A 287469-nucleotide genomic window follows, 5' to 3' on the forward strand; every position below is an offset into this window, starting at 1 on the left:
TCTATGTGTACATCCCTGGAAAGCATACCACCAAGGTCTCCATTAAACCAGTGGTTTAACTCCATCAAAAGCAAAGTACAAGGGGCAGCTAGGTGGCACAGTGGATAGAGCACTGGCCCTGAAGTCAGGAGGACCTGAGTTCAAATCTGGTTTTGACACTTGACACTTACTAGCTGTGTGACCCTGGGCAAGTCACTTAACCCTCATTGCCCTGCAAAAAAAAAAAAAGAAAAAAGAAAAATGCAAGTGAAACTTAGAGAGTTGCAGGATTCTTGGCTCAGTAAGAAGGCAGATGAAATTCAGTTTTATGCTGATGGCAACAATCCAAAGCACTTATATGATGCCCTAAAGACTATGTTCCAAAGACTTCTCATGCATCTCAAGTACTCTGTGATGATGGAGCCACAGTGATCATTGATAAGGACAGGAAAACCAAAAGCAAGAATCATATCCAATAAACAGGAGTGAATGCTCACTTTCCCCAATATCTGGTATAGTTCTGAAAAGGCTAGCAATAGCACTAAGACAAGAGAAAGGAATTCAAGGAAGAAAAATAGGTAAAGAAGAGGTAAATTTTTTCTGGTGTGAAAAAAAGTTTATTGTGGGGAAAAGAGGAAAGGATGGAGGGCAAAGGAAAATATTGGAAGTGTGAGGACCATAGTCCCCACTCTCAAGAACTAGAGCAGGTTGAGGGAAGGTGGGGGTGCCTGAAGGGCTCTTGATCCTGGAGGGTCTGCACTACTCCAGGTCACTGGGCAGGTGAAGGGCAGGTTGACCTCAGTCAGCAGGGCTGCATCCTTCCAGACCATCATTGGTCTGTTAATCCAGCCCCTCTTCATTAAGAGGCCGCAGTTTGGGCCCTAAGAGGAGGTATTTACTAATTTACTAATGATACAATGGTTTACTTGGAAAATCTGATGGAATCAGGAAAGATGCTAGTTGAGACAATTACTAGCTTTAGTAAAGTTGCAGGCTGCAAAACAAATCCTCAAAATTCAAAAGCATTTCTATATAATAATTAAAATACACAAAGGGAGTCACACTCTAAATAACTACAAAACACATAAAATATCTGGGGATTGACACCAAAGCACACAAAAGACTTGTAATATCATTAATAAACATTAGCTCAAACATTTTGAACAAAATCCTGTCAAACAGACTACAGCAATTTATCCAAGTGTGAGAATTGGAATGATGCCCCCTGCTGGAGAGGTACTGTAGGAAAGCTCCGCTATGAGAAGAAGGTGTCTGAGGGCAAGCCATGTGGCTTGGAAGGTCAATTCCTTGGCTTCAGGAAGTGACGTTTGCTCGTGGGTACTGTTGATCAAAGCTACCAGCCAATTAGTTTGGAGCTGTGTGGGGGTGGACGGGATGTTTCTGGTTTTCACAGGAGGCTTGTGGGATGAAGAAGGGGCGAGGCTCTCTCTCTCTCTTTGCCAGGAACTTGTGAGGAACGGAGCGGAAATGCTGGCTCCCTGAGATAGATAGATAGGCCTCTTTCTTCTCACCAAATTCTTATGATCCTTAATAAATGCTTTAAAGTCTAAACTCTTGCTAAAGCTTCCAATTTGTTGGCAACCACTCATTAGATTTCTAGATAGCCTAGCTAGAATCTTAGCCACCTTACAGACAGCAACTACTCACAAGAAATCATTCATTTTAATCAAGTAGGATTGATAACAAGGAAACAAGGATGGTTCAACATTGGGAAAATAACATAATTAATTATATTAAAAGCTTTAAAAATTACACAATGTTCCTTAAAGAAATAAAGAACAACTTAAATAGCTAGAGGAATATTCAGTGCTTGTGGGTAGGCCATGTTTATATAATGCTAATAATAAAAATGACAATCCTACCAAAATTAATTTACACTTTTAATGTTATACCAATCTATTTATCAAGGAGATATTTTATAGAACTTGATAAATAATACCAAAATTAATTTGGGAAGACAAAAGATCTATAACATCTAGGGAAATGATGAAAAGGAGTAGGGATGGGGGCAGCAAGATGGCACAGTGGTTAAAGCACCGGCCCAGGATTCAGGAGTACCTGAGTTCAAATCCGGCCTCGGACACTTGACACTTATTAGCTGTGTGACCATGGGCAAGTCACTTAACCCCCATTGCCTAAAAAAAAAAAAAAAAAAAAAAAAAAAGAAAAGGAGTAGGGATAAAAGAGGAATAGCACTTTTAGATATCAAGCTATTTCATAAAGCAACAGTCATAAAAACCTTCTGTTTTCAGTTAAAAATAGATAGATCAATGGTATAGACTAGACAAGGGAGATTCAGGAACATAGAACTCAATAATTCAGTATTTGATAAAGTAGAAAACATAAAATAACTAGGAAAAGACTACTTATCTGATAAAAACTGCTGGGAAAATAGGAAGGCAATCTGGCAGAAATTAGGCTTAGATGACCTTATACCATATTCCACAATACATTGTAAATGGATATGCAACCTTAATACTAAAGATTATGCTATAAAAATAGAAGAGAAACAGATCATGTACCTTTCACAAATATGGCTAGAAGATGCATTCTTTTTGTAAAATTAAAAAAAAATTCACTTAATAATATTTTATTTTTCCTAATTACATGTAAAGATAGTTTTCAACATTCATTTTTGTAAGATTTGAGTTCCAAATTTTCTCCCTCTCTCCCTTCCCTCCCTAAGACAGCAAGCAATCTGATATAGGTTATACAAGTACAATCATGTTAAATATTTCCACATTAGTCATGTTGTGAAAGAAGAATCAGAACAAAAGGGGAAAACCACAAGCAAGAAAAAAAACAAAACAAAAAAGGTAAAACAGTATGCCTCGATCTGAATTTAGACTCCAAAGTTCTTTCTCTGGATGTGGAGAGCATATTCCACCATGAGTCTTTTGGAATTTTCTTGGATCATTGTATTGCTGAGAAGAGCTAAGTCTATTATACTTGATCATCACACAATGTTGCTGTTACTGTATACAATGTTCTCCTGGTTCTTCTCACTTCATTCAGCATCAGTTCATGTAAGTCTTTTCAGGTTTTTCTTAAATCTGCCTGCTCATAATTTCTTATAGCACAATAGTATTCTATTACATTCATATACCACAACTTATTAAGTCACTCCTCAATTGATGGGCATCCCCTCAATTTCCAATTCTTTGCCACCAGAAAAAGAGCTGCTATAAATATTTTTGTACATGTGGGTCCTTTTCCCTTTTTCATGATCTCTTTGGGATACAGACTTGGTAGTGGTATTGCTGGGTCAAAGGATATGCAAAGTTTTATAGTCGTTTGGAAATAGTTTCAAATTGCTCTCCATAATGGTTGGATCAATTCACAACTCCACCAACAATGCATTAGTGTCCCAATTTCCCCACATCTGGAAGATGCATTCTTAACCAAATAAGAGACAGAAAGAATTACAAAAGATAGAATAGATAACTTTGATTACTTGAAAATGAAAAGCTTCTGCACAGATAAAATTAAATTGATATACCTAGGGAAAAACAGTGGTCAAATGGGGAAAAAAAATCTACATATCAAATTTCCCTGATAAAGTTTTAGTATCTAAGCTATATCAGTAATACATATATATGGATCATATATGTATGTATACATATATGACTAATATTCATTCCCTAATAAATAAATGATCAAAGAATATGAACAGCTCCCAAAAGAATTGCAAAGTATTCAAAATCACATGAAAGAATGCTTCAAATCACTAATAATAGAAGAAATACAAATCAAAGCAACCCTTAGGTTTTACCTCACCCCCTGAAAATTGGCAAAAATGACAAAAAATAGCAACAGTCAAAGTTGGAAGAGTTGTGGAATGATAGACACACTGATACATTGTTGATGGAGCTGTGAAATGTTATAACCATTTTGGAAAGCAATTTGGAATTATGCAAATGAAATTACTAAAATGTACATACCTTTTGAATCATAGAATCTATTCATGATTGTGCTTATTATCTCAAGGAAGCCATCAATAAGAACACAGTCCCCATACACTTTAAAATATTTAAAGTAGCAACTTTTTGTGATAACTAAGAACTGGAAATAAAGTGGATGCCCATCAATAGGGGAATGACTATACAAACTGTGTCACATGCATGTAATGGAATGCTGTGGGATGAATACAAAGAAGCATGGAAAGATGAACATGAACTAGGCAGAGAGAAGGAAGCAGAGCCAAGAAAAGAATATACACAGTGACTGCAACAATGTAAATGGACAGAACAACTACACACCAGAAAATCAAAAGTAAATGTAACTAAATTATAAAGATCAAATAAGACTCAATTGAAGAGATATGAGAAGAAAGCCCCAACCTGCCACTTGTCCTACACATTGCACAGGTTTTCAGTTTTCATTATATCAGTCAATTGTGCTCACTTATTTTTTCCTTTCTTTCTTTTTTTTTTTGTTTTTGCACACTTCAGTCTGTATTCAAGCAATATCAGTTCTTTGGAGGTGGATAGTATGTTTCATCAATAGTCCTTTGGGATTGTCTTGGATCATTGTATTGTTGAGAATAGGTAAGTCTTTCACAGTTATTCATTAAACAGTGTTGCTGTTTCTGTGCACAATGTTCTCCTAGTTCTGCTCACTTCACTATACATCAGGTCATACAAGTCTTTCCAGGCCTTTCTGAAGTCATCCTGCTTTGTCATTTCTTTTCTCTCTTAATTTTTTTTTTTGGCAGGGCTATGAGGGTTAAATGTGACTTGCCCAGAGTCACACAGCTAGTAAGTGTCAAGTGTCTGAATCTAGATTTGAACTCAGGTCCTCCTGAAATCAGGGCCAGTGCTTTATCCACTGTACCACCTAGCTGCCCCAATTTTGTTTTTCTCTTAAATTTTATTTATTTATTTATTTATTGCTTTGTCATTTCTTATAGCACAACAATATTCCATTACCATCATATACCACAGCTTGTTTAGCCATTCCCCAATGGATGGTCATTCCTTTGATTTCCAATTCTTAGCCACCACAAAAAGAGCCGCTATAAATATTTTTGTACAAATAGAGCTTTTTCTCTTTTGGGGGATGTTTTTGTTTTTTTCTTTTTTCCTTTTCAAAAAATATTATTTGTCATACAGGATGGCTCTCCGGGAGGGGAAGAGAGAGAATGCTTGGGAAAATTATGATGGTATAATGAAGATATCAATAAAAACTGATTTTAAAAAACTATAAATGGGAAATGTTTAGTGAAATCAATAAAAATATGAGGCAACATATATAACTTTTTTAAAAGGTAAAGAATTAACCATGTTTAGGTTGAAGAAGTGGAGACAGAGTGAACGTATGACAACTGTCTTTAAGTGTTTGGAGGACTGCCATTTGAAAGAGGGATTGGACCTGTTCTGCTTGGCCCCAGAGGGCAGAAACAGGAACAGTGGGTGGAAACTGCAGAGAAGCAGATGTTGGCTGGATGTAAGGAAAAACTTGCTAATGATTAGACCTATCCAAAAGAAAAACGGGCTGCTTCAGGAAGTAACGAAATCCTTCTTCTTACAGGTCTTCAATCAGAAGCTGGATACCACTTCTCTGGCATGTTGAAGAGGAGATTGCATTGTTGTTGTTGTTTTAAATAAATTTTTATTGACATCTTTTGTTCTTACATCACCAACCTTTTCCATTAGTGAGGGCACTCTTAATTAGGATCTTAATTCTAAGGGACCTTAAAGGCCACGTAGTCTAACCTCAAAGTTCTAGATCAGAAAATTGTGCCTAAGATCACATGGGCAGCTGAGCATCAGAGATGGGACTGGAACCCAGAGCCCCTGACTTCGTACATAGTGTCCTTCCCATGTATATGCTTCTCTTGTACAGATATGAGATGGACTAGATGGCTTCTTAGGAACTTGCTCACTCTGAGATTCTGTGTCCCCAGGGGCAGCAAAACAGACTGACACACACTTGATGGATGCCCCATGAACTGTGGGCTTTCTTCTCTTCTTGTCTATCTGATCTCACCCACTGATCCTATTAGCTCCCAGGGTTCAGCTCTCATCTCTCTGCAGATGATCCTCAGACCCAGCCCCAACCTCTCTACTGAGCATCAGTGCCATCACTCCTAACTGTCTCTTGGGCATCTACCCCTGGATGTCCCATAGACATCAAACTCAACACATCTGAAACAGAACTCATCATCTTCCCCAAAAAACCCTCCCACTTTCCCAGCTTTCCTATGTCCGTTGAGGGCACGACAATCTTCCCAGTTAGCAGGGCTCACAATGAGACTCTCATGCAGTCCACACACCCAGTCTGTTGTCAGATTTTGTCTTTTTAAAAAAATCTTCACAAGATCTCTTGCATATATGTTGTGTCATTTAAAAATATATGGGGGTGCCTGTCTTTGTTCTAGGTTTTAGGGAATTTAGCTGGGGTTTCTAATATATTGCTACTTATAAATTAGAGGCTATAGCACCAGTCTTTGGCATTAAGCATTTATTAAATCATATTAAATGTTAGTAAAAAGAGAGCACATGGCTCTGAAAGTTCAGAAGCCCTACATTATCTAGGATAGAGAGGAGAGAGAGGGAGGCCACGTGGCTGCCTCCTCCAGTGTCCCAGCCAAGAGAAAAAGTCAGAGAGAGTAAGCTTCCTGTTGTCCAAAGGAGAGGCTGCCCTTACACACTGCTCAAAGCTAATTGGCTAGCATCATTCAAATCTATTGGCCTACTGGACTTGAGGGGAGGTCCATATTAAAATGAGCAGTACATGCTGAGGTCAGAGTCCAGAGGACAGACTCTCAGATGGGAAAGGCTTTCAGGTAGGTGTGGTTTTAATCTCTATTGTCTGAGGCTGAGGCTGAGCTCCAACTGACTCTGGGCTGGCCTTAAAAGAGGTCAGGCAAGGGGCAGCTAGGTGGCACAGTGGATAGAGCACTGGCCCTGGAGTCAGGAATATCTGAGTTCAAATGCCGCCTCAGACATTTAACACTTACTAGCTGTGTGACCCTGGGCAAGTCACTTAACCCCAATTGCCTCACTTAAAAAAAAAAAAAGAGGTCAGGCAAGGCTCCTTCCAGTGTGAGGCTCCTCTGGGTCCCCAGAATCTCATTGTTTTTCTCACAATGTCCCCTTCTCTCAACCCACACAGCCACCTCCCTTGGACAGGTCCTTGTTACCTCTTGCCTGGACTTTTGCAATAGCCTGCTGGTTATTCTCCCTGCCTCTAGCCTCCTTTCCCCTCCAATCCATCCTCCACTCAGCTGCCAAAGCAACTTTCCTAGAGCCCAGGTCTAACCAAGCCATGCCCTTTACTCAATAAATTCGTGGCTTCCTGTTCTTTTCAGATCAAATATAAAACCCTCAAGCATTTAAGGCCCTTCACAATCTGGCCCCATCATTCCTTTCCAGTTTTCTTACACTGATTGAATTTACTCAACTACTTACTCAATTTACATTTACTCAGTGATCCAGCAATACTGATTTACTTACTGTTCCTCTCATTCCACATCCCATCTCCTAACTCTGCCTTTGCACTGACTGCATCCCATGCCTTTGGTGCTCTCCTTCCTCATCCTCTTCCTTGGCCCCCCTCAAGATTCAGCTCATTCCTCACCTTCTGCCAGAGGCCTTTCCCTGGTCACCTCAGCTGCTGGTCTCTTCTCTGAGATTACCTCCCAAAGTCTCTGTATAGATCTTGTAGGCACAAGTCATGTGCATCTTCTTTGTCTCCTTAGGATGCAAGCTCTCTGAGGGGAGGAAACTTGCGTTTGCTTTTTTTTTTGTACCCCTAGAGGTTGGCACCATGTCTGACACATAGTAGTCATTTAATGGATGCTTCTTGACTGACAACGATACCACCTCCTCTCTTCAGTCTCGCTTTTCACTAACCAGCCTTTAACCAGTAAAACCAAGGGTGGGGTGAGGTGGTAATGGGAAGTATTTAGTCAGGAGCACCTCCCTCTGAATGTCTATCACAGCCTTTATTCTCAAGGGAGGCCAACCCATGGTTTTGGGGGAGCTCTGACTTTTGCAGAAAACTGAAAAGCTGCTCTTTATCAACCCACCACAAAGAGCCGGCTGCCTCTGGCGCTACTGTAGAAACCAAGGTCTGCTCAGAATAGTGCCCTCCTCCCATATCTTTGGAAGAGGGGGGTAATTACCAAGTCTCTAATCCTGAGGCTCCCTTAACGCAGAGCTGGTGCTTGTGGCCACAAGGAAGGCCAGGCAGCTGGCGCCAAAGCAGAGATTGTCTGGGCCCAAGGCCTCTGGGAGGGCAAATGGTGGATGCTAGTGGGAGTATCTCAGCCTAGAGAATCTGCTGCTTCATGCTGAAGCAGAAGCCCAGGATATCCAGGGGAGACTTTAGTTCTTGCCAGGAGGGGAAGCAGGAGATTGAGATCCACTCTGCTCTCCTACCAGGTTAGAATCATCTCTATTGGGGCAGCTAGGTGGCACAGTGGATAGAGCACTGACCCTGGAATCAGGAGGACCTGAGTTCAAATCCGGCCTCGGACACTTGACACTTACTAGCTGTGTGACCCTGGACAAGTCATTTAACCCCAATTGCCTCACCCCGCCAAAATAACATACCAACTTAAAATGTAATTTGTAAACATCATGACATCAAGATTAATAAATGGGTTATTTAAAAAAAAGAATTATATCTATCTGCTTCCTGAAATATTATTAGTCTAAGGGATGCAACTTTGATTGCCATTCATTAATTGAGGGAATGGGGAAAGGAGGACCCTCATCTTTGTATCTTAGGCTTGGCTGCTTTCCCACCAAATACAAGTTCCACAATAAGCACATAATAAATAGCAAAGAAACTACCCAAGTTTATAGCAAAACAGAAATCAGAGGAGAGTCTATACTAGACAATACAGAGCAAAGGATCTCTCCCATTGGTAGCAATGGATCTCACCCAAGGGGACGTGCCCCAAAGTCTCAAGTGTAGCCAGCAGGGCACAGGGACATGCTGGAGATGCCTGGCTCTTCTCATGTTAGCTTCTTCCCAAAGCCTTTTCCTTCAGCAATCTGAAGTGGGGTTGCCAACTTCCATCTTCTCTCTCCAAGAAAGGAGCCAGAAGAGCCAGGAGAGATTTGAAGAGCATGGAGAGAACAAACATCATCTTTTTCCTGCTCTTGCCTACTCTACCCTGTCCCTCATGGGAGTACAGGGGCTTGATCTCCACCAATGAGGAGAGAGTCCCATGCCAATGCACTTTGGGACTTGGGTTTTGCACAAATACAAATACACGTGTGTAAACATGTACATATGTGTATATAACTCAGGCACATCTGCCCAGTTCTCCTAACATGGATATGCCCTTGAGGGCCCTTTGGGGAATGCCCAGTTTACTTGCTCTGTCCCCTACCTTGTGGATGGCTTCACTTCCTTCAATCAGCTGTTTGAGTCTTTAAACTTGGCAAGACTCAGCACTGAATGGTAGTTCTAGCCATGGAGACCTTGAAGGCAGGATTGCAGGTGGGGCAGTCCAGGCAGCCAATCAAAGGAAGCTATCCCTACCCACTTAGTAGGGGAAATGGTCTCCATGTTAGCCAAACTTAGCAGTAGGGAAAGCCAGGATCAGCACTGGGAGGGGAAGGAAGTATGACCAACTCGGGCCCCTCCACAAAATGGAGACCATAGGAAGATCTCATGAATAAGAGAAGGGAGTAGCCCTGGCGGAGGACACTTCAGGGTGAGAACACCATAGATGGGGTTGTATGTTCCCAGTCAGGATGCCCCAGACACTGAGGTAGGTTCCAAGATGAGACAGGAGCTGAGGCCTGGCTTTGAAGTCCAAAAATCAGAAGCAGAACCAGGAGGGGACCCACATAATGGAGTATTCATTACTGGGGTAGTGGCTGCAGCAACAGAGGCATTGACAGACCAGCAGAGAAGGAAAGAGGTGATAAATCAGGGCAAGAAAGCATCTACATGGTACCGACTGGGCAGTATACTTAGTGGAGGTAAAGTATAAACTAGCTAATGAGTAGATCCATTTCAAATGGAGACTGGCCTCTCAAGAGGTTGTGATCATTCCATGATTCTTTGTTGCTTTGCTGTTTTTTTTGTTTTGTTTTGTTTTTTTTAGCGAGGCAGTTGGGGTTAAGTGACTTGCCCAGGGTCACATAGCTAGTAAGTGTTAAGTGTCTGAGGCTGGATTTGAACTCAGGTACTCCTGATTCCGGGGCCGGTGCTTGCTGTTGTTGTTTGGTAGTTTTCAGTCATGTCTGATCCTTCATGAGTCCTTTTGGTGGTTTTCTGGGCAAAGATACTGGAGTGTTTTATCATTTCCTTCTCTAGCTCATTTTTGTTTTGTTTTGTTTTGTTTGTGGGGCAATGGGGGTTACGTGACTTGCCCAAGGTCACACAGCTAGTAAGTGTCAAGTGTCTGAGGCTGTATTTGAACTCAGGTATTCCTGAATCCAGGACCAGTGCTTTATCTACTGCGTTACCTAGCCACCCCTCCAGCTCATTTTATAGATGAGGAAACTGAGGTAAACAGGGTTAAGTGGATTTTTCAGGGTCACACACATAGTAAGTGTCTAAGGTCAGATTTGAACTCAGGTCTTCCTGACTCCAGGCCTGGAGCTCTGTGTACTATGGCACCACCTAGCTGCCCTTCCTTCTGTCTTTCTTTCTTTTTAAAATATATTTTAAAATTAAATTAAAAAAAAAATTTTTTTTGGTGGGGCAATGAGGGTTAAGTGACTTGCCCAAGGTTACACAACTAGTCAAGTGTCTGAGACTGGATTTGAACTCAGGTCCTCCTGAATCCAGGGCCAGTGTTTTATCTACTGCAGCAACACCTAGCTGCCCCCAATAGACAGCATCTTTTGTAACAACGAAGACTGAAGACAAAAGTCCCAAAACTCAAGCCTTTGTAATGAGAATGACCATGCTTGACCCTGGCTGGTGTAAAAAAAAATTAATTTATTCTAATCTGAAATTTCTTAAGCCAATCTGTTAGGGCCTTTTAAAAATCTCCCCCACACTGCTCCTCCCAAAATTGATAAGCAAACAATTAAGAAGCCTCTTAATTAAATAATCAAAGCAGAATTTATTTATAAAAATAAATGTAAGAGATAAGGGTTAAGAAATGCAAATTATATGACTTGCCTGAGGGTATGCTGCTTGGACCCTTTGCCTCTCCAACTTTCACTCTTTTTTTCCTTCCCTCCTGCTTTCCCTTCCCAGTGCTTTCACTGCTCCACTCCTCTCTTCTAACTCCAAGCCCCCTTCACTTTGTCGACCTCCCTGCATCTTCTCTACTTGCTCTGTCTGTCCACCTCCCTCAGTATCTCTACCTTCTTGCTAGCTCTTTCTCAGTCTCTGTCAGCCATAGCTTGGCTGAAGTAGAGGGGGAGGGGCCCCAGCCCCTCTTACACAGAAAAAACCCCTGAGGGCCTAAGGATTTTTAATCTCAGCCCAAAGGCAGGGTCCCCAAATCACAATAAATTCCTACACTGGTTTTTTTTGCTATTCTTTGTATCCTCTGTGCTTAGCACAGTGCCTGACATATAGTAGATGCTTAATAAATGCCCATCGACTAATTGACTAGAAGGAACTTGCAACTTAAAAGGGCACATGCATAAAGAGATCACTAACATCACAAGACAGCTCCTCCTCTGTGGGTCTCAGTTTACTCTTCTGAAATATGAGGCATAGATTGTCTCTCCAGTACCATCTGGTGTCGGCATTCTGAGATTCTGTGACTCACCCTAGAAGTTCCAAGGAAGAACAAATCCCATAAGGTTTGGGGAAATGGGGATCCTTTGGGGCTTGAGTGGATATTTCTGGTATAGAAAGGAGATCTCTGTGTGTAGATAGGCAGGAGAAGGGAAGGCAAATATTAACTCTACATTAGTGCATTGTCTAATATGAGAATGTTATTTTTTTAAAATTAATTATCCAGCATATTTGTCTGAGCAATACAATGATTTAAAGATACAAATTGTGTCCACTTTAAGCCTGTGTACTTATCACACTGTGGTTTTTTCCATTAAAGTTCCCCATTCATTCCCAATATCAGTAGTATCAGTGATAGTGCTACCCATTAAGGCTGTGCATTGAAATTCCCCCCCCCCCTTTTTGGTAGCAAGATGAGGATTTTCATGATTCCTCTTAGGCAGTATGGTCCAGTGCCTGAGTTTTAATTCAGAATCACTTCACCATGCAGAAAGAAATTATGCAGAAAGAAATGTGGCATATCATAGCACAAAAACCCTTTGTTGGGTTTTCTTTCCTTTTTAAAAAAAATCTGTTCCTTTCCATTACCACCCTTCCCCACACTAAGCAAATTTAAACAAAAAAGAACAAGAAAGCCCTTAATATGTAACTGCATGATCTGGCAAAAGAAATTCGATAGGTTACTTTAAGAGAAAAAGGAACAGCTAAATGACTTTGCAAGATACGTAGATCATGGATATTGATATAATGGAAAGAAAACTGGACTGAAGTTAGAGGTCAGATCCCACCTCTGATTCTTACCATCTGTGTGATTTTGGACACATCCCTCCACTTCCTTTGGACTCAGTCTTCTCGTCTGAGAAAAAAAAAGAATTGGATCTGAAACCTCAAAAGTCCCTTCTTGCCCTTGAGCTAGGATCCATGATACTCAAAAGGACGTGCTGGGTAGGAGGACTAGTGTGATAAAGGCCCAAAGATGGGAAGGCAAATGGTGGGCTCTTTGGAAAAAGCATGGTTTAGCCGGAAGGGTTTATCTGGTGGAATAGTATGAGATAAGACTGGATGGAGGTCTAGCTTGGGGTCAGATTTTGGAAGGCTGGGAATGCCCTTGCTGAAGAATATGAATTGTATCTTGGTGGCAGTGAGGAGCCATTGAGGGTTTTTGAGGAGGGGAGTGACATGTAAGCAATCTTACATTGGCATATCTGATATATTGCTCCATACTATTACCGTGGTCTGGCTATCCTATCTAATCCAGGCATAGAGCTGTGTTGTCTGAGATATATCAGGAGCAGTGGAACTGGGGAGATCAGATTGCCCTCTCTCTTTGTCAAACAGGGAGACAGAAGGGACTAAAAGCCCCCTCTAACAGTTATTGGAAGGAAAGATTAGAAAGAGAGACAAAATTCTTGTCTTCGGGGCTTTTAAGAGTCTATTGTTAGGACAACAAAATACCTATGTGTCATGACTATAGAAATGACAGGAGATAAAGGGATCAGGGACTTGCTTTGATTATTACTCCCCATCACTCCTCCCCAACTACCCCTGTTGTTGTAGTCACATATGGCTTCACAGATGATGAGGTTTAAATGTGTTAACGAGGTGTTAACACTCCACACTCCTTTGGCAAAGTGTGAACACCTTTCACTGATGAGTCAGAAGGGAGCAACCTCATTTAAAAAATTGATTATGTCTTTAAATTGCTAAGCTACGGAGGAGAGCATATAGTCATACATTTGGGAAGGTTGTAGGCAGTCCTTGGAGAAGTCAGAGAGTGAGAGGAGTGGGGAGGAGACAATTCTTGATTTCTCTCCTGTTCTCTGCCCTGTATCAGTCATAGTGTCTAGCATAAGCACTACTTGCCCATGAAGAGGCACCCTAACCAGCATGTGGAGAGTCAATTTGAGAGAGTTAGAGGCACAGTTGAGGGAGCAGAGGCAAACTCTAGACAGATATGCATCCAGACACTCAGTTACTCAAGGCTAGGAAGCTACTTCAAAGAGGCAGACCTTTGGTAGCATAAGATTTAAGTGAGAGAGAATCCTAGTAATCAAGAGTTGAGTTGCCAAAAGGAGCAGAACTGAAGAGACCTGCTTAGCAAGGCTCCCAGTAGAGAAGCTGGACCTAGTAGAGAGGTGTTTTTTGTTTGTTTGTTTGTTTTTTTAGAGCAATGAGGGTTAAGTGACTTGCCCAGGATCACACAGTTAGTAAGTGTCTCTTGTCTGAGGCCAGATTTGAACTTAGGTTCCCTGACTCTAGGGCCAGTGCTTTATCCACTGTGCCACCTAGCTGCCCCAAGAGTTTTTTGAGAATTCCACAGGAGAGAAAGAACTTCAAGCACTCTAGTACTAGAATGGTCTCACATTTATCCATTACATATTTTCCTCATTACCATCATACTCTTTGTGCTCATTCTTCCCAGGGACATTGTGTATATTTGCGGGAGAGAAGAATGTTTTATAGCTACTTCTCTTACAGTGTCATTTTAGTAGATGTCTTTATTTTTAGCTAATTGTACTACTGGCTGATGGTTTATTCCAAACACTGGTGGGGGCTTGTGGGCTAGAGTGGTAGGAATAATCATTCACAGGGTAATAGCTGCCTCTGAGGACTCAATCTGTGGGGATGGGTGCATGTTGGGGAAGTGGCCCAGAAAGTGTGCTATCCATATTAATCAGTAGAAATGAAAGTAGTAAGAACTGTAAACTAGTGGTCAGATCACTTCAGGAATATTTTGTCCAGTTCTGAGTGCCACATTTTAAGAAGGATATAGACAAGCCAGAGCATGCCTAGATAAAATGGTAAGAGGGCTGGTAAGACAGGATGGTAAGAGGGCTGGAAACCATAACAGATGAGGCTCCATTGAAAAAAAAAAGGGCATGTTTAATCTTGAAGATTTAGTAGGGACAAGATAACTGTCTTGAGGGAGACTTGGCAGGGAGAGAAACTTCAAAGGGATCGAAGAATTTTCTAACAGAGAGAGCAGTACTAATGTGGAATAGGCTGCTTCATCTCTAGAGGGCTCCAAGAAGAGGCTGGACGACCACTGGTAAGGGACATTGAAGAGGGGAATTCTCCTTCGTGTCTGAGCTGAGGTCTTTTCTGTCTCTGAGCTTCTGCAATCCTGTGACTCCAAAGCCAGCATTCTTTTCACTTTATTGTGTTTCCATAGTTTTCACTCCTTTCTTATTGAGAGTCTGCAGAATCCTATTATCTGATATCTCAAATTCAAATTCCTCGGAGTGGTCTTTAGGATCATAGATTTAGAGCTCAAAGGGAACTTAGAGTCCACTTAGACAAGCCCCTCATTTTATCGAGGAGGAAACTGAGGCGGGTGGGGTGGGGTAGGTCAAAAGACATATCTAAGGTTACACAGGGAAGAAGAGATGGAACCAGGATTTGAACCCCAGACCTCTGATTCCACATCTAGGGCTCTCTCCAGTGAACCATGCAGCCTATAAAATTGTTAGCTCTTTGGTTTTATTGTTGATTAAACAGCTGATTTCATCAGTGTAGGGAGCTGGTGAGGGGCAAGTTACAGTCTCAGACAGTGGGCTGGGGCAAGGTGAGGGTAAGTGACTTGACTAAGGTCACACAGCCTGGATGGGTCACAGGTAGGACCTGAACCCTGGTCTTCCTGACTTGGATCCTAGTTCTCTTTCTTCTCAGCCACATGCAATCTATGATTTCCAAGATAATGATTACAGCTAGCAGAACCAGGACAAACATATGCATGTGTGTACACAATGACCCTAACAATAGAAATGGAAAGAACAAAACACTGTACAATGACCAATTTCTTCTTCTTTTCTTTTTTTTAAGTGTCTAATAACTAACAAGAGAGATAGAAGCCAAACTATGCAGTGGGTTTGTGTGTCCCTTCTGGACTTCCATGAGAAGCTGATAGCTTTCTTTCAAAATGTTTTTCATATTGATTTTCTATCACTTTCCTTTCCAAATATACCCCTCCATGCCCCCAAAAGAGCCATCCTTGAGAATGAAGATTTCAAAAATAAGAAAGAAAAAAGCAGTTCAGCAAAGGAATCAACACATCAACTGTCTGACCTCATATGCATCATTCTATACCTCTTCAAAGAAGGGAGGGAGGTTCTTTCACTGACTTCTTCCTTAGGGCCAGGTGTGATCCTGAGAATTACATATTGTTTTGTTCTGTCCCTAGGCACAATGCAGAGTATGGCATGGCTTCCTCATTCCTGAAATCTGTGTCCAATACTGCTTTATAACCATAACCATAATAGTTTTTTTGTTTGTTTTTGGTGGGGCAATGAGGGTTAAGTGACTTGCCCAGGGTCACACAGCTAGTAAGTGTCAAGTGTCTGAGGTCAGATTTGAACTCAGGTCCTCCTGAATCCAGGGCTGGTGCTTTATTCACTGCACCACTTAGCTGCCCCAATTAGCTCTTAATAAGATTCCAGCAGCCATAGGAGTGTGTGGGTCTCATGAAGCTTTCAGTTGTGTGTTTGAAATTTCTCCTCCAGCCTATACAAATGTTTTTGAATCTTGATTTTTTTCACCTGGAGTGTTAGCTGTTCCTCTCAGCTTTGTATCCTAGGCACATGTGATAAATCTGCCAAGTTATTGATAAAAATGTGAACTAGCTTTGCACAGATCCCTGGGAGTCCATCAGAGACATCCTCCTGAGCTAACAATGAAGCATTAATTGCTATTCTTTGAGTTTGAGCTTCCACACACATCCAAATCCACCTAATTGGACCCTTGTAGCCCCAATGGCTTCATCTTTTCCTGCAAGAAGAGAATGAGAGACTTTAGCAGATGCTTTGTCCAAAATCTGGGTAAACTATAGCCACGGGCTATAGCTTTAGATCCTATGAGTGGGTTGTCATAGTAGAATATTTCCCACTTGTAAAATAGAAGGCACCCTAAAAGGTAGACTGGCCCCTACATGTAGAGCAGAGTGATTAGCCAGGTACTACTCTCTCTACTTAAGGGACCAACACTATAGCTGTGGACATTTTGGCGAGTTTTTCTAAGTGCAGTAGCACCTGCTTCTTGTCCCTCCCTCGGCTGAGGCAATTCTTGGCTTGATTTGGGGTCCAAAATGTAAAACTGTGCACATTCAAAGCTTTATAAATGTATTGAAAATTTGGGTAGTTATTTTTGTCCTTCCTGAAGTCTGGGTTAATCTCCAAATCGAAGTCCTCTGTCTTTTCCCATTACAATTCTCATCTCCTTCCCTATTTCAAGAGCCCCCAAAGAAGAACACATTCAGGGTCTAGATTAAAATGCCTTGACTCCTAGAAGTTGGAGTTCAAATAAGGACAAGGCTCAGCCTGCTCTAATTCCAGTGGCAGGTGAGTTCCTAACTTCATTTGACTCAAGAAATCAAAGGAATGAATGGAACAGCTAGGTGGGGCAGTGGATAGAGTACTGGCCCTGGAGTCAGCAGGATCTGAGTTCAAATCTGGTCTCAGATGCTTACTAGCTGTGTGGCCCTGGGCAAGTCATTTAACCCCAATTTTCCACCCCCCCAAAAAGAAAGAAATGCTCCCAGAGCCAGTTGACTGAGGAGCACTGTCATTCATTCCTCCCAATTAGTTTCAGGGTCCTAGAATAAGAGAGGCAACAATGATATAAAGGATGGAGAATTGGACTTGGAACCAGGAGGATCTAGGTTAAAATTCTGCCTCAGACACTAGTGGCTTGACTCTTAGCAAGTCACTTACACCTGTTTGCCTCAGTTTTCCCACCTGTAAAATGAGGGGGTTGGACTTGGTGGCCTCTAAGGTCCCAATGACCCTTTGATCTCTAATTGCCCTGAGCTACTCTTAAGACTTTAGCAGTGGTGATCTAGATTGGCAGAAGGAGTTTCCTTGTAGGGAAAATGCCAGTGAAATTAGTGTTGTTTGCTCCTTTCAGTCATGTTTGATTCTCCATGACCCCATTTGGGGTTTTCTTGGCAAAGATACTGGGGTGGTTTGCCATTTCTTTCTCCCTCTCATTCTGCTGTTGAAGAAACTGAGGCAAACAGGGTAAAGTGACTTGTTGAGGGTCACGCAGCTAGGAAGTGTCTGAGGCCGGATTTGAACCCCAGGAATTTGAGTCTTTCTGACTTCAGACCTGGTGCTCTATCCACTGTGTCACCTGGCTGCCCAGTGAAATCATAGATCTGTTTTTAAAAAAGGGTATATGCTACTGTACTAGTACCTCATACTATCTTTCCCTGAGCGGCTCATTAAATAGCGCCTTAGAGAATTCAAGGTCAGTACTGGTTATTTTTTCCCAAACAGCTACTTATTGCCCCTCCCCACCCCAATCTCTACTCAGCACCTGCCATACCCCTCTGCCTTCCGCCTTCCCGAGCTGGGCTTCAGGGATTGACTGGAGCTGGCTGAAACTGCTGCTTGTTCAATTTTCAGTGTGAGCTTTTACACCAAGGTAATTGGCAAATACTACAAATTAGGGCTTGAGGAAGTGTTTTGTTGATTGTCTAGACTTAAGGAAGCAATGGAGAAAATGTTAATAACAAAGATGAAAATAAATAGAATAAATAGACCATAATGTATAATATTATTGTATATAATGTAATATATGATACAATATATTATATTTATTTATAGAATATATTATTGTAACTATATGGAATATATTCTAAAATATATTACTTATATATAGAATATATTACAATGTGGGATATATTCCTTTTTTTTTTTTTAGTGAGGTAATTGGGGTTAAGTGACTTGCCCAGGGTCACACAGCTAGTAAGTGTTAAGTGTCTGAGGCCGGATTTGAACTCAGGTACTCCTGACTCCAGGGCTGGTGCTCTATCCACTGCGCCACCTAGCTGCCCCTGGAATATATTCTATATTATTAATATAAATAGAATAAAATATGTCTTACCATTTTTTTTCAGTCAGTTGTTAAACATTTACTTGCATACCCCAACGCCTTCCCTGCTGATGGGTCTTGCAGGTGTGTCTGGTGTGGTCACAAACAAAATGTCCAAGTGGAAAGAGAAAGGAGAAGGGAGGAGAGAGGAAGCCAAAGGAGGAAGATAGATGAAGGAGGAGGGAGACAAGGAAGGAGGGGGTGAGAATGAAGGGGAGGAGAGAGGCCAGAATCCATCTGTCTGCCTGCTGCCAGAGGGCCAGTAAGCAATATTTTGCTGAGTGGTGACACCGGCCCCCTTGCTGTCCTAGAACAAGATGCTCCATCTTCCCACTCTGGGCATTTTCTTTCTTTTCTTTTCTTTCTTTCTTTTTTTTTTTTTTGTGGGGCAATGGGGGTTAAGTGACTTGCCCAGGGTCACATAGCTAGTAAGTGTCAAGTGTCTGAGGCAAGATTTGAACTCAGGTCCTCCTGACTCCAGGGCAGGTGCTTTATCCACACTCTGGGCATTTTCACTGACTGTCCCCCTTTGCCTGGAATTCTCTCCCTCTGCATCTCCATCTTCTGGCTTCCTCCAGGTATCACCTAGAACTCCAGCTTCCCACTTAATGCTAGTGCCTTCCCTCTGAGATGACCTCCCCTTTATCCCATGTATTTTTTGTTTGTACATAGTTGGTTGCATGGGATCATTAGAATGGGGCCAGCCCTGTGTTTTGTCTTTTTTTTTTTTGTCTCCCCAGGGCTTAACATGGTGCCTGGCAGATAGTAGGTGCTTAATAAATGCTTCCTGATGGACTAACGGCTTCAGGATCCTTCTGGGCATAGTGGCCTTTGTGGTCTATATAATAAGCACCTGGTGCTGTGATGATAAGTCAGGAACTGTTCATCTTGACTCAAGGAGGATACAAATAATTCTTTGGGGTCATCCTCACCTGTCCTTCCTCTAGAAGTTGGATGTACTTGGTGGATTCCTGGCACTGAAAAAGACCAGAGAGATGGAGATGGGGAAATGAGGGTTAAGTGATTTGCCCAGGGTCAAACCGCTAGTAAGTGTCAAGTGTCTGAGGCTGGATTTGAACTCAGGTCCTCCTGAATCCAGGGATGATGCTTTATTCACTGTGTCACCTAGCTGCCCCCCTCTAAGTAGTCTTTAGAAAAGTGATTCTTAAGGTCCCAGAAGTGTCATGGCCACACAGAGGGTGAAGCGGATGGAGACTTTTCTGGATCCGTGCAGTGAACGTGTAGAGAAATGTGATTACTCTAGGTGGTGTCCCATATTGATTGGGTTGACCCATGTGCTGGATCCTGTAATAAAGATTCATCTCCTAGATTAATTTTCAGAGCTGGGGGGAAGTTTAGGGATCATTTAGTACAATCTCTTCCCTTTATAGAGGACAGGATTGGGACACAGGGAATAGAAATGTTATGTCCAAGGTCACATAGAGTTAAGACTTGGATCCAGGTCATCGAACCCTAAAGCCAATGTTCTTGTCACTATACCAGCTGGATGACTGTGGACAAGTCACCTTTTGTCTCTCAGAGCCTCAGTTTTCCCATCTGTGAAATAGGCATAATAATATTTGCAGTGCCTGGTCACTGAGTACAATTGTGATGTTAGTAGGAAAGCATCAACCCTAAAGCACTACATAGTGAATGAATGATGGAAAAGCACTCATTAAGGGTTTACTGTATGCTATTAAGTGCTGGGAATGGAAGCTATTTCTTTCTATTCCAGGACAGTTCTAGTGCCACTTTATGTAAAGAAATCTTCCCTTGCCACTCTTACCTCTCCATCTTCAAAATCCTTATTTAATTTAGTGTGACCACTGTCCAATTTAGCACTTGGTGAGATACTCTGTTGAATATTGCTCAATTGTTTATTAATTCCACTGTTAGACTATAAGCCCCAAAAAGGCAGAGGCTGTTTCCTTTTTCCTTTTTATCTCTGCCTAGCATGGAACTGGACACAGAACAGGCACTCAAGAAATACCTCTGTTTGCTTTATTGCAGGTTTTTGTCTTGAACTAAAACAGTGATTTCATTGGTATAGAGAGAGCCCAGCAAGGAAACTCCCTCCCCCAAAGCAGATAAGCAACTTTTCTATTTAAGAGTGTAGCCCTTACTGCCTCAGGGAGAGGGGAGGGGAGGGAGGGAAGGAGGGATAAAAATTGGAACCCAAAACCATGAATAAAAATGTTTATTACTTTAAAAAAAATAAACAAATTAAAAGAAAAAGAAAAAAGCCAGCAAAACTTAATACATCAAATAAAAACCTGACTCTCTCTCTCTCTCTCTCTCTCTCTCTCTCTCTCTCTCTATATATATATATATATATATATATATATATATATATATATATATAAAGATACTTTTGTCTCATTTTCCACTTACAGTACCTGTATGTGGTTATTTATATAATCTTGGATAATCTCCTGGGGATGCTTTAAAAATCAGTTGTGAAAGTCCACCCATTCCTTATCTTATTTTCACCAAATAACCTTGATATGCCCAAGGACTATCCTCATGAGGATTTATAGATATGAGGAAGTGAGTGGTTAGTGATATTTTCTCCATTCTTCCCCCCCGCAATTGTACTTTTTCAGTTGTTTTTAGAGTCTGATATATTTTTAAAATAAATCATTGATTGTCTGTAAAAAAAAAAGAGTGTAGCCCTAGAGCCAGAAGAGACCTTAGAGGCCATTAAGTCAATTCCCCTCATTTTCCACATGAGGAAACTGAGGCGCAGGGAGATGAAGTGACTTGCCAAGGTCACACAGGCAAGATTTTAATCCTGATCTTCTGACTTCAAATCTACTATCTCCCTCTATTGACTCCCTCTCCTACAGTGTGGCCTGTCAACATACTATTGCACTTGTAAGGCACTACATAAGTACCTTTCCAACTGAGTTACTTTTCTTTCCTGTATTTCCCTTTTTTATATTCTAGAACTCATTAGCTATTAGGGACCTTAGGTTATAGCATCAAAGATCTGGAACTGAAAGGAATCTTAGTTCCTTACATATTTTTAGAAATGAGAACTGTTTCTTCCTTTTCTTCTAATTCTAGCTGCATTGTTTTTGTTTATATAAAACCTTTTAATTTTTATATAACAAAAAACCCCGTTTTTTATTTTCATGTAATCAAATTTTAGCTCCTGTGGACTTTTCTATCTCTTGTTTGGTCATGAACTCTTCCCCGGATCTGTCCGATGACTTCCTCTATGCTCCACTATGGAACAGACCTCAGAAGTCATCTCATCCAACCCTTTCTTTTTACAGAGGAGGACACTGAGTCCCACAGAGGGTGAAATTCAATTCAATTCACTAAATATTTATTACATGCCTACTATGTGTTAGGCACTGTGCAAAGCCCCGAGGAGACAAAACACATTGATTACCTGCCCTCGAAGAGCTTGCAATTTAAAGGGAGAGACTACACAAAGCCAAATAATATACAAAGCAAATAATTCACAAGATAAAAAGGAAATAATTAAAAGAGGGAAAGCATTAACTGAAGGCTTAGGGACTTGCCCAAAGTCACTAAGGATCAGGGCTAGCCTCTGAACTTCCAGTCTGGTCTCTCTCTACTGATTTGAACTGAAAATCATCTCTTCCAGCCTCTTCATTTTTCAGAAGAGGAAACTGAATCCCAGAGAGGGAAAGTTAAGTCACACAGGGAGTTAGCAGCAGAGCAGGGACTAGAACTCAGGTCTCTAGTCCCCATGCTGTGCTCTTCCCATGCTGCCTCCTAGAGTGGCATCCTCCTGTTGGCACTCTCTGTCTCCCACTTGGTGCCTTGGCTTGGAATCTTGGTGGCCCTGAGGTCATTGGGAGTCAGCCTTCGGGGAAGAAAGAGTATTATTTTCCCTATTAATAAGTGACTGGTCTGCAGGGAGATGGTGTATGATGGGGTGCTGGGGCCAGGGTGGGGATGGGTCCAGTTAAAGTTCACCCCAGGCTATGTTGCAATAGTAGCATCCAAAATGAGAGTGGGTCGCTTTAAGAAAGGCACAGCTGTAATCTGAAGCCGGCTGGCTGTTGGACTTGGAGGCTGGGGAAAAAAAAAAGGCTAATGTACTTGTTAGAACAAACCCCTCAGCGTGTGCAGGCTTGGTCTGACCAAAGTTGAGAGCGAGACCGGCAGGATCCCCAGGTAAGGGAGCTCCCATCCTGGCTAGGACACAGCGAAGGACTAATGAGAAGAGACCAGAGAGGAGCCTGCCTAGGCAGGGAGGGGGGACTCTCCTAAGACCTGCAGGAAATGGGGGGAGTAGGCTGGGGGAAGGGGACCCTGTTAGAAGAGGGGAGCAGTGTCCAGGGCTTGGGCACTTACTAGAATGGAGTGAACGCTTTCTGGTCATGGCATTTAGGGGAGAGGGGCAGGTGTGTGGGGCCAGCAGGGGAGCACCCTGGGTTTTGCAGAATTGACACAGTCGGACATAAGAGAAGGCTTGGGGCACTTCCCAAGAGGGGCAAAGGGGTAGGCAGAGGCATCCAAGTATAGAGATAATGAGGATGATGAATGCTAACATCCACACTGAAGTGCTTTACATACATTATCTCACTTGATCTTCACACTTGGAGCAAATCAAAGGCCTTTCCCGTCCCCTTGAGGAGAAGATGGGCCGGGGAAGGGCTCCCACGTGGAGCAGCAGGACAGAAAGCCTTTCCTGGCACCCTCAGGGCCTCCCTTCCCCTTCCAATACTGACAACTTCCAGCTTTCTCTTCTTTACAAAATCAGCTGGTGCTGATTTCAAAGGCGACTTCCCAGAACTGAGCAAGCAGCTGTCCAGCTGAACTCTGCCTAAGGGGGAGGAGTGGGGAGGGCGCAGCTGGGGCTTGGGCCCAGGCCATCCTCAGTCTCCCTTTCCCGATTCAGTGTGCCAAACAATTTCCAGATGTGCTAGAGTACAATGTCCCAGTGGGAGCATCAGCCTCCTCCAAAGTAGCACTGCCTCTTGGCCGGGCCTGGGATGTCTGATGTGGGATGCTGGCGAGCCAATAGCCCAGAGACCGCCGCACCCCTTCTGCTCCCTGGGGGGAAGTCGCAGTGAAGATTAGATTCAGGGCCAAAGAAAATCTGCTGGCTTCCCAGAAATCCCACTGCCTGGCTCTCCCCCATACTGCTTAACTCTCTAGCCAAGGACGGAAGGGAGGGCGGCTCCCTGGGGGTAGAGTGGTGGGAGAGCGGCTCCCCTGGTGTAAGGCCATTTAGTCCCACCCACAGATGGAGCCTGGCTCCCTTGGGAGAAATGAGAGAAGCAGCCCTGGGGACCCACCCAGAGAGCAGGAGAGGCCCTTTCCCAGTCCTGACTTGACCCATTTGGGTACCTTGAGTCTGAAGTGGAAGGAGACTTTGAGTTGACCATCTGCCTGTGCCCTCAAAGGTGGGAGGAGTAAAGAACATATGTCTGGATCAGAGTCTTAACTAGGGTGGGACAATCGGGGCTTTGACCCAGGGAACAGAGACTTAGAGGGGAGCTGATTGCTCTTTACTCATCAGTTTGAGCTTAGCACCTAATTAACAGCTTCTTTTGGACAAGACCTATGACTTCATTAGTATAGGGATTGCTAATGAGGAGCCTCCCTCTACCAGTGTAGAACCATACCTTCTTTACAATATGTTATCTTAGAGAGTTTCATAGGAAACACAGCCAGAATGTATCAGAGGCAGGACCCAAACCCAGCTCTTCTTGCTTCCTGAAGCTGACTCTCTATCCACTACTCACACTACCTCTCTAATTACAAATAATTACTTAAAATAAGAATCTATGTGCAGTACAGCAAAACCAGTCAGCTGACCTGGGTTCAAATCTTGCCTCAGCCACTTATTACTTGAGTGAGCTTAGGTTTTAGGGTAGCTGGGTGGCTCAGTAGATAGAGTACTGGGCCTAGGAGTCAGGAAGACTCAAATTCCTGAGTTCAAATCTACCCTCGGACACTTACTAGCTATGTGACCCTCGGCAAGTCACTTCACCCCATTTGCCACAGTTTCCTCATCTGTCAAATGAGCTGAAGAAGGAAATGGCAAAGCACTTAGGTATCTCTGCCAAGAAAGACCCAAAGGGAGTCACAGAGAGTCAGACACAACCAATAATGACCTTGAGCTTCACCTCTGAGAATCACTTTCCTCCTTTGTAAAGTGATTAGGTTGGGCTAGTTCACTTTGAAAGTTCTTTCATATCTAACTCAAGGGTCCTGTGATATGACTAAGGGGGGCTCGTCCCTGAGCCAACCCCACTTACGTCTGGGGTGGCTTTCTTTCCTCTTTGAAAAGTTGACCTGGAAGTCTCTTCTACATGGCTTATCCCGGATCTGTTTCCTGATGCTTGCCCAGGGCGCCATGATTAGTCTTTTGACTTGGCTTTGGATGGGGCACGGTCCAACAGGGGCTGACCTCTCCCAGGGCCCTGTGGAGGAGAAGAGTCTTTTCCTTGCACAGGCAGGGGGTCAGGCCCTTCCTCTGTTTCAGCCTCCATCTGGTGCTCAGGGGGGTTGTGGGTCTGGGAGGAGGGGGAGTGTTTTCTGTACAACCGGATTTAATGAGAAACACATGTGGCGGCTCCTACTTGTCTTCCCAGCCTGCAGGGAGGTTTGTTAAATACCAGCTGCCTCGTCTGAGTTTGGAGGATGTGGCTTCAGGGTGGGCCCCTGACCCTGGCTTGGCTGAACTAGGCTGTGCGGGGCCTGATCTCGAGAATGAACTGGACAACGCCGAGGTCAGCTTTCCCCCCATGCCCCCCAGTGCTCCCAGATTGCCTGGCCCAGCCATTACCCTTTGGATGGGATGGAGCCATTTTTCCCCCAACATGTATGCAGAAGGAGGTAACGACCTCTTGCTCTTGCCAAACTGTGTGACCTTTGCCTGACCATGAGGCAATGTGTCCTGGTGAGGGCAGACTAAGCAATTGCTCTTGGTCCCAGAAGAACACCCCCCATCCCCCACCCCTACCCCCCAACACCTCTATCTCACAGCTACTCTGGTTTTTCTCTAGTTGTTGCGTGGAGATGAATCTACATTCCTGAGGTCTGAGCTAGTGGAGAGTAAGCTCTGGGATATTCCAAGTCTCCTAGATCTAGAGTCAGAAGGAAACTTAGTAGTCCTCCGGTCCAACCCCATCATTTTACATATGAGGAAACTGAGGCCAAGAAAAGGGAAGTGATGTGCCCAAGGTCAAATAGATACTGCTAGGTTGGAGAAGTCTCAGAACGGTGGAGAATGCTTTTGTTGCCTGAGGACAAGCCTAGCTAAGTGTACAGGAAGTCATCATCCTGATGAATGTCTCAGCTCCAGAGTCTCTCAAGGACTATCTATTTAGTCCCAGGACCAAAAGATCTCAGAGCTAGAAGGGTCCTCAGCAGGCAAGTAGCCCAGCTCCCACCTGACCAGGAGTCCCTTCTATCACGTCGGCCTGCCAAGTGATCCTCCAGCCTTTGCTTGGAGACCTTCGGTGTCTCCAATCAATGTCGGTAGGAAGAGGGCCTGTGCTGTTGACATCAATGGAAAAACTGCTGGATTTGGAATCAAAGTTCATGGGTTAGAATCTTGGCTCTCCCATTTACTACCTAGTGACTTAGGTGACCTCTTCAGCCCTTTCCAGTTCTAGCTCTAGTTGACAGATGGATAAATGTCTCAGATGGGTCTAGCCAGGGAGAGTACTTGGACACTTTGGGACTGTTTTCCAGCATGAGGGGAATGATTTATTCCCTGAACTATTCAGCTTTCTTCCCATCTAAGGCAACAGGTTCCAAGCATTGTTCCAGGTGACAGGGCAGGCTTGTCCTTCCTGATACTAAATTGTTCAGTTGGGTGCATCCCTGGACCACAGCCTCTGTTGGCATGAATTCCCAGCTGAGGGCTGGGTAGGAGGTCCTGTCAGCTCTGGGTGGGGCTCCTCAATGGGTGGAGTGGGCAGCTGGAAGCCAGGGGAATGTTAGGATTTTTTTTTTTTTATTGCACAGAGAAAAGCTGCTCTGGACGCACTAACTCTCACTTGCTCAGCTTCCTATGCCTCTTCCTCTGCCCCCTCTTTGTGTGTGTGTGTGTGTGTGTGTGTGTGTGTGTGTGTGTGTGAATGTGTGGCAATTGGGGTTAAGTGACTTGCCCAGGGTCACACAGCTAGTAAGTTTCAAGTGTCTGAGGCTAGATTTGAACTCAGGTCCTTCTGAATCCAAGGCTGGTGCTTTATCTACTGCGCCACCTAGCTGCCCCTTGGCCCCTCTTAAAGAAGGTGAGAGCCTGCACAGAAACCTAGAGCCCCAATGCCCAGCATTTAGCAGAAAAGCTGTGGCTTGTTTGGAGGAATGACCCAATCTTAGGGGAAAGAAATCTGGAGAGCTCTCTCCTGAGTTCTAATCCCATATCACCAAATACCTGTTAGCTCCACTGGGAGAGGGAGCAGTGTGGTGTAATGAGTGCTAGATGTGGAGGAAAGAAATAAGGATTTATTAAGACCTACTATGTGCCAGGCACTGTGCTAAGTGTTTTACAAATATGATCTCATTTGGTCCTCACAACAACTCTGAAAGGTAGGTGCTCTTAGGATCTCCATTTTATAGTTGAGGAAACAGACATAGAGGTTAAGTGACTTGTCCAGGGTCTCAGAACTAAATTAATAAGTATCTGAGGCCAGATTTGAACTTGAGTCTGAGTCCAGGAGCCCTGGGATTTAATCTCATTCCAGGCATTTACCAGCTGTTTGACCCTGGGTGAGTTGCTCATCCTGTCTGGGGTTCAGTTTCCTCAACTGAAAATTAAAGGGTTTGGACGTAAGATCTAGAATGTGATCTAATGATCTAAAATTCAGCATACCCAAAATAGAACATATCTTTTTTCCAAACCTCATCCCTCTTCCTAACTTCTCTATTTTTGTAGAGGACACCATGATCTTTCTAGTTACCCAAGTTCACAACCTCATAGTCATCATCCATTCTTTCCTCTCCCTTCATGGCCCACATCCAATCCGTTGTAGTGTCTTGTCTTTTCTACTTATCACATCCATCCCCTTTTCTCCAGGCATGGGGTCACAGCCCTAACTTAGGCCTTCATCACCTCTAGCCTGTACTGCTTCACTAATCTCTTAAATGGTTGTTTCCACCACCAATCTTCCTCCTCTCCAATCTATCCTCCACATAGCTAACTAAGTTATACACCTAGGCTCTAAATAATATGAATAATAAATCTCCTGAAGTAGTCACAGCATTGGAATTCACGCCACATATTTCCATTAGGCTGGAACCAATTACCATGTTTTAAACAATTTTAACTTCAAATAGTGCAAATTGGAATACATGAGACCATTTCAGGGGATTAATTATTCACATTAATCAGATCCAAGCAATTTTTTAAAAAAAGTAATTATACTTTAACATTCATTTTTTAAAAAATTTTGAGTTCTCAATTCTCTCTTCCTCCAGCCCCTCCCCTACCTGTTGAGTAGGCAAGCAATGTGATATCAATTATACATGTGAAGTCATGCTAAAATACAAATCCATACTAGCCATGTTGCAAAAACAAAGCAAGAAAAATAAAGTAAGTTTTTTAAAAAGTGTGCTTCAGTCTTCACTCAGAGTTCAGCACCTCTCTTTGCATGTGAATAGCATTTTTCTTCATGGGTCCTTTGGAATTGTCTTATATAATTATATTGATTGAAGTAGCTAAGTCTTTCACCATCAATCATTGTGACAACACTGATATTACTGTATACAGTGTTCTAGCTGTGCTCACCTCACTTTTCATCAGTTCATACAAGTCTTCTGAGGTTGTTTTAAAACCATCCCTTTGTCATTTCTTAGAGCATAATAGTATTCCATCACAATCATATATCACAACTTGTTCGGCCATTCTCCAATTGATGGGCATCTCTTTGATTTCCAATTCTTTGCCACCACAAAAATAGCTGCTATAACTATTTTTGTACATTCATGTCCCCTTCCTTTTTTTTTTTTTTTTTTTGTGGAGCAATGGGGGTTAAGTGACTTGCCCGGGGTCACACAGCTAGTAAGTGTCAAGTGTCTGAGGCTGGATTTGAACTCAGGTACTCCTGAATCTAGGGCCAGTGCTTTATCCACTGCACCACCTAGCCGCCCCCATGTCCCCTTCCTTTTAAAAAATCTCTTTGGGATACAGGCAGGAATCTAGCTGTTTTGGGGTTTTTTGTTTGGTTGGTTTTTTGTGAGTGTGAGGCAATTGGGGTTAAGTGACTTGCCCAGGGTCACATAGCTAGTAAGTGTCAAGCGTCTGAGGCTGGATTTGAACTCAGGTCCTCCTGAATCCAGGGCCAGTGCTCTATCCACTGCACCATCTAGCTGCCCCCTAGCTGTTTTTTTAGAAGCACAGGTATGTTACTGTCCTGTTCAAGAAGCTTCAAGCAATTGAATTTGAGCCTCTAGGCTTGGCATTTAAAGTCTTACTCATTTTGGCTCCAACCTATGTTTCCACACTCATTTCACGTTACTTACCTTTATATTCTCTCTATTCCAGCCAAGTGCCTTTGTTGTTACCTATATAGGGCAATCCATTTCCCACCTCCAAGCATTTGCACAGACTGTTCCCACGCTAAGATCTCCTCTTGGAATACCTATCTCTTTTCAAGACTTTGCTCAAGTGACATCCTTTACATGAGTCTTTTCCTGATCTCTCAAAGTGTTAATGCTTCCCTTACCCTAATTAATTGCTTTGTATTTACTCTATTTTGTATTTATTTATTTGAATACAAGTTATTTCTCCCCTCTCTCCCACTGGAAGATAAGCTCCTTGTGGCCTGGGAACATTTTCAATTTGTCTTGGGGTCATCAGATCATGGCATAATGAATGGCCTCTGTGTCAGGAAGACATGGGACCAGGTCCTGTCCATGATACATACTGATTTATGACCTTGGGCCAATCACTCACCCTCACAGGGCCCCAGCCATCTCTCTAAGCCTATAAGTCACCAAGGTGGTATTGACCTGCATTGTTAAAGGGAGCATCCTCACTCACTGGGACTACCTTATAACAATGAAATCATGCATTAGGTTCCCCTCTAACCCCACCCCCCCAAAAAAATTCCCTGGCTCTTAATAAATGCTTATTGAATTGAAAGAAGCATTTTTTTTTTGCGGGGAAATGGGGGTTAAGTGACTTGCCCAGGGTCACACAGCTAGTAAGTATCAAGTGTCTGAGGCCGGATTTGAACTCAGGTACTCCTGAATCCAGGGTCAGTGCTTTATCCACTGCGCCACCTAGCTGCCCCCCGAAAGAAGCATTTTTAAAAATTTGGTTTTGTTGTTATCGGGTACATTAAAAACATCATCAAAAATGAGCATTTCCATATACGCAGAACAGCAAAAGAAAATTTGTATGCAAAACTGTGTGTTGATTACAGACATCCTACATATTTAAAAGAATATACTAATATCAATTATTGGTTTCAAAGCTGTCTTGCTTGTTTGTGTCTTCTTCTGAATTTCCTGCTCTTGTCTGTGAATTTTAAAAAATGCTACAATGGGGTAGCTAGGTGACTCAGTGAATAAAGCACCGGCCCTGGATTCAGGAGGACCTGAGTTCAAATCCGACCTCAGACCCTTGACACTAGCTGTGTGACCCTGGGCAAGTCACTTAACCCCAATTGCCTCACCAAAAAAAAATAAAATGCTACAATGACCCTATTTTCTTTTTTCCCCCTCTCTTTTGTTTTTTGGTATCCCTAGAGATAGTTCTCTATTTCTAGCTGTCTCCCCATCCCCAATTTTTTTAAACCTCTTGTAAAAAATATGCATAGTTCAGCAAAACAAATTCACACATTGGCCATGTCCCAAAATGCATACTTCAATTTACCCCTTGAGGCCCCAATTTCTCTGTCAAGGGGTTAGTAGCATGTTTTCTTTCTTTCTTTTTCTTTTTTTTTTGGTGAGGCAATTGGGGCTAAGTGACTTGCCCAGGGTCACACAGCTAGTAAGTGTCAAGGTCTGAGGCTGGATTTGAACTCAGGTCCTCCTGAATCCAGGGCCAGTGCTCAATCCACTGTGCCACCTAGCTACCCCCAAGTAGCATGTTTTCTCATTGGTCTTCTGGTATTGTAGCCATTGGTCTTTGCATTGGTCTGGAACTGGAAAGGACCTAAGAGGTCCACCTGGTCTAACTCCCTCATTTTATTTTTTATTTAAAATTGGTTTTTTCCTTTTTGTGGGGCAATAAGGGTTAAGTGACTTGCCCAGGGTCACACAGCTAGTAAGTGTCAAGTGTCTGAGGCTAGATTTGAACTCAGGTCCTCCTGAATCCAGGGCCAGTGTTTTATCCACTTTGCCACCTGGCTGCCCCCCAACTCCTTCATTTTAACAGATAAAGACATTGAAACCCAGGGAAGTTAAGAGACTTGCCTTTGGCTTATATGATACAATTGTGTAATTTAAGAACTCATGTTCTTAAATCTTTGTAGATTGTGTTTTTTTAATAATGTTATAGTTATTGTATAACCTGTTCTCTCTGTTCTGCTCACTTTAGTCTGAATCAGTTCATGGAAGTCTTCGCAGGTTTCTCTGAATCTATTTCTTTTGTTGTTTATGTTGGCACAATAATAATCCATGACATTCCTCTACCATAGGGCTGTTCCTCAGTTGAGGGGCATCTCACCTACTTCTTTTGCTTCCAGTTCTTTGCTACTACAACATTAAGTACTGCTATAAGTGTTTTTGTACATATGAATGGGTCCCTTCCCTCTTTCTCTGATCTCTTTGGGGGCATTTCAAATTGTCAATGTAATCTTTGTCACTAGCAATGCCATTTCCTTCTCTGATTCATTTTTCAAATGAGGAAACTAAGGCAAACAGGGTTAAACGACCTGCCCTGGGGTCACCCAGCTAGTGAGTATCTGAGGCTGGATTTGAACTCAGACCCACTGACTCCAGGGCCCACATGCTAACCAGCTCTCCCTGGTATGTAATAAAAGTTTAATGAATACTTCTTGACTAAGTAAGTGATAACTGCCTGGGGCTGAGACTGTGCCTCAGGTCTGACCTCACACCGCACTCTGCCTGGGGGAGCCCAGGAGCCTTAGGGTGGTAAACTCTTCTGAAGTCAGCACCTCTCTACCTTTCCTTTCCCCTGCAGGCCCCGTGATGAAGACCCTAACGGTAGTCCTGTGGGCTGTAGTCTTCGTGGGCTATAGCAACTCCCAGAATACAGCAGAGACTGAGGTGAGTGAAGAATGGGGAATGTATGAGTTTGGGGCAGGGTCAGCTGAGTGGATCTCAGAAGTCTCAGACCTTGGGGAAAGTCCTGGGACATTGGGAAACCCCAAAATGCTTTAAGTCCTTGCTCTGACTGCATGATGGTGGATAAATCACTCTTCCACTTCTCTGGGGTTTAGCTTTTCCGTCTGCAAAATGGGGATAAAAATACTTGTGCTTTCATCCACCTCAGAGTATTTGATAAACCGTAAAGCCCTCCATGAATGTCTCTTTCCTTTTCCTTCCTCCTCCTTCGTTGTTTTTCTACAAAAGGACATTGGAAAGCAAAGCTACTGAGCACGCCAGGGCCGCCCTGCCCATTGGGTGACCTGAACTAACCCCTGGTTTCAGCAGGGAGTTCCTTGCATAGGGTGCAAAAGAATCTCTTTTTTTCTTTGAAAATGCTTTATATGTGCTATTTTCCTTTAAAAAAAACTTACTTCTTGATGCCCCCCACTTCCCAATAGAATACCCCTTATAACAAAAAACTGTAACCAAACAAAGCATATCAACCCATTGGCCATGTCTGAAAAATAGATGCTTTACTCCATGCCTAGTGTCCACCCCATTTTTACTGAGGCAAGAGGAAAGTTTTGTCTTGATTCCTTCCTGAGTGTCACGGAATGGAAGGAATGCTGGATTTGGAAGCAGGGGGGCCTGGGTTCAAATTCTGACTCTATTACCTTGTGCCTAGATGACTTTGGGTGAGACTACTCCCCATCTTGGCCTCAGTTTTTCCTCTGTAAAATAGGGGATTTGTACAAAATAGTCTCTAGAGGCCCTAGTTACTGGAGGACAGGAATTTTCTGTTATTGTATTTGAATTCTTTTTTTTTTTTTTTTAGTGAGGCAATTGGGGTTAAGTGACTTGCCCAGGGTCACACAGCTAGTAAGTGTTAAGTGTCTGAGGCCGGATTTGAACTGAGGTACTCCTGACTCCAGGGCCGGTGCTCTATCCACTGTGCCACCTAGCTGCCCCTATTGTATTTGAATTCTAAGCATTGGCCACAGTGCTTGACGCCTAGTGATCATTTAAATGAATTTTCTTCTCTCTCTCTCTCTCTCTCTCTCTCTCTCTCTCTCTCTCTCTCTCTCTCTCTCTCTCTCTTTCTCCATCTCTGTCTTTCTCTGTCTTTGTTTCTGTCTCTCTCTGTCCCTATCTCTTCTTTCCTCTCTCTTGTCTCTGTCTCTCTCCTCCCTCTCTCTTTCCCTTCCTCCTTCTCTCTGTTTCTCTACCCTTCTTTCCCTTTCTTTCCTTCTTTCTTTCTTTCTTTCTTTCTTTCTTTCTTTCTTTCTTTCTTTCTTTCTTTCTTTCTTTCTTTCTTTCTTTCTTTCTTTCTTTCTTTCTTTCTTTCTTTCTTTCTTTCTTTCTTTCTTTCTTTCTTCCTTCCTTCCTTCCTTCCTTTTTTCTCTCACCCCCCTTCCCTCTCTCCCCTCTCTTTCCTTTGCTTCTTTCTTCCCCTCCCATCTGTATACAGGACTCCACTCTCCATTCCCCAATGTGTATACTTTATGGATCATCTCTCTGTCACACATCTTGAACCTCAGGTTGGCGTCTCTGCTAACGCTGCTCACTTCCTCCCCTAACCGCTGTGCTCTCCCTCCCTAACTCCTTGTAGCCACTTACCTGGTGTTTATTTTTTAGTCTATTCTGGATGGTCCTTATATGTGTGCAGACCCCTAGTCCCTCAGCACCCTGAGACAGTCAGCCCTCCGGGCCTTGGCTGACCAAGCTCTAGCTCAGATGTTCCCCTGGGTCTCCCTTAATATAAGTTCCTCAAAGGGCAGACTCACTTTCATTTCATCAAGGCCTTGCACAGTGCCTGGCCCATAGAAGGCACTTAATGAATTCTGGGTGGCTGGGTAATTGCTAATCAGTCTGCTTCTGGGTGGCCTCTCCCCATCCGTGGGCTGGTGGGTACTTCGGGAGCCTCTTCTAACATTAGGCTAGGTTGACCATAATTAAAAAGTTAAATGCTCCAGCCAAGAAAAGCAGAGACCACCCTACCTAGAGTGCCTTTGTCCAATCTGCCTCCCCAAGTCTTTGGCTTGTGTGGGGCTGAGGATCTCTGCCCCCTTCATTATTAAATCGAGAGCCCTTGTGCTTTCTCTAGGAGCCTCTGCCAGGGCCCGATGCCACCGGGGCCACTGTGGTGGAGGAAGAGGACCCTTTCTTCAAAATCCCTGTCAACAAGTTGGCAGCGGCTGTCTCCAACTTTGGCTATGACCTCTACCGCCAAAAATCCAGCGAGAGTCCCACCACCAACGTGCTTTTGTCTCCATTGAGTGTGGCCACGGCTCTGTCCGCCCTCTCCCTGGGTGAGTTCTCAGAGAATCCATCTAGGCCATGGGGTTCCTAACCTGGGCTTCATGAACTTGTTTTAGTGAGATTTTGAGAACCATCTTCAATGTGATCGGTTTCCTTTTATTTTGTGCATTTATGAAACATTCTTCTGAGCAGCAGTCCATATAGTTAAGAGGGTCTTGGACACAAAAACGGTGAAGAAATCATGATGTAGGCTTCTTTCCTTTTGAATCCAAGAACAGAGCGGGACCTCAAAACAGCCGAATGATTTTTAAATGGAGGCAGAGTAGATGAGTGGAGAGAGCCCTGAATTTGGAGTCAAAGGACCCGAGTTCAAATTCTCCCTCTGATTCTTACTGTCTGTGTGACCACAGTAGTCACTTAGTCTCTCTGAGTCTTAGTTTCCTTGTCTGTAAAATTAGAGGGTGGGATTAGATGGCCTCTGAGGTCCCCTCCATTTATGGTCTAGTCTTCTGCTCTCACACAGGTAAATCTTTAAGCAAGAATTTGGTCAGACGATGCCTGGAGTGCCACTGTCTTTGGGAAGGGAAGTACTAAAGAGTCTGGCCAAAGAATTGGATTGTGTTTACGTGTGTAGGGAGGGCTATGCTAACACAACAATCTCTCTAGGTAAAGGCTATTATCAGCCTCTACCTGCTGACTGAGGGATATTTCTGGAAAATGATTGTCCAGGTAACCTGCTCCTCTTCCCTTCACTCTCCTTGGTTGTGTCTCCACATTCGGGACCAAGGGCTATTTATTTTCTTTTTGAAAATCCCTAGGGATGAGTACCCTATACTGTTCATTAGTCACCTGTGCTTCATCTTACTGGAAATTTAAAATAAGTCTTCCTTATGTCCAACTAGAATCTTTCCTAGTGTTATATAAATCCATTTTGGTCCCTTAGACATGGGGAATAATTGCTTAGTATCCCAGCTAGGTGGTGCAGTAGATAGAGTGTCAGGCCTGGAGTCAGAAAGACTCATCTTCCTGATTTCAAATCTGGTCTCAGACCCTTACTGGCTGTGTGATCCTGGACAAGACACTTAGCCCTGTTTGCCTCAGTTTCTTCATCTGTCAAATGAACTGGAGAAGGAAATAGTAAACCACTCCAGTATTTTTCTTTGCCAAGAAAGCCCCAAATGGGTCATGAAGAGTTGGACATGACCAAAAACAAAGGAACAACAAAATCCCACCTCTTGTAGCCAAGATCCTTCTCTTTCTCTCTGTTCACTGATTGAATGCCACATCCTTCAGTAAAGTGGAAAGAATGGATCTGGAGTCAGAAGCGCTGGGTTCAAATCTTGCCTAGGTTGCTTAGAAACCATGTTACTTCGGGCAAGTCACTTAACTTCTGGACCTCAGCTTCCTCCTCTGCCCAACAAAGGGACCCCCCAGCCTCCCTTCCTGATCTAAGTTTTTGACCTCATGGTCTGTGATTGCCACGTGGCAGGTGCTGACCAGAGGACTGAATCCACCATTCACCGTGCCCTCTACTATGACCTGATTACCAACCCAGACATTCATGCCACCTACAAGGAGCTCCTGGCCTTGGTCACTGCCTCTCAGAAGAACTTCAAAAGCGCCTCCCGGATTGTCCTGGAGAGAAGTAAGTCTTTGGCCTCAGCGGCAGAAAGAATGTTCCCTGGTCCCTGGGTTCTGTATGTGTACTCTGGTGCTGCAGCTGACACTCTGGTCCTACCGGGTATTGAGAAAGGGACAGTGAGCTTCGGCTGCTACAGGGGGAGGCATGGCCACCAACCAGGGAGAACATGGCAGGCTGAGGATGGTAGTAGGTGAAGCAGAGAACCGATAGGTAGATGGGAATGGCAAGAAGTCAGATGGCTCTGTTGCAGACAAAAAACTCTCAGAAATCAATCAGGTCAGGCAGCTAGGTGTCACAATGGATAAAGCACTGGCCCTGGATTCAGGAGGACCTGAGTTCAAATCTGGCCTCAGACACTTGACACTTACTAGCTATGTGACCCTGGGCAAGTCACTTAACCCTCATTGCCCCACAAAAAGAAAGAAAGAAAGAAAGAAAGCAATCAACCAGGATTTATTTTAATATGTTTTTATTGTTGTTTTTATATATCACTATAATTTTCCCCTTTCTCCCTCCCTTCCTTCTCCCAGAGAGTCATCCCATATAACAAAGAATATTCTTTTAAGATTTAAAAAAAAAAAAAAGAGGGGCAGCTAGGTGGCGCAGTGGATAGAGCACCGGCCCTGGAGTCAGGAGTACCTGAGTTCAAATCCGGCCTCAGACACTTAACACTTTACTAGCTGTGTGACCCTGGGCAAGTCACTTAACCCCAATTGCCTCACTAAAAAAAAAAAAGAGTGTGTTTGATTGTAACCTTTTCTAGGGCAGGATAGGGAGGGAGGGAGAAAAAAGTGCACAGCAAAGAACAAAAGAAAACTTAGAAGGAAGCACAGAAAAGCAGGGTAGCTTTGAAAACAATGTATAATATTTATTGCATAGTGGTTTTTTTAAAAGTAAACAGTCTGAAATGGAAATTCATGGTTTTATATTGAGTTTCTCTTTATGTTGTGCTGTGTACATGGAAACATTCTCTTTTTTTGCCTTTAAGTTCAAAATGAATAAAAAATTTTAAAAGAAAAAAGAGAAGAGGAAAAAAAATCAGCACAACTGGTTTATATTTCACAAGTCTGAAAATATGTGTAATTTATCACTCTTGTGGATCTCCCAGGTCTGCAAAGGGGTAGGGTGGGCGTGTCTTCCCATATCTCTTCTTTCCGGCCATGCTCAGTCTTTATAATTTTCAACAAACATTTATTAAGTGTTTACTGTGTACCAGGCACCATACTAGGTGCTGGAGACACAAAGACAGAGCTGTGCATGCTATAAGAGGAGGCTAAGGAAGTGCCCTGGCTATCAGTCCGAGCCCATCCATGGTGACCCACAGCCTGGGCTGGCCACGTTCCACGGTCAAGGAACTAGGCTTTGTTCTCCTATACTAAACATCTCTTTGGTCCCCAGAGCTGCGGATAAAATCTGGGTTTGTCACGCCGCTGGAAAAGTCTTACGGGACGAGGCCAAGGATCCTGACGGGTAACTCTCGGATCGATCTGCAGGAGATGAACAACTGGGTTCAGGCCCAGACGAAGGGGAAAATCTCCAGGTCTTCGAAAGATCTGCCCAGTGACATCAGCATCCTCCTCTTCTCTGTGGCTCACTTCAAAGGTGAGAAGCCAGCTACGCTTGCAGTCAGAAAAGGGGCGGGGCCAGTCCGCTGCCTTCATTTGGTTTACAGTTAAGGAAACTGAGTCCAGAGAGGCCAAGGGCTTTGCCCAGTGCTGAAGGATGAGCCTCGAGCAGGCCATTTCCGGCTTAATCAAGGGGCAGTTTTATTATGTAAGGCTGTAAGGGAAAGTGGCCAGTATGGAGAGGAGGGTTAAGAAGATGCTTCTCCGGGGGCAGCTAGGTGGCGCAATGGATAAAGCACTGGCCCTGGATTCAGGACGACCTGAGTTCAAATGTGTGCTTGGACACTTACTAGCTGTGTGACCCTGGACAAGTCACTTAACCCTCATTGCCCTGCCAAAAAAAAAAAGGAAGAAGAAGAAGATGCTTCTCCCCAAGCTATGCAAGGGTTAACACTCTGGTATTTTCTGAAGATTGAAAAATGAGTAAGGTGGAATAAGATAGGAGTCTTAGCATAGGATAGTAAAGGCATAAAAATTAGGGAATTAATGGGAATATTCAGTGGATAGAGCGCCAGCCCCTGAGTTCAAATCTGTCCTTGGACACTTACTAGCTGTGTGACCCTGGGCAAGTCACTTCACCCTGATTGCCTCAGTTTCCTCACCTGTAAAATGAGCTAGAGAAGGAAATGGCAAAACATGCCAGCATCTCTGCCAAGAAAACCCCAAAATGGGGTCATGGAGAGAAAGATATAACTGAAAAATGACAACAGCAACAAAAACTTCAAAATGGAATCTCTGGAGCACAGACTCTATTGGAAAGTTTCTGAAGGGGTTTTTTTTGTTTGTTTGTTTTTTGGATTTTTTTTGCAGGGCAATGAGGGTTAAGTGACTTGCCTAGGGTCACAACAGCTATTAAGTATCAAGTGTCTGAGGTCAAATTTGAATTCAGGTCCTCCTGAATCCAGGGCCAGTGTTTTATCCACTGCGCCATCTAGCTGCCCCCAAAGTGTTTGTTTGTTTGTTTGGGATTTTTTTGCGAGGGGCAATGGGGACTAAGTGACTTGCCCAGGGTCACACAGCCAGTTAAGTGTCAAGTGTTTGAGGCCAGATTTGAACTCAGGTCCTTCTGACTCCAGGGCCGGCGCGCCATCTACTGCGCCACCCAGCTGCCCCAAAGTTTTGAAATTTTAAAGAAAAACAGAAAAATATGAATGACCATATAGTAAGTTCCTTAAACAAAGTAAACATTTCTATTTGTTCTCCCCAGAGACAGCAAGTTTTCCCATGGGAAGGGCCTTTCCTATGGTCCTCCAGGAAAGTAATATCTAATTTACCCATAATCCTTTGCCGCAAAGCCAATCTTCCAGGAGTACAATAGCAAAAAAAAGCAGGCCAATCAGAGGTGCTTGGAGCCAAGCCAGAGGAGCACAAGAGCCGATTGTTAAATTTTTGGTGTGATTATTTACACCTCAGAAATCAGCAAACACTCTAAATCAGGGCTTGTTTTATTCTTTTGTTGATTGTCTAGACTTAAGAAAGTGATAGAGAAAATGTAAATGATGCAGATTAAAATAAAAAGTGTATTGTGAATGCATTTCCCCCTCCCCCTAAAAAGCCAGTTGTTAAACATTTACCAGCACTCTACTACCTAGCCTCCTGAGATTCCACATCAGAGTTGGAGAGGTTATCCAAAGTAGCAAAGTCTGGATTCTAACCCAGGTCATCCAATTCTACATCTAATCCTCTCTTTTCTTTTTTTTTCTTTTTTGGCGGGGCAATGAGGGTTAAGTGATGTGCCCAGGGTCACACAGCTAGTCAGTGTCTGAGGCTGGATTTGAATTCAGGTCCTCCCGACTCCTCCATACGCATTCCTTTATGCAAGTTTCCTGTGTGGGTGCCTCCTTCACTGGTGATCCAGCTCTCTATCCACTATGCTAAGTTTGGGGGGCTGTTCTAGGAGCAAACAGCCTTCTGCCCACTTTTATATATTCTAGAGAGGTGTGGTGCAGGGCTTCCTGTCACCCAGTGGTAGTAGCACAGGAAACGCCTTCAGGCATGTCCCCACAGCCCTGGGCAGAAGATACCCTACACAAGCTAAAGACGGGTTGAGTCTCTTTGGTGGGGGAGGGTTAGGGGCGAGCAAGCCAGGGCCAGCCTGGGAAGTGGGACTGGATGCCATCCAGCTGGCAGTGAGGGGGGTTCTGGGAGTTTTGCTCTTGGAGGAGGAGGAATGAATAGGAGGAAGAAGAAGATGAGGAGGAAGAAGGAATAGGAAGAAGGAGGAATAGAAGGAGGAGGGAGAAGAGGAAGAAGAGGAGGAGGAGGAGGCAGAAGGAAGAGGAGGGCTTGTTTCAGGAGCCTCTCAAAGAAGCTGGATGGCGCCCTTGCTTCAAGCACTTACTTCCAGGAATGCTCGTGAGTCCTAGATTCTATGCAGGGGAGCAGGAATGGGAGAAAGGAATGGAGGATTACCATTTCAAAGCAGCCCGGAATTGGTCCTGAGGTTCTTGGCCTGGCATTCCTAAGTCCTGCTTATTTGACAGAGGGCGAGATACTTCCCTCCCAGCGTCTACAAGAAGCCTTTCCGAGGGTCTCTCAATTCTAATGCCTTCCCTTCATTCATTATTTCACGTTTATCCTGTATGTATCCCGTTTGCACATTTTCTTCACCAAAGGAAGGGGCTGTCTTTTGCCTTTGTTTGTACCCCTAGCATTTAACATGATGCCTGGAACATAGTAGGTGCTTAATAAATGCTTATTGACTGGTTGACTTCCCCTCTCTAGGCTTCAATTCCCTTCTCTGTAATAACAAGCACAAAAACAGTCAATTTAAGCCAACAAGCATTTATTAAGCACGTACTATGTTCCATGGGCAGCTACATGGCAAAGTGGATAGAGTGCCAGACCTGGAATCAGGAAGTTCCAATCCCTCCTCAGACATTTACTAGTTGTACCAACCCAGGCAAGTCGCTTAAACCTGTTTGCCTCAGTTTCTGTATCTGTAAAATGAGCTAGAGAAGGAAATAGCAAACCGCTCTAATATCTCTGTAGAGAAAGCCACAAATGGGGTCATGAAGAGTTGGGATATGACTGAAAGGACTGAACAGTCACACTCCAGGCAGTATACCAAACAGTGGGGATTCAAAGACAAGCAAGGGGGCAGCTAGGTGGCGCAGTGGATAGAGCACTGGCCCTGGAGTCAGGAGTACCTGAGTTCAAATCCAGCCTCAGACACTTAACACTCACTAGCTGTGTGACCCTGGGCAAGTCACTTAACCCCAATTGCCTCACTAAAAAAAAAACACAAAAAAACCCCAAAGACAAGCAAGACTAGGGGCAGCTAGGTGGCGCTGCAGTGGATAAAGCACTGGCCCTGGATTCAGGAGGACCTGAGTTCAAATCCAGCCTCAGACACTTGACACTTACTAGCTATGTGATCTTGGGCAAGTCACTTACCCTACAAAAAAAAAAAAAAAAAAACCAAAACAACAAACAAACAAAGAAAAGCAAGATTCCCTGCCCTGGAGGTGCTCAGTGTGGACAGGACTGGGGGTGGGAGGGAGGGAAAGAATGGGGTAGGGAGACAGGAATGGACTGACAAGAGACATCCAGGGGAAATTTAGGGTAGTCTCAGAGGGGAGGCACTAAGTTCAAGGAGGCCTGAGAAGGGCCTTGAAACTTGAAAATAGGGACTAGATCTGTGACTTTATTCATATAGGCAGCTGGTGATGCAGTGGCTAGAGCGCTGGACCTGGGCTTAGGAAGATCTGAGTTCTAATCTGGCTTCAGAGACTAGCTGGGTGACCATGAGCCAGTAGCTTAATTTCTTCTAGTCTCAGTTTCCTTATCTGTAAAATGGGGATAATAATAGCACTTATCTGCCAGGGTTGTTACATATATATGTAAGAACTGTATTATTAACTAGCACAAGGAACTCTAAGGTGAGGGATCTCTCACTACAGATGCAGGTTGGAAGCTTCTCTGATTTCCAGCCTTGGCGAGCAGCCCAGAACAAAGAGGTTAAATAATAGGCCCAGGGTCACAGAGTCAGATACATGAGGGGCAAATGACCTTGTCATTCTCAAATTCTTTTATATCAAATGATAGTGTCTTTATAGTAATTTTATAAAAGGTTTCCTCCTGCCCTCCCACCTTCCCCTCCCCCTGGCAAGTTTGTCTACCTCCATTTTATTATTATAATAACTCCTGGTGGCTGACCTGTGATTTCCAGCCTCTGACTCCTCCTGGTTGTGTGGCCCTGGACGGGTCACTTAAGCTCTTGAAGGGCCAGGCAAGTGTCTGAGTTTCTACATTTCAGAGCAGGTGTTTGTTGGTCCACAGTGGTTGGAAAATTCCTCCCCTGAGACCTCCCCAATGTAATGAAATCACTGGCCCAGTTTTAAAAACAAACAGTTAAAAAAATGATAGAAACTCATACTTCTATATGACTTTCAAGTTTACAAAGTGTTCCACTTGCACAACCTCACTCAACCTTCAAAACCGCCCTGTAGGGTGGGGGCGGTTATCACCCCCTTTTTACAGACAAGGAAACTGAAGCACAGAGAAGGTGATTTGTCCTGGTGAGCGTCTGAGGTGCTGTTCAGGCCTCCATCCTTCATCCTTCTGGTCCAGGGGTCCATCCACTACCCCATTGTGACTGAGAGGGTGGGCTCCAAGGCTCCTTCTAGTTCTAAAACCCTCTTATTTGAAACAATTGCACTTGTAGGCTGGTTTTATTTTATTTTATTATTTTATTTTTTTTAGTGAGGCAATTGGGGTTAAGTGACTTGCCCAGAGTCACACAGCTAGTAAGTGTTAAGTGTCTGAGGCTGGATTTGAACTCAGGTCCTCCTGAATCCAGGGCCAGTGCTCTATCCACTGCACCACCTAGCTGCCCCCTGGTTTTATTTTTTTAACTTATGTTATGGGGCCCCTGGGTACCTCAGAAGTTTTCTGGGGTACATCAAAGAACCTTCTCCTTGAGAAACTAAACCAAAGGACAGACACACCTAAAGAGATAAGTGGCACCTGATCAGGACTGAGTTAGCTCCAGGACCACCAACCTTCATTCCAGTCTCCCCCACCCCTTGGGGAGATAAGATTAGGTGTGGCTGCTGCCTTTGTGGTGTGAGGGGGAGAGAGATGGCTTGAGAGATCCAGAGCCACCCCTCACCCAACTTCCCCCAGCCACCACCACTGGGGGATGGTCCTCCCCAACAAGGGAACTTTCCACAGTCAAATGATCACCCCATTGGACCACCATCAGTCCTCTATAAAAGTATCTGCCTGAATCCTGCTGGAGGAGAAAGGTATCTCAGAGAGCCACACCTCTGTGCCATGCCTTCTCCCCATGAGAAAAAGTCCAAGGACTTCTCTCTTGGTTTATTTTCCCCAGCACCGAAATAAACTATTATTTTATTCTAATTGGATCTGTGTGCAAGAGGGTGTAACTCTTTAAAGAAGAATTTCTGGGGGCAGCTAGGTGCTGCAGTGGATAGAGCATCAGCCCTGGATTCAGGAAGACCTGAGTTCAAATCCAGCCTCAGACACTTGACACTAGCTATGTGACCCTGGGCAAGTCACTTAACCCTCATTGCCCTTCAAAATAAAACAAAACAAAAAATCCAACAATAAAGAGGAATTCCTAAGGACCCCTACCCATTTGCCCATAACAATTTAGTCTTTTATTTTCCCCCAATTACACATGAAAACAATTTTCAACATCCATTTAAAAAATTGAGTTCTGGGGCCAGCTAGGTGGTGCAGTGAATATAGCATCAGCCCTGGAGTCAGGAGGACCTGAGTTCAAATCCAGCCTTAGACACTTGTCACTTACTAGCTGTGTGACCCTGAGCAAGTCACTTAACCCCAATTACCTCACCAAAAAAATAAATAAATAAAAACTGAGTTCCAAATCCTCTCCCTCCATACCTACCCCTCTCCCCTTGTTGAGAAGGCAAACAATTTGGACTAGTTTACATGTGTGTGGTCATATAAAACATGCTTCCATATTGGTCATGTTATGAAAGAAAAAACACAGACCAAAATAAAAACCCAAGAAAAAAGAAAGTAAACAAGTCAGGGGCAGCTCGGTGGTGCAGTGGATAGAGCACTGGCCCTGGAGTCAGGAGTACTTGAGTTCAAATCCGGCCTCAGACAGTTAACACTTACTGTCTGTGTGACCCTAGGCAAGTCACTTAACCCCTATTACCTCATCAAAAACAAACAAACAAAAAAAGAAAGTAACCAAGTCTGCTTCAATCTGTATTCAGACTCCATCAGTTCTTCCCTGAGCATGGACAGCACTTTTCATCAAAAATCCCTCAGAGCTGTGTAGACTGGTTTTATAAAAGGGTTTTATGCACCCCCCCCCTCCAAAGAAAAACCAGTTTTTCCTTTGAGTCTCTCCTCCTCCCAGCCTGCTACAAAAACGTGTATTATTTTAGAGGAAGGTGATGTGGTACAGTGGGAGAGCACTGACTTAGTGAACTTAGAGGGCCCTGGGATCACATCCTCTTTCTGATACTTCATCTAGTCAAGTCACTTACCCTGTTCCAGCCTCCGCTGCTTCATCTTGATAATGAAGGGATTAGGGGCAGCTAGGTGGCACAGTGGATAGAGCACCAGCCCTGGATTCAGGGCGACCTGAGTTCAAATCCGACCTCAGACACTTGACACTTACTAGTTGTGTGACCCTAGGCAAGTCACTTAACCCCAATTGGCTCACCAAAAAAAAAAAAAGAGAGAGAGAAAATGAAGGGATTGGATTAAACTGGCTCTCTGGTTTGGCTCGTATTTACATAAAAATGTCAAATTAGCGGCTTTTTTTTTTTTTTTTTGCAGGCAATGGGAGTTAAGTGACTTGCCCAGGGTCACATAGCTAGTGTTAAGTGTCTGAGGCTGGATTTGAACTCAGGTCCTCCTGAATCCAGGGTTGGCACTTTATCCACTGTGCCACCTAGCTGTCCCCTTAGTGTCTTTTGTTCTAATGCTCCTTTTTAAAAAAGCGTTTCTAATATCTTGTATGCACTGCTTTGGATGTCCCATTCTAGGGTGTCATGAGCCATCTAGGATTCTGGTTAGCATCCTATGGGCATTCTCTGAAGTTTTCTTTAACTTAAGAGAATCTCCAACCCCCTGGTTTTCTTAAGGCCCCGTGTGAACCCATTGTTTCATTTGGTTTGAGCTTCCTGGTCCCTGCTCTTCTCGCTCTGCTGAAAGGCTGCCGTCTGATGTCTCTTTCCAGGGCAGTGGGTGACAAGGTTTGACACCAGAAAGACTTCGCTGCAGGATTTCCACTTGGATGAAGACAGGACCGTCAGGGTCCCCATGATGTCCGACCCCAAGGCTCTCCTCCGCTATGGCCTGGACTCCGACCTCAACTGCAAGGTCTGTCTGGCAGCCGGGGGTGGGTCGAGGAGGGCAAGGTCATGCTGGTTTGGATGGCCCTCCAGTGTGCCGTGATCCCCATTTTATATGAGTGAGATTCAGAGAGGGGAAGGGATTATCTCATAGTCCCACAGGAAATGTTAGAGTTCTTCCACTCTAGATTCAGAAGCATTTATTAAGCACCCACTGTATACACTGGGTTAAACATTGGGGTTACAAAGAAAGGCAAAAGACAGTCCCTCTCCTAGAGGTACTCACAATAGGGAAGAAAACATGCAAATGACAGACTAGGACAAACAAAATATAGAGAAGATAAGTTGGAGATATGAGAGGGAAGGCTTTTGCATTACTAGGAGAGACCAAAAACTGAGGGGCTGGAGAGAGGAAAGAGAAGGTCTAGTCATTCCCATTCACCAGAGGCAGCCCATAGAGCTGAAAGACCGGAGCAAAGTGGGCAATTGGAGGCTTCCTCTTCTCCCCCCATCCAGAAACACCGTCCACTCCCAAAGCGAAAGAGATGGAGGGCCCCTTGGAAGGAAGGGGGAGGTCAGAGAAGGAACCCAGGGTAGCCCCAAATCCTTGAGTGATGTCAGAGGACCTCCCAGTCCTAGTTTAGTCCTAATCCCCTCCTTTCCCAGAGAAGCTAAGCGATGTGCCCGAGGTTTCATGGACTGGCACCCAAGCGCTCTGCTCTCCACTCTGGTTTTCTTTCCACGGTAGTGCACCTCCATCTCTCCCTGATTGCAGCTCACTGATGCTGTCCTTCCTAGATAATAGAAAAGCAGCCTTCGGTACCTTAATTATTGCCCCTCCGATTTGATGAAATGTGAATGAGGGTCATTTTTTGGTGTGTTGCCTGTGTATGCCTTGGAGATACCTCCCGTCTGTAGGTGTGATCTCTTCTAAGTCTCTTCTATACCTAGGGACCTAGGTCTGGGGTTGCTCTGCTGTGTTCCCAAGGTACTTAGAGTGTTTTTAAGTAAGTCCGCGTGCATTTGCTACGTGCTAGTGTGCCAGGTTTTGGGGATACAAGACAATGCCTGACCTTAAGGACCTTATTTTCTAAGGGGGTGTGTGTGTGTGTGTGTGTGTGACGTATACATGAAAATGTTAATACAAAATATAGATAAAAGTAAACAAAAGTCCAGACCGTGGAATAGCCCCTGGGGGAAACAGTACAGGCCTTTGGTAGAAGTTGATACTTGAACTGAACCTTGAAAGGGTCAGGGAAGGAAGAGAGAACGCCAAGCTGGGGAAACACCCTGGGCAAAGGTGTAGGGAGGGGTGGGAGATGGGAATGGAATGGATGGGAAACAGCAAGTAGAGCAGTTGGACCCAATGCTTCAATGGGAGTGAGTGGTGGGTGAGCATCCTGGAAAGACTGGCCACACCAGGATGGGAAGGGCTGTCAATGCTAAACAGGGGAGTTGGCATTTGACCCAAAAGGCTGGTTGGCCTTGGGGGAAAGGAGAGAATTGGAATCCAATTCTACTTCCACCTGCCTATTGTTGTCTTAGCTGAGACTTCCTTTCAAGTAGTATCCTTGGTTTCAGGCTGTGGTAATATTTTCAGGCCATTGAATATTTCATTTCCTGTTCCCCCAAAGGAAAAAAAAAGGCCTGTTTGTGGCAGCAGCAGTAGGGAGTCCACGCGGAAGGATTCATGGGCTTTTTTGGCTCAAGAGTAGATTTCAGAGCTGGAAGGGGCCTCAGAGGTCATGGAGTCCTACCTCTTCATCTTACCGAGAGGTAGAAGCCAAGGCCTAGAGAATAAGTTACTTGGCTAAGGTCACACAGCAGCAAAACTGGGATTCAAACCTAGCTCCTCTGACCCTCTCCCTTTGTCAATCGCCTCCAGTTTCTCCTGTCTATATTGTGTTTGCACATAATTGCTTGCATGTGGTCTCCCCCATTAGACTGGGAGCTCCTTGAGGGCAGGGACAAATCTTGTCTTTCTTTGTATCCTCAGCACTTAACACAGTGCCCGGTCCATAGCTGGTGATTAATAAATGTTGATTGACTGCATCATGATATCTCTCATGAAGAAGCAGGAACTTGGGATAATCTGATTATGAGGAGTGAGGGTGGGGGTGGTGATGAAGGGGCTAGGTCTCCTTCTCCCCTTAAGCTCCAGCAGAAGACACAGCAGCTGTGTGTGTGTGTGTGTGTGTGTGTGTGTGTGTGTGTCTGAGAGTACATGAACACCGTTGACCTTGGAACTCTTCCTTTTTGCCTTTGCAGATAGCCCAGTTGCCCTTGAGTGGGAGCATGACTATCATTTTCTTCTTGCCCGTGAAAGTGACCCAGAACTTGACCCTGATTGAGGAGAGTCTCACCTCTGAGTTTGTCCATGATATTGATAGGGAGCTGAAAACCATCCAGGCTGTGCTGACTGTGCCCAAGATTAAGCTGACCTATGATGGTGAAGTCTCTGAAACTCTGAAGCAGCTGAGTAAGTAGAAGAGCAGTTGACCCTGCCTCAGGGGGTGGGGGCAATGTGGCAGAGCTTAGATTTCAGGGCTGGAGCGACCATTTGGTTCAACTGCATTTGACAAAGAAAGAAACTGAGGCCCCTACAGGTTAGGTGACTTACCCAAGGTCACACAAGGTAGTAAGGGACAGAGATAGGATTTGAACCTGTTTCCTCTGCAATGAGTTGGGCAGCTTGCCTGTAATGTAGAATGTATAAGTGGAAGTGCTGTCTATCTATCTGTCTATCTATCTATCTATCTATCTATCTATCTATCTATCTATCTATCTATCTATCTATCTATCTATCTATCTATCTATCTATCTATCTATCTATCTATCTATCATCCATCCATCTATTCGTCCATCCACCCACCCACCCATCCATTTATCCACCTATCATCTACCTGTATGTATATATGCACACATAGGTGTGCATGGATATATTTCTACACAATGCAACACACATGTACAGGCATACAGGTATATACATACACATTCTATGAAAGCTATATATGCATATATGTGCATGTATACATGTGTGTGTTTCTAGAGCTGCATAGTAAAAGGCTTTAGATGCCAAGCAGTAGAGTCTCTACTTGATCCTACCGGCATGAGGGAGCTGCTGAGCATTTCTAGGGAGCATTAGGTCTTACAAAGCCCTTTTCCCATCCGGTTCTGGGAGGCAGGGAATAAATAATAACAACTGACATTTGCACGGTGGGTGGTTGGTTTGTTTCTTTAAAGTTTTGCAAAGAGCTTTAACGTGTATCATCTCATCTGAGGCCTCATAACAGCTGGGTGAGGGAGTAGCAGCTTTTTCATATCCATTTTACAGAGAAGGAAAGTGAGGCCCAGAGAGGGGGTACAAGTATACATCATCCCCATTGGACACATAGGTCGAGGGGCTTGTCCCCGATTCTCCAGCTAGCGTCAGAGCTGAGACTTTGGCCCTGCTCTTATGGGCCCAAGTTCAGTGTTCTTTGCACATCGTGGGGAGTGAGCCAATCACCAGTGGCACGGGACAGGGATGGTTTGCTAATCTGAGCAACTGTGGAGACTTTCTAGGTCAGATTCCTCACCACCAAGTCATCCAGGACTTGGGCGCTACAGGTTGGCAGGAAGGGCGAGGCCAGGTGCTGCCTGTTCAGGCGGACCTGGTCAGCTCTAAACCCACCCTCGTTCACCTCTCACCTGAACTATGGCAATGGCTTCCTCACACCTGTCCCTCCCTCCAGTCTCTCCCCAGCCCAGTTCCTCCTTCCCTCAGCTGACAAAGGGATTTTCTTCTGAATGAGGTCACTCCCCTACTCAATAAACCCCAGTGGCTCCCATTACCTAGAGGATCAAATACAAACTACCCCTACCTTTCCGGTTTTCTTATCCTTTGATGCACTCTGGGATAAAGCAACATGTTTGGTGCAGACCACACTCCGTCCTGCTTCATGACTCGGTTCCTGCTACCTTTGCAATGGGATTACACGTGGCTGATCTTCACGCACACAGCCAAGCTGGCTTTCCCACAGTCTCTCATGAACTAACTGCAGGCGCTCCATCTCCCGTCTCCATGCCTTTGCTCTGGCTTCTCCTCACCGGCCTCTGGAACACCTGGGTTCCTTTCAAGGCTCAGCTAAGTGCCACCTTCTGCATGAAGCCTTTCCTGAGTCTGTGAGTTCACACACACATGTACATATACATATATATATATATATATATATGTGTGTGTGTGTGTGTGTGTGTGTACATACATACACATAAATTTATGTGAATACATTTATATATAATATATAATACATAAACAATTATATATACATATATACACACAGAGACCATCTGTTGATGAAGGAAACAAACATTTAAGTGCCTACTATGTACAGGACCCATTTATGTGCCTACTACGTGTCAGCACATGCTAAGTACTATATAATTATTATTTCATTTGATTCTCACCACAACATGGGGAAGTGGGTGCTGTTATTACCTCCATTTTACATATGAGGAAACAAACTGAGACAGACAGAGGCAAAGTGACTTGCCCAGGGTCACACAACTAGTGAGTGTCTGAGACTGCATTTGAACTCAGGTCTTTTTGTCTGGCACAGTTCCTGGAAAATAATCAATGCTAAATGAAGGCCAGCTGACTGACAGGGGCTCAGCTTGCTCATCCTCTCTTAGGTGGAAGAAAGTACATGGATTTGAGGTTGTAGGGCTTGTTTTCTTCCTCCCTCCCTCCCTCCTTCCCTCCTTCCCCTCCCTTCCCTCCCTCTTTCCCCTCCTTTCCCTCCCTCCCTTCCTCCCTTTCCTCCCTCTTTCCCCTCCCTCCCTCCCTTCCTTCCTTCCTCCCTTCCTTCCTTCCTTCCTCCCTCCCTCCCTCCTTCCTTCCTTCCTTCCTTCCTTCCTTCCTTCCTTCCTTCCTTCTTCCTTCCTTCCTTCTTTCCTTCCTTCCTCCCTCCCTCCCTCCCTTCCTTCCTTCCTCCCTCCCTTCCTTCCTCCCTCCCTCCCTTCCTTCCTCCCTCCCTCCCTTCCTTCCTTCCTTCCTTCCTTCTTTCCTGTCTCTCTTTCCCCCTGCCTCTTGCTGGCTCTTCTGTTTTCTAAGTTACTAGACTTCTCCAAGCCTCAGTTTCTTTATGTGTGGAGAGAGACTAATGACCACAACTGGCCCACGGGGGCCTTGCAAAGGACCAGTGAAATAAGGCACCCACACATTTTGCCAGCCGGCAGTGCTTGATAGACGGCAGTGCCTAGCGGTATTAGTAGCAGTAGCGTGTGATTTGGGCCGCATTTGGCCTTCCCCGGCTGTTTCCTCATTTGTGAAATGAAAGAGTTAGAGGAGGCAACTTGTCAGGTGCTTCCTGCTCTCTATCTAAATTAGCTTCTAATCTCTAAAGTCCCTTGTGGGGACCTGAGGCTCAGTCCCATGCAATGAAAAGAAGCCAGATTTGGAATCTGAGGATCTGGGTTCAGACTCTGGTTCTGGACTTGGGATCACAGATTAATAGCTGGAAGGGACCTTCGAAGTCATCTAGCAGCCCCCTCCTCATTTTACAAGTGAGAAACTGAGGCCCACTGCCCAGCTTTAAGAGGCCGAGCAGGCCTCTACAAATCCAGAATTGGTTCCACTGTATAAAGTTTCCTCCTGGCTGTCCATGTGACCGTAACAAGCCTCTTCATTTTTCCTTCTCTCTAAAAGAAGCAGGGTTGGAGGAGATGACCCAGGGACCCTTCTGGCTCCCTCGGGCTCTTGGGAGGAGGGGGTTTTATGGCAATCTCTCCTCTCTCTAGAGCTCCAGTCTTTGTTTGAGACCCCGGATTTCAGCAAGATCACCGGCAAAGCCATCAAGCTCACACAGGTGGAGCACCGGTCAGCCTTCGAGTGGAATGAGGAAGGGGCGGCAACGGCGCCCAGCCCCAGCCTCCAACCTGCCCGCCTCACTTTCCCTCTGGACTACCACCTCAACAAGCCTTTCATCTTTGTTCTCCGGGACACAGACACGGGGGCCCTTCTCTTCATTGGCAAAGTCTTGGACCCCAGGGGCCCCTAAGTGGCCCAGGCCAAAGAGAGTGACCCTGTGGGCTCAACCCGTGATCTTCCCACATGTGGGCTGCAATAAAGGTGGTCATGTGAACCTCTGAAAACTGCCTCCTTTGCCTTTCTCCCGAGCCATGGGGTCTGTGGTTCCCGCTGGGCTGGCATCTTTTCAGGCTGGGTCCCTATGCCCCCGGGAGAAGTCCCCAGCTCCATTAACTTGCAGTTGTCCAAATCTCATAACCTGGGGATTGGCCTCCCTCCTGCAGGAGGGTCTGCCCTTAAGAAAAAAAAAAAAAAGCCAGGTTAAAGGCACCTTGAAGTATTTACAACCCTGTCCTGAGGAAGAGGGCTCAGAGGTCTTCTCTTTGGCCTGGGGCAGAGCCAGGAGCAGAGGGCAGAAGGAGCAAAGAGGAAAGTTTAAGCTTGAGGTAACAGAGGGAGCTGGCTGTGAGTAGAATGAGTTGCCTTGAGAGGAGGTGGGTTTACTTAGTCCAGTTCAATCCAGTGAGCATTTATTAAATACCTACTGTGTGTGAGGCACTAAACCAGGCACTGGGGATACAAAAGGAAAAGAAAAACTGTCCTCCCTTCTCTCTTCCTTCCCAGGGAATATTCAACCAAAGGCTGAGGACCACTGAGGATAAGGGAGTGACAAGGAGGGGGAAGGGATGAGGAAAGAGAAGGGGAAGAACTTGGGCACTATGCAAGGACTCAAGTGCTGCTAGGGTCCCTTTTAATGATAAATACCTACTTCTATTCAAACACTCCTCTAGCACATACTGGTTGGGTGACCTTGGGTGAGTCCTTGGCCTCAGTACACCTGGTGACTCTTTAAAAAGACATAGCAGGGGCAGCTAGGTGGCGCAGTGGATAGAGCACCGGCCCTGGAGTCAGGAGTACCTGAGTTCAAATCCGGCCTCAGACACTTGACACTTACTAGCTGTGTGACCCTGGGCAAGTCACTTAACCCCCAATGCCCCGCAAAAAAAAACACCAGACATAGCAGTAGCCCGCCTGCACTGGTAGAGCAAGCTTCCTGCCCCAGTGGAATCACAGGCCTGGCCAGAACTAACAAAGTCTCATCTCGTCTTTATTATAACTTTGTATGGGCGGTGGCCTGAGTGTTGTTATCATCATTTTACAGATGAAGAAACAGACTCCCCAGAGGTTAAGTGACTTGCCCAAGGCCATGCGATCATAACAGCTGCCATTCATATAAATAGTTATTTCAAAATTCTTTCTGTTCAGTCGGACTAGGTGACTCCATTTGTCGTATTCTTGGCAGAGATCCTGGAGGGGTTTGCCATTTTCTTCTTCAGCTCATTTTACAGATGAGAAACGGAGGCACACAGGGTGAAGTGACTTGCCCAGGGTCACACAGCTAGTCAGTGTCTGAGGTCAGATTTGAACTGAGGTCTTCCTGACTTCAGGCAACCTTCCTGTCCCACTTTCTATACACCTTCCCTTATTGGAACTTTCCAGTTACCCTATGAGGTTGGTGCTATCATTATTCCCTTTTCACAGATGGGACAACTGAGGCTTGGAGAGGTGATTTGCTCAGGATTACACAATTAATAAGTGTCTGAGGCAGGATCTGAATCCAGTACTTCCTGATTTCATGTTTAGCCTATTACACACCACCCCTCCCTTAGAGCTATTAGGAGCAGAACCTGGGTTTGTGGAATCTGAGTGCAGGGGTCATTTGATTGTATCACACACAGGATCTCTGAGCTGGTCACATGATAGAGCTTCCACAGTACTCAGCCCCAGTGTAGAAGGGCAGGTCCTTCCTCCCTGCCCCTAATATCCACCCATGTGGATCTGTCACGGTACATTTGCCTGCTCCTGGCTCAGGTCTGGATTCCTTCCATACTTATTAAACATTGGTTATATGTGTACACACCCACACCCACACCCACATACAGTCCCCCACATACCCCACAATACACATACCACACACACAAACAACACCCCCCCCACACACACACACACAGAGCTTTTAGGTAGGATACCATCCCTGCCCTTACGGTCTTTTCAGCGGTATGACGGCACCGATCATGACAATCAGAGCTTGGAAAGAAAGCTCTTAGAGGAGGAGGTGTCGATGGAGTTGGGCTTGGGGACCCTACGCTGGAGAGGTTGGATGGGTGGCTTAATGGGACAAGTGGGATGGTGATGTCACCGGCACAAAAAAGTCAGGGCTGGGGGAATGAAGAGTCAGACCATAAGGGATGGGTTTGTTTCCCTGGAAGACCTCTTCGCTCACAAAAGAGATGCCCGAGTCTTGTTCAGTGAAAAGCTTGCAGAGTCCCTTTCCAAACAGCTTTTCAGGAACACATTTCTACCATCAAGTAACCAGGAGAGAACTGCCCGGGTCCTTTCGGGGCCCCACGGAGGTTTAACAGCCACCAGAAGCAGCAGGAGGGTCCTGAGCACAGGAAATGTGCCTCTGCCACAGAGCGAACTTGCCCCAACAGGGCTAACAGTTGGGAAAACGGATATTCTGCTTTTTGCAAACTCATCCTACCACCTCCAGGGCCTCTCACCCCTTGGGGCTCGTGGCCCCGCTGTGGTAGTCTGAAGCCATCTACAGATCCCTTTCCTTCTCAGAAGAGTGTTTTTTGCCTCTGTTCATTAGGGAAGGAAATGCTTAATTCCAGTTAGAGATGGGACAAGAAGGGTGTAGGGTTTTTTTTCTCTCCTATCCAAGTTCCTAGACTCCCCTGAAATCTATCTTCAGGTCCTTGGGGTTTGTGGACCCCACGTTAAGAAGCCCTGGTCCTGAGTATGCTCTAATTGTCTGATAATGGAGCCCCACTCATCACTGGGGTCTACTTGGACATGGCCAAGCTTCTCACATCAAAATGGTGGGTCGCTGGCCTTCAAAGAGCCCTTGGCCTTGACTGCCAGCCCCTAGCCCACCTGAAGCTTTCCAGTTGCCAGTGGAGAGCTCATAAGCAGAGCTTTCAAACTCTTGAGTTCGTTACTGGCTCTCAGGGTGGGCTGGGGGCTGAGCCATCCTCATGCATATGGGGGAGTATTCCGTGTTTGAAGCCACAGTCAACCCTTGTGATTATTCCTTCCCCATTGGATCCCCACACAGTGAGTTGGGGCTTGGGGTGATCTGCCCTTCTAGGGATGCCAGGGGCACCCTTTTCAGTGTTGCTCTTAAGCTGGGAAGTGTACAAAAGAGGCACAAGTATCATGAAATCTCTATGGGATGTTCTGTTTTATTAATTTGCTCAGGAGGCAGAGTTAGGGAACAGAATGGCGACGATGGAAAAAAGGGGAAAAATGGCTTAAGATGAACGTGCAGCTGCCAAATAGCCCATCCCAGGAATAAAGTGACCCCAGTGAAATGAGATAGTGTGTGAAGCCCTATGTACTTGTTGGAGGGAAGAAAACCACATCAGCTCCACATTTTCTTATAATGATCTTTTTGTTCTTAATGACAACGTTGCCATTAGTTAAATCCCCTGCAGGGGTGTAGATAGCATCGTGTGACCACTGGAAACAACAGGCATGTTCCACTGAAGTCGACTCTTAACAATTTAGTAGGTTGGACCCTGGCCATGAGTCCAGAGGCAGAGACTCCAACTCCTAGGGAAGGTCCAGTTCTTTCAGAGGAGCACGGCGTTTCTGGACCTCTATCTTCAGTGCTGTGAGGGGGCCAGCTTTTAGTTTGGGACATTCTCTCATTTTAGGAAATGACAGCAACCTTTGAAAGCCTGAGTCTCCCACTGGAGTATGTTAGGAGTAACTGCTCCTGCATCCCAGCCCCACATCACACACCAGTCATGGGATTTCCCTGAAGCCATCTATTTATTTATTTTTTTAAAGTCTGATGCTTTTAAAAAATCTCAGTCATTTCCCAACATCAGACCTACCCCAACTTATAAAAGAGAAGTACAGTGAAGTAGACAAACCAACATATTGGCTCCTCTGTATACACCATTCTGCAGCTGTGGTTCCCCACCTCTCTGCTGACTGGAGGGAGGTCCACAAGACCCCGTCCTTGGGGGCCGCACCCAGTCATTGACGTCATTCGTTGAGGTTTTCTTTTACAGTGTGATGGTCCATGGGTACGCCGTTCCCATGGCTGCCTTGCTTCACTCCACATCACTCCACAGAAGTCTACCCTGGTGTCTGGGACTTCTTCCTAGTAGTCATTTCTTACAGTTTACCATCATGTATATAATTCATTCAGCCATCTCCCAGTTAACAGATACCCACTGGCTTTCGGGGTTTTTTGCACCAAAAAACCCAGTTGCTAGAAATAGTTTTGTGTACACGAGCCTCCTTGGGACACACGCCAGCAGGGGGGCTGCTGGGTCCAAGGGTACGGATGATTTAGTGACTTGTTGGTCCCAGGCCCTTGTTTTTCAAATGCAGCAGCAGCAGTTCGCTGGTATCTAACGCACGTTTGTTTGCATTTCCCGGAGGTGTAAAGGTGCCCATGGCCTCTCTTGCAGTTGGCTATTCTGCCCAGGCCATGTCCTCTATGCCACTCACGTGTGGACGCTGTGGGCCGGACCCGATGCCATGGGCCCTGCAGGGAGGCCCAGTAACTCCTGCAAGCAGGCTTTCATCTGCTGCAGTTCTTGTACCTGCTCATTCTCAGGGTTGTAGTGTATGGACAGAACCTTCTCTGCCTTCTCGATCACACTCAAGGCTTCGGTGATGGCAAACCTGGACCAAAGGAGACAAGCAGAGGTCACCCACTCAATCATGTGACTGTGCATGGCCTTGCATGATTGGCTGGGGCGTAGAGGAGGGTGGGACAGCTCCAGGGTGAATATGTCTGGTCACTGCCTTCATGCAACTTGTAGTCTGGGGAGGGGGCTGATGCGTATGGTCAAGTGGGTGAGGAAGAACTGTGGGGAAGCCAGGAATGCTGGGTAGGAGGCCGGCACAGCTTGGGATAGCTTCCTTCAGGGACACCACTCCAAGGTTTCAAACTCAGCACCCTCTCTTAGGACAAATAAGTCTCCCCAACATCTTGTCCCCCTGCTTAAGAAAGGTTTCTATGTCCACTTACTCTGCACGTATCCTATTTATTGGAGTGTTGTCTCCTGGCTAGTACATGAGTTACCTGTGGTTGGAACAATCTTTGCCTTTTCTGTATCCTCAATACTTAGCAGGTGCTTGGTATACAGCAGGAGCTTAATAAATAAACGCTACAGGTTGTGAGCTCCACCTTCACTCTTCCTCTTTCATGCTAGCAGGAGATGGACACTCTCCACGTTCCCTCTCCACTCTGTGAGAAGCTGTGACTCCTTCAACACAAGCAGGCTAAAACTCACCTCTCAAAGTCTTTAGAACTGTCTGAGCCCCCGGGGGAGTTAAGTGACTAACCCAGGTCACAGAAGCAGCAAGTGTCCAGGGCAGGCATTTGAACCCAGGTCTTTCTGACTCAAAGTCCAGCACTTTATCTACCCAGATCTATGCTGCATCACGGCTTCCCCCAAAGACCTACTCAGTGGCAGTCAACACTAACTTTTTTGGAGGGAGAAGGGGGAATCCTGTTCAGAAATGCTCAAACCAGGGTTTCCAAAAGAAGACAGAGATCAAAGGAAGCAGAAGGTATAATTACCACCACCTTTCACCTTTCAAAGAAAGGGTGAGAGAGTGGGCTCAGAAAAGAAGGGAGCCAGAAGAGGGCCTAGAGGCACAAACTAGAAAGGTCTGTAGTAGGTGGGAACGGCACATTCTCTATGGGGAGCGGAGTTTGGATCTGAGTGCATAGTGTGCAAATGTTTGCATTATGTCAGAAAGAGACACTTCAGTTTTCCCCTGAGGAGGAAATAAAAGCTACTCAGAAACTCAAAACACCCTGAAGAATTTGGTGAAGCTCCTAGGATGGAGTAAAGGAACAAAGTGAGTCTGGCTAAGGGAGAGCGCAGGTGTGTGCTGGGAGAGGGTTGGGATGACACCTGAAGAGGCTTACCCATTGAAAAGGGCCTGGGCCAACTTGAAAAGCTCGTGGCCTATCTCCACACTGGCTGGTCCGTGCTGGGCCTCCACCACCTGCAGGCTCTTTCGCAAGTGGGCCGCAGATTTGGGCCAGTCCCCTGTCAGGAAATATAACCTGATTCCAGGAAGAGAACCATACTCACTCTATTACAGCCAAGGCTTCTCAGAGGGAGGGAGGGTGAACTAAAGGGGGAGAAGGTCTGGGTGTAGAGGGAGACATTCATGAGGCTAAATTAGCAGACAGTTAAGCCAAGACGAAACAACACGATCCACATTCTTTTCCTGGGGGGATGCCCTACCGAGGCTGGCATATGCCTGGGCCAGGTGGTCCTCAATCTCTCCCATCAACATGTGCTCTGGGGTCACGAAGTTCTTAGCCTCCTGCTGGCACCCCGACAAAAGCTGGACAGCCTGAGCTACCAATGCAAACAAAAACAGAGCAGCAGCAGCTTAGGACCCAGGTTCCCCAGCAGTTGGCAGAGCTGAGGGAGGAATCTCCCACTTTTCCAACTAAGGACCACATTCCCTGCTGGGATGGATCAGCCACATGCAGGGAGCATGTCTCTGCTTCTACAATGGTGCCAAGTCTGGGGTCTGAATTCCAGCCCTACGAACTTGGCTGAACAAGCCCTCTTGATGCTGTGCCACATGGGGCGGCAGGGCCTGGGGGCAGTAGGCTGTGGCTGCTCCATAAAAATGTCCATGCCCCACTGCCCTCTGGTCTGAGATGCAACCACCCTTCTGGGAAGTTGAGTCAGTGAGGCCTTGGGATCCAAACAAACAGGAGTGACGCGTGGGCCCACATGTGTCAGAGAAAACGCTTTCGTCACTGGGAGGGAGGCCAGCCTGGCTGTGGGAGCCAGTCTCCAGCCCTTCCAAGGGCTTCCAAGGGAGCAAGCTGGTCCTGGACTCTGTGGGTGACAGAGCCACCTTGTGGTAGACACAGGGATAATCCCGTTAAATTCAGTGAGTGTCTACTGAGCCCTGAATGGGAACAGCTGGGATTTGGGGAGAGGGAAGGGGCTCTCACCTGCTTTGCCATCTCTGATTAGCTCCAGGGTAGCCTCCACCCGCTGCTGAAGGTCTTGTAACTGGCCCATCAGGTGTGCCCTGCTCACCAAGGCCATGCAGGCTCCACTGCTGCAGCACAGAACGTCCTCTCCCTGGGGAAGCAGCTTTATTTACCCATATTCCTGCACTAGCCAGTGCACTCGCCAGCCCAATGTGGACAACAGCCCAAGTGGGGAGGGCCAGTGTCAATTCTACTCAGTTCAACCAGCACTTAGGTCCTGGGCTAGGAGTGAGGGATAGAGACACAAGGGGCTCACACTCTACGAGCCACCAGTGGCCTTTTGCACCAGAGGATCCCTTTACGGTTCTTGGCCCTGTAGAGCACAGGGAAGACCATGTCTTCACATCTGAAGCCCGGCTGAATTTGGTGAGAGACTGCTGCTCCAGAGTGAAACAGGTTGTTTCTATAATTTGTCCTTTGACTCACTCATTCTCTAGGGTTAGATTAGTTTGCAATTAGTTTTTAGTCTGCTTCCAAGGTCTTTTGTTGATTATAACTTTTATTGCATTATGGTCTAAAAAGGGAACATTTAATTTCTCTGCTTTTCTACATTTCTTTGTGATGTTTTTATACCTTTATAGTCGACTTTTGAGAAGGTGCCACAGACAGCTGGGAAAAACGTATACTCCTTTCTATTCCCATTCAAATTTCTCCAGAGTGCTATCATATCTAACTTGTCTAAAATTCTCTTCATCTCAACAGGCTGTCTTGGAAGGGAATGATTTACTCTTCATTGCAGGTGTACAAGTGGATTCTAAGTGACCACTGCTTTGGGATGCTGTGGATTCTTGCTGAGGTAGGAGCTGGATGAGGGAGATACTGGGGTTCAGGGGAAAGTGTTAGATATGGAGGTAGAGAGCCTATGCTTGAATTATGGGTTAACCACTGACTACCAGAGTAGCCTTCTTCTTTGTAAAATGAAGCAGCTGGATCAGATGGTCTCAGCTCTGAGGCTCCCTCAAGCTCTGAGCATCAGCACTGTTCCTCTGAGGACAGTCAGAGGTAGAGACTGCTTGGAGACAGAGCCTTTTCAGCCAGATTATGGTAGCCCAGACCAGCTATTTCTTTCCATTGCCACAGGCCCTTTTCATCTCATGAGGTTCCTGAACTTTGCATAGTGGTTTTTTGCTTTTCAAAGTGGGCGGGTGACAGGCTGCATGTTACCAGAAAGCAGCTCCATTTCTGAGTGAGTGAGGGGGATGTGGGGTGGGCTTTGAGATGAATGGGTCTCCCAGGCTATCTAGTCCAACCCTCTCATGGGCTGGGAATAAGGCAGTAATAAGGAACAGAAGCAGGAGTAGAACTCAGGCCCTTTGACTCCAAATCCATTGCCTTTCTCATTCGACTTCACCTTGCTCTACCAGCACATACCTATGAGCGTGCTGATGAACCAAGGAGGGGAGAAAACCATCTTGTGCTCTGCCCTCAGGTGGGGTTGTGCGATGAATTTAGGTCTAGAGGCAGGACAGCCCTAAGTAACTGCCCCATCTCTGACACCCACTCATGTGGCCATCCCTCTCTCATCTGTAAACAGAAGCCATGACCAACCACATTGTAGGTGTGCCTCTCGTGGCTTGTAGTGAGGGTTAATGAGAACATTAATGAAGGACTCTGTAAACCTTAATGCACCACATGTCAGCTCTTTGTTGTTATTACAAGTGGGAGGGGGGCAGCTAGATGGTGCAGTGGATAGAGCACCGGCCCTGGAATCAGGAGTACCTGAGTTCAAATCCAGCCTCAGACACTTAACACTTACTAGCTGTGTGACCCTGGGCAAGTCACTTAACCCCAATTACCTCACTAAAAAAACAAACAAACAAAAAACCCCAAAAAACCAAGTGGGAGAATCTGGGGGGGCTGGTGTGCAGAGTCCCCTTGAAAGCCAAGATCCCAGCCCATGGGCTGGAGAGGAGAGCAGTACAAACAGCAGAGCCCCAAGGAGGAGGAAAGGTACCTGCAGAACTGCCTTGCAGGTGGGGCAACGGAACCCCCCTTGCTTTGGGGTTGGGCTGGCTCGGTGCGCCTCCTCATCCTGACAAGCCTGGCAGCAACAGTCAAAGAAATACTGAGATCTCAGCTTCTGCTTCCTCGTGGCAACGTCCATGCGGCATTCATGAGGTCCTACCTCGAGACACAACCGAGAAGGGATGTGAAAAGGAGGGGGAAGGCCAGAGCTCACTCACCCTGGCCCAGTGGGGGGGCCATGACAACCCTTTCCCTTTGGGATCCCCGAAGCCCAACACCGGGGGATACATGCAGGAGAACACAGGCTCCAGCGCTGCTAGGATGGGGCAGGAGCCAAGGCGGCACTTGCCAGGCCACTTGCAGAAAAGAAGGCATTTGGTAAGGAATACGCAGGGGATGTGTGTGTGTGCAGGGTGCTGGTAGCTGGGTGCCAAGGGAGCCCCTGAAAGGGGCTCTCTGTTTAGAGTCAGACCCTTGTGCCTGGACATGCTGCCCTCCTGGGGGGCGGGGGTGTGCTCACCATAACAATGGAGGATCTCTTGCCCGCGTGCAATAAGCCGTGACGCCCGGACAGTGCCCACTGAGCCCCTGAAGGACAGGCTGGTGTTGGGCCTACAAGAGTGGTTCAGCAGGCTGATGACGGGGAAGAAGCCTGTGGCGAGGCGGACCTGCCTGTGCTCTGTAATGAGGTGCCCTTCAGATCCTGAAAGTGCCCGAGGAAAAGCAACAACTGCATCAGGACACCAGTCGCATCCCAGCTACCCATTTCTCAGAAGATGGAGATAGGAAACTGGGCCTTTAGCCCATCTGACTCATGTCTTTATAAGCGGATCCAGTATAAATAGGAGGGAACATGACTCACAGCATTCTCTTTCTTGTCCCCAGGAGGCAAAGGGAATGAACACATTTAAAGCAAAAGTCCCCGGAATCTTGGAAGCCTAATCATTCCTTCTCATTACCATGAAGAGGAACCCAAAGATTAAAATATCTTAAATAATAATCAAAAAGGAATTATCAGCAGGGAAGTTTCCTGCCTGGTGGCAGGTGAATGTTCATGAGGGTACAGGGACCAGAGCGACCGGCAGGATTATTTCCCAGAGATGTTCCCAATCATTGTAAGGCAAACACTTTGATTTAGCAGACATTCGGCTGGCTAATTTACCAAGTGTCCTAGCCACTGTCCAAGCACATTTTTCATGTGTGAGGGTTAAATAAATGACAGAATCCCAAGTCTTTGAGGGATAAGGGACCTCAGAAAGGAACCCTTCTCATCTACCCCAGCCCCAAATCCCTTCTGGTCCACCACTGACACGGATGGCCACCCTCTCCTGGGAAACCAGAAGTCAAGGAAGCCCCATCAGAGAGCGCTCATTGTTGGGGATACTTTCCTTCCAGAAGGTCAGACCCTGCCTCTAACTCCACACCCACTGCTCGTAGGCCTGGCCCACTTAAGTCAAGGGGAACAAGGTTTTTCTTCCTAACAGTCCTTCACATACCCAAAGATCTGAACTGAATCTCTCTTATGACCTGAGGCTTACAGTCCCTGGGTCTTGTGTCAGGTTCCCACGCCATCTTGGCTGAGCTCTCCTGGGCTCTCTCTAGCTTAGTGACAGCTTTCAGAGGACAGAACCCAACACCCCAGAGGTGTTCTGCCCCAGGCAGAGCACAGCAAGGCCACTGCCCCTTTTGTTCTAGGTGTTGCCTCTCTTCACGGCCCACTGCTGGCTCAGGGTGTGCTTGCAGTCAATTAAGACTCTGAGATCTTCACACAAGCCGTCACCTATCCCTGCCTTCTTGTCCCTGGGAAATTGATTCTTTGAAACCAAGCAGAGGGTTTTTTGCCGACTCCCGTGCATTTCATCTAATGAAATCTGATTTATCACTCTAGTCTGTCATGATCTGTTGGGATCCTGATTCTGTCATTCAGTGTGTTTGATCGTCTCTCCTGCTTTATGCAGTCTACGATGCTGACAAGCATGCTCTCCATACCTTAATCAGTGACAAAAATGTTCGGCAGCGGAGGGCTAAGTATAGATCGGCACAGCACATCCTTGAGACATCTCCCTCTAAGTGAACAGCAAGGCCACTGGGTTGTGCACTCAATCCATTTCAAAAGCTACCAGGTTCCGTGGGTGTGCCCAGCATCTTGCTGGGAAATCAGTTCAACATGCCATCTTAGCCTTTGTACTAGCTGAGGCGCTCCCATGTTTAACCACCTCTTCACTTCTCTGAAGGTCACTTCCCTGGCAAAATAACTATGCAGACAAACACAGTCAACACCAAGGACAGCAGCCCACGAGTGGCTACAACAGATGTTGCAAAGTGCTGACAAGGAAGGGCACATTCTTTCCTCACAGGAGAGACCTTCTCACAGAGCTGGAGCAAGTTGTTTGGATGCTGTGTCCCTTCTGCTTTGCATCTTGGTCCATGGGAAGAATCCTTCAGCTTTTGCTGAGACCCTGGTGACTTGACACCATCAGATACATGCTGCCATGCCATGAAGCGTGGAATTTGCCAGCATTAAAAATATGCTCATTGGGCAGCTAGGTGGCTCAGTGGATAGAGCACTGGCCCTGGATTCAGGAGGACCTGAATTCAAATCTGGCCTCAGACACTTACTAGCTGTGTGACCCTGGGCAAGTCACTTAACCCTCATTGCTCCGCCAAAAAAAAAAAAAAAAAAGCTCATTTACACAAAGCAAGAGGCAAAAGTGCCCCTTGTTGGGGATATGCTAGGTGACCACCTGACCATGCCTATCCCTACTCCTGGACCCATCTTTAGGCCCTCATTTCAAAACTGTTTCCTCTATTTTAGACACAATTCTAGCAAGTTTGTTTAAACTGTTTTCCCAGGTCAGTGCACATAAAAGCAGCATATCAGTGGGAAAAGAACAGTTGCTTAAGGCAGGCACACTGAACAGCAAGACATGCCAGCTACAGGAGGAAGCTCATCGACACGAGATCTTCAGAAGGTCGTAATGGTCTGGGGTCAGACTGCGCTGAAACCCTATTGAAGGCAGATATTTTCAGCAGTCACTTCACAGGAACGTCTCGCTTCTCACAGGTCGGTTATCTAAGTAACCTCAATTATCAGAATCCAGCTGAGGGCCAGGATCATTGGAAGGCAAACAGCCCCAGAGGGCATTGCTCTATTACCTGACAACACATTAATGGCCGTGCGTGAAGCCGACCCTAAGTCATTAAGAAAAGGTTAGGGCTTGTTTGGTTTCCTCTGCCTAAGCAGCCAGAGGAAACTGTACACTGGGAAGATTTCTATCCCCAGCGGTTGGTTCCACTGTCATTCCCAGATGAACAAGGGCCTTTCTCACACAAGTCAGGGCAAGGGCAGGTCCCACAACTTCCCTCCATGTCCAGTTCTACTAGGCAGGATCATAGGAAACACAGGTGAGTGTAATTCGCAGAGACTCCAAATCATGTGTTTTATTGGAAATATCCTACTAATTTTCTCCCCCAAGGTATCGAGTAAGCATCAACTGGCATGATGGGAGTTTTGTCTCCTTTCCTCTTTCCTGGAGGTGCTAATGAGCTGAGAAAATGCTTCAAGGCAGCAGGGCCAGTGCCCAGGCTGGAGAAGCATCCTCTGAATAATTCCAAGTGGACTAGCCCACTTCTCAACTAGTGATAGCTGACAATCGACAGTAAAGTAGTTGCTAAAATTTTCCCTAAAAACATCACACTCCAGTCAGAGATATCAACTTTGCAAATTATTTATGGATTCTCCCCAACAGGAGTGGGCTCAGGAACAGAAATGAGTGTTACTTGGGTGTGTCTCTGATTAGGTTCCAAAAAACGTGATTTAGAAATCACCCATTATCCTGCTTTTGGCTGAGTCACTCCCCCTTTCCATCAGAGCAGAGAGGCAGGACATGTGGGCCAACAGGAGGCCTGGGGGAAGTTCCAGGCTATGACCCAGGGCTGGTCACTTCATCTTTCTGAGCCTCAGTTTCCTCATCTGTAAAATGGGCATAAGGACACTTACTCTACCCACTGGACTATGAGGGAAGCATTTTGTAAAGTCTAAAGGGCTGCATCAAAGGGAGCTATTGCAGAATGGACAGAAGAGGGTAGAAATGCATGTGGAAAGCTGAAGGAATACAGGAACCTACTGTTAAGAAAGTTCTGTGAAAATGTGAACTTAATATAAAAAAAGAAATTGGGGGAGGAGTGAATTCTTCACTTTTCCCAAGAAGCCAAGCCAGAGGGAGGGAGACAAAGAGAGACAGAGACAGAGAAAAAAGAAGGAGGAGGGGGCGGAAGGAGGAGAGACCCCAAACAGACCCTGCTCTCTAAGAGCGGCTGGTGACTGGGCATTGGGGACGGGGAGAGAAGAAGTGGGCAGAGCTGCAGCATGTTCCCAGAACTATGATTAAGGAAGAATTCTCTAAGAATCCAAGAGAAGAGCTGTAGGAAAGGGTAGGAGAGATGATCTTAAGGAAAGCCTTCAGAGAGAGAAGACAGGGAGGGAAGGTGGGAGGGAGAGAGAGAAACCAGATTTTTGTCAAGCAAAGTTAAAGAAAGAAACTGTAAAATAAAAAGAATGAGGAAGGGGCCCCAAGCTGGGCCTTGGGGGAAGGCAGGGACAGGGACAGACATGTGCTGGAGGAGGGGGTCATTCCAAGGCACAGAGACATGGGATGTGGTGGGATAAGAACAGGGGAAGGTCAGTCCATTGGTCTGAATGGAATAAGTAAGGAAGAGCTGAAGATGAGGACCAAAAGAAACCATGAAAGGCTTTCAATGTGAGGGTCAGGAATTTATACTTTCCCCAATAATGGAGAGCTACTGAAGAAACGACCTTATCAGAGAATACACTTAATTACATAATCGTATTATATAATTATCAGAGTGTCATCATAATTATGGTTATGGCTACGAGTGATCATAATGATCTAAGTATCAGAGAGGGGTCAAGATGGGGGCTTGGGTAGCATGGGATGGGATGAGATAGATTGGGAGGGCAGGAAGAGACTGGATGGCAGGTGGTTTCAAGAGTCCAGGAGAGAAAATAAATAAGTAAACAAACAAATAAACAAACAAATTAATTAATTAATTTAAAAAAAAGGGGGGCGGCTAGGTGGCCAGTGGATAAAGCACCGGCCCTGGAGTCAGGAGTACCTGAGTTCAAATCCAGCCTCAGACACTTGACACCTACTAGCTGTGTGACCCTGGGCAAGTCACTTAACCCCCATTGCCCCGAAATCAATCAATCAATAAGAGTCCAGGAGATGCAGGTGGTTGTGAGAAGGGGCAGATCCGTGGGTGGACAATCAACAAAACTTGATGACTTTGGGCTGTGGGAGGAAGAGGAGGAGGAAGAGGAGGAGAGAGAGAGAGAGAGAGAGAGAGAGAGAGAGAGAGAGAGAGAGAGAGAGAGAGAAAGAAAGAAAACGAAGGAACACGTGGGAGGTTGGCCTGGTACCATGGAATGAGTGTTGGCTTTGGAATGTGAGGACCCGGGTTTGAATCCCAGGCCTAATTGTTACTTGTATGACTTCAGCCTGTCACTTCCTCCTTTTGGGACTCAGTTTCTTCATCTGCAAAATGGGTGGGTGGGGGGCCTAGATGGCTTTAAGGGGTCCCTTCAGGCTCTAAATCTAGGATCCCACAATTCAGAGGGGCAGCTAGACAAAGAAGCTAGATGTGGGTTTACATCCTGCCTCTGGCCTTTATATAGCTGTGAGACCACCGGCGAGTCACTCAGTCCACCTCAGGTTTGACAGCTGCAAAATGGCTAATATCATTAGCCACATCTGTCTCAGGGTTGTTGGGAAAACTAGATGAGCTAATACTGGCCATGTCAAGTGCTTGACAAACTTTAAAGTGATGCACTGAGTGCTGGTTGTCACCACTGAGGTCTTCTCAACCATCAAGCCCTCTCTGCTGCTTTCAGAAAAGATCCCACTGGTAGAAATGCAGTTATATGGAACTTAGGTCAACATCTATTGTAAAAGTAGTGCCAAGACACAGTCCCAAAAGGGAGAATACGAGCTAAGGATTGCCCTCTTGGTCATGGGGAAGGAAAGGTAAGGGGTGGGAAGGAACTCTTGGGAAAATCCCATTGTGTTGGGATGTCTTCTTAGAGCCATAAAAGGCTGGAAAGCTTGCAGGAGCCTTCAAGAGAGATGGCTAGAGAAGTGACTTTCCCAAGGTCACTCTGCTGGTCAGGGGCTGTAAAGACCCTTGGGCCAAGCCTGCCTGCCTCCTTACACACTGGGCTTAGCTTAGCCCCAAGCTGGGGATCAGGTTCCCCCGGATGACATTAGAGAGAGGTTTCTCCAAAAATTTCATGAACAGGACGTTAGCAAATAGCACAACAAATGCTTCTAAGGCTCTTTGTCAAAGTCTCTCTCTTATTTAACACTTTAATCCTCCTTCTGTGTTACTAATGACACAGCTGCTAATGAAATTCAATGAGAACACGAAATTGGGAGGTGTTGGAGCCCCAGTGAAATAATAAAAAGGGATAAAACCAAGATTAGAAATATGGGCAGATTAAAACCAAATTAGATTTAATTAGAAAATGCAAGTGAATATGCCCAAGGAAATAAGAAAACCAAACCTCTGAAAGTCTACTCAGTGGATGCTACTCAGAAAACAGGGATGGCCCAAGAAGGCAGGAAGGGGCTGAGAAGAAACAGACCAGTTGGCAGTGCCAGAGGGCAGCCAAGGATGAAAAAGCCAAGGTTATTGTGGGCTTCAATTCTGAATGCTGGCCACGCCAGGAGGTGAGGTGAAGCTTCTGGAGAGACACCATCTGCATCACTGAAGCTCATTCTACCAGGGGAAACCATTTTACAGACGGGGAAACTGAGGCTGACAAAGGTGGAACTAATTTATTATGGTCACATACCTAAATAGGATTTGAACCCAGATCTTCCTGAATCAGGTGCAGTGTGCCACCCACTGAACCACATAGCCTTTACTCTAATTCCAGGAAAAGGTGTACTTCCCCTGGACACAAGTAGTCAGTTATTTATCTTCCTTTTTTTGCATTCCTTTGTAGATTCCTCTGATCTCTTTCAAAGGGTTTTTACGATGTCCCTAGTTTTCCCTTAAGATTCAGCTCCAGTGCCACCTTGAAGTTCTTCTCAAGCTCTGCCCAACCCCAATAGATGGACGGGATCCCAGTGTGGAGCAGAAGCTCCTGGAGCACAGGGATGCCCAGGACCCGGCAGCACACAGTGTGCCCAGCACATAGTATGTGCTTAAGCTATTCTTGCTGATTGACCCAAAGCTCATTTGTGCCTCCCAACACCCTGTGAGGGAGGTGGGAAGGGAAGGAATTCTTCTCTCACTTACAGAAGGTAGAAAAGCCCTTTGCCAAGGTCACAGGTCAGCAGAAGGAGCAGGGACTAGAGCTGTCTTCTTCCTACTTTCCCTCCCTTTCCTCCTTCCCTTTTTCTCCTCTCCCTCCTTCCCTCGCTTCCTCTCTCCTTCCTTCTTCCCATTTCCCTTTCCTTTTCCTCTTCCTCCCTTGTTCCCTCACGATCTCCTCTCTCCTCCCCCCTTTGCCTTCCTTGCCCTGAGCTCTTCCAGGATGTTTCGCTAAGTCTTTCCTGGAGGCTCCTCTAAGCTGACTTTCTTGCCAATCACTCCTTTACAGATGGGGGGGGCGGGAGGAGGGAAAGGAGGCCTCCTGGAACATCCCTTTACCACTTACCAGCCTTCTGGAGGGCAGTCACTCCCTGGGCGTTACAGTGCAGCTGCAGCACATGCCTCAGCATGGCCACTGCCCAGATGCTGGGCCCTGGTGCCAGCTCCGTTGGCAAGGCTGCTTCCTGCTCAGAGGGCCCCTGAGGCCGCAGCGGGGAAGGCCAATAGGCTGCTCCCAGTTTCTTGCACAAGGCCACGATGCTCAGGCCACAGAGGAACTTGTGCTCTGGGCTGTGGTCCTCGGTGTGGGACAAGAGGTGGAAGAGGGCATAGTAAGCGCTCTGATAACTGCCATCCCTGTCGCACCCGGGAATGGGTGACCTGGACCCGGCCCCATCTTGGTCCTTTTCCCCCACAATGGGCTGAGTATTCGGTTTCTCCACTGGAGGCTGGCCTTCAGGTACAGGAATGGCTTCAGAATTTACTGTTCCCTGAAATGACTTGACGAGTTTACTGACAACCTCAAATCCAGCCAGGAGGACGGTCCTTAGTGCCACATGGCAAAAGAGGCCTAGGGTGAGAAGCGTCCCACCCAGGGAACACTCTGTCCTGTGATAGTGCTCCCAGGCCAGCTGCAGACACTGCTGGCTGCAGTACTTGGCATAGCTGCATCCCTGGCAGGGAATTGTAGCCACAGTGTGTCTCAGACACCGGTGACAGTGGAGATCCCCAGGGGTGGCTCTGCTGTCCTTCCTGGCTTCTGGGCCAGGCCACAGCCACTGTGTCTCTCCAGGATTGAGGACACTCACAAAAGCCTCCTCTTTCACTAGGAGTTCACCCGGAAGAACATCCTTAGTGGCAATCAGATAGCGCCCTCTGGAAGGGTCACTGCACAAGCTCACGGATGACGATGCACTGGGAATCTGTGTGTTCTTGGCGCTCAGATTGACCTCTTTGGAGGCACATGCCAGAGTGATGGGGTGAGCTTCTGCAGGGCCCTTGTCCTCCTGGGCCCTTGTTTTCAGATGTCTGAGCCTCCTCTGCAGGGCCTGGAGATGCGGAGCACCAGTCCTGGCCTGCTGAGCCGCCATGGTCTGCTCCAGGACATGGATGGCCAGGGATGCCTCCTGTTGCCGGCCCAGGGCCACGAGGCACTCAGCCTCGCGCAGCATCAACTTGGGTTGTAATTGCTCTGGGTACCCATGCGTCTGTGCTCTCCCAATGTCTTCAAGACATGTCTAAAATCAGAGAGGAAACAGGAGCGTGACTCTTGCTCTCTGTGGGGGCCACCCCCACCTCCACAAATGCTTTCCAAGGGAAACCTTGGGTTCTTCCAGAATTACTGAAGCCTACAAGGACAATATAATAGGACCTTTCTTTGGATAAATTACATCACAAGAGGTGCCCACCTTATAGCCAACAAATAGTCCTTGTAATGAGCGTGGCAAAGTTTACAAGTGCTCCTAACTAGAACAATTTGGAATTATGCCCAAAGGGCTATAAAGCTGTGTATTCCCTTTGACCCAGCAATACCACTATTAGGTCTTTTTTCCCAAAGAGATCATAAAAAAAGGAAAAGGACCCACATGTACAAAAATATTTATAGCTGCTCTTTTTGTGGTGGCAAGGAATTGGAAATAGAGGGGCTGCCCATCAACTGGGGAATGCCTGAACAAGTTGTGGTATATGAATGTAAAGGAATTCTATTGTGCTGTAAGAAATGATGAGCAGGTGGATTTCAGAGAAACCTGGAAGGACTTGCATGAACTGTTGATGAGTGAGACGAGCAGAACCAGAAAAACATCATACACAGTATCATCAACTTATCTGTTGATCAACTGTGATAGACTGGATTCTTCTCAGCAATACAACGGTCTAAGATAGTTCCAAAGGACTCATGATGGAAAATGCTCTCCAAATCCAGGAAAAAAAAGAAACGTGGAATATGGATTCAGACTGAACAAGTGCTCCTAACTGGGTCATGGCTCAAGAAGCTGCAGAGGCTCTCTGTCACTGAGGAGACAAGCCAAACTCCTCTGCTGGGTATTTAAAGCCCACCACAGTCCTTCTCCAACCTCTCTCTACAGAATGATCACATATGATTCCCCTTGGACACTGGGTATTATAGCCAATATCGTTCCCTATAGAGGACACTCTAAATTCGGCTCCCTCCTAGGCCCAGAAAGCTTTCCTTCCTCAGCCCTGAGAGTGCCTAGTTCCACCTCCTGAGAGGCCTTTCCAATTCCTGAAGCCTCCTCCTGCCCTGCCCCACCAGAATCACCATTTGCACTGGTTTTGAATTTACTCTCTATTTACATATCTCCTTGAGAGCAGGGACTATCTCAATTTTGCATTTACAGCCCTAGTCTGGGGGCAGGAAGGGGGCAAACAGTAGGTGTTTAATAAATGACGCCAGAGAGAATGCCCAGAGCCAAGAGACGGAGGGTCTTGTTCATGGAACAGCCAAGGCGTCCCTGGACTGAAGGGTCTGTGGCTCTAGCCAAGGGACCTCAGGTCTCCGGGCCTAGATCAATTCAGCTTTAAAATGAGGAGGAGGAGGACCTTCAGATGGCCTCCAACGTCCCTTCTAGGTCAAATCTCTCATGCCACGTATTTGCTGTGGCTCTGATCATCCGGCAGCCAGCTGGGCCTGGGCACTGGGAGCCAGGGCCGGGGAGCATGGAGCGGCTTTTGTGCCAGCAGCCCTCTGTCTTAGTCCTGGCCAAGCAAAGGCGGGTGCCTGGCTGGGCTGGGAGCAGATTCCCCATGTCTAGGAACCTCCCCGGCAGGTACTGGGGGACTGGTGTCCCCCACGTCTGGAATGCGGACCTCCCGGGCTTCCTTTAAGTCCTAACTAAAGTCCCACCCCCAGAACTCCTCTCAATTCCAGTGCCTTCCCTCTGTTCATTGTTTTCTATTTATTCTGTAGAGAGCTTGCTCTGTATCCATCTGTTTACCTGCTGGCTAGACTCTACAGCACTAAGCACAGCCTTCTGGTATACAGCAGGCTCTTAATTAATGTGCACCATTGATGGAAGTGTCTGAGGCACCAACATCTTCCTGAGCCCACTATGTGCCGCCTCAGCAGAAGCTTTAGAGAAGACCCAGGATGCCCCAGAGGCCTCTCTATTCCTGCTAAAATAAGGGGTGAAAGTGAGGCAGAGGGGATCCACTGTGTCCGCCATGCCCACCAGGGCTGCAGACACTATCAGAATCATGTGGCCCCCTCCTCCCAGACCACGCTACACCGTGCCGCTGCTCAGATGCCAGAAGCCATGTTTGATTCTGTCTAGGCCTGGTTCCATGGGAACCCAAGACCAAAAGAGAGCTGCTTTCCTTTGATGGGAAATACTTGTTTGATGAAGAAGTTGAGAAAATCTCAGACAAAGAAAGGCAGAGAGATCAGAGCCTTCGAAGCTACAACTAAACCTCAAGAGTCTCACAAAGGTTCAAACCTCTTCTCTTCTTTCCAGGCTGGGAAGGGTGGTGGGCAGTGCCAGGGATGTGGGCTTTGAAAGCAGAGCTCCCAGGGCCCCAGCCAAAAGCACCACCATCACACACCCATGCAGGGAGGCCCGAAGAACATCTTCCCTCTCCTGACTCCAGCCTCCAGCCGGAGGGGTAACCGCAGAGGGATCAGTCACCCTCCAAGGGGAATCCTGCATCAGACTCGCTCCCCCTTTCCCATCTTCCTGCTGGCCTTAAGTTCCAAACCAGCCCCTCTTCTCTATAACCCCATAGGCCACGTTACAGATGCCGCCTTCTTACTGACAACAGCAGGCCACTCAGGAAGTTCCTACTTAGAAAAAGACTTGGGGTCCCCGCCCCCATTCCTTTGGGGCCTTTCCCGGCACTCACGTGCTGACTTCAGGGCAATCAAAGCCCTTCTGTGTCAGTGAACCAGGCACCTTGGTACTCACCTCATACTGAGCCAGATGGAAGAAGGCCGCAGACCGATTGGCCAAACACAACGACATTTCCTCAGTGTTGGGCCTAGCGTGGGATGTCCCCTGCAAGAGTGATAAGGAGAAGCTGGTGAACGGAGAAAGCTGGATCAGGGGACCAAAGGTGGAGCTGCGGGCCCACTGCTCCTTGCCAGTGTATCCATTTGGGCAAAGGCTTTCATCCCTCTGTGGTGGGGATAACAGTGGCCCTGCATAGCTGAGGAGCCATGGCATGGGATAAGTGAGGTAGGAAGGAGGTGCACAGAATCAGAGTGTAAGCCCCTGGAGGGCAGGCAGCGTTCTTACTTTTTCTTGGTATCTACAGCACTTGGCACAGTGTCAGGCCCTTAGTAAGTGACAGGTAAATACTTTTTGGAAGAGAAAAGGTGCATAAACAAATGCAAAGTATTAAAACCATTATCAACTCACTAGCTTTAGGAAGGTTGTTTACTTCTCCATTTAATGTCTCCTTTTATTTCATATTTTCCCCTTGCATTCCACCCATTGCCCTTTAACACGTCATATACTGAGGTAGCATATTCACAAAGTGAGGGGGAGAGTGGAAAAGGTGGCTGCTGGACCTGGAGGCAGGAAGGACCTGAGTTTGAATCTTGACTCAGCCGTGTGATCCTAGCAAAATCACTTAAATCTTCCGGGCTTGTTTTCTTGTCTGAAAAATGGGGGTAAATGACACCTATGGTATCGACCTCACAACACGCTGGAGGATGACAAGGTAGTAAAGTACTTTGGAGAGCTTCAGGTGCTACTTAACACCTGGATTATTAGTGGGCAGCCCTGGGATTGGAAGGAACCATGGAGTCCCCACGGGAATCTGGGCCATTTCAATTCAGGTCATGTCTCCACATAGAAGCCCAGTGACTGGCTAGAGACCGCACCACTGGGGAGCCTGGCCTGTTCAGGATTCACTTCTGGGCCTTCCTACACATTCCCATGAAAACAATACATGTGGACCCCTTGAAGAAACAGTGGCAAGAGGGCTAGTCGCCAAATGCTGTGAGGTTGCTATGGTTCCCTGTAGGGCCCATCTGCTAAGACGGGAATATCTGCCCGAACAATTATCCAACAAGAATTCTCCTGCCCTCAGAGGGCAAAGGGGAGCCACGGCTGCCACTGCCAAAGGCTTGGGAGCTAGGACAGGCATGGGCAGCTCACTCAGAGCCAACGGTCTTTAAGCCTGGGGTCCCTAGACCCATGTCAGGACAGAAGAAGGGACAGTAAGCCCAACCTCTGCAATCTTGGCTCGTCTGCCCTGCTCCTAAAGGGACCAGGAGGGAGTTTCTCAGGGGGCTGCTGACACTGGGCACACTCCCTCCCACATTCAGTGGTCAGCCCACTAATTCCCAAGCCAGAAGATCCTTGTAGGATCTAGAACCTCCTGAACCTTATACTCTTCCCTGACTTAGGCAGGATGTAGGGTCCGGTTCTCTTGTCCTGGGAGTTCTGGTGGGGTGCACTGTCCAGAGGCAGGGTCCACGAAAGAGCTTGGATGTCTGCGAGTCGGTCTGATTGCTAGCCACTCAGGAGAGTCCTGAGTCCTGGTTGTCTTGAGCACCGCACGGCTGTGCTTGTCCAAGATCTGTTTGTCCTTCAGTTAAAGGATCTGAACAGGCCTAGCAAGCTGGAACTTTCCACCAGTGGGTCCTTTGATGTGCTCCATGGGCATCCTCGGATGCCTTGTTGAGACACGGAGGTGACCCTGGGGTCTTACAGGCTTTGCTCATGGAGGGCAAGCTCTGGGCAGGGGCCCAGGGAGCTCTGTTGTTTGAGGAGCGGCCAGGCTAAGCTCAGAGAGGCTCCTTGCCAGGTGGGCCATAGGGTGAGTAGTTTCTCTGCCATAGCAACTCCCAAAGGCCATCCACTAAGTCATCCAGGGTTTCAATTTGTGCTCACACAGCCAGGGCACTGAAGATCACTGAGGGGCTAAAGTAAGTGCTTCACATAAAAATGGCCTGTGATCCAATGGGGCTGACAGGCACGGACAGACAAGGCTTGGCAGCAGGCCCGGCTGGCCTGTGGCTTGGGACCACAGACTGAAGCTAGGTATTGAAGCACACAGGGGTTTCTTTATGGAATGTCGGACCCACAGTACAAAGTTCCCTTTGTTTCCCAAACATAACCAAGGACAGTTCTGCCAAGCGTCCTCTTTTCTATCCCAGCCTCTAATTATAGACCAAGTCTAAATGCAGTGACAGCACTCACTGGTGCAGTTGCATGCCCACGGAAGGCTGAACTGTCCATCACGTGGATGTGGTGCCTCCTGCTGGACCTGCCCTGCCTTGCCCTGCCTCTCACCTTTGAATAGAGTATGGCGGCCGCCTCGTAGGCCTTCTTTTGGAAGGCCTTGTTTCCTTCTTCTTTATAAAAAAGGCAGGCATCCGGGTCCTTCTCCACTGAGTAACCTTCAGCTAGTCTTTGTAAAAACACCTCATCGTCAGGCCTGCGGAAGGAAGAGAAGGCTCACACAGCTGTAGACCAGCCCAAACCTCAATTCTAGGAAACCTGGTCCTGGGGAGGGGGCACTGGAAGGGGAGCCGAGGGACCCGGGCCATGGCTGGGCACTATCAATTCCTGCCTGGGTGCCCTGGGGTGAGTCCCTTTATTCACCTCCAGGGGCCTCAGACTCTCCTTCTGTAGAACAATGGGGGGAATGCCTCTCAGGCCTTTCAAGTTCTAAATCTAAGATCCCAGAGTCTCGTGAACACTCATCACTCACGCAGATGAAATGGGAGAAAGTGATGACTTAGGGCTGCTTCCCCCAGACCCCAGCCATGAGAACCCGAGGACACCTGAGATCTGGGGGGTGGGAGAAGCATATGACGCTGGCGCTGGAGAAGCCTGCTGGCCAGGCCGTCTGACACGGTGCGCTGGCATCTCTAGAGGCCGATGAGCTGTCAGCATGTGTCACACTGATGGTTTCCTTCTACTATAATTACTATTCCTTTCAATCAATTAAGCACCTGCTCTGTGTCAGGCATTGGGCAAACCAAGACAAAGACAGAAAGGGTCTTTGCCCTCATGAAGCTTATGTTCCTGGGGAGGAACAGCATTTACACAAAAGAGCCGCTATCAAATCAATACAAACTGGTTTCTGAAAGCCCTGCCAGCTGAGTGGATGAGGAAAGGCATGGGGCAGGAGGGAGACCCTGAGCCAAGTTCCGAATCATTCTATGACACAGAGGGAAGGAGGGAGCTGATCAGCATGCAGGACGACCTGTACAAAGGCACAGAGGCAGGAAATCAAATCCTGTCCACAGGGAACATCAGGCCCAGTAGTTTAGTTAGAATATATTGTCACCAATTAAAACACTCTGTTTAGTCACGAGGCCACAACTCTTTTCATATCAATATTAAGACATCTTCATTTCTAACATGGTGATTATCAGCAGACATCACCCACACAAACAAAAGCCCTTTTTTGGGGGGAAATCTCAATTTTTTAAGAGTGCAAGGAGACCAAAAAGTCTGAGACAGATGATCTATAAAACGAGGGACCTGAGCTAGCTTGTCTCTGGATGATCCTTAATGAAGATAACCTAGGGAAAGCTGAGACAAAAGGTGCCCAATGTTGCCTTCATGTGCCTTCATCTAAATGCGGGCAAAGCTGAATAAAGGAACAGGGTCATGGACTGTCATGCCAAAGGCCCTGAAAGGAAGTCTTTGGTGCAAAGGATGATGCAGGTTTGGGGGCCCATCCCTCCCTCCTAGGGCTGCCAGTGACTTACTGGAGGAGAGCAGAGCAGTGCAGGATGATCTCATGCAGGGCACCAGTAGAGAAAGCCCCCTGGACGGATGGTGGGAGCTGCAGCCACCGCCTGTGCACGTGTGACTGCCACTCCTCCACAGGCAGGTCCATGCTACCTCAGAGCTGTAAAGTGAGGAGGAAACACCAAGTCAGAATGTTGTTGCTCAGTTGTGTCTGACCCACCATATCCCCATGGACCACAGCCCACCAATGCTGTCCATGGGGGGGTTTTCTTGATACTGGAGTGGTTTACCATTTCCTTCTCCTGCTCATTTTACTGCTGAGGAAACTGAGGCAAACCGGATGAAGGGACTTGCCCAGGGTCACCCAGCTAGTAAGTGTCTGAGGCTGGACTTGAACTTAGGTCTTCCTGGCTCCAAGCCCAGCGTGCTCTCTACTGTACCACTTTGCTGTTTTTCCCTTTACCAAGTCTAAATCTGCATCTCTGCAATGTATAACACAAGAAAGAAAAAAGTGAACATAGTCTGCTTTGATCTGCATTCAGACTCCATACTTCTTTTTCTGGATGTGGGGGGCATTTTCCATCATGAGTCTTCTAGAATTGTCTTGGATCCTTGTATTGCTTGAGAAGAGCCAAGCCATTTACAGCTGATCATTGAGCAATGTTGCTGTTACTGTGTACAAGGTTCTCCTGGTTCTGCTCACTTGTGAATATGTTTTAAAAATATTTGGATAACGGCACTGCGGTACATACAACTGGTTTTTGTGTGTGTGATATTACGTGTTTCATTCTGTGCATTTAAAGCCAGGATTCTGAGAAGGGCTCCTTGGGCCTCCCCAGCCCAAGGGGGCCAAGACCCTTGGCTGAAGAGGAGATTCCTTTGCAAGTTTAGGTTGCACTAGGTGGACACTGGGGTCCTTTTCAACTCCAAAATTGAGGCCAATTGAGTTAAGTCTGGAGAGGTTCATCACCAGGATAGCAAAAGCATGATGAAGTTTTCAGTCGTAGCAATTCTCACAGACTAAGTCACTAAGGGGTTGCATTCTCCTTGAGTGGAGAATAAGCACATCAATGAAATGATAATCTTTGAACGACTGAGGCGTCCCTAATGCGCACCTTTGCTTTTTTCCAATTGCTTGGTTCTAATATCAGTGCTTCTACTAAGCAGTTAAGTGACTAAATCAGTGTTGCTGGGCCCATGGATGGCCGTCATCCCTAGGACCACAATCACTCCACCCTCAAATCAAGGTGGCCCTGGCCTCCCTTTCCAAGTTCTGTCTCCTTTCACAGGCCGCCCCAACCCCATACCTGCAATGCATTCCCTCATCTCTGCCTCTCATCATCCCCAGGTTCAGCCAAAGGACCTCCGCCTAGATGACATCTCTTCCCAAACTATCTTGCATTTACTTTGCATGTGCTTACGGGGTCAGGGACTTTCTGTTTTTGTCACTGCTAGTGGGTCTGCCTGCTTCAAGTCTCTCCCCCCTCCAATCCAGCCTCCATGTAGACACTAAAGGGATCTTCCTAAAACACAGGCCTGACCACATCCCCCCTCCCCATTGCCTCCATACGAAAGGCTCTGTCTGGCATTCGGGCCTTTATCGCCCATCCTCTCCTACCTTTTCAGTCTTCTTACTCCCTACCATGTACTCCTGGATCCACTGACACTCATGCTCTCCCTCCTCTGCTCTGACTACTGACCTCCCTTCCGGCAAGTCCAACCAAGCCCCCCATTCCCCCGTAATTCCAGTGCCTTCCCTCTCTGCAGTATTTGGCTCCTCTGTGAAGAGTTGTTTGGATGCTGTCTCCCCTATTACACTGTAAACTCCTCGGGGGCAGGGACTGCTCTTTGTAACCCAGGCCATTAGCATGGTGCCTGGCACACAGTAGGCGCTTAATAAGTGCTTACTAACAATTTCTGGCACCTCGAAGTGGGCTTAGTTCTTAACTTTATAGAAGCTTGTGGACGGACTGACTGCCTTTCCCACTAAGGCAGCCCCTGAAATTCAAGTTAACGCTTCTCCAGGACCCAGAAGTCTTTTAAGGTCGACAAAATGCATGACACCCCACGGGCTCGTTGGACTCTTCCCCCAAAACGTAAGAAAGTACAAAAAGGTCTCTTCAATCCCACGGCAGCTAGGAGTGGGAAGTGGACAGAGGTCAGGAAGACCTGAATTCAAATCCGCCTCAGACACTTACTAGCGGTGTGACCCAGGGCAAGTCACTGAACCGTCGCCTGCCTCAGTTTCCCCATCTGTAAAAGGGGTGGTGGTGGTGTCATAACAGCACCTGCCTCCCAGGGTTGTCGTAAGGATCCAGTGAGATCAAGACTGTAAAGCTTCCCCCCACTCCCCCAGGTATATAATAGGCGCTCAATAAATGCTTCTTTCCTTCCCTTTTACGGTCAGGGAAGATCAAGTTCCGGGCCAGCTCCATCCGCTACCTCGCGGTCCCGCTTTGACCGACTCTCACCTGGACAACTCGGGTGCAGAGTGGCTGGGTCGGCCGCAGACCTCCGGGCCCGGCCTCCCAGTCGCGCGTGGCTCCTCCCCCGCGTGCGCCTGGCTCCGTCGGCTCGAGCCCCGCGCCGGCTCGCGATCCCACCCCCGGACGCTCAGCTCTCAGGCCTCACGCCGCTAGGCGGGGCTTCACGTCCTCCCCCCACGCTCCGGGCGCCTCGGCCAATGGACTGCCTGCTCGGCACCCTGAGCCCGCCTCCACGCTGCCCGCGCCCTGAGCGCGAGAGCGGCGCGCGCCACGCCTGAGCCGGGCCAATCAGGTTTGAGCGCGCGGGAGAGGACCCCACCCCCCACTCCCCCAGACTCGGCGGACGGCGCTGGAAAACCCGGGAACCGAGAGAGCGTAGTGGCCGGATACGGAGCGGTTCAGCGCAGCGAACAGCCATGAGCGGGCGCCTGAGCGAGGGGGCCATTGGGGTGAGCGGGGCGCGCGGCCGGGGGGGAGGGGCCGGGTGCTCAGAACCCCGGGGGGCCGCAGCTACGTTGGCGGGACCCTGAGGGGGTGCAGGCCGTGGGGGGGGGCGCTCGGGGGATGGGGTCGGTGTTGGGGGGGATCCCGAGGACTGTTGGGGTGACTCTAAAAGATGGGGCCTGTGTTGAGGGTAACCAGGTGTCCCGGGGATTTTGTTGGGAACCCGAGGGTAGGGGATTGTTGGGAGGACACCCAGATGTGGGGAGCTGTGTCGGGGGGCGTTCTTCAGGAGGGTCTCGGAGAGGTGGGGGCCGTAGAGTCAGAGCTGGAGGGGACCCCAGTGACCAACCAGCGCCTGAACGAGAATCCCACCTCCCAACAAGTGGTTGTCGCGCCGGGCCTGGGAGACAGGCCCCCCCCCCCCGTACGGGGGTCCCAGCATCCCCCAAGCACAATGGGCCAGGCTTAAGTGGCATCGAGCCTCGCTGGTCTTGGCCTCCCCTTCTCCCGGTGGCTCCCGTCTCTGCCCCCAGGGGCCAAGCGCACCGGGTCTGATGGGTGCCAGGGCATGCCCGCTGGGCATGTCACTGGAGCCGAGCTTCAGCCCAGCCTCGTGGGGTCAGATCTCGGGGCTCAAGAGGGCTTTTCTAGAGGATTAGGTCTGGCTACGTCCCTCCCGGCTCAGTGTAATCCAGGTGCACCCCTTTACACCCCACAGCGTCAAATGTCAACCCCTCTGTTTAGCTTTTAAAGTTATCATGTGGCCCCTTCCCACTTTTGCAGTCTTCCCCTTGACTTACTCTATCCCCACTCCCCTTCCCCGTCAAGCTTCCTCAAACACAATGCTCTCTCCCCTCTTGGTGCCTTTCTACTGGCTCCCCACCCCATTTGAAATGTTCTAACCACTCATTTCCACTGCTTAGTTTCCCTGGATTCCTTTTTTGTTTGTTTGTTTTGTTTTATGGGGCAATGAGGGTTAAGTGACTTGCCCAGGGTCACACAGCTAGTAAGTGTCAAGTGTCTGAGGCTGGATTTGAACTCAGGTCCTCCTGAATCCAGGGCCGGTGTTTTATCCACTGCGCCATCTAGCTGCCTCCCCCCCATTCCTTTTAAGACTCAAATTTCAACTTCTGCAAAGCCTTTCCTGGTCCACCCACCTGCTACTGCTTCCCCCTCTCAAATTGCCTTCTATCTACTCTGATAATACTTGTAAAGCATTTAAAACCGTGCCTGGCACATAGTAGGTGCTATACAAAGGCTTCTTCCCTTCTATCCCCCCATCTCTGTATATGTCTTGTTACGTGCCTAGTTATTTACATGTTGTCTCCCCTATTGGAATGTAAGTTCATTCAGGTCTCAACGGTTTTTTTTTTGTTTATTCTTTCTTTTTTATCCTCAGCACTTAGCATGGTGGCTGTCACATATTAAGCCTTTCACACTGAGTCCACCATTCTGGTTATTTTCCTCTGGATGGATGCTGCCCTTAAATTCATTAAGTTTCTTCATAGAATGTGGCTCCAAGACTCATCCCTTGCCACATATGGTGTGAAGTAGGCAGAGTACTGTGGCACTACCACCCCTCTAGTGCTGAGTATTGTGCTTCTCTTGACACAACCTAAGGTGGTGTATCAGCTTTTTAAAAATTTCATACCATACCGTTGATGCATATTGAGCTTACAGTCAATTTAATTTACCTTTTTTCAGATGACCTGCTGCCTATTGATGCTGCTTCTCCCATCTTGTACTTGTCAAGTTGATCTTTTACTCAACCATAAGACTTCATTCATCCCTATTAAATTGCATCTTATTTGATTCAGCAGAATGTGCCTCCATTCCCGCCCAACTTTATGTCATCTGTAGATTTGATGAGCATGCCCATCTTTGCCATTTCCTGTGATTGATAAGAATGGGCCAGACCTAAGCACAGATCTCTGGGGCATTCCCCTGGAGTGCCTGACTTTGAGCTATCAATGACTGCTCTTTGGGCCCACCCACTCAACCTATTTCTAATTTACCCAATTGTGTGAGAATCTGTCATCCACATTTCTTCACGTTTTCTATAAGAACAACAGAATAGACTTCGTCAAATGTTTTAGGGGAAAATAGGTTAAAAGAAAAGGACTCAATGTTAGTTGGCAGCACCTGTTCTTGAAGAAGCATTTCTCTTTTTTCACCATTCCTTCTTTTTCTGGCTCTTCACTAACCATAGTGACTTTCATGGGTCACCAATAAAGAAATAGAATGGGTCTTTGTAGACCATGTCTAGCCATCCTGTTCTTTTTCTGAATGCTTTGAAATCTGCTCTCCCACAATCCAGGGTATGTGACATAGTAGACCATTTAGCTTCTTATCTATCACAAAGTCTAAGCTAGAATGGTCCTTTGTACTCTGGAAACAAGTTTTCTTCATTGGTTCCCTTGCTTTTTTGAAGGAAGAAGTTAAGGCAGGTCAGGTAATTTCTAGTTGCTCTGTTTTGGGCAAAGAGAACTTCAAAAGATGTCTGGATGATTGTCATCCTTCATTATAACCCTGTTATGTCTCGGACTCAGGCTTGTGATTTCCTTATGTCTATTACTGTTGGTGGCTGTAGTCTGCTCTGTCTTCTATGTAACTCTGGGCCGTTTATGTCCTCTTTCATTCTCTCTTTTTTTTTGGCAGGGCAATGAGGGTTAAGTGACTTGCCCAGGGTCACACAGCTAGTAAGTGTCAAGTGTCTGAGGCCAGCTTTGAACTCAGGTCCTCCTGAATCCAGGGCCAGTGCTTTATCCACTGCACCACCTAGCTGCCCCCCCCTTTCATTCTCAAATGTGTGTTCTCCATCCTCAAATTAGGAGATATTTTTGTGACCTCGTTACTGCCAAGGATTTAATTCTCTCTATCCTATGACTCTGATCCATGTATCTAGCCCCAGTCTTTCTCCTGATCTCCACTTGCACATCACCCATTGCCTCCTAGACATTTTAACTGGATCGCTCAAGTAGTCATCCAGAACTCAACATGTCCAAAAGAGGATTCGTTTTCCCCTCAAACCCATCCCTTTTCTGAACTTCCCTCTATCTGTTTTTGCTTTTTTTAAGTTTGAAAAAAGTTTTAAAAAATAAACTGGTACTCTCTATCGACTTGGCCAGAAGTCATGGGCATGAGAGCTTTGGCCTGCTCCATTTCTGACTTGGGCTGGTTTGCTTCTCCCTAGGCAACCTGGTAGCTCCCTCTTCCCATATTATTACCAATGCCCCACCTTAATGCACTGTATCATAGACCTCCCAAGTGCTAACAGGGATCACAGACATGGTGTACCACCCTGCCGTGGCTCTTTCTGTGGAAGGCACCATCATCCTTTTAGACACTCAGGTTTGCAACTCTGATGTTCTTCTCAACCCCTCACTCATCATGTATTTTTAGTAAGTTGCTTGGTCTTGTTTTTATTTCCACAGCATCTCTCAAATATGACTTCTCTGTTCACACAGCTACCAGGCCCCCGTCACCTCTTTATTGCAACCTAGAAATCATCCTGGCTTCCTCACTGTCTCTCACCCCCCATATCCAAGCTATTGCCAAGATTTGCCAATTTTACCTTTGTATCATCTCTTGAATACACTTCCTTCTCCCCTGTGACACAGCCTCTTCTGACGCTAGCACAATAGCCTATTGGTGGGCCTGCCTGTTTCATACCTTCCCCCAATCCATCCTTCATTCAACCACTAAAGTGATTTTCCTAAAGCATAAGTGTGATCATGTCACCTCCTTACACTCGATAAACTCCAGCATCTTCCTGTGACCTCCAGGATCAACTACAAAATGCTCTGTTTGGCATTCAAAGTCCCTTCTTACCTTTCCAGTCTTCTTACATCTTACTCCCTTCTGTGTACTCTGAGCCAGTGACACTGGCCTCCTGGCTCTACCACAAACAAGACTCCCCATCTCCTGACTGTGGGTATTTTCTAGCTGTCCCCTGTGTCTGGAATGCTCTCCCTCAGCCACTTCTACTACTGACCTCTCTGGCTTCCCACCTTTGACAGCAAGCCTTCCCTAACCTCTCCATTCAAGTGTCTTTCCTCTTTATTTCCTCTCTATTTCCTGTTTGTGCTGTATATAGCTTGCCTTGTATAGATTTGTCTACTTGTCTCTCCCAATAGATCGTAAGTTCTTTGAGGGAAGGGACTGCCTTTTGCTTCTTTTTGTATTCCCAGTGCTTGCACAGTGTCTGGCACATGGTAGGCACTTAATAAATGGTTCACGATTGACCGATTGATTGGACTGTTGTAATAGCTTCCCAGATTGGACTCCCTGCCTCCAGTCTTTCCAGCCTGCTTCGCCAAAGTGATTTTGTGTAAGTGCAGGTCTCTCATCCTCCTCTAGGCTCCCTGATACCTCTAGGATCCAAGATCATCTCTTTGGTGTTTGAAGACAGCCTGGCCTCAGGCCTTATGACCCATGATTCTCTTTTACCAACTCTGGTCTCAATGAAGATTCTGATTGGCACGCCCCGCCTTCTTCTCTTTGCCCTTAAGAATCCCTAGTTTCCTTTGGGGCAGAGCTCAAGCACCACTCACAGGGAGCCTTGCCTCATCCCTGAGCTGCTGGGCTCTTCGCCTAGATCACTTTTGTATGTAACTGTGTGTGTCCATGCTGTCTCTTCCAGCTGAAATGGGGAGCTGGTTCACGACTGTCTCTGTATCCCCAGCTCCCAGCACAGGGTCTAGAGCACTGTGGGTGCTTGACAAGTGCTTGTTAATTGGTTGGTTATATGGCTTTAAATGACATATTGCTACTCTGTCCCCTTTCCACGACCAAGAATTTTTAAATAAGGTACATCCTTCCAGAGGCGTGTTCAAATACCGGTTGGCTTCCTATCAAGTCTGTTGGGTCTGCAAGGTCAAAATCGTTTTTTTGCTTTGAAAGGGTTAGGGTTAGGGTCACATGCTGTGTATTTGTGTCCCTTGTCTAAGGTCACAGATTTTGTTCTAGGATTTTGACCCAGGGGGTAGGAACTATTTTGTGCCAGGGGTGCGCATGTGTGTGTATGTGTAATACAGCCATGAGGGGGTAGTAATTGTATGTATTTGTTGGGGCAGGTACTTGAGGGTGGGAATCTTGTGTCTAGAGAGAAGATCTGGAAAGGGTTTGGACTCTGTGTGTGGGGAGGTGTGGGTGTGTGTGTTGGTGCAGGGTACCAGGATGGGGTAGGAGCTGTGGAAAAGAGGCCATAAAAGGGGCTAGAGATACTGAGGGAAATGTGTATTCTCCCAATTCAGGTTGGAACATCAATTGTGAAGACTGGGAAATGATTCTAGTAGATTGGCTGCCATTTTGACACTTGGGCATACAGGTGTAGTTGTCTTTAAGTGAACTAGATATGTTCTGAAGTAAAGTAGGGATGATTCATCACTTGGACATGAGATTCACATGGAATTCTCTTAGTGAGCTTTCCTAGTCAATTTGAAATGTAAATACGCCTCTATTTCATCCTCGCCATCTGTCCAGAAGCACTTAGTTATGATTTTGAGCCAAAACATGCAGATCACAATCTGCAGGCCAGAACTCCTATGATAGCAAAAGAGATTTTGCATGTAGCTGGCATGGAGTGCTAATAACCTATCTCAAAAGTTAGATGTCACACAGAGCTACATTGTTAATAATGTTGTTGTCTTTGAATATGAAGAGCCACCTTTTTTGGTGTATGTGTATTTGAGAGAAAGCAGAATGAGTCTTGTGCTGCTTCAACTTAAATTGAGCTGTGCATGGTGATCTAGGGGAGTAGGTATGGGGGGAGGAAGCCATTTTCCAAGGCGACAAGACCGCAGTTGATTGCAAACAAGCAGCTTTTTTAAGAATCAAAGGTCTTCTTCCCTTTTAATCGAGTGCCTTCCCAAAGTCTCTAAGCCTGAACTACTACTAGTTTTTATGTTCATGCAGAAAAAACTTCACAGCATCAATTGTTTATAATTGAAATTTTATTTGTCTCTTTTTAGCTCATCATGCAACAAGGAGATACTAGTATAAAACCCATACTCCAAGTCATTGTAAGTATGTAAATACTTAACTTGTTATCTTTCTAACTTAGAAATGCAAATGAAATTAGAGCTATATTTGCCTACAGTGCTCAAATCAATATTTGTGGGGAGGCAGGAGGGGTGGATGTGTGGCAGCTTTGGGCCTTTGCTGCTTCGGTGAAAGCTGATGTCTAACTTCGACTCCAGGTGCTGACCAGAGGCTTTGCTTCCCTTCCCTACAGGCAGCAAGTCTCAGTAAATGCTTGCTTATTGATTTGGTTGTGGATTGGTTTGATTTAGTAGAAGGCAAGGAACAAAGATCTTGGTGGGGGGTGAAGGAGAGATGCTTCAATCCAGTTTTTTTTCACTTATTTCTAAGGTATCTAGGAGAATGGGTAAACATTTTTGTCCCATGTTGTGCTAATGTCAGATTTACTCTCTTGCCACTCTGTTGAGGTGTCTCAGGAGAGTCTGTAAGAAGGCAGGCTAATAACTCAAGTTTTTTTTCCTAGAACATCCGGCCGATTGCTACAGGAAATTCTCCACCCCGTTATCGAATGCTCATGAGTGATGGATTGAATACTGTATCCTGTGAGTGAGTGTATAGAATTCAGAATTTGGTTGTGTTTAAGTGATAACCCCCCACCCCCCACCTTGAAATCTAATATTTTATGACATTCAAGTACCTTATTTTAAGGCATACATGAGGTTGGCAGTATAATTCTGACAGAATTGCAGCTGGCAGAGCATTTTAACAATAGAACAGTCCAAGTGGAAAGCTGCCACTTGGCTTAATTAATTTTCTCTAACTGGCTCTATATGTTTTCTGTGTGATTAATTTCCCTGAGGATGATATTGACTTTAAGTGAATGTGATGGGTTAGTTGTCCTATACCTGCCTCTCTTGAATTTTATTTCTATGTTGGGAGCTTAAAAAGAGAGAAAGTCTTTGTCTGGGGAATTTGTTGCTAGAGTTAGCAAGCACATGTACTGCAACGTGAGAGACTCCTAAGGGGTTTTGGTTTTGTCGTCATGAAACTCGAATGGTGCGAAAAGGTGAATTTGGGCACATCAGGATAAAGGTGTATACAAATGTAGCAGTGCATTTTTGCTAACAGCAAACGATTGTGCTGTCATCATTTTGTAGAAGAGAGAAATCGGGGCAGGGAATCTGTGATTTGCCTTCATTTCAGAAAACATCTGTTTCTATTGCCCTTGTTCACCGTTACACAGGTATAGGACTTTTGCCCCAAACACGATCAGCATTTCTATTTGGAGTGAAGGGTTAGAAGGCCAACTTGGCACGTTGTGGAGATGAATTCTCTTTCCCTTTTCAGCTTTCATGTTGGCAACGCAGCTGAACGTACTGGTGGAGGAAGAGCGCTTGGCAAGCAACTGCATTTGCCAGGTTAACCGGTTCATTGTTAATACCCTGAAATTTGGAAGGTCTGTGGTTTTTTTCCTTTCCTATCTCATTGAATGTTAATATATGAAAGTGAGCACATAGGCCAAGTTCTAGGTCTGCAAAATTGACAGCCCTTAGGAAGCAGGAAGCAGGGCCTTATTAAGTAATAGGACTGGTTCAGGCCTCATGCATGCTGGCTACCCAACAGCATGAGCCAAGGGATATCCCAGTGGTTTTCTGTGCCTTGTTGACAGCCAAGGGAAGGACCTCTTTATCACTTTGACTTGCTTTTCTAGACTTCTTTCTCACTGGAGCTTTTAAACGAAAGGCCTGTCCTTTGTAAGGAGAGCCAGGTTTTCATGTAGCCCCCACTGTAAAGACATTTCAAATACCATGGCCCAGCCAGGGTCTTATTATTAGATGACCATTTGTCAGAGAATCCTTTTGTGATGGGTAGGGCTGGATCGCTCCTAAGTACCCTCAGTCTGTGGTTCTCTCCTTTCCCTCCCGTGTTATTAATATTACTTCCCCTCTTAAATTTTTATTTTTAATTTTGCTTGTCCTTGTGTTCAGAGGATCCTAGATAAAGACTTGGAAGGCCCCTTGGGGATCATCCTGTGCCTTCTCCGAGCCCTCTGAAGGCCCTTTTACTGATGAGGTCACTGAGCCCCAGGGAGGTTCAGGGATTTGCCCAAGGCCACACCGGTAGTAAGTTACAGGGACAATTAAATCCTTCTTTGCCTACAATAGACTTGCTGTGGCATATCTTGTAGGGGCCATCTTTCTTCCCCACCCCCAGCCTGAATGTCAGCTCTTTGAGGGCAGCTAATGTTTCATTTTTGTCTTTGTTTTCCCAGTGCCTCGGACATATCAGGTGCTGCTTAAATGTTTGAATTGAATAGTAAGCATTTGATTTTACATAAACAAGGGCCACCACGGTCAGTTACATTCAACTTAATAATCTGTCTTGGGGCAGCTAGGTGTGGTGCAGTGAATAGAGCACTGGCCCTGAAGTTGGGAGGACTTGAGTTCAAATGTCACCTCAGACACTTACTAGCTGTGTGACCCTGGGCAAGTCACTTAACCCCAGTTGCCTTAAACATCTGGGGCCATCTCCAGTCATCCTGAGATATATATGTGTGTATATATATATATATATATATATATATATATATATATATATATATATATATATATATATATATCTTACCTCTGGACCCAGATGGCTCTGGAGGATAGCATGAGGTTGGTGACCTTGCATAGTCCTCCCTCACTTAAATCTAGTTCACTGCAAGTCATGACATCACCCCAAGGTCACTCTTTGGGAATGAAGTACAAACAACAACAATCTGTCCTTCTGAGCTTAGGTTTCAGGGGGAATTCAGAAGGCTAAGAATAAAAGAATATGCCTAAATTGTACTTTTATAATTTAGAATTAAGTATTACATATTACTAAAAAGTTATTTCTGAGTAAGACCTGTCTATAACTCTGCTTGTTTTTACTTTCACTTGAGAGAAAAACAAGTTTTTAGGTGGAAAATTAACTTTTATGCTTGTAATTTTTTGTGGGTTTCACCTCTTGTTAACTGTAGATACTTTGTGTGTGTGTGTGTGGCAATTGGGGTTAAGTTACTTGCCCAGGGTCACAGATAGTAAGTGTCAAGTGTCTGGAGCTGGGTTTGAACTCAGGTCCTCCTGACTCCAGGGCCAGTGCTGTATTCACTGTGCCACCTAGCTGCACCTGTAGATACACTTCTTGTCTTCCACAAGAATGCATGCCTATGTCTGTGCAGTGATTTCTGGCCATGGCATAGTGCTGCCTTCTGATTTAGTCTGCCTTATAAATTCAGAAGAACGTGTATCATAAGCCTGATTTTACAGGCTAGAGCAGAGAGGGGAGAGCATTTGTTAGAGTTTTAGGGACAGTCAATGGTCAAGCCAGGATTTAAGTCCATAGATTCTGATTCCCAGGTGGGTGGTCTTCCCTACCACACCATGCTGTCTTTTTTAATTTTTTTAAAGTGAGGCAATTGGGGTTAAGTGACTTGCCCAGGGTCACACAGCTAGTAAGTGTCAAACCGGATTTGAACTCAGGTCCTCCTGACTCCAGGGCCAGTGCTCTCTCCACTGCGCCACCTAGCTGCCCCTATAATTTTTGTTTTGTTTTTGCAGGGCAATGAGGGTTAAGTGACTTGCCCAGGGTCACACAGCTAGTTAAGTGTCAAGTGCCTGAGGCTAGATTTGAACTCAGGTCCTCCTGAATCCAAGGCCAATGCTTTATCCACTGTGCCACCTAGCTGCTCCCTCCCCCTTCCCCCCCCCCCCATTTTTTTGGCAGGGCAATGAGGGTTAAATGATTTGCCAAAGGTCACACAGCTAGTAAATGTCAAGTGTCTGAGGCTGGATTTGAACCCAGGTCCTCCTGAATCCAAGGCCAGTGCTTTATCCACTGCACCACTGAGCTGTCCCTACCATGCTGTCTTATGTTACAGTCTGATAACCAGGTGACCTTCAGGTCTCTGGAGCCCCAGGCCATGTTGGAAACATTCTTCCTGTGAGCCCCTGATTCCTCCAAACTTGGAGTTCCTTTCATTCAGCTCTGTTAAGTGTGGCTTCTTTTAAGTGTAAGCTCAAGATCAGGAGCTGCCCCTCCCTTCCAAGAGTTCCCGTAGTACTGGAATTCAGTTTGCTGGCTCTTCCTGGCTGTGGGCTTGACCCTTTGACCTTGGTGAATCACACCTTCTCTTCCACCTGAAAAAGGAAGGAAGAACACAAGTTCTCATTTCTCCAAGGGCTGATTCTTTACTTCTAATTCATAATTGATGAATTTTTCTTGGGAGGAGGAAGAGGGGGAATGCTTGATCCTGTGATCTCTTTGGTGGGGAACTCTCCACCAAGTTTGATGCCTTTTTGGCATCTCATTGATGGCATGAGAAGATTTTCTGAGGCCCTTCAAGATGAAGGGTCTTGCTTTAGACACACAACTAGTATGTATTGGAGGTAGGGCTTGGGAAGCCTCCAGGCCTTCCCTACTCCAAGGTTGCTACTTTATTTCCCATGCCAGGCTGTTTGTCTCAGTTTTGTGTTCCTCCAATAACAACACAATGACTGGACAAAGGCCTGCTGAAAGGCATCGAGCCATAGTTCATATACCTTATGAAATTTTGGGGGAAGATTAATGATAGCTATGACTAGCAATCAATGTGGATTTCATAGCTGTTCATTTGTGTTTTAGGTGATAAAAATATCATGCTCTGGGACTGAAAGCAGGGCACCAAATTGAGGCAAACTGAGAAAAGATCTCCACTAGATCTTTTGGGAAATGTTCTAACTTCTTGCCCTTCACCCAGACTTTCCTGAGAACCAAAGGTCCAATTAATTGACTAATCTTTCATTTCGGGGAATCTCAACCCTCTCTAACCTAGGAATATGGGTTAACATTCTAAAATTTATTTTTAAAAGTATTTTAATGACCTCAAGCTTTGAGTGCAGTTGTTTTTGAAGTCTTGCTCATGCCTTTTTTTCTGAGAGAAACCTTGACTTCCTGTTCTGGAATGCAGTGCCATATTTTGGTTCGCTGACCAAAGGTTCTTTTATTTAGAGTAATATTCGCAGCTTTGGGAAAGTTGACTTAGGCTTTCTTGGAGAATGCAGTGTGTCTTCAAGTCTCTGTTTTGCCAATAGACTTAAAAAGATAGTGTTTTGAGAAAGGAAACATTGTATGTTAGAAAGAACCTTGGACCGACCAGGAGTCAGAAGACCTAAGTAGGGGCCCCCTGACTTGCTAACTTTGGGATGTTGAGTAAATCAGTAACCTCTTTGCCTTAGTTTCCTTATCTATCAGATGGGGATACAACACTTGTACTGCTTATTTCATGGAGTTAATGATTCAAATGCTTCATGACGTTAAAAAGCAATTTATAAGTGCCTACTTTTATTATTTCTCCTCTTGTGTTTTTACAACTATTGGTGTAAATTGAATTTTCACTGAAAATCTAAATGCCCTGTCCATTAGTTTTACATAGATACTATTAATGAAATCTTGGGCAGCTAGGTGGTGCAGTGGATAAAGCACCAGCCTTGGATTCAGGAGGATCTGAGTTCAAACCTGACCTCCAACACTTGACACTTATTAGCTGTGTGACCCTGGGCAAGTCACTTAACCCTCATTGCCCTGCAAAAAAAAAAAGTATATCAGAAATGAAATCTTTGTGCCAGAGCTGTTAATACTCTACTCCTATAGTTCCTACCCATTTGTTCATATAAGGACCATTCTTTTTAGCATCAAAAAGTTTCATGGACCTCCATATGATAATAGTTATGTTATTTATATCCATTGATTGAGAAAATAAATAACAAATGGTTGTTATGCATTCACCAATAGTGTGAAATGAATTTGTTTTTTTATTAACCACAAATGTCTGTATACATTTGAAAAATAATGTATATATGCGTGAGACATTAAGTCTACAGAAAGCATGTTTATGATGAGTCACACTGCATGTTGTTGGTGCTAAATAAAGATCAGAATCATTCTCCTTGGGGTGTGTGTGTGTGTAAGAGAGTGAGCGAATGTGTGCGCACATACACACATATTTACATACATATTTATAGACCCTTTGCAATAACCCTGGGGCTCCTGAGGGGTCAGTGTGCCACAGGTTGGGAATAACTGCTGAAAGCTCTTCCTTCTCATGTCACTTGCCCCGTTTGAGGAGGTGCTCTTATTAAAAAAAGTACATTTGTATGGATTATAAGGCAGAAGGAAGGGTTACATTGCAAGGGAAAAATGTGCCCATGGAACACAAAGTATGCAGGGAAAAAATTAGGGAGATATTCATTGTGAAAATGGGTGAGATAACTTAGTTCCCAAGTTATTTGGCCATTTCGGAAGTTGTTAATGCAGAGAAAGTCATTAGCAGAATGGTCAGTAGGGATTGCATGTTTATGAAGCAGCCTATATGATAGCTTGAGATCTTAGGCTTGAGTCTGCTTCTCTCTACTTCTTCTGATTCTAACTTGGTCTTCTTTTGCCCTTGTAGGAAAGTGGTTATATTGATGGATTTAGAAGTTTTGCAATCTGCTGATGAAGTTGGAGGCAAGATTGGCAATCCAGTGCCCTATAATGAAGGTAGGGCATGACTGTTTGCATAGGTCATTTCACCAAATTGAATGGATGTTTAGAGGGCGACCATCTTGATCCCTGTCATTGTTTATAGATTAGTGGAAAAAATGAGGATTCTTGGCTCTTGGTAATAGTTATTCTGTCATTATTTTTCAATTCTGAAGAAATCTTGTTTCTTGTTATGAAAAGGGAAAATTCTACTTAATGTTGGACAGAATTTAAATTCAGCTATTTTTCTTCATCTGCTTTCTTGTCTCTGGGGGATAAAAAGTACAGGTAACATAGATATGTCATGAATAACAGAATCCACAGTTCTTTTTAAAGACTTAAAAATTAAACAGTAAATTTTTTTGTGTAAGGGAAATTAACATCAGTGAGACTAATCCCAAATTAAAGTATTATTGTTATTTGGAAAATCAATGCATAGCTTATTTTACATAAATGATTGTTTTCTCTCCAGGTTCTTGACTAATGTGACAGCATATTTCTTGTGAGCTATAGTTAGTCATCTGTTGAAATTGTCTCTGTATCACTTACTGTTGCTAAGAGGCAACTGCTATCTTGCCTAGCTAAACATTCTTAGAAATTCTTCAAACTGTTATTCTAATGAAATCTGCTAAATGTTAAATTTGGCCTTCAGAGATTGAGTAACTGATACCAAGCCAACCTTTGAATTTTTTGGAAAGGTGTATCTGACAGATTAATGTTTTATATAGGACAATTCTTGATTTTGAATCTTCTGGGGAATCTTATGTGTGCTCCTTAATTCTCTTTAGTTTAGCTCATGTAAGGAGCTATCATTATGTTGGAGTGATCAGCTGCACTGTTGAAAAATGAACACCACTGTTTTGAATGGCATGGGACCACGTCAGCACAGTGGTTATTACATAAGCATAGTTGTATATTAGTGTGAGCGTCTGTTTTAATTTGTCTTCATTGTTGACTCTTGAAAGGCTAGGAAAGTCAGATGAAGATGTGATATCTTATGTTATAATGTTGTATCTCCTGAGGACAGGGGTGGGGATGGGGTAATTGGTGACCTGACAAAGACTTTGTTTGATTCTCTGGATCTGATGTGCCTAGGTCTCTGAATTCTTGCTTAGAGGCACTTCCTTAGTCTGCCTAAATGTTGCCAAGAAATACTTTGGACCTTTTCCCCATTGTGCCTTTATGCTGTGTAAGGGATCTGGGTCATTGTAGTGGGGCTTGAGAGATTAATAGCAAAGGAAAAAAAGGAAAGAATGGCTACCTTCAGGGTACCCAATTTTAGTTTGAAAATTGATGACACATCTATGTAAATATGTGCAAATTATATTCAAATGCGTGGAGAGTCCTCTTAGCAGTTTTATATATAGTATAAAATTGTGGCACTTGGGAAAATACTGCTAGAAACCGAGGCTCAAGGCGTAGGAATCCTGAGAGTTAGTATGGAGACTGGCATCAGAAGATGCTCAGACACAAACCAGGGACCAGAGGGAAGAGAAACAGTGAAGATAAGGGACTAGAGGGAGTATTAGGGATGGAGCAAGGGCTACAAGAGGATGGATTTTATTTAATTCAAAATTTAAATGAGTGTCAGGAAGACTTAATAACTTTTTTCCTACAGAGGTACACTGTGGCTTGATATAAATCTGTTTGATAGAAGTTGTCATCAGTGTTTAACTCAGTGATTGCAATTTCTTTTTAAAATATTTATGATATTTTGAATGACAGCATTTACTGAGTGCCAGGCCCTGGGCTTAGCAGTGGGGATTCAAATTCAAGAAGGCAAAGTGAAGTGAGGACTCTCCTCCCAGAGCCCAGGGTGGCCTGGGGGGCAGAGTCCCAGGTTCTAGGGGTGGAGGCTGAGGTTATCTGGAAGGGTAGGGGCAGTGCTGGAGAGAGGTCTGCCAAAAGGCTGTCAGATTGGACCACTAATAGCACAGTGCTCCCCTTGGAGAGTGTCTCTCAATTGAGGGATGAGTGCAGAAGTTGGATTGCAAGGGACCAAGCTGAGAAACCAGAGGTGAATGTAATGGACAGCTTCTTCCAGGCATTTGATAGGGAGAAGAGCTTGAGGGGGAGTGGGATTGAGTTAAGCATGGCAAAGTCTGGGCATGTTATAAGCAGTAGGGAAGGATGAGGAAAGAAAATTGGGGGAGAGAAAGGAGCATCAATAGGGCAATCCCCCCAGGGACAAGAGAGGAAGTGGGATCCAGACCCCAAGTCGGGGTGGGCCACCTTGTCTTCTGAGCTTGGGGCAAAGGAGGCCGTGTGGGAGGCCATGGTCTGGGGGATTTGGAGAGTGAACAGGGAGCTTGTAGCAAGCGGCCTCAGCCTCTTCCAGTAGAGTGTTTGGTGAGGTCCTCTGCTGAGAGGGGGAGTGGATGGCCTGAAAGAAGAGAAGGTTTGAAAGTAGGGGAGAGGCAATCAGGAAAGAGTAAAAGGACTGGCCTGCAGCAGTGAGGGTCCAGCTGAGACATCCTCAGCCATCGTGGTCGTGTGACTTCCTCCATCTGTGTTCAGAACGAACAGAGAAGACAGATGATGGGAATAATCCGAGGTTGGGGTTTGGAAAGGAATGATCAGCAAAACTGAAAATCTAGGGAACACAAGGGTATAAAACAGCATAAATTTGTGCTGGTTAAATATTGGGTTAGGATATCGAAGGCAGGAGGATGAGTGAGAATGAGCCTAGATGGGTGTGGTGGTAAGTACCAAGAATAGGCCTAGAGTGAGTGAGACCTAGGCAACCGTGGGATGATAGAAGGCTGTGATTAGAGAATATCAGAAGTCTAGCTAGTAGAATCAGAACGCTCGTGGGTATTAATGTGATGAAGGGTGTCACCCTTTCTGTGAATTACTTTAGTGGAGTAGAGGTGCAGATCTTGAGAATTTGGGAAGTGGATGAATGGGAAGCCATTTGAGGGGATGTTAGCATCTAAGTTGAAGTCCCCAAGTGTAAGGAAAACACTGGAGAGCGGTGAAGGCTATGAGACAGTCAGGGAAGGAGAGAAGCCAGTATAGAACAGCCACAAAGATGGATATGGAGCAGAGGCTCTAGTCCTGCCTCATGGTCAAAGAGGGGTTGGGTGGATGGAATGCTGAGTTTGAGGGGGCGGCTAGGTGGCGCAGTGGATAAAGCACTGGCCCTGGATTCAGGAGGACCTGAGTTCAAATCCGGCCTCGGACACTTACTAGCTGTGTGACCCTGGGCAAGTCACTTAACCCTCATTGCCCAGCAAAAAATCCAAAAAAAAAAAAGGAATGCTGAGTTTGGCATCCAGTCTACAGCCAGGTCAGTTTAGCCCCAGGGCTCACTGCTAGGTATAGCAAATTTTTAAATTAAGTTCTTTTTATTTTGTTTACCAAAGCTAATTGAAGTGGATTTAAGAGATAGAACAATTTCAATTTAACAGGTTTATCATGGCTATTGGGAGGATATTTTGCCATGTTTCTTTGGGAAGACAGTACTACAATGATATATGTAAATGATTAAACCTAACATCAGAATTATTGTATATTTTCTTGAACATATTTGTGCAATATTTGCAATATAGACACTTTTGTATTTTAAGTTTTAGCTGTATTATTCATACTTATTAAAAATAAAAATTAGTTTCTTATAGCCCAGAATGAGAACCTTAAGCTTGTACACCTAACTGGTCAGCATCTCTCTCTCTCTCCTCTCTCCCTCCCTCCCCCTCCCCCCCCCCAACTGGAAGAGAAAGCTCAGCTTCTCATCTTTTCCAGTTCCGAATGATTCTCTATGATTTGTTGTTTGACCCACTCATTCTATAGGATGAGATTGTTTAGTTTCCAATTAATCTTGAGTCTGCCTTTCCATGGCTCTTTATTACGTGTCATTTTTATTGCATCATGATCCGAGAAGGATGCATTTACTATTTCTGCCTTTCTACATTTGACTATAAGGTTTTTGTGCCCTAATACGTGGTCAGTTTTTGAGTATGTGTCATGTACCGCTGGGAAAAGGTTATGTTCCTTTCTATCCCTATTCAGTTTTCTCCAGATATCTATCATATCTAACTTTTTTTATATAAATATTTTATTTTCCAGTTACATTTAGAGATAGTTTTCAACATTTGTTTTCATGAGATTTCTAGTGTCAAATTTTTCTCTCTCCCTCCCCCCCAAAACATATATATATATATATATATATATATAGGTTATATATGTACAGTCACATTAAACATATTTCTGCATTAGTCAAGTTATGAGAAAAGAATCAGAAAAAAAGGAAAAACCTAAAAAAACAAAAACAAAACAATAGAAATAGTATGGTTCGATCTGCATCTAGATTCAAAATTTTTTTCTTCTGGATTTGGAGAGCCTTTTTCATCATGAGTCCTTTGGAATTTTCTTGTACCATTGGATTGGTGAGAAGAATCTAGTCTATCACAGTTGATCAACACACAATGTTGTTGATACTGTGTACAGTGTTCTGGTTCTGCTCATCTCACTCATCATCAGTTCATGCAAGTCCTTCCAGGTTTCTCTGAACTCCTCCTGCTCATTGTTTCTTACAGCACAATAGTATTCCATTACATTCATATACCACAGCTTGTTCAGCCATTCCCCAATTGATGGGCAATCCCTCAATTTCCAATTCCTTGCCACCACAAAAAGAGCAGCTATAAATATTTTTGTGAGTCCTTTTCCCTTTTTTATGATCTCTTTGGGGAAAAGACCTAATAGTGGTATTGCTGGGTCAAAAGGTATGCACAGCTTTGTAGCCCTCTGGGTATAGTTCCAAATTGCTCTCCAGAATGGTTGGATCAGTTCACAGCTCCACCAACAATGCATTCGTGTTCCAATTTTTCCACAACTTCTCCAACATTTATTATTTCCCTTTTTTGTCATATTAGCCAATCTGATAGGTGTCAGGTGGTACCTCAGAGTTGTTTTCATTTGCATCTCTCTAATCAATAGTGATTTAGAGCATTTTTTCCTATGGGAATAGATAGCTTTGATTTCTTTATCAGAAAACTGCCTGTTCATCTCCTTTGACCATTTCTTAATTGGGGAATGACTTGGATTCTTATAAATTTGATTTAGTTCCCTATATATTTTAGAAATGAGGCCTTTATCAGAAGTACTGGCTATAAAAATTGTTTCTTAGCTTTCTGTCTCCCTTCTAATTTTGGATGCATTGCTTCTGTTTGTACAAAACCTTTTTAAATTTAATATAATCAAAATCATCTATTATCTCTTATTTGGTCATAAAACTGTTCTTTCCAAAGATCTGAGAGGTAAACTATTCCTTCCTCTCCTAATTTACCTATGGTATCAATATCTAACTTTTCTAATATTCTATTCACCTCTTTAACTTCTTTCTTATTTATTGAGGTTAGATTTATCTAATTCTGAGAGTGGAAGGTTCAGATCCCCCACTAGTATAGTTCTGCTGTCTATTTCTTCTTGTAACTCATTTAACTTCTCCCCTAAGAATTTGGATGCTATACCACTTGGTGCATACATGTTTAGTATTGATATTACTTCATTATCTGTCATACCTTTTTGCAAGATGTTGTTTCCTTCCTTATGTCTTAATTAGATCTTTTTGCTTTTGCTTTGTCTGAGATAAGAATTGCTACCCCTGCTTTTTTGACATCAGCTGAAGCATAATATATTTTGCTCCAACCTTTTACCTTTACTCTGTGTGTATCTCTCTGCTTCAGATGTGTTTCTTGTAAACAACATATTGTAGGATTCTGATTTTTAATCCAATCTGCTATTTGCTTCCATTTTATGGGAGAGTTCATCCCATTCACATTCACAGTTAAGATTATTAACTGTTTATTTCCCTCCATCCTCTTTTCCCTTTTGTTTGTACTCTTTTTTCCCTTTCACCCTATTCCTCTTGACCAGTGTTTTGCTTCTGACCACTGCCTCCCTCAATCTGCCCTCCCTTTTATTAGCTGCCTTTCTTTTCCTTGCCCCTTCCCCCTCCTTCTGCCCTCTCTTCTGTCAATACCACCCTTTCCCCCTTCCCCTTTTGTTTCCTTAAAAAGTAAGCTAAGTTCCCTGGAACTCTTCTGTACCATTGCATTGGTGAGAAGAATATAGTCCATCACAGTAGGTCAACACTCAATGTTGATGATACTGTGTACAATGTTCTTCTGGTTCTGCTCATCTCACTCATCATCAGCTCACGTAAGACCCTCCAGGTTTCTCTGAACTCTTCCTGCTCATCATTTCTTACAGCACAATAGTATTCCATTGTATTCATATACCACAACTTGTCCAGCCATTCCCCAATTGATGGGCACCCCCTCAACTTCCAATTCCTTGCTACCACGTAAAGAGCAGCTATAAATATTTTTGTACATGTGGGTCCCTTTCCCCCTTCCATGATTTCTTTGGGCAAAAGACCTAAAAGTGGGATTGCTGGGTCAAAGGGTATGCACAGCTTTATTGCCCTTTGGGCATAACTCCAAATTGCTCTCCAGAATGGTTGGATCAGTTCACAGCTCCACCAACAATGCATTAGTGTTCCAATTTTCCCACAGCCTCTCCAACATTTATTATCTTCCTTTTTTGTCATTTTAGCCAATCTGATAGGTGTCAGGTGGTACCTCAGAGTTGTTTTAATTTGCATCTCTCTAATCATTAGAGATTTAGAGCATTTTTTCATATGGGAATAGATAGCTTTGGTTTCTTCATCAGAAAACTGCCTGTTCATATCCTTTGACCATTTCTCAATTGGGGAATGACTTGGATTCTTATAAATTTGATTTAATTTCCTATATATTTTAGAGATGAGGCCTTTATCAGAAGCACTGGCCTCAAAAATTGTTTCCCAGCTTTCTGCCTCCCTTCCAATTTTGGATGCATTGCTTCTGTTTGTACAAAAATTTTTTAATTTAATATAATCAAAATCATCCATTTTGCATTTTATAATACACTCTATCTCTTGTTTGGTCAAAAACTGTTTCCTTTCCAAAGATCTGATAGGTACACTATTCCTTTCTCTCCTAATTTACCTATGGTATCACCTCTTATGTCTAAATCATGTATCCATTTTGACCTTATTTTAGTATAAGGTGTAAGATGTTGGTCTATGCCTAATTTCTGCCATACTATCTTCCAGTTTTCCCAGCAGTTTTTGTCAAATACTGAGTTCCTATTCCAGAAGCTGGAGTCTTTGGGTTTATCAAACACTACATTACTAGTGTCATTTACTACTGCATTTCCTCAGCCTAGCCTATTCCATTGATCTACCACTCTATTTTTTAGCCAGTACCAGATAGTTTTGATGACTGCCGCTTTATAGTAAAGCTCCAGGTTTGGTACCGCTAACCCACCTTCCTGTGAATTTTTTTTCATTATTTCCCTGGATATTCTTGATTTTTTGTTTTTCCAGATGAATTTTGTTATTATTTTTTCTAGCTGTATAAAATAATTTTAGGTAGTCTGATTGGTATGGCACTGAATAAGTAAATTAATTTAGGCAGTATTGTCATTTTTACTATATTAGCTCTGCCTATCCATGAGCAATTGATATCTTTCCAATTATTTAGATCTGATTTGATTTGTGTGAAGAGTGTTTGGTAGTTGTGTTCATAGAGTTCCTGGGTTTGTCTTGGCAAGTAGACTCCCAAGTATTTTATATTATCTACCGTTACTTTAAATGGAATTTCTCTTTCTATCTCTTGCTGCTGGACTTTGTTGGTCATGTATAGAAATGCTGATGATTTATGTGGATTTATTTTATATCCTGCTACTTTGCTAAAGTTGTTAATTGTTTCAAGTAATTTTTGACTTGATTCTCGAGGATTCCTTAAGTATACCATCATATCATCTGCAAAGAGTGATAGTTTTGTTTCCTCCTTGCCTATTCTAATTCCTTTAATTCCCTTCTCTTCTCTGATCGCTAAAGCTAACATTTCTAGAACAATTTTAAATAATAGGGGTGATAATGGACATCCCTGTTTCACCCCTGATCTTATTGGGAAGGCCTCTAATTTATCTCCATTGCATATAATACTTGCTGAGCTCCATGATATTTAAATGGTTTCTTTTTGGCTGCTTGGAGTATTTTCTCCTTCACCTGATAATTCTGGAGTTTGGCTACAATATTCCTTGAAGTTTTCCTTTTGGGGTCTCTATCAGGAGGTGATGGGTAGATTCTTTCATTTATTTATTTATTTATTTTGTGGGGCAATGAGGATCAAGTGACTTGCCCAGGATCACACAGCTAGTAAGTGTCAAGTGTTTGAGGCCGGATTTGAACTCAGGTCCTCCTGAATCCAGGGCTGGTGCTTTATCCAATTCGCCACCTAGTTGCCCCACTGCATTCCTATTTCTAGTGTTTGGCACAATGCCTGCTCCACAGTAGCTGCTTAATAAATGCTGATTGGCTGGTTGGTTGGTTGATTTATTGAGAGGAATTAAGTGAAATGGAAACACGCTTTAGGGCTCTATTGCATATGAGTAGATTAGAATCTCAAGTCATAGTCAGCTTTTTTGCTTCATCAATTAAGGATTGACCCTGTTACTAAAAGATGCCAGAATAAAATTCCATTTGTCATATTAATAGGCTTGTTGTGACATTTATTTATAAAATTACCTCAGACGAGATTTGTACTACTCATAGGTTATCCTATTCTGTGATGATATTGTTTAAATCTTAAAGTGTTTTGAGACTGAGTTTATATAAGCTTTTGTTTAAAAAAATTAATGACGGGCAGCTAAGTGGCTCAGTGGATAGAGCACCAGCCCTGGAGTCAGGAGTACCTGAGTTCAAATCCGGCCTCAGACACTTAACATTTACTAGCTGTGTGACCCTGGGCAAGTCATTTAACCCCAATTGCCTCACTAAAAAAAAGAAAAAATTAATGAGTATTAACATAAAATATCAGTTGTTGGGGTTTTAGCATTTTTTTATACCTACTCTAGACTGTGGTGACTTGGTGCCAACCTAGAAAATGGAGAAACATAACTTAGAAATAGAGTGTCGGTAAAACCCAGACTAAAGAATTCTCTGGAAGAACACAAATTGTTTTGTGGTTGTGGAACTTGTTAAACTACCAGCACTGGTGATAATCATGACACCGATCTGTAGGAGTTCAAGGACAAGCTGAACTCTGCTTCTTTAGGGACAAGAAGTTTCCTGAAGTCATTTGGGAAAGTGAGAGAGAGAATTGTCCTGGTTTTTCTGTTCCTTTTCTTTCCTTCATGTTCTTGGCTCCTTGTTCTGTTTTCATCACCTGGGTATCCCAGTGAATAGAGCCTTGGACCTGGAGTCAAGAGTACCTAAAGTCAGCTGCAGACAAGATAAAATACTTGGGGTCTGCCTGCTAAGACAAATCCAGGAATTATGTGAGCACAATTACAAAACACTTTCCCTCCAAATAAAGACTGATCCAAATAGTTGGAGGAATATTCATTGCTCATGGGTTGACTGAGCCTATAATCAAAATGATGATTCTGTGCAAAATCGATGATTTTGATTATATTAAATTAAAAAGGTTTTGTACAAACAGAAGCAATGCATCCAAAATTAGAAGGGATGCAGAAACAATTTTTGTGGCCAATACTTCTGATAAAGGCCTCATTTCTAAAATATATAGGGAACTAAATCAAATTTATAAGAATTCAAGTCATTCCCCAATTGAGAAATGGTCAAAGGAGATGAACAGGCATTTTTCTGATAAAGAAATCAAAGCTATCCCCATATGAAAAAATGCTCTACGTCACTATTGATTAGAGAAATGCAAATTAAAACAACTCTGAGGTACCACCTGACACCTATCAGATTGGCTAAAATGACAAAAAAGGGAAATAAAAAATGTTGGAGAAGTTGTGGAAAAATTGGAACACTAATGCATTGTTGGTGGAGCTGTGAACTGATCCAACCATTCTGGAGAGAGTGTAATTTAAGATTCTAAATGTGGATTCTAATCTGTTCCCCCAGTTTTGGGGGAAACTGACTAAAATCACTGATAAAACGAGTTTAGTTTTTTAAGGGTTTATTGAAAAATAGAAAGAAAAAGATTGAGAACAGAATTCCAACAGCCTGGCATTCCTATCTTTCCTCAAATTTCCTTTGAAGTGCTCTGCCGCCACCACCACCACCAAGTCAGGAACCCAAAAAAGAAAGAGCTCTCCGCGCAGGCCCTCTTTCCTCCTTCCTGTCTCCTCCCAGAAAATAGGCTCCTCAAGTTGATTGGCTGGTAGCCTTGATAGACAGCACCCATGAGCAAACGTCACTTCCTGACGCCAAGGAAAAGCCACATGGCCTTGCCCTCTGAGGCATTTTCCTCATGGTGGAGCTTTCCTATAGTTAGTCTCCAGTAGGTGGCATCATTCCAATCATTACAAGAGCAATTTGGAATTATGCCCAAAGGGTTATAAAGCTGTGCTTTGACCCAGTAATACCACTTTTGGGTTTTTTTCCCAAAGAGATCATGAAAAAGGGAAAAGGACCCACATGTACAAAAATATTTATAGCTGCTCTTTTTTGGTGGCAAGGAATTGGAAATTGAGGGGTTGCTCATCAATTGGGGAATGGCTGAACAAGCTGTGGTATATGAATGTAATGGAATACTATTGTGCTGTAAGAAACGATGAGCAGGAGGAGTTCAGAGAAACCTGGAAGGACTTGCATGAACTGATGATGAGTGAGATGAGCAGAACCAGAACACTGTACACAGTATCAACAACATTGTGTGTTGATCAACTGTGATAGACTAGATTCTTCTCACCAATCCAATGGTACAAGAAAATTCCAAAGGACTCATGATGAAAAAGGCTCTCCAAATCCAGAAAAAAAAAAGAAAAAAGAAAAGAAACTGTGGAATATGGATGCTGATTTGACCATACTATCTCTTTTGTTTTTGGTGCTGTTGTTTTTCTTTTTCGAGGTTTTTCCTTCTTGCTCTGATTCTTCTTGTATAACATGACTGATGCAGAAATATGTTTAATGTTATATATCAGATTACCTGCTGTCTAGGGGAGGGGGGCAAGGAGAGGAAGGAGGGAGAAAAAATTTGAAATTGGAAATCTTATCTAAACAAAGGTTGAAAACTTTAATTAATTAATTAATTTTAAAAATGATAATTCTGCCTAAACTAATTTACTTATTCAGTGCTACATCAATCTGACTACCAAAATATTTTATAGAAAAAATTGCAAAATTCATCTGGAAGAACAAAAGGTCAAAAATATCAAGAGAATCTATGAAAAAAAAAATGTGAAGCAGGGTGGCCTAGCAGTATCAGATCTCAAGCTGTATTGTTTAGTTGTTTCATGCCTGGCTTTTTGTGACCCCGTTTGGGTTTTTTTTGGCAAAGATACTGCAGTGGTTTGCTATTTCCTTCTCCAGCTCATTTTGCAAATGAGGAAACTGAGGCAAACAAGGTTAAGTGACCAGCTCGGGGTCACACAACTAGTGTCTAAGGCCAGATTTGAACTCAGGTCTTCCTGCCTCTGGTCCAAATGCTTAATCCACTGTACCACCTCACTGCTCTGAACTTTATTACAAAGTAGTAATCATGAAAATAATATGTACTGGGTAAGAAAGAGTGGTGGATCAGTGGAATAGATCAGGTACACAATATACAGTAGGAAACGACCATAGTAATCTAGTGTTTAAACAACCCAAAGATCCAAGATTTTGGGACAAGAAATCATTATTTGACAAAAACTGCTGGGAAAACTGGAAAGCAGTTTGGCAGACACTAGATATAGACCAACATCTCACACCATATCCCAAGATAAGATCAAAATGGGTATATGATTTTGACATAAAGGGTGATATAACAAGCAAATTAGGGGAACGTGGAAATTTTTTACCTGTCAAATCTATGGATAATGGAAGAATATGTGACCACACAAGAAATAGGGAGGATCACAGGAAGTAAAATGGGTAATTTAGATTACATTAAATTTAAAAGGTTTTGGACAAACAAAACCAAAGCAGCCAAGATTAGAAAGAAAAGAGGAAATTGGAAAAGAATTGTTATACTAAGTTTCTTTGATAAAGGCCTCATTTCTTAAATATATAGAGAATTGAGTCAAATTTAAGAATACAAGTAATTCATTTCATATGAAATAAAGCTATAGTCATGTGAAAAAATGCTCCAAATCACTATTGATTAGAGAAATGCAAATTAAAGCAACTCTGAGGTACCACTTCATACCTATCACATTGGCTAGTGTGACAAAAAGGAAAATGACAAATGTTGGAGGGTATGTGGAGAAATTAACACTAATACACTGTGGGTGGGGCTGTGAATTGATCCAACCAAAAGCTATAAAACTGTATACTACTACTGGTCTATATTCCAAAGAGATCAAAGAAAAAGAGCCTGTATGTACAAAAATACTTATTTATAGCAGCTCCTTCTGTGGCAGCAAAGAATTGGAATTGGAGGGGATGCCCATCAATTGGGGAATGACTGAACAAGTTATGGTATTGTGATGGGAGATTTTTGTGCTACAAGAAATGATGAGCAGGATTCTCTCAGAAAAATCTGGAAAGACTTAAGTGAACTGATGCAAATTGAAGTGAGTAGGTCTGGGAGAACATTGTACACAGTAACAGCAGCATTATCTGATGAACAACTGCTAATGCCTTAGCTATTCTCAGCAATGCAATGATCCAAGACCATTCCAAAGGACGCATGATGAAAAATGGTACCAGTGGAAGAATTGATGGGATCTGAATGCAGATTGAAGCATAGCTTTTTCACTTTGTTTACTTTTCTTGCCTTTAAATATATATATTTTTTGCAACATGGCTAATATGGAAATATGTTCTTCATGATTTCACATGTATAATTAATATCACATTGCTTGCCTTTAGAGTGGGTAGGGGAGAGGTAGGAGGGAGGGAGAGAATTCAGAACTCAATTTTCTTTCTAATTAATGATCAAAATAAATAATAAACTTGAAACAAACCCCAAAAAAGCTTTTTTTCCCCCCCACAGGGCAATGAGGGTTAAGTGACTTGTCCAGGGTCACACAGTTAGTAAGTGTCATGTGTCTAAAGCTGGATTTGAACTCAGGTCCTCCTGAATCCAAGGCTGGTGCTTTATCCATCACACCACCTAGCTGCCCCCCAAAAAAGCATATGTTATGGCGGGGGAAGATCTATGGTCAAATCTGACCTTCCCTACTAGCTCCGTGACCCTCAGCAAGTCATGTGATCTCTGTGTGCCTCAGTTTCTCATTTGTAAAATGGGTGTGACAATAGCACCTCTCTTGTGGTTTTTTTGTTTTTGTTTTTTGCAGGGCAATGGGGGTTAAGTGACTTGCCCAGGGTCACACAGCTAGTAAGTGTCAAGTGTCTGAGGCCGGATTTGAACTCAGGTACTCCTGACTCCAGGGCCGGTGCTTTATCCACTGCGCCACCTAGCTGCCCCTCATTTTATTTTGATGAACAAATGAGATAATATTTTTAAAGCACTTTGCAAACCTTCAAGTGCTGTACAAATGCTAGCTATTTATTAGGTCGTTGGAATGTCAAAGTGGCATTTTCAGTTTTTTCCATTGATGACTGGGATGTTTGAAGGAGGTAAGTGAAAGCAGTTGAAGAGTTGGCACCTGTCTTGAAACTTAGCTTTTCTCCTCCCTGGCTTCGGTGCTGGGAAACCATAAGTCATTATTTTCTTCTTCCTAGTGAAGGTTTTACATATATAGGGACCCAAAAAGTCACTCACTGTTCAGGATTATTTGTGGTAAAGATTCATTGAAACTAGATCAATAAAACATTGTTACTTTGGGTCATCCGGTGGGACTTAAAAATAGTCCTGTTACAGGGAACACTTCTTTGCAGTGGTGTTCCACAGTAGTGGGATTTTATTTGTATTTTGAAAATGCAGAAACATTGGCTGTAGTATGAGTAAGTTGGGGAAACCTTAGAGCATCCCTGTAATTTAGTTCAGTCCAAGAACTGGGCAGAGGAATACTGAAATGTAGATTGAAGTGTTTTCGTTTAATCCCATTATGCTGTCATTTTTCCACTTTAAATAAAGTAATTTTTATTGAGTTTTCAAAATGTCAGTAATAAAGCTTTGATGTACAAGGGTACAGATTCATGTTTCATATACTGTAGACACCGGACGATTATTGGGTTTGATGATTATTGGATTTTGAAGCTCCTATGTTTAACACTGCCTATTTGCATGCATTTGTGTAATCAAACTTGCTACATTATCTTGAGCAAATAAAATATAATTGTTACTGCTTGTAATTAATCTGTCTTATACAGTACTTAGCTGTGTTGAAGGGAATGTGATTCATTGTTGAGATTTTACTGAAATACAAAAAAAAATTGATCAGATAGATTTTTTCCCCAGTTGGATTCTGTTTTACATTATCAGTACATTTTAAAACAATTGAGGCTGAATTCTCTGTATGCCTCTGTGTGCGTGTATGTTCAAATAAGCATGTGTTGGTATTAGTTTCTTCCCTGGTAGAATTTTTTTGTTTGTTTTTCTGGTGAGGCAGTTGGGGTTAAGTGACTTGCCCAGGGTCACACAACCAGTAAGTATCAAGTATCTGAGCCTGGATTTGAACTCAGGTCCTCCTGAATCCAGGGCCAGGGCTCTATCCACTGTGCTACCTAGCTGCCTCCCCCGGTATAATTTTTTAAATGTTATACATACTACAGAACTACAATGATTATTTGTTATGCCTTTAACTGCTATCCATTGGCACAAAGTGCTTTTTAACTTGGGTCAATTCTCAGTTCAAGGTGTTGTTCCTGAAAGTCCTCACTGTAACAGAGGAGGGCATTATGCTCCAGTGTTAGTACAGGTTGTCCCCAAAGTCTTAGTGCAGTTTTTCCCCCATTAAAGCTTAAAATTGCACTAAGTTTTGGGACACTATAAAATTGAAAGAGCAGCAGGCTGCAAAGTTGTACAATCCAGGTTTTGATGGTAGCTCAGCCAGGCCATCATTTGTGTGATCTTGGGCAGGTGACATTGTCATCCCTCAGGTCTCCGTCTCTGAAAGGAGGAATTTGGAAGGGCTCCTACTGTCATGATTGGTGCTTCTGGGCATCACTCTAGATCCAAAAGAATGTTGCATGTTGCTAGGATGGTGATGCTCATTTTTTAGGGGAAATCTAGTCAAAATTATTGTTTTTCTTTTCATTAGCCTGACTCAGGGAGGGCACGCCTTAATGCCAGAGTATCCATGGGCCTGCTTTGGTTTTCTTTTTTTCTTTTTTAATATATTTATTTATTTTGTGGGGCAATGAGGGTTAAGTGACTTGCCCAGGGTCACACAGCTAGTAAGTGTCAAGTGTCTGAGGCTTGATTTGAACTCAGGTCCTCCTGAATCCAGGGCCAGTGCTTTATCTACTGCGCCACCTAGCTGCCCCCCCCCCCTTTGGTTTTCTAAACCAGTTTAACCAATTTAACTTATTACCTGAGAGAATCAGGAAATTAAGACGGCATCAGACAAGGGGCTTCCAGCTGGGTTCACAGGAGAGGTGAATGAACTCACTGTGAGACATCAGAGTTTTTAAATGGGATATTGTTCAAAACCTTTTTCACTTGCTATACCTGATGAAGTAGGTCATGTTATAGATATTTTTTCATGATATACCATCAGAGAAATGCAGTCATGCTTTACAAATACCTATGTGGATTTGAGACGCACAGAAGAATGAAGGGAATCTTTGAATATGAGATTGCCATTCTTAATAATGACATAGTTTAGAGATGGGCAAGGCAAGTTGGGATGTGAATATAATGGAATGTTTCTATGTTGTAAGAAACAATACATCTGATGGATATAGAGAAGTATGAAAACAGTATACACAGTGACTCCAACAGTGTAAGTGGACAGATCAGCAACAGAAAAACAATAGACCTACATGGAAAACTGAAATTATGACACAACATTGCCCCAAAGAAGAGATGGGAGAAGAGACCACCCTGCTGCTTTGCAGAGGTGAATGGCTATGGGTGGGTAACCCTGCATACAATGTCAGTCATTTTTGATATATTGCTTAGTTTTGCCAATTTTTTTTCCCTTTTTAAAATTCCTTATTATAATGGATAGTTTTCTGAGAGGGGAAAAGGAAACACTGGGAAATATAGATGATATTAAGACTGATAAATAAAAACATTTTATATAACTAGGTAGTTTGTTACAGTATAAATAAATATCTAGTTTGTATGTATAAATGCACATCTTATGACATTAATTATACAAGAATATCAAAAGCAATTTTGTAGAGATATTGGGTGTTTTGTGGGAGCAGTGTTATATAAAGAGTTTGCTGAAAGAACTTCTGTAATGCAACATTAAAATGCTGTTTGTTTATGATGCGTTACATTATTGTGAAATGACTTTGGCTATGGCTATGTAATGTGGGTGTGGTGAGTAGAATGCTGTCCTTGGAATCATGAAAACCTGGGTTCAAGTTTGCTTCTGACATACGTGGTGATTATGTTACTCTTAAACTCTTGGTGCCTCAGTCAACTCCAAGGAAGAGTTGGTGATCCACGTTGGTAGAGGGCATTCCCTAAACTAATGAAATCACAGTTATAGACCATCCCCCCCCCCCAAACAGACAGACAAACAAAAAAAGAAAGCAACAATAGAACAGCTAAGGATGAGGATCATTATTTTGTTTTATTTTCCTTTTTTTAATCATAAAAGTATTATTTTCTAGTTACATGTAGAGATAGTTTTCAAAACTTTGGGGGGGGCAATAAGGGTTAAGTGGCTTGCCTAGGGTCACAAAGCTAGTAAGTATCAAGGGTCTGATGCCCCGATTTGAACTCAGGTCCTCCTGAATCCAGGGCTGGTGCTTTATCCACTGCACCACCTAGCTGCCCCCATAACATTTGTTTTTATAAGATTTCTAGTTCCAAATTTTTCTCCCTCCCCCCTCCCCAAGACAGCAAGCAATCTGATATAGGTTATATATGTACAATCAGATTAAACATATTTCTACATTAGTCATGTTGTGAAAGAAGAATCAGAACAAAAGGGGAAAACCTCAAAAAAGAAAAAAACAAAAAAAGTAGAAACAGTATGGTCCAATCGGCATCTAGATTCCACAGTTCTTTTTTCTGGATGTGGAGAATATTTTCCATCAGATCATTGTTTTTTTAATCTTGTCTCTTGTGTTCAGTTATTTCATCTTGATGGCTTGGCCTTCTTGATTGACTTGTAACAGCAAAGGCGGGCGAGAAAATCCTTGGTGTATGATGTCTCTCTTTGGAGTGTTGTTGTTGTTGTTGTTGAATTGTTAGTCATGTCTGATTCTTTCTGACCCCATTTGGGGTTTTCTTGGTAAAGATACTGAAGTGATTTGCCATTCCCTTCTCCAGCTCATTTTTCAGATGAGGAAACTGAGCCAAATGGGATTAAGTGACTTATGCAGGGTCACCCAGCTAGTAAGTATCTGAGGTCAGATTTGAACTCAGGTCTTCCCGACTCCAGTCCAGGTGCTCTATCCACTGTGCCACCTAGCCCCAGAAAATGGGATCAAGACCTTAGCTCCCCTGTTAGAGTAGTCAGTGTTGGGGAAGGGGCCGTGCCTGGGGAGCCCGATTGCAGAAAGCAAGCCTTTCCCCAGCATTGTTCCATATTGCAGTTGTCAGAGCACTCTAAGGAGTGCTCTGAGCCTCATTGGCATGCTTCCTAGTTGGAAAAAGCTAGATTAGATTAGCTGCCATATTTAATGCCCAATCACAGTTAAATTCCCCAAATCAAATATGTTGCTTTTAAAATGATTATTTAAATTGTATTTTTTCTACTTTATAAAAATGAGTCTAAGTGATAAGGGAGAAGTAAGTGCCTTTATATTGTTAGCAAGTCACTTCTTTTCTTTTGGAGAGCCTTATTCCTTTAACCTCCTGCTCCTCCTAATCTTGCTATTTCCTTGACACCCCTGCTTCTGAACCCTGTCCTCAGTTCTTCCTGCTGAGACAGTTCACTGGTGCTTCAGCTCTCATTTTCCATCAGCTGTCTGTTGCAAAATAAGGTTGCTTTGTTTGGGGGAACGGGAGAGAGAGAAGCCTTCCTGAATAGAGCCGGTGCCTTTGAAGTTGGAGCACTTCAGAGACAATTGAGATGCTTTCAGGCTTCTCTCCTACCACCCAGCTTTTTCCTCTGCTAAAGCCTGCAGTGAACACGCACTTCTGTTGATGACATCGATTTGTTGCTATGGAAATAGTGGTAATGTCACAGATTCAGCCCGGTGACTTTACTGCAGGTTCATGCAGGAGAAAGAAGTAGGCTTGAGGGAAGAACCTTATTAAAACTGAAAGCTGTCAATTGTGAGGAGGTGAAAGGTCAATGGAGACAACCCTGCTTCTTTTGGCAACAAAGCCATAAAGTTGCATTCCCACCCTCCCCCCACCCCTTCTGCCTTGGCAAATTCACTGCACACATTTGAATGTCCCAGCTCAAATTATGTCTTTTGTGAAACCCAGACTTTTAAAATTTCTCACATACTCAAGACCATTTAAGTCACTTTTAACTCCAGTTCTCTGTGCTGAATTGCTTTTTCCTTTCTCACCCTTAGGACAAGGGCAGCAGCAAGCAGTTCCGCCGGCTCCAGGGCCAGCAACTAATCCAGTAGCCAACAAGTCCCAGCAGCAAAATGGGAGTTCAGGGCTGGGTAAGTCTTGCCACTGGATGAGCTGTAAGTGTGCATTGTGCATATGAAACCTTTGCAGAGTGCTTGCTATTGAATCTGGGGCAAAAGGAGGCAAAGGACACTTTCGTTGGAAGACTTAAAAATAGTTCAGATTCCTCTTGTAGAGTGTGTGCTGGAAAGAAGTTCACAGTCATAACCTCTCAAGGTAGCTTCAGCATCCAGCATTTTAGGTGGTGTCTTGCTAATCTGTGTACTAATGTATAGTACTCCTAGCAGTTCAGAGCTTACTTTGGAGATTCTCAGACATCCTTGGGTTTTATATGCTCTTACTTTTCTGTTCATTTGCATACCTTTTAAAATTCTTATCTTTTAGCTAGTTCTCTACCATCTGCTTCATTAAATTTAGTTTCTCTTTCTCTCTATTTTCCATTTTAGTCTCTCTTGGGTTTTTATCTTTTGCTTGAAGAACCATATCATTTATGTTGGTCAGAGAGTCTCTATTTTTCAGTTTCATTGAAAAACAATATTTTCTTCTTCTGACTTTTTCTATAGAAGATCCAGGGAGACTTTAATTGAATCATTCTGTCTGCTTTTTTGGCCTTTACTTGAGGAACTTCCAAACTGGGCTCCCATGATTTGTAGAATTTGGTTGGGTGTATTTTTAGGTATAACTTTTTTTCCTATCAGCTGCTTACCAGAAATTACTGTCTCCCCCTCATTCCCAGCTCTCTCTTAAGAGATGTTGTTTTCTGTTTTCAATGCCAGTGTTCTAAGAGGAGCAAATTAAAGCCTTGACATTTTCAGGATATGCGTGACGCATTGCCATTGACATTAGGTGCATTTGCTGATCAGAATTCTTCTGTGGAACTCTGTTCCTGCTCTCCTGGGAAGTCAGCTTCCAGGACTTTAACTGGTTAACTCTTCTTATCACTTCTGCATTCCTCTCATTACTTGTGTTATTATTGTCTGACTGTATAGTCAGCTCCCAAATATTTATGCTGCTGAATAGCTGCATCAAAACAAGGTTAGGCCAAAACGCATTTCTGTTTTGCTCAGAGTGTATCATATGCTTTTCCCTCAGACTTACCTTCCCAATGTCTTTGATACTTTGGATTTATGATTTCATCAGTGTATGTAATCATTTCACTGACACATCATAACCCCTTCATAGCTTCTCATCCTGTGCGAGTCTTGTCTGTGTTGTTTCATAAATCTTCCATAAAGTATTTAACCAAACTCGATACTGTTCTTTTGTTTTTTCAGTATCTCTTATTCGTGATCGTGTGACCAGCCTACTTCCTCTTCCCATCATATACATACACAATCATGCCTTTTAGGCCTTTTCTTGTGTTCAGGTCATCATCATTGGTCACATACTGCAGTCTACTGATGCCCATGATGCCCATGACTGTCTTCAGTTAGTCCTAAAATTAGTTTACGTTCTCTGACCCCACATTAGCTGAGCAGTGCAAGGAGAAGGCCTAGACATAATGCTTTGTATTGAGAGAAGCCAAATGCAGATGTTCCCCTAAGAGGGTATTGTGGGCTTGCCTTGTTGAGAATTATTGCTGTGCTTCTACACTTGTGTCTCTTGGCAGTCCTGGAAGCTCTTTGAGGTCAGGCTCCATGTCCTTAGATATCAAGGCCAGTGTCAAGTGCTCCATAGGTACTTATGACTGACAGTGGTCCATTTTTTGAATGAACCTCTTTTGGGGGGATATTTTGTTAATTTATAGTTCCAGTCTTTATAGAAACTGAATGTATGTGAAAGAAGAGACTCAGTTGCTAAGGGACATTTGTTACTGCTCTGCTCTCTCCAGGGAGCATGGAATGGGGGCTGGGCTAGGCCGTTCAGCACTGCTCTTCTGCCAACCAGGTGTCCTGCAGCCAAAGGCTGATTCACACCATTGACTTCATGCCAGTCTTCCTTAGCATCTATAGGACAATAAGGTCCTGGAATTTTTCTTGGGACAAATTGATAGTTTTGCCAGGTAGTAACTCATTTATCTGAGTGACAGGCCCCTTTTCCACAGGTCCCCAAGCATCTTGTCTTGTCTGCTATTGCTCCCCTAATATCATATTATGTTTATTGCCGAAGGTTGTATTTTCTTCTCTGTAATCTTATGCACAGCCACTACTCCCAATAAAGTTGAAAAAATAGGCCTGGAAAGGATTTGAGCCTGATGAAATTCCTTCTCAAGCCCCCACTCTGTCTACTCTCCTTGGAGACTACCTCTCCAGCCCTGCCTTTGCAACTCTCAGACATTATTGTGTGCATAGAGATGAGAAGTCACCTGGATACACTTGCTGCTGTTCTGTAGAGTTCCCATCACAGAGCTGGCCATAAGGACAAATGTTATGCAAGTTTAATAGTATGAGAATTGTTTGGTGTTTGTGTCTGTTTTGAAGGCTCCACGGCAGCTAAGAGCTATGGTGTTTCAAAGACATTTGGTAAAGCTGGAGGCACGAATCTGAGCACTCCCGGAGGATCCCAATTGAAAGTGGTGCCCATCGCCAGCCTCAACCCATACCAGTCCAAGTGAGTTGTGAGACCTGTCGAGTTCAAGATGTCCTTCCTTATCATTAAAAGAGGTTTCCGCCTATTTAGAAGTTTGTGTGCCAACTGTAGGGATAGCAGATGTTTGTCGAGGCTTTGTTATTGGATCGCATTTCTTATCTTTTGAATAATATTTGTCAGCTTTTTAAAAAATCCAAGACACTAAGATTGTAAAAAGGAGAGATGTGTAACCTTCATAAAGCAAGGAAATAATGAAGATTATTCTAATAAAAAAATACTATTTTTTAAGAAAAAATCTTACGGTAGTAACTGAAGGAATAGCATGTTGGTCTAGATTTAAGCCTCCTCCCTACTTAACTCCCCCTATATGCCCTATTTCTAAATGAAGTCTCTTTGGAAAGAAAAAAAAATCTATTTTGTGTTACACACTAGAAACTAAATCTCATTATGAATAAATTTTATATAAGCCATAATGGGTGGAAACCCTCACCTATATTCAGACCAATACTGTACCAGCAATGGACATGGGTGTCTATTGACAATGCCCTGCTTCTGGATACCCAGCAGCAGCAGGAGATTGTTCTCAAATAGAAAACCATGATGGTCTTGGTTAAAGTTGCCTTTATGTTGCAGGCTGTGGTGAAGTCTCGTTAATCTAGATTCATCTATTAAATCAGATTAACCTGAGCAATTTAAAAAGAATACCTTCTTGAGGCCCTTTCTTGGATAATACTTCATTTTTACAGTTCCCCTTGAAGAAGGAAATTGAGGGATTGTAAGAGGCCTTCCTTTAAAGTTAGCTTCTTCATTTAAGATAACATAAGATGTTTGCAAAATGCTGTGTATACCTTAAATAGCATCATATATATTTTGTCATTATCATTATTATTGTCGTTGTTGTTATCAAGAGCCTATGTCAAAGAGTGGGGCCAAATCTAAAATCAGATCTGTCCCCATGAGATCCTTTGGGTGTATTGTTATGTGTGTGACTGATTCCATAGGTAGTAAGTTTGTGTTTATTTCTCCATGCATCAGGGGCAGGACGTGAGTTTGACATTATTTTTACAGTTCACAGAATTAAAAGGAGTTGATAAACTACAAGTGTTGACTAATGGGCACTGGATTTTTTAGTTTAGGGCCTTTCATTAAGAATCTGTTGCTGCCTTGGTTTATTTTTGGAGAGGAAAATGGATTATACATCAACTTCTTTGAGAGCATCAGTTAATATTTTATCATCTTGTCTACTTCATTTTTTTTTTCTATAAACTGATAGCCCTCCATATTCTCTTTTGATCAAAATGCCTGCCCAATGGACAGAGCTAGCCTGGGCCAGGGAGGCCATTGTGGGGTTGTGGGGGAGCTGCCATGTTTTCTTTGAATAGTACTCTGAACATTTGATATTTATTTGTTTCCCAGGTGGACTATCTGCGCTCGAGTTACTAATAAAAGTCAGATTCGCACCTGGAGCAACTCCCGAGGAGAAGGAAAGCTTTTCTCTATAGAAATGGTTGATGAAAGTGTAAGTTTTGTCTGTCACCTGGAGAAACAGAAGCAGTTGACCCCTTGAACAACAGAGGACTCATCTTTCTCCCTGTCTGTCCAGTGGAAAGCCAGAATAGACAAAAGGAAACACGCTAGCCCTTGTTCTTCTCTCTCTCTCTCTCTCTCTCTCTCTCTCTCTCTCTCTCTCTCTCTCTCTCTCTCTGTGAGGCAATTGGGGTTAAGTGACTTGCCCAGGGTCACACAGCTAGTCTTAAGTGTCTGAGGTCAGATTTGAACTCAGGTCCTCCTGAACCCAGGGTTGGCACTTTATCCACTATGCCACTTAGCTGCGCCAGGCCCTTGTTCTTTTGACCCAGACTGTAGTGTATTGGTACTATCTTGGATTGAGAGGGATAAATAAAACTTTGTATCTTAGTCTTAAATGAAAGCATTTAGAATTTTTGGAGCTAGACTTCTGAATGCAAGAATGGTCCCTTGGGCAGAAGGAACAAGAAGCATTGTCTGGCTCTTGGCGAGCAGAGAGGTAGCACTGTGACACCGGTTTCTGCTTGGCAGAGTGATGCAGTGCTGGGTGGGCTTGGGGCTGCACACAGGGCCCCTTAGTCTGTGCCTCAGCTATCTTGCTAGTTAAAGGATTTCAGAGGGATGGCTTCTGACTGGCCTTTCATATGGTTCATCCAAACAAAATGATTGGGTGTGTGGGTGCAGTGAGAACAAAGGCAGGAACAAAGACTCTGGTCAGAGATGGGACCAGAACTTAGGTCTTATACAAGCCAACAATGGCAGTAGCTGGGGCTTTGGCCTAGGAATCCAGAGACCTGAGTTGTAATCCAGACTCTACCAGAAACAGATGGCAACTATGTGCTGGTCATTAAGTAATATGGTATCTCTGACCTCGTGGAGCTCACAGTTTAGTTTCATGTGCAATTTGAGGGAGACAAGATATGTAAACCTAAATAAGGTGAGTCACTGAACCTTCCCCTTCTCCCCCCCTTAGCTCTTTGAGTGAATAATTGAGAGGACTGGAAGAGATTTTCAGCTCTGAATTTTTATGATTCTCATCTATCTTTGTGGGATGTTTGGGCCATTTATTTCCATTTTTGACCTATCAGCAGCATTTTAACTGACAGCGAAAGTAAAAACTAAGCTACTAGCAACTTTGAAAATCAATTTATTGATCCGGCATTAGTTGCCATGTATTTAACGATGAGTTGTCACAACATATTTAGCAGATTAAAAGCAGTCCCTAATTTAAGAAGTAAATAAGCTTTATTGGCAATGAAACTGGTGAATCTCTAATTTCCTAACAGTTTTACATGGGAGCAAAGGGTGGGGAGTGTTGTCAGTTTTAATGATTTCTACTCAGAATTCAGTTGCTTTTTTGTGTTGCAATAGGAAACTTACCTGAATTTTATTCTTTGTTGTTCCTAACTGAAAATTAGTAAGGCTTGGAAATGGAATCAAATGGTTGAATAACTGGAAAAACTGTAAATTGTACAGAATCTCTGAATATCAGCATTAGAAGCACCTTGTACTCAGTCTAGTCTGTCCCTATCCCAAAACCCATCCTCTCTTCCACATACTCATCAAGGGTTCTGGACAGCTTTTACTTGAAGAGTTCTCAAGGGAAGGGGGTAGCCTTCTGGCACTTCCCATTCCACTTTTCCACAGCTGTAATTGTTAGGGAGTTTTACCCTACTTGGAACTGAATTGATATACGTTTGGGTGTTTCTTGGGTGCCTGTTTCAAGCCCATTAGTGAATTCCATGGTTATTGTGACAAATGGTCTGGCAAGACTTTACATCGAGCTGGCCAGTTCTAACTGCTGCTTGTATTTTCTTACAGGGTGAGATCAGAGCTACTGCTTTCAATGATCAAGTGGACAAGTTCTTTCCCCTCATTGATGTAAATAAGGTATAGTCTTGGAGCTAGAAGTATTGAATCACAGTTGTTCATTTGCTTAGAAATTAGTGGAATGGTGGATTGAGTATGGGGAGATAAGAATCTTGATGATTTTGGAAGTTGTTCACCCCTTGGTTTGAGATCTTGTGGCTTGCCATCTCTTTGTAGGTGTATTACTTCTCCAAAGGCACTCTGAAGATTGCTAATAAGCAGTTCACAGCTGTTAAGAATGACTATGAAATGACCTTCAATAACGAAACCTCTGTTGTGCTTTGTGAAGATGCTCATCACTTACCTACAGTCCAGTTTGACTTCACAGTGATTGGTGACTTGGAGAACAAGGCTAAAGACTCACTTGTAGGTGAGCGCATGTGATGCTGGGCAGGTGCAGATGTGTGAGGAGGGCAGGCTGGTGCAAGGCTGGGTTCCCCGAGGCTTCATCTCACCAAAGCCGGTGCCTCCATTTCAGACATAATTGGAGTCTGTAAGAGCTATGAAGATGCCAGCAAAGTCATCGTGAAGTCTTCCAACAGAGAAGTTTCCAAGAGGAACATCCATTTGATGGACACGTCAGGGAAGGTGGTGACAACAACTCTGTGGGGAGAAGATGTAAGTCACTGCTTGGGAGTCCCCACAGAGGCATTGCAGGGGATGTGATTTAAAGAAAAAAAACCAACAAACAAAATCTCTTGGTTTGTTGATGGAGTCTGTGTGTGGAATGGGGCATTGTTTTAGGAATCAGAAATCCTCCGTTTGATCCTTTTCTATGACAATGCATTGCTCTTTGAAGCTGTAGGTCATGATTTGTGGGGTGATCAGCCTGGGATGATGCCAAGAGTGTTGGCAGAGTGGGTGGCCTTACCGTGTGGCCTGAAGAATGTGCGTGACCTACTTGAGGTGTGGCCAGGCAATAAGCCCCAGAACCCCAATAACGGTGTGTGAGTGACTTTGTTGGTTATTGCAGGCTGACAGATTCGATGGTTCCCGACAGCCGGTGTTGGCCATCAAAGGGGCCCGAGTCTCTGACTTTGGCGGGCGGAGCCTCTCTGTGCTGTCTTCAAGCACTTTCCTCGTGAACCCTGATATTCCAGAGGCCTTTAAGCTCCGTGGATGGTAGGTTTTTATGGGGACAGTTCTTCAAGGGGGAACTTGTGGTTCTTGAATCAGGCCTGTGACCTGTGGGCTAATCGGGGCTGGGGTGGAATGGGGTGTGTGGGGCGGATGAGCTTGTTTCTCTATTTCTGGGAGGCATTATGTCCTCTGAGAGGGCGGCTTTCAGCTTCTTAAACTGACAAACCTATAATCCCATGACAAACCTGGAAGAGTTGGAGGGAGGCAATTCAAGTGAAAGCATTGCCAGCTGACCCAGATCCTCCCAAAGCAGGCGCAGTTAGACTTCGGCAATTCTGCTTTGAGGAGCTTTAGTGGTGAGAACATTTTTCTTCCTGAGACCTGATCCGGGTTATGGGTCTCTTAAGGTTTTCCTTGGTGTGGGGGCGGGGAGTGCTATCTGATTCCTCTTCTGCTGTGGTGTTTTCATTGGCCTAGTGATGGAGCACAGTGAGAACAATGGGCTTTTGTCAGCAGGCCATTGTTCCCCTGGCGCTCTGGGGAGGAAGAAAGCCTGCTAAGGCCTCTACAATATGTCTTCTTTTCAGAAAGTTAGAATTCTGCATTAGAAGAGCCGCCACTTCAATGGAACATGATTTGTGAGAATGGACTGGGTTAAAGAAAACATTTTAACTAGCTTTAGCTTAAATCATGTGGCTCTGGTTGGAAGGGAAAGTGGTGTGACTTCCAGACTGGGCCACAGGGTGTAACTAAAGAAGCCTTTCATCGTGATAGTAGAGAAAATCTTGTGGGTTGTATGTAAGTCTATACTGTGGAGGGCCAGTACAGGGTTCGAGGGAATGCTTCTGCCACCAGGAGTGACAGTGGCCATTTATGTGGCCCTCTGTGCCCTGCACAGCTTCTTTTGTCATACATCTTGGTCTATCCCATAGGCAGCTATATGAGGCAGGTATTCTCCACCCTTTTTTTATTATAGAGGAAGGGTCGAAGGTTAGAGGAGTAGGGGAATTGGCCATCGTCCCACAGCACCCAGGAAGTGCCTGAGGCTGGTTCTGAGTTCAGCTCTTTACTGACTTGGAGTCCAGCCCATTGTCTGATATGCCACCCTACTGTGCCAACCAGCTGTGTGACCTTGGACAACTCACCTTCCCTCAATGAGCCTTAGGGGCTCCTTCTCTTTCTCCCCCCACCCCCATATAAAATGAAGGGTCTGATCTAGATAACCTTTTTTTTTTTTTGAGAGGCAATGGGGGTTCAGTGACTTGCCCAGGGTCACACAGCTAGTAAGTGTTAAGTGTCTGAGGCCGGCTTTGAACTTGGGTCCTCCTGAATCCAGGGCTGGTGCCCTATCCACTGAGCCACCTAGCTCCCCCTAGATAACCTTTTAAAATTATTTTTTAAAAACATTCTGAATTTGATGAATGTTCCTCCCTCCCCCCCAAAATTTGCATATAGAAAGGGGAACACATAAGAAAAGATTGTATGTGAAAAGACTACGCATTCCTTTGAAGGCTGTCCTTTCTGGTAGTGTTTCTTTCTGAACTTCAAGTCTCTTCTCATTTTAAAAAATGCTTCATTGACCCCCTTTTCTTCTTTTTTTTTGGATAGTCCTATCAGTAGCTTCTCTCTTCCCCCAAAGCCCTCAATACAAAAAGAAAAATATGGTCCTTTGTAACAAGAGACATAGTTAAGCCATGTCCCAACCTGCTTCGTCCTACACTTTGAGTCCATTCGACCCCTCTCAGAAGGGGAATGGCAGGCACTGAGAGGTTAAGCACCCCTACCTCAGGCACAAGTGGTTCTCCAGCTTCCCCCCCAAAAATGTTTTATTATGAACTAGGAAGTCATCAAGAGATATTAACATTGACATAGACAATGACCAGAAAATGGGTATTATCTGTGAAAATAGGAATCCTTATTCATTGTATGTGTTCATTTTCATGCCTTTTTAAACAAGCTTTATATATCTAACTTCTAAAAAAAGTTTACCATCCACCCTACACTCAATATTGCATCTTAGGCTAGTGAATATCAGTCACCTGAACCCAAAAGGACTAAGGCTGTGGGTTCTATTTTCAGGAGCTTATGAAGCAAGTCTAATTGGCACGGCCACACTAAGTTGTTTTCTCTGAATTTTATGAGGGGCCTGATCCCAGGCAACATAAAAAGCCACTAGAATGAAATAGATGCTTGGGGTCAGCTAGAGACTCTTGTATACACTCAGCTATTGCCTGAAGTTGAATGTGGGGGGGGTATTTAGTTTCTCAGCTTTAACAACGTGGAGTTTTTATCGTAAGAGGGGCTGTTCTCTCCTTGCTCTGCTGACTCCTGATGAGCTGTCTATGGTGGGAAATGTCTCCTTGGAGCTTTTGAGACAGTAAACCAGTACTGCTGGTGGTGCTGAGACAGATTTATGGACTGATGTTTCTGTGTGAGGGATTTCGTAGCTTACCTGATAGAACAAGAAGGCATTTGTCTGCAGCTCAGCCCAGCAGCCAGCTTGCCATGGTGGCCTGCTCGTAAGTGGGCAATTATGGGGTCAACTCTCAGTTATCCACTTCCTCCATTGTTCGGAGCGTAATTTTAATCTCAGGTTGGCATTTCTTTGTTGCTTGATGTGTTCTTGAAGCAGCGCTTCTGTCTCTTTAACTTCAATTCATATTGCTTAGGGAACACAGATTAATTTCTATATTAATGTAAGGACTTTGTTAAGAAAATAACTAAATTCATGATGGGAGGGAAGAACACAATTCATTTTAAACTATAATGTGAATGATTTGAGGCTTAGCTAACATTTTTACTCTCCATATCAATTTTTGTTGTTGTTATTGTTTTTTTTTTTTTTTTTTTTTTTTTTTGCGGGGCAATGAGCATTTAAGTGACTTGCCCAGGATCACACAGCTAGTAAGTGTCAAGTGTCTGAGGCTGGATTTGAACTCAGATCCTCCTGAATCCAGGGCCAGTGCTTTATCCACTGCACCACCTAGCTGCCCCCTCTCCATATCAATTTTTAAAAAATTATTTTGCTGTAAGAGCATCTTTGCCATGTGATATATGCCTTTGTGTCAGTGGTGGTCCTGGTTCTGCTGCCTGAGCATCAGGAGTCCAGTGGAGGATAGAATTGAAGAAGGAACTTAAAGGGCCATGCACATGGGGGTTGTTATTTGTTGTTACCAGAGAGTCAGCGGCTTTTAAATTTTTTTGTTGTTGTTTTAATTGAAGATTTTTTTTTGCCTTTTTGGAGTATTATTGTTTTTAGGACTTAGGCCCCTAACCAAGTGTTGATAGATACATGGCAAGTGGTTCAGTGATACTTGGGACTTTGCAGTGTGCTCCTTAACCACTGGGTGGCGTCAGAATGATTGAGATAAGAGCGCAGAGGTCATTTGCAGCTGGTGTTAATAGCCTTCAAAATACAATCAGAATGGAAAGGACTTTTCCCCACATGTGGTTTGAGTGATTGTCCTACACAAGTGTCTGTTGCTTGTAAAAAAAAATCTGTGGGGAGGGAAAATAAAGATCTACTGTCTGGCCCTGGGGCGAGTGAGTCAGGTTTGTCGGAACTGCTGCTTGACTCTGCTTTTCTTGGTTCTTCAGGTTTGACTCAGAAGGACAGGCCTTAGACGCTGTCTCAATCTCTGATGCCCGGGGTGGAGGAACTGGAGGAAGTAATGCCAATTGGAAAACTTTGTATGAGGTTAAATCTGAGAACCTGGGACAAGGGGACAAGGTAAGCGGTCCTCCTTCCTGCCTCCCCTTGCCTCTTCTCTCCTTTTTCTTTATTTTACCTTTAGAACCCCAGGGAGGTTGTTTCACTATTAAGGTTCAGCAGAGCAATAATTTCAGATGTCAAACAAGTGACATCAGTCAGTCACTTCAAGGACTTCTCCTCTTTGTTGTGAACTTAAACCAAGAGAAGCTGAAGTAGGAATTATAATTCCCTTGATTCCATGATATTCTTTAGTGTGATTGATCTTGGACCGTAAAGTGTTCACTCCTCAAGTAGGTATGTTCTGAGGTTTTTGTTTACCCTGAGCATTTGGGGGCCTTTGAGAACCCTGGCCAGTGAGTGACCATTCCCATCACCTGCTGAGGGCTGCCTCTGGCACGGAGCTTGGTTTTCCAGATGCCTTTTCAGTGCTTATCTAGAAGAATTCTCTTCTCTACTGTCTCACTCCACTCACTGCGTTCCCTCACCTGTCTTTATCCTCACCATCGTCTTCATCAGCATATGTTGATTTTGAGGATCAAGCATTAGACAGATCTGTACCGTCACCTAGCAACCACTTCCCTGCTCCCTTTGCCTCTTGGCCCCACGCAGCAGATTTGGTCACCAAAGGCAGAGTGCCTAGCCCTTTGTTCCTTGATACAGAATAGGCTCTGTCCTCCAGAGTGTGTTCTGGACTTGTTCCAGACTGGAAAATCCACATTGTGTGTGACTAGGGATTGGGGAGAGTCTACAGCAGGTACTAAAAGCCCTTGAGCCACTTCTTGGGCCCTAGAGGCTAACTTCGGTCCAGAGGAGACATCCTAAGAAGGGCTTAGAGCTTTCATGTGCTTGTTCCAGTCCTGACCTCAACGTCAAAGCTGTCCAAATTTCTTTGTGTTTTTAAACATTTGTTTATATTTAAGCATATTTTTAAAAATCCATTTTATTGATGCCTTTTTGTTTTTACATACAGGCATTTTTGTGTACACACACATTTCCTTTGAATCCACCTTTGTGACAAAGAAAAAACATACACTGTTCAGGCCTAAATAGTTCCCTGACTTCTAAGAGATTTCTCTGAATTCAGGATGTGGTGTAGAAGGCCCCTAGGCTGACACACCCACTGTTAAATGGGCACAAAGCCTTTTTCTGTGCTGTTGAAGTCCATGGGCTTGAGTTCACATTGACTTTTGTGGCACTCATTTCCTAGCATTTTACTAGGGCTTAGAGAATGTGGCATCCTTCTTTCCTGTTCATTTTTCCTATTAGATTTCCCCTTTACCACAAACATGTGAATTTGAAGGAAGCTTTGAGATCCTCCAGCCTGAGCTGTGGTCTTGTCTTACAGTAGTAGTAGATCACATTTATAACAAATTTTAAGGTTTATAAAGTGCTTTTCTCTCACAACAACCCTGTGAAATAGGTAGTTATCCCTGCTTTTATATCCCATTTTATAAACAAGAAAACTGAGGCTCTGAGTCTTTGGAGGACTTACTCAAGCTCAAGGTTGCCCTGTTTGGAAATGCTAGTGCTGGGGTTCAGATCTATGCTGTGCATACTGTCCTTGGGAATCTGGGGAAGAGCTGAAGGCAGTCTCAGAACCTACTTGGACCCAGACTCAGTAGGGGAAGCTAGCTTCTCTGGATAAAAACAGAGGTCACTCTAGACCCCATTTTCCTACATCACACCCGCCCTGCCCCAGGCTATACACACGCATACACACGCATACACACACTGACTGGAGGGCTGGTTGGCCTTAGCTTTACTGGATTTTATAGTCTGCAGCATTCAGTTTCATAGATCTGCTAACTGGTGATTCATCGCTCTCCAAAGAAGAATGCAAAGGACAGAAATCTTTGTCTTTTGAAAGAGAAAACTGCAGAGTTTGACTCTTGCCCAGTCTTCAAGTAGAAGAAAGGAGAGGGCACATCTCTCCAGTCCTTCCAGCATAACCCAATTGAAACTTTGGTGCAATTCTAGCATTAAGAAATTCTTTTCTTTAGGACCTATAAAGATAGGTAGGTAGCCAGGTGGGTAGTAGGGTTGTTGTTTTCACACCTTTATGCTCGAACCCTAACACTCCAGAAGAAACCTTTTCCTGTAAGCCCAGGGATCTTTAAGACCTGCTACATAATAGTCTGTCATTGAAGCACTCTAGTTGCCTGTGATTGTAGTGCTGATGGTAGGTTTGGTGACCCAGTGTCTTGTCCTTCTCTCCCTCTGAAAGGCGGATTACTTTAGTTGTGTGGCAACGGTGGTGTACCTTCGCAAGGAGAACTGTATGTACCAGGCTTGTCCCTCTCAAGATTGCAATAAGAAAGTGATAGACCAGCAGAATGGACTCTACCGCTGCGAGAAGTGCGACCGGGAATTTCCCAGTTTCAAGTACCGAATGATCCTGTCGGTAAGACTCTGAGGCTCATCCCCACAAGTGGAGCCCTGGATAATTTGCAGAGCATTTTGTTTATGATGACCCTGTGTGATGGATTACTTTACATGTAACCCAATTTTACAGATGAAAAAACTTAGGTGCTGAGGTTAAGGTCATTCAGAAACGTATTAAGCCTCTGCTGTGTATGAAGCACTGAGGTATGATTTGAAGTGAGTGGAATGCTCAATAACATGGGCTCTTTCTCTGCAGTCCCATAGCTAATAAGTGGGGAAACCCAGAAGCCTGACTTCCTGACTCCACTGGGCAGGTAGCATCTGCTGTTTCTCACTACATACATGTGCCCTTCCCCATTCTGGCCAGAGTGCACCGAGTGCCAGAGCCCCATGGATGAGTGAGCATTGAACAGTATTTTCGAGGGTCCTGGAAACAAGGAGGGAGGAAAGGAGGCTTTCACCGAATTCACTGGTATAATTTGTTCCTGCTAAAAGTCTTTTTTCTTGCCAGAAATTTGAGTTTGGCGACCCTTCCTGATTGTAGTCCACCAGGATGGCCTGCAGTGCAATTAGAGCATCGGTGGCACTTGCCTGCTAACAGTTATGAAGATAAATTAATTTGAAATGGCATTTCTGGAGAGCAGTAATTGCACTTGTACGGCTGATCCCTATATTTAGTTCATTTTCTTGTAGGTAATGTTCTGTTTCCCTGGCCTTAATGGAGCCTGCCTCAGAGGAAAACGTCTCTGAGTGATGTCGAGATGGTGGCATCTTCTTCCTCTGCCAGAGTTGAGCTTCTTTCCATTTAAAAACCTCTTACAAATTAAGGGTTTACAGCTACCCTAAGTTGCCGTGATGAATCTTAGCTTAGCAGAAAAACTCTGTCTATAGCCAGGTTTATTCTTTTGGGTATTTTACCCTGAGCTTTTTGCAGAATTGAGATAACAGATTGTTTTGTAGACAGTTTGTTCACAATAGCTTTTTTGTTAAATTTTAAATGGCTGAGTTCCCATGCAGTCACTCATGTCCCCTGGATCTGTGTGACCAACACAGTTGCCACTGTGGTGGCAACAAATGCGAGGACTTTTTTCCCCTTCCAGGGACTGTGGAAACTCATGCAGGTTGGAGCTGAGTGGACTTGTCATCCATTGCCATCCTCTCTATGGCCTGTTAATTTACAAAGAGGTTTTCACCATATTTTACCTCTCGAGTCATGTTAGTAACAGAAGGAACTCTTCTTACAAACCCTACAGACTCTTGAGATAATCAGAGGGATGCTTTAATCACTTGCCCAATAAATCCTGGAACCTCCGTGGTGGCCAAGCTTGGAGGGGCACCCTGTTTCCCTGCCTTTAAGGCCAGGGCTTTTCTCCCATCTTATACTTGGCTCTCTTCTTTCTTACTTTCGAGGCTGGGATATTTGCAGCCTGCTCCTCCGTTCCCACCCTTCCACCCACCCTCGCTCACTTGTGGTGATGCCTTTGCTGATTCAAGCTTCCTGTGCTCTGTCCAAGTTGGGAACACTTTGTTCTCATCTCATTTGCTCACTTAGGTTTGAATCTAAATTTACTGGCTGCCTTACAGTGAGAAGATTTTAAGTCCAGACTAAACCCCTCACCTCACATTGATGCCTTGTCTGCTCTTCTGGCGGTGGCCCCCTTCCCACCCCACTCCTTCCTCCTTGCAGCTCCCCCTCATCCCACCAATGGAGGGCTGTTAGTAACCGTGAGCCATGACGAAGCCCCCAATGTGACCCATGGAGCATGCAATCCCACTGAAATAAAAAGCCAAAGGCATAAACCTCATGTCGTAAAGGAGAGGCTTATGAAAACGTCCAGCTTCAAGGGCAGTGGCAGATGTATGTAGGGAAACTTGAGTTGTCTGTGTCAAGGGTTGTGGGAGTGTGTCTACATTGCATTGTGCTCTCATTTTCACCTAGGTTTTAGTTATAAAATAGGCTCTTCTTATGGAATGACTATAGGTGTATAATAATAGTTTCTTAATACAATTGATTACAGTCTGAATACACAGGGTTTGAAATCACCAAACCACCTTTGTGTCTCCTGGAGAAATAATTTAGAGTTGTGTTTTTTCAGGTCAATATTGCAGATTTCCAGGAGAATCAGTGGGTGACTTGTTTCCAGGAATCGGCAGAGGCTATCCTTGGGCAGAACACTGCGTATCTTGGGGAATTAAAAGACAAGGTCAGTCACCTTTCTGTTTCTGAAGGATGCAGATTTCCCAAAGGCCTTCTGTGTGGATATCATTCTTTTCTATGAGATGATTTCCACCTCTTTAGACTGTTTCCTCTGTTTGTGTTTTGTTTCCCAGTCCAGTTCACTTTGATGCCCAGCTTTTTGTCCTGTACATTGTTAGATATAGATGCCCTGGAAGAGATCAGATTAGACGGCATCTGTGAGACATGCTCTAATTGGTAAAAACAACCAAACAAACCACTCTTTCAATGTAGGAGATTGATTCTTGTGGCAGACACACCCAAGTTCTGTGCTTTTGATACCAAGAGATCTCGAATCAACTTTGGTTCTCAGATCATCTGAAATATGGTCATACCTCAGTTTACACAGCTGACTACCCCTGAAAAGTGGGATGAAAAATGAAAGCAGAGTTTGTAATCATAGATTTCATTGGTATCTTGTCTTTACATTGCATAAAAATTCTCCCCGCTCCTAGACAACCAACCCTTAGGACAAGAATTTTTATTTTTAAAATACAGTCGAGAAAATATCAGAACCGATCAACATATCAAAATATTCTGATGTTTTCTGCAGGGTTCTACACTGCTAACCCTACCCTCTACAGGGAAGTAGGGGGATGTCTTTCTGTATCTCTGCTAAGCTTATTCTTTATACTTTAGCAACATTCAGTTCCGTTTGGGTGGTGGAAGGGGAACACCTTTTTACGTGGTTGTGGTCATTATGTAATTGTTTTTATGGTTCTGCTTCCTTCACTTTTCCTTAATCTGTATAAGCCTTCCCATGTTTCTCTGAATTTGTCACATGTAGTCACAATGCTTTCCAGAATGGTTGTGCCAATTTACAGCTCCATCAACAATGCACCAGTGTGCCTATCTTTTCACAGGTACTACAGCCTTGGCTCTTTCCATCTTTTGTCATCTTTGCCAATTTGTTGGGTGTGAAGGGAAACTTCAGGCTTGTTTTGATTTGTATATTGCTTATTAGTGATTTGTAACATTCTTTCATATGTTATTAGCAGTTTGCAATTCCTTTGAGAATTGTTTATACCCGTTAACAGCTTCTGATTTAGAATGGCTTTTAGTATCATTTCATTTGGTTGTCTATATGTCATCAATGCCTTGACAGAGATATTTGTTACAAAGATTTTTTTTTAACAGCAGTTAATTCTTAGGGCTCTGTTCTAGACCCCTTTCTCTTTCTTTTTTTCCCTTTTTCTTCCTTTCTCTCTCCTCCCCTCCCCTCCCTTTACCCTCTATATTATTTCCCTTGTTGATCTCATATGCTTCCATGGATTCAATTATCATCTCTATGTAGATGATTCTGAAAAATGCTTATCCACCCCTAACCTCTCTCCTGACCTCCCGACTCCCATCTCCCACTGCCTATTGGATATCTTGAGCTCAGCATGCCCCAAACTGAACTCATCATCTTTCTCCCCAAACCCTTCTCCCCTCTTCTGAATTTCCCTTTTACTATTGAGGTCACCACTATCCTCTCAGGCATCCAAGCACCTAACCTAGACCCCACCCTCACTCCAGATTGAATCTTTTGATAAGTCCTTTTGGTTTTATCTGTATAATCCCTTTTGTATAAGGCCCCTTCTTTCCTCTGACACTGACATCACCCTGGTAGGATTCTCACACCTGGACTATTGCAGTAACTTTCTGGTTGGTCTCCCTGCCTTGAGTCTCTCCCCACTTCTCCATTCAGCAATGAGATTCATATTCCAAAAGCAAAAGTCCGACCACTGTGCCACCTAGCTGCCCCTGTTTATTATACTGGCACAGCCCAGCCATGAGCATTGAATGTTTCTTCGGTTATTTAAAATATTCTCAAATCACATTTTCAGTGCATAAATGGAACCTGCTTTTTCAAGGAAATTTAATTTAAACAAACATTTGTTAAGCTCCTGTTATTTACACCAGACTATGCTTTGGGGTAGATAATAGAAGATGAAATCAACTATGGCTTCACCCCTCTGGGTGCTTACAATTTAACATTGAAAACAATGCACCAAAAAATAAGAAAGGTGCAAATCAAGGGGGAAAGGGATTGTTAATGATCAGGGGAACAGAGATAAGCAAAGGCTGCATTTGAGTAGGTCTTCAAAGGGTCAGAATGACTTCAGTGAGCAGAGAGACGAGGCATTGGGCCTTTTGTTAAGATCTTGTAAAATGAATATTTCTTTTACAAAGTGAATAAATAGCCTCAAAATTTTTTTTTAATTAATTAATTAATTTATTTGGTTGGTTGGTTTTGGTTTTTTGCAGGGCAGTGAGGGTTAAGTGACTTGCCCAGGGTCACACAGCTAGTAAGTGTCAAGTGTCTGAGGCCAGATTTGAACTCAGGTCCTCCTGAATCCAGGGCCGGTGCTTTATCCACTGTGCCACCTAGCTGCCACATAGCCTCAAATTTTAATGTTTTTTATTGAAAATCTATATTACAAAGTATATTGGGTGCTTCAAGTGGAATACACCAGAAGCTAGGCCTTAGTTAGATTAGAAGTTCCATTTGTCAAGTTCTATTTGATTTTTTTTTTTAAGTTCTATTTGATTCTTATGTGACACACTTTCTGTATAGGTTTGTTAATGATTATTCCCTCTCAGCTGAACTTGATTCTCAGACAGTATTAGAACAAGACCAGTGAAAGTTTGGGTATTCTTTAAACCATACAAAGAAAAGCATTGATAAATGGATTTTTTTCTTCACCCAGAACAGTCTTAAAGTAGGCCATGATCTTTTATAGTGATCTGCTGTTTATTTGGCCCATTCTCTTTCTTGTCCTCCTTTTCAGTTCTGTCCATTTCGTCTCATCCCCACCCATCTCTAAAAGTGTCTGCTAGCTTTCTGAAAATGTTCTGTCAAAAATGTTTACCAGTAACAACTAAAATGCTCTTTAAAGTGTGGTGTTATCCTCATTGTCTGTTCTGCTTGGCCCTCTGTTTTCATAACAGATTGTAAGACTCAATGCAGGCCTTTCAGGATTTTTTATTAGCTTATTAAATTTAACTGCCTTCACTGCTGCTGAATGAGGACATATAGAAACCCCTCCCCATAGGAGCTATCATATGCTTGCAGTGTGAGCCCAACACTTACCTTAATCTTGGAAGGAGATAGAAAATGATTTCATTTTTGCACATTTGACAGTGTTCAGTTTACATATACATAGCTTTTCCCTACAAAATAACCTTTAAATAATAGACCAACAGGCACAAACCTTTTTTATCCTCCTGTTCCCCTGAGGTTAATATATAAATAGCTCTTGCCAGAGAGATCCAACCACCTTTGGAATGGTTGGACTATGCTGGTATCTGAAGTGATTCTACTTAGGTTTCAAATATGACTTCCAGTTAGCTATGTGGCAGGATTTCGTACTTCTTTAGTGCTCATTGTTTGAGTCTGGCTAGTCACAACCTCTGGGTAACAAACTATTTCACAAATAATGGCCAAGGGCTTTACAGCTAGTCAAGTTAGGGAGGAGAGACAGACAAGACAGTCTAGATCTTCAGAGCTAAATAGCAGAAAGAGTAGCTGCAGTGTAGAAAGAAGGATAGCAGTCGAGACATCCAGAAATTCATGGCAGAAAAAATCCAAGAAAAAAACAGGAGTAGAGCCTGTGTCCTCAAATAACTATGTAAAAAGTTGGGGGTAATAAGGGCAAGATAATTGAACAATCCTAATATGATGAGGTAAATTCGACTTTATGTAACACTGAGACTTGAGATAAATGAAGCTCAGGGTTAGAATTTGCTTCTGAAAAGGTTAATACCTTCCTCAGATGGAGTGAGATGGATGAAAGAGTGGGGGGTGGGAAGGTGGAGTGGGCAGCATTTTAGATTAAAAAGGTAAAACTCGTGTGAGGAAATCGAGGAACCAGAAAGGGAGAAAACATTGTGGCAGCAAAAATGGAAGGTGCATTGTCATCAGAATAGACTACCCGGCTACCTTCACAGGCAGAAGAAATAGATGAGCACTTTGAGAAATAGACCACAAGCCTAGCATGGAGGTAGTGATGGGGATCTCAGTTATCTGGATGTTTCTTGTTGTGGTCTCTCCTGCCCAAAGAAGAGGAACTGCTAATTTTATCTTAAGTGCCTACTGTGTGCTAGGCGCTGTTGGGTGCTTGGTATACAATGATGAAACAAAGCTTGTGTTCTTTTCTCATAAGTGTTGATATTTCCTTTTTCCTGCATCACCATAATATCCCACCTATCCCTCCCCCTCCCCAAGTCAGCAAACTAATTGATGGAGAAAGTCAGAAAACCTGTACAATGTCAAATACCTTTTAACACAAAGGTGTGACAGAGATTTAGTCTGGGGGTGTCTTCTGTCTCTTCAGTCATCCCACTTGGTCTTTATAATTTTGTTGCATTTGTTTTTGCTTTTTGGGTGTATAGTTCCTTCCGTTTACCTACTTGTAGTCGTGTATTATTTTCTTGGCTCTGCTTGCTTCACTCTGTATTAGTTCGTATAGATCTTTCCATGTTTCTCTTTATTCATCACACACATCATTTCTTACAGCATAGTCATAGTTCATTATGTTCATGTACCACAATTTGGTGAGCCATTCCCCAATCGATGGGCATTTACTTTTATTTCCAATTCTTAGCTATCATAAAAAGTGCTGCTGTTTTAAGTATATGGGAACTTTTTTCTTACCAGTGGCTTCACCGGGGTAGAAATCTGCTTCAAGGAATGTTTGGTCATTTCATTTGCATCATTCCAAATTGTTTTCCAAAATGATTGTACTAATTCACACGAAGTGTGCCCATCTTTCCACAACTCATCCCACATTGACTGTTGCCATTTTTGGTTATTTTTGCCAAACTACAGGATGTGGGGCAGAACCTCAGAGTTGTTTTGATTTTCAATATTCTTATCACTAGTGATTTGGAGCATTTTTTCATGTGGTGGAGCAGTTGTTTCTACCAATAAGGGCAGCTTTTTTTCTGAGTTACAGCAAGGAGGAATTGGTTGCTGGGGTGGAGACATAGGAACCTTAGGAGGAAGTAACCATTCCCATTTTATTTTACTTTATTTTGCGGGGCAATGAGGGTTAAGTGCCTTGCCCAGGGTCACACAGCTAGTAAGTAGCAAGTGTTTGAGGCTGGATTTGAACTTGGGTCCTCCTGAATCCAGCATCAGTGCTTTATCCACTGCGCCACCTAGTTGCCCCCTCCCATTTTATTTGTGATGGAGGAAAGGAAACCTGGGCATGGTCTGACATTTCCCCTAGATTTTCCAAGAGCAGATTTTTAAGTGTTTTACGAAAGGACAGGCAGCCTCTCATGTCCTAAAATTCTACAAGGAAAGTCATCCAGGATGAATTAGAAGCTCTCAAGACTGAAATTCTGATGACACAAAGAAACAGTTGGGATTAAGAGATAAAGAAGGGAATTGTTTAAAAAAAAAAAAAAGATGATGTGGATATACAGAGAACTCATCAATCAATTTAGATTTTAAAAAGGAATGTTCAGAAAATAATTGCAAGCTAGTTTATGAAAGAACACTCCTAAATAATTAATAATAGAAATGCAAAGGAAAACAGCCCTAAGGTTTTACTTATACCCAACAAAGTGGCAGATGATAACATGGGAATAGTTGGCAGTAGAGGGATTGTGGAAAGATGGACACACGTTGATCCAGCCATTCTGGAAGGCGAGCAAAAGGTCCATGTCCTTTGGCCCAAAGATTCTACTGCTAGACATATGCCCCAAGGTCACTGATAAAAAAGGAAGACTTCATCAACTCCAAAAGATTGTAGCAGTGATTGTTGGGTGAGCAAGGAAGGGGTGCCTTTTGACTGGGGGTGCTGTATCGAAAAAGGTCTGGGGCATGAATAGCATTGACCGTGACTTCTGAAAGAAACAACAAATAGGAATTTGGAGAAGAATGTGAAGACTTCAGAAACTGATGCAGGGGGAAGTAAACTCAGCCTGGAGAATAATGCATCCAGGGGCCACACCAATGGAAATGGAAAGTGTTCAAAAAAGATTCCTTGCCTTAGCAGGAAAAACAGAAGCAAATTAAGTGTTGTGAAGCTGGGCCTCTTATTTGCTTTCCTTCATCCTTATGTGTAACCTGCCTTGCTCTTTTCTCTAAACTACTTAAAGTCTCTTTTTGTTTTTCTTAGCTGTCTCACACCATTCTTATGGCACTGCCACGCTTTTCTAGTCATCTTTTTTTTAAAAATGGGACACTGAGGGTTATGTGACTTGCCCAGGGTCACACAGCCAGTGGATAAGGTACTGGTCTTGGATTCAGTAGGACCTGAGTTCAAATCCAGCCTCAGACACTTGACATTTACTAGCTGTGTAGCCAGTTCTTCCCTGTTGTCTAGACTTGAATCTTTTGCCTCTTTGTCCTGCCACTCATCTCTTGCTAAACCTGAGCCCTGATTTCTTCCTGCCATCTTCTTTATCTGCCTTTCCTCACATGCTACTGGAGGAAGGCACAACTTTGCTGACTGAGTGCCATGTAAGTTTATCTTGTCCCACTTGAGACCTCAGTGTTTTGTGTCAGTCTTTTTTCTTCCCTAATTAACTATCACACTTTCCTGGCAGCTTTTCCAAACCGCTTCTCTCTTCCAGCCTCTTTTACTACTCTCTTCCTTTCAGCAGAACCTGCCTCCTTCTCTATGGAGAGATTAAAGGCCGTGTGCCGCGGTCTTCCCTTCCCCTATTTTAAACTTCAAACCCTCTCTAGATCATCCCCATTTTTTCCTCCTTGGCTTCAGTATGTAACAGAGAAGGGGCTTTTCTTCTTGCCAAGGCCAGCCTTTCTCCTTGTACAAGGAGCCTCTCTTCCCCCTTCCTCAGGAGCTTGCCCCTTTGCATGTTCTACATTCTTCTAATCTTCACTCATCCCTATCTCCCGGCTTCTTCTCGGTGATTGCACATTTGCCCAGGTATCTTCTGTCCTTGAACCTTCCCTTACAGGCACTTTTCCTTTTCAGACTGGGGAGACTGGGTGGGGCTGTGGATAATGGCAGGCTTGGGGGGGGGGAGTGTTGGATAGTTTTGCTGGGGTGTTGTTGTTTTTCTTTTATTCTTTGCTATAAGGGATGGTGTTTCAGGAGGGAAATTGGGGGAAAAAACAAAGATGAGTAACATGCTTACTTTGAAAAAACTCCTTCACTTGATTGTACTTCCTCAAGCTATCATCCGTTCATGGACAAATCTACTCTCAATGCTTCCATTTCCTCACTTGTCAATTTCTTATGCTCTGGCTTCGGATCTTACTACAAAATCAATCACCAAGGATTGATTGGGCACCAGTGACATACCAGGTCCGGGACCAGGTGCTGGAGATCCAAGTACAAGGAGTGTGAGAATTCCTACTCACGATGGAAAGACAGCGAGTCCATATAAAATATGTATGTAGCATAAATATAAAATGAATCAACAAATATATAGAAAGCAGTTAGATACAAGGTAATTTGGAGGGAGGGCACTGCCAGTTGGGGGAAATTGGGAAAGGCAGAAGCTAGCACCTGAACTGCATTTTAAAATAAGGGAGGAACTGTTTGAGGTAGAAACAAGGTGGAAGTGCATGCTAGGCACAGGGATGGCTAGTACAGAGACAGATACAGAGATGAAGATGGAAAGCAGAGGAATGGAGGTCCATTGGGCAGGACGAAGAGTGCTAGACAACAGGGAGTGATGTTGGAGCTCGGTGGTGTAGAACTGGGGACCCAGAGTCAGGAAGACCTGAGCTCAAATATGGCCTCATAAGGTTACTAGCTGTGAAACCTGGGGCAAGTCACTTCCCTCTCTGCCTCAGTGTCTTTATCTGTAGAATGGTGATAATAATGCACCTATTTCTCAGGCTTGTTGTGAGGATCAAATGCGACAATATTTGTAAAACACTTAGCACAGCGCTGGGCTTGAAGTGGGGTACTTCATAATAAATGCTTTTCCTTCCCCCTCTCATTGAGGCTAGAAAGATAATTTGGGCCCGACTTGTGTAGGGTTTTAAAAGCTACAAAGAAGAATTTGTATTTTATCCTAGATGCAACTGGGAGCTACTAGAGTTGATTGACTGGGGAAGTCACATGGTCAGATCGCTTTAGGGAAAATGACTTTGGCAGTAAGATGTATTGGAGTAGGGAGAAGCTTACAGTAGAGAGACCAGTTAGGAGGCTGTGACAAGAATCTAGAGAAGAGGTGGTGAGGTCCCGAGCTAAAATGGCAACTGAGAGACAGAAGGTCAGATGTAAGAAAGGCTTGGCAGGATCCCTTCAAACCTGACGTACACCTGTGCAAGGTACCACTGTCTTCCTGATGGCTAAGACTTGCAGTCTCAGAGTCATCTTTGGCCCTTCCTCTCCACCAATCCAAGGTCTGACTTGGAATCTTGACTCCGACACTTGACCCCTGCCTCAGTTTCCTTAGCAGGAAAATGGAGATAGTAATAGCACCTACTTCACAGGATTGTTGTACAGTTCAAATGAGAGACTGTGGGAAAGTGCCTTGTAAACCTCAAATGGGAGCTGTGACCTGCCGAGTCTGCTTCCAACATCTTTTTCATTGGTCCCTTCTTTCTCTCCACTCACACAGCCATTGCCTTAGTTCAGGCCCTCACAGCCTCACACCTGCACCCTAGAAATGGCTTCTGATTGCTCTTTGATCCTCCCTGTAGCTGCTAAATTAATATTCCTAAGATTTGAGTTTTTCCTTGTTCCCTTCTCCCTGTTCAGATATCTTCACTCACTCCCTATTGCCTTTATGATAAAGAACAGAGTCTTCAGGCTGGCATTTAAAGCCTCTCCCCACCCAGCTTCTGCCTGCCTTGCCAGTCTTCCTTCCTGTCACTCCTTTTCTTCTCTGTTCCCTGAGCTCAACATGCTGTCTCCCTCCTTTGCTTGTGTGCACAAGCTGATCATTACCTGCCTGAAATGTGCCTCCTTCTCACCTGCCTCTTAGAACCTCTGTCTTATTTCAAGACTCAGGTTCCGCCTACATGAAGCCATTACTGATCTCTCCAATTGCTAATGCTCTCCCCTCCTCCGAGTCTGCCTTAATAAGAACTTGTATTTCCATAGCACCTAAGGTACATTTTACCAAGAACTCCTTTTAGGTGGCTCAGTGGAAAGAGCACCAGGCCCAGAGTCAGGAAGACCTGAGCTCAAATCTGGCCCGAGGCACCTAAGTACCTGTGTGATCTTAGGCAGGTCGCTTTGGCCCCGACTTCCTTGGTTTCCTCGTCTGTAAAAGTGGGACAATGATAGCACTCAGCTCCCAGGAATTGTAGGGGGACCAAGTGAGATGATATGAGTAAAGGGCTTAGCCTGGCCCCTGGCGTACAGCAGGTACTTAATAAATCCTGTTTCCTTCCTTTTTCTCAAGCAACCACTGGGAGGTAGGAGCTATTATTATCCCAGTTTTATAGATGAGTAACTGAGTCAGTCAGATGCCAAGTGGATAATACAGATGGTTAAGTATCTGGGGTCAAATTTGAACTCAGAGGGGCAGCTGGGTGGTGCAGTGGATAGAGCACCAGCCCTGGATTCAGGAGGACCTGAGTTCAAATCCGGCTGCAGATACTTGACACTTACTAGCTGTGTGACCCTGGACAAGTCACTTAACCCTCATTGTCCCACCCCCCACCCCCCCAAAAATAATTTAACTCAGGGCTTCCCGACTCTTATATATTTGAAGGCAAGCTCCTTGTAGACAGGGGCAGGGGATTTTTGGCCTTGTATGCCCAGCCTCATTGTTGCTCCATCACATTAGGGAGGGGACCCTGGGTTCTGGAAGACTGTTCAAGGTCTGGTAGGTTTTATCATGTTGAAAAGGCACTAGCAACAGGTGTGTTTCTGCTTGCTAAGAGCTGGGCAGGCCACCCTCAGGATGAGGAAGTCTTGCCATGGCAGCCTGTGAAGCTACAAAAAATGTAGCATGGCCCTCAGTCCTGTGCAGCTCCCCTCCTGCCTTAGGGTACAGAAAAACCAGTCCTTGTCCAGCACCACTGGGTAGATGGACCCCTGGAGGAACAGAATCTTTCAGGTCTTGACCTTGTCACAGTAAAGAAAAGCACAGCATGTGCACAGACAGTGCAGGATCCATACAAATGAATTTCCTGAGGAGAAGCAGTGACAACTAGGGGGATTCGGAGGCCTTTGGAGAGGAGGTGGCACGTGAGCAGCTTTGAGTTAGCTAAGGGATTCCAAGAGGTGGAGGTGAGGGAAGGTAGTCCAGGCATGAGTTAGCCTGGGTGTTTGCTCAGAGATAGGAAGAAGATGGTCCTTGGGTTGGGCTGTGGAGTATGGGGGAATAATGTGAAAGCAGTTTGGAAAGTTAGCTTGCAGCCAAGCTCACACTTTATCCTACAGGGAGTAGGGGGCTATGGAAGCTTCTTGAGTGACATGAGCAGACCTATGCTTTAGGGATATCCATTTAGCAGCTGCTTGGATGATATATTGCAGAGCAGAGTGACCGGAACCAGAGAAATTAATTAGGAGGCTATCATATTAATGCAAGAAGGAGGCTACAAAGGCCTTAAACTAGGGTAGTGCTGGTGGTAAGGTTTTGTGAGAAGGCTGTTATGAAAAGAATTGATGTTTTTGCCCCAATGTGTATTTCAGAAAATGAAAAGGTAGAGAAATTCTATAAATCCCTCTAAATTATACCAACATTTATTTTGATACTTGGTGACTTTCATTCAAAGGTGGGTGTAAATGAGGATGGCAAAAATATATTAGAATATATAAAATTGAGGAAAAAGGAAGAGAGAGGACAAAGTGTTATAGACTGCACAGAAGCCTTACAGTCCAGTCATACACTGGGAATACTTTCTGTGAGAAAAGAAGGGAAAGGCACTGGATATGTTGAGCATGAAATATAAAAAAAGAAATTGATTATATTTTAATATACAGGAATTGATTTGTTACCATTGTAGGCATCATTCCTAAACCAGCTATCTTTATGGTTGGACCACTGACTTATTAGTGCAAGGATCAATATTAATTCAAAACTAGAAGAATAAGAATGAGGGAAAGATAAAGGCACGTAGTAAGCACCCTATCCTGACCAATTTAAGCAATTTACTGATGATGAAAAGAAGGAAATGTTCATAGAAAAGTATGTTCACACTGATAACAGTTTCATCAAAAAGTGCCTAAAAGAGCCTAAATACCACCTGTCAGCAAATATTTGCCAAGTACAGAGAGAGACAGCAGCCCAGATCTACACTGGTTTGAAATATAAATTCATTTGTAAAATGTTATAGAGTAAGATAATGGAAGAATATAAGTAGCATTGATTTCTGAGGTTAAAAAAAGTGGAGAGAGACTGTCAAGAGACTCAACGTCATCCCAAGAGCATAGATAAAAGATGGAAAAGATCTGTAGGGACTTTTTTTGGGTAAACTTTCCAAAATCAAGGCTAATTGAGCCACCATTATTGGATTCCATTGTCACAGTACTCGTGCAAATGAAAATGGCACTAAAAAGGACAAGGGAGGGCAGCTAGGGGGCGCAGTGGATAAAGCTCAGGCCTTGGACTCCGGAGGATCAGAGTTCAAATGCGGCCTCAGACACTTGACACTTAACTAGCTGTGTGACCCTGGGCAAGTCACTTAACCCTCACTGCCCTGCAAAAAAAAAGGGAGGGGGGCAAGGATGAGAAAAGCAAGTGGACTAGACCAAATCCATACAGAGGGGGTTTATGCTGGAGGTGAGCCAAGTTAGAGGGCGTTTGGGGGTTGATTCTCAAGATACACAGTGAAGGGAAAGATAAAAAGCATATTAGCTACTGAAAGGGGTACGTGGGGTGTTCAAGGAGGACTCGCACCTCTAGTGTGAGGGCTGCCGAGCCCTTTTCGGGGTGCTCATCCACCTTTGATTTCCACCTGATTGATTCACGTGTGGCTCCAAGAAGCTGTAGCATACCAGTGGCCACACCCTGGTAGCCCGCCCCCACACATGGGCGAAACCAAGTGGAGGGCAACCACTTGTCCTCAGATCAGTCACTGAGTTAGGCGGCTGCCTACCCCAGCATGTGAGGACTTCCTCTGGCGGAGGCCATCGACAGTCATCTTAACTTTTGTCTGGCCACTGGACTTCAGTGACTCTGGAAGAGTGAAGAGGATGGCTTTGTGCAGGACTGCCTCCCTTACATCTAATTCATGCACGAGTCAAGACATCGCCTCATGATGTCATTGATCCTCTTCAGAAATGAAGGACGAGGGGGCAGCTAGGTGGCGCAGTGGATAAAGCACCAGCCCTTGATTCAGGAGGACCTGAGTTCAAATCTGGCCTCAGGCACTTGACACTTACTAGCTGTGTGACCCTGGGCAAGTCACTTAACCTGCATTGCCTCACCAAAAAAAAGGACAAACAACTAAAAAAGTTTAAACCATTAATAACTATCAACATACATGCCCAGTTTTTATGAAAATGTACCCAGTGCTACAAGGCATCCTTCTGAGGGAGACTTTCAGTCATAATCTTCCACAGTAGAGCACATCTTTAGCATCACATAATTGACTGGAAAATGTAGAGTACAAGATTCTACTTCACTTACTGTTTGTTCCCATTAAAACATCTTTTTACTTGGTAGAACAAAATTCCACCTTAAATGCTTTCTTCTAGTGCCCCCGTTTGTATGTCAGAATTAGACATGCTGCCTTTGAAAGGTATAACAGAGAAAACCTTGTTCAAGGATCCCCTTGCAGAGCTCAAACCAAAGAGGCAGCCGTCAGACTTGTCCCCAGATCAGACCACTTTGGGAGCACTGAAACCTTGTAGATCTCCAACCTCAGCTGTCCTTTGGATTTTAGAATAACACAACATTCAGCACCTCCGAGAAAGCAGCAGCAGGATCAGCCCAGACATTCCCCTGCAGAAGTACACAGAGCCAGAAGACTGAGCCAACAAAAACTCCCACCATAAAAAGATTATGGTGACAAGTACGCTTGAGACACGGACCTAGAAGAAAACCACTCCCAACCATCTACAGGCACAGCCTCTGAGAAAAACACAGCTTGGGCACAAATTAAACTAGAATTCATGAAAGAGATGAAGCAAGAGTTGATTGTTTTTAATGTAATAAATTCCCAAGCATGCCTCAGGAAAAGACCAGAACTGCAGAGGAACTTTGAAGTGCAGACACATAAGTTGAGAGAAACCCAAAGGGTAAAGGGGAGCAAACAATCTTGAAAGGCTAAACAAGGATAAACTGTTGACATTTTCATGTGGGGAGATGATAGACATGTTCCCTCTGGACCCTTTTTCATCACCAGGGCTCCTAGAGGAATCCAGTTAGAGGGCCTGAGTGCTTCTCTTAAGAGAAGACGGGAAATGGAGAAGAAGATGTTACACGGGGATGGGGGGGGGGGTAGGGAAAATTATGTCAGTACAAACAAGGAGGAAGTGGTCAGGGGTGAGCCACATTTCATCTCACAGTCATCTGAACTGGTCAGAGGAGGGGCATGTACACACACAGTTGGGTGTAGAAAATACATTTCGCTAAATAGAGAAGTGGAAGGGGAATAAGGGAAGGGTAGATGACTAAGCAAAACAAATCAAAGATTTACAAAAATATTTATAGCAGCTCTGAATTGGAAACTGAGGAGGTGCCCAGCTATTGGGGAACCAAGGCTATTGCAGTAGTGTAGGCAAAAGGCGATGAGGCCCCATACTACTAGGGTGGTGGCTTTGTGAGTGGAGAGGAGATACATATGAGACACGTTACGAGGTAGAAACAAGATTTGAACACAGATTGGATCTATGAGGTGAGTTCAGGTGAGGACTCAGGGGTTATATTGAGTTTTGAGTTTAGTGACTGGGAAGATGACAGTATTCTCAACAATAAAAAGCTGGGAAGTGGGGGACAGCTAGGTGGTGCAGTGGATAAAGCATTGGCCCTGGATTCAGGAGCACTTGAATTCAAATCTGGCCTCAGACACTTGACACTAGTTGTGTGACCCTGGGCAAGTCACTTAACTCTCATTGCCCTGCACCGCCGCTCCTCCCCCCCCCCAAAAAAAAAAAAAAAGCTGGGAAGAGAGGAAAGTTTGAAGGGAAAGAGAATATAATGAATGGGCTCTATTTGGGATGTGTTGAGTTCAGATGCCTATGAAACCTCCATTTTGATGTTTCAAAATCAGTTGGTGACCGAGTACTGGAGCTCAGGGAAGGTTAGGGCTGGTTCTGTAGATTTGGAAGTCGTCTAGGTAAAGACAGGTGATCATTGAACCGATGACAGCTGAAGAGGTCACCGAGTTAATGCAGAGGACAGAGTGTCGGTGCACACGTGCTTATAAGGATGAAGATACAGAGAAATGGGGGCGGGGATCTGGGGGAGAGCAGTAGCAAGAAAACTTAGAATGGAGAGGGTGTCCGTCGTAGGTACTTGTTCAAGTCATGAATGAATGAAGTAATCTCTGGATCTCCCAGTCTTGGAATGTGATCACTAGGGAGTGTTGATTTTAATAAAATTTAAAACCAAGATACTTTGCTTTGTCTGAAATTTGTGATAATGGGATTTTACCTGGAGATTAATTGGTTTTGGCAACTAATTTCTATCAGCCTGGGAGTGAAAATCTTGTCAAAAGACAGATACTTCAGAAATGAAGCTGATTTTGAACGTGTGAATTGTGTTTAGATGATGTGATCCTACCAGTATCTCAGGCTGCATGTTTGCTTTTACAGAATGAGCAGGCATTTGAGGAAGTCTTCCAGAATGCCAACTTTCGTTCCTACACATTCAAGATTAGAGTCAAACTTGAGACTTACAACGTAAGTACACTCACCTGGGAAGTTACTTTGTTTATCAAAACTAGTCTGGGCTTATTTTCTCTGCATTTGGGCAGACCAAAAATTATGGGGCGAGGGGGAGGTCACAGGTTTCCTAGAATTTTAGGTCTGTCAAAGACCTTGTCCACCTGCTGGGTGACCTTGGACAAGTCAGTCCATACCCGTGGGCCTGTCTCCTCATCTGTACAATCAAGATGTTGAACTGGGTGTGCTCTAAAGTGCCTTCCAGGGAAGGTTTGCAGCTCTTTGGAATCTAGCAAGAGGATCGTCTGCCCATTTATTGGAGTGGCTTATAGAGTTGAGAGGGGAAAGGGGTATGGGGATAGGGTCAGTGTCAATGGGGAGTTTTCCCTTAGGCCCAATGTAACCCAAGGTCAGTCCTCAGTGGAATGGTTGCTGAGGAGTAGAGGGGTGGGGGTGGGTGGGACCCCTCACACCTGCTCTTCTCTTTCTCAGGATGAGTCTCGCATCAAGGCCTCCGTAGTAGATGTGAAGCCTGTGGACTACAGAGAATATGGCAAGAGGCTCATCATGAACATCAGGAAGAACGCTGCTGCTCGGCAAATGTGAGAAGAGCGTTGCCAATGGGGTGGAAGTTTGAAAGTGCCCAGAATGACGCAAGAGCTGACGTGAAGTTGATCTTTCCCCACCCCCCGTGTGACAATTAAGCTTTAGCTGCACGGGGCACAGCTGCCCTTTATGGTGGACTAAGCCATTTCCTTTGTCGTGTGAGCCCGGGAACCCCTTGGTAGGTAAAGAGGCGTGTGTTCAGATATTGCGACCCTTAAACCATGTCAGACCTCAGGGGCCAGTCTCAGACGGTGGTGTACCAGTTGTCACTGCCATTAGCTCCAGGCGGTTGTTGATTTGATTAAGATGTCATTATCTTTAGGCTGGAGTCCTGTTCAAAGTAATTAGCCCTAAATCTGCAGACAGCAAAATAAACGGTGGACCCAAGGTTTCATGTCTCCAGTTGGTGACACCTCTGGAACTTTTGGGGAGAAGGAATTGGAAAAGCAGTGGCTACAGAATAGTCTGAGAGAGCCCTGAGTGTTCTCATAAGTGTTTCCTCCTAGAATTCAAAGGCTTTCTCCTTCTAGAGGTGCCACGTCTTTGTTAATGCCTGGAATGGCAAGACGGCAGAATTATTAATCAAAGACGTATCTCTCATATCTGAAGAATATCCTTCCTTCAGGCTTTAATAGACTGAGTCAGATGGGTCTGATATTAATCAAAATTGTCTCTTCTGAGGAAGGCTGATAAGCATTGACTCACTGTCCCCTAGGGAAATCTAGGCGACTACAAAGCATTGCTTGAGTTTTCACTTCAATTAACATCACGTTTTGAATTGATGATTGTACACGTTTCCTACCTGTATATATTTCTTGCATTTGTATGTTTCACTTCTTCAATTTTGGTTGAAGCTGTGTTTAAATAAGGAGAGAATTCTAAAGAAAAGGGGGGGACCCTCTGTTTCTATTGCTTTGTTTCAATAAATAGTATATTTAGTTCTCTGTGAATCCTACTTTCTTTGAACTCAAAGGGTTCTACTTACTGGAAAGCAATTAATTAGCCTTCATAATAAATGTTCACTTGGGGGAGATGTTAACTTATTACGAACTCTAAGATTAGACTGAGGCATAGAGATCTCTATTCCTGATGTTTGCAGCCCTGAAATGCATCTTTAAAAGAAAAAAAAAATGTTTTGTGCCCAAGAATGCTGATGATCTGGCACTTTGGGGATTTTATTGACGTTTACACAGCAGTCTAAAACCAACCAGGCTTTGAAATTTGTACAGACAGTGAGCTAGTATAGAAAACAGTAATTATGCTACTGGGCTTTTCAGTCAGCAGAGCATGCTTGCTCTGTGTGCTCCTAATCACATTAATTATGCGTCCGTTGGCTGCAGCTCACAGCTTGGCATTTGCTGCACATCTCTCTTGCTATCTAGGCAGTGTTGCAGACCCACTGCAGCCCTGTGAACTGGATTTTAATTTATGGAAATATGGTAGGGGAGGCTCTTTCTCGAGCCGGTGGCACAGTCTCTGTTGCTTCCTGAGGTGTGCTCTTTGTTTTCAGGGCCTACACACTTTAGGCGAATGAATTCCACTTCTGAGAAAGCACTTGAAGGGCATTTTTTCTCAGGACCATTAATTGCCTGGCCAGATTCCTTCTTTAGCTGCCCTTGCCTCTGAAGCTAGTGATGGAGTTGCACTGGCTTCTCTTGCTGAGACCTCTGGTTTTTTGTTGTTTTTTTTTTTTAAGAAGAAGTGCTTGTTCCTTCTGACCTTGCTTATAAAGCATCAACTAGAAAATGATAGTTTTCAGCACCTTTCTGGATTGACAAATTGTGGGTTAGGAGGGATGATCTATCTTTGCACGCTGTAACTAGCCGTTCAGACTTGTTCCTCCCTGCCTTCCCTCCCCCACCCCCACCCCCACCTTCTCTACATCCTTCAGGAGGAAAAGGGCTCCCCCCTCCCCAAGGTGTTCATGTGATGGGTACCTGAGCATTGGACCTGGTGTGTATCCTCTAGACCCTGGCGAAGGATGGGCTATTACTGTACCATGTGACCAGACCAGCGGTTCCTATGTTGTGATTTGAGAGGCTTCCTCCGGGGAGGATTTTTAGCAGATTTCCCTACTGGAAATCAGATCGCCAATGGAGAAACATCAGACACTGGCTCCACTAGTTTGTTCTTAAGAGCTTAAAGTCCCCAAGGATTTCCTAAATAGATTCTGGCCCACAGTCCTTATAATTCTCTTGGTTTCAGTCTCACTCAAAAGGCCGTGTCTGTTGTTCTATCTCACATCTTTCACTTAGAGATCAATGCCTCTGTCACGTCTACCATGACATCAGTGTTAAGCAATTAGGAAAAAAAAATCTAATCATTTTGCCTTTATTTTAAATGGTTCTTGAATTCCCTTCAGTATCATTGTGAGTGGTGGGGGGAAAAAAACCAAAAGCGTAATAATCCGATTTCTGTCTATATTTCCAGTGTTTTATGCTTTCCATTAAAGCCCTGCTTGTCTCTGGTGTGTTGTGCTGACTTTTTGAACTGCAGGGTCAAAAATCCCTTGCCTTGTTTTCTGAGTGGCCTGTCTTTGAAAAGAATAAATATTATCGATCGTGGTATTTAATACACTAATGAAACCCACGGTTATTGACTACGTAATTAATATACTGTCTGAAAGTGAAATTTGGCAGCACGCTATAGAAAGGTTATATTGACTTGCATTTCTTTGGCAATGTGCCTTCTGGGTTTATTTATAGAAAATGAAACAGGTTGCTCCTCAGGTAGCAATTCAGTCCTGTCCTCTCTCCTACTTTTCACTCATTAGAAAACTGTTCCCTCTACTCTGGTTTCCTCTTAGGAGAAGAATTTCATCTCCTCCTTTTTTTTTTTTAATCACTTTTCTGCCAGATTTGCCGACTCTTAGCCTTGTGAGCTACTCTGCTGATAATGTTCTGGCTTTTGTAAACACACTTGGAAAAAGATCAGAGTTCATCTGAAGGAGCATTCTGTTTAGGTTGGTGGTTCTAGTCATCATCGATCTCCTTCACAGAAAACTTTGTCCAAGAGAATCCCTTTCACTTGACACTAATTAAGCTGATGCGAGGTTTTGGTAATGTCAAAGAAAAAAAACAACACAGTTTGCAAAGGTACCCTTCCAAACCATTCTAGGAAGAGGGCAGTTTCTCAATCAGTCTCTTTGGGAGTGTTGTGATAATGCGCGCGCACATACACACATCGACCTTACCGTTGGCCTCTTTTTTGTTGTGCTTATCTCTCTCCAAATCACTCTCAAACGTGGCCATGCACCAGCATGGGGCTGGTTTGTCTGTGATCCGGGGCTTAGGTCTGAGGTTAAGAAGAAGTTTCAGAGCTCCTATGTTATGCTCATGTAGACAGAGGTGGCTTTTCAGGAAGCGCTTGTGGGTTTTGCATGAAGCCAGTCTAAGTCTCTGGTAATTTTCAATCTTGTTGCCTTCTGTAGACGATCCCTTTCTCATAACATTGGCCCATGTCCGTTTTCAGGGAGACTACATCTTTTTTTTTTTTTTTTTTTTTTAGTGAGGCAATTGGGGTTAAGTGACTTGCCCAGGGTCACACAGCTAGTAAGTGTTAAGTGTCTGAGGCCGGATTTGAACTCAGGTACTCCTGACTCCAGGGCCGGTGCTCTATCCACTGTGCCACCTAGCTGCCCCCGAGACTACATCTTGAGTAAGGTTTATCAACTATTGTTCTAAGCTGTTGATTCTTCTTGCCATACTTTCCTCCCCAGCTGTGGTGTCATGTTAGATTTTGTATCTCTCGCTCCACTTCTTCCAGGTATTCTTACAGTCTTTGTGGTCAGGAGCGTCTTTTCTCCAAGGCTTGCCTTGGACTTGTGGGGTTCTCTTGGGCTTCTCTTGGTCTATAGTATTTCTTTATTGTGTTCCTCATTTTCCTCTTTCGATTCCTATCTCCAACCTCAGTTTCTGGTTCGGGTCTTTATGCTTAGGTTAAACTCTGTTCCCTCCTGTGGAGCCAACTCTCCCGGATGGATGGTGTGGGCAGGTCCTGTTTGGTCTCAGATGCGGTGACAAGACTAGTTCTCCCACCGTCTTCAGGAATTCCTGTGTTTTGGCTCCGCTGAGATTTTGGCATCACCTCCTTCTTGATCTCTCTCTCTCTCTCTCTCTCTCTCTCTCTCTCTCTCTCTCTCTCTCTCTCTCTCTCTTCATTTTTCTTGCATGTCCTGAATCCCTGTGACCCTGAGAAGCTGATCACAGACCTCTTGTAAGATCTCAGGTGCTGCGCCACCCTGGCCCCTTTCTTCTGATAGACCTTGGGCAGCTCCATGGGGACTGAGCTCAGCTGATTTCGGCTGTGGTTGGGCCAAGGCTTCCCGGGCTTTGGTTGGGTGCTGGATCAGGCCGGGGCTGCTGTCATTCTGATGAAAGCTTATATTGGTCAAATGGTCCCGTCCCCTTGGAATAACTCATTTGATGTGGTCCTTTCCAAGACTGTCTTATCTGATCCTCTCAATAACCGTGTGAGGAAGGTGGTACAGACGTGCCTGTTTCCCAGATGAGAAAACTGAGGCTCAGAGAGGCTACAGGGCAGGCCTACAGTTAGTTCTAAGGGGTGAGCCTTGATCCAGCTCTCTTGGCCTCCTTTAACTGTACTACGCTGCCTCCCTTCCTTCTGATGGGTGCTTAGGGTGGCAGTTTGGTGAGTTATCAGAAAGCACACAGCCAAATCACTTGACAAGTATTTGTTCCTACTTGTTCATTAGGCTGTTCATAAAACCCCGTTAGGTCTTGTGGAGGATATGAGAGGGCCCAAGGCCTGATTGTTCCAGCTATGGGCCATGCCCCTGAAGCAAGATCCCTTTAAAAGGAAAAAATATATGTATATAGATATGCTCTACCCTGGGGGAAAAAAATGACACCAGATTTTCATGTAGACTCAAGGGAGAAGCCTGTTACTCTTTTTCTAAAAGTAAATATTTTACTTCTTTGACAAGCATGTAGTGAGGACATATCCCTGTACTTATTGCAGAGGAAGAGATTATAACTGCAGAGGAAAATGTTGTCAGATTGTAAGGAATCTCAGAGACCGCTGAGTCCAGTGTCCTTAGGTTACATACAAGGAAACTGAGACCCAAGGTGGCTGAGTGACTTGTCTACGACCATAGACACAAAAGTGTCTGAGGCGAGATTTGAACCCGGGTTGTCTGACTCCAAAGCCAGGACTATTTCCAGTGTTCTACAGTGAATAGAACCCAGAACCCCGCCATGTCTGCTGGCACAGATCAGAGGGGCACGGCGCTGTAAGAAAGGTGAGGGGTATGGTTGATAAAGGAAGCCGTCATGGACCTGGAACCTGATTTCAACAAATGACTATAAGGAAGCAAGTGCATTCCCAGCCTGGGGAGGGCTGGCGAAAGAACGTGGATGAGGGAGGGGTGCATGGCAAGATCTGGGAGCAGTCCACTTGGTTGGAATATAGAATTTTTCATAGCGAAGTAGAATGAAATACAGCTGGAAAGGCTGGTGGGAGACAGACTGGAGTGCTTTAAGAGCCGGCCTGAGGACTTTGATTTTATCCTCCAGGTAACGAGAAATCCCTGAAAGTTTTTGAGCCTGGGAGTGACGTGACCAGCCTGTGCATTACAAAGGTTATTTTGGCATTGGTGAAGGCTGAAGGCAGGAGCACCAGTTAGAAGACTATTACAGGGGCAGCTAGGTGGCACAGTGGATAGAGCACTGGCCCTGGAGTCAGGAGTACCTGAGTTCAAATCCAGCCTCAGACACTTAACACTTACTAGCTGTGTGACTCTGGGCAAGTCGCTTAACCCCAATTACCTCACTAAAAAAAAAAAAGAAGAAGAAGAAGACTATTACAAGTAGTCCAGCTGAGCAGTAATAAACAGGAATGGCACCAGTAAAAACCGGGATGGGGAGATGGGCATGAGATTATTGCCAAGGTAGAATCATTGTAGCGATAGATCGGCTACTATAATGGATTAGGAGAAGAGTCAGAAATAACTCCAGTCAACATTTCTTATCTGCAAGGAGATGATCATTGAAATTGTCGGGGGCTGATGAGATCACCAAATACAACAGTACAGAGGGAGAAGAGAAGGGGAGGGGGGGCGGGGCACGCTTGCAGGGTTAGCAGGCATGAGTAGGATGAAGGTCCAGTAGAAAGAGAACCAGGAGAGAGCAACAAACAGAGAAGAGACAAGAAGTGGGCGATGAAAACTATAAATAAAAATGTTTATTATTAAAAAAAACAAGAAGTGGGTGATGAAAATTATAAATAAATATAAATAACAATGTTTATTATTTTTTTTAAAAATGGGTGTTGGTTAGGCTCAAAGGCCACAGAGGTCAAAGAGAAGAAAAATTGAGAAAAGGCTGTTGCATTTGGCGATTAAGAAATTGTTAGTAACTTCAGGGTCACAAGCTTGGGTGACTGGGAGCATGGCGGTGCTGCCAGGAAGAAGAGTAAAGCTGGGAATGGGGAGAGTTTGGAAAAGATGAGTTTTTGATATACTGAGTTTGAGGCATCAGTAGGACAAAGAACTGGAGACTTCCAGGCATAACCTCTTGCCTTCTTGATTTTCTTGCCTCGAGTCTCTTCATTCTCTCTTCAGTCTTCCATGCAGCTGTCAAGGGGTTCTTCCTAATGCACAGATGTGGCCATATCTCCCCTCTGCTCAAGAAGCCTGTGTGGGTCTCTATGGCCCATAGGATAAAATGGAAGCTTGGTCTACCCTTTAAAGCCCTACTTGACCCAGCCCCAAACCATCCTCCTCTACTTTCCCTTCTGCTCCCTGCTGTCCAGCCAGACTGGCTGCTTTCTCTTGGTTCCTCACCTACGACCCTCCCTCTCTTGTGTCCATGCCTTTGCCCAGGCAGAACTCCCCCTCCCCCACTTTGTGTTTTGTGTTTGGTGGGGGCTGGTTTGCTTTCTGTTTATGTTGTATCTTCTTGTTTCTCCCATCAAAACATAACTGCCTTGTGAGTAGAGTCTGATAGAGTCTGGTTCTTTGTCCTGTATCATTAGGGCCTGGAACATAGTAGGGCAGTCATCCACGTGGGTCTAAGGCCTTGGACCTGTGATGCCATTTGTATGGGGAGTTCCTCATGAGGAACTTCTATTAGCACAGGACAACACCTTCTCTGCCACTTGGGAGAACCACCTAAAGCACAGAGAGCTCAGGTAACTTGGCCGGGGTCACACAGCCAGTACTGATGTTGGAGTCAGGACTTGAGCCCAGGCCTTCCCAGCTTTGAGGCCACAGTCTGTCCACTGCTGCCTTTAGAAGCTATGGGAGTAGAGGGAATCATTAAGGGAGTAATTGCAGGGCGAGAAAAGAGACATGAGATGAACCTCATTTCCTGTTGCCTTTTTTAAAAGTTACTGAACTAGTAAATGAGAATACTACCGCTCTAGTTTAGCTAGATCTTAACCAAGCCTTTTTTTGGGGGGTGGGGCAGGGCAATGAGGGTTAAGTGACTTGCCCAGGATCACACAGCTAGTAAATGTCAAGTGTCTGAGACCAGATTTGAACTCGGGTCCTCCTGAACCCAGGGCCAGTGCTTTATCCACCACGACACCTAGCTGCCCCATTAGCCAAGCCTTGAACAAAGTTTCTCACCTTTTTCTTGTCAAGAAGATGGGGAATAGTGGTCTAGATGGTACTATAATTAGATGGGTTCGGCACTGGCTGGATGATGGGACAGGTGTCATTGTGGCAGGAGGTATCCCAGGGAACTGCTGGTCACTGTCCTGATCAGTAACTTGGTGATAGGGTCCAGAAAGCTCTGGGCCGAGATTCAGGATAGACAGTCTTACCTTGGTACCCCAAAATAAGTGTCATAAGTATAAGCTCTGGCGGGGGGGGGGGGATGGTTGAACGACAGTACTGAGAGAGGTCCGGGGGCTTGAGCCACTGCAGGTTCAGCGATGGGGCAGCTCGATAACATGTTGTGATCTTGGGCTGCACTGGGAGGCGTGAAGCCATGTCCCGCCACACTCTGCCCTCCTCTGGAGGATCGGGTCTGTTCTGGGCACTGAGGTATAAGGAGGATGGACCCTGATAAGCAGGAGAGGCACCAGGATGCTGGTGGTCTTTGGAGAAGAAACGGCAGGGGCAGGGGATGGGCAGGAGATCTGGCTCTAGATACATGAAGGGATGTCACATGGAAGAAATAGCACATGTATTTGGTGGCAGGACCAAGAATGATGAGTAGAAACCACAAAGTGGAAAATTTAGGTTTAATATTCAGGAGGGAAGGGGGGGGGCAGAGTTCCTAACACTTAGAGACATCCCAAAGTGAAATGGGCTGCCTTGAGAAGTGGTGGCCTCCCCCTCCTTGGAGGTCACTAATGGATGACCATTCGTCAGGTGTGTTCTGGTGGGGATTCCTTCTGTGTGGGGGTCGAGCCAGATACTGTGGAATCCTCGCTCTTAAATACTGTGATTCTATGAATATAGAATTGTGGGTTATGGGTGTAGGAAGAAAAGCCAGATTAGCCAAAGATACCAAAAATGAGTTGTCAGGTAAGGTAAGAGCGTGTTAAAGAAGCCAAGCAAAAGAACAACAAGGAGGGGGTGGTCAGCAGCATCAGACACTATTTAAAGGGGAAGGATGATGAGAACCAAGAAAAGACCATAGTATTTGGCCCCTGAGTCACCTTGTACCAATTTTAGTAGATTGATGAGAATGAAGTCCAGATTTTGGCATTGTGAGGAGACAGTGGAAAAAGGGGGTACACTAAATATAAACCAGTCTTCCTAGATACTTATTAGCAAAGAGCTAAAAATGAGAGCAAGAGCTTGGGTTGGGGGGGAGAATCCAGCTCAGGGGAAGGACTGGGTTTGTGTTTTGGTTTTTTTCCCCAAACGTGGGTCAGCCACCTCGGCATGTTTGTAGGTACAAGAGGAGGAACCAGGAGGGTTAGATTAGCTCTGGAAAGGACCTTCAAGATCATCTGATTCAGGGGGCAGCTAGGTGGTTCAGTGGATAAAGCACCGGCCCTGGAATTCAGGAGGACCTGAGTTCAAATCCGTCCTCAGACACTTGATACTTACTAGCTGTATGACCTTGGGCAAGTCACCTAACCCTCATTGCCCCGCAGCAAAAAAATTTTTTTAAAAAGATCATCTGATTCAACCCCCTCATTTTAGAGAGGGGAGAACTAGGGGCAATGAGACACCATGAAGAAGAAAGGGCAAACCCAAGTCCTCTGATGCTAAAGCTACCGTTCTTTCCACCCTCCAGCGGAAGAAGGGCCAAGGTCCCAGAGGACACGGAGAGGGATGGGATCGAGGGCACAGCTTTGGCCAGGACTTGTCACCTTGTTGCCTGAGGCCAGAGTGAAGGAACACAAAAGATGAGCAGGTTTGGAAGGGGCAAAGTGAGAGACTTGAGGTTTAAAGAGGGGGCAGAGGTGAGTTTGGGGGGCTCAGTCCAGTAGCTGTTGGGAATGGGATAGAGACTCAGTCTGGGATTTTGTAGTGAACTCAGCAAGTGTCATGATTTCCTGGCGCTACTGGGTGGAACAGAGAAGGCGCTTGGTAGGGATGACCCAGGTTAGGGACTGGTAGGCCGGGAGCACCAGAAAGACGAGGGAATGCAGGATTCGTGGGCAATAGTGTCTTTGTTGCAATACCTCACCCATGAGGTCCAAACTGAAGGGAAGGAAGAGAATTGAGAACAAGGGAGATATACTAGGAAAAAGGGAGGGATGGGGGACCAAAGATTAAGAAGAAGAACAGATTCAGGATAACAACAACTAGCACATCACTCTGTGCCAGGCATTGTGCTAAGCACTTTACAGTTATCATCTCATCTGGTCCTCATGACAACCCTGGGAGGTAGGGGCCATTTTACAGATGAGGTAACTGAGACAAACAGAAGTGAAGTGACTTGGCCAGAGTGACACAGCTGGTAAGTACCTGAGACTGGATTTGAACCCAGGTCTTCCTCACCACCAGACCTGGTGCCCAACTGAGAAGATATGAAAGATGGAAAGACAGAGGTTGTGATCTGAGAGGGATTTCAGGCTCTTGAAGTATGAGTAATGGCATTGGACTACCACTGTGGGGGAATCAGTGTGGAGTGGAGATAGGGGTGGTGGAACTGAGACGGTGGATGAACTGACCTGTTCCATGGTATGTCGATCCTTATCCTGAATTCTGAAGTCACCAAGGATAACGGCATCATTTGGGGGACTAAGGGAGGTGTTTAAGACACTGAGGAGGTTGAGAGAATGTGCTGGAGGCTGGCTGATGAGACATTTGGAAAACAAACCACAAGTCTGGTCCACAAAGATTTCGCTCTCAGTGACATGACCAGATGGCTTGAATCCCCAACAGTGGTTAAATGGTGGTGGCAAAGGAAAGGTCTGGAAGTGGCTGTGAGTTGGAGGGCACTGGAGGAGATGCTGCCAGCACTGGAGAGAGAATGCCAGGTTCTAGTTAGTTCTGGGATGCAGAAGGAGCCTAAAAGGCGGGAATCAGGTGTAGGAGGGAGTGTGTTAAGAATAGAACAAGGGTTTCTGAAGACCCCGTGAAAGGATGAGCAGAGGAAGATTAAGACGGGATAGGCCCAAGCTGGGCCAAGCTGGATGGAGCAAGAGTACCAGGAGGAGTTTGTAGAAGGTCACAAGGGCAGAGCAAATTATTTCATATTTTTAAAGTCTGATCCCCTTCCTTTTTTTTTGGCAGGGCAATGAGGGTTAAGTGACTTGCCCAGGGTCACACAGCTAGTTAAGTGTCAAGTGTCTGAGGTCGGATTTGAATCCAGGGCCAGTGCCTTATCCACTGCGACACGTAGATGCCCCCCCCCTTGTTTTTTGTGAGGCAATTGGGGTTAAGTGACTTGCCCAGGGTCATACAGTTAGTAATTGTTAAGTGTCTGAGGCCAGATTTGAACTCAGGTCCTCCTGAATCCAGGGCTGGTGCTCTATCCACTGTGCCACCTAGCTGCCCCCCTACCCCCCTTTTAAAAACTTTATTTTCATCTGCCAAGATCTGCCTTCTCACCTTCCGCTCATCCCCAATTGAGATCACGAGAAAATAAACCACCACAACCTGTTACAATCTTTTTTTTTTTTTTTTTGGTGAGGCAATTGGGGTTAAGTGACTTGCCCAGGGTCACACAGCTAGTTAGTGTTAAGTGTCTGAGGCCGGATTTGAACTCAGGTACTCCTGAATCCAGGGCCAGTGCTCTATCCACTGCGCCACCTAGCCGCCCCAACCTGTTACAATCTTGTAAAGCCAATCAAAACGAATTTCCACATTGGCCATATCCAAAAACAAAAACTTGTCTTAGTCTCCATTCTGAGACTTTCACCTCTGTGTCAGGAGGTGGATAGTGTGTTTCATGATTAGGCCTCTGGAACTGTGGTTGGTCATCACACTGATAAATGTTTGGCACTTGAGTGTTTCATTACATTTACACTCATTCATCCGCTCCTCAGTTTATGAACACTCCCTTGGATTCCCATCCTTTGCCGTCTCCCAAAACAAGCTATAAATGAATTTGTTTTGCTTAGAACTGATTCCTCCCTTAATCTGCCCTCCTCTAAGTCCCCTCCCCCTTCTCACTTTTCCCTTTTCCTGCTGAATAAATCTATTTCTGTTCCAAATTCTCTCTCTCTCTCTTTCCATTCTCAGAGGTTCAAGTGTCATCCATTCTCCCCACCCCCTTCTCCTTGTTAGTATACATGTTTACTTGTGCACTCTCATTATGGGGGATAATTTCCCTTTGCCGTATAGTTTATTCCTCTAACCCTCTCTTTCCATTCTTTTCTTAAGATCGTTAAGACATAACAGAAGGGGGCAGCTAGGTGGTGCAGTGGATAGAGCACCATCCCTGGAGTCAGGAGTACCTGAGTTCAAATCTGGCCTCAGACACTTGATACTTACTAGCTGTGTGACCTTGGGCAAGTCACTTAACCCTCATTGCCCAACCAAAAAAGAAAGAAAAAGACATAACAGAACCATTCCCAGGCCTTGTCTAACTGGACTCGATCTGTGAACCTCAATGATGATGGGTTCAGAGGGGACACACGTATCATTTCTCCATAATGGAAAGAAGGCAGTCTATCCTTGTTTAATCCTTTATGCTCTTCTTGTTTGAACCTCTAAGTTTTTAAGCAGTTCTGGTCTTCTCATCCAGAATGTGTGGAAGTCCTCTCTTTCATTAAAGATTCATTTTTCCCCCTGGAGGATTATACTCAGTTTTGCTTATTCTTGGCTATAAGTCCTTATCTGTTGCCTTCTGGAATATCATATTCCAAGTTCTCTGCCCCTTTAATAGTGATGGCTGCTAAATCATGGGTGATCCAGACTGTGGCTCCTCAGGTCTTGAATTCTTTCTTTTTGGCTGCTTGTAGTATTTTTAAGGAGAGGCTCTGGATTGTGGTTATGATGTTCCTAGGAGTTTTCATTTTGGGGTTTCTTTCAGGAGGGGATGGTGGATTCTTTCTATTTCCACTTTGCCCTCTTGTTCTAAGATCTGGGCAGTTTTCTTTTAAGATTCCTTGAAATAGGATGTCTAGGCTCTATTTTTGGCCATGGCTTTGAGGCAGTCCAGTGATTCTTAAATTATCACTCTTCAATCTCTTTTCCAGGTCACTTGTTTTTGCTGAGAGACCGCATTTTCTTCCCCTTTTTTTTTTTCAGCCTTTTGACTTCATTTTAGTATTTCTTGTTGCCTTATGAAGTCATTAAACTCTATTAGGTCCATTTGAATTTTCAAGGAGTTTGTTACTTTTGCAAGGTTTTGAACATCTCATGCCAAGCTTTTTTTTTTTTTTTTTAATGAGGCAATTGGGGTTAAGTGACTTGCCCAGGGTCACACAGCTAGTAAGTGTCAAGTGTCTGAGGCCGGATTTGAACTCAGGTCCTCCTGAATCCAGGACCAGTGCTTTATCCATTGCGCCACCTAGCTGCTCCTCATGTCAAGCTTTTAATTTCTTTTCCAGTTCTTTCTTCCATAGTTCTCATTTATTTTCCAGTTTATTCCTCAAGCTCCCTCATTCCATTTATATGTAAAAAAAGAAATTAACTCTTGCTTCATCTCTTTCAGGAATTCTCATTGAGCTTGTGCCCAAGCTGTGTTTTTCTCTGAGGCTTTGCTTGTGGTTGTTTTAGAGTCATTTTCTTCTTTTGTATTTGTCTTGAGTACCCCTGACACCATAAATAGTTCATTATAGCATAGCCCTTTTTTTGTTTGCCCATTCTTCTAGCCTACTTCCCAACTTCGGATTTTATATTAGGTTCAGGCTCTGCAGCCCTTTGGAGGGAAGGTCTGGGCTTGGTCCTATTGCTGCTTTCTTGGCATATTGAGCATTGTGTAATTCAGGGATCTCAGACAGGCTCAGGACTTGCAAGCTTTCGGTGCTTCCTGAAGGTTTTGATTCAGAGCAAAGTCTGACTGCTGCCCCCTTGGTCTGAGCTTTGCAAGTTCTTGACCTGGGCTTGGGTCTGTACAAGCATAGAGTTCTGCTAGATTCCCACCCCTATTAGCCGTCTGGGTTGGGTTCGAAGTGGCAGGATTGTCGGCTCCTCTTTGGTCTGGGTTTCTTGCTTTGGTTTTTCTTCTGTAGGCTGGGCTACATGCTGGAAGTAGACTCTGCTCTGAGGTTGGGGTCTGAGCCACGCGGCCACTGCTGCTTCCTTCTTATCTTCGCCCTTTCTCAGTACATTGCCCAGGGTGCCTGTGCACAGGACCCCTTTTTGCTCTATCCTGGATCTGTGACCCAGGATTGAGTAATGGGTGACAGAAGTGCAGTTGGCACTTGTCCCCATGGCAGTGCCCTGGTGTGGGTCTGGGGGTACTCCATTATGGGTCTGGGACCTCCCCTTGTGCTGGTGCAGCATCTTCCTAGGTGCTCCTGCCCCCTACCAGCCCCAGGGTCTACTGACCTAGGCCGGACAGACTCACCGTATCATTTTCTAGATTCCTCCATCTCCAGGATATGGTCCAGTGCATTTTGTAGATCTGTGTGGAGGCACTGTGGATGGGAGCTCAGTCATGCTACTTCCTTCTATTCCGTAATCTTTCTCAGGGCCCCTCATTATCCACTACTGTTCAATTTGTGTTTTTTTCTGGGTATATCCATCACATTCCTGATATCTCCACCTCAAGAATATCCTATCCAGATTATATATAAGAAATGTTCCAAAAGCACTTCTGAAATGGACTCGTCTTTTCCCAGCCCTTCTCCAACCTCAGAATTACCCTAGACTTTGGCCTCTCCACCCCCAATATCCAGTCACTTTCCACATCCTGTCAATTCTGCCTCCCCAGCCTGGCTCCCTAGTTCAGGCCTTCATCCCCTCTTGCTTGGACTAGCACAACAGCCCCCTAATTAGACGTGCAGCTTCCAGTCTCACCCCTCCTAATCTGTCCTTCACACGGCTGCCAAAACAATCTTCCTGAAGTACAAATCTGAGCACATTGCCTGACTGCGCAAGGAGCCTCATCATTGGCTTCCTACGGCCCGTATGAGAGATACTAACTCCTGACATTTCAAGCCCTTCACATTGTGACTCCAGCCTGTCTTTCCAGCCTCATTTTGCATTATTCCCTTTTCCACTGTCTGTATTCCAGACAAACCGGCCAACCTGCTGTTCCCCAAGTTGGCATTCCATTCCCCATGGCTGGACGGTGATCTTTCCATACCTTCTGCACCTTTCCTGATGTCCCTGGTCTCAGGTGGTCTCCCCCTCTCCAGGCATCATGTTTGTACTTAGCTGTTTCCATATATACTTCTCTTCCCTCCTACCCCCCACCCCCATTAGAACAAATCCAAATCTCTCTTGCTTCTTTTGCTGCTATTGGACTATATTGTCTGATCTCCCAGCTTGGGCCAGGACCCAGGCTCCCTCCATGATCCCCTTTTGGAGGAACTTCTGAGGCTCAGGGGGAAGCCAATCTAGATGGGGCCACTTTTGTTTACTTCTTTCCCTACTCTATCGCTTTCCTGCTCCACTCCTAATGGACCATTTGGGTCATCTGCAAAAATCCAACTATTCTACTATGAGCACTAACCTCCACCCCTTCTTCCCCACCTACTTTTCCATTCTATGCTATTGGCTTCCACTGGCATCTATCTGCATTACACAGCACTTTTTAAAAATTAATTAATTTATATATTTATTTATTTAATTGGTGAGGCAATTGGGGTTAAGTGACTTGCCCAGAGTCACACAGCTAGTAAGTGTTTAAGTGTCTGAGGTTAGATTTGAACTCAGGTCCTCCTGAATCCAGGGCCAGTGCTCTATCCACTGCACCACCTAGCTGCCCCATTACACAGCACTTTTTAAGGTTTGCCAAGCTTATTTGGCCCTCACAACGATCCTCTGAGGTAGGTTTTACAGGTATTATCCTCATTTCACAGATGAGGAAAATGAGACTTAAGGATACATATCTAACATCAGAAGCAAGATGCCAGCCCGGGTCTCTGATATTCTTCCATGACAAGTTTCCTTGGCAACTGTAAGCATTAGCTCTCAACTTTCTCCATCTACAAGTGGGAAACGAGCTAAGCACGATCATAAGGCAGATGTGGGGGATGCTGGGATGGGCAACCTGTATTCAGAGCATTATGGGATGAAATGCTCACAGTCAAGGGATTGAATGATAGGTCATGAGAATATGGTATAAACCATTGGAATAATAGGAGCTCAGAGGAAAGAGAAGTCATCATGGACTGGAATTGGACGAGCTCACAGGGGAAGGTGGATGTCGGGAGGGGGCGGTATAAGACTTTGGTCATAACAAGGTCAGAGGCTTTGGGAATCTGTGTGACCCCTGCAGCTTCCGGTGGACTCCATCCACCATATTGGTGGACACCGAGTGGTGCTGACTGGATGTTGATTGACAGTTGCAGCCGTGTGAATACCCAGTATGTTGGGGTGGAAGATATGAGTCAGAACAGTATTCTCTCCATAAAGCATCATGTATGATATAGAAGGGAATTTGCCCTGGAGAGCACCAGAGGTCTTCTCACATAAAGAGAGCGTGCTGCATCACTTTCCAGTGAACTGGTGGGTGTAATTGGGACTTGAAACCACCGGGCCACATTCGCTGCCTTTTCCACTTTGCGGGGGCTCTTGTTTCCTTCACCTTGACAATCCCCCACATCCTACCTATTGATAAATCTCAGAATGTATCATTTTCCAGAAAATGGAATCTTTTTTATTTTCCTTCTGGTTTGAATACACCACGTGAGGAGATTGTTTCTTACAGGCCAGGTGAGATTATTTATATCCAATTCAAAAGTGATCATGTAAACTTTTTTAATAATTGTAAGCCATTCTTAGGAAATTCTCCCGGCTCCCAAGGGTATCGCCCATTTGGTAATTGGAGCTTGTGCTGTCGTTAAAAATGACAGCTTTCTCAGATAACATTCTTGGCGCTTGTAAAATGCAGATCACCTAACCTATATTTAACTTGTATGTGGTACAACTTCTTTTCATTGGTTAGGTAACCCAGGGCCTGGTGCTCACTGAAGTAGAAGAGCACACGAATACCCTACCCTGAGACTGAGCTTGAACAAGAGACTTTTTAAAGAGAGAGAGAGAGAGAGAGAGACAAAACCCAAAAAAAACACAATTGGGCTCTCTTCTCACTGGCTCTCTCCAGTTGACACTGCTGTTCATGTTAACGTTTATTTATATCTTCAGTCAGCCACAGTACAAAGGTCATTTCCGTTGGCCTAAAATTTGAGAGGCTTACGTGTTTGCCTCCAAAAAAAAATCCTTCCATCTCTTTTTTTTGAGCTTGTAACCCCAAACTTGTTCTTGTGTTCCCATAATACTCCCCCAACTTCTTCCTTTGTCGTTTATTTAAAATTTGAATAGCTTTACAAGGTGCATCCTTATTAATGAGCTCATGTCTTCTAATGGGCTCCTCTCACCAGGTTCCAAGCTTTCCATTGAGGAGCCTCTAATTAAACAGAAAATGGTTTGTCTTGCCTAGCAACTTCCCCTGAATCTAGCAGTCAATTTAGGAGATAGCAACATCCCTCTTTACGGCTATGATTTTTAATAATCTCTTATCAGAGTGGATTCTCTCCACCAGCTGTTTGTCGTTCTCTTCCTCGCGCCCCCCCCCCCCATCTCCCTCTTCATCAACTAAGCCAAGACGAAGCCTCCCTTGTATACATTTACATTTCTCCCCTCTCGTTCAGGATTGTATGTCTTGTTCAGAAGGACCCCCCCCATCCTCCCTCCCCACCAGACAACAAACAGCACCCCCATCCCGCCCCTGCCCCATCCCCTCCCTGGCTGAAAAGTGTGCTGCTGTCAGGGAGCCTGACTATTTACAGGGAAGGCACGTGCAGGCTTTCATCCGTCAATCAAATGGATCTCATGTTGTGAGAAGGTCTGAATGGTTCTATTCCCTTCTCCATTTGATGGAGAATTGGAGGTGTTTAGGCAGGCTTACTGGGAGAGCATCATTTCACAGACAGATGTACATGCCACCGCCGCACCGCACATGCCTTTAATAGAAACCCCAACTCCCAGAGCCAAACCTCACATGGTGTGTGTTATTAAATGCGGGTGACTGGGAGGGAAGGCAGAAAAAAGGCAGAGCCCTCTTAATTAGGGGGAGGCATTTCCGAATAGTAGTAGTGTGCTGTTCGTGGCTTAATTGTCATAGCAAATTACCACTTAGGTTAAATATTGAGCTGGTGGGTTTAGTGATTCAATTAGGAGCTCTAACCCCGCCCTCCCCGACACCCACTCCTGCCAGCACCGGCTCCCCCACTAACTATCCTTCACATCTGACTTGATCTCCTGCCAAATTTAGCTTCTGGGTGAGACTCTGGGAGGATATGAGTGGCGATGGGCAAGGGGACTCTGATGCTTGACATGGACAGGCAGTGTCATGGGTTGGTGGTAGAAAGAGGCCTGAGGGGCAGCTAGGTGGATAGAGCACTGGCCCTGGAGTCAGGAGGGTCAGAGTTCAAATCCGGCCTCAGATACTTAACACTTACTAGCTGTGTGACCCTGGGCAAGTCACTTAACCCCAATTGCCTCACTAAAAAAAAAAGAAAGAAAGAGACCTGGATTTGGAGGCAGGGAATCTGGGTTCGAATCCCTATGGGCTAACCGCGTGACCTTGGGGAAGTCTCCTTCCTTCCCTATAAAATGAAGGAATTAGACTAGATAATCTCTTAAGGTCCCTTCCGGATGTTTCAGTCCTTCCAGAGACATTCAGATTGAAATATATGCAGCATTCTGGATGACAGGATGGAGGACAGCAGCTCATGGCAAAGTGGATAGTTTTAAATTCTGCCTCAGACACTAGCTGGATGACCCTGAGCAAGTCATTTCTCCCCTGCCTGCCTCAGTTTCCTCAACTGTAAAATGGGGCTGCTGATAGGGATGTTCACACTTGTAAAGTGCTCAGCCCAGTGCAGGGCACGCGGTAAGCTCTAGACAAATAGCTGTTGTTATAACTATCCCAGTCGATGGTCTCTGAGCTGCTTCAGAGGTGGCCCCAGCACAGTAATCCTCCGACCTGAGGAGTCCTCCATCAGTTCCCAGCTACAGCTGTAATAGGTCAATGAGATCAAGCGCATTCAGCAGCTAGAAACAAACCCATTCTAGGGGCTCAGAGCCGGGATGCAAGAGAAACTTACTGTGGCTTCACGTTAATTGTATCATTCTCCACCCCCACCCCCGCTCCCGCCCCTCCCCCCGCTTTGTTTTGTTTTGGTTTTGGTGAGGCAATTGGGGTTAAGTGACTTTCCCGGGGTCACACAGCTAGTGTCAAATGCCTGAGGTCGCATTTGAACTCAGGTCCTCCTGACTCCAGGGCCGGTGCTCTATCCTCTGCTCCACCTAGCTGTCCTGCCCCCCCACTTTTTTTTAATGCATTAACAAGGACAGAGTGATAGGACTCAGCTTCACATACCGCGGGGTCGCTGATAGAAGAGCAGATGGGCTTGCTGGTGTTCGCTGGGGGAGGCGTCTGTTTGAATGGGGCTGTGGAGAAGCTAAGGTGGCGGGCATTGGCAGAGGGGAGAGTGAGGCATCCCAGGCTGAGGGAGTGGAGAGAGAGAGGTTCGGAGGTGGGGGGGGGGGAGAAGCAAACCTCACACAGGCAGCTCCAAGTGGATCTGCCGGATCCGTTGGAGTGGAGAGTCCCTGTAGAGGCCTTGGAAGTAGCGGGGTTGGTGAAAGGGGGGACGGCGCAGAAAATGCTCCCCCCCCCCAGCAGCTCACAGCCAAATGCTGTGGCTTTCGTCCCTTGTCTTTAATAACCTTTAAGTCGGTTGGTCTTGTGAGCCAGGTAAGGCAGGGGAGGGCTGTTTCAGTGCAAGGCGGCTCTGCTTAGCCAACTAAACAGCCCAGGAGATCCTGCAGGGGATGTTATTGGAATGTCATCCACTCAATTCCTCACCAGCTTCATGCTGGGCCACTCATTTTCTTTGGACAAAGACAGACTGGCTCCCTCTCTTGTTGATGGAATGAAAATTCTCCCTAGCATTATGGCTCATGTGATAACTTTGGTGTTGCTGGTGTGGGGATAATGAAGAGCCTCTTAATGGCTCGAGTTAAAGCCGGCAATATCACTCCATCAAAACTTCAGCGGGCTGTGGCAAGCTAACCTAGTTAGTTTTGTATCCCTAAATGTCCCGATCTTGCCGCGGCCATCTTCAAAGGACTAACAAGACACCGGCCAGCTCCTGTCAGTTTCCCGAAGCATATTTATAACTTCCATGCTCCATTCCCGCTCCCGACTCGTGAGGGCTACAAAATTCTGCCTCTTTCCATTCCCGCTCTTGGGCCTGAGCTTAATCTATTTGGATAGACTGGGAAGGCAGATTTGTGATTTGGAGCAGTGACATCACCTCTCCTCGGCCGGGTTAACTTGCCCGGCGCGTGGGTTTGAGCTCCCCACCTCCCCCCACGGAGGCAGATTCATCATTTTGTTCTGGAAACACAGACTAAGTGAGGAAATGAGGTTGCTTCGAGACTTGCCTGGGTCTAATTGGAATGGCCCAGGCAGGGTTTGCTTTTCCTTTCTCCTCTCCACGCCCTCTGCTAGGTTAGCATATGCTTGGTAATGGCTGCTGCTTGTATTCAAATTGCCCTATTTCCCTCCGGTTCTCAGGCTAGCGGAAGACAAGCTCTGTCGGCTCCACGCTGCCCCGGACTCCTTTCTCCCTCCCAGAGAATGTGCCAAATTCACTCACAGGGAGAACAGGGGTAGTGGGAGTACTCGGGGACTTAAGAGCATGTGCCCTCTTTCACGGATCATTGAAGAATTGGCAGGTTGGAGGGGGGGGGGGGTCATGTGCTAGGGCAGGGGGCTTCCTGGAGGAAGGATAGGTAGAGAAGAAAGGTGCGCTCTTAACCTAAATTAAATAATGCGATGATAAACATAAACAGCAAGCGAGCAATGATCCTGCAGTATTGAGGCTACATGAGCATGGCAGATGGCTCTCTAGAGAAGCCTCGAGCAGTCTCCACTCCTGGAAGTCAGGGGAAGGGGTCCCCTCCACCAATCAGGGGCGGGAGGCAGCTCCTGCTGCCGCCTGATTTAGCCTGGAAGTTAAAATCACTGAAGCAGTTTATAGAAACGCCGGAGTGTAACTGCACTGTACAGTCGATAGGCAGAATCCAGGGAAGATGGCATAAATGTTTCAGATGTGCTTGGGGTAATTAGTTTTGAATTACCATGTGCATATTTTAAACATTAAAATGATCATCCCAGGTTTTCGTAAATAGTTTCATATCGCTGGGTTTGATGCTATTCTTTTTTTTTTTTTTTGCCCCAGCACCCCCCCCCCCACCCTCGGCTCTTCCCTCGGTGAAGCAGTTAGCATGTCCCAGGTCTGGATGGAGTCCTTGACTGCTTCAGTGGAGACTGGAGCAGCCCTCGCTGCACAAGGGAAGATTAGGCTGCAGCCGGCTCACCTTCCTCAGAGCCACAAATGATTTGTTCAGCTTTTAAATTTTACATTGTGCATGAAAATGCATTCCATTTAGGTGGCTTTTTTTAAAATTTTATTTTATTAGAGTTTGACAGCTGGGAAATTTGACAGATGATTTAGACTGGTAGGAATTGCATTGGGTATCTAAAAAGAAAAAAAGGAAAGATGATCACCCTCTGCCTACCAGTCATCTAGCCCTGACTGGCAGGGCCCATCATCAGCCTCCCTCGGCTCTATCCGAGAGTGTAAATACCCGGTGAAAAACATTCTTAATTAAGTAAACAGCAGAAAGGCATCTGGGGGTGAGCGCTTACTCCGAGACCTCTTGAGAAATATTGTAAGTAGTATTAATGAGTCCGGCCCTTCCCGGATACCTCCGAGGGTCTTGGGATTGGAGTTTCAAGTCAGGTCTGTAACTTTATCGAAATGGACTCACTGTGCTGACTCGGGTGTTGATGGTGCTTGTCCAGCAGGGGGGGCTAAAAGAATAGGAACTTTAGGGAGCCCAGTCGTGTGCCTGGGACCATAGAGTGGGAGCTATCTGTGCAGAGATCCTGATTGAATGAAAATTGTTCATTATGCAAACTCTCTGGCTCAGTACACAGAGGCAGCCCCCAGGCACAAACCCCAAGTAGCTGCTTTCTCTCTCCCCAGATTAAAACATATGAACTGCTTTGATGTAATCTTATAACAAAGCCTAATAGAAATTTTATTTCCTCTGAAGTCGACTGTCATTTCTTATTGCCCCCTTTCTTCTGTCCTATTAATACCCTTCCATTCAGGGATACACAGCTGAATTTACACTGTCCCCCCACTTGAATACAGTATGTCTTCCTCTACAATGTTCTGGGTTATTTAAATACACTTACATTGCCTTGTAATATATTTAATCTCTTGTTTTTCCAAGCTGCTATTTATCATCTTAATGGAATGCTACAGAATATCACATTATGCAATGTGTTTAAATTGATAAATTATATTAGAAAAATATTGGATGGGATTTTTTAATAGTAAGTGGGCCTTCATAGATATATTTTCTCATTAGTGGATCAGCTGCGTGCAGACAGCACGGGGTTGGATTCATAAGGATTTGGGGATAAGCTATATTTATGACCTATTTGGCTAATTAAAATTAAAGCATAATTTTAGCCCGAAGTTTTTGCAAAGATTTGCAGAGAGGGTGGAAGGAGAAACTTGCTCAAAAATCCAGTTACTTTAAAATGTCAGTTGCCATAACAACTTAATGTGATACTATATTTTAACTTGAAAATTCCTTTTAGGACTCAGTTGCTATAATAACTTGGATCAGCTCTTTTTAAAAGCATATCTTCCTTTTTGTGGTGGCTTCAAAGCTCTCATTACCGTAATGACGACAACACCCAAAAAAACCCCAACACACCAAACCCACAAAACCCAAACCCAACTTTGGCTTATTAGCACAGACTCTTCATTTACATAAAAGTGTTCAGTGGTTCCCTGAGGGCCACCCTGCCCCCACCCCCCAAGAAAAAAAAGAAGAAGAAAAATCCAGACATTATGAATTCAGGGAATGATTCTGCAGTGAGAGCTTTCTCAGGATTCGAGGAAGAGACCAAGATGCTTGTGTGAGCCCCGTTGCCGTGGGAGGTGGCCAGGCACTGCTGACAGGCTTATTATTGGGCCAAATGGACTTTTGTTACTGTTATTTTGAAGCACTTCTATGGCCTGTATTTTTTTTTTAATTGCAAGGTTTGGGTTTTTTGTTGTTGATGATGGTTTAGGTGGTTTGGGGTTTTGGTTTTTTGTGTAAGACAAACGCCAGCCTTCATGAGGAAGGACAGACCTGTTCGTTTATTCTGAAGAGCCGTGACTGCTGCCAGTTTGTATTTCAGTGCTACTGCTGGTATTTGACTAATGAGTGAGGCAGTCCCTGAAGTATTTACTTACACGCCGAGTTTCAGAGTCGAGCCTGGTGCCCTTTCTTTCATGGTTTAGCTGCTACCTTAATTCATTAGCAGATAATGACCTCAGAGGAGCCCTTGTGTCTATGTTCAGTTTTGGCCACAGGCACACCAGAGGGTAACAGAACTATGGAGCTGCCTTGATCATTGCTGAGGGCAAGCTCATAGACCTTGGGAAAAGGCCCTGCCAAAGGGAAAGACACTGGGTGCCAAGGGAAGAACATAGGTGCCCTCTCCGTGGCTGGGGCTGGCTGCTCTCCTTTGTCCCCAGGGGCAGCTGGTATCAGGACTCCAGTTCATGGAATAAGTGAGCCTGAAACTCTCCTAGGCCCCTTTTTTTTGGTGGGGCAGTGAGGGTTAAGTGACTTGCCCAGGGTCACACAGCTAGTAAGTGTCAAGTGTCTGAGGTCAAATTTGAACTCAGGTCCTCCTGAATCCAGGGCCGGTGCTTTATCCACTGCAGCGCCACCTAGCTGCCCCTCTCCTAAGCCCTTCTTGAAACCCTTCTTTCTCCTCTCCCCCAACCTCCCTCCATCATTGGGGTGGTGTTTTGACATGGGGTAAACGATGATCCCACCATCATCTGTGGCCCTTGGAGTTCACAGAAGGTTCAAGACACTGGGTCAGGAGAAGAAGGTGTCTTTTAACAAATATGCATAATTAAGCAAAATAAATTCCCTCATCGAAGAGTGGTTCTAGTGGACAGGTAGGGCAGCTCCCTGGCCCCAATTTTTATCTCAGGAAGGGCCCTGGCCATGTTCCTTTCACTCCCGGCTTAACTCACCCTCTGGACTTCTCTACTTCCCCCACAGAAAGGTACCTTCCCCCTTCTACCTCCACTTTTCCCACTTGCTTTTATGGGTTATCTTCCCTCATTAGAATATAAGCTTCTTGAGGGCAGGGATGGTCTTGTTTGCTTATGTTTGTTATCCTCAGCATTTAGCAAAATACCTGAAACATGGTTAATGCTTAATAAATGCTTGTGTCTACCCCTCTATCTCCAGAGATCAGAAGACCTGGGGTTCTCCTGCCAAAGGGGCCTCAAAAGCTACCAAACTGTACACACCCTTTAACCTAGCAATCCCTTTGCCCCAGAGAGATTAAAGAAAGGAAAAGGGGCCACAAGTCAGGAAAAAAAAATTCATAGGGACTCTTTTTTGCAACAGCAAACATTAGGAATTCAAGGGGGTGCCCGTGCCTAAAGAAATGATGATACACGAATGGGATGGGATACTATTGTGCTGTAAGAAATAATGGGGGCAGCTAGGTGGCACAGTGGATAGAGCACCAGCTCTGGAGTCAGAAGTACCTGAGTTCAAATCCAGCCTCAGACACTTAACACTAGGTGTGTGACCCTGGGCAAGTCACTTAACCCCAATTGCCTCACTACAAAAAAAAAAATTTAGAAAAGAAATAATGAAAGGAGGGGGCAGCTAGGTAGCACAGTGGATAAAACACTGGCCCTGGAGTCAGGAGGACCTGAGTTCAAATTTTGCCTCAGACACTTGACACATACTAGCTACGTGACCCTGGGCAAGTCACTTAACTCTCATTGCCCTGCAAAAAAAAAAAAGAAAAGAAAAGAAAGAAATAATAAAAGGGACAGCTTCAGAAAAACCTGGGAAGAGTTGTTTGACCAGATGCAGAGTGAGAGAAGTGAGTGGAATCAGAACCGTTTATACAGTAACAACAACAAAAATAGTTGAACCAGAAAAAAACAACAACCCAACAACCTAAATTAAAAAACAAACAAACACAGCGTTGCAAGACCAAAGAATTCTAATCAGTGCAATGGCCAACTGTGATTCCAGATGGAGAGTGATGAAGGATGCTCCCCATCTCCTAATGATGGACTCAGCCAGGTTGAAGAATGAGACATATTTTTTGGATCTGGCTAATAAGGGAATTTATTTTGCTTAATTATGCATGTTTCTTTTGTTTGTTTGTTTTTGTTTTTGTTTTTGTTTTTTTTTTTAGTGAGGCAATTAGGGTTAAGTGACTTGCCCAGGATCACACAGCTAGTAAGTGTTAAGTGTCTGAGGCTGGATTTGAACTCAGGTACTCCTGACTCCAGGGCCGGTGCTCTATCCACTGCGCCATCTAGCTGCCCCAATTATGCATATTTCTTAAAAGCCTTTGTGTTTCTTTTCCCTCTCTAATTTGTGGGTGGGGCAGAAGGAAAATAGATTTTTGTTTTTTTGGTTTTTTTTTTAGTGAGGCATTTGGGGTTAAGTGACTTGCCCAGGGTCACACAGCTAGTAAGTGTTAAGTGTCTGAGGCTGGATTTGAACTCAGGTACTCCTGACTCCAGGGCCGGTGCACTATCCACTGCGCCACCTAGCTGCCCCTCGATTTTTTTTTTTAATAAAATTTAATTTAAAAAGTACATGGGTTCTGGTCCGGTTCCCCCTCTGGTGCTTTGGGAAGTTGTCTGACCTTCTCTCATTTTCCTCATCTGTCAAATGGGGCTAATAATAAACCCTGTTCTGCCCTGCCCTAACTTACTCTACAAATGGATCAGCCCCAGGGAGCCCCAGTCTTATCGGGAGGATCAGATGAGCTGTTGTGTGGGGAAACCTTTTGAAGGCTATAAAGCACAGTGCAAATGTAAAGGATTGTTATCATTGTCATCTTTTTCCTTTTCTGGGTGAACCAGAATTAGGAAGCACAGAGGAGTTGATTCTAGAAAAATAACTGGGCTAGGAACATGATCTACCCTTTTCAGTACCTCCAGGGGTAGTCTCTGGGTGAAGGTTTGTGTGTGATCACAGAGACATTCAACAGTTGGATCATTCCGCACACGTCCGATAAAATGTGATACTTGACATTTCCAAAGAAACCGACCATTGTGTTCTTTCTTTAAAAAACAAAAAAACAAGCGTAGAACAAGTTTAGACAAAAGATGGTCAATCAGTCAGGGTCCAGAATAGAAGTTTACCCTCTCTTTTTTCTTTTCCTCCTCCTTTTCGTGAGCAGCACGCCCTTTGTCTACTTTGCCACCCCTGGAGAGCAGAGGACGGAGAGTCAGCAACATCTTTGTTCGTGGTGGGAACTGAATCTGTTCATTCTGTCGTGGCTGTAGGTGGCATCACACAGGCTAAAATGAGGAGGTTTGGGGGACCCTGGAGAGATCTTGTCTTGCTCTTTTAGGCAACTCTAAGAGGGAGTATAATATCATGGAAAGACTACCAGATTTGGAGTGTGAATCCCAGTTCTGTGGTTTACTACCAGTGTGGCTTTGGGCAAATCATTTTACCTTTCTAGGATTCAGCTGCAGGTTCCCCCTCTGTAAAGTGAGTAGATATCATTGAGGCTCCTTCCAGATAATCCCTGAGGTTCCTTCTCCTAAGAGTAGAAGTCACATGCAGGCATCTACTCAAAATGAAGAAAAGCTTTCTAACACTTTGAGTCATCTGATAGGAGGTTGTGCCACTTTGCAAAGCAGCGAGTTCTTTGTCACTAGAAATATTTAAGCAACAGGATGGATGACTGTTTATGAGGAATACTGAAGAAGAGATTTGTAGACTGGCTGGAAGGTTAGACTGGATGGCCCATGGAGCCATATGATTTACACAGATTAGGATCAGGCACTTCAGAGATTAGCTTGTAAAATTATGTCTGTTTTTATAACTGCATTTCAATGTGATTGGTTTCCTATGTACTCCTTTGTACTTTATTAAATGCATTTAAAAATATTATTCTGAGGAGGCACCATGTTGACACCATGGAAAAAGCTCTGGTTCAGAAGTCAGAAAGACTCATCTTCATGAATGCAAATCCAGTCCCACACCCTTACTAGCTGACCCTGGGCAAGTCACTTCACCCTGTTTGCCTCAGTTTCCTCATCTGTAAAATGAGCTGGAGGAGGAAATGGCAAACCACTCCAGGATCTCTGCCAAGAAAACCCTAAATGGGGTCACAGAAAGTCAGACACAGCTGAAAACAACTCAACAAAATTCTGAGAAGGGATCTGCAGGTTTTATTAGAGTGCCAAGGGGGTCCCAGCTGAAAAAGTTAATAACCCACGATTTCACAGGTGAAGATGTTGAAGCCCACAAAGGTAGAAGGTTGAAGCCCACAAAGGTAGAAGGTTGAAGGGCCAAGCTTTGAGCCTCAGTCCTCTGGTACCACATCCAGTCCACTTCCCACCAGACCCTCTCCCTCCACAAGAGCAGAAGATGAGAAAGAACTCTGTGGTCTATGGAAAACTTTGGTTTCAACATTTGACCCTACGCTTTCCCTCTGAGGCCTCTTATCAAGGTCATGGGCTCTTCCCTGATTCTCTTATTCCTGGGGAGGGAATAAGGCCTGTGGGATGCACTGGTAAGTGACTGGAGGAAGTGAACCAACCTCCAGGGTGTCCATAGCTTGGCCTGCTAAGCCCAGATCAGGAGCCCTGAGTGCTGCCACAGCCTGAGCCCTTTGGCTCACCCACTGCACCTGAAACAGAGGAGTCTTCATTCTTCTGGTGAGATGTGACATTTGTCACGTGAGTAGCCATCAGATCAGCTACAACCACATGTCTCCCTGCCCTGGGCCATCTCAAGGTATCATGGAGGTGGTAGATGTAGCTGGGGCTGAGCAAGGAGCCCTTGGGCCTGAGCTCCTGTCGTGAGTTGAGCACCTGAGATCTCTGCTCCCCAGGACCTGTCATCAGTTTTACCCATTGCACAACCCAGGGCTCCATCACTTCTGTCCTCAAATGCACAATTGAGTCATATCCACTGGAGTTTATTACTTAATGACATCTGTACCCTAGTGCAAGAGGACTTGGGGCCCTCAGCAGGAGGCATGGGGCATGTGTCCCTCTTTGGAAAAGACAAAATTACCGACAGGAAGCACAAGTTTTTAAAACTGCCTTTAAAAAAAATGTTTAAGGGGCAGCTAGGTGATGCAGTGGGTAGAGCACCGGCCCTGGAGTCAGGAGTACCCGAGTTCAAATCCAGCCTCAGCTACTTGACACTTACTAGCTGTGACCCTGGGCAAGTCACTTAACCCCAATTGCCTCACCAAAAAAAAAGTTTAAACAAAGTGACCCTGAGCATGGACGAAGTTTCCACTGGCCACTGTCTGCCGGCTTTAAGCTTCATGTTTTGACCTGGCTGCCGTTGTTTTCTTGCCCTTCTAGTCTCTTATTCCAGACTGGCAGTAGCCAAATGCCCATTGTCCCCGGAAGTCGGTTTTCCCCATTAGAAGATGCTTTAATGAGGGAGTTGGTGCCACATACAACATCTCTTAATATAGAATTGCCTGAGCAAAAGTTTTTAGTTTTTAGTTAATGAGTTTGGGGGCTTTGATCTCAAAACCGATGGAACAGGCAGGCAGAAAGCAAGCTAGGCCTGTGGCCCCAGCCACCCCTTAGCTCTGCTGGCCCCAGGGCACCGGGCTGGCTCATACCCTCAAGAAAGCAGGGCCTGTTCTGCCTCCTGCATCCCCAGGCCAATGTTGGCGGAAGGAGAGCCCAGAATCCAGGGTGATACAGGGAATCCTCTTTCAGGGACCCTTGTTGACGGCTTTTACACAGATCCTTGGTGGGAAGCAGCCGAGAGCACTGAGTGGGCTCTATTTGGCAGGGCCAGGCTATCTCCCATGATGCCCAGAGACAAGGAATCAGGGCCTATTGCTGTTGAATGCTCTGGATACTGGCAGTGACAATGGTTCTCCTCCTCTACCCCAAACATCTATGGAGGCTGGCAGTGAGTCCTTCCTAAGTCCTAGCAGAGCCATTAGGTCTAATAAGAACCTTTTCGGCCTTCTTTTCTGTGCCTCCTCCCCCCATCCCTTTTTACTGAAGTAAAATGCAAGCAAAGAAGGCCATCCAAAGTTAAAAAGAAAATAGTGAATGTTACCCCCAGCGGCAGCAGCTGAATGAGCCCTCACGACCCCTTTGGGGGACCCCAGCGGGCTGAGCTCTGTCCTTGCCAGCTTAATTGCCTCCGGAGCTGGTACCTGTATGGTAATGAGGAACTCAAACACCAGGGTACTTTCTAAATGACGCCACATTTAAACAACATCCATTTTACCTTTCCTACACCTCCTCCTCACCCGACTCCTAATTATTAGGGGCATTCGGCTTTCAAGAAAGGCTCATTTCAAAAAAAAAAAATCATTTTTCGGCCCGTAGAGTCTGTTTTCTCCTTTGCCTGCAGTGAAGCCGTAACCCCTGCGTTTACAGTGGCAAGGCATGGCACATTTCACGGCCATGAATTTCGATTCTGGAAACAAGGTTGAGATCAGCAAAGGCGAGAGGAGAGAGACCGGCGAAGGGAAGGGCTCTTTCAAAAGGGAAAAAAAAACCAACCCAGCATTTTTAATAGAGTACTTAGCGAGGGTGGGGGGGATGCAGGCAGCTGTAGCACAAGAGTGTAAATATGATGATTGTTGTCTTTTTCACAGTAGGTAAATAAATCAGCTCCATGTAGATTCAAGAGGGAGCTTGGGATGCTGTGTACCCAGACAGCGAGCGCCCTATACCGGCATCTCCCAGTGCAGCAGGCACGGGATGCTGTGCCTATCCCCGGCCCCATGGACGAGGCTGGTGGCAAGGCTCGTTACCCCCATTTTACACCCAGAGGGGCAGCAGTCCCGGCTGCCCGGCCAAGATTCCGGCCGCCGGGTTAGACTCTACTTAGAAAGCAAGTAATTGTCAGGTAACCTATTTTGTGTTGTCGTCGTTTGATCTCAGAAGATGAGGAATTGGGCTTCTCTGAATGTTTCTCGCCCCCTCCCTGAGAAACAGATGAGGCCGAGGAGGAGGAGGAGGGGGAGGGTATGACTCCAGTCATATGCCAGGCTTGTTTGGGGGCGAGGAGCGCCTCCTGCAGGAGCCGTGTACACGTGAATGCTCTGTCCCTCGTCCCCTTCCCCGAGTCCATCAGGTTCCCTGGGAGGGTCTCTTACAGTCCTGAAAGGGGAAGTTCATTGCAGGGACCTTACCATGAGGTTCTTGGCTTTGGGTTTTAATGAAAGTGTGGATGAAAAATCATTTTATCGCTCCAGCCTGTTGTCGATGGAGAGGAACTCCGCCCACAAAGGCACAGGTGCATCCTCTGGGGCTCCTCTTAACTCCTCGGGGAGCTTAAGGCTGAACCAGCAACGCAGGCAGAAATGAGCCCCCAAGGTCTGCACGATTCTCTGCCTGAGACAGGGTCTTTGCTGAGCTCCCTGGGGCCCAGGGCTCATGAGGATCTGGAGGGGCACCTCGGGGGTCACCTCTCCAGATTCCCTCCTTCAGAGAGGAGGACTCAGGTCTTCAGGCTGAAGTGACTTTGCCCAAGGTCACAGAGACAGCAAGTGTCGGAGGCAGGATTTGTCCTGATGGTTTTATGCTGCTCTCAGTCTGCAAAAGGGGAAACGAATTAAGTAAAAGTGGGCTGGTTCCAGGCCCCAGCAGAGCCCAAGGCATTCTGGGAATCATGCCCCCCGGCCTTCCTTCTCCACCGTGGAAAGATCCCGGGTGCCCGGAGACCAAATGCTGAGGCCACCCCAGACCCTGCCGCTTTTACGGGATTATCTGAGAGGGTGGGAGGGGAGACAGAAGCCAGGAGAGTTCTTGAATGGGTTACCAAGGAACCCGTGAGCAGAGGGAAACTGACTTCTGCATCCCTAAAGACCAATTTCTTCCAGCCCCAGCGAGTGTGGAGAGCCTCTAACTCCCAAATGTCAGAGCGGCTGCAGCTCAGCATTCTAACCAAGGGCCATGCAGAGGAGCAGGAACACAAACCCAGCCACTTAACTGCAGTCCCATGAAGCAGGGGGGGCGGGCATCCCAGGGTGCTCAGGCCGACCTGCTGGAATCCCACACGAGCTCCCTCTCTGATGCAGGTGAGCGTCAGAGCCTGGCTCTGGCCTGGCATCAACCTGGTGATGGACAAAGGCTTTTTCCACATGTGTGTATATATTTATTTACAGCCATGGGAAGCCGCAGTTCTCCTCCCGTGTTTATTTTGCCTGAAACCACCAGGCCCTGTGTTGATCACAGTGTCAGGCAGGTCCTCTGGGCACAATAAAAGTATGGAGGCCTTCACATGAATTTCTCTCTCTTCTCCTCCCTCCTTTCTTCTTCCTTCTCTCCTCTTCTTCCCCCTCGATGCCTCTCTGCTGAATTCTGCACTGACATCAGCACATCCAAAAACAACAAAGGAAAGTAGGTCACTGGTAGGTCCCCCCTCCATCTCAGCACCATCCCTGATGTGGAGCTGAAGAATCCAAGGCAGGGGTGCTGCCCACCTGGAGGGGAACCAGCATCGTTGGCATTTTGTGCCAGGAATCGTGGCATTGACAAGAAGACCCGGTGTTCAGGGTGCATGTATGTGGTGTGTGTGTGTGTGTGTGTGTGTGCATGCATGCATGTGTGTGTGTGCATACATGGGCAACTGGTAGATTTGTCCAGGTGAGAGTCTAGGAATTCTATACCTATTGGATATCACAGAGGAAGCCACCCTCGTTTCTGGTGCCATGATGCAGAGCCTAGCACTCCCTCACACATACATTTCCTTGCACACATGTGTTCATGCATGCACACACACACACACACACACACACACACATCCCTGCTTCCAACACACTGAACCGCAAAGCGCCGGCAGCAGACCCGGCAGATTTCTTTGGCTGAACCCATTTCCCCTTCCCCCTTTTCGTTACAGAAGCTGCATAGACGCCAAAGTCCCCTGCACTTAGGCACACACGGGGACATGCACACACTCTCTCTGCGCACTCTGCCCGGGCAACTCCCAGTTCTACTTGAAAGATTACCCAACACGCTAATTGGGACTCCTGCTATGATTAAAAAGAAATTTCAGATTAGAGCGGCCATGCTGAACAGCTCGGCAAGAAAACAGCTCTTTATAAACACAGCAGGGATGGGCTTTAGTTGATTTTTTTTTAAACTTTGAAGAAACCAGCTCTTGCTGCTGTACTTTGCCCACAAGGAGTCAAGTTCAGACAATCCCCTGGTTGCCTTCCGAGCCATAAAGAGAGGGATGCTTATAGGGAGATAAAATTGTCCCTCCCCCCTTTATTTTTAATACAATAATTATAATGGGTTTACCTCTGCAGAGCTCAGATCCTGTCTGAATCGGCACCTGCAACCTCCTGACCTCTGCGATGCCACCATCCAGCCTGGGCCATTGGTGGGAAGGAGAAGGTGAGGGGCTGGGCTCAGGCAAGTTCTCAGAGTCAGTGCTGGCCTCAGGAAGTGCATCCTCCCCCCCCCCCCATGATGACGTGGGGGTGGGGGAGTGAGGCTCCCACTGTAGTAGTCAGTAAGAGCAGACATACACAGGAGCATGTGAAAAGGATTTCCTTGCAAAGCTGAGATCATGATGCTACTGTATTTCGACATAATGGGTTTCCTTTATAATACTATTCACTTTATTTATTCATTCATTCATTCATTCGTTTGTTTGTTTGTTTGTTTAGCTTGTGCTTCAATCTGTATTCAGATACCATCAGTTCTTTCCCTGGGGATAGATAGCTTTTTCATCATAAGTCTTCCAATATTTATTTTATTATTTTATGAATTTAAAAATACTATTCTGAGAAGGGGGCCATGACACCATTTCACTAAAAAAAGGGATAGACTCCCCGGTTTGAGGAGTTGGGGGAGCTCTATCCCTCAATTACCCCCTTCCCCCCTCTCAGGGGCTCCCCTTTTGAAGCAGTTACAGCCACTTTAGGAAAGCAGTGGGAATCTATCCTCCCCCCTCCCACTATCCCCCCTAAACCCTAAGTGAGACTTGTAAAATCTTTGCTGTTTAACTGGGACCCTCCTGAAAGGGAATAATGTGACTTTATGTAAATAAAGACTTCTTAATATCAGCTTCATTAAAAGACACAAGAAAAGCACATCAGTGTTTGCTGTTGGAAAAGGATAATCGTCTTTAAGGGTAATTGTCTAATTATTGCAGATAATTGTCTGCAAATAATGGAGAGGCAAGTAAGAGGAAGAAGTGTAAAAAAAAAAAAAGCTGTGTTTTGCCTTTCTTTGTGTTGGGCTTAGCACACTGCCTGGCAGAGTGGAGCAACAGATAGAGCTAGAGCCTGGAAGACCCCAGCTCCCCTCCCCGCCCTGCCCCCCCACCCGCTGCCAGATAGTGCATGTTGTCCCCAGCCAAGTCAAAGGCTAGAGTGTGGGGTCTGGCCTAGTGCAGGGACCTTTCTCCCCGGGAGTTCACGACATGATGAAATCACTGGTCTAGTCTCAGGGATCTCTGTTTTACTCCCAAAGCTTAGCCTTTTTCTGCATGTGTCAGACCTTTTGCGGTCTGGCAGGGTCTATAGACCCTTTCTCAGAATAATATTTGTAAATAATTAAAGGAAATGCTACATTTCCGTTAGAGGTTGGTGAAAATGAAGATTTACATTTTTTTCCTCCATCCAAGTTCATGACCAGCTAGGGGTCCATGGACCCTAAATTAAGAATCCCCGGCTTACTAAATGCTCATTCATTGATTGATTGAAAGAACTCGGACTATTCCCCTGAAATCAATTAACTCCATCTACCAGCTTGTAAAATTTGGGAGGTTGGAGGAGCTGGCTTGTGACTTGAATTAGGGGGCCTTCCACTTTACAGGACCCAGCTGACTTTCACTTAGAATGAGGATGAGGTAGAGGGAGACATGGTTGATAGTTATGTCCCTGTCCCTCCCTAGTTTTGCGAGGGAGAGGAAGAAATAGCCTGGCTGGTGATTCATTGCTTTCTCCTCCAACCTCTAAGAACACATGTGCCCCCAAGGCCATTTTGTGTGGCTGTGTGCACACCGCATGTGGCATTACTATTGGCTAAACTGTGCAGAGAGCTCCTTCTAGGACCTCCTTGTCCAGATCAGATGGGAGAATTTCATGTGGCCGGGGTGGTTTTTTTCCCCATGATGCTATTCTCAGAATTTTTACTGGACTTGGAATTCTTGGAAATGAAGGTCCTGCTGAGTTACCCAGGAAGCTGGAGTCAACTGCCCCTTCAGCTTGCTAGCTCTGTGCTTTTTTGTTCGGGGGGGGGGGGGGGAGAAGAATTGGAGGGCTGGAAGTGTCAAAAATACCCCGGCTACTGGTTTGTCACAGCTGTTCACACTGGCTTCAAGGCTGAAGCCTGGGATCTCTCTAATACTGGAGAACTCACGACCATTGCCCCACAGGGTAAAATCTCAAGTCTCCTTGGTAATCACATGGTATTATGGGAGGTACACTGGGTTTAGATTTCACCAAAAAAGGTAGGATTTGAACCTTGGCACTCTACTCATTCCCTGTGTGATCTTGGACAGTTCATCTAATTTCTTCTGGGCCTTGGTTCATTTGAGAAAATGAGAGATGGGGACCAGATGACTTCCAAGGTGCCTGCTGTCTCCAAATCCCATGTCCTGGTTTGGAGGGAGGAAGAAGACTCGTTAGGGGGTAGCTTGGTGGCTCAGGGCCTCCAGAGTAGAGACTGGTCAAGCTTTGGGGAGAGGACAGCCACTTGACCCCACCTTGTAATCACTCCCATCTATATGGCACTGAGACCTGCTTTCCCATCAATGATAGAATTGTAGCAGGCCATCTCTTCTGACCCTCACCCAGAGCTGGCCAGATACCCTGGTCCATTGTTAGGCAGCTTGTTTGTGAGTTGATCCTTTGAGCCGTTGCAACAGTTGAAGTCATTCGGTATTAAAAACCTCCATTCTACAGATCAGGAAACAGTTTAGAGAGAGATGGAGTGACTTGCACCAGGTCACATAGAAACAGGACCCAGGTTTTCACGATGCTTCTCTCCTTCCCCCTCCTCCCTCCCCAGAGCATGGGTCCTTAGGGCAGTAGATAGAGTGCCAAGTCTGGAGTCAGGAGGACCTGAATTCAAATCCAGCCTCAGATACTGTGTGACCCTAGGCAAGTCATATAACCCTGTTTGCCTCAGTTTCCTCATCTGTAAAATGAATCGGAGAAGGCAATGGCAAAGCACTCCAGTATCTTTGCTAAGAAAACCCCAAATAAGGTCACACAGGACTGAAAAAAGACTGAATAACAACAACAACAAAAAAGGGTTCTTAACCATTTTTGTGTGATTGTGCCCTTCCTTTGGCAATCTGATGAAGACCTCTCTTTCTATGGGCCCTTACTTGGAATAATGGTTTTAAATCCATAGAATGACAAATTCTATTGAAAAAGAATTCTCAAAATATTTTTTAAAAAATAAGTTCATTGGGGCAGCTAGGTGGTGCAGTGGATAAAGCACCAGCCCTGGATTCAGGAGGACCTGCGTTCAAATCTGGTCTCAGACACTTGACACTTACTCACTTTGTGACCCTGGGCAAGTCACTTAACCCTCATTGCCCCACAAAACAAACAAGCAAACAAACAAAAAACCCAAGTTCATGAACACCAGGTTAATATCTACTGTAAACCAGACCATTCCTCTGGTAAAGAATGGGGCAGTAATGACCACATTTCCACCTTGGTCACATGAAAGATGTTTGCAGTTGGTACTGTGGGCTGATAATGGCCCAAGGTCATCAAATGTCTGAGGACTCCCCTTGTCTCATTACTCATGGAGACGTTCGGGTTCCTCCACGACCCTGGGCACATCACTGAGTTATCGGAGGCCATGAAGGCAATCGGTCCAGCGGCCAGTGATCGGGTCCAAGTCTTGTCTCAGGTTGGCTGGAGCAGGGACCTGGAAATGAGGCCAGCGAGAGAAGAAAGGCCAAGGGTGGAGCTTCTTGGGAGGAGAAAGATTCTGGAGGTGCCCAGGAGGCCCTGGGGAGCCTCTGACTGGCATGCTGTCTGGCCTGAGAAATCTTCTGGCCACAGAGTGAGACATTGAAGTAACAGGAGCGATTACAGCTGAAGCTTCACACTGTTTACATCGTCCCTGAGGGACTCTGGGAAGTCGTTTTGCAGGAGAGGTGTTGCAAAGGAGGCCAAGGGAAGGAGGCCAGCAGGGAGCCACTGTGAGCTTCGGGCCTGCAGGCTTAGGGGTCAGAGGGAGGGGAAAGCTGGGACCAAACATCTCTGTGCCTGCATCCCTGTGGTCTGAAATGTACGTGAGCCGGCCAGGTCGGGGTGGTCCCCTTTCCTCCTGCACTCTAGTTAGATTACAGGCAAGCTCCTGCCAAGGGGGTTAGACCCTGGGGCTGAGAACAGCCTGTAACTTAGACTTGCAAAGTGTGAGACTCTCACCGGGAGAGCTTTAAATACCGCAGATGAAGCAGCGGCGAGAGACACTCCAGGTGGCAGCAGAGATGAGGGTCAGGGACCCTGGAGCCCTGGGGGCGCAGGCTCTTGGATAAAGAACAAAAACACCTTGGAGACCTCAGTGACCCCGAGCATTGGGGGAGAATGTCAATGGAGTGGGCCTGGGAGAGAGGAGGCAGCCGGCGTGGGGTAGGGGGAGATCTGGTGGAATTAATGGCTTTTGGAGACAACAGCCACAGGCCACAGGCTGCTCCAGGTTTCCTTTATTCCCGGATTAGGATAAATTCCCTTTGGGGCCAGCGCCCAGAAGGTAGTTGCGGATGCTCAATCCCGGGGATCAGGTGCAAAAGGGAAGGACTTATAAAGTGGTATTTCCCCCCACCCCCCTGATTACAGAGTTAGTTGCCTTCCCTGGTAACGAGCAGGAAGGTTATCAGGAGTGGGAGGTGGAACCCCACTGGAACCACTCTATCCAGGGCTGCAGCCCCTCCTCTGAGAGGCTACCTTTGCTCTGTCTGGAGATCAAGGGGTGTCGGTCTGGAGCCAGCAGGCACGCGGCACATCACGCATTCACATTCTCTCTCTCTCTCTCTCTCTCTCTCTCTCTCTCTCTCTCTCTCTCTCTCTCTCTCTCCCCCACTTGGCATCTCTTTCCTTCTGTCTCCCTTTCTCTGTCCATCTATCGTCTCTCTGTCCCTCTCTCTGTATTTCTCTGTTCCCTTGTCTATCTTTCTCTCTTTGTCCTTCTCTCTGTCTCTCTTTTCCTCTCTTCCTCTCTCTGTCCCTTTCTGTGTCTCTCACCTTTGTTGACTGGTGTCTCTTTCTCTGTCTCCCCCCCGCCACACACACACCCCTAATCCCTCTCTGTCCCTGTCTCTTTCTGTATTTTTCGGTCCGTCTCTCTCATCTCTCTTTGTCCCTCTTTCTGTCTCTGTCCTCTTTGTTTCTGTCTCCTCCCTCTCTCTATCTCTGTCTCTCTTTTCCTCTCTTCCTCTCTCTGTCCCTTTCTGTGCCTCTCACCTTTGTTGACTGGTGTCTCTTTCTCTGTCTCCCCCCCCCCCCCACACACACACCTAATCCCTCTCTCTGTCCCTGTCTCTTTCTGTATTTTTCGGTCTGTCTCATCTCTCTTTCTGTCTCTCTCTCTGTCCTCTTTGTTTCTGTCTCCTCCCTCTCTCTATCTCTGTCTCTCTTTTCCTCTCTTCCTCCCTCTCTGTCCCTTTCTGTCTCTCTCTCTCTAGTACAATAGTACTCTAGTACAGTAACTTGGGGTCCAGGTAGCTCTGAGAGGCCTATAGGTAGACTTCAGGGGGTCCATGAAATTGAATAGGAAAAAAAATACACCTTCATTTCTATAAAATTAATTTCCTTTGTAACTATGTCTTTTTGTTCATGAATTTAAAAACATGATTCTGAAAAAGGGTCCGTAGCCTTCACCAGACTGTCTGCCAAAGGGGTCCAGAAAAGGTTAAGAACCCCCAACTCTGGTGGATCTCAGTAGCCAAGGGGTATATGTGTGTGTGTGTGTGTTGCCACAGCTCTTTGAAAGGGGAAGCCAGCTTCATTTTGGACATCTCCACCCTCCCCAACACACACACACACACACACACACACACACACACACACGCATCCTCTAATGCTGGAGAGGTGACCCAGGGCTGGCTGCCTCTAGATGACTCCTGTACCTGTGCTGTACTTGGGCATTCACATTTCCTTCTTCCTTAGCATCTGCCTCATGGGAAAAGACACTTACAGAGATTGAAGAGTTTAATATATCTCTCCCTCTCCCTCTCTCTTTTACTGAGACTCTGAGAGAGCATAAGCTGCAGCTGCAGCTGCCAAGGCCTGTGGGGTGCCTCCCAAGGAGGGCGAGGGGGATCAGTGGGGGGGGCATTGATTTTGGAGGTGCCATGACCCAGGCACAGCGCTCCAGTGGTGATATAAGATGACGCCTTGCAGTAGTCCCTTGGAATATATGCCCATCTCCCCAAAATGAGGGTGGAGGATAGCCTGTGACCTGACTGCTTTTTGGTGCTAAGGTCTAAAGAAGACATGGCCCAAAACTGGGCCTTGTAGGTGTTGGGTGGCGGGATGGGGGTGGGGGTGGGGGAAAGAGGGGCAGCTGGTGATTTCTTTTCTTTGAAGGTAAAAGGCTTTTTTTTTTTTAAGTGAGGCAATTGGGGTTAAGTGACTTGCCCAGGGTCACACAGCTAGTAAGTGTTAAGTATCTGAGGCCAGATTTGAACTCAGGTACTCCTGACTCCAGGGCCGGTGCTCTATCCACTGCGCCACCTAGCTGCCCTGGTAAGAGGCTTTTTAACCATCGAACTTGGATGCCACTCAAATTATCCACTGTTCCTGAACAAGGACCCTCCTCAGTTTAAGCCCCTCAACTCCTCTCCTGGCTGGCGTGGATTATTGGCCATGGCACATCCACTTCCTCTCCCTTCTCCACTCTGCTGTCAGAGGTGCCCCTGGGTCCCCCTTCATCAGGCAGCCTTTCTGGGAACATTAACTTTCCTTATTTGGAGCAGCCCCATGGCCAGAATCAGCCAAGGACTTGGGGAGAGCAGGTGGGCATTGGGCTGCACCAAAGATTTCTTCTGGGCTGAGCTATGCAGAGCAATAACTCTAAATGGATGGTGGCTTGGATTTGCTGTGAGTTATTTAACCAACAATAGATGTTTATGTATATTTTTTTAGAACTTGTATTTATTAACAGTCTGAAAAGGAGGAGGATGGGAAGATTTATACAGAAGGAGTAGGGAGCTAAAAGGGACAATTAGAGGAGCAGAAAGAGATATTGAACAAGGAATTGCAGAGGATATTTTAACGCACAATCAAAGGTTCTTGAGATATTCTCTGCACAGACAGAAGGTAAAAGGGAAAATTGGCCCATTACGAACTGATGATAGCGAATTGGTGACATGGGATAGAGTAATGGCTGATTGGTTAAACAGCTATTTAGAGGCTGACTTATCAAAGAGAGGGAAGATAGGACTGGAGCTGAGGATGGGAAAGAGCCAGACAGAGGAGATAAACAGAGGCAATGACTGGGCCCACTTAAGGCCAGAAGCCAATTTAGGGAAAAGACAATCTTTTAAACTCAGTTGTACCCCTGGGGAGAAGGGGAAGGGGAGTCCCGGTGTTTTACTGTTGATGCTCCAAGATGAGTACACAAGCCAAGCAGCTTCTCCCTCAATATTACACCTTTCCAGAGTGGGGTCCACTTTTTTTTTTCTTTCTCAGTGTTTGTTCTTCATCAGACCTAAATACCAAAGGGTAGGCAGGTCAGGAGCTATCCCCTCCATCCTCATTTTAGGGAGATGGGCATATGCTCCAAGGGACTGATGCAAGGCATCATATCACATCACCACTGGAGAGCTGTGCACCTCCAAAATCAATGGCCCCCCTCCAGAGGCACCCCACAGGCCTGGGCAGCTGCAGTTCTTAGAGTCTCAGGAAAGAGAGAGAGGAAGAGAAGACTTTAAATCAAGGATTTGGGGCCTTGGGTTTATGCCATGGACCCCTTTGGCAGTGTGATGAAGCCTTGGGACCCCTTATAGTAATGATGGTTTTTTTTTTTGTGTGTGTGTGTGTGTGTGTGTGTGTGTGTGTGTGTGTGAGGGGCAATTGGGGTTAAGTGACTTGCCCAGGGTCACACAGCTAGTAAGTGTGAAGTGTCTGAGGCTGAATTTGAACTCAGGTACTCCTGACTACAGGCCCAGTGCTCTATCTATCCTCTGCGACACCTAGCTGCCCCAGAATGATGTTTTTAAATGCATAAAATAAAATGCCTGGGATGACAAAGGAAACCCATTGTACTGAAATAGTTATCAAAAAAAAATCTTTAAAACAAGTTAGTGGACCTACTTCATAAGGTGGTTGTTGTGGAGATCAGCAGTATCTGTAAAGTGTTTGCAATTTTTAAATTTTATTTTTTAAATTTTTTGCAGGGCAATGAGGGTTAAGTGACTTGCCCAGGGTCACACAGCTAGTAAGTGTCAAGTGTCTGAGGTCGGATTTGAATTCAGGTCCTCCTGAACCTAGGGCCGGCCCTTTATCCACTGTGCCACCTAGCTGCCCCAATGTTTTACAGATCTTCAAGCAGGATAGAAATGCTCACTATGATTAGTAGTGTCACCAACAGGATTTGCACCCAGTTCTTCCTGACTCCAGGTCCAGCACTCTACCACACTGCCTCTGATCTAGTCAGCCCCTACTTGAACAAGGCTCTTGAGACAATGTCTCCAAAGCATGGTCCATGAAATTTGTTTGTCACGTCGGCACATATTTGTGATGGCTTTTATTTTTCTTGCCTTCTCGGAGAATTTGAATTGGAAATAAAATTGGATGAAAAAAACAAACCAGGTTGATGGACCCCAGGTTTAAGAATCCCTGCTTTGGAGGCCTGGGGGTATGGCTCACAGTGGCCTACAGGAGGCATCCTAGCATTCAGTGCCCTCCAGGGTCCCCCCAAAAACTGCCTTCCCAACCAGAGCTCCTCTAGGTGCAGTAGCTTGACCATTTCCTTCTAGCCAGGAAGCCCTAGCACATGTATTCCTCCCTCTGTGTCTTTGCTTATATCTTTTCCCTTGCCTGGAATGCAGCCTAACCTTTAGGGTCCAGCTCAAGTCTCACTTCCTCCTCCCCTCCCTACTTGCCCACCCCCAGCTGTGTTTGCCTTCTTGAACACCTAGTTTGGCACTGGTATTATTCCCCATTCGTTCAGGACTCGTCTCCCCAACCAGGCTGCAGGTCCTACATATCTTGTACTCTTGACTCTGGCACAAGGCCTCTTGGTGGAAGATGCCCACAAGTAACCACATCAGCCAAAGGAAGTGTTAGGGTGCTTGGCTCCTCAGTGGTAAACAACCTTGAGCAGTAGAGCAGTCAGGGGGATTACTGGGAAGGGCTATGGGTTCTCTCCCATTCTTGATGATCAGGAAGTCCCACACTAGCTGGGGGGGGGGAGGGTTGGCAGGTGCCTTTGATGGGTGGTCTCATGGAGAGAAGCTAGCACCATAGAAAGAGAAGCAAAGAGAGGCAGAGGGCTGCTTCATTGAGACAGAGTCGATAGAAAACACGTCCTCTCCTCTGAGAAGAAGCAGCAGGTGTCTGGGAATGGGCCTCCATCCCGGATGGATTTCTGGGGAGCAGTCCCAATTTGTTGGCACAGATGGAAGGCTCTAGCTAAACAGAAGATGGAAGTTTTGATAGTGAAATGCTGGCAAGTGCCAGGGTGGGGGAAGGGGTATAGCATGTATGCTACTGGGCCAGCGGATAGAACCATGGTGAGGGGAGCCCCCATCTCAGAGTGAGACCCTCAAGTGGGAATGGGTCACGGTAGGAAGAGGGAGCAACATGCAGCTCCTGACCCATGACCCCGAGGTGGCAGATGGTGGCCAGGAGCTTCCCCAGGGCTACCTTCTGTGCTGTCCCCGAGAGAAGGGGGAAGGTTCAGATAACAGGAGAGGGAGAAGGAGAGGGAGGCTGGAACGCCACACTCGGGGTCTTTCCCAATGAATGCCCAAGAGAATCAGGGTAGTCTCGAGAGATGTAAGAGAACCCAGAAAGCAAGTCTGGGAGCCTTGCCCCCAGCAGCAAGGACAGGGCCAGGATGAAGAGCAGAAGGGGGCGGCTGCCAGGAGAAACAATCCCTGAGTCTGGTGGGCAAAGGGGCCTTCACTTAGCCAATTTGTCATCTTCCTTAGGGTTTGTTGGCAGTCGAGTCCTCTCACTGCTTAGGATGGGAGCTGTTGACTGACAAGTGATGTAATACACAGAAGAGTTGCCTTTATTTCCTCCACCTCTTAGAGGAAAAGCTACTAAAAATATAACTCAGGTTCTGGGCCCCACTGCCTCTCCTCTAATAACATTCGGCCGCAAGAGTCCGCTGTGCCTGATGGAGCTGGGTCATTTATAAAACATTAGCATCCCTTGTACTGACATTTCACTTTTCATATTACAGGACTTACCAAGTCTTTTAAAAAAATTAATAAAGTGCTTATAGCCTTCATTTCCCCACCGAGGGCTTTGATGTCCAAAGTTGGAAATGAAATAAGCAACGCAACAATATCCTCTGGTTGTAAGGGATGGCCAGGACTGTTGTATTGCCACCAGTTAGAACAGGGGGACCCCTGGGGGGCGATTAAAGACTGTAGATTATTTGTTCTGGCTTCTTTGGGTCTCCCTTTAGTAGAAACCTGAAGCCCTATAGCCAGGATTTGGCTCTCCAGATCAGAGGCAGATTATTCCTTCCTTCACTGCTCTATGGGCATCATTTCCTTTCTCTAAAGTCTTAAGAGTTGGAAGCACCTATCCATGAAACTGGACTCCTTTATCCCACTCCCATAAGCAAAAGGATCCCCCCCCCTCTTCCTGGTTCTCTACATTCCTGGCTTTCCTATGGCAGAAGCATAACATTTCCTGCTCAGCCTTCTAAAAGAGCCCCCTCTGCCCCAGGACATGGTTGTCCCCTTGCATCCACGGGAACCCCCTGGGACCGATAAGCCTCAGCAGCAGCAGAGCCAGCTGGTCCCTGAGCTTCTGGGGAGAGTCCAAAGAGGAACCAGGACCAGCCTGTTCAGTGGAGGGACAGCAGAGGCAGTGCCGACCCAGCTCAGGCAGCAAGTGGGGAGTGAATCATGTTCTGTGCGAGGGAAGATCCGGAGAACAAGTGGTTTTTCTGTCTTTTTTTTTTTTTTCCCTTCCCTTCCTTCTCTTGCTGTCCCTATGAGTCAACGTGCCCCTGCTCCACACGTCTCCAATCCACCAGCAAACGTGCCATTTTCCTCAGAGCTGTGCCCAGGCTCTGCAGGCCCCACACAAGCCCAAAGATCTGTCACTCCTTCAGGAATGTTGGGTTAGGAAATGAAAAACAGAGCTTTCTTGTTCAAGATCATTTTTTTTTATTGTTTTTCTCTCCCTAATTGGATTCAGTGTTTCTTTTCTCTCACACCCTCTCCGATGGGGAAATTTGTGTTTGCTGTTTGTGCAAAATGCAGAAAAAATATCAGCAACCGTCATGTTGGGGGGGCGGGGAGTGAGGTGCTAAGGTGGGGAAGCTTCCAGCCAGTGTTGGGATCCAGTAGAAATGGACCCTCTTCATCCTACCCTCTGTTCCCTTCCCTGTCTTACCTCCTTTTGCCTAATTTCTGATTCTAAAATCTCCTTATAATCAGGAAACATAGCTCTCAAGCAGTGCAAAAGTGAAGGGACCCCTTGGGTGCTAGGCTAGTATCTGGGGTCCCCCTCCTGCTGGTGCCTTCCCTCTGAGAAGTACACTGTCTATACCTTGCATGTCCAGGTATTTGCATGTTATCCTCCCCCCTAGACTATAAGCTTCTTGAGGGTAGGCACTGTCTTTGTCTCTTCTGGTATCCCCAGAACTTAGCACAGAGATGCTCCTTGGTGATGTGTCTGCCACCCCTCAGGGTACTGATGGTTTTACTGCCCTCCTGCATAATCCCTTTCTCTCCCAGGGTTTTCTCTCCCCCAAATCTTAAGGAAAGTCATCAGTTGGATTCTATATAATGATGGGCTATGAGTCTCTTCCTCCTGTCTTCCTGCTCCACTTATAGGTGAATTCTAAGCTACACTGTCCACACCTGTTGGACTAACACTGTTTGAGACGGCTTCACTCCAGCTTATACACAAAGCAACCCCTTTCCTTTCCCCCTCCTCACTGTTTGTTCCCCAGGGGCCTGGTTCATTAGGGAGCCAGAAAGCTGTTGGGTGTTTTCTTACCCCTCCTTGGGCACAGAAGTTGCTCCAGGAGGCATGAGTGGGCGTTGGGAAGGAGGGGAGGTAGATGGGAATTCATTGCATATAAAAAAGTGCCCTAAGCCACAAAGAACATTGGTCCCCTGAAGTGGCTCTTGCCACCTCCCAGTCCCTCCACAATCACCCCCTAACCTTGGATTGTGGCAGGGCCGGGTTTTGTAAGTATGGCTACCAAGTTTTTCTAGACCAAAAAAAAAATTATTGAACTTCCCCCCCCCACTAAAAATTCACCAATACAGTCCTTATTTTCAGCAGGTATCATCATTTCCATATAGTTTATAAACAGGATATAAGATGTACAGTTTGATAAATGAAGGGGGAAGACCTGTGCATTTATATATATAGAAAGAGAGAGAGTATATATATATAAGTGAACAGTTAGGAAGCCCCACCTTCTTCAAGAGCCTCCTTTCTCCCAGGGAAGTTCTAAATTCCGGCCTCTCACAATCTTTCCTTTGGTTGGTGGCTCCTCAGGAGCCCAGCAATCAAGCGCTTAATAGGCCAGCATTGCCTGAGACATAGGAATGTGAGAGGCCAGAGCCTGGGGAACCGAAGGGGGTCCAAAGATCATACGTTTGAGGGTCTTCAGCTGTGTCCGTGAGGATCCTCATTTCTCTTAGAGCTGTCTTGCAACATCCCAGAAACGGGGGTCTTTCAAACCCCTTTAAAATGAACAGGATTTTGTAGAGAACACAGCTCCTGTCTGTGTTTGTCCAGTTTTTGCTAATGAAGGATTAGCTTGTGTCCTTTTTTTTTTTTTTAATTTTGTTTTTATCTCCTCACTTGGGTTGGCAGTTTCAGTGGGTGCTCAGACAGGACCATTGGTGACAGCTGGGTTGATAATGCCTCTAATCCCCTTCCACCGGCGGGTGCTGTACAGTTTGGGCTTGATAATCCACCAGGCCATGGGCAGAGACCGGCCAAAGCCTCCGCCATCCTTTCCCTGGGACCAGCAAATCCTCCATGTAGAAAAAAAGAAAAAAGAAATTCTGTTCCTTTGTAGATAGGTGGCAGTGCCCTGCGCCAACTGCTCTCCCAAGCTATCAGCGGAGGGTGACCGCCAGCACCAGGATCCACGCCAGGAGGGAGGCCCTGAGAGCACTGCCCCTGGAGGCCTGCTGCACCCCACTGGGAGAGAGGATGGGGGTCCTCCGGGCGCACTTGCCCTTCTTTTTGGGACGTGCCGTGGGCATCATGTCAAAGCTGAACTTGTGGTGATAGTCGGGCACATAGTCCTGGATCTCGTGGCCATTTTTCCGGGCCCCACCAGTCCCCGGTTTGGAGATCTGGTTCCGATTCCTATAGTTGGTACAGTTCTTTCCGGGCTTCCTGGAGCCTAGGCGAGAGCCGGGCTGGTGGCTGTGGAGGCTGTTCTGGGAGCCCTTCTCCTTGGGACCGCCGTGGGGAGGGTGGTGCTCCTTGCGGGCCGCCCGGTCGGTGGTGGTAAGGGTGTGAGATTTGAGCTGGTGCAGAGACTCAGCCCCGGTACAGTTCCTGAAGTCCTGGGCTTGGAGCAGCTTCAGGTCCCGGCCCTGCATCGTCTCGGGGGAAGCGCAGGGCACGCTGGAGCTGGAGCCCCGGAACCTTCGCAGCCATTCCCACAGGGACCGGGACCGGCAGCCACAGTCCCAGGGGTTGCCGTTGAGCCGGAGAAACTCCAGGGCCCCCAGGTAGGTGAGGCAGTCCCCCTGCAGCTCGGAGAGACTGTTATTGAAAAGGAAGAGGGTGGTGAGTCTCTGCAGGTCGTGGAAGGCCCGATGTTGCACCAGCTGCAGTTGGTTCTCATGAAGGAGCAGACGGTCCAGGTTGACCAGTCCCCGGAAGGTGTTCTGGGTGAGTTTCCAGAGTTTATTGCCATGGAGGAACAAGTGACTGAGGTTGACAAGGTCCACGAACACGTCATCCTGGAGAAACTCAATGTGATTGTCCTGTAGGTAGAGATACTGGAGGTTGTGGAGCCCGCCGAAGATGCCGGCTGGAAGGGAGCTGAGCCCGCACTTGTACAGGTAGAGGGCATGCAGTCTGGCCAGGCCCTGGAAGGTCTCTGGGGCCAAGGTCCGCAGGTGGCGGTTGTCCCCCAGGTCCAGTTCCTCCAAGTGCACGAAGCCTTTGAAGGTGTCGGGGTCGATGAAGGTGATGTTGTTGGAATAGATCCAGAGGGTGACCATGGAGGGGCTGAAGTGGCCCGGGAGAAGGAAGCCGATCTGGTTATTCTGCAGGAAGATGCGCTCGCTGTCCTCGGGGATGCCCTCGGGGATGGTGGCAAAGTTGTGAGCCTGGCAGCTGACCGTCATGGGCGCCGGGTAGCACACACAGTCCACTGGGCAACAGATGCCCACCTGCAGCTCCAGACCACAAAGCACCAGGAACAAGTTCACATAGTGACCTGTGCAGAGAGAGGAGAGCTAGGTCAGGGGGCTCTGGAGAGGGCCGGGAAGTATGGGGAGAGGAGAGGGCCTGAGCATCCTCCCTGAGAACCTTCCCCCCCCCCCCCCCCCCCCCCCCCCCCCCCCCCCCCCGCCCCAAGCACTGGCTCAGATTACCTAGCACACACCGGTCCATTTTCAGTTCAATAGGCCCAGCCTTCCCTTGTCTGCATGCCCAGAGCGCCTGACTGGGGCAGGGGCAGAGATCTGAGGTAGAAGGGAATGTGCAGGTCAAATGGGTTGGAGTGAGTGTGAGAGAAATGATTTGGTCACATGCCCACCCCAAGGTGAAATGGGGAGGGCACAGGGGAACTACCACCCAGCCCAAGGTTCTGTGTGTTAGAGGTCCAGCCGTCTAGCCTTTGGCCTTGGGCGGGGGTGGATGTCACAGGCCAGTAGAATCTAAGAGTGGAAGAAAGTTTAGGAATCGTGCAATCTGACACCAACATCTCCCGTTGTTGCTGGTGTGGGGAGGGAAGGGATGGCACCAACTCCGAAGAGCCTACACAGAGAACTTATCCTTTAATTATTCCCCTCTTCCTCCCCACCCGCCCACCCAAGGCCTTTGCGTGGGGCCCTTTGTGATTGGGGAGAAGCAGGTCATAGTCTCAGCCACAGGCCGGGTGGGGTTGGAGCAGAGCAGAGGCCTTGGAGATGGAGAAATAGGCCCAGGCCGTTGGAGAAGAAGCTGCTGGGCCAGCTTCCTCTGCTTGGCAGGAGGTCTTCATCCCTATCGCCAGGCCCTGGGCTCGCCCTTGGTCATAAATATCTCAGGGGAAGAATGTCAAAGGACCAGAAAATATCACGGGAGACCTTTCCTGGAACACCAGTCCCAGACTAATGGCTGAAATGGAGGGCATTTACCGCTAGCAGGGATAGATGGTGGCTGACCCTCCCCTGTCTCCCCTACTCTCCCTTGCCTGCCCCCCTCCCTGCCCACTTTCCCCTCACCAACATGGCCTTTGTTTTCCCTTCTTACACCATCCCATGTTCCCCCACCCAGCAGTCCCAGCCCGGCGCTCCATTTCCCCCATGCTCAGCCTCCTCTCCGGTCCTGACTGCGGTGAGCACTTGCCCCTGTCCAGAGCACTTCCTCTGTAGCTCTTTCTCTAATTGGGCATTAATTAGGCATTCGTTAATGGATCCTTAAAATAATTTATTTTCGGATGTGTCCAGCCTGTGGTCCGATAATAGCCCGGCGCTCATTATTAGACCAGCCTCATTACAAATGTTCATCATTACCTGCTACTTTCCAGGGTGGATCGGCGGTTATTGTAAGTGGAGGATCTCCTCCCATTGCATTATTAATGAAGGAGCCCTCTTTCTCTCCACAGAATTTCCTCGTTAGGCAGCATCAGGGAGAAGGGGCGGATGGCAGGACCTTTGTCTCGTCTCTTCCACCCCCACCCTGGCACAAATAATAACAACAGCAGCAGCTCACACTGGTCAAGGGGTGCAAAAGCCTTTCTGTCAGCAGCCTGGGGAGGCAGGAAGGATGGTCTATCCATCTCCATTTCAGAGATGGGAACTGATGAGAACCCCTTGCCCAGGGTTTATTCTGTCCTTGTAGCCGGGCTGTGTCAGGACTTAAACTCTTCCCTGACTGGTGTCCATGCACCGCTCTCTATCCACCACTCATCTTGACTTATCATGAGACAAATACCATGACCGGATCTGGGTCCAGACCCGACATTTCATCGGTGTTGATGAAATTCCAGTATGGAAACCCCTCCCCCAATGCAGACTGGCAATCCATCTGTACCCTCCTAATCCTATAGAGTGGCCCTGTGCACCAAGAGGATTTTTAGATTGTCCAGGCCCCACATTCCAAATGAACTGGCTATTCTCCCTCCATAGAGCTGCCCCCAGGACTGGAGGGCTCTCCCCCCCCTCCACATTTTGGGATCCCTAAGCCCCCTTCAAGGCTCAAATTCTGCCCCCTGAAGGGTGGAGATTCTAGTGTTCTCTCCCAAAACTGCTTCATTTATTTCTGCTCTGGGTCTGTTTTGTATCTGAGGGGGTGAAGAACTGGCCTTGGAACCAGGAAAACTTTGTGCAAGTCCAGGGTCAGACACAGACTGACTGTGAAAGCTGGGCCTCTCTTAGTCCTCAGAACAGGCACTAACCTGCATTGGTGGAGGGAGTTTCCTCACCTGGGAGGTGTTTCCATCAATGAACAGGTCCATCCCTTTATGTATATGTGTTGGTTCCACTGGAGACTGTAGTTTCTGTCTTGTCTCTCCAGTGCCTACCACGCTTCTGGGAATTTTTTTGGTGTCTAATAAATGTTGAATGAATGAATGAATGAATGAATGAATGAATGAATGAATGAATGAATGCCTTGAGTACAGGTCTTCCTGACTCCAAATCAAGCTCTCTGTACCTACCCCACACTGCCTCCCGCGAAGTTTTATGACATTTAAAATATGGCACACACTGAAACAGGGAACGCCCACTCCCGAGCAAGTCAGCACCTTCTCAGAGGCAAGTTAAGCATCTTGGAGTTGCCTGGGGAGACTGAGAGGTGCTCGGGGTTACAGTCAGTTTGGATCAGAAGCAGGACCGGAACACAGATCCCCCTGGTTGGGGGAAGTGGGGCCTTTATCAAAAGTCGCCATTAACATCTTCCCTCCTCCAGGGGATTCACTGGGGTAGGCTGCCCCTTTGCTTGTGCCTGAGGATACTATGCATAGCCTAAATTGGGGAGGAGGGTGTGGGGGGAAGGAGACACTCTCAAAAAAAGAGCCATCTCCCTCCCTCCCCATGCCCCCAACCCTGTGTCCAAGGGACAGACAGAGCTGGGGAGTTGAGTCCCTGAGACATGCTTGGAAGCCCCCAAAGGAAATTCTCCCTGGTGTCCCTCCCACTTCTGAAAGTGGCCCACCCATTCTCCTCAAGTGGAAAGTGTTGGGTGAGTGAGGGTGAGGAGTGCCCCCCAACCTTCCTTTCACTTCCTAGGCTCTCCACCAGGCACCATGATCTCCCTAGAGAGGAGCAGACCCCCCCCACACACCTCCCAAGGTGGAGGGTAAGGGTAGAGCTTTGTTGCTCTCTCTCCTCCTTCCCTTCCCTCCATCCTTCCATCCATCTTCCCTCTCTCTATCCATCCTTCCTTCTTTCCCTCCCTCCTTCCCTTCTTCCCCCTTCCCTCCCCCTCCCTCCTGCCCTCCTTCCCTCCCTCCCCCTTCCCTCCCTCCTTCCCCCCTTTCCTCCCCTCTCCCTCCTTCCCGCCCCCTCCCTCCTGCCCTCCTTCCCTCCCTCCTTCCCCCCTTCCCTCCCCTCTCCCTCCTGTCCTCCCTCCCTCCTTCCCTCCTTCCCCCTTCCCTCCCCCCTCCCTCCTGCCCTCCCCCTTCCCTCCCTTCTCCCTCCTGCCCTCCTTCCCCCCCTTCCCTCTCCCTCCCTCCTTCCCTCTCCTGCCCAGCCCTGCCGGCTCCAGGCCCTGCCCTCCGCTGCGGGCCTCTCTGCTCCCGCTGCCGCCCCCCTCGTTTGCTGCAAACGGGCTCGTAAATAAGTGACAGCTCCCAGCTGTTGGGAGTTACGGGCTCCCGGAGAGTGACAGCTGCTTCCCGTGCCCCTCCCCCCCCCCCCCCCCCCCCCCCCCCCCCCCCCGCCATCCCCCGCTCCCGCCCGCCTGAACGTTTCCAGCCCATAAAAATCATCGCAGATCATTGGCTTTGTGCATAATCGGGTTAAGGCGGCCACCTCGCCGCTTTGGAAAGCTGGGGGGCTACGAACCTGGGCCTGGGCCCCAGGGCCCCTCGCTGCCCTGGCCTTTCTGGGGGCAGCCAGGCAGGGGGCAGGGCGGGGGGATGGGGAGGGAAGAAATCTAGTTGAGGGGGGAACAGGCAGGGCTGCTTCTGCCGCCCCCCTCCATTTCCTTTGAGCTAGGAAGAGCCTTAGAGATCATTTCATCCCAACCCCTCATTCTGCAACTGAGGAAACAGGCCCAGAGAGGGCCTGTGGTTTATCAAAGCTCACACAGCAATTTTGTGGCAGAGCTAGGGATTGGCAGAGAGACAGAGAGAGAGAGCTTGGCAAATCACAAAGCAGTCAAGATTTGAATCCATACCGCTCCAAATCCTTCTGGGACGCAGCTGAAAGTGAGTTTCAAGGTCATCTATTCCAAGCACTGAATAAACCTAAATCCCCTTCACAAGATCTCCCCATGACTTGTCCCCCATGGCCTTTGCTTGGAGACCTCCGATAATAGGCAGCTAATTACACCTCCAGGCAGTCTATCCAGAGTCTGGGACAGCTCAGAGAAGGAGGAAATGTTCGCATAGCTCAAGCCTCCTTCACAGGCAGACGGAGCATGAAACAAGCACCTCCTGTATGGAGAACACGGTGCTGGGGAGAGAGAAAGATTAGAGGAGAATGGAGTCTCTGCCCTCTTCTGGTTCGCAGTCTAATGAACTCAGGGTCCATTAGGGCTGGAAAGACCTCAGAGATGGCGAAGCCCTCCTCTCCAACCCCTTCCACAGCAGCCTCCTTCCCAACACCACAGCTCTGCCTTTGTTCATGGATGGGGTTTGTCATCCTCATCACTCATCATCCCTGTAACTTTCTGGACCCAAGTCACTTCCCTGGTCACTACTGTTTCCTCCATTGAAATGTCAGCTTCTGAAGGGCAGGAGTTGGTTTCAATGTTATATTTGTCTGTCCAGTGTTTGGTGTATGTGAACACTTAATAAATGCTTTTTCTAGCACTGGCCCTGAAGTCAGGAGGACCTGAGTTCAAATCCGGCCTCAGACACTTAACACTTACTAGCTGTGTGACCCTGGGCAAGTCACTTAACCCCAATTGCCTCACCAAAAAAAAAAAGCTTTTTTTCTTTCTTTCTTTCTTTCTTTCTTTCTTTCTTTCTTTCTTTCTTTCTTTCTTTCTTTCTTTCTTTCTTTCATTCTTTCATTCATCCATCTGTACAATCAAAACTCTTATAGAACAATTAACAAGCATTTGAGTACTTACTATGTGCTAAAGCACAGTGGACAAAAAATGCCCCAACAGTCCCTGTCCTAGGTGATGTAGCTGGATAGAGCGCTGGAAGTTCAAATCTGACCTCAGATACTAACTAGCTGTGTGACCCTGGGAAAGTCACTTAACCATGTTTGCCTCAGTCTCCTCATCTGTAAAATGAGCTGTAGGAAAAAAAAAATTGTGAACCTCTCCAGTATCTCTGCCAAAAACATTCCACATGTGAACAACAAAACCTTTTATAAAATGCTTTGCAAGCCTTAGAGTTTGGAAGCTTTTTTTTTTTAAGCTACTAACCTCTTGAGATGGAGCATGACAATCATCCCCATTTTGCAAAGGAGGGAACTGAGACTCAGAGAGGTGAATGACCCACCCGGGGTCAGACAGCTGGTCATCTGGAGCCATGTATACTTGTAGCTTCCAATCCAGGACAATTTCCTGGGATCCGAGGTTTTACCTTTCCTTTATTTATCCAAATGGATGTGGTAAATGGCTGGTTTGACTGGGTCGCTCAAGTAGTTCCAGTGGTTCCCAATTGCCTCTATGCCTGTGTCTGGCATTTAAAGCCCTTCACAATTTGGCTCTGGCATATCCTTCCAAGAGAATTTACATATTACTCTTCCTCCTACACTCAATCTTTCAGCCAAATGGGCCTACCTACTGTTCCCTGCACAGAACACTCCTTCCCCGGTCAGCGTGTCTTTGCATTGGCTGTGGCCCCATTTTCTCCTTCTTCCAACCTCCAGACCTGGTGTAGGCTCAGCATCGAGGGCCACTGCTTCCAAGAGGCCCAGTTGAATGTCCCTCCCCAAAGTATTTCTCTTGAATACCTAAGTGGTGAATGTACTTACCCATGAGTACCTGAATTGCCCCTGTGGTAGGAACAATGCCCTCCAGGGTGGGTCTCTGCCTTGTAGGTTGGGGAAATCTTTATTTTTCCCTCCCTCCCTAAAAGGCAAGGGAGCCTAACCTAAGATTTCAGTGGTCCAGGGTGCTAAGGCTCAGCATCCCAGTTGCCAAAGGACATCACAGGCAAGCCTGAGAGGAGTCAGAACTTCCTTAGACTCTGGAGGGTTTTATTCCTCCCATGGAAGTCACCAGACCCTGCCCAGCTGATCTGAGCAATAGGGAGAAAAGAATGACCCTTATCCACCCAAACCAGGTCATTCTTGTGTTAACTGTTAAGGGGACTACAAGCATCCCATTTCATTGCAATCTTAAGCCTATATGATCTGACTGGCCTGGGTCAGGTCTGGCCTACGATAACCCAGGAATAATGATGGTGGTGGTGGTGATGGTGGTGATTACTAGTATTTATTAAGCACGTTTAGGCTCGCAAAGCACCATACAAATATAACAATCCTGTGAGGAAGGTGCTATTATCCCCATTTTATGGATGAGGAAAGAGGTAAATAGAGGTTAAGTGACTTGCCCAGGGTCACACAGTTAGTGCCTCAGGTAGGATTTGAACTCAGGTTTTCCTGACTCCAAGTCAAAATCCAGCACAATGCCAGACACATTAAATAAAAGTAATTTAATAAATGTTTTACTGAATCAACAGGGATTTGGAATCAGCAAGATCCAGCCCCATCTTGTTATGCTTCGCTTTGTTTTTTGAGTCTGTTTCCTCTTAATGTTCCTTAAAACAGGCATCACAGGATCACAGATGGAGAGGTGAGAGCTGGTCTAACCCTCTCATTTCACAGTGAAGGAATCTGAGGTCTAGGGAAGCGAAATGATCAGGCCCCCTGGGGACAGGTAGCTGAGCTGAGATTCGAACCCAGGTCCTCAGACTCCAGATCCAGGCCTGGAACAATGGCGTCTAATGATGTGAGGCTTCAGTGAGATGATGCGGACACAGAGCTTGGTGGACTTTCTAGCTCTCAATAAACACCAGTTATTATTAGGAACAGCCCAAGCTCACAATCTCTTGGCACAGCCTCCCTTCCTGAGCTCAGGGTCACCTCCATTGCTCGGGAAGAGGAAGTGTCTCTCTGTCTCTGTCTCGCTCTTCTCTCACTGTGTGTCTGTTTTTCTTCTTTCTCTGTCACTCTGTGTTTCTGTCTCTGTCTCTTCCCTGTCTTTCTGTCCCTCTGTCTCTCAGTCTCTTTGTCTCTGTCTCTGTCTCTCTCTCTCTCTCTCTCTCTCACACACACACACACACACACACACACACACACGGATAATATGAACGAGGACCAAGAGAAAGGCCCAAAGGAGACAGCTAGAGCAAGGAGGGGGAGTGGGAATGCCGGGTTCTGAGAGAGCACTTCTTGGGGCTGGGGGCTGGGGGAGGGACAGCTGCATGGAAAAGCCTCTTGTAGAAGGAGCAAAGTGGAGGAGGGGAAGGAGAGAGCATTCCTGGTAGGGGCAACCTACACAAAGGCATGGAGGTGGAAGAATGAAGGCAAGCAGGCCAGCTTGGCCCACCCAAGGTCATACAGCTAGTTTAGTCATCAGGACAATGCACAAAGGCCTCCCTTCTCTCTGTCCTCAAAGTGTAAGGATGGGCTGGTATTTGACTAGGGCCTTGAAGAGCACAGTGAATGGGAGGAGGGTGTGTGTTCTAGGTGGAGGGAAGGACCTGAGGAAATGAGAAGAATGGCCAATAGTCTTGTCCTCTCAGGGAAAATATGGAGGAGATTCCTGTATGAGGCTGGGGAGTGGCCCAGATATCCTCTGAAGTCCATCATAGCACAGAGTCTGCGATTCTGTAGCTTTGTCAGCTCCTTCATCGTGGATCATAGAAACAGGGCTGGGAGGACCTCAGAGGCCATCTAAAGCACCCCCTCATTTTACAGGGAAGGAAACTGAGGCCCAGAGAGGTGATGACCCTTGCCCAGGGTCAGGGAGACCAAATATAACATTCCCCTGAATTCCTGTCTATATAAAGACTTCGCTGGCTGAAACCATGGGGGATGAGTCACCCCCACCTGACTCCTTCAACAAGACCCATAGCCAGAGGGGATCATGGGATCCTGTATTCAGAACAGGAGGGGTCCTGAGAGGTTATCTAGTGCATTTTACAGATAAGGAAACTGAGGCCCAGACAGAGCCCCCAAGTGACTTGCCCACAGTCCCACAGGCAGAGCTGGGATTGGAAAACCCATCTTCGGACCCCAAAGCCAATGGGATTTGTTTCCACAGTGGCTGAGCTACCCTGGGCCAGGGTCAGCAGCCACTGGGGCTTGTATGCCCACTTTAAAGTACACAATTGTCCACATCGTTCGTTTTTTGTTTTTTGTTTTGTTTTGTTTTGTTTTGGCAGGGCAATGAGGGTTAAGTGACTTGCCCAGGGTCACACAGCTAGTAAGTGTCAAGTGTCTGAGGCCAGATTTGAACTCGGGTCCTCCTGAATCCAAGGCCAGTGCTTTATCCACTGTTCCACCTAGCTGCCCTGTCCCCATCTTTCAATAGAAATAAATAGGCCACAGTGGAGAGAACTCTGGGTTTGGAGTCAGTGGAGATGGGTTCGAATTCCCCCTCTGCCTCTTACTGCCAAGTGACCTTGGGGAACTTCTTTCTCCACGTGAGGCTTTAGTTTCTTCATCCGTAAAATAAAGGGGTTGGACCTGAAGACCTCTGAGGTCTCGGCCAGCTTTAAATCCTTCAATAAACAGACGAGCTGGGGCTGTGTTGACCTGTCTGATTAGCGTGCAAACATTTCACCTGTTTTAAATCACTAACCTTGGAGAGGAGAGCTTTCACGCTTCCCCCTCCACTGCCCAAAGCAAAGAGTCCTCCCTCCCACAACGTGGCCCACGTGGACCTCCTCCCCTTGTCGCCCCAGTTTAGCAAGTAGCATCTCCCCCTGAATCTCCTCTAGAACTTGCCTGGCTATTTCTTAGCTCCTCCTGCCCTGATCTCAGCTGGATCCCTGCCCAGAATCACCTTGCGCACCAAGGTGGTGGGTGGGCCTACCTGATGCCCCCCTTGCACCCAGATGGAGAGATGTAGAGATAGATGGATGGATGGATGGATGGATGGATGGATGGATGGATGGATGGATGGATGGATGGATGGATGGGTGGATGGATGGATGGATGGATGGAGGGATGGAGGAAGGGATGGAGGGATGGATGGATAGAGGGATGGATGGGTGGGTGGGTAGGTGAGTGGGTGGATGGGTAGGTATGTAGAGAGATGAATAGATAAATGGATGGATAAATTAGATAGAGACAGACAAATAGACAGTTGGATAGATATACAGACAGACAGAGGAAAGACACTGAGATAGAGATAGAGATATGGACAGTTAGAGGTAGAGACAGACAGATAGATGGATAGATAGATTCTAATGGGCAAAGATGATAGGGAATACTTGGACCTATCTGTGCACTGGAACAAGTGCCTTCAAGAGACTATTTGTTGGGGGCAGCTAAGGGGTGCAGTGGATAAAAGTGCCTGTCCTGGATTCAGGAGGACCTGAATTCAAATCCAGCCTCAGACACTTGACACTTACTAGCTGTGTGACCCTGGGCAAGTCACTTAACCCTCACTGCCCTGCAAAAAAAAAGAAAAGAAAAAAAGAGACTGTTGTTCAGTTGTCTTTCAGTCATGTCCAACTCTCTATGACCCTATTTGGGGTTTTCTGTAAAGAGGGTTAAGTGACTTACCCAGAGTCACACAACTAGTGAGTGTCTGAGGTTAGATTTGAACTCAGGTCTTCCTGACTCCAGGCCTTGTGCTCTATCTACTGCTCCACCAAGCCGAACCCAGAAGACTTGGGTTCAAATCCTACCCTCCCCTTTCCCTCATATTGACTACCTGTGTGACCTTGGACAAATTACTTTCTTTTCCTAGGGCCCAGTTTCTTCAGTCTGTAAAATGAGGGGCTGGACGAGCTAGCCTCAGAGGCCCCTCCCATCTCCAAATGTATGATCCTATCATCCTTGGGGACAAGAAGGAAAGATGTCGTCTAGATAATAGAACAATTGGGCAGGTTCAGGACTGTTGAAATACCTAGATCCAAAGAGTTGGTAACAATGTTTCAAAATTAGCTCAGAGGGAGGGTCCCAGGTCTCTACCCCCTATCACGTTCTGTTCAAACCTTTTTTATTAATGATGGGAGCAAATAAAAGGGGCGGGGATGGGAGGGGGACTGACCAACGATGATGGCCCCGGACTGGGATGGCCACACAAATTTTGGCTCTACAGAAGGAAAGCTCCCCTAGCAATTGGAGCTATAATCCAAAAGTTGAGGACTGCTTTGGGAGGGCTCATACTTGGATCCAGGGATATCACAGAGGGGATCCTTGGTCAGGCAGAGGTTGTCTGAACAAGATGGCATCTGAGGTCCCTCTGGCCTCTGAGATGTGTGTGTGTGTGTGTGTGTGTGTGTGTGTGTGTGTGTGTGTGAGATTCACAGCCCTTCTTTCCTGGGATCCTCTGCCCTAGGCTACCTCCTGTCCAAAGATAAACATCTGAGTCGGGCTTGTGGCTTTAGTCTACAGAGCACAGAACTGATCAAAGCTCATTGGCTGGCACTGAAATGAGGTCTGTGGCCTGGGCACCTTGAGCACCATGCTGAACTCACACTCCTCCATCGATCCATCCATCGATCGCCAGGACAGACAAAGATGTCACCCAGTCTGCCCACTCACCCCTGGGGTCAGCAGGGACACTGAACTCCCTGCCCATCTCCTTTAGCTTTCTCTACCAGCATTCATCTCTTTTTTAGTGAGGCAATTGGGGTTAAGTGACTTGCCCAGGGTCACACAGCTAGTAAGTGTTAAGTGTCTGAGGCCGCATTTGAACTCAGGTCCTCCTGAATCCAGGACTAGTGCTTTATCCACTGTGCCACCTACCTGCCCCTTCCAGCATCCATCTTTCCCCAGACACGTCTGCCTGCCTTCCCTTTTGGCCCCTTTTTTATCCTGAAAAATGAGCATGGCTGGGGGAGCATAGAGCACAAGATTTAGACCTGGAAGAGTGAGGTGAGCCTGTCATGTTATAGAGGAGGAAACTAAGGCCCAGAGAAGCCATGTGACTTTTTTTGGGGGGGGGAAGGTAATTGGGGTCAAGTGACTTGCCCAGGGTCACAAGGCTAGTAAGTGTCTGAGGCTGGATTTGAACTCAGGTCCTCCTGACTCCCAGGCTGTACTCTGTCCACTGTGCCACCTAGCTGGTCCCATGTCTATAATCCAATTTAACTAGCATTTTTAGTGCCTACTATGCACAAACCTGTATTAAGTCTTGGGGCTAAAAAAGGCAAAAACCTTCAAAGAACCTAGATATATCCACAAGAGGTGGGGCAGAAACAAAACATATTCTGCTAAGTACAGAAAATAAGGAAAAGAGACTGGCCCTGAGAATTCATTCATATTAAGGAGTCCCAGAAACTCCCTCTACTAATTCAGGTTGGTACTTCCTGGGCAACCTAGAGCGTTTCCTAGATCATTGAGAGGTTATGTGACTTGCCCAGGGTCATACAGCCAGCACGAGTCAGAGACAGGATTTGAACCCAGGTCTTCCTGGTTCTGAGGCATGCTTGCTATCTGCTATAGCACACTGCCTTTCTAGTCCAAATATATACAAGACAGGGAGCACTGAGGGCACTGACAAGTGGAGGAATCGGAACGGGCCACTTTCCATCCTTGGACCAACAGGATTTGCTGCCCCCAACAAGGCTGCTCCTGGCTTTGGGAACCTCAGCCCCTGGGCCTCTCCCAGGAGGCATCTTCCCTGGCCAAGACTGGCCCTCCTGCCCTCTCAATAGATCATGAGGAAAAAAGCAGTTATCTCATGAAGGAGCTACCACGACCAACCCCATCACCCACAGAGCCAACAAACCCCACACTCCATAAAGTACAAAATCGGCAAAGGGGGAGACAGAAAGACCTGGGTTTGAATCCTGCCTCTGATGTGTTTTAGCCGTGTAGCCCAAGGTTAACATTAAACCTCTGGGCAACTTGGTCTCCTCTTCTTGAAAAATGAGGGGGCTGGACCAAACAGGTGATTTTCTTGGATTTGGTATCAGGGGGAAGATGTCAGTTTGGGTCCTGCCTCTGACGAGCTGTGAATTCACGTGGGTGAATCCTGCTTCCTGAGCCTCAGTTTCTTCATCTGTAAAATGGGCAGAGTGTTTTTGTTCAGTTTTTGCGGGGTAATGAGGGTTAAGTGACTTGCCCAGGGTCACACAGTAAGTGTCAAGTGTCTAAGGCCAAATTTGAACTCAGGTCCTCCTGAATCCAGGGCCGGTGATTTATCCACTGCGCTGCCTAGCTGCTCTGAAATGAGCAGTGTTTTACAAAACCTCAAAGGGCACAGAGATGGGAAGGATGGTTCCCATAAGGTTGGGGGATGGACAGGGTGCAGTTCTTTGGGGAAGCCCCTCCAGGAGGAAGAAGGCACAATTATTTGTTTCCCAGCCTATTGTCAGCTCCTCAGCCCTGGAGGCCCAAGCTTGGCTAGCAAGGAATTAGTAAACATTTATTTAGCACTTTCTCTGTCTGACACCATGCTGCACTGGGGATACAGGAAGATGGGAAACAGCACCCTCCCTCTGCCCTCTCTCTCCCCTTCCTGGCTCAGGCTGGTGCTCTCTTCTCTTGGAAGGAAACAAAATGTACACATGATTATAGCCGTGATTTATATAGCACCTTGAAGTTTGCAAAGTCTTTCACAATGATTAACTCATTGGCTCATGGCAACCCAGGGAAGGAGGTTCTGATTATTATGCCCATTTTGTAGATGATAAAGGTGAGGTTAAGTGATCTGCCCAGGACAGAGGCCCCCAAAGTCCAAACTCTTCATTTCACAAGGAAAAAAATTGAGGCCTAGAGGCATCGAGGGAGTAATTGGCAGAAGAAGGATTTGAATCCAGGTCCTTTGACTCAGAATCCAGCATGACTTCCATCCTGCCGAGCTCCCCAGCCTCCTCCCAGCAGATCCCCAGCTAATTCTCTCTCCCCGGGAGGCATCTGCTGCTTTCCCAAAGCCTGATGCACTCTTGTCATCTCCCACCCCCCAAGCTTTTCATCATTTGAGCTTGCCACATGAAAGGCTTTTAAACAGTGAGTCTTTCATCCACTGGCAGAGAGCCGGGGAGAGGCAGGCCCTGCCCCCTCCACCACACCCTCAGCCGGGGGTCCCTCCTGGCCCCTCTCCCCATGGGCCGGCCACCCTGGCCAACAGGCTGCTGCTGCACTTTGGTCTTCTGGGAGTAGCCTGCCCACAAGGGCACGTCTGTGCTTGGACTTCCCAGGTGGGTACAAATTCTAGCCTTTGAATTTTCACTTTGTACTGTTCTCTTTGATGAAGTGGATAGAGCACTGCCCTGAAGTCAAGAGGACCTGAGTTCAAATCTCACCTCAGACACTGTGACCCTGGGCAAGTCGCTTAGCCCTGACCACTTCAAACATTCAGGGCTATCTCCAGTTGACCTGATAGATATCTTGCCACTGGACCCAGGTGGCTCAGGAGGTGAGAGTGAGGCTGTTGACTTTGCACAGCCCTCCCTCACTTCAATCCAATTCACTGCGAGTCATGACATCACCTCCTAATGTCATGGTCCTCTTCCAGAAGGAAGGACAAGCAACAACTGTTCTCTGCATATTTTCTGAACATGAATCTTGTCTGCCCACAGTCAATCAACAAGTACTGATTAAGCACCTACTATGCGCCATGCACTGGGGATATGAAGACAAAAATGACATTGCCCCTGCCCTCAGGAAGCTTGCATCTTATCAGGGCACACATGTAAATAAATAAAATGAATACAGAGTACATAAATGGTAATTAGGTGTGTGTGTGTGTGTGTGTGTGTGTGTGTGTGTGTGTGTGTGTGTGTGTAGGGGAGATTCAGAAAAGCTCAGACAACAGGTGACCCTTGAGCCTAAGTCTTGAAGGATGCCAGGAATTCTAAAAGGGAAAGTAAGGAGGGAGAACACTCCTGGCATGAGGCCCGGCCTGTGCAAAGACCTAGTGATGGGAGATGGAATGTCATGCGGCAGGGACAAGAAGCAGGCCAGTCTGAATGGACCGCAGGGAGTAATGTATTTTCAATTTAGAAAGGTTTCTGGAACCTGACGACGCCGGGAGGCTGTGACAGGGTGGAGGGTGGGGCCTGTGTGCGATATTCCTCCTGTGCCTCCCAGGGCCTGGTACAGTAATGGGACAAAGGACTGATGGAACGACCTTGTGGAAGCATCAGTCTTTGACTTGGAGCTTTTCAAGATTCCAAACAGCCCGATTGTCTGCATTCTGCTAATCCGATCTCAGCAGCTACTCTAGAAGCTCTCTCCATCATCCCTATATCTCTAGTGGCTCCTATTACCTCTAGGATCCCATCCAAACTCCTGTGCTTGGCATGCTAAGCCCTTGGCAGCCTGGAGCCAATGCACCTTTGCAGACTTACTAGACATAATTTCTCCTTCTCTGTGCTGTGGCCCAGCCAAACTGCCCTTCTCCGTTCCATTCCCCATCTCTGCACCTTTGCCCAGGCTGCCCCCCACGCCTGGAATGCACTCCCTCCTCACTCTGCCTCACAGAATCCCTAGCTTTCTTGGGAGCTCAGCTCTGGCCACCTCCCTCCCGGCTACATGCGCATCTATTTTACAGGTAATTATAGCTATGTTTTCCCCCTAGAATGTAAGGTACTTTCCACTTTATCTCTATCTCCCCAGCACTTAGCCCAAGGCCTTCTATAGAGATGCTCATTAATGAACGCTTGTTGATTAATTCCCCAGCCGGCCGCTAGAGACAGGGGAAACACTGGAGAGGAACTTAGAGACCCTCATTTTTCAGATGAGGAAACTGAGGCTCAGCCAGGAGAAGTAACTTGCTCATAGTCATATGATAATATGTCCAGGTCCTGTGGTTGAGAATCCAGGTGCTGGATTTTTGTGGTTTTTTTTTTTTTTTTACCTCCCACACAAATGACCTACTCTAAAGCAGGGATCAGATATTCTGAGGATGAAGAGGAAGCCTGAGCCTTTGCCAGAGGGGCCGGGGGTAGGGTCCTGTCTGCGGATCTCTTCTGCCTCCTCCTCCTCCTCCTCCTCTTCCTCATGGCCTCCCTACAGGCTTGGAAGGCTTAGGCAGAAGGACTGAAAGGGAGGGGAGTAACTCCTGAATTAGGAGAGAAGAGGAAAGATTGGTTTGGGGATTGTACCATTGCTATTCAGTTGTGTCTGACTCTGTGTCCCTATTGGGGTTCTATTCATTGCACTGCCTAGCTGCCCCACATCAGGAAGACTCATCTTACTGAGTTCAAATCTGGCCTCAGACACTTAATAGTTGTGTCGCCCTCGGTGAATCACTTCACCCTGTTTGCCTCAGTTTCCTCATTTGTGAAATGGGCCGGAGAAGGAAACAGCAAACCACTCCAGTATCTTTGATAGGAAAACCCCAAGTGGGGTCACGAAGAATCTGAGACGACTGAACACCAAGTGGGGCACAAAAGGGAAGAGAGAAGACTGATGGGAGTAGAAGGGATTGGGAATGGCAGGGAATGAGGGAGGATGGAGGAGAAACATGAGGAGTGCTAAGCTCAATCTCTGCTCAGCTGAGGCTCTGAGAACAGGCTGATAACTTGGTCTGGATCCCATGGATGGTACGTCAGTCATCCATCTGGGCCAGAGAATAATGGAGTCCATTTCCGCCTATGGTCAGAGGGAAGTGGGGAAAGAATTTTGGTCCTCTATCCCAATCCTTTTGTTTTACAGGGGTGGAAACAGAGAATGGAAAGGATTTGACCAAGACCTTGTGGGCAGTGAGTGGATTCAGACTGGTCTTACTCAAATCCATTGGTCTTTGCTCTATAGCCCCCTGGGGGACAGAGATGAATCCATGTGACCCATCCCCACAGGAGCTGAGACAGCTCAGCTGCTGCCGGTGAGTCAGACCCAGCCTCATCATATTAGGAGAACAGCCAATTGTAAGTGGCTCCATGCCTTCTGCCAATCTCCACCTTCCTCTGACTCAGTGGCTGGAACTTTGCTGATCGTTCGCCTATCACCAGTACCTCATCACGGGCTCATGCGTTGCTCACTCCCTGAGACCCCACCAGCAGCTTCACCACCGCCTCCATCTGGGCCATCATCGGCACCCACCCATGGCTCTGTCACCACTGCCTCCACAAGATGCCACCACCCATCTCTGGGCCTCAGCATAGGCTGGTCCCCATGCTTATAACACATGCCCTCCTCACTTCTACCTCTTAGATTCTCTGCTGTCCCTCACTCAAGAACCACTTCCTAGCAGAGCTCTCTCCAGGAGGCCCTGCTTCCCATCCAGAGTAGCCACCTTGGGGGCAGCTAGGTGGCGCAGTAGATAGAGCACCGGCCCTGGATTCAGGAGGACCTGAGTTCAAATCCGGCCTCAGACACTTGACACTTACTAGCTGTGTGACCCTAGGCAAGTCACTTAACCCTAACTGCCTCACCAAACCAAAAAAAAAAAAAAAAAAACACAGAGTAGCTATCTTGACCCCTTGCACCTACTAAGTGCCAGGCGACATGAAACTGTCCCAGCCTGCCCTCCAAGAGGTTACATTCCACTGGATGAGGCTTGGCAGGTGCTGAGCAAACTCTGGATTGGTGCGTTCAACACTGTGATTAGGCTGTCCTGAAATGAGCCTAGGAGAATGTAGCTTTCCTGAGGGTAAGGACTGTTTCCTTTCCGTTTTCATTTTATTTTCAGCTTAGTGTAGTGCTGGGTTCACAGAAAGCATTTAATAAAGACCCATCAGATTGAATTCATTCAATGTTTAATGTGATTGCACATATATAACCTAGATCAGATTGCTTTCTGTCTTGGGGAGGGGGGAGGGAAGGAAGGGAGGGAGAAAAATCTGGAACTCGAAATCTTAAGAAAACGAATGTTGAAAACTATCTTTACACGTAACTGGAAAATAATAAAATACTTTTATGATTTAAAAAAATTGAATTCATTCAAAAGACAGGAGGGACAGAAGAGATGAATAAATATTCCTCTCTTCTTAGCCGAAGTGGGGATCTATGGGTGAGGAATGCTGCATATACTGTCAGACTTTGTTGATGTGTTGGTTGGTTTTCTTCCCTTGTTATTCTTTGCTACAGGCTCAATTGAGAGGGGAGGGAGGAGGGATGGATGGATGCATTCAGCAACACAGATGATGTAAAAATAAAAGACAGTATTAAAAAAGTTGGAAAAGGAACAAAGCTGGCCAAAGTGGGGCCAGGGCTGGTGGCTGGAGAGAAGAGAGTTTCCACTGGCTGATTCCCCACCCCCTTCTTTCCTCCTGTTACCTGCCTGCTTTTATGCCTGAGGCCTTTGTTAGCCCGGCTGACTGGGCAGCTGCCTCAGTCAACCTTGGGCCTCTCTCAAGCCCACCCTTCCCCCTTAGCCGGGACTGTGCTGACCCACTGGGTTAACGAATGCTTTTTTCTAAGCCAATCGATGCTAATAGAATAAATCTCAGTGGTGAAATGCTCTCTGCTAATCCGATCAGGGCCTGTCCAGTGCTTCCCAGCTACCCACAGAGAACGGCTGGCGCCCAGGCCCACTGGGTACTTCCTACTTCAACGCTCTCTGGTGGCGATGGACGCTGATCCCCTCCTGGCCTTTCCCTACTCTGGCCCCCTCCCCCCCAGACACTTAGATGCAGCCTGAGAGAGGGGTGTATGTGGGGAAAGGGAGAGTAAATGCAGGGGGCAGGAAAGGAGAGTTTTCTGGCTTTGTTCCTGGCATTCTCTGTCCTCTGCCCCCAAGGGGAGGCCCTTGAACTCAACATCCTCATGTGGCTTAGTAAGAGATGGGCCCTGGTGTTCCCAGAAGAGTCTGGAGACCTGGCTCTGCCTATAACTCCATGTGTGACCTTTGGAAAGCAACTCTTCCCCTCTGGGCCCATTTTGTCCTATGTAAAATGTGGGTAGGTACCCTCCCTGTGGGGATAATTCTGTCTCCCTATTTTGGAGTCAGGAAGACTGGTTTGAATCCTGCCTCTGACTTTCATTAGCTGTTGAAACCCTGGGCAAGTTGTTTCTCTGGGCCTCAGTCTTCTTATCTGTAAAATGGAGATGATAACACCTGTAGCTTTTGCCTTCGAGGTCATTTGTGAGGCTCAAACGAAGTAAAAATCAACTTTTAAAGGGCTAACAGGGAAGACGTGAGAAAATGTACTTTCCTCCCTTCCTAGCAGAGGTGGAGAGCTGTGGGTGTGTAATGCTGTATGCCATCTGATTTGGTTGAAGAGATGGTTAGTGTTTTTATTCTTGGTGGTGGTGGTTGTTTTTTAACCAACTGAGTTTATAAGTGTCATGAGCTCCCTAATGAGGAACTCCCTCTATCAAGTGAAGGGGAAGGGAATAAGCACTTATTAAGCACCTATTATGTGCCAGGCATTGTGCTAAGTGCTTTATAAATCCCATCTCATTTGATGCTCATAATAATCCTGGGAGGGAAGTGTTATCATTATTCCCATTTTACAGTTGAGGAAAAGGAGGCAGAGACTGAGTGATTTCCTTGGAATCACACAGCAAGGCTGGATTTGAACTCAGGTCTTCCTGACTCCAGGTCCTGAGCTCTATCCACAACTGTCACAAGGAGTTAGAACAGGGATTCTTAACCTGGAACCTATGAACTTTTTTTGTTTTTTTAGTGAGGCAATTGGGGTTAAGTGACTTGCCCAGGGTCACGCAGCTAGTAAGTGTCAAGTGTCTGAGGTCAGATTTGAACTCAGGTCCTCCTGAATCCAGGGCCGGTGCTCAATCCACTGCTCCACCTAGCTGCCCCGCCTATGAACTTTTAAAAACATATTTCAGTACCTGTTTAAAAAAAAGGGCCTGGGGGAAAAAAACCGACACATTTCAGTATAATAGATTTCTTTGGTAACCCTATGTGTTTTGTGCATTTAAAACCATTCTGAGAAGAGTCTGTGGGTGTCAGTCGACTGCCACAGGGGGCCTGAGACATACAAGCCAAAGTTAAGAACCCTGGTCTTAGAGTGTTTCCTGGGTCTCTGAGAAGTTAAGTGACTTACCCAAGGTCACACAACCAACGGGTGCCAGTTCCACCTGACTCCCAGGCCTCCGTTGCCTTTCTTTTTTTCATTCTTTGTTACAAGAGAAAACTCACTGGGTAGGGGAGGCGGTGGGGATATATCCAGAAATGAAGGTGATGTCAAAACAAAAGATGTCAATAAAAATTAAAAATAAAAAGACTATGTAATCTTAAAAAAACCCCAAACCCCACACTTTTAGAGGGCTCTAGAAATGTCAGGGCTTATTATTATTCCTTGGCTGTGGGCAGAGGAGGGGAGAGGACCTAGTACACACCAAATAAATAATAGAAGGGGTGGGAGGTTTTATTGGGATGTCTTGCAAATGGACTCAGAATATTCCTGAAATACCATGAAGCTCATTTCAGATCTCAGACTCCCCCGCTTGGGCATCCCCTCATGCCTTTGAGGACCTGTCACCACAGGAAGCAGGGCAGCCATGTGACTTGGGGAGGGGGGCTCGGCCATCTCAGGAAGCATCTGTCCTGCTTGAGGGCAGCCTAGAACATGGACTGGGCCTGGGGTCCCCTTCCTTGTTTATTTCCGGTGCCCCCCTCCATCTCTGCCAAGCTCTACTTCTTGGCAGGTACAGCTCGGGGAGAAGTGGGGCAGCTCCTCCCTCTTCTCATCCTGCCCTGGCTCTGATTCCTGGGGCGGCATCCCGAAATGTCTCCCTGGGCTCTGGCTGCTTCCCGAGGCGGGTGAAGGAGAACCCCTTCTTCTGGGTAAACACATGGATCAGCAGCAGCTGCGATATTCCCAGCATCTGTGATGTCGGCCCCCTCCTCATCTGCGGCCTCGATCTGGCTGCTCCTCTGACTTCCCCCCACCCACCTTGCCTTCCGACACACTGAATTATGTATCCACTCCAGTCTCCTCCAGCACTCCCTGAGAACAGCTCTTAGCTGGAAGAGCTGTGGCCTCTTAGTACAATAACCTTTCTGGTTTCATTTAGAGCATCACTCCGCCTGTGAAGCACTCCCAGCTAGAGACACTTTACTAATTATCCCACTCAGGCTGCTGGAGTGGATCCTGATCAGGCCAACCCATCCCCTGCCCTGGGTCTCTATGGCCCCTTTGAAGTTTCATAGGATCATAGATCTCGGGCTACAAGATACTTTGGAGGGTGTCTGGTCTGATACCTTCTTTTACAGATGAGCAAATGGAGGCCTATAGAAGGGAAGTGATTGAGCAGGTAGTAAGCACCAGAGATGGGATTTGAACTCAGATCTTCAGATTCTGAAAGGAGTTCCCTTTTACACAGAGGATCTTGCTTGACCTCTTTTGCTGGAGTTGGCCCCAGAGTGTGGTGACTGGACTATGCTGGCAGGAGCCCGAGATATCGAGGAGCAGTGGAAAGGGAAGAGGCACACAACCTTTCCCAGTCTAATTCCATAACCACCTAGGGAGGGCAGAGGGACAGGGAGAGTCAGGATAAATCATTTAGTCAGCCTCAGCAAAGTCTGGAAATTATGTGCCCCTGGGCTTTGTCCACAGGAGGCTTTGAGCCTTCCCTGTAACAGTGCTGTGAATTATCACAAGATAAAAACCTGCATACCACAGAGAGGGAAATTTTCTGGCATTAAAATTGTTGTTCAGTCTTTTTTCAGTCTGACTCTTTGTGACCCCATTTGGGTTTTCTTGGCAGAGATACTGGAGTGGTTCACCATGTCCTTCTCCAACTCCTTTTACAGATGAAGCAACTGAGGCAAACAGGGTGAAGTGACTTACCCAGGGTCACCCAGCTAGTTAGTGTGTGAAGTTGGATTTGAACTCAAGAAGATGAGATATACCTCTCTAAGCATGGTTCTAAAAAGAAAAAATATCCTCTCTCCTACTGGGTACACTATTGGACTTTTTCAGTATGATGGATAGTTTTGCTCAACTTTTTTTTTTTTAATGGGGCAGCTAAGTGGCACCATAGTACATAGAGCGCTAGGCCTAAAGTCAGAAAGACTAATCTTCCTGAGTTCAAATCTGGCCCCAGACATGTACTAGCTGTGTGGCCCTGAGCAAGTCACTTAACCCTGTTTGCCTCATCTGTCAAATGAACTGGAGAAGGAAATGACAGACCAAGTCACTATCTTTGCTAAGAAAATCCCAAATGGGGTCACAAAGAGTCATACAGGACTGAAATGACTGAACAACAACCTCGTAGGGGGAGGGGAGAGGAATAGGGTGTGAAATGTAGATGATATAAACAGAGAAGATATCAATTAAAAATTTTTTTAGTGTCCCTCCCTGCCTTATGCACTCTGCAAATCAGTGCCTCCTTTCCCTGCCCCTGATCCCACCTCCCCATCCTCTCTCTCTTTTCTCTATTCACATAGTTATACCCTAGTTCAGGCCCTGGACTGGACTATAGCGATCGCACCCTAACTAATCTGCTTCCCCGAAGGTCTCCCCCATGTTCAAATCCTTTCTCTACATTGCTGCCAGAATGATTTTCCTAAAGTGCTGGTTATCTTTTACTGTGTCACTAACTATGTCACTCCTCTACTCAAAAAACTTCAACAGCTCCCTACTGCCTTTAGAATCAATTAGAAACCTCTCTGCTCTTCTTTAAGGATCTTCACAAAGGCTCCAACTGATCCTTCTTGGTGGTCAAACACAAGACTCTTGTCTCTTGTCTTCACTTCTTTGCCCAGGCTTTTTTCAATGCCTTATTACCACCCTCCCATCATCAGGGGTGAGCACTGTCTGGATCCTTCCTTTTCTTCAAATGCCACCATCTACACGAAGCAGTGCTGATTCCCTCCTACTGGTATATTTCTCCCTCACGTGCATATACTGTGTGTGTACCTAGATGCATGTATTCATATATGTGAAGCAACAGAGGCAGTACAAAACATTCACTAAGGGCAGCTAGGTGGCGCAGTGGATAGAGCACCAGTCCTGGATTCAGGAGGACCTGAGTTTAAATCAGACCTCAGACACTTGACACTTACTAGCTGTGTGACCCTGAGCAAGTCACTTAACCCCCATTGCTTCATGCAAAAACAACAACAACAAAAAAACACCCATATTCACTAATGTTATCTCTTCCTATGGAGAGTAAACTACTTGAGGGCAGGGAATGCTTCCTACTTGCTTCTGTGTGGCATAATCCTGTGCATATAGCAGATGCCTAATAAATGCTGTGAGGATGGATCGGGACCCAGAATTGTTCATCTTTTCCCACCCATAATTCACTGTGGGACTGGCCTTCCATGTTCCTCCCTCTCTCCCTCCTCCTGGGCTCATGGAGCGTCAACTGGTGAATCGGATAAAGAAGTCTGGGCTTGGGGGCAGCTAAGTGACACAGTGGATAGAGCACCAGCCCTGGAGCCAGGAGGACCTGAGTTCAAATCCGACCTTAGACATTTAACACTTACTAGCTGTGTGACCCTGGGCAAGTCACTTAACCCCAATTGCCTCACTAAAAAAAAAAAAAAAAAGAAGAAGAAGAAGTCTGGGCTAATATCCCCATGGGAGAGGCCTCCTCGAAGGCCAGCCAGGCCACAGGCTTTATAAAAGCAGGATTTCTGGAGCCAGCACTCTCGTCTCCATCCCATAAGGGAATCTAACAGGAAGCAGAAGAGCTGCGGAGATGTCTTGGGGGCAGGTGGGATGGGAGCTGCCCAACTCTGCCTGTTAAAAGCCCCACCGTGATTGCTGGTGGCATTCATGAGTAGTCATCAAACTACAGGATGCCAGAGGTGGGAGAAACCTTAGAGAGCATCAAATCACCCACTCATTTCACAGAGGAGCAAACTGAGGCTCCTCTAGGCTGAGGGAAGCTTGGAGTAGACAGGAATCTGCTTTTTCTTGGGGTTGGGGGGGGCCCGGGTTCTGTAGATGGTGGGGAGGCTTACAACACAGCTAGAATTTTCCATTTTAAGGCCCTGTAGCAAGATGTCCCTGCCCCTAGAGCAACTGTAAATCTCTTGGCTACCCAAGGTTTCTGGGTTGAAATGTAACTGTGGGGTCCTGAAGATATTGAAGTCTTGTCAATGGAAGTCCTCGGGGACTGCCCAGGACAGGGCTGGCTATACCTTTAACAAGAAAATAGATGTATTGTGAATTGTGAATCTCTGAATGGGGATAGCGTAAAAGGAGAAGAGGCCCCGGAGGAAGGAGGGAGGGTGGGAAGGAGGAAGGAAGCTTTGACTGGGCCAGGTGGGTGGAAGATGCCCGGAGGTGGGGTAGTGGAGAATTGAAGAGAACTTTGGCAGAAAGCAAGGGAGTGAGGCAAGCTGGGAGAGCAGAATAAAGATGATGTAGGCAGCTTTCATCAGGAGATCTGGGCTGGGGACTCAGCTTCTGCAGGATGGGATTCTCTCTGCAAAGGATGAAGGAAGGAGAGAGAATCAGCTGGATTCTCTGGGCAGGGGCCAGGATGCGTCAGTGCCACACAGAGGGAGCTGGCCCCATGGGGAGCTGTTTCTTTTTTCTTTTTCTTTCTTTCTTTCTTTCTTTCTTTCTTTCTTTCTTTCTTTCTTTCTTTCTTTCTTTCTTTCTTTCTTTCTTTCTTTCTTTCTTTTTTTGGTGAGGCAATTGGGGTTAAGTGACTTGCCCAGGGTCACACAGCTAATAAGTATCGTGTCAAAACTGGATTTGAACTCAGGTCCTCCTGACCCCAGGGCCAGTGCTCTATCCACTGCGCCACCTAGCTGCCCCGGGGGAGCTGTTTCAACCAGTGAATGCATGCTCCCCAAGATTTCTCCTCCCCATTATAGGGAAGCCTTTGCCCCTTTCAGACCCTACAGACTCTACAGTTATCCTCCACGCAGCTGCCAATACGTTATTCTTGGTCAAACCAAGGTCTGAGCATATCACTCCCCTGCTCAAGAAGTTCCAGTGGCTCCCTCTTACCTCTTGGATCAAATACAAATGCCTCCATTCGGCATTTAAAGTCCATCACCACCTGGCTCCAGCCCGCTTTACCAGGCTTCTAACACATCACTCCCCTTCCCGATTGCCTCCATCTCACTGAACTGACCTACTTTCTGCTTCTACACACAACCTCCCATTTCCCACCTCAGGGACTTTCCATCTTCCCTGCAGCTGAACCTGCCTCTGTGTGCTGTTTCCCCAGTTAGAAGATGTGCTCCTCCAGCTCCAGCAGGCTGTCTTGGTTTCTATTTATATTCCAAACATTCAGCACAGTCTTTGGCACATAGTAGGCACTTATTAAGTGCTTTTTCCTTCCTTTCTTCTTTCCTCCCTCCCTTCCTTTTGTTATGGGGAAATTAGCGGGGGTTTGGGGCAGGGGTTCTTAGGAATTTCTCTTTAAAGAATTATACCCTCTTACACACAAATCCAATTAGAATAAAATAATAGTTTATTTAGGTGCTAGGGAAAGGAAACCAAGAGAGAAATCCTTGAACTTCTTCTCATGGGGAGAAGGGATGGCACAGAGGCGTGGCTCTGAGATATCTATCTCGAGCAGGAGACAGGCAGATAACTTTTATAGAGGGCTGATGGGGGTGATCATCTGACGGTGGAAAGTTCCCTTATTGGGGGAGAACCATCCCCCACTGGTGATGGCTGGGGGAAGTTGGGTGAGGGGCGGCTCTGGATTTCTCAAGCCATCTCTGTCCTCATGCCATAAAGGCAGCAGCCACACCTAATCGTATCTCCCAGAGGGGTGAGGGAGACTGGAATGACTTATCTCTTTAGGTGTGTCTGTCCTTTGGTTTAGTTTCTCAAAGAGAAGGTTTACCCCACAAAACTTCTGGGGTACCCAGGGCCATTCAAACGAGGTACCCAGGCCCATAACACTTTCTTCTTTCCTCCTTCCCTCCCTTCCTTTCTTCCTTTTTCCTTTCCTTCTTCCTTCCTTTGTTCCTTCCTTGCTTCTTTTCTTCCCCCTCTGTTCCTTCTTTCCTTTCTTCCTTCCTTTGTTCCTTTTTTCTTCTCCCTTCTTTCCTTCCTTTCCTCCCTCCTTCCTTCCCTCCCTCCCTGCATGCCTTTGTAGTCTTTTTTTTTGCAGGGCAATGAGGGTTAAGTGACTTTCCCAGGGTCACACAGCTAGTAAATGTCAAGTGTCTGAGCCCAGATTTGAACTCAGGTCCTCCTGAATCCAGGGCCAGTGCTTTATCCACTGTGCCACCTAGCTGCCCCTCCTGCATGCCTTTGTACTTTATTCTGTGTTACTCCAAATGATAGAATTAGCAATTGTGGTTGGAATGACAGGGGATATTTGGTTCTGTACAAGGAAGGATTTTTAGAAATCAGAACTGTCCAACAACAGTAGAATAAGCTGCTGACCTCCAGAAGTAGAAAGACTTCCATCCAAGGATCAAAGATCCAGAGCTGAAAAGAGCCGAGAAGTCAGCTAGACCAAGCCCTGCCATTCACATATGAGGCCAAGAGAAGAGAAGTGACTTGCCCAAAGCCACAGAAGTAGTAAGTGGCAGAGCCTGGATTGGAACCCAGGACCTCTGACTCCAAATCTCTTCCTACTGAGTCCCATGCATTAAGTGTTACCATCAGAGTATTCTCTCTGGACCCTCAGTATCCTCGTCTACCTCTGCTACCACCACTGAAGTCCATTTTGGAGTTTTCTTTGTTTCATGTGTTGCCAAGGCTGAAGAATTCATCCCCAGGTGCCTGGTGATGAGCTTCTGCAGACTTAGCTGTGCTGGTTCTTGGAGATCAGACACTGACTGGGTTAGGTAGCCTGTGCCCTTCCTAGACTGTGGGCTCCAGCAGGCAGGCAGGCAGGGCTCAAGTCTCATTGACAGTCTATCTCCCAAACCCCAAGCACAGTGTTCTACACACAGTAGATGCCTACTAGTAAATATTTTCACAGGGTTCACGTGGTGGTCAATTTCACTGAATCGAGTGGGGTTTTTTCTTTCTTATTCTTTGATAGAGGAGATGGTTCTCTGGTAGGGAATGATGGAGGCATCTTTGTGGAATTGTGGGACCATGTTTCAGAAAAAGGAGCTAATGGGGGAGACAACTGGGTACAAACAACATACATACGGACTAAGTTAAGGGTAGTCTCAGAGAGAAGGCACTAAGATAAAGAAGGGCTGGAAAAAAACATCTTTAAAAAAGTGGGTCCTGAGTTCAAATCTGGCCTCAGACACTTGACACTTACTAGCTGTGTGACCCTGGGCAAGTCACTTAACCCTCAGTTTAAAAAAAAATTTTTTTTTTTAATTTTAGCAGGGCAATGGGGGTTAAGTGACTTGCCCAGGGTCACACAGCTAGTAAGTGTCTGAGGCCGGATTTGAACTCAGGTACTCCTGAATCCAGGGCCGGTGCTTTATCCACTGGGCCACCTAGCTGCCCCCACCCTCATTTTTTAAAAAGGTGGGAATTTAGCTGAGATTTGAAGGAAGCCAGGGAAGTCAGGAAGTGGAGATGAGGAGGGAGAGTTTCCAAGCTTGGGGGAAAACACTCAGACTCATTAGATGGAAAGTTTATCCTTGGACCCAACTATGGCACAAATGGGACCACTAGGTGGCACCATAGAGCACATAAAACCTGGCCTTCATCTTCCGCATCTTGCTGAGTTCAAATCTGGCCTCAGACATTTACTAGCTGGGTGACCCTGGGCAAGTCACTTAACTGTATTTGCCTTAATTTCCTTAACTGTAAAATGAGCTGGAGAAGCAAATGGCAAAACCACTCTAGTATCTTTGCGAAGAAAACCCCAAATTGGGTCACAAAGAGTCAGACAGAACCTAAAAAATGACTGAAGAGATACCACAACTAGGTCTATATTCCAAGGAGATGAAAAGAAGAGGGAAAGGACCAATAGGTACACACACATACACATATGCATATACATATGGTATGTATATATATACAAACATATCTTTATGTGGTGGCAAAGAATTGGAAACTAAGGGAGCACCCACCATTGGGGAATGGCCAACAAATGATGGTCTATGAATGTAATCGAATATTATTATGTTGTAAGAAAGGATTAAGAGGCTGGTTTCAGAGAAAACTGGGAAGACCTTTATGAAGTTAAGCGGAAGCAGGAGAACAATAGCAGCCACACTATAAATTCAAAGAATTTTGAAAGATTCAAGAAGTCTGACCATTGGAATGACCAAGCAGGATATCAGAGGATTTGTGATGAAACATGCCGCTCACCTCCTAACAGAGAGGTGATTGAGTCAGGCTGCAGAGGACAGATGTGCATTTTTTTGGACATGGCCAACATGGGAATTAGTTTTTCTTGACTATTCATTTTTGTTACAAGTGTTTCGTTTTCATTTTCTTTTTTCTTTCCAATAGGGAGTGGTGGGAAGGAGAAAAATAGATTTTTGTATTTTCATTCATCAAAAAAAAAGATTTTTTTTTAAAAGAGATTTAGGTGACCTAAAACCAAAAGCTATCGGGGAATGGGTAAATAATTCATGGTCCAGGGTTATAATGGCATGCTATGATTCTAGACACAGGATGATGAAACCTGCTACCTACCTCTTGACAGGGAGGTGATGGATTCAAGAGGAAAATGAAGAAATATGTTTTCGGATGCAATGTGGGAATGTGTTTTGCTTGACTACATCTATTTGTTTCAAGGGCTTTTCTTTTTCTAATGGAGGGAGAGGAGGCGGTAGATAGGGATAAGGTAGGAAAACAACTGAGAGAAAGGATCATTGAGACACCTTTTTTGTTTGTTTTGTTTTGGGGTTAGTTTTTTTTCCTCTGTTTAGAATTTTATTTTCCAAATTACATGTAAAATTTTTTTACTTGTTTTTGTTTTTTTGCAGGGCAATGAGGGTTAAATGATTTGCCCAGGGTCACACAGCTAGTAAGTGTCAAGTGTCCAAAGCTGGATTTGAACTCAGGTCCTCCTGAATCCAGGGTGGGTGCTTTATCTACTGCACCACCTAGCTGCCTGCAAGGTACCTTTTTTTTTTCTTTTCAGTGAAGCAATTGGGCTTAAGTGACTTGCCCAGGGTCACACAGCTAGTAAGTGTTAAGTGTCTGAGGCCGGATTTGAACTCAGGTACTCCTGACTCCAGGGCCAGTGCTCTATCCACTGTGCCACCTAGCTGCCCCACAAGGTACCTTTTTTTAAAATGCAGAAAAGAGAACAGAAGAAAGGCCTGAAAGGAGCTCAGATTAGTGGGCCAGCTTTGAAAGCTACAAGATGAACTTGTCTACTTAAATAAAATAGCAAGCTGTACAGAATGGAGACCTGTGGTTTCAGGTACAATCCTCTTTTCCCATTCTCCTGTGTACTTGGTTTTGGGTTTTTTGTTTGTTTGTTTGTTTGTTTTTGTCAGGCAATGAAGATTAAGTGACTTGCCCAGTGTCACACAGCTAGTTAAGTGTCAAGTGTCTGAGGCTGAATTTGAACTCAGGTTCTCCTGAATCCAGGGCTGGTGCTTTATCCGCTGCGCCACCTAGCTGCTCCTCTCCCATGTACTTGGAGTCAAGAAGACCTGATTTCAAATATTGCCTCAGACACTTGTCAGCTGTGTGACCCTGGGCAAGTCCCCTAACTTCCTTAGCCTCAGTTTCCTCACCTGTAAAATAGGAATAACGATAGCACCTACCTCCCAGGATTATCATAAGGATTGAATGAGACAACATAGGCTTTGCAAACCTTACAGCACTATATAAATGCTGGTTATTATTTTAATATATGCAAATGTCTGTTTTATTTAGTATTTGTTAAGTCAAATTCCCCAGATGAAGAAACTCCCTCTGATAATTCAGGTCAGCATCTTCTCTGTAATTTATAGCTTTAGAGACAGTTGCCTACCCTGGGGCATCCAGACATTAGGTGAGTTGCCCAGGCCAGTTCTTGATTCGCTAATTAAACCAAGAAAACAATATGCACAATGGTCACAACATACATGGGAACAACCAGAAAATCAACAAAACTGAATAATATGAGATTATGGTGACCAAGGTTGGTCCCAGAGAAGAAATCTGAGGGAGCACCTCCTTCCCTTCTTTATCTTGGGGCTCAGAGTGGGGGCTGGGGGTTGGTAATATCACATCGGACTTGCTTGATGTGTTGGTAGTTTTAGGAAATTGTTTTTTCCTTCTCTCTTTTTTTTTATTCTTTGTAATAAGGGATGGCTCTCCAGGGGGATATATTGGGAAATGTAGGTGATGTAAAAACACAAGCTATCAATAAAATTTGTTTTCAAGAAAGAAATATATAACAAGAGAGGAAAACAAAAGACATAAATAAAAAGCTTAAAAGATAAATATTTGTTGAATTTAGGCTCTTCCCTAAAGGCCCTGCCAGTTTTAAACCTAAGGGCCACTGATCTGGTGATGTCAGAAGAGGTGGATTTGAAGCCCAAGCTCAGAAAGTGCCTCCTTCAGAGACCTGTTAGGCTTGGTTACAGCAGGGGATCATCACAAGGCTGGGAGGGAAAGGCAGGGGGCAACTTCACAGGACAACCTTAGGGGCAACGGTCAGGGTCTATTATAGCATCAATCTTTATTACATTAATAACAACAGCAGCAGCAGCAACAATAGCTGGCATTTATATAACACCTACTATGTTCCAGGCATTGTGCTAAATGCTTTATCTTGGGGGCAGCTAGGGGGTGCAGTGGATAGAGCATCAGCCCTGGAGTCAGGAGGAGCTGAGTTCAAATCCATCCTCAGACACTTGACACTTGCTAGCTGTGTGACCCTGGGCAAGTCACTTAACCCTCATTGCCCTGCCCCCCCCACCCCAAAAAAATTCACTCACACAAAATTTCACACAAATATCTTCTTTGATCTTCACAACAACACAGGGAGGTAGGGACTCTATAATTATCTGTTTTAGAGTTGAGGAAACTGAGGCAGACCAAGGTTAAGTGACTTGTCCAGTGTCACCTTAGCTGACAAGTGCCTGAGGCTGAATTTGAACTCAGGTCTTTGAGGTCAGGATTTAGTTTTTTGTTTGTTTTTTGTTTTTTTGTTTGGTGAGGCAATTGGGGTTAAGTGACTTGCCTAGGGTCACACAGCTAGTAAATGTCAAGTGTCTGAGGCCGGATTTGAACTCAGGTACTCCTGACTCCAGGGCCGGTGCTCTATTCACTGCGCCACCTAGTTGCCCTGAGGTCAGGATTTGAACTACAGACCCAGCACTCCACCCACTGTACCACTTAGCTGCCTTTTTTTTTTTTTTTAAGTCCAGTCCCGTCACTGAGTTGCTGGTGACAGATTCAATTCTCCTCAAAGCAAAGACCATTTATGGAGCATATACTATGTGGAAGGCATTGTCCTGGGCACAGAAGCAAACGGTTCCTGCCTTCAAGGGGCTTCCTTTCACCTGGCAGCCGGGGAGCGGGCTGGACACCTGATAGACAGGTACAATATAATTTGAGGAGGAGATTGGTATTGAATACCCCAGTGACAATCAGGGGACTGAAGAGAAGCTGGCAGGAGAGAGGGCTTGTGCTAAGGAAGGAAGGAAGCCAGAGATTCTGAGCAGAGGGGAGGAGGACACACACTCCAGGCAGGGATGTGAACGGAGAGAGGAAGGCGAATGAATATCCTGTGAGAGAAAGCAGCAGGTTGGAACAAAGCGCGTGAAGGAAAGTAACGGAAGAGAAGTCTGGGGAGACGACAGTCTTCATAGTCTCCATGAAGCGCCAAGCTGGAGAGCTTGTACCTTACTTAGCCTGGAGGCAATCGGGAGCCATCGAAGATTCTTGAGCAGACAAGGGGCATTGTCAGATCTGTGTCTAGGAAAATTACTCTGGCAGGTATGTGGACGATGGGACAGAGAAGAGAGAGCCTGGAAGTGAAAAGACTAGTCGGGGGGCGGCTAGGTGGCGCAGTGGATAGAGCACTGGCCCTGGATTCAGGAGGACCTGAGTCCGGCCTCAGACACTTAACACTTACTAGCTGTGTGACCCTGGGCAAGTCACTTAACCCCAGTTGCCTAAAAAAAAAAGAGAGAGAGAAAGAGAAAAGACTAGTCGGGACCAATTAGACAACAATTAGGAAGCAACTGCAATAGTCCACGGGTCAACTGAGGGGTGAAGGGCTGGGGGCAAGGCCAGGTTGCCTGATTTTCATGAGCTTGGCTACTATGTTTTGGAAAGTGCTCAGTCTTCCAGCTCTGAATCGTTAAGTCGTGGTTCTGATCACATCCCTCCCCAGCTCAAGAGTCTTCCTCCATTGCTCCCCATGAGCCTGACACTCGATAATGATGCAGGGAAACTGGACGATTCCCTGTTCCCCAAATAAGCCCCGCATGCCTTCTGCCTGGGAGGATCATTCCCCCAGCTGAGCCCACTGAAATCCTTCTTATGCTTCTAGGCGCAGCTGCCTCTTTCTCCACGCAGGCTTCCCTGATTTGCCCGTCATTCCCCTCCTCTGAACTCTCAGAACGCTTATCGCCGCTTCCTTCCGCGTTCCCAACATTTCACTGGACAGTGGAGTCCTTTGTGCGTGTCTCTTATCTCTCCTTCTAGACCTCAGGCTCTATTAGGAGAGGTTCGGAGTTTTAATTGTTAGCTATTATTATTAATCATCGAATCATGATAATAATAATCTTTGAATAAGAAAGCCAAGGTTGGAGCGGCGGCGTAGCTCGGAGCTATTCATTTGAAAAAGATCGGGGATGGCAAGCTCCCCATAAATCAACAGCGGACTGTTGCGGGCAAAATGCCACGTTGAGCCGCATTCAAAAAAAAAGAAAAAGGCGTGCTGTCCAGGCCCCGGGGAAATGGTGATGCCGTGCGCTCGTTTGCAGTATGGTGGCCAGCCGCCCCTCCAGCTCCAGGTCTCCAAGGACGGGGAGTTCTGGGTTCAGATCTAGGTCCTCCAATTTAGGAAGGTCAGTGTCGAGCTGGGGAGCATCCAGAGAAGCACCAGCATGGATCCTGGAGGCCTTGGAGATCATGCCAACATGAAGATCCATGAAGGACCGGAAAAGATTGTGCCAGCTGCCTTCCAGTATTTGAGAGGCTCTCACATGGAAGAAGGGTTAGACTTGTTCTGTTTGGCTCCAGAGGGTGGAACAAAGGGCAGAAGTCTCCAAGAGCCAGACGTTGTCTCTGCTGAAGGAAGAGGTTTAGGACCCCTGGTAGCGAAGTAGATAGAATGCCTGGCCTAGAGTCAGTAAGACCTGAGTTCAAATCTAGCTTCAGACTCTTAGTAGCTGGGTGACCCTGGGCAACTCACTTCACCCTGTTTGCCTCAGTTTCCTCATTTGTAAAATGAGCTGGAGAACGGGGCAGCTAGATGGCGCAGTGGATAGAGCACCGGCCCTGGAGTCAGGAGTACCTGAGTTCAAATCTGGCCTCAGACACTTAATACTTAACTAGCTGTGTGACCCTGGGCAAGTCACTTAACCCCAATTGCCTCACAAAAAAAAAAAAAACAGCTGGAGAAGGAAATGGCAAACCAGTATCTTTGCCAAAAAAACCTCTCAAGAGGCATAAAGAGTTGGAGGTGATGGAAAACACCTAAATAACAACCAAAACAAGGAAGAGTGGCCTGGGGTGGTGCAAAAGCAATGGATTTGGAGTCAGAGAACTTGGGTTCAAATCTCAGCTTGGAGGGGCAGCTAGGTGGAACAGTGGATAGAGCACCAGCCCTGGAATCAGGAGGACCTGAGTTCAAATCCAGCCTCAGACACTTACTAGCTGTGTGACCCTGGGCAAGTCACTTAACCCCCATTGCTCCACAAAAAACCAAACAAACAAAAATCTCAGCTTGGCCTCTTACTATTGTGTGACTTTGGGCAATGAACTCATGAATGAATGAATCCATCAATCAATGCCAAATGAACAAAATAAACATGTATTAAGCACTTACAACGTACAAAGTGCTTCGATAAGCAGTTGGGACACAAAGAGAAAGGCAAGACCGTCCCCAGGGAGACAACACATCGGGTGACATCACTTAATTTCTCTGGGATTCTTCTATATAATGAAAGGATTGAGCTTGATGCCTCTAAGGTCCCTGGCTACTCTAGGTCTACAGCAGTCTGTGATTAGACCTATCCCAAAATGGAATGAGCAGACTCAGGAAAGAAGGAAGCTGCTCATTACTGGAAGTCCTCAAGCATTATTGGATAACTAGTCGCTGGTTATATTGTAGCATTTATAACCATTAGCATTTATATAGCATATTATGGATTGCAAGGTGCTTTCTGTATATATTATCTCAGTGGATTCTCACGATAACCCTGAGAGGGAGGTGCTCTTATTATCTCCATCTTAAAGATGAGGAAACTGAGGCTGAGACAGGTTAAGTGACAACCCAGGGTTGCACAACTAGGGTCTGAGTCCGAATTCAAACTCAGGTCTTCCTGACTCCAAACCCACTTCATTAACAAGCAGCCTCAGAGGAAACTCTAGTTTAAGCAGAGAGTGGACTAGAGATTCAGTGATTTGGTGATCTGAGTGCAGGCACCGCCCCCCTATCCCCATGCACTAACCACACACAAAGAACAACTCCCCTCCCCCATTACTGCACTTGCATCAATATTTTACTGATGTCTTTAGGACCTCTGTCTCTCAACATGGATCAAAACCCATTTACTACTTAGTAGGCAATCTCTGAGAGGAGCAATAGTTAAAAAATGAATCACCCTGAAGCCAGGCCAGTAATGAGCCTCTTGAAACTTAGCCCTGCTGATCATTGGACAAGAGATGTGATCTGCTGCCAGGCCCTCACTTGAAGCCTCTCCAACTTGGTAGAACCTGCCATGGCTTGCAATCTGAGGCATGGAGGAGGATTTTAGTGGAGGCCAACGGAAGATTTTCCCCTTGGGGAGCACTCAGATGAACCCAGAATGAAGGAGATACTAATCAATCACTCAAGCAATGAACAAGCATTTGTCAGGTGTCTCCGGGTCCTCAGGAACTGTGCTAGATGCCGGAGATACAAAGAAAAAGAAAAAGCAGTCCCTGCCCTCAAGGAGTTTACAATCTAACTGTCAAGACATGACATAAGTATAAAAATATACACAGCATAAATAAAAAGTGAACTGAAACAAGGTTGATGGGTAGGGAGGGCACTAGGAGTCAGGGGATCATACAGACGACAGTGCCTGAGGTGCTCTTGAAAGACAAGAGGGATTTTATGAGTCAGAATTAATGAAGAACAGGCTGGCACAGAGATCGGTGCCAACTGAGAACAACAGAGGGAAGGCCAGGCAGGCTGGAATGCAGAGGCATTGGGAAGGGGAGTCATGTCTTGCTTCTTCTGCTCTGCTTAGATCCCAGTTGGTGCTGTGGGTTTCAGCGTGGATGCCACATTTTAGGAAGAGCACTGAAAAATTGGAGTAGGATTTTATTAGGTATATGTGCTTAATAAGTGTTGAAATAAAACCAAATGCTGTGACTTTTTACAGTAGCAAAGAATTGGAAATAATGTTGATGCCCATTGATTGGAGAATGGCTAAATAGGTTATGGTACACAAATGTAATGGAATGACTATGGTGCAAAAAATTATGAATGTGAAGGATTTAGAGACACATACGAAGATCTGCATGAACTGATACAGAGTGAAGTAAGCATAGCTCAGAATACAATATATGCAGTGACTATAACAATGCAAATGGGGGGCAGCTAGATGGCGCAGTGGTTAAAGCACTGGCCCTGGATTCAGGAGTACCTGAGTTCAAATCCGGCCTCAGACACTTAACACTTACTCGCTGTGTGACCCTGGGCAAGTCACTTAACCCCCATTGCCTGCAAAAAACAAAAACAAAAACAATGCAAATGGAAAGAACCAAATAGAGAAATGGAACACTCTGGTAACTGCAGTGACCAAACTTCACCTTGTACACCCCCCTCTTGTCTTTGCTAAGTTGGGAGACTTTGGGAATGGAATGCTGCATCCACCGGAAGATTCAGTCGATGTGTTGGTTGGCTTTATTGAACTCTTTTTTCTCTTTTTAAATCTTTGACATAAGGAATAACTTGATGGGCGTGGGGAAGGATATATTCAGAAACGAATGTGATCTACTAACAATGATGTCAATAAAAGTAAATCATAAAGAAATGTTTGTTGAGTGGATGAATGTCAAGCCTAGAGATTCTGGGATCAGGGACAAGAAAAGACCTTTGGCTTTAAAACCTTCATCAACTCCCTGGGATAAACTCGACACTCCTTACCTGAAGAGGATTCAAAGCCCTTCCTCTGTTACTGCTTAATCTAAAAGGCAACTAGCCAAACTACCACCACAGATGCTTACATCTGAGAGCCATAACCTCTCAGAGCCTCAGTTTTCTCCTCTGGAAAATGGGGATAACATCTGCTTCATATAGACCCTGTGAGTAAAGTACTTTGCAAAAACCTTAAAATGCTATATAAATCAACCAGCCAATCAATAAACATTTATTAAATACCTACTCTTTGGATAAAGCACTGGCCCTGGATTCAGGAGGACCTAAGTTCAAATCCGACCTCTGATACTTATTAGCTATGTGACCCTGGGCAAGTCACTTAACCTTCATTGCCCTGCAAAAACACACACACACACAAACCTACTCTTACTCTTACTCTTAGAGGCAGCAGGACTTGGAGTCAGGAAGAGCTTAGCTCATATCGGGCTCAGACACTTACTAGCTGGCATCACATGACCCTGGGCAAGTTACTTTAACTCTGCCTGACTCAGTTTCCTCTTCTTCTAAGATGGAAATAATAACAATATCTACCTTTGTGAGTGGTTATGAGGATCTAATGAGACAACATAATTGAAATGCTTAGCTCACCTAAAGAACTATGTACTTGCTGGATGGTATTATGTCTCAGGTATTGTGCTTAATAAATATGAATTATAATCACTTTCTTTTGTTGAAATCCCTACTTGCTGTTCCCTCTACTAGGTCCAAAAGCACTCAGAGAACACAGTTTTATAATTTGAACTGTCTTACTTTTGCCTTTGTGTTCCAGGGCCTATCATAGTGACTGGTGCATAAATAGGCTCTTAAGTGCTTTGTTGATTAAGTGACTGGGCCAAGCAGAGGCGAGGGCATAGACAGGTGTTGGCAATGTAATCTTTGCCTCACTTTCAGCCAGGGCCCTAGTTTCAATCCTGCCTCAGACAATTTGGAGGGGGGGCGGGGCAGTGAGGGTTAAGTGACTTGCTCAGGGTCACACAGCTAGTAAGTATCAAGTGTCTGAGGCCAAATTTGAACTCAGGTCCTCCTGAATTCAGGGCCAGTGCTTCGTCTACTGCACCACCTAGCTGCCCCCCAGACATTTTTCTATAGCTGAGCAAGTTATTTAATCTTGTAGCCTCAGTTTCCTTATCTGTAAAAATGTGGGTAATAATTGTATTTAGCTCAGGGTTGTTGTGAGGATCAAATGAAATAACATATGTAAAGGGCTTTAAAAACCTTAAAGCACTCTGTGTGTGTGTGTGTGTTAGTTATCATTAGCTGCTATCTAGTCCAATCCACTCATTTACAAATGAGGAAACTGAGGCCCAGAGAGATATAAATAACTTGCCCAAAGTCACAGAGCAGAGAGAGCGCAAGCAAATGGTGGAGCCAGTAAGGGTCTGAGTCAAAATTTGAACCCAGGGTTCCTGACTTTAAGTCTGACATTTTCTACTCCATATCGTGAGCTGCCCTTCTTTTGGTCAGTGGGAAGCTGGTAAAGGGTGCCAAAACAGACCATCCTGCTCTTGGACCCAACTGCCCACTGCTTTAACATTAAACAAAAACCCTCCAGTGTATAGATTACTCACTCCTTCTTCCTGTTTCCTTCCCCTTCCTGACTCTCATCCAGTTAGTCACCAAGTCCTGCCACTTCTTCCTAATGTGCTTTACATCCAGCCTTTCCTCTCCTTTCTTTTTCTTGCAGACTCTCTTCCTCACAACTACAGCAAAAGCCTCCAAATTGGTCTTCCCTCCTCCCAGTCGCTCCCCTTCCCTCCCCTTCCCTCCCCTTCCCTCCCAGCCCCCAGTAATGTGCACCTCCAACAGATTCATCTTTCCTAAATGTGATCATGCCAAACTTTTCCCATCTCCAGAAGCCTCTCAGGTTCCTTGGGGTGAGATCAGGGACTCCCTGACCTAGCATTTGGGGTCCTCTCCTATCTGACCACATGGCTCTCTCTACAATCTCACAAGATCCTTCCCCGGAGGAAAATGGTCCACAAAGGATGCCGTATACAACCCTAGCTCATGTCTTTGTACAAATCCTATCCCTTGCTTAAAATAACCTGTTAGGGGGGCAGCTAGATGGCGCAGTGGTTAAAGCGCTGGCCCTGGATTCAGGAGGACCTGAGTTCAAATCCAGCCTCAGACACTTAACACTTACTAGCTGTGTGACCCTGGGCAAGTCACTTAACCCCCATTGCCCTGCAAAAACAAAACAAAACAAAAATAACCGTTAGGATCCAATGAGATGATATATGTAAAGTGTTTTTTAAACTTTAAAGCACTATGTAAATGTTGGTTATCATTATTAACATATATTCGGGGCTGGAAGGGACCCCAAGAAGTCATTTAGTCTGATCCCTTCATTTTACAGATCTCCAGAGAGAGGAAGTGATTTGCCCAAGATCACTCAGCTATCATAGGATCATAGACTTTTAGAATTAGAAGGAGCCTCAGCAGTCATCTACCCCAACCTGTCCCCGAAAAAGAATCCCCACTACATTCCCAATGAATGTCTATCTAGCCTCTACTTAAGAATCTTCAATGAGGGAGAACTCACTACCAGGTCAGCCCACTCTACTTCTGTATAGTTCTCACTGTTACAAAGATTTTTTTGTTTTTGTTTTTTCAGGGCAATGGAGGTTAAGTGACTTGCCCAGGGTCACACAGCTAGTAAGTGTTAAGTGTCTTGAGGTCACATTTGAACTCAGGTTCTCCTGAATCCAGGGCCCATGCTTTATCTACTGTGCCACCTAGCTGACCCTGTTACAAAGTTTTTACTGCCTCTATAACTTCCACCCATTGTCCTCTGTTCTGCCCTTCTAGGGCCAAGCAGATCAGGCTGAACCTTCTTTCGTGGGTAAATGGGAATGAGCACAAAGTCAAGGATTCCAACTGAGTTCTTCTGACCCTCCAATCCAGGACTACTTCTATTTAGCTGTGACACCCATCCATTCATCTAATGGATACCACTCGTTCATTCTTTTTTGGGGGGAGGCCATCAAGGTTAAATGACCTGCCCAGGGTCACACAGCTAGTATGTGTCTGAGGCTGGATTTCAGCTCATTTTTTTTTTTTTTTTGGCGGGGCAATGAGGGTTAAGTGACTTGCCCAGGGTCACGCAGCTAGTAAGTGTTAAGTGTCTGAGGTCAGATTTGAACTCAGGTCCTCCTGAATCCACGGCCAGTGCTTTATCCACTGAGCTACCTATCTGCCCCCAACAGCTCATTCATTTTTAAAGATCCATTTCCAACCTCATTTCTTTTTTCTTTTTCTTTTTTTTTTTTTTTGTGAGGCAATTGGGGTTAAGTGACTTGCCTAGGGTCACACAGCTAGTAAGTGTTAAGTGTCTGAGGCCAGATTTGAACTCAGGTCCTCCTGACTCCAGGGTCGGTGCTCTATCCACTGCACCACCTAGCTGCCCCCAATCTGATCTCTTAATAGCCCTTGGTGATTAGTCTGTCCCAGGGGCTCCAGGGATACTTATTATCCTCTCTACCACTACATATTTTGATACTCACTAGCTGAGTGACCCTGACCTAGTCACTTCCTATATCTGAGATAGTTTTCTTTTCTGTAAAATGGGGCTAAGAATGCTTGAACTACCTCAGGGGATGCTGTGAGGAAAGGCCCTATGCAAGATGTGAGCTGGGTTTGGTTTTTGTGGCATTCAATAGGTTCCCATATCTTGTATTGTTGGTTATTTTTACATACATACACATATCTGTGTGTACGTATAGACATATATAAATATTTGTATGTATATGCACCTGTGTAGATTGGAAACTCCTTGAAGGCAGGAACTGTTTTAATTATATTTGTGTTTCCCTTGCATACAGTTGGCATTTAATAAATGCTTGTGGAATTGAATAGACTCTCCCCAGTTAGGATGTCAATCCTCTCTGTAGGGGTAGGTGTTCCTAGATTATCCCTTATCCCCTGATCCCTGATTCATGACTACATTCCTCTCCTCTTGGAGCAGTTACTTGGGGAAATAGAGAGAAAGTTGCAGCTCAGGAAGACCCGAGTTCAAATGCAAACTTAGACACAATGAGTTGGACTAATCAGCACTACCATCACCCAAGACTTCGGTATATAGCTTTCTATCTGAGAGGTGGCATAGTACCATTGAAGGAAGACTGGACTTGAAGTGCAGAAGCCCTGAGTTTGAGTCCTACCTCAGACACGATCTGTGTGACCCTGGGTAAATCACCTAACCTCGGTCTGCCTCAGTTTCCTCATCTAAAAAACAGGGATACGGGCAGCTAGGTGGCACAGTGGATAAAGCACCGGCCCTGGATTCAGGAGGACCTGAGTTCAAATCCAGCCTCAGACACTTGACACTTAACTAGCTGTGTGACCCTGGGCAAGTCACTTAACCTTGGTCTGCCTCAGTTTCCTCATCTAAAAAACAGGGATACGGGCAGCTAGATGGCGCAGTGGATAAAGCACTGGCCCTGGATTCAGGAGTACCCGAGTTCAAATCCAGCCTCAGACACTTGACACTTAACTAGCTGTGTGACCCTGGGCAAGTCACTTAACCCTTATTGCCCTGCCCCAAAAAAACAAAAAAACAAAAAAAACCCAGGGATAATAACTAATAGCAGCTACTTCCTAAAGTCATCATGGGGATGAAATGAAATCATGTCATACATATATATCCTATATCAAATTGCTTCCCGTCTTGGGGAGAGGGGAGGGAAGGGAGGGAGGGAGAAAAATTTGTAACTAAAAATCTTAGGAAAACAAATGTTGAAAACTATATTTACATGTAACTGGAAAATAATAAAATACTTTTATGATAAAAAAGAAATGAAATAATGTTGGGAAAAGAATTTACAAAACCACAAAGAGCTATAGAAATCCTGGCTGTTATTTTCTCACCATCACACTTTGAGTCCTAGGGAGTTACATGACTTGCCCAGGGTCATTTGGCTGGTAAGTGAAAAAGGTAAGATTTGAACTCAGATCCTCTTGACTGCTATGTTGTGTTGCTTCCACACTCATCTCATCTGCAAATTAGGGAGAATGATAGTCCCCACCATACCTGTTTTGAGCACAGATGGCAATATTACAAATACGGGAGCTCAATCGACAGGTAAGATTATTATTGCATGGTTCAAACCTTCAAGAACCCAGGCTTTCATCTCTATGAGCATACCCTCTACCATTGAAGCTTGTATGGCCTTGCCTTCATCTACTTGAAATTAAACCATCCTTCCTTTTCTTCTTCTTCTTCTTTTTTTTCCATTTATTTAGAATGTTATTTCCCCCTCCCCAATTACACATAAAAACAATTTTAGCATCTATTTTTTTTAAGGCAATTGGGGTTAAGTGACTTGCCCAGGGTTACACAGCTATTAAGTGTCTGAGGTGAGATTTGATAGCATCCATTTTTAAAACTTTGTGTCCCAAATAAACTGGCCTTCTTGCTGTTTTTCTAACCCAACGTTCCATCTCCTGTCATCTGGCTTTTGCCCCCTCTGTTCCCATGCCTAGAATGCACCCCCCCCACCTTGTTTCTGTCTCCTAGAATTCTCAGCTCACTTCAAAGCTCAACTCAAGTGCCCCTTTTTCCATGCATTCTTTCCTGATCTCTCCAGCAGCTGGTGCTTCCCCTCCCCCACAATATTTTTATTTGCTAAGGATGTAGGGAGCTACCTGATAGAGAAACGTCCTCTTCTATGGCAGGTCCTTCCCTTCTTGGATTGTTACCAGGGGTACTGAGAGGTTGTGACTCCAAATAAACATCCAAGAGGCTGGGTCTCTAATGTTTTCTTATTTATATTTTGTCTCCCTGATAGAATGTATGTTGGAATTCAGGTTGGAGACTTTCATCTTTGCCTTCTTCTCCCCAGTGCTTAGCACAGTGACTGGCACATAGTAGGCATTTAGTAAATGCTTGTTGAGGCTAATATGGAATTATGTATAACAGGCATCAGATTGCTTGCCATCCCAATGGGTGGGGAAGAGACTGGAGGGAGGAAGGGAATTTGGAACTTAAAATTAAATAAAATTAATAAAATAAAAGTTTAAAAAAATGCTTGTGGATTGATTGATTGATTGACTGACTGACATGGTTGACAGCTGACAAGAGGTGCTATGGCTGAAAGATTCATCTCCTATGTTCAGCTTCATGATCAGTCTCTCTGAATTTAACTAAATTGGTCCTTAGACAATAGACCTCACCGTCCATCACAGGGCCTGTATATACATGGTATCTTCCCCCAATAGAATGCAAGCTTCTTGAGGGCAGCGTTATTTTTGGTCCTTATCTCACCATTACAGAGTGCTCAGCACATAGTAGGTGCTCAATAAATCTTGGTGATTGATTTAAGCCTTTCCAAAATCAGAGGGCCTACCAAGGCTTGCCCTCTCCCAATATATCTTCTACACAGTCAGCCCCATGGCACTATGGGATGCTCATGGAGAGAATTGTTATAATTGCGTTCCCAGCATGCCTTTCCTCCCTTACTTCTAATTTTCATCTTCTCTTAGCTTTGTTCTTATATTTTCCTTCGCGGTGCTTAATGCTCAGGCAGCAGTCAGGGAAACGGAGGAGACAAACCCAGGAGGAAGTGGAAATTCTGTGTAATACCATCTTCCGTATCACAAAAACGTGTCTTAAGTGCCTGCCCTGGGGATTTGCTAAAGTTTGTTCGGCAGAGGTGGGGCTGAAGGTCAGATTAAATTGGACTAGGAGCCACAGGGGGATACTTGTAAGGAGCTGCTGAAAGACAGTTTCCGGTTTGAAGAGAGCAGAGCCAGGCGGGGAGCTGAGGCCTAGAGGATAATGTCAGGACCACTTGGCCGCAGGGCTGAGAGATGGTGACGGGCCAAGAATCCACGTGACTTTCTGCAGGAACCTGGAAACAGGCTCCATTCCCCTTCTCCCCTTCTCCCCTCCCCAAATAATGAGTTGGTATAAAAATGGAGATTGAATAAAATTGTCGGCAGTTTTCAAATTTCAAAACGGTATTAGTCAAAATATATCACATTTCAATGTGCTGATGTGCCACCCGCTCAAAATCTTATCACTTTGCAGCTGGAATTTATTGAAATATGAATCAGCTCAGGAGAAGCTAAGTAAAGGGAAAAAAATGCAGAAAATGAACCAGAGTGAGGACACCCCAAAAACATCCCTGCAGAAACACCGAAGGCCTGATCATGGGAAGGCAGAGGAGGGGAGTATGCTCAATCCCACCTGATGACACAGGGGTTAGAACACTGGAAAGGAGGTCAGGAAGACCTGAGTTCAAATCTGGATTCAGACACTTACTAGCTATGTGACCCTGGGCAAGTCACTTACCAGGTTTTTTTTTTGGGGGGGGGGCACAATGAGGGTTAAGTGACTTGCCCAGGGTCACACAGCTAGTAAATGTCAAGTGTCTGAGGCCGGATTTGAACTCAGGTCCTCCTGAATCCAGGGCCGGTGCTTTATCCATTGTTCCACCTAGCTACCCCCAAGCCACTTATCTTTTGTCTGCCTCAGTTTCCCCACGTATAAAGTGGAGATAATAACAGCACCTACCTCTTAGGGTTGTTGTGAGGATGAGATAAGATTTAGAAATGCTAACCATTATTATTATCTTTCTTTTGCTACTTAATACCTGTGTCACTTAACCTTTCTAGGCCTCAGTTTCCTCAGTTGTAAAATGATGAATCGACCTCTAAGGTTCCTTCGAACTTTAAATCTATTCATCTATGGGGGACTGGGCTTTCCCAGTGTTCATCTGTGCTTCTTTTTCCTGTACTGCTCCCGTGTTCAGGCCCCCTGCATCTCTCAACCTCTAGCCTTTTGTTCTTGAAATGGAATTTCCAGTTTGGTGAATCCTGTTGAATTTATTGTCAGTACCAGACAGCCTAGAGATTTAACAAACATAAATCACTCAATATATATTTTTTTGGGTTCACTCAATATTTACTGAGGGCCTACTGTGTGCAGAACTCTGGACTGGGGTCTCCAGGGCCTGGAAAACTGGATAGGGCCCACCTGGGGTTTACAGGCTGGTAGGGAAGATAGGGCAGGTAGTAATTTAAAGACACGGTAAATGGGAAAGGCATAGAAGAAGGGGGTAAACTAAGGCTGTAAGAGGTGAAAGGGTAAGCTCTCATCACAGATTTAGAGCTGGGCATCTTGGTAGAGGTCTCTTAGTCCAGCTCTTTGATTTTAGATAGAGGAGGAACAGAAAAGGTAAGTGACCTGCTCAGAGTTACACAGTAGTAAGCAGCAGGTTGGGAATTGGAACTCAGGACCCCTGATTCTCCATTCGGTGTTCTTGCTGCTGCATGGCATTGCCTCTCCAGGAATAAGACCAACAGGAGCTGAGGCCCAGAATCCTAGCAATCTCTTAATTTGAGGCCCCACATATAGAAAAGAGATGGAATCTGTGTGGGTCCTGTGTGAATCTTGAAGTGGACCTTGAAGGACAAGTAGGATTCCAATCAGTGGAGATTAAGGATAGGAACAGAGATGTGGAACAGGAAGGGACCTCAGAGGCCTTCTAGTCTTCTCGTTTTACAAATGAGGGAACCGAGGCCCAGAGAGATTTCATCAGTATTAAGCAGCAGAGATGGGATTTGAAGCCAGGCTCGTTAAATGCCAATCCAGGGCTCTTCTCACTTCCCTAAATTGTCTCACCACCCCCATAAGGAGCGGCATAAGCAAAACCACAGAGGCTAAAAAGCCGGAGATGTGTGCTGTAAACAACCATCTTACTGTTTAGTCACTCTTTGCAACACCATTTTAGAGTTTTCTTGGCAGAGGCGATACTGAAGTGGGTTTGCCCTTTTCTTCTCCAGCTCATTTGACAGATGAGGAAACCGAGGCAAACAGGGTGAAGTGACATGCCCAGCATCATGAAGCTAGTAAGTGTCTGAGGCTGGATTTGAACTCAGGATGTTGGGTCTTCCTGATTCCAGGCCAGGCTCTTTGTGCACTATGGCGCCACCTAGTGGAAACGCTAGGCCCTTATGAAAACAAATGTTGAAAACTATATTTACATGTAACTGGAAAATAATAAAATACTTTTATGATAAAAAGAAATGAAATCATGTTGAGAAAAGGATTTACAAAACCATAAGGTGCTATAGAAATCCTAGCTGTTATTTTCTCTCCATCACACTTCAAGTCCTAGGGAAAAGGTAAGATTTGAATTCAGATCCTCTTGACTGCAAGGCCAGCACTCTGTCCACTATGTCATGTTGCTTCCATGCTCATCTCATCTGCAAATTAGGGAGAATGAAGGGAAACCATTCCCTTAGTAGCCCAGTTTAACTGGGAATAGAGGGTGTAAAGCAAAGTATGAGACCAGAAGAGTAGGTTAGAGCCACATAGAGGGGAGGGCTTTGAATGTCAAGTTAAGGAGCTAAGACTTCACTGGGTGGACAGTAGGGAGCCACTGATGGTTTTATGAGCAGGGCAGCGATGTGATTGAACCAACGAAATAAGATGATTAATCTGTCCTTGTGGCATTCAGTCACAAGCACTTACTAGGTGTGAGGCAATGTGCTAAGTGCTGGGAGAGCCAAAGAAAAGCAAAAATGGCCCCTGACCTCAAAAAAGCTTACACTCTAATGAGGGAGATGGCATATAATGAATAGGGAGCAGCCAAACCCTGGCAATTAAGCCGATGTCCCTCACTCGACTGGAGAATGGCTATACAAATTTCGGGATAATCCTCTGCTAAAAGAAAAGGTGAGGGGGCAGCTAGGTGGCGCAATGGATAAAGCACCAGCCATGGATTCAGGAGGACACTCAAACTTACAAGCTGTGTGACCCTGGGCAAGTCACTTAACCCTCATTGCCCCACAAAACCCCGAAAAACCAAAACAAACAAACAAACAAAAGAAAGGTGAGGGCGTTACTCAGAGCCATGAGGAGCATCTAGGCATGGGGTCTAGCAAGCTGGACTTAAGAGTAAGGAAGACCAGGCTTGAAGTCTGCTCCTGCCACTGAATACCTATGTGACCCAGCTGAGGCTCAGTTTCCTCATCTGTAAATGAGGTTGGGCTCCATGGCCTCTGAGGTCCCTTCTAGATCCATAGTGAGAGCACTGTTTCTAGAGCCAGAAGCCCTAGGTTCAAATCCCACCTCCGATGCTTACTTGACTGTTTGACCTTGAACAGATCACTTGACCTTCATGGTCCTCAGTTTCCTTTCCTGTAAAATGAGGAGACTGAACTAGATAGCCTATAAGGTCCCTTCTAGCTATGATCATACTGCTCCCCCACCCCACAAAAAGAGCCAGCGCAAGCTGGAGAGAAGGAGCTAACGGAAAGACAGGAGGTGAGACAGGAAAAGGCCAGGCAGAGGGAGCAGAGATCATCCCAGCTGGGGTGAGCAAGACTGTCAGTTGCAGCAGAGAGGTCACAGTGGATGAGAAGAGGGAGAGAATAATTGACGGAATGTGTCCCAAGGGAGGCAGGAGAGGGTGGCATCAAGGTGGAGAGATGAGCCTTAACAGGGAGGAGAGAACCACTCCTTCCTCCGAGCCTGAAGGGGAGGAGGAGAGGGACAAAGATAGAAATCTCAGAGCTGGGGAGAGAGGGAGTTGACAGTCATCGAGAGATGCCTCATCTTTTCCGCAAAGGAAAGAGCAAGTGAGCGATCAAACAGAGTTTCCTGCCTTCCTCTTGCCCTCTGGGTGTTTGTTTCTGATAAGGCGTTCTAGGGTTAGGAGTAATGAATTGATTGACAGATCCATCTATGACCATTCAGTCAATCAGTCGATCAATCTACAGGCATTTATTCAGCACCTACTGTATACCAGGTACTGCGGGGCGAGGCAGTGGGTTTCCAAAAATAAAAGCAATAGACCCTGACTACAAGGAATTTACATTCTAATTGGGGGTGAGGAGAGATTTGTTATGTGAAGTTTCTCTGATTAAATACAAAGTCTCTGAGGACGCAGTCCATGTCTTCTACTACTCTTTTCCCCCTTTTCATCCAACAGGGACCCTGGCTGGGAGCTATCAGTCACAGCAGAACTATAAGATCTTAGATCCAGAGCCCCAGGTGAGGGAAAAGTCAATTTACTAGATGTAGATGATTAGATCTGAGATTTAGAGCTGAGTAGTATTTGAGAGGTAATGGATGAATAGAACACAGAGGGCCCAGGTTCAAATCCTGCCTATGTCACTTACTATCTGTGTGACTTTGGACCTTGACATATTCATCTGTAAAATGGGGGCACAGGGGAGAATGTCAGACTAGATGATCTCTAAGTTCTCACCCAGCTCTAAATCTATTATCCTATATGACCCGGGTTCAAATCCTGCCTCTTGCATTTACTGCCTGTGTGACCTTGGTCAAGTCATCTATCCCTCTAGGCCTCAGTTTCCTCAGTTATAAAAGGAAGGGGTTGGGCTCCATGGCCTCTGAAGTCCCTTCCAGCTCTATGACTGATTCTTACTTTCATCCCGTTTGATGTTAAGCCCTCCTTAAAGTAGCTCTATTGATTTTTTTAAAATGAAGTGAATTAGAATTAATTTTGTTTTGAGGATTCCATGCCACCCTCATGGGAGGTTCACAGATCCAGGGTTGAAACCCAAGATCACTGCTCTAACTCAAAGATGGCATCCTCCATGGGGGCCCTTTCCCATTGCTGCCTCCTGCCTCCTGGTTCCCCGTCCCATTCACTCCTGCCTGTGTCTCCCCCCTTCCCCTTTATCCCTCAGGAGCATCTGAGGCCCTGGTTTCTCCCTTTGTTTTGTTCCCTAATTGAATCAAATACTCCAGAGCCAGACCTCCTGTGTCAGCACAGCCGACTCGGCCAAGCTCCCCAAGATGAGAGACGCCAGCCCCAAAGCAACAAGGTAAAAGGAGGTTAAATCCAATTGTCCACCCAGGCTGTCATTAACCTGTCTGTGTACTTAAGGGGCCTTCCCATCGCTTTCTCTACTTTGTCAACAGGGATTGTGGTCTCCCTCCTAGAGCAGGCACTCCCACCCAGGACAGCATAGAACTTGCTATGAGGATGTTTGTCCCTCTTTGCCCTCCTGGCTCCTAGTTCCCATTCATTCCCTAATTCCCCTCAGGGGAGCCTATTTCTCCTGAGGAAACAGTGTGGCACACTAAAGAGAGTACTGCATCTGGAATCAGGAAGACCTGAGTTCAAGCCCTATTAGCCACGGGCAGTCTTTTTTTAAAAAAAGGCAATCAGAGTTAAGTGACTTGCCCAGGGTCACACAGTTAGTACGTGTCTGAGGTTGGATTTGAACTCAGGTCCTTTTGACTTTGGGTACTCTGTTCACTGTGCCACCCAGCTGCCCCTACCATAAGTAATCAAGAAGCATTTATGAAACACTATGTGACAGGCACCGTGTTAAAGGCTAGGGATACAGAGAAAGGCAGAAACAGTCCTTGCTGTCTGGGAATTTACATTTCATTTTATGTTATTATTATTTTTTGCTGTGGGGCAATGGGGGTTAAGTGACTTGCCCAGGGTCACACAGCTAGTGTCAAGTGTCTGAGGTCGGATTTGAACTCAGGTCCTCCTGACTCCAGGGCTGGTGCTTTATCCACTGCGCCATCCAGCTCCCCCCAGGGAACTTACATTTTAATGAGGGAGAAAATATGCAAGGTACATGAAAGACCTACAGAAGAAAGTAGAGAAGGTAACTTCAGAGTGGAAGATTTTGAGGCTCTCTGGGCCTCAGTTTCCTCATCGGTAAAATGAGCGAGTAAGAGCAGATGTTCTCTAAGGTCTCTAGATCTATGAGGCTCAGGTTCTGCTGGGATGGTCTCAAGCCTCAGGATCGGCCAGGGTAGCAGCCGGGCATCTGCCGTGGCCCCAGAAGATTTCACAGGGGCCTGACCTCCCCTAGCTCATCACAGGCCTGGCCGCTTGAGGATCCACACGCCCCAGAATGCAGTGAGCAAAAACCAAACAGATGGGCTGCAAAATTCCCTCCTGCTCTAAGCTCACTCCCTGTGGCTCTACCTTCCATCTCTCAGATCAAAGAAGATTTAAAGCTGAGAAAGAAAACAATATCTTAATAACTTCACACTTACTGGGGGTGAATTATCCAAGCACAGGCTGAAACAGTCTCTTTAAGAGTGAGTGAGTGTGTGTGTGTGTGTGTGTGTGTGTGTGTGAGAGAGAGAGAGAGAGAGAGAGAGAGAGAGAGAGAGAGAGAGACTCGAAAGGGATGGGGGGAGAGGGAGGGAAGTGGCTGTGTTTCCCCAGACCTCAGCTCAGGAGGATGCCCTGAAATATTAACTGGTTAACAGATTTCGCCTTTGAGCTTCTCCTCATGTGAAACAGGAAGAAGGGGCTTCCATTTTAAGACAAATATGATGCTATGCCCTCATCCAAACTGAATATGGGATGAGTCCCGCTGTTTGGGAAGACAATACCATGGAGACCACCGACCTGGACCTGGGCCCTGGGGTTCTGGCATCCCTTAGCGGGGCTGAGCAAGAGCTGGGGATAGGGGGAGTGGTACAGAAGTCCAAAGCCCAGGTAGGGGACTGCAGGAATGGAGAAAGGGAGAGGGAGGATTGAAAAGGAAGAGAAGGGCCTAAGGGAGGAGGAAGGGGAGGGAGAAAAGAAACAGAGAAGAGGAAGGGGCATATTGGGGGCAGTCTGCACTCCAGCTCAGCTCTGCAGCAGGCAAGGACTTCAAAAGTCATCAAATCAAGGGGGCAGCTAGGTAGCACAGTGGATAAAGCACTGGCCCTGGATTGAGGAGGACCAGAGTTCAAATCCAGCCTCAGACACTTGACACTTACTAGCTGTGTGACCCTGGGCAAGTCACTTAACCCTCATTGCCCTGCCAAAAAAAAAAAAAAAGAAAGAAAGAAAAAGTGAAAAGTCATCAAATCCAACCCCCTGTTTCACTTAGAGACATTCAATGACTTTTCCAAGATCACTCATAGACTATGGAGCTGGAAAGGACCACAGAGGCTATTGAGTCCAACCCTCTAATTTTACAGTTGGGGAAACTGAGGCCTGGAGACATTAAGTGACTTAGGATCATAGGATTAAGCCCAGAGCACCTAGGAACTATGGAGTCCAACTTCTTCATCTTTCAGATGGCCCAAGAGGTCAAGGGACTTATGGATCACAGTTCTAGAGCTGAGGGCAGACTTCATGTCGCCAAGCCTCAGGTCCCTCAGATTGTTGTTGTTGTTGTTTTTTGGGCCGGGCAATGGGGGTTAAGTGACTTGCCCAGGGTCACACAGCTAGTAAGTGTCAAGTGTCTGAGGCTGGATTTGAACTCAGGTACTACTGAATCCAGGGCCGGTGCTCTATCCACTGCGCCACCTAGCTGCCCCCAGGTCCCTCAGATTGTAAAACAAATGGGTGGGACTAAAAGATCACTTAGTCCCTGCCAAATCTAAACATATGACTTTATGATCCTAAGCACGGATTGTAGAAAGACAGTGGGATAACCTCCACCAGGCTTAGACCCTGGAGACATCAAGGAAGAGGAGAGACACAGAGATGCACAAAAATAGTTATGGCAGCTCTGTCTTTGGGGGCAAAGAACTGGAAGCTGAGAGGGTGCCCAACCACCGAGGAAGAGTCAAATAGACGGTATGTGAATGTGACAGTACACTATTGAGCTCTAAGAAATGATGAAAAGGATGGAATCAGAGAAACCTGGAGAGATTTGTATGAACTGATACGGAGTAAATGGAGCAGAACCAGAAGATTGAGGTATACAAGTGACAACACTGCAGAGACAAAGAACTCAGAAAGACTTAAAATCTTTGATGAATACAATGATCAGCCATGATTCTGGGGGACCGCTGATGGAACATGCTGCTCACCTCCATCTGACAGACAGGAGATGGATTCAGGACTCAGGATGAAACCCGCATTTTGGGGCAAACCAATATGGGACCTGGTTTTGTTTAGCTATGCATACTTGTTGCAAGAGTTGTGTTTTTCTTGTTAAATGAGGGTGGAGGATGGGCGGGGGAGGAAATAAATATTTGCTCACATAGAAATAAAAGAAAATAGGGGAAAGGGAAATGTCTACCCTCTACAGACATTACCTTCATTTCTAGGTTTATAACTAGAAGGATAGGCAGAGGTGGGCAAGAACCCGAGAGAACCCGACCGTTGGTGTTGGGTGGGAAGTCTTCTATATAAGTGAGAGATGTAGAGGATGCTGCCCTTGGGACCAAGCTGAGGCTCATGTGGGAAAAAATGAATCAGGAGGTGATAACAGGATCACTCCAAGGGGAAGGGGGTAATATCCTTAACTATTCCTGATTCTACCCCTTCAGGCTGTCTCCTTTGAGTTAAAATCCAGCCTCAGACACTTGACACTTACTAGCTGTGTGACCCTAGGCAGGTCACTTAACCCTTGCCTGCCTCAGTTTCCTCAACTGTGAATGGAGACAATAATAACATCTACTTCACAGAGTGGGTGTAAAACTCAAATGAGGTAATATCTGTAAAGTGCTTAGCACACAGTAGGCACTCAATAAATGCCCATTCCTGTCCCTCCCTTCCTCTTCCTTTCCCTCCGTCCCCCCACCCAGCCCCCACACTCCAAAACTGAGATGGTCACTGCCATCACCATGCCTTATGGGTAGGGATCCACTGCTCCCCACTCCCTTCTTTGGGAGGTATGGAAGCACCTGTGGCTCCTTTCCTTGATAAATTCACAAGCTGCTTGAAGGCTTAAAAGGGTAATTTACTAAGAACTAAGGCAGAGGAGACACGGGAAACCACAGAGTGTGGCTTTCTCAATTGGTCTGGATGTTAAATACAGTTACTCTAGTACAAGGTGGATTGGGGCTGGCACAGATTCCAGGCCTGGTGGGTGTGAAAACTGTGGCTGCCAGCAGGGAAGATGTGATGAATCCTGCCTGAGGCGTTCCCTTACCCCATTTGTTCCTATTTTAATTCTGCTCCTCTGTGATCCCCCCATCCGCCCTTGGCAGTCAGCAGCCCCCAAAGGGTGAGGCCTCTTTCTTTCGGTTTTCTCTTGCCTGCCTCCAACCCTCACCTGCCGCATGGACCTTTCCTGCCTTCCTTGGTGAACCCGAGCTAGAACTGAAGTCTTTTTTTTAAAAGGCTTCTTACCAGAAATGCAGGGGGAAGAGAGAGAGAATTAATAAAACAAACTTACAAAAAGTACAGAACTCCCTTCACACTGATCTTCCCCCATTCCTTCCCTTATGGGAGTCCAACCCAACTCTGCTGAGCTGCAGGGCATGGGATTTGATCCTCACATCACCCTCAATGGCCCTTAGAACAGCTGTCAAAGCTACCCGCTGCCATTCACTGGCATCTGGCCTGGCCTCCACTCGGAGCTGTCTTAAGAGCCCAGCATTCAGGCACCTGTCATCCAGCCTAGTTAGCATTCAGTTCCCACTCGTGTTTTTTCAGTGAAACCTACTGATTTCCATAGGGTCACATGACCTAGAATTGGAAAGGGTCTCAGTAGTCAAATCTAAACCTCTCACCTCACAGAGGAAAATGAGTCCCAGAGAAGTGAATAGTCCTCCCAAGAACACCCTGCCAGCAAGAGACAGAGGTTGGATCCAAACCCACATCCTCTGAACCCAAATTCAATCCTTTTTATCCCACTGTCTTCCCATCGATTGTACTTGTCATTAACCCCTGCCCAAAACTTCTGAGGTCAGACACGGCTTGGGGCAGTGGCCTTGGAAGTCAGGAAAACCTGGGTTAGAATCCTGCCTCAGATACTTACCAGCTCTATGACCCTGGGCAGATCACTTAACCTCTCTGTTGCCTCAGTTTCCTTATTTGTAAAATGAAAGGTTAGAGTGCTTTCCAGTTCTACAGTTATGATCTTACCATCTTTTTGAGGCTTCTTGCCCCAGACAAAATATAGTCTTATTAGCAAGACTCCACCTGAAACCCTTCACATGAACAAACTCACTACCCACACAACCCCTCCACCTATCCTCTCCCCTTCAATAAAAGTTGTCTCCTTAAAAAAAAAAAGGTTGTCTCCTCACAAAGAGCCTCTCTCCAATCCAGGAACATAACAGTAGGCACTTAATGTTATTAATATAACTAATTAATATAATATATAATTAATATTATTCTCTTCTATCCTTTCTTAATGGCCACTTCCCTCCAAACCCACTCTGGGGTTAACAGGTGTAGATAAGTAAGCACATATGTATAAACACAGAATAGGTGAGAGGGATATGAAGGAGAAGGGAACAAGCATTTATTAAACACGTACTATGTAGGGCAGCTAGGTGGTGCAGCGGATAGAACACCGGCCTTGGATTCAGGAGTACCTGAGTTTAAATGTAGCCTCAGACACTTAACGCTTATTAGCTATGTGACCCTGGGCAAGTCACTTAACCCCAATTGCCTCACTAAAAAAGAAAAATTAAAAATTAAAAAAACAAACCAAAACCACATACTATGTGCCAGGCACTATGCTAAGTGCTTTACAAATGTTATCTCATTCGGTCCTCACAACAACCCTTCAAGATAGGTGCTATTATTATCTCCATTTTATAATTAAGGAAACTGAGGCAAATAGAGATTTTTTTTAAGTGATTTGCCCAGGGTTAAGGTAAGTTTAGAAGGGAAAACTCTAAGGCAGGGATGTGCTGGTAATTTTTTAACAGCTAGCTGGAGGCAGGGGGAGGGAATATATTCTGGACACACTTTTAAGTTTAATTTGCAATATTAACATTTCTCCCATCACCTTCTTAAATCAAGAAAGTCAACAAAACAATGATTTGCAGAGTTTGCCTATTTCCAAGGTGTAAATGATCAGAATGAAAATTTAACAACCAGCTCTTATTAGCCAGTTAGAGCTGGCTCCAGCACTCCCCTGCATCTAAGACAGGTCACCTTCCTTCTCTAGTCTTTCTCCTCTCTAAAATAAGGGAGTTATTTATGAATGGATGAAAAACAGGTATTAAGTGCTTACCATGTGCTAAGGGCTACACAAACCCAAAGGCAAGATGCTCCCTAACCTCAAGGAGGGAAATATTTAATATATACCAGGTGGTGGGGGTAATGAGTGCATCAGGGCAGACAGCAAGGAAATGACAAGTGTGTGTGTGTGTGTGGGGGGGGTGTCAGATGGGATGTGAAGCATAGTCTAGGGTCTGAAGCAAGCCAGATATAGTTGGCTAGGTGCCTCCACATTGGCTGATTCACTCATCCTTCAGGAGGAAAACCTGGCCCAAGATGTGGAGATGAGGTCAGCTGGGACACAGTCTAGAAAGGAGCTGAAGCAGGGTGGATGGCAAGGCCATAACTAGAGAAGATAGTCATATGGGATGTAAAGCATAAAGAAAATGATCCCTGCATGAGGAGCCTTAGATGCAAAACCCCTCTTTGCTACTGACTTCTTGTATGACCCTAAGCAAGTTGTTTCCCTTCTCTGGGTCTGGGTTTTCTGTTTCTTTAACTGATTTTCCCATAACCTGGTGTTGAGCTCTTTCAGCTTCCTGAAAGGTTTCACTGCCCTGAACATTCTTCCTAAAATACAGAACCCAGAACCAAATACAGTATTCCAGGGCTGGACTTGCCAGGGCAGAATATAGCAAAGCCATCGTCTCCCTAGTCCTCAACGTTATGTCTCTCTCCTGTGACAGCCTCCTCCTCGGGGTTTCTTTTTTCTTGAAGAATTAAGTCTCAGCCCATTCAGTGGTGATTTACAGACTGTCCTCCATGCCTAGCACACTGTCTTTCTCATACCTCACATTAGGAAGCCTCTAGGAATCCCTCGATCCTTTCATGGCTCAGAAGAGGGGCCCCTCCCCACTCCAGAATTACCTTGTAGTTACTTTCTATATATTTTGTATCTGCTTCTCTGTATGAGTGCTTTCTTCTCCAATAGAATGTGAACTCTTGAGGGGTATCCGGCTTTCATCTCAGTCTTTGTATCATCCGAGGCCGGCACAGTACCCACAACATAGAAGGTGATTAATAAATGTCTTGTGGTTGATTGACTGATTCCTAGCTTCCCAAATTTTATCCCATCATGCCCCTACTAAGGGATATCCCTTAAACCAAATTAGCCCATGATACACTGGTAACTGGAATACATACACATTTAAGCTAACACACACACACATGCACACGTGCATACACACATGCACACGTGCGTGTGATAGATAGATGGGTAGGTGGATGGATGGATAGATGGAAGGATGGATTGATTAGATAGATTAGATAGCTAGCTAACTAGATGGATAGATGGATGGGTGGCTGGATGGACAGATGGATAGGTGGGTGGGTGGATGGATAGATGAATGGATAGATAGAAGACAGACTGACAGATAGGTGACAGATAGGCAACAGATAGAAAGAAAGAAATATATCATATTATATTTTATCATTTGCCTGAAAGAGGGTACCAAGTATCCCAGAAAAATGAAAATCAAGTTAATGCTCCAGGATGATAAAATTAGCCATTGTGTACCTCCAGCACCTAATACAGTGCCTTCCACATAGTAGGTCCTTTATGGGTGAGTGAATGAATGAATGAATGAATGAATGAATGAATGTTATTTCAGGGTCCTACTCCCTTCCCAACACCCAATATACACTCACACACTCTGAAAGCTTAAGGTACTACTGCTACCAACTTGGACACCCAGCCAGAAATAGACTTCCCCTTCTGCTCCTGTTTTAAAGCCCTCACCCACTAAGTCTACATCGCACTATCAGCAAAGGTTACCAGCTGGGACCCACTTGCCCAGGTTTTCTTTGATGACTCATCATTGAGGTTTTCCCCAGGGAACATTCCCCAAAGCCCCCTGATTACACTTCTCCCCTGCCTGTTGTTTCTAAACGGCATGAAAGCTGCACTTGTATAACTCCCTACAAAAACAAAAGAAGCATTTCCTCTTGGAGGAGGATAAACATTTTTAGAAAGGAACAAGGAGGGAGACACAGTCATAGCCCAGGCTTAGACCCAGATAACCTCTTTCTTCAAGGTCCAACTTAGGTCCCACTTACATGGTACATACATAGTAGGAGTTTAATAAATGCTTGCTGGGGCAGCTAGGTGGCGCAGTGGATAGAGCACCTGCCCTGGAGTCAGGAGTACCTAAGTTCAAATCCGGCTTCAGACACTTAACACTTACTAGCTATGTGACCCTGGGCAAGTCACTTAACCCCAATCGCCTAACTAAAAAAATAATAATAATAAGTAAATGCTTGCTGATGGGCCGATTTCCTGATCAGCCTTTCTCAGATTTGTCAAAGCCCTTTGTCTGAATCTTTGCTTTAGCCTTATCACACACTACCTTGTACCATATCTCTGAACAATGCCCTCTCTCTCTATTAGATTATAACAGTTAATAATAATGGTATTTAGCATTGATGTCATGCTTTAAGGTTTGCAAAGTACTTTACCCATATTATCTCATTTGATCTTCACAGCTCTGGAAGGCAGGTACTATTTTTAATCCCCATTTTACAGATGAGGAAACTGAAGCAGACAGAGGTTCAACAGCTTGCACAGGGTCACACAGCTAGTGTTTGAGAATTGATTTGAACACAAAGACACTTCAGTTACCTTCCAGTCCTAAACTTAAGATTCTATAACTGATCAGTGTGTTCTAGCATGGATTTTTTTTTTCAGGTTGTAATTTTGGTTATTCTAGGCAGCTAGAGAATTATAGAATCAGAGATTAGGAGCTGGAAGATACCATAGAAGCCATTGAGGCCAACCTTCTCCTCTTCCAGAAGAGCAATTGGATGTGCAGAGAGGTTGCCCAGGGTCACACAGCTAGGTAATGTCTGAGTTGACATTTGAACTCATGTATTCCTGACTCTTGGGCAGCTAGGTCTAGAGTCAGGAAGACTCATCTTCCTGGTTTCAAATGTGGCCACAGACACTTACTAGCTGTGTGACCCTAGGCAAGTCATTTAACCCTGTTTGCCTCAGTTTCCTCATATGTAAAATGAGCTGGAGAAGGAAATGACAAACCACTCCAGTATTTCTGCCAAGAAAACCCCAAATGGGGTCACAAAGAGTGCTATCCATAGCACTCCATCCACTGCGCCAGACTGGGAATGCCCCCTTTATGTCACTGATATCAGTCTATGACTGGCTTCTGGGGATCCTACTCCACCCTGATGCCACAATCTCCCTTAGATGGCCCTAATTTAGCTAGGACCATGGACAGAAGAGCTTCCAAAACTATCTAGCACCACGGCTATGGAACATCTCAGGAATAGCTCAGTCAGCTGCTGGAAGATCATGAGTCATGGGAACGGTGGATTTGGAGATGGGTGGAAATGTCCCATCTAACTGGGCTCTAATCCTAATTTCACCACGTAGCCAGTAGTCCTACCTAAAGACACAACTAGGATGGAACAACTGGAGCTATGTCCCAAGGTGTCCCTATGGGCACTGAAGACAAAGCAAAATCTCCCTGTGATGGTCCTCCAGCCCCCCCAAAAGCCACAGCTCCCCTTACAGCCACCTTCATGGTCCCATAGTGATGACGCTCTTGTCTCAAAGGTACTTAGCTTTTTTTGTGGGACAATGAGAGTTAAGTGACTTGCCCAGGGTCACACAGCTAGTAAGTGTCAAGTGTTTGAGGCTGGATTTGAACTCAAGTCCTCCTGATTCCAGGGCCAGTGTCTTATCCACTGTACCACCTAGCTGCCCCCAGTACTTACCTTTTTAATACTACCTGCTAGCCAACTGCCTCATCCAGAGGATGAAGTAAGTGGCGACCTTTAGTCATGCCATGAAGTCATAGGCTGAACTCTCTTGGGGACAGGCCATGATTCTGTCCCAGCATGACTACCCTTAAAGCTAACTGTCCTCTGTGCCACCCACCCCTCTCAACCGACTTTGTCCCAGGAACAAAAATTCTGGTACAGCTCTGGCTGTGCTGCCTCTGGAGAGGATTCTGTCAAACATCTCATCCTTGGGCCTGGTCCCACAAACTACTCTACCCACTTCACACCAATTCCCATTCCCTTCCCTCCACTCCTTTTAACCACTACCTGAGTTCACACCCTGCTGCCTGTAACAGCCCCCAATTAGTTTCCCTGCATCCAGTTGCCTCTTCCCTCCAATACATCTTCCACACAGCTTCCAAATGGATATTCCTAAAGCACAGGCCTGACTACGTCATTCCTTTGCTTAAGGAACTCCAGCAGCTCCCTCTCTTGCCTCTAGGCTAAAGTAGGAACTTTTCTGTTTGGCTTGTAAAGGTCTTCCCAGTCTGGCCACGGCTTTCCTTTCCAGCCTCGCTGTTTAATATTCTCTTTCCTATATTCAACACTGAAATGTAGGATGTTCCCCAAATGTTACCTGTGTAGGATGTTCCATCTCTAGTACCTTCCCATAGGCTGTCCACCGTGCCTGAAATTCAGTCCTTCCTTCCTGTTACCTCTTAGAACCTCTGCCTTCCTTCAAAGCTCAGTTCAATTACCACCCTCTTCCTAATTTGCTAATATCATTTCTACCAAAAACTATTTTGTCAATAGTAATTACTTTCAGATGTAAATGTTGTTTCTCCCTAAAAGAATGTAAGCTTCTTGAGGGCAGGAATAATTTCTTTTTTTCTTCTTCTTCTTTGTATCCCTAGTGATTAGCACAGGGATGCAATGAGTGACAGTCAAAACTTAATCAATGTTTGATTAATTGAATTCAATTGTTGGCGTCTATTCAATACTGTTGTTGTTGAGTCATTTTTCAGTCTTTCCTGACTCCTTGTGACCTCATTTGGGGTTTTTATGGAAGGAATACTGGAGTGGTTTGCCATTTTCTTCTCCAGCTCATTTTACAGATGAGGAAACTGAGGTAAACGGGATAAAGTGACTGATTATCTGAGACCAGATTTGAACTCAGGAAGAGAAGTCTTCCTGACTCCACTGCTGGCACTCTGTGCCACCTAGTTGCCCCTATTCAATATTAGATGTTCACTCTTGTGCTAGGGTACTCTTCTAGGAGCTGAGATAGCAAAGCTAAAACAAGATACAGTCCCTGTCTTCAAGGAACTTTGAATCTTAAAGCCACTAGGTGGCATAGTAGACATAATGTCAGACTTGAAATAGGGAAGACCTGAATTTGAATCCTGCCTCAGGTCCTGACCCTGGACAAATCACTTAACTTGTCTCGGCCTCAGTTTCTCCATCTGTAAAACATAGCGCCTACATCACAAGGTTGTTGTGAGGATCAAACAAAATAATATATGTAAAGGACTTTGCAAACCATAACACATTCTCTAAATGTTAGCTATTAATAGTATTACTCAAATCCTGGCTCAGACACTTATTTAACTGTGTGACCCCGGGCAAGTCACTTTTAGCCTGTTTCCTCATCTGGAAAATAGAGATCACAATAGCACCTGCTTCCAGCACAAAGCCCAGTGCTTGGCATATTTGTGGTTGTTTAGTCGTGTCTAACTCTTCATGATGCTGTGGACCAAAACACACCAATATTTTCTGTGAGGTTTTCTTTTTTTCTTCTTTATTTTTCCTTTTTTTTTGCAGGGCAACGAAGATTAAGTGACTCGCCCAGGGTCACACAGCTAGCGAGTGTCAAGTGTCTGAGGCCAGATTTGAACTCAGGTGCTTCTGAATCCAGGGCCGGTGCTTTATCCACTGCAGCGCCACCTAGCTGCCCCTTCTGTGAAGTTTTCTTGGCAAAGATACTCAAGTAGTTGACATTTCCTTCTCTGGTGGATGAAGGCAAGCAGGTTAAGTGACTTTCCAGGGTCACACAGCTAGAAAGTGTTTGAGGCTGGATTTGAACTCAGGTCTTCCTAGACTTCGGGCCCATTGCTCTATCCAGTGATCTAGCTGCCCTGCATATGATATACTAGATAATAACTCTTATTCACGCATCATTTTAAGGTTTTCAAAGATCTCTCTGAGGTACAGCCTTATAAAGGAGGTTGGGTAAAAGTTATTATCCCCATTTTACAGGTGAAGAAACTGAGGCCAGATTTGAACCTGGGTCTTCTTGATCACATGTCCAGTGCTCTATCCACTGAGCTATCTAATTGCTCCTGGCAATTAGATATTTAATAAATGCTTATTGGCTGACTAACCTCCCTCCTAGGGTTATTGTGAGGATCAAATAAGATAATATGCTTAAAGTGTTGTATAAATCTGAAAGCATCATGTAAATGCTAGCTATTAATATTATTATTATTATATAATGGGGGAGGGGCAGCTAGGTGGTACAGTGGATAGAGCACCAGCCCTGGAGTCAGGAGGACCTGAGTTCAAGTCTGGCCTCGGACACTTGACACTCACTAGCTGTGTGACCCTGGCCAAGTCACTTAACCCTCATTGCCCCGCAAAAAAAAATAATAATAATTTTAAAATTAATACAATGGGGGAATTACGTAAAGGGGTAGGATACAAAGTAATAATAATAAATAATAATTAACATTTATTTAGTACCTACTGTGTGTCAGGTGCTATATGCTAAGTGCTTTATAAATATGATCTCATCTGATCCTCACAACAACCCTGGGAGATAGGGATTATTATGATCACCCCCATTTTGCAGATGAAGAAACTGAGGCAAACAGAGGTTAAGTGACTTGCCCAGGCCCACACAGCTGGTAAGTGTTTGAGGCTGGATTTGAATTCAGGTGTTCTGGAATTCTAAGACTTCAAGCCAGGCACTCTCTCCACGTAGCTGTCCCAGTACTATGTGATAAGGGTAAAAGAGAGGTCCAGACAAAGAGCTTTGAGAAATCTGAAGAGGACAAGATCATTTTTAGCCAGTCAGCTGATCAGGAAACCATTCCATCATCGAGCATTGGCTAAGCACCTATGATCCACCATGAAGGTGGCATCCTAAATGAGCTGGGTCTGGAAGGAAGAGGAGGATTCCAACAGGAAGCGATGTGGGGGAAGGGAGTACATCCCAAGCACGGGGATAGCCTGAATGAAGACAGGAAGGCAGCAGAGGCTCTGACAAGATTGGGGAAGAGCCAGGAGGCCAGCTTGGCTGGAATGTCAAGTGTTCGGGGAGGGGGACTGAGGAGGAGGGAGCAGAGTGAAGTGAAGCTGGGAAGGAAGTCGGGAGCCAGGTAATGGAGAGCCCTAAATGCCAAGGTGCAGAGTTAACATATTATCTCATACACAGTGAGAAACAACTGAAGGTTTCCAAACAAGGGGATGACACAGTCAGCCCTGTGGCTTAGGAAGATTATTTCTGCCATCGTGCGACAGATGCACTGGAGAGGGGAGAGCCCAGGAGGGAGGCTGTTTCATCCAGGCAAGAGGAGATCAGAGCCTGAACTAGGGTGAGGCCCGTGTGGGTAGAGAAACAGGAACCAATGCAAAAGGATGTGGGAGCAGGAGGTGTTGGTGACTGATTGGATGTGTCAGGTATGGGAGAGGGAGAAGTCAGAGAGGCCTCTGGGGTTTTAGGCCTGGGTGGGCCAGAAGATGATGGCAGCCGAATCAGAAACAGGGAGGGGCTTTGAGGAAAGACGATGAGTTCAGTTTGGGGTGTGTTGGGTTCAAGGTGCCAATGGGAAGTCCAACTGGAATTATTCAATAAGCTGTTGGAACTGCTGAATTGTAGCTCGGGTGGGAGTCTGGGCTCCAGATAAGATTTGGGAATTGGTTGAGGAGACATAGTAGTAATGGTAATCATTCTAACATTTATGTAGTGCTTATTACGTGCTAAGCATTTTACAATTATTATCTCATTTTATCCCTAAAACAACCCTGGGAAGTAGGTGCTAATTTATCCCAATTTTACAGATGAAGAAACTGAGGTAAACAGAGGTAAAGTGACTTGCCCAGGATCACACAGCTAGTAAGTGTCTGAGGCTGGAATTGAACTTCTCTTCCTGACTACAAGACCGGGACTCTGATGCCTAAAGGAGACAGTATATAGAGAGAAGAGTACAGAGGATCAGGGCAGAGCCATGGGGGATGCCCACAGATAGGGAGTGGGGAATGTGAATGATAAGCACTGGATTTAAAGTGACAGGACATGGTTTGAAATCTTACCTCTGTCTCTTATTACTTATGTGACCTTGGGTAAGTTACACGGTCACTCTGGGCCTTGATTTCCTTATCTGCAAAACAAGGGACCAGAGTCCCCTTTCAGCTCCAAATCTATGATCTTTTTCAGGAAACGAGAGTGAAAAGGAATGTTTTTTAAAAATAAAACAAAAAAATAAAAGGAATGTTAAACAAGTTGGTGGGAAACCAGGAGTGTCCCAAAAGCCCAGGGAGGACAGAGCATCTGTGAAACAATGGGGAGAGGCAGAGTGGCCAACACTGGCCGATGTAAAATTGTGTGTCTTATAGCTTACACCACCCTTCCCCCACCTCTCATCAACCCATTCCAAACCCCTAATAGTTTTGTAACCCCACTCATAGATGGCAGAGAATAATGCCATTTCAATAACACAATTCCAACCAATAGTAAGAGAGAGTATCATTTCATTACAGAAAACGGGTTGTATAGTTGCCATGAGAGACAGGGCCAAGGACAGATCTCATAGTCAAGGCTAGGATGGTCAGAACTCTGTATCTGTGTATGCCTAGCACCCAGAATAATGCTGGATACATAATAGGTGCTTAATAAATGCTTGTTCAAGGAATTCAAGCTCCTCCAGAGGGACAATTGTATCCCCAGAGACAAGCACAGTGTCTGGCACATAGTAGGTGGTGGATAAATACTTATTGACTGATTGATTGTTCAAATGGTTTGAATCAGGTCAGACTGGCTCTGACCTGGAGAGATGAAGCATTGAAATGAAAAAGATGATCCACCCCCTCAATCCTAGGAATAAAGCCGTCCTTAGGACGAGGAGCTGGCAAACCAATATTAAGTCGTATTGTATTCTAGGCACACAAAAACAAAAGTGAGACAGCGCCTGCCCTCAAGGAGCTTACATACTTTGTGGAAGAAAGGACATATGGTATACACACATAGTAGATATAAGGTATATATAAGGTGAATACAGGGTAATCTCAGGGGAGATCAGGAAGGGAGGTTCATGTAGATGGTGGTACTTGGGCTGAGCTCTGAAGGGTGCTAAGGAGTCTAAGAATCAGAGCATGAGGAGGGAGCAACATATGAGGAAACAGCCTGTAGAAAGGAATGGAGATAAGAGATGGAATTTAGTGGGTGAGGGATGCAAGGCCAGAAATAGTCATTTCTTCATTTGGGTCAGGTTGGTAATGTCCAGGAATAAGGGGGACTCACCTGGGACGGGCTTAGAGAGGAGTGGGTAAGAAGAAAGCAGCACCTGGAAACCATGAGCTCTCCAGGGTGCTGAAGGGGTAAGAAATACCCCCTAGGGGCTGCTGCCAACTTGGGGACAAGAAAGTTAGGGAAGAAAGCATCCCCAGAATGGTGCTGCCAGTGACCTCTAAATTTCTCATCCTGAGCCAGAGCACCAGCTGCCCTATCTTAGTTACTGCTCTGCAGCTATGATTAGCTAGTATAATTATATATTTTGTTGTTGTTCAGTTGGGTCTGATTCTTCATGACCCCATTTGGGGTTTTCTTGGCAAAGATACTGGAATGCTTTGCCATTTCCTTCTCAAGCTCATTTTAAAGATGAAGAACTGAGGCAAACAGGGTTAAGTAGTTTGCCCAGAGTTACACAGCTAGGAAGTGTCTGAGGTCAGATTTGAACTTGGGTCTTCCTGACTCCAGGCCCAACAATCTATATCCACTGTGTTACCTGGCTGTCCCATATATATATATATATGGACCTAGATAACAACTCTTTTTTTTTTTTTTTAGTGAGGCAATTGGGGTTAAATGACCTGCCCAGGGTCACACAGCTAGTAAGTGTTAAGTGTCTGAGGCCGGATTTGAGCTCAGGTACTCCTGACTCCAGGGTCGGTGCTCTATCCACTGCGCCACCTAGCTGCCCCTAGATAACAACTCTTATTCATGCATCATTTTAAGGTGTTCAAAGTTCCATCTTAGGAACAACCTTATGAAGTAGGTTGTGTAAGAATCATCACCCCCATTTTACAGATGAGGAAACTGAAGCCCAGATGACTTGATTACATATCATGGTCAGGAAGTGTCAGATCCAGGACATAAGATTGGGTTTTCTGACCTCTTTCTATTATGTTATGAATCACTGAGCCTTTCTGTTATTTTGGTGACTTAAACAATTTCGTCACAATTTGTCCCTCCTCTCTGTATGTTCGGCAACTAGAAGGAATGCCCTGGAAGAGAAAAGTGGTGTGGTGTATTTCCTGAGACAATAAATGACATCTATTATTATTTTTAACAAAGAAACCTTATTTATTGTTTGTTCATTTTTTGTTTTTGTAGGGCAATGAGGGTTAAGTGACTTGCCCAGGGTCACGCAGATAGTGTGTCAAGAGTCTGAGGCCAGATTTGAACTCAGGAAGTCCTGAATCGAGAGCTGGTGCTTTATCCACTGCACCACCTAGCTGCCCCAACATCTATTATTAACAAAGCACTTTAAGGTTTAAAAAGTGATTTTGATCCTTTCATTCGGTTCTCACAACAACCCTATGAGGTAGGAGCTATTATTATCCCCATTTTACAGATAAGGAAACTAAGGCACCAAGAGGTTAAGTGACTTGCCTGGAGTCATACAGCTTATAAATGTCTGAAGCTGGATTTGAACTTGGATCTTCTACACCCCAAGTCTAGTGCTCCATTGACTGCCCCTCTCTTATGGAGAGGGATACCCTGAAGTCTTTGGTGGTGACAGCATCAATTAATCAAAGGCAAAGGTTCCCGAAGTTGAGAAAGAAGTAGGAGAGGGTGACAAATAGATAGAGAGTAATGTCCCATTCCCTCTTCTAGCACTACTTGTGCTGGGCAGAGGTTACTGCCCTTAATGGATTTGGTGCTAGAAAGAACCTTAGAGGCCATCTGGTCCAACCCCCTCATTTTACAGATGAAGAAATTGAAACCCTAGGAAATGAAGTGACTTATCCTAGGTCATGTCGGTATTAAATGGCAGAACTAAGATTTGAACCCAGGTCCATAGCCAATGCTCTTTCCACCATACCATGCTGCCTCCCACAGGTATTACCTAATTCCCACCACTGATGCTTGGGTTATGGCCAAAGAACCACCAATCATTATTAGAATACTTACTCCAGGGGCAGCTAGGTGGCGCTATAGTGGATAGAGCACCGGCCTTGGAGTCAGGAGGACCTGAGTTCAAATCTGGCCTCAGACACTTAACACTTACTAGCTGTGTGACCCTGGGCAAGTCACTTAACCCCAATTGCCTCACTAAAAAAAACCCAAAAAACAAAACAAACAAAAAAAGAATACTTACTCCAGGACTATTTACTACATGATGCTTTTCCTGGTTGCCCACCCAGCCAGTAACACTTCCCACCAAAATCCCACCATGTATATACTTTGTACATGCATGTGCTTGTCTTCCCCAATGCAATGGAAGCTCCTCCAGAGCAGGAACTGACTCATTTTTTTTTTTTTTGTCTTTGTATTTCTAGTTAGGACATCTTTTTGTTGTTGAGTCATTTCAATCATGTCTGACTCTCTGTGAGCCCATTTGGGGTTTTCTGGGCAAAGATCCTGGAGTGGTTTGCTATTTTCTTCTCCAGCTCATTTTACAGATGAGGAACTAAGGCAAACAGGGTTAAGTGACTTGTCTAGGGTCACATAATTAGTACCTGAGGCTATACTTTAATTCAAGTCATCCTGACTCCAGGACCACTGTTCTGTTTACTGTGCTGCCTAGCTGCCCTGTTAGGGCACCTAGTAGGCACTAAGTAAATACTTGCTGACCAATTGACTACCAAAGTCAGACAAGACTACTGGTCTTCCTAGGCTTTCCCAACTCCAATGAATGCTGGGCAGAATGTAAGCTCCCTGAGGACAAGGGCTATTTCCAGGCATGGGGTCTTTGGAACTCCAACGCTTTGCACATAATATTTTCAACCCTAGATAAAATTCTTAACCATTCATGGTCCCAGGCAATTTTGTGATGCCATATGCTCCAAAAGAGTGACCAATTTGAATTAATCAAATCAATAAGCCTGTCAACAAGCACTTATTAAGTACCTACTATGTGCCAGACACATAGAAAGGCAAAAACAGCCCTTGCTTTCAAGGAGCTCATATTCTGACAGGGGAGACAACATGCCAAAAACTAAGTACAAACAAGTTATAGACAGGTTAAATTAAAGATAATCACAGAGGGAAGGAGCTACCATTAAGGGGGAGGAGTAAAAGGAGTTCCCTTCTGAGAGCTCCCTACAGAGATGAAATCATGGGTCTGGGCATTTTTCTAAATTGAAAAAAAAATGTTTGTTGAATTGAATTGAGACTGCCAATCTAACCTTTGTTAAACACTGTTTGGTCATGTCTCTTTCCTGCTCCAAACTCTTTAGTGTTTCTTTATTTCCATGGCAATCGAAAATTACCATAATACAGTACTTGATATGGAAAACAGCAAGTCCAGACTCCTTTACCCTGCCCGGCCTGAATAATGGGGTTATCTAACCTCATTTCCTAACACTTGACCACTTGTTGCCCTTGCCAGGAGGCCCTTCCATCTTCTATCTCAATCCTTTTTCAACACCCAGCTCAGGTTCCATAAAGCTTGCTACCCCACCTCCCAGGAACACTTAGAAATTGGCTGTATCACACAGTCTGGACCTAATTAAGGCCAGTTGTTCCTTGACTGGAGGGTCTTAAATCTCCAATTAGACTCTAAGCTTCCTTAGGACAGGGATCGCCTCTTCTATTTCTTCTCACCAGCAGAACCTAGCCCAGGGTATTGCAGAGTCACACATTTGGAAGGAATCTCCAGGGATTTCAAGAGCAACCAGTGCCCCAGTAAATCAATCAATCCACAAACATTTTATTAAGCTCTGACAATGCACCAGGTGCTGCACTAGGCACTAAAGATACATAGATAAAAACAAACAGCCCCTGTCCTTATTCAACTTATATTCTATTGAGGAAGTCGATATGTACCTGGAGAGGTATATAAAATATACATCCAAAGTACACGGAACATAACCTTAGTTGGAAAGGCATTAGTAGCTGGGGAAATGGACCAGGAAAGGCTATAAGATATCCCAAAGATGGGAATCTAATACTGCCTCAGGCAGTGCATTCCACTTTGGAATTCCTCTAACAGAGAAAGTTTTCCCTATATTGAGCAGAGATTGGTCTCTAACTTCTACCTATTGTTCCTTGTTCTGCCTGCTGGGGCCAATCAGATCAAAGCTGATCTCTGTTCCACAAGATGGTCCTTCATACACGTGAAGGTAAGTCTCATGTTCCCCCTGCTACATCTTCTATTCTCATTAAACGTCTCCAGGTCCACAGCCTCCCTTCCAGCCCTCTCAACATCCTGATTCTCCTTCCTCTGGGAGCACTCCATTAAGTTAGTCTCCTTCCTGAAGTTTGGCACTCGGAACAGAACATACTACTCCAGATGTAGTCTAGAGCAGAGCAAAATAGAGTGGACCATTACTTCCCTAGTTCCGAACATGATGTCTTTTTTAATGCACCCTAAAATGCCATAAGCTTTTTCAGCTGTCTGGTCACATTATTGAGATCTAATGAACTTGTAATCGACTAAAACCTCCGTATCATTTGGACAAAATTCATTTAAATTCAGCAAACATTTATTAGATTCCCATTCTGTACTCGGGACTGGGGATGGGAAGATAAAAATGAAGCAAGAAGGTAGCAAAAAAACTCACAGTATTTTGTATTCGCATTACCTAGAAAATGATGTCATTCCAAGAGAGAACATTAAAAATGGTGGAGGATCAAGAAGAACTTCCCAACGAAGGTGGCACCTGAGCTGGGGCCTTGAAGGAAGCGAGCTGAGCATTCTGAGAGGTGACAATAAGAAAGAACTGCCTTACAGACATGGGAAATGGCATGCACAGAGTTGTGGGGGCAGCAAATAGAACATTTTATATGCAGGTCAATTTGCCTAGAACAAAGGGATCTAGTTCATCTGGGCCTGGCACATTGTAGGGACTGAATAAGTGCTTATTGATTGATCGATTGATCCATAAAGCCTGTGATAAATAGTAGAGTGGAGCAAAGACTTCCAACTTCGATCTCCCATGACACAAATTACTGGCTAGCTGGTCCTCCTCCATCTTGTATTTATGCAGTTCATTTTTTGAAGCCCAGTGTATGACTTTACAAATGAGATCCAGCCAAATGTTCTTGCTTGTTGCGATCTTTTTGATCTGACTCTGTTGTCCAACAGTGTCGCTATCCCCCATAGCTCTGGATAATCTAGAAATTTGATAGGACTTCATCCAGGCCCCTGATAAAAATACTGATTGGTACAGAGCCAAGGACAGAGCCATGAGTACTCCACTAAAGACATCCCTCAAGGTTGACATTATTGATCCATTGATCACTACTCTTTAGGTCCAGGCATTTAACCAGTTCCACATCTCCCTGACTAATCCATTTCTCCCATTTCGTCCACAACAATCATCATGACACACTTTGTCAAATGGCTTTCTTAAGATATAATGTTTTTAATCATTTCCCTATATTGTCTTAATGCCCTCAGTATATGCAGTAGACCAAAGAGCAAAATATGTTTTACAGAAAACTCAATCTTATTGTCAAAGTCTAGTAACTCTGTCCAAAAATATAGGTTTTCTGGCATTCATTGTTCTTAATAAAACACATGCTGTCTCTTAGTGGTTACTGTTTCTAAATGCTCACAAATGATCTCTTAAAAACACCTACTAGATGTTCAATGACAGAAAGGCAGGCCCTGTGTACATCCAAATATTTAGAGCAGCACTTTTTTTTTTTAACTAGCAAAGAACTGTAGTAAATGACCATCTTTTGGGAATGGCTAAACAAATCGTGGTACATGAAAATAATGGAATATTACTGTGAATATGATGAATACAGAGAAGTGTGGAAAGACTTAAAGGAATTGATACAAAAAGAAGCAGAGCCAAGAAAATTACATATATGATGCCTACAACAATGTAAATGGAAAGAACAATAACAACAAAATAACAAAAATGGAATACTGAAAAATTATACTAAGTTTAGCCCCAGAGAAGAAATATGAGAAGCCCCTACTTTTTTACTTAAGTAGGGGGCTGTGAGTATGGAATACTGCATATAATTTCAATTTTTTCAATATTTTGATTTGTTTTATGGAATTGGTTTTTTTCCTTCTTTTTAAAAATTCTTTATTATAGGGGAAGCTGGGTGGTGCAGTGGATAAAATATCAGACCTGGATTCAGGAGGACCTGAGTTCAAATTCTACCTCAGACACTTGACACTTACTAGCTGTGTGACCCTGGGCAAGTCACTTAATCCTCATTGATCACCCCACAACAAAAAAGAACGAAAAAAAAAAAAGAAAATTCTTTATTATAAGGGATGGCTCTCTGGGAGGAGTGAAGGATAGAGTAGGAAACATAGGTGATATAAAAACAAATTGATATCAATGTAAATTTTTTAAAAATGACTCCTTGAATATTTTCAAGAATTGAAGCCAAGTTCATCAATCTCTAGCTTGAAGTCTCCACCCTCTTCCAGGTCTTTTGACAATCAGGACAACGCTGCCTATTTCCAGTCATCTTAGGTTCTCTCTCTAGGACCTTTCTGTAATCCATGATTTTTCAAAGGTCACCAACATCCCTCAGCAATAAATTTTTTCAGTTCTCTCAGTGTCCGGGGAAGTAAACTAGCCAGGCTTGGTATAACTTGAACTCATTGGAGGTAATTCAATGATGTCAGCTCACAAGATCATAAATTTAACTTTAGAAGGGTCCCTAGAGGTAATAGAGTCCAACCTTTCATTTTACAGATGGGGCCCTGAGAAACTAAGTGACTTGTCTGTGGTTAAACAGTGAGTGTCAAAGGCAGGATATGAACCCAGGTCTTCCTGGCTACAAATCCAGCACATTATCGACTCGACCATTCTGTTTCCCTTCTCTTGGTTTTCAACTACCCATTAACCAATTCTGCTCCTTTTTTTATAGCCTGACAACCATCCTCCTCTGTAAGGAAAACAGAAGCAAAATTAGCATTAAATAGCTTTATCTTCTCTCTGTTATCCTTTCTCACTGAATACCTGTCCTATCCTTTCTTTGATCTCCCTCTTACCACCAAATAACAAAACCCTTCTGGTTCTCCCATTAGCAAACATCGCCAGCCTCAGCTCCTTCACAACATAGACATGCACAGGGTTTGGCGTGGGCTGTCCTGACACATCTGACCCACGCTTTGTACTCTGCAACCTTCTGCCTCTCTATTGTATTTATTCTGAGAAGTCATTTGCCTTCATTTGACCTTCCGTCATTATCTTTCTTTGGACAGCTCCCCATCATAAACCTTAAAGTGCTATATAAGTGTTAGTTATGGTGATAGTGATGGTAATGGTGATGGTGATGGTGGTGGTAGTGGTAATGATGACGAATTATGAGAACTGTTTGTGTGATCTTAAACATATCATCCCTCTTGATCCAATTTCCCCTCAAAATTTTAGACCACAGATAGCACTTATTCTTCCCCCTTTAAGATTACTTTTGGGGTAGCTAGGTGGCACAGTGGATAGAGCACTGGCCCTGGATTCAGGAGGACCTGAGTTCAAATCCCGCCTCATACATATAACACTAGCTGTGTGACCCTGAGCAAGTCACTTGACCCCAATTGCCTCACCAAAAAAAAAAGAGATTACTTTCAGACTACTATTTTTATTGTATATGCAATGGCTTCTATTTGTCTCCCCCATTAGAATGGAAGCTCCTTGAGGACAGGAACTGTTTTTGCTCTTTCTTTTTTTCTTTTTCTTTCTTTCTTTCTTTCTTTCTTTCTTTCTTTCTTTCTTTCTTTCTTTCTTTCTTTCTTTCTTTTCCTTCCTTCCTTCCTTCCTTCTCTCTCTCTCTCTCTCTCTCTCTCTCTCTGAGGCAATTGGGGTTAAGTGACTTGTCCAAGGTCACACAGCTAGTAAGTGTCTGAGGCTGGATTTGAACTCAGCATCTCCTGACTTCAGGGCAGGTGCTCTATCCACTATGGCACCACCTAACTGCCCCTATGTTTTTGCTTTTTTTGTGTGTCCACAGTGCTTAGCTCAGTATCTGGCACAGAATAAGCACTTACTATATAAATGCTTGCTGATAGATTGAACTCTTTAAAATACATTCTCCCCAAATCAAGGGTTTGCCCCGGACTATGGCAGGCTTCCTCCTCCTTATCTATTATTACAAACTCAGAGATGGAGTATTCATTTCCTCCCAAGGTTCCTATCATTTTTACTTTAGCTGCTGATTCTTATTTATTGGTCAGAATCAGGTCCAGGATAGAGGTTTCCTTTGCTGTTCTCCCCACCTTTTAAAGAATGAAATGATCATTAAGGAGAGTTAGGAATTCATCAGCCACTCAATGACTACTTGCTGGCTGATCGATATATTTCTCTCTCTGCATATTTACTGTGTTGCCATCCTTTTGGTACCAAGGCTCACAGATTAAAATATGGAACGAGACCCAAGAATCTGTCCCTGGTCCAGATGGCCTCGGAATGGCAGCTGGACAAGTGGAGAAAACCTTGAGTTGAAAGGACAAGTTGGGAGTCTCATCCTTTAGTGGGTGGAAAGAGATTCAGTTCAGTTTGACAAGCCAGTTCTCGGAGGCATCCCCTCCTTTGTCATGCCCACCCAAGGTAGTTTGTCGTCCTCTATTTCCTTTGGCCTAATCCTTAGGAAAGGACCAAGTTTTAGGATAATTGGTGTTGGCTGCTTTCCCAATGGAAGATGGAACAAACAAAGCCACAAGAGAATACACATGCGGGGTTTTCCTGTCAGTTCCAGCTGAAGCAAATAGTCTTTGAAAGGGGGATAGCACACATACAATGAACTGACCCCCTTATAGTGCCTCTCACCCAAGGCAAGTTTATTAGGCTAAAGGACCACTTATTCATCAGCCAGGGTGGAGTTAACAAATGGGGAAACTGAGGACCAGCCAATATGGCTGGCCCAAAGGTGAAAAGGGAGGCAGTGTGGGATGCCAGAGGCTGTGGGTTTGAATCCTGCCTCATAGTATTTACTACTAGTGTGACCTTGGGTAAGCGACTCAGGACATCAATTTCTTCATCTGTCAAATGAGGACTAGCTGGACCCTGAGATCCTGTCCAGTTCTGGGCTAAGATTTCGTGAAATCCCCCAGACCATTTTTATCGGCCCTTTGAGCCCAAGCCTCTCCATATTTAGATTTCTAGGTGATCCCATTGGTAAGGGATGGAGGAAAGGGCAAGGGCAATGCCAAAGCAAAGTGAATTTCCCATCATCATTCCTCCCAGAAAGGTTATACTTTTGGAGGTCCAGAGATGAATCATCCAGCTTCCCTAAACAGGCCAAACCCTTGTGTCATCCTTGTCTCTTTTACTTTTTTTTGCAGGACAATGAAGGTTAAATGACTTGCCCAGGGTCATACCACTAGTAAGTGTGAAGTATCTGAGGCCAGATTTGAACTCAGGTCCTCCTGAATCTGGGGCCGGTGCTTTATCCACTGTGCCACCTAGCTGCCCCCTCTCCCCAGAATTTGGAATGACATGTCCCTTAAACTAGACCTGAGGGGTGGCTAGGTGGCACAGTGGATAAAGCACCTCAGGAGGACCTGAGTTCAAATCCAGCCTCAGACACTTAACACTTACTAGCTGTGTGACCCTGGGCAAGTCACTTAACCCCAATTGCCTCACTAAAAAAAAAAAAAAACTAGACCTGAGAATCCTAAGATCAAGGACCAGGTGAGTTCTCTAAGAATGTTGAAACAGAGTTCAAAAGGGACTGGGGCTTCCTGAAAGGGGATTATAGATTTAGAGTTGTAAAGACTTTAGAGTTCTTTGTGCATTTACATTGAAGAAACAGAGGCCCATCGAGGTGAAGAGACGAGGTGACAGAGGTAGTAAGGAACAGAACTGGAATGTGAAGGCAGACCCTCTGTTTTCCAACAGAACCCTTTCCATTTGAGCACACATTCCCTACTGATCGTCTTTTGTTCCATCCTCAATCCAAAGATCTTGCTCCTTAGGAAAACAGAAGTAGGAGGAGGGGAGGGAGTACCTCTCCATTGGAGACCTGACTGCTTTGCAATTAACCAAAGGCAGAAATCATCTGTCTTCCCTCAGCCCTTCATTGGCTCTCACCAATCATTCCATCAATACATATTTCTTTAGCACCTTTAGGCTGCGTGGTTAGGTAGATAGAGCATGGAGTCAGGAAGATGGGTCCTTCCTCTGGCACATCCTGGCTGTTTGACCCTGGCCAAGCCATTTAAATCTCCCCACACAGCCCCTGAAGACTATACATTATAGAAAAGTCACAAGTCTGCTTTGGTGGAGAGTTTTCTTGATGGGGGCTCCCCAGGTCTAATGACAGGAATAATGTGACAGGTATTATGGGATATATAGACCATCTCCCCAATCAGTTCCTGCCCTCAAAGGGCTTAGAGTCTATGGGAAAACCTTATATATAAATGTAAGTAGATACAAAGTTTCTTGGGCTAGGCACTGATTGCTGGCAGGATGAGGAAAGGCTTCGTGGAGGAGGTGGCTTCTTGCAGAAGTCTGGGAAAAGGAGACAGAAAAAGGCAGAGGGGGAAGGGAAATTTGGGCAGGACGTCAGCTGGGCAGCTCTCTTTCCAAGAGAAGGAATTCAATTGAGCCAATCTGCCAGGATTGCAGGCCTGGGGCTGGAAGAAGGGAGGGGAGGGCAGGGACAGGGGCTGGAGTTTGCCCTTTTTTGTGGCTCTAGTGCTTAGCTCATGGCTTGGTGCAAAGTTGGCTCTTGGGAAATGTTTGTTGACCCCCTCCCTTGAATGGAAGGTGGGAGTGGGAAGTGGCAGGGGCTGGGAAAGGAGAAAGGGGAATGGCTGGGCTGGGGAAGGAGAAGGAGGAGAGAAAGGAGCTGGGCAGGGTTGTGAACTGGGAAAGGTGGAGAGGTCCAGGATGAGAGCATCACTGGGGTGGGGGAAACTGAAGGGCCAAGGATTGGGCAGAAACTGGGAAAGAGGGAGGGGCTGGGGCTGGGAAAGGGGGAGGGGCTAGGACTGAGCAGAGGCTGGGAAAGAGGGGCAGCTGTTGGGATGGGTCAGGGAAAGGGGGTATGGGATTGGGGCGCAGCTGGGGCTGAGATGGGGGAGGGTTGGGGACTGGGCAGAAGCCGGGAAGAAGGGAGGGGCAGGAGCAGGCAGGAGCCCCAGGGGCAGAGGCAGAACGGGAGGGGCAGGGGCAGGGGAAGGGCTGGAGCCCCAGTGACTGGGGCAGGGGCTGGCCTCAGAGAGGGAAGGGAGGGCCGGATACCCCAAGCCCTGCACCTCCTCTTCTCCCCGCACCCGCTCCATTTGCCGCCTGATTAAATCGAGGGCCCGTTCTCCTGCCATCCTCTCTTGCCAGCATTTCCACCTCGCAGGTGTGCGAAATTTATTTGAGATAAAGAAACCCATTACCGGGAGACAGCAATCTTCAAAGACCACCCCGGAGCCCGGAGAGAAATAAAAACAGTAGCCCGTACAAATGTGCAATTAAGTTCCCAAATACTTGTGGGCCCTGAAAAAAGCCATCCCCGTGGAGAGCGGGTCTTTAAGGCAATTTCCTTGAACTCTATTCAGCTCTCACTCAAAATGCCTTTTAAAAATAACATATGATTTTCCTCCCTCTCCAAAGGCGCCCTTGTCCTTTCTCTTCTAGGTAGGAGTGAGGCAGCCAGCTCCGGAGTGAGGAATGTAGTCACTCATTCTGATAGGAGATGATGGAGTGCCCTACCAGGGAGGGAAACAATAGAGCTAAACAAACACCTCTTTCAAATGAGCCCAATGGGAGCAGGGAGGTTTGCTCCTGGGGCGGGGGGAGCTGCCAGGAGGCTCAGAGCTGGCCCCTTGAGGGGGGCTGCAAGCCTAATGGAGCTCTCCCCTGAGTCAGCAGAAGCCCAGGGGGGTTCTGGGGGTGGGATGGAAGGGACCAGCTCCGAGGAAGCCATTCAGCTTGAGGACAGCCTCTCTACCAGGCCTCTCTGTCTGGAGAAAGTGGGGACAAGAGATTTCAAGTCGCAACAAGGAATTGGGGGGCGGGGAGGGAGGGGGAGGTGGGAGCAGCTGGTATTGAATGTTTGCAAGATGCTTGTGAGAACACTGGGTTCCTTCTCCTAACTGAGGTTTTGGCTGAGCAACAGAGAGGGAAGAGGCTGGGGGGGCGGTGCCAAGCTTGCCAGGATGGCTCACCCTCCCTGAGACCAGATCCCGGCCGCTGTCCAGGTCATCAGCCCCAGCTTCCTCTCCCCGCCCCCACCTGCCACCTCGTTTGAATCATGGGAACTGAAAAGACCTAGAACAGCTCTCTTGAGGATTATGGGCTCCTGAGCTTGCAGGGACCTAAGGTGCTACTGAGTCCAACCCTCATCATTTTACAGGGGAGGAAACTGAGGTCCAAGGAGGCCAGTGAAAAATGATTAGGTCGGGGCAGCTAGGTGGCGCAGTGGATAGAGCACCGGCCCTGGAGTCAGGAGGACCTGAGTTCAAATCTGGCCTCAGACACTTAACACTTACTAGCTGTGTGACCCTGGGCAACTCACTTAACCCCAATTGCCTCACTAAAAAAAAAAAAAAAAGAAACAAAAATGATTAGGTCATCCTTCATTCAACACCTATATGCAGTGCCTGTGATTGGTGCTAAGAATAACCAATAAAGCAAGGTTGCTTATCGTTATTTTGATGGGGAATGGGGGAAGGAGTAGGAGGAGAATCATTGGATCATAGGCTCATACACCTGAAGCTGAAAAGGACTTAACGAGGCCATGTAATCCTCATATTACAGATAAGGAAACTGAGGCACAGGGGTTTAAGTGACTTGGCCCAGGTTTAAATCAAGCCTCAGACACTTACCGGCTGGGTAACCCTGGACAAGTCACTTAACATCCATCTGCCTCAGTTTCCTCATTTGTAAATTGAGGTTAAATAGCACCTACTTTCCAGGATAGTTGTGAAGATCAAATGAGATGATGTTTGGGAAGCAATTTACAAACCTTAAAGCAATATGTGTGTGTGTGTGTGTGTGTGTGTGTGTGTGTGTGTGTGTATATATATATATATATATATATATATATATATATATATATGTTATGTAATAGTGGATGACAGAGGCAGTATTTGAACTCTGTCCCTCTGACTCCAGAGCCAGGGCCCTGTCTACTATAACACCACAGAAAGGAGGTAAGGGCATACTAGTAAGAAGAATGATAAATGTCAGCGGTAAGAGAGCAGCTGCATGGCATAGTGGGTAACGGACTGACCTCTGAACGCAGAAGATGTGGGTTCCAGTCTCTCCTCTGACACATATTGAGTGTATTATCCAAACAAAGTCACTTAACCTCTCAGGGCCCACTCAGCTCCTTGAGAATATAAATTCCAGAGCAGAGGGTTGGCATCTGCATCAACAGAGGGAGTTTTCTCACCAGGAGTTCCCTCTACAATGAAATTAGAGGTTTTGTTTTTAAAAAATGAATTTATATTAGACTTTAAGTTTCAAAAAGCATTTTATATACATTAGCTCATTTGGTCATCCCAATAGCCTAGGGACTGATGAGAAAATGAAGGTTAAGAAAATGCAAGTGAGGACATCTAGGTGGCGTAGTGGATAAATCACTGGTCCTGGATTCGGGAGGACCTGAGTTCAAATCCAGCCTCAGACACTTGACACGTACTAGCTGTGTGAACCTGGACAAGTCACTTAACCCTCATTGCCCCACCCCCAAAATAATGCAAGCGACTTCTCCAGGGTTACATAGCTAGGAAATGTCTGAGACTAAATTTGAACTTAGGTCTTCCTGACTCCAGGCCCAGTGCTCTATCCACCTAGCTGCGCTCCTCAGGTATGGCTCACTATTAACTGCCCCTCGATGTCTCCTCCAGGAGGGTTCCTATCATTATGCAGTATTTTCTCTCCTCCCCTACAGTGCAGCCTCACAACAGCACATCGAGACCAGCCTCCACTCATCATTCATGAAGTAATTGTGTACCAGGCACTGTGGTAAATGCTGGGGATATAATGACAAAGGTGAAACAGCCCCTTCCCTCAGGGATCTTCAATTTGAACAAGGGAGCCCCAAATAGAACTCTATACAGACTATAAACAAGATAAACGCAAGGGTTTGGGGAAGGAAAGCAGACATGGTTGGGAGCAAGGCAAAGGCAGTTCCTGAGCCGAGTCTTGGAGTAACAAGGAGATTCCAAGAGGCTGATGAGGGGGGGGGGGAGTTCCAGGGATGGAGATGAGGGTCAGGGAAGGAGGTGGCCATGGTGAAGGCCCAGAGGGTGAAACATTACATATGAGAAATAACCAACAGGCCCCTATGTGGGGGGAGGAGAGGGGCCGGGGAGCAGGAAAGTATAATGGAGATTGGATAGGTAGAAAGAGGCCAGGATATGATGAGATTTAAATGCCCAATAGAGGACTTTATATTTGACCACCGAAGTAATAGAGAGCCACAGGAGTTAATTGAGTAGGGGAGTGGTGAAGTGAGATCCGTATTTTAGGAAAATCTCTATGGCAGCTATGGAGAAGATGGTTAGGAATGGACTCAGCAGCCTTCAGGACAGAGCTTAGCCCATGTCAGGTTAGTGTAGCAGCTAGGTGGCTTTGGGCCTGGAGTCAGGAGGACCTAAGTTCAAATCCAGCCTCGGATACTTACTAGCTGTGTGACCTAGGGCAAGTCATTTAACCTCATTTGCCTCAGTTTTCTCATCTGCAAAATGAGGTGGAGAAGGAAATGGCAAACCACTCCAGCGTCTTTGCTGAGAAAACCCCAAATGGGGTCAGGAAGAGTCAGAAACGACTGAATAACAACAATAAAAATGTCAGATAAGGGACTGTGTCTCCTTGATGCTGCCTCTGCCTGGCCCAGCGGGAGCTGATTTTCCTTTAGAAGGCCCAAGCAGGGGACTGAGACTGTGATGGAAAGCCTAGCCCACCCCCAGGGATGGCAGTTCTGCACTAAGAAGGAGCCCCCCCCCCTCCTGTGGGCCTCTCCCTGGGTCCACCATTTTGTCTCCAGTGGAGATCCCCGTCTCCCATGGCACCGGCTTTCCTGAAATGAGAGGGGTGACTCCCCCAGCTAATGCTGTGTGGAGCCTTAACGAGCAGGCACAGTTGCCCAGCATGGCTGCCAAGCTCTGGCTGGGCCCCAGGCACTGGGCAGCAACAAATTCCCCCTGGGCTCCCAGCTTCCTCCTGGTGGATCAGACCAGGAAAGGGGGAAGGTCTGACCAAGCAGGGATGGGGGGCGGCATTCTCCAGAACTGAAGATTTTTTTTTTAATTCCTTTTTCCACAACTTTTAAGGCGAGTCCTCACAACCGCTGAGAAAGGAAAACACCATCAGGCTTTTTTGCATAGGTGTTACAACTTGGTCCCAGTTGCCTGGCAACCACGCAGGTATGTGATAGGGCAAGAGGCATCTCCAGCGAGCCAACCAGAGCCAGAGAGGTCTGTTCCAGGTGGGAGACTGATGCTGGGGACCAACCTGGCCTGTCTCCTACATCCCTTGGTTTCACCAGCTAGCCTCCCTCCTCCAATCCCCCATCCTCCCCTGGTTGGGGACAAGTCCTCCCATGCTTTGCCGAGCTGCTCTATCTAGGTCTTTTTGGCTTCCCACTGAAATGAGCCCCGCTGGGCTGAGTTTAATCTCACTGTCACACTTTGTCCCCTCCCCCCCAACCCTCCTCCTTCTTGCCAACTCTCTATACTTTGACCTGCTGTGAAATCAGTGACCAACAACACTGAATATTTGAAGAGCTGTCGGCTGTCAGTTCCCCTCTGACTTACCCCCAGGCCCATTAGCGGTGCTCAGGGAAAACCTCCATCACGAGGAAGCCGCCTGAGAAGGGCGGCGTTTAGCACTGCCCTCTGGGAAATGAGGCTCCCCTGTTGCCACCCAGTAGCTGCCAGAGCCTAGGAGTTGTAAATAAACTTCCTTATGTTCCCAGGGAAGGTGCTAATAAGACAGCAATATTCTGAGGAGTGGAGATTTCATCAGCAAACCTGGCTTTCTGGCCTCAGAGGAGGAGTAGCAGGTGTGGTTGGCAGGGCCTAGCTCTGTGGCCAACATTCTTCAGGGCTGAGCATCATCTGGGTAGTGAGGAGGTGGAGAACCAGGCAGGGACAGCCTTGAATCTGACTTCCTGGTGTCTTGCTTGGCACAAAATGGGGACGAGGACAGGGCAGAGGATCCCACCTTGGTCGCCAATTAGCAAGAGGGGGGGGTCTCCCTTCGATTGGATCCTAGTGAGATGGTTTCCTGGGGGGAGGTTGGAGATGGGGAAGCTCAGCTGGTTCACAGAGCTTGACTCACCATGATCACAAGCCAGAATCATGTTTTCTCCCTCTCTCTGCTTCCTTTTTCTTAGAAGCTCAGGCCCAATCCACCATGTGGCAAGTTCACGGCTTAACTCCAGGATACTAGCCAAGCTCACTTCAGATCAGGATCCCAGAAATTGGAGGGGGTGAGGGTGGGGGAACAATGACAATCTGTCTTTTAGTTCCCAAAGTCCCTGGACCTCCCTCCCTCTCCCCAAATGCTGCAGGTCCCCGAAGCCTGCCTTTCTCTCCCACTAGCGGTGGGCAGGCCAGGAATAGCTCTGCTGGAGAGGCAATGCCTTTGTTTGCCATCCTCTTTCCTTCCTGGCCACACTCACTTAAAGGCAGTGACATTTACAGCAATTCCTACAGTAAGAAGCAGGACTGGGGGGGGGGGGGAATGGAGGTGGGGCTGGGGGTGTGAGGGAGAGTCCCGGCAGCAGCATTTGAAGGTTTCTGCTTTTAGGCTTGTCTCACTCCGTGGGGTCTCTCATGTAATGTCTCTTTGGGGACCTCCCTCTGCCTCTCCACCAGAGCAGCCACTCAGCTGGGCTGAACTGTCCCTGCCCCTGCACCAAATGGAACAGGCGGCTCCTCAAAGGGTGAGTGTCTACAGGTACAGGGCCACGGGCTCTCACTGGTTCTCAGTGCCCCTGCCTCAGCCCTCCAGAGGGAAAGTGACTCAAGGAACCTCATTTGGTTTGATCTTTGGGGTCACATAGAACCTCTCTCTGGAGAAAGGGTGGCGGGGAGATGGCTGGCTCTCTCTCTTGCTGGTTCATTCATTCATTCATTCTACTTTGCTCACTCTGCACGAGAGGTGTGAAAGTCTCATTCAGGGGAAGTACACAGAGATGGGGAAAATCTGGGCAGCTCAGGCAAACAGCCATCCAGCCCTTTAGGGAAAGCTTGAGGGAATCCGAATCGAGATGTGCTGGCAGCACACAGGCAAGGAGGCTGCCAGTGGCCGGCACTCACATCCAGCTGTTTCCTCTCTTGAAGCCCAGGGCCTGTTGGGGTACACCCATGAATCCCTTTTAGCTAAAAACCTGTTCAATAAGCCCAGTTGGATCAGACACAGTTTAAAAAAAAAAAGATTAATTAGTGGGTCTACTCTGCAATCTGGTTTGCCATTTAAATCCTTATCAAAGGCTTATGGGGATTTCACATTTGGATTGTAGGATTATGGGGGGGGTGGAGGAGGGTTCACAGCCATATCTTTAGCAATCCTGGTTTCCTTCTGTGCATCGAAGCCTTTGGAAAACAATCAATCAACCTGCATTTATTAAGACCCTACTATGTGCCGGGCACTGTATTAGGTTAAAAAAATGGAAATCCTATTAGAAAGGGGAAAAACTGGGGCCACTGAGTCAGGATGCTTCCCAACTGGCTCACTCTATCCCAATTGGGTAATTTTCATCCCCCACACGTGCTCAAGGAATATCAAGGCACAGATAAGATGACTAGCTTCCTGAAAAGAGCTTTTTTTAGATTCCTGAGAATGAATCTCTTATAGAACTATGTATGTGACTTGGGGAGGAACTGGATAATCTTAGCCAAGGTGGACATGTTATAGCCTTTCCCTGATCATGCCCAGGGGCTAGCAGCTGTCAGGGCTCTGAGGGAAGGGCTTCTGCTTAGGTTCTGCCCAGGTTAAGGCAAAGGAACAGAAGTCAGTCCATCTCTTTATGCTTGTTGGAAAACAATTTCAAGGAAGAAGCACATTTCAAAGCTTTGGACAGGTTCTGCAGATACCCATTGGGGAAGATTACTCATTCCAAGATGGCAGCACCATATTGAAACAGAACTCAGACTTCCCTGATTGGGAATGGGTCTAGCTTTCAAACTTAGGCCTAATCAAGCCACACTGACCAGAGGAAGTGGGGAGCTGGGCACAGATCCTAATTTAGGGCTCTACATTTGTGCCAACTTTACAACAGTCGCTGGGAATGTCTCATTTCATATATGTCCGTAGATTTCCCCCCTTTCCCAAGCAGCTACCTGGTACAGTAGATAGTGTTGGCCCTGGAGTCAAGAAGGGCTCATTCAAATTTAGCCTCAGACACTTGCTGTGTGATCCAGGACAAATCACTTAACCTCTTCCTGCCTCAATTTCCTCATCTGTAAAATGTGGTTAATAATAGCACCTACCGGGGGCAGCTAGGTGGCGCAGTAGATAAAGCACCGGCCCTGGATTCAGGAGGAACTGAGTTCAAATCTGGCCTCAGACACTTGACACTTACTAGCTGTGTGACCCTGGGCAAGTCACTTAACCCCCATTGCCCAGCAAAAATAATAATAATAATAATAATAATAATAATAATAATAATAATAATAGCACCTACCTCCCAGGAATGTTGTGAAAATCTCATGAGATAAATATTTGTAAACTGCCTTGTAAGCCTGAGCGTGCCATATAAATGCTATCTATTATTATTAATTTTTTTTTTTGCAGGGCAATGGGGGTTAAGTGACTTGCCCAGGGTCACACAGCTAGTAAGTGTCAAGTGTCTGAGGCTGGATTTGAACTCAGGTCCTTCTGAATCCAGGGCCGGTGCTTTATCCACTGTGCCACCTAGCCGCCCCCTCTCTTATTATTATTAATGGGCAGCTGGGTGGTACTGAGGAGAAAGCACTGGGCTTGGAATCAGGAAGGCTACTCTTCCTGAGTTCAAATCCAGCCTCAGACACTTGGTACTTACTAGCTGTGTGACCCTGGGCAAGTCGCTTCACCCTGTTTGCTTCAGTTTTTTCATCTGTAAAATGAACTGGAGAAGGAAATGGTAAATCAGGATCTTTGCCAAGAAAACTCCAAATGAGGCTACTAATAGACATGACTCAACAACAACAACAACAACAACAATTATTCTGGAACTGGAGGGAATAGGTCAAGAGACCTGGTCAGAAATTGGGACAGGGGTTGCCATAGGAAGGAGGTAGCCTGGTACAGTGAAAAAAAAAAAGCACCAAACACTGTTAAAATACTGACTCCTATGTTTACTACTACTTGTATGACTACGGGAGAATCATTCACTCCCAAGACCTATTATCTCCTCTGTAAAATGAGAGGATTGGACCCAGGGTAGATCTATGATCCTAAGTGATTTAAACCCCAGGGCCTCTTTTCCTCATTTGTAAAATGGGGGTGGGTGTAGAATTAGGTGTCCTCTTACCCTATCATTGACTGGCCTGGATCTTAAGTGCAGATAAACTGAACAGAATGGGACTGCTATTTTTTCTCTATAACTCTAAGATGCCAAACAGTTTCCATAGCATAGGATTTCCTGACCAGGAATTCCCTTCACTAATAAAATCACAGTTCTGGGCCAAAAACAAAGGAACAAACACTCTAAGTAGTGGTCAGATGCCAGAGTTCAGAGGAATCCTGTTAAATAGGTAATCTAGTCACATCAAATAGATGGGCACCAGAGCTCACCTCTCTCTTTTACCCCAAGGGCCTCCAACAGGGCTGAGGGGCTTGTTCTAAGCTCCCTGAGGGCAGGAACTGTCCTTTTTCATCTTTGTATCACCAGCACCTTGACTAGAATAACTGGGGCTTAAATTTTGTCCGTTAAATGGAGGTGGTAAGGGGTAGGGAGAAGAAGAAAGGACAAAGGAAGAAAGGGAGAAACTAGGGAAATAGGAAGGAAGAGCTAAGAGGGAGAAGGGGAAAAGGAGGCGGAGGGAGGCAAAAGGAACACTTCATATATTTGTCCTTCCCACTATCTCAGATTCACAAAAGCAAACGATGTAAGACATGGGAGGGGCCTAAGAACAGAGAATATGAGAGCTGGGAGGGCCCTTAAAACAGAGAAAGTCAGAGCTGGGAGGGCCCTTAAAACAGAGAAAGTCAGAGCTGGGAGGGCCCTTAAAACAGAGAAAGTCAGAGCTGGGAGGGCCCTTAAAATAGAGAAAATCAGAACTGGGAGGACCCTTAGAATAGAGAAAGTGGGAGGGCCCTTAGAATAGAGAATGTGAGAGGTGGGAAGGGTCTTAGAGCACAGAATGTCAGAGCTGGGAGGACCCTTAGAACAGGAAATGTGGGAGGGCCCGTAGAACAGAGAATATCAGAACTGGGAGAGCCCTTAGAACAGAGAATGTCAGAACTGGAAGAGCCCTTAGAACACAGACTGTCAGAGCTGGGAAGGGTCTTAGAGCCCAGAATGTCAGAGCTGGGAGGACAGTTAGAACAGGGAATATGAGAGGTGGGAGGGCCCTAAGAACAGAGAATGTCAGAGCTGGGAGGGCCCTTAAAACAGACAAAGACAGAGCTGGAGAAGACCTTAGAAGAATTTCACCTGTATCTCTGACATCTAGTCCCATGGTCTTCACATGACTAACACATTCAAGACAAAATGATCTTTCCCTCCTTAAATCCATCCCCCCTCCTAACATTCTTCTAGTCACCCAGAAGATCACAACCTCAGACTCACCCTGACCTCTTCCCTCTCCCTTACCTCCCATATCAAATCAGTGTCCAGGGTTTGTTGATTTTTAAAATCTCTCATACTAGCAAGGAGATTACAGCAATACATCACAAAGATCATTCACTATGACTAGGTGGGATTTATACCAGGAGTGCTGGGATGGTTCAATATTAGGAAAGCAATCAGCATAATTGACCATATCAATAACAAAACCAGCAAAAATCACATAATTTTCTCAATAGATGCAGAAAAAGCTTTTAAGAAAATACAATACCCCTTTCTTTTAAAAATACTAGAGAGGGGGGTGGCTAGGTGGCGCAGTGGATAAAGCACCGGCCCTGGATTCAGGAGGAACTGAGTTCAAATCCGGCCTCAGACACTTGACACTTACTGGCTGTGTGACCCTGGGCAAGTCACTTAACCCCATTGCCCCATAAAAAAGAAAAAATACTAGAGAGTATAGGAATAAATGGAGCTTTATTTAAAATAAGTAGTATCTCTCTAAAACCATCAATAAGTATTTTCTTTTATTTATTTAATTGTTTGTTTGTTTATTTATTTGTTTTTGTGGGGCAATGAGGGTTAAGTGACTTGCCCAGGGTCACACAGCTAGTGTCAAGTGTCTGAGGCCCCATTTGAACTCAGGTCCTCCTGAATCCAGGGCCTGTGCTTTATCCACTGCACCACCTAGCTGCCCTAGTAAGTATTTTCTATAATGGGGATAAGCTAGAAGCCTTCCCAATAAGATCAGGGGTGAAACAAACATGTCCATTATCACCACTATTATTCAATATTGTACTAGAATCTTAGTTATAGCAATAAGAGAAAAAGATTAAAGAAACTAGAATAGGCAATAAGGAAACAAAATTATCACTTTTTGCAGATGGTATGATTATATACTTAGAGAATCCCAGAGAATCGACTTTAAACTTTTTTTTTCGGCGCAATTGGGGTTAAGTGACTTGCCTAGGGTCACACAGCTAGTAAGTGTTAAGTGTCTGAGACCGGATTTGAACTCAGGTACTCTGGAATCCAGGGCCGGTGCTCTATCCACTGTGCCACCTAGCTGCCCCGAGAATCAACTTTAAAAACTAACTGAAAGAATTAACAACTTTAGCAAAGTTGCATGACATGAAGTAAACCTATATGAATCAACAGCATTTCTATATTTTACTAACAAAGTCGAGATGTAAGGGATAGAAAGAGAAATTCCACTTAAAATAACTGTGGACAATACAAAATACTTGGGAGTTGACCTGCCAAGACAAACCAAGAACTATAAAAACACAATTACAAACCACTTTTCTTTCACATAAATAAAGTGAAATCTGAACTGGAAAAATATTAATTGTTTATGGGTAGGCCGAACCAATGTATTAAAAATGACAATTCTACCTAAATCAGTTTACTTATTCAGTGCCATACCAAACTACCAAAAAATATTTTATAGAGCTAAAAAATAATAACAAAATTCATCTGGAAGAACAAAAGGTCAAGAATATCAATGGGACTAATGAAAAAAAGTGAAGGAAGGTGGCCTAGCAGTACCAGATCTCAAAACGTATTATAAAGCTGTAATCATCAAAAATATCTGGCACGGGCTAATAAATAGAGTACTGTATCAGTGAAATATATTAGGTACACAATACACAATAGTAAATGATCCAAGCTTTTGGGACAAGAACTCACTTTTTGACAAAAACTGCTGGGAAAATTGGAAAAGAGTTTAGTAGAAACTAGGAATAAACTTAGTATACTAAGATAAGGTCAAAATGGGTACGTGATTTAGACATAAAAGGTGATACCATAGGTAAATTAAGAGAGCATGGAATAGTATACCCATCAGATCTATGGATAAGGGAAGAATTTATGACCAATTAAGAGATGGAAAATATGAGATATAAAATGGTTAATTCTGATTATATTAAATTTAAAATGTTTTACGCAAACAAAACCAATATAGGCAAGATTAGAAAGAAAGTGGAAAGCTGGGAAAGTTTTTTTTTTACAGCAAGTGACTCTGATAAAGGCCTCATCTCTCAAATATATAGAGAAAACTGAGTCAAATTTATAAAAATACAAGTCATTTGCCCCATTGATAAATGGCTAAACAATATGAACAGGCAGTTTCCAGATGAGGAAATCAAAGCTACCTATAGTCATATGAAAAAAATGCTCTAAATTGATGAGAGAAATGCAAATTAAAATAACTCTGAAGTACCACCTCACACCTATCAGATTGGCTACTATGACAGAAAAGGAAAATTATAAATGTTGGGGGGGTGAGAAAATTGGGACATTAATCCACTCTTGGTGGATCAGTGAACTGATCCAACCATTCTGGAGAGCAATTTGGAACTATGCCCAAAGGGCTATAAAACTGTGCATACCCTTTGATCCAACAATGCCATTACTAGGTCTGAATCCTGAAGAGATCATATAAAAGGAAAAAGGACCCACATGTACAAAAATATTTCTAGCAGCTCTTTTTGTGGTGGCAAAGAATTGGAAATTGAGGGGATGCCCATCAATTGGGGAATGACTGAACGAGTTGTGGTATATGATTGTGATGGAACACTATTGAGCTGTAAGAAATGATGAACAGGATGCTTTCAGAGAAACTTGAAAAGACTTATATGAACTGATACAAAGTGAAGTGAACAGATTCAGGAGAACACTGTACTCAGTAACAGCAATATTGTAGGATGATGAATTGTAAATGACTTACTATTTTCAGCAATACAATGACTTAAGACAATTCCAAAGGGATCATGATGAAAAATGTTATTCACCTCTAGATAAAGAACTGATAGTGTCTGAATTTAGCTTGAAGGATACTATTTTTCATTTTCTTTATTTTGATATGTATTTTTTAATTGATCTGTGTTTTTCCCCATGACATGACTAATATGGAAACATGTTTTGCTTCATTGAACATGTATAACCTATATCAAATTGCTGACTGTCGGGGCGGGGGGCGGCAATGAGAGACTTTGGAATTTAAAAGTTTTTTAAAAGAATGTTAAAATTGTTTTTATATGTAATTGGAAAAAATAAAATAGCATTAAAGAAACATCTCTTATGTATGGTTCCCTTTTCTCTACTCCTATAGCAATCACCCTAGTTCAGGTGCTTCTTAACTCTATGTAGTAATAGCTTCCTAAATGGTCTCCCTGTAGGAAGTGCCTCCCAATGCCCATCCCTCTTCTGCAAAACTGTCATAGAGGGGGCAGCTAGGTGGCACAGTGGATAAAGCACCGGCCCTGGATTCAGAAGGACCTGAGTTCAAATCCAGCCTCAGACACTTGACACTTAATAGCTGTGTGACCCTGGGCAAGTCACTTAACCCTCATTGCCCCACAAAACAAAACAAAACAAAAAACTGTCATAGAACTATTTCTAAAGCACAGGTATGACCATGTAACTCCTAGGCTTAGAAAGCTTTGGGAGCCCCCTATTATCTCTGGGATAAAATTTAAACCTGTCAGCTTGGTATTTCAAGCCCTTCACAACCTGTTGTCAGCCTCACTGACTGCCACCCGTGCCTGGCATTTTCTCCCTTTTCATTTCCTCCTCCTGGCTTCCTTCAGGTCCCAACTAAAATCCTACCTTCTTCAAGAGCTTTTCTGAGTCCTCCTTAATCTTAATGCCTTCTTCCTTATGGTGATTATCTCTAGATTATTTGTTATTTATCTTAATAATAACAACAACAGTAATAATAGCTAACATGTATATAATGCCTACTCTGTGCCAGGCACTGAGCTAAGCACTTTATGAATATTACCTCATTGGATCCTCACAATAGCTCTGGGAAGTATTTTACAGTTAAGGAAACTGAAGCAAACAGAGGTCAAATGACTTGCCCAGGGTCACACAGCTAGTAAGTGTCTGAGGACACATTTGAACTCAAGTCTTCCTGACTCTAGGCCCAACTGTCTATCACTTCATTCCCTAACTGCACAATCTTGCTTGTACATAATCATTTGCCTGTTATCTCTCCCATTAAACTGTAAACTCCTTGAGAGCAGGAACTTTTTTTTTTTACATTTCTTAGTATACCCAGTACATAGGCATCTAATAAATGCCAGTTTACTTGACCAATTACATAGTACTTACTACCCTTCATGTATTCTATATTCCAGCCAAACTGACCTATTTGCTCTTCTCTGTACAAGATAAACCATCTCCCCTGGGCCCTTAACAAACAAAGCTAAGTACTGAATATCATTGACTTGGAAGAGACCCTAGAATCCAATCATCAAAGTTGACAAAAAGGGGAAACTGAGGCACAGAGATGTCATGCTGCTGGAGTCAGCACCATATCTGCCCCTGAGCCTCCTGGTAGGTGGACCCCAGCCCAGAGGCTGTGTCTTCTTTGCCGTTCCCCCCATCCCCCATGAGGCCCCACACTTGAATCTCTCCAACCCTTGGACAAGGCCCCTGGGAGCAATCGATGCCCCAGTCTGATGAGTTTTAGTCCCAACTCAAAGAGTGCCAGTGCCCAGCTTTACATTCCAGTCGTAAGGGCCCAGATTAATCGTCTTATGTTGCCTCTGTCACATGCAGGGATATATTTTCTTCTCAGAATTTACAAGTAGTTCCATCTGAGAAATAAACAACCAGAGATAAAAATTACATTGTCACAGTGCAGGTGTGATAGATGTAAGGAGCGAGTCATTGCAGTCGCCGAGGAGGTGCTCAGCTGACAGAATCCACTAAATGAGACCTGGAGGAGACCCAGGTAACAGGAATGAGATGCTGATGGGATCTGGTCGGGCTGGGGCTGCAGGAACTCGGCATTTTACATTTCATCACTCTAAATCACAGGGCTCCTCCACCTGCCTCCTTCGAGCCAAGGCAAAGCCGTGATTGGCAGGGATGGAGTCCCCCACCTCGACAACCACAGGGCACCAGGGACTCTGGCTCTCTGGGAGCAATGGGTGCACTCTTAGCTTTGGGGTCTGGGGAAAGGGTGCTGGAAAGATGTCTCAGGATGGCCTTGGCATGGGGACTGGAAGAATAGGAGAAGATGGCATCTCTGCTCCCCCCACCAAGATGCCTACTCGGATGATGTAGTGAGACTCCTCCACCAGCTGTGAGCCCACCAGCCTTACCGATGGACCAGAAGGAAAAAAGGTAGAGTATATCAGTGTCAGTAGAGATGAAAACTCCACTCTCGACTCTTGGGCTGCTCTGTGTGTGTGTGTGTGTGGGTGTGTGTGTGTGAATGTACACTTTCCATGATTATAGAAATCCCTGAGGTATTCTCATCTACATTTCTGATTTGAGCGTAGCTATTCCCAAAGCTGAAGCCATCATGTCAGGAGAGGAGGTGCCTGAAAGACTTTCTCCAGACGAAAAGGGGTGCCTTCTCTTGGAGTAAGAAACACCATTTGGAGTCTCATCCCCTGGAAACTTGGTCCAGTGTCCCAACCTCCTGGGAAGGGATTCTGTGGGATACCTCAATGCCCCCTGACACAAGAAATGAGATGCAGAAAATCCTGGTCATCCTCAGGTCCTTTTATGGTCACCCCCCCCAACCAGAGGCCATAGTCCCTACAACCTATGATAGGCCAAAGCAGCCCTGTCCTAACTCCTACAGAGCTAGGAGCCTGGGCTATGAGCAGGATGGTTGTGGCCCAATTTGCCCTATAGTCAGAAATAGTCAAAGGGTACAAGACATTCCACGTTTGGCTCAGGTGGTTCCCAAGTCTGGAGTACCTCTGCCTTCTCTTCTTCAGCTGCTGGAATCCCTATCTTCCTTCCTTCCTTCAGGCTCAGCCCAGGAGCCTCAACCATGGTGGATGCTTAATGCATGCTTGTTTTGTTCTCCTTGTTTTGACTGGACCTGTGATTATATCCAGTGGGGAGTTCCTGGTGAGGAAATCCCTCTTGGGGGTAGGCTACACCCACTCAGCAATTTATCATCTTACAGGGTCACCTGGGGGCATTGAAAGGTAGTCAGCTTGTGTCAAAGGTGAGACCTCAATTCAGGTCTTTTCTGAGTTTGAGGCTGGCTATCTCCTCATAATAAAAATTTGCTGAATTCAATTCAATTCGATTTATCAGCAAAAGAGTATAAAGAAAATAGTGGCTTCTCATGAACTTTGGGGGAGAAGTAGCCATTGGGTTGAATTATTACTTTTCTGATTGGAAAGAAAAGCAATGAAGTGTGATGGAAAGGTGTTGGACCCAGAGGCAGCAGGGTTGTGGGATCCAATCCTGCCCCCAACATGTATTGGGACCATGGACAAACTCACTCTGTGCCTCTGTTTCCTCATCTGTAAAATGGAAGTGTGAAATGCCTGTAGTACCAAGTCCACTGTGTTGTTGTGAAGCTCAACTAAGTAAAAGGTTTGGGCTATCTTCAAGATGCCAGCCAGCCGAATGCTCGGATGGTGCCCCAGAAGCCCATATTAACCAGGAGGTTCCCTGATTGGCTGAGCACTAGTCTGGGAATGAAGAAGAAACCAATGAACCTTGGACTAATCCCCAATTAGAGACAAGGGAGAGAAGGAAAGGGAGTTTTGGGGGAAGGACCAGAGAATATTTGTACTGGGGAAATGAGGCAGGGTCTCCCTTGTGGGAACCCAAGAGACCCTGGACTTAGGGAATCAAGATGGCATACTTTGACAAGCTGGGCTAGGTAAGGAGGTGTAGGAGCCATCAGGTTTGCTCCACGGCAGTGTTTTCTTTTTTTTTCTTTTTTTTTTTTTTTAGTGAGGCAATTGGGGTTAAGTGACTTGCCCAGGGTCACACAGCTAGTAAGTGTTAAATGTCTGAGGCTGGATTTGAACTCAGGTACTCCTGAATCCAGGGCCAGTGCTCTATCCACTGCACCACCTAGCTGCCCCAGACGGCAGTGTTTTCATATACTGTGTTTCTGATTACTTTAATTTTGTATTGTCTCCTGAATCTATATACCTTTTTCCCCTGTATTTCAAGACTGTATCCTCTCCTGTTATTGTAATAATCCCCTATCTTTCCCTTCCTCTCTAATCTATTCTTCACCAGCTATCAAAATAATCTTAGAATCGGACCATCTAGTCCAGTCCACTCATTTTACAGATGAGTAAACTGAGGTCCAGGAAGGCAGGGAGATTCACAGAATCACAGACCTAGAACTCAAAGTGGTCTAGAGTCCACTGAATCCAATACCATTTTACAGATGAGGAAGACGGAGGTACTTATTGAATGCATACTATGTGCCAAGCAATGTGCTAAGTCCTAGAGCTACATAGAGAAACAAAAATACAGTCCAAGCTGACATTTTTAATGGGGGAGACAATAGGCAAACGGCCATGTATATTCAAGATGCATTCAGTAGAAATTGAAGGTCAGGGGCAGCTAGGTGGTACAGTAGATAAAGTATTGGCCCTGGATTCAGGAGGACCTGAGTTCAAATTCAGCCTCAGACACTTGATACTTACTAGTTGTGTGACCTTGGGCAAGTCACTTAACCCTCATTGCCCTGAAAAAAGAAAGAAATGGAAGGTCATCACAGAAGGAAGGCACTGGGGCTGGGGGTAGCCCACTCACCCTGAGTCAAGAGGCCAGGATAGACTTACAGAGCTTTCTCTCTCCCTCCCTCCCTCTCAATTTGGAAGGCCCTAACTGATGCCCGGAAGAGATGCCTGCTCTCACCAATTCTCTGCATATCTGTCTGCAGTAGAGTTAGAATGGGCCCTCCCTCATCCACAAAGAGAAAGCTGGTGACTCACTGTCAGCATGATCATACAACTGTCAGATGAGGAGCTCACATTGAAACAGGGCTTCCTGGTTACCGAGCACTTCATGGGCATTGTCTCCTTGGAGCCACACAACAGCCCTGGGAGGGAGGATGGGAGGGAGGTAGGCTAGCATCCAGGTTTGTTGAGGGTTGTCATCCTCATTTTGAAGAGGAGGAAACTAGGATTCGGAGGAGTGACTTGGCCAATGCCCTGCAGCAAATAAGTGGAAGGGCCAGTATTAAACAAGGGTCTCCTAATTCTTTTCATTATGGTGTGGGGATCTGAGGACCTCCCCAGCCTTCCCCTACTACACTAGACCTTCAGTAGTGCAGGTGGCATGTGTTCATTCTCTCTCTCTCTCTCTCCCATATGTTTCTCTCTCCCTTTTTCTTCCTCTCTCTTTCCTCCTTTTTCTCCCTACCCCCCCACTCTCTTTTCTCCTGTAGCCAATGACACGTATCATCAGTCTCAACTCCCTTATGGCACAAGATTGGCTTCCACATGGCTGGCAAGGGTTTTGAACCCAGGTCCTAGGTCTTCAAATTGAGAATTACTCACATGGTACCATACTATCCCTAGGTGTAATGATAATGTTCATTCCCATTTCAATAGAACTTTTGGAAGGCTCATATTTTGCATGATTTATATGTGTTGTATACCACAAGGTCCAGGCATCAGAACTTCTGTGGGCCTCCATCCATCAGTGCCCCCCCCCACCAAAGTTACCTACCCAGATCCACCTAATAAAGGTTCCTGGCTTTCCTACAGTGTAACCTGAAGACCCCGTAGGCCTTGCCATTGGTCCTGTTGCAGCATCCTAAGAAGCCCAGGGACTTTCCATCTGCCTTGCTGCTACACCTTCCTCTATGTGTTATCTCCCCAATTAGAATGTGAGTTCTTTGAGAGCAAAGCCTCTCTCTCTTTTCTACCTATTCCCATCATTTAGCTTACAACAAGGGCTCAATAAAGACTTTTTCAGTCTTTTCTTTTGATAAAATATAAACACCTTGAAGGCAGGGACTGTGACTTTGTATCCCCAATACCCCACACCTAGTAGGTTCTTTAAAAACACTTGTTGGGGGCAGTTAGGTGGTGCACTGGATAAAGCACTGGCCCTGGATTCAGGAAGACCTGAATTCAAATCTGGCCTCAGACATTTGACCCTGGGCAAGTCACTTAACCCTCATTGCCCCACAAACTTACTAAATAAATAAATTAAAAATTAAAAAAACCCAAACCACTTGTTGATTGTTTACCAAGCACTTGCAATGATTCAGCCCCTACATTCTCTCTATTTTGTAAGTGGAGCTACTGAGATGCAGAGATGTTGCAACTTTATATGGGGTCAAGCAGCTCATGAACATCAAGCTCAGGATTCTAATTCAGGCCTCTGGACTTTCATGTTCCCATAAAATGTCTCCTCAAAATTAAGAAATTGGCATATGTGGGGACTGAACATTTGTGCCTTGGCCAACCAGAACCACCATCTAACCAACTTGTTTTGATGATTCCTGTCTCTTCTGTATGAAGAGGCATCCCTTCTCTCCCCCTTGGATTGGAGTTATTTATGTATTATGTAAAAATGTTGGCTTAAAAAAATAAACCAAAGACCTTCATTTAAGTTCCAAAAAATCAATCTGTAAGTCACAGGAAGGAAGCAGTCAAAAGAGCCCTGGGTTTGGAATCAGGATCTGGATTGGAATTCTGGCTGCGCTGCTTATCTGCATCCCTGACCCTTCTGGGCCTTGGTTTCCCTGTCTACAAAATGGTCCTTCCAGCTCTGGACGGATGATCCTATATCAATACTTCCTTCCTGTCTGACCTTGAAGCCAAACTCCTCTGGGCCTCAGTTTCTTCATCTGTAAAATGGGAGAGTTGGCTTGTAGATGGCCTCAGAGGTATGATGGCAGGATCGCACGAGGATGGAGGATGTGTCTCACCAATAGAGAATCAGAGATCTCAGAGTGCGAAGGGACGGCAGAGGCCATCCAATCCAGCAGCCATCTAGCCTCTGCTTTCTGACCTCCAGAGAGGGGGATCTCACTATTCACCTCTAGCATCCAGAGTTCTAATTGTTAGGAATTTTTTTCCCTGACATCAAGCCAGAATTCTAACTCCTGGCAGCTTGTACCAATTAGACTCAGTTTTACCCTCGGGGCTAAAGAGAACAGGTCTAATCCCTCTTCAATAGCAGCCCTTGAAAAATTTCAACCCAGCTGCCACACCCTCCTTCCCCTCTCCCCAAATCTTCTCTTCTTCAGTATAAACACCCTCTGGGGTCTTCCAGTGTTCCTCGAACTGGGAAGTTTTAAGTCCCATCACCCCACCCCCAGCTTCCTCCTGGGTACACTGGGGCTTATCCGCGCCTCTATTAGCATGTGCTGCCCAGAAATGAACATAGTACTCCACCTGGGGTCTGCCCAAGGTTGAGTTCAAAGAGCCTGCCATTTCCTCAGCCCTGAGCATCATCCCTCTCCTGAGAAAGCCTAAAATTGGAAGAGGTTGCCTTGCTGTCCTATCACACTGTTAACTCATCTTAAGCGGCTTGCTAAACCCTCCAGATCCTTGACCCAGAAATTCACATAAAATTTCCAGGCAGCCTGGGAGAGGGGGAAGTGTCCTGGATATGGAGTCAGAGGAGCCGGGGGTCAAATTCCAGCTCAGCCACTTCCTTTGGCTTCTCTGGGAACCTTGGAGCCTGTCTAAGAAACGAGGAGAAAGCCCCTTCTGGCTTCTAACATTCTATGGCCCCAGCTCCCTTTGGCACCTTTGGCTGGTCGCTTCCACATTCTCCCTTGCCTGATTTTCTTGCTCTGTAAAATGAGATGGACCTCCAAGGTGCCCTGTAGTGCTACATCCCTTCTCAACCCATGCAGTCAGGCTGTCTTGATATGTGCTCCACTGATGCCCACACCTGGAGCAGCACCATGGACAGTAGACTTCCCCTGCTTCCCCCAAATCACCCTTCCCCTTTCCTAGCAGGGCAATTAATCTGCTTAGTTTGGGAATGCCTGCCTCTGGGGTAAGTTACTGTCTTGTCTGGTGAGTGAAAGATCACTTAGCCCATTTTATCTTGCCAGACCTCTCAGACCCAAGCAATCTGTCCATCCAGCCATCTTGCCATTCATTACCCTTTCCCCTCTTCCCCCTCATGCTCCGGGCACAGCAGCCAGATCAATAGCACCACTGCTTTTGGAAAGGGCATGTCAATCACTGGCCCCCATCCTCGGGCCCCTCTGGACCAAAACTCCCTTCCTTGGACACCATTTCCCTATATATATTGTCTCTTCCTAAGATCGAAATCCAGGAAAAGGGGAGGTTGGGAGGAGGGGAGGGACAATGCGGTGGCATTCTGTGATGGCTACGCCACATCTAAAGCACTGGGATCAGTTTTCCCAGCCACAGATTTCAGGAGGGAAGTTGACAAGCGAGGGCGCATCCAGGTTGGTGAAACTCTGTCATCTGTGACTCTACCAAAGACCCGGGAAGGGATAGTCTGCAGGAAAGAAGAAAATAAGATCTGGCTTTCATCTAACAGTTCTTATGATTTTAAGGCTAGTATTCCAGCCTTTTTTGTGGTCGGGTCCCTTTCGCTATAGTCTGGTGAAACCTGTGGACCCCTCCTTGGAAAAATGGTTTCAAATAGTTGAAGGAAATTCTCTTATTTCAGTTAGAGCGAAAGAAAATAAGGACGGAATTTTTTTTTCCCTCAAGTACACAGACATCCTGAAATCTAGAGACCCAGGTCAAGACCTCCCAGTCTTAAAGAGGTTTTTTTTCAGGGCAATGAGGGTTAAGTGACTTGCCCAGGGTCACACAGCTAAGTAAGTGTCAAGTGTCTGAGGCTGGATTTGAACTCAGGTCCTCCTGACTTCAGGGCTGGTGCTTTATCTACTGTGACACCTAGCTACCCACATACATTGTCTAATTGTGACCAGGACAAGCCTGGGAGGGAAGTCCTATAGGTATTATTGTCTTCATTTTAGGGATAAGGGTGAAGGGTGAAGTAAGCCACCCAGGGTCACACAGCTAATTGAGTCAGAGAGGCAGCATTAGAACCCAGGTCTCTCTTGGCTGCAGGTCCAGCATTCTTCTCATTATACCTAGGGCCTAATAGGCAGCTATGTGACACAGTGCCCCTGAGGGCACTGGAGTCAGGAAGATCCGAGTTAAAATCCATCCTCATGTACTTATCAGCTGTGTGATCCTGGGCAAGTCATTTAACCTCTGTCTGCCTCAGTTTCCTCACCTATAAAAAGGGGATAATAGTACCTACCTCTCAGGGTTGCTGTATCAAATGAGATCATATATTTGTAAAACACTTTGTAAACCTTGGGGTGCTATGTAAATGTTAGCTATTATTATTATTAAATACTATATCTCAAAGGAAATAAATGACGGTTAGCAGGAAATCATTTGAAAAGTACTTTGTCCGGCCCCCCTCTGGGCCCCATCAGATTCGATCTCATATCATACTTATGTGTGTCCATGCTCTGCCCTCTATTATCTTGTTAACTCCTTGAGAGGAAGGCCCTGCATCATTTTTCATCCCTATCTCCCCAGGGCCTAGCACAGAACCCTGAACGTCGTTGATGCTTAATAAATGCTTGCTGATTTTTTTAAAGTGGAGAATAAAGACGGCGATTTTTAAGTAATGGTCAGAAAATGGAATCCCGTCACTGGAGGGCCTCGCACCTGAGGCCGTGGGAGAAGAGCAGAAATGATGGGAGGCTGGGGAGAGAGAAGCCCGGGGTAGGGAACAGAAGAAAAGGGGGGAGGGGGAGAAACAGACTGATTGATGAGGAGGGGTTCTCCAAGGATCATGAGCAGGGTTCTGGCAGATGCCACCTAGCAGGGTAAAAAAGCATCAGAGCTGCTTGTCATTGTTCAGTCGTGTCCGACTCTCTGTGATCCCATTTTAGGATTTTCTTGGCAAAGATACTGGAGAGGTTTGCCATTTCCTTCTCCACCTCATTTGACAGATGAAGAAACTGAGGCAAACAGAGTGAAGAGACTTTTCCAGGGTCACACAGCTAGGAAGTGTCTGAGGCCAGATTTGAACTCAGAAAAATTAGTCTTCCTGGTTTTAGGCCCGGCACTCTATCCACTGAGCCAAAGGACCTGTGTTCAAATCCTGCCTTTAATGCTGCCTGTGTGACCTTGGGCAAGACACTTGGTTTTCTCATCTGTGGAATGAGGGTGTTCACCTTTGCATCTACTATCTTGCAAACCCTCTCTGAGCCTGTTTCCTCATCTGTAAAATAAAGGGGCTCCACTTGATGACATTTGAGGCCCCTTTTGGATCTAGGGCTGTGATTTATGAATCTCCCCAGGCCTCAGCTTTCTCATTTGTAAAAAGAGGGGACTGACCAGAAGGGCTCTGAGGTTTCTTCCAGTTCAACATCTGTTTTCCTCTGATGTTACTGTTGTGATAAAAAATAGTTGTCGGGCAGCTAGGTGGCGCAGTGGATAAGCACCGGCTCTGGATTCAGGAGGACCTGAGTTAAAATCCGGCCTCAGACACTTGACACTTACTAGCTGTGTGACCCTGGGCAAGTCACTTAACCCCCATTGCCCTGCAAAAAAACAAAATAGTTGTAATTTTTTCAGGCTTTCAGGTTTGTACATCAACTCATCTGGGTCTTACCATAACCCTATAAGGTAGGAATGGGCAGTACACTTGTCTCCATTTTACAGATGAGTAAACTGAGCTTAAAAGAGGTGAAGTGATTTGCCTACTGTGATTAGTGAGCATCAGAGGCTTTAGTTCCTCTCTCCCCCAAAGGACCTTGTATTTATTTATTTTTTGGCCAGGCACATACTTCCTAAGGTTGTTTTGAGGATAAATAAAATGAGATGATGCATTTGTAAAGTGTTTTGTTCACCCTAAAGTGTGAAATGCTAGTTATTATTATTATTACTTAGAATTGCAATTGCTATTTTTTTTTTTTTGGCGGGGCAATGAGGGTTAAGTGATTTGCCCAGGGTCACACAGCTAGTAAGTGTCAAGTGTCTGAGACTGGATTTGAACTCAGGTCCTCCTGAATCCAGGGCCAGCGCTTTATCCACTGCACCACCTAACTGCCCCCTGCAATTACTATTGATGATGATACGAGAGAGGTAAGAGATAGACCAGGCATTAACCTTTTTGGTGCCATGAACCCCCTCAGCCACTCAGTCTGATAAAGCCTCTTCTCAGAACAATGTTGTTAAAACATAAAAGACATGGGGTTTTAAAGGAAACTAGTTATACTGAAACATGGTTATTAAAATATTTTTCAAATTCATTACCCATACCTTAAGAACCCCTGGACTAATTTGGTTCCTAAGGTCCCTTCTTGCTGCAAATCCTAAGAACCCCCAGCTGGGACGACTACTCTGGGCCAACCCGCCCGACCAACCTGGGATTTGGCAGCTACATCAGAGCCAAGCTCATCCCTTTGATTCATTTGCCAGGCTGGTCCCAAAATGCTTTCTGACTGTTTCTGAAGGTCACTTTCACCTTCACAAAAGAGAGAGAGATGTTTGGGTTTGTATTAGGACAAAGAGATACCACCACCACTCGGAAGACTTGGGTTTCAAGCAAGGGAAGAATCCTTGGACTAAGCAATTGGAGAAGCCCAACGGGAAAGTCTGGGAGGGGAAAACACTCATTTGGATGGATACCTTCTGGTCTGTTTGCTCAAAAGAAAAAGTCAGTTTTGTTACTTAGAAGTCACACCTCGTCTATCCTTTTTCCCAAACTCTCTCACCATCTGTAGTCAGGGTTTGCACTACATCTCGTAATATCTGCTTGACTATAGCCACAGCCAAAGACAGGGTGTTATAAGAAGAGGGAACCATGGCAGGAAAGGAGAAGAAACCCAGAACTTGCACTCCACAGGAGGCAGCATCTTCTGTCTTTGGGTGGTGACAGTAAGAAAAGGGCCAAGGGGCAGCTTGGTGGTGCAGTGGATAGAGCACTGGCCCTGGATTCAGGAGGACCTGAGTTCAAATTCGGTATCAGACACTTGAAACTTACTAGCTGTGTGACCCTGGGCAAGTCACTGAACCCCAATTGCCTCACATACAAAAAGGGCCAAAAGAAATGAGGAATTCTGAGAAGCATAGGATGCCATTTAAACTGATGAAGAGCTATGAAAATAGAACCAAGAAATAATATGTATAAGTGCTACAGTCATACAAATTAAGACAAAAAGTAGAGCATTAAGATGAAATGCAATGATCAGTATTGGTTTCAGATACCTGAGAAACACACTTCCTTTTGTTGAGAGGTGGTGTACCAGGGTGCCAAGTGTCATATGTGCTTTGTCAGTTATATATAGCTGTCACTCACAGTTGGTGTATGGGAGGGTTTCATTTAACTTTGTTGTTATATGGGAAGAAAAATGGAGAAGCAGGATATTGATATTAAAGTGATAAACGAATGTATTGTTTGAAACAAATTAAATCAATCAAATATTTCTTTTTAAAATAATAAACATTTTTATTTAAAGTTTTGAGTTCCAAATTCTATCCCTCCTTCCCTTTCCCCCTCCCAGAGCAATCAGATATAGGTTATACATGTGCAAGTATATAAAACATCATATTCGTCATTTTGTATAAGAAAACTTGAATAAGAAAAAAATGAAAGAAAATGAAAAGGAGCATGCTTCAGTTTGTGTTCAGTCAATATCAATTCTTTCTTTGCAGGTGGATAGTATGCTTTATCATTAGCCCTTAAAGATTGTCTTGGATCAAAAAAAAAAAAGATTGTCTTGGATCATTGTATTAGTGAGAATAGTTAAACCATTCACAGTTCTTCATCCAACAATAATGTTTCTGTCATTGTATACAATGTTCTCCTGGTTCTGCTCACTTCACTATACATCACTTCATATAGGTCTTTCCAGGCCTTTCTGAACTCATCCTGCTTGTCATTTCTTATAGCACAATATATTCCGTCACCACTATATACCACAGTTTGTTTAGCCATTCCCCAATTGATGGGCATCCCTTTGATTTCTTAGCCACCACAAAAAGCTGCTATAAATGTTTTTGTACAGATAGGTCTTTTTCTTTTTTTGGGGATGTTTCAAATATTTCTTAAAGAGAGATGGGAGAACTCCCAGAACAGATGTTAGTTCATTCCCGACTCTAGTGACCCTTCTAGCCTGAAAGTAGAAAGCAAGGAATAATAGCCTACTTCTGGGAGCTAGTGTCCCTGAGTTCTCTTCCTTCAAGGACTCTTCCTCTTCCTCTTCCCCTACCTCACCGAGTCCTATCAATTCAATATCCACAGTTCTCCCATCCATCCATCCATCCATCCATCCATCCATCCATCCATCCATCCATCCATCCATCTTCTCTCCATACTATAATAGCTTCCAAACTGGTACCTCTGCTTCCATTCGCTTCTCTTTAATCTATTCTCCAAACAGCTATCAAAATGATCTTCCTAAGGCATAAGTCTGACCATGTTCCTCCCCTCACCAAAACCCTTCCCTGGCAAACTCCTCAGCTTGCCATTTAAAAGTCTCTAAAAATCTACCCTAATCTACCTTTCTAACCTTATCTTGTATTATTCTCTTTTACATGATCTAAATTCTAGCCAAACTGTAATACTAACTGTTAACCTGCTATCTCTTGCCTCAAAGTATTTGGGCAGGCTGTCTGTCCCCCATGGCTGAAATGAGATCACTCCTTCCTCATCTCTACAGATTCTTTATTTTCCTGATTCAAGGTTCAGCTGTGGTTCTGTGAAGCCTTGCCTAATCTCCATCTGCTTCTTTCTCAAATTGCTATGTATTCTCTTAAGAAGTATCTTCCTGGGGCAGCTAGGTGGCGCAATGGATAGAGCACTGGCCCTGGATTCAGGAGGACCTGAGTTCAAATCCAGCCTCAGACACTTGACACTTACTAGCTGTGTGACCCTGGGCAAGTCATTTAACCCCAACTGCTTCAGCAAAAAAAAAAAGAAGTATCTTCCTTCATGACCCTTTTCCATGATAGAGTGTAAGTTCCTTGAGGACAGAGACTGATCTGCTTTTGTCTTAGCATTCCCAGTACTTAGTTAGCATAGTGCCTGGCACATAGGATCTTAGATCTAGAGCTTGAAGTTACCCAGGGACCACCTAGTCCAACCTGGCCATTTTACAGATAAGGGAACAGAGACCCAAGGAAGCTGACTTGCTCCAGGTCACATAGGACGTAAGCATCAGAAGTGGGACCTGAACCTAGGTCCTCAGACTCCAAAGTCAATATTCTTTCTACTATACCACAAGACCTCCCACATAGTATGTAACTAGTACATATTTGCTGAACAGCATTGGATTCTGTTGGCTCAAATATCACCAGTCTTAGTTGGGTTCCTGGGACAGCCATGGAATAGACAATCAGTGACCTAGAAGAAACATGTCCCCCTCTACTCTATTTTTTTTTTTTGGTGAGGCAATTGGGGTTAAGTAACTTGCCCAGGGTCACACAGCTAGTAAGTGTTAAGTGTCTGAGGCCAGATTTGAACTCAGGTCCTCCTGAATCCAGGGCCGGTGCTTTATCCACTGCACCACCTAGCTGCCCCTCTCCCTCTACTCTAACACCACCTCTCCACCCCCTGGTAGGAGAGGAACACATTCTTTCGAGGACCAACATCTCTGATGTGTGTGACTGTTTCCCACATTTCCAGAATGCCTAGACTTCACAGTTGCCAGAGACATTGGCCCTACAACCCATGCTCCTGGGATCATCTATCCAGAGCTAAAAGGGACTGATGAAGCGCTCTGGTCTAATCTTTTCCATTATAGATGAACTGAGTTGATTAAGAGGTTCTACAGTTAGCAAGGGTTTAAGGTAGGCTACAAATCCAGGGCTTCCTTACTCTAGGTCCAGCACTCTGGTTTTTTGCCTGAGCTATGTCTCATTATGTCATGCGGCCTCTCAAGACATGCTGGAGAGAAAGCACATGTGCTGGAAGGGAGGGGCCTGGATGTCTCAAAGACCCCATTGGAAGTCCCCAAGGCCCAATGGGCAGGGAAAGGCTATTGAGCATGGTCCCCATGGTGAGTAGGTCTACAAGGGGGGGCGTCGCTAGGGAGGGTGGCTCCTTTGACCTGGAAGTCTCTGTTGGTTCGGATCCCAGTGTAAAGAAAAGCTGACTTTCCCTTTGATCTGTAGAATGTAAGTTTTAGGGGCAGCTAGATGGCGCAGTGGATAGAGCACCGGCCCTGGAAGAGGAAGGGAGGAGGAGGACCTGAGTTCAAATCCGGCCTCAGACACTTAACACTTACTAGCTGTGTGACCCTGGGCAAGTCACTTAACCCCAATTGCCTCACTAAAAAAAACAAAAAACCCCAAACAAACAAAAAAAAGAATGTAAGTTTTAGGAAGGCAGAGATCATTGTATAGCCTGTAACAAGCACTTCATCAGGTTTGTTGAGCTGAATAATTACCAGCTCGTTGGATCATAGTATCACAGATTTAGAGCTTGAAGGGACCTCAACCCTCCCATTTTACAGAGGAGGAAACTGAGGCATAGGAAGACTGAGTTATTGAACCAAGGTCAAACAGGTAGCAAGCCTCGGTGGTAAGATGCTACTTACAGATCGCTGTGGGGGAATCTAGCCCTGATGAGTCTGCAACTCGATCTACAATTGGTTGAAGATAAAACAATTGCTATCATTAGCAGGGGACCAACTGCACAATTGGCCAAAACCTTCTTGCCCATTGAGCAAACCACAGCATGCTAACCATCCATTCTTCAAGAAGCTGAAAAAAGACACATGAATCCAAATTTCAGAACGTTTCCCACTGAGAAGTAACATTCCCATTCAGTGAAAACATTTGCTGGATCAGCTCTCCCACTTAAAGGAACCTGCACCCCATTACATTTGGGGCATTCAAGCAGGAGGAAACCCAGAGAAGGATTTTGTGAGGCCTCAGCCAGAGAGCCTGAGCCCTGATCTTAGCTCAGGCTGAATGGCACCCAGCCAGGCTCCAGAGAGCTAGGGTTGGAGGAGGGGGAGAAAGGTGAGGAGAAGAGGAAAGAAGGGAAGGAAAAAGAAGAGGAGGAGGAGGGTGAAGAGAAGAGGAGGAAAAGGAAGAAGATAAGGGAAATGAGAGGGAAGGGGGAAAGGAGGAGGAAAAGGAAGGTAAGAAAAAGGAAGGGGAAGAAAATGAAGAGGAGGAGGCGAAAAGGAAGACAAGGAAGGAGGAGGAGAAGGAAAAGGAGGGGGAGGAGGGAGAGGAGAAGGGAGAAGAGGAAGAGAAGGAGGAGAGGAGGGAGGGGAGGAGGGGGAGGAAGGGGGAAGGA

The 287469-nt window shown here is 45.6% G+C and overlaps 4 protein-coding genes across 9 annotated transcripts in view; 2 read left to right on the plus strand and 2 right to left on the minus strand.

The window, feature by feature from the left end:
* The first annotated feature begins 22531 nt into the window (after positions 1-22531).
* Positions 22532-50711, plus strand: SERPINF1 (serpin family F member 1). The gene is made up of 8 exons (XM_043963941.1): positions 22532-22686; positions 31625-31710; positions 33857-34061; positions 35501-35656; positions 37052-37255; positions 44465-44607; positions 46848-47058; positions 50358-50711. The coding sequence occupies exons 2-8, from the start codon at positions 31633-31635 to the stop codon at positions 50615-50617; spliced, it is 1257 nt and encodes a 418-aa protein (XP_043819876.1). The 5' UTR covers positions 22532-22686; positions 31625-31632; the 3' UTR covers positions 50618-50711.
* A 3121-nt stretch (positions 50712-53832) lies between these two features.
* Positions 53833-77507, minus strand: SMYD4 (SET and MYND domain containing 4). Of its 6 annotated transcripts, XM_043964447.1 has the most exons (11): positions 77370-77507; positions 74916-75058; positions 73486-73630; positions 71149-71238; positions 67296-68466; positions 60135-60317; positions 59604-59770; positions 57608-57740; positions 56877-56993; positions 56552-56675; positions 53833-55293 (listed from the first exon to the last, which is right to left on the minus strand). In XM_043964447.1, the coding sequence occupies exons 2-11, from the start codon at positions 75044-75046 to the stop codon at positions 55113-55115; spliced, it is 2442 nt and encodes an 813-aa protein (XP_043820382.1). In that variant the 5' UTR covers positions 75047-75058; positions 77370-77507; the 3' UTR covers positions 53833-55112. The 6 variants fall into 6 exon arrangements, 4 of the variants coding, with proteins under 4 accessions (XP_043820382.1, XP_043820384.1, XP_043820383.1 ...); XM_043964449.1 differs by lacking the exon at positions 60135-60317; XM_043964448.1 differs by lacking the exon at positions 56877-56993.
* A 171-nt stretch (positions 77508-77678) lies between these two features.
* RPA1 (replication protein A1) lies at positions 77679-140520 on the plus strand. The gene is made up of 17 exons (XM_043963250.1): positions 77679-77833; positions 83801-83851; positions 84334-84412; positions 85158-85266; positions 90268-90356; positions 108847-108942; positions 111331-111460; positions 112856-112958; positions 114788-114856; positions 115013-115205; positions 115314-115453; positions 115809-115957; positions 119513-119645; positions 121852-122028; positions 124106-124213; positions 138879-138965; positions 139440-140520. The coding sequence occupies exons 1-17, from the start codon at positions 77801-77803 to the stop codon at positions 139551-139553; spliced, it is 1860 nt and encodes a 619-aa protein (XP_043819185.1). The 5' UTR covers positions 77679-77800; the 3' UTR covers positions 139554-140520.
* A 43006-nt stretch (positions 140521-183526) lies between these two features.
* Positions 183527-287469, minus strand: part of RTN4RL1 (reticulon 4 receptor like 1) — a 134072-nt gene continuing 30129 nt past the window's right edge. Inside the window, exon 2 of the mRNA XM_043963005.1 lies at positions 183527-185732. Within this exon, the coding sequence (XP_043818940.1) occupies positions 184390-185732 (1343 nt within the window). The 3' untranslated portion in view covers positions 183527-184389. The remainder of the gene's footprint in view (positions 185733-287469) is intronic.

Source organism: Dromiciops gliroides, chromosome 4 (genome assembly GCF_019393635.1).
Source record: "Dromiciops gliroides isolate mDroGli1 chromosome 4, mDroGli1.pri, whole genome shotgun sequence".
In the NCBI taxonomy this organism is placed as follows: Eukaryota; Metazoa; Chordata; class Mammalia; order Microbiotheria; family Microbiotheriidae; genus Dromiciops; species Dromiciops gliroides.

Excerpts from the sequence above, each read along its gene's own strand:
- RPA1 (XM_043963250.1), top strand. The coding sequence starts at position 77,801 with ATGAGCGGGCGCCTGAGCGAGGGGGCCATTGGG. Across the intron at positions 114,857-115,012 it reads CCCTCATTGATGTAAATAAG|GTGTATTACTTCTCCAAAGG; the intron begins GTATAGTCTTGG and ends ATCTCTTTGTAG. Across the intron at positions 138,966-139,439 it reads TCAAACTTGAGACTTACAAC|GATGAGTCTCGCATCAAGGC; the intron begins GTAAGTACACTC and ends TCTCTTTCTCAG.
- SERPINF1 (XM_043963941.1), top strand. The coding sequence starts at position 31,633 with ATGAAGACCCTAACGGTAGTCCTGTGGGCTGTAGTCTTCGTGGGCTAT. Across the intron at positions 34,062-35,500 it reads TCTGTCCGCCCTCTCCCTGG|GTGCTGACCAGAGGACTGAA; the intron begins GTGAGTTCTCAG and ends GCCACGTGGCAG. Across the intron at positions 37,256-44,464 it reads CTCTGTGGCTCACTTCAAAG|GGCAGTGGGTGACAAGGTTT; the intron begins GTGAGAAGCCAG and ends GTCTCTTTCCAG.
- SMYD4 (XM_043964447.1), bottom strand. The coding sequence starts at position 75,046 with ATGGACCTGCCTGTGGAGGAGTGGCAGTCACACGTGCACAGGCGGTGG. Across the intron at positions 57,741-59,603 it reads CCTGCAAGGCAGTTCTGCAG|GGAGAGGACGTTCTGTGCTG; the intron begins GTACCTTTCCTC and ends CTGCTTCCCCAG. Across the intron at positions 55,294-56,551 it reads GCCCAGGCCCTTTTCAATGG|GTTTGCCATCACCGAAGCCT; the intron begins GTAAGCCTCTTC and ends CCTTTGGTCCAG.